Here is a 288,358-nt window from a genome sequence, read left to right on the forward strand (position 1 = left end):
GTGTGAGGAGCAATGCATTAATAATGCCCCCCTGTTGCACTATTCCTCTGTCAGAGGAAGGCTTCTAGTTGCATCACTGGGCAGCATGGATTATTCCGTGCACGGTGGAGTACTATCCCTTCGCCACGGGCTTCCTGATCAGTTTTGGTGTGGGGCAGACCGGCGAGCGTGAGTAAAAGAGGCCGACTCCCGCGCTCCCCGGCCTTTTAAACCCCCTTACTGGCCAGGCCGGTTCTAACCGGCCTGACCTCTGCTCCCCAGTGACTCGGAAGCGATTCAATCACTTCTGGGTCACTTTGGAGCCCTTGTGGCCAATCCGTGATGAGGCGCACCCACTGCGTCGTAATGAGGTGACGGGGCGCGCCCCACCACGGAGAGCAGACGGGGGAAGAGGGTGCTCGTGCCCCGCCATACTTGCGGCAAGGCAGATGCCGGCCCCGCCTTTCTCGAAGCACTATCTGAGAGTTAGGTCAGGGGATGGTCACTTTTCAAGCGGTGCCTGTGAGTTTTATTTCACAAGACTACTGCAAGGCACTCCGTGATGGTTGCATGTAGTTGACAACACTGCCTGAAGGCTGCGTTTATTGAAGCTTTTTAGTTTGGCAGGAAGCAGTAACATTGAGTTAGGTCTGGTAGACCTGGAAGGAGTTGCTGCTAAGCTGTAAAACTGGTGGTAGTCACGGTCTGCAGTCTGATCTGATGGGTCTGGGCTAAGGCACTTCCTGAAGGTGGCATGTGTCAGGCATTACAGGAGAGGTGGGTCCAGCAGGACACTTAATGGGACACTCATGTGGCTGAAGGCACTGGCTGATAGTTGTGTTTCGTGACCCAGTGGAATCTTTAAATGGTCATTGGTATTGGGGTGTGATGGCAAAGTTAATGTGATGCACTAGGCTGTAATGAGCATGGCTTGCATGCCACAAAACATTTGTTTGGCCAGAAAGAGGTGCAGGACCACAGGCCTTCCAGATTAGATTAGATTAACATACTTGTAAAGCGCATGGCTGCCTCAGCAATGAGGCGTCCTAGCGCTGAAGCAGGACGGAGTGGGAAGCAAGCAAGGAGTTAAAGTTGAGTGAAAAGCCAGATCTTCACAAGCCGTCTGAAGACCTGGTGGTCAGGGTTGCTGCGGATGTGTAGAGGAAGAGAATTCCATAAGGCGGGGGCCAGTCACCTGAAGGAGCGACTGCCAGATCTGGTCCTTCGTATGGTTGAAATTTGTGTGAGGAGCAAATTTGCCAAGCGCATCTCTCGCGGTGGGGAGTAGCGGGTGCACAGGTCGCTTAGAATATCTGGGCTGATACCTGTCAGAATCTTCTGCATGGTACAGGGCACCTTGAAACGAACACGGTGTTCGAGGGGTAGCCAATGCAGGTGGAGGAGGAGGTTGGAAACATGGCTGTACTTGGGCAGGGCAAAGACGGCGCGTACTGCAGCATTCTTGACCCACTGCAGTCGGTTCAACACAGACTTATTAGAGCCCAAGAGAAGCACGCTGCAGTAGTCCAATCGGGCCAGTATACAGGCTTTGGATGATCAGCTGGTGCGTTTGGGCATCAAATAGACCAAGTATCGGTTTAAGGCCACGTAGCAGCCAGAAACATTTCCCAGCCACTGATTTGGCATGCGTCTCAAAGTTGAGATCTTTGTCAAGCATGAAGCCCAGATTTTTCACTGCGGATTAAGGGGCAGGAGGGGCTCCCGGGGCCGGGGGCCACCATTCATTGTTCCAGAGATGGGAGTCTTTGTCAATCAGAAGAATCTCAGATTTGGCAGTAATCCACGCGGAAAAAAAGCTTTGGACGCCCAGCTGGAGGGTTGATGATATTGCTGTGTTCTAGTAAGGTGAAAGACGCAACAAAACTAAGCGTCAAATGTAAATGGCTTTTGGCATGTAGAGTACTTCTAAATGTTAAAGAAAAAAAACTTGAAAACGTTGTGCTTATAAATGAGTATATGCAATGGGGGTCTCAAGATGAATATGGGGTAGAGCTGAGGCTTTTCAAAGAAGATCTGGGCAATCTGACTGAAAAGTATGACTCTGATATTATTCTTATGATGGGTGATTTTAACCATAAATTGAACCCCTCTAAGTCTGACCCAAGGCTTATAGAAATTATGGAAGTCTATGATATAAGCACAGCAATCTTCCCAGACAGTGTTTCCTCACAGCAAGATTTAAGTTTAGTAAACCATCTAGCCACAAAGGGTCTATTTTCTTTAAATGGACGGTCAGAAACGGACTGCCCTGCTAAGAAATCATTTAGGTGCGCAGAATTGCCCGATTGACTATGTTTTTACGCATGCCTGGAACTTTGCCTTAATGAAGAGTATTAGTCTTTCTTAAATGGGAAATAGTGACCATAATCTAATTCAGTTTGAGATACAGGATATGGTGTTAATTAAGCATCAGACTGTAATTACCCAAAATGTAGAGTACCTGAGACGGGCTACCACCAGATTAACGGACGATAAAATTGAAAAGGGAATACAAAAGGTTCATTACTGATTCAAAAAGAGCTTATAAAGAGAAATCTTGGGCAAATCTCCTGGAAGCTATTGAATCAAAGAATAGTCACCAATTCTGGCAATTAATAAAAGGAGCAGCTGGGCATACCGGGGCAATGAATTGTGTAGTGGGAGAAGCTGTATGGGCTGAGTATTTAAGGGAATTATATAGTCCCAGTGGTGTCGTGATTATAGATGAGCCTATGAATTGGATAGATCTGGTAGGGGACTTAAAAGCAGACTTTTCAGTAACAAATGTTAGTAAAACAATAGGAAGTCTTGACTTGACCAGGGCGGCCAGCCCCGATAACCTCCCTGCAATAATATTGAAAACCCAGCCTCAGTGGTGGGCAACATTTTTATCTCATATGTTTTTACGGATTTTAGAGCTGGGAAAAATACCGAGTAATTGGAGGGGGGCAGTAATCTGCCCGGTTCATAAGAAGGGTGCTTTGGATGACCCTAAAAATTATAGATTGATTAATCTTCTAGATATCGGGGAAAAAGTGTTTACGAAAATGATATTATTATATATACTAGGAAGATTAAAAGAATTGGTTGAGGACAGTGCAATCGTGCCAATAGAGCAAGGGGGGTTCAAAGATGGCCATTCAACAAATGATCATTGCCTAGCATTGTGGGCCGTCGCACGGAAGTCAGTCGAGAAAAATGGGAAGCTGTATTGCTGCTTTGCTGACTTCCGTGCGGCATTCGATCTAGTGGATCGGAAATGCCTGTGGGAAACACTTAGAAAGAATACAATTCCCGAAGTGCTCCTTGCTTTAATAAAAGAGCTACATTCTGAGAACTGGGCTCAGATTATTACGGATAAGGAAGGGTCCCTAACTCCCAAATTGGAAATGGTTTTAGACAAGGCTGCCTGCTGGCGCCGCTCTTGTTTGCCAGTTTTCTTGCTGACCTTCCAAAGACCTTAGAGATTGATAGAAGCGCCAGCCCTAAAATGAATGGATTAAAATTATCATGTCTGCTTTATGCAGATGATTTGGTGATATTTGACCAGACAGGGATGGGCCTTCAAACGAAATTGAAGGTCTTCCAAGGATATTGTGTGTTACGGTCCCTAACTGTAAACGTGGATAAAACTAAAATCTTGTGTTTTGGAAAAAGAGACTTAGGTTTTAGTTGGTATCTAGGCCCCTTAAAATTGGAGGTAGTAAAAGAATATAGATACCTTGGGGTCTGGTTCGAAAGCTCCTTAAAGTGGCAAGCACACTTGACTGCCCAAAAAGCAAAAGCTCTCATTTCAGTGTGTGGGCTGAAAAAATGTAATAGTGAGTTTGGTGACATGTCACATAGACCTGTGCTTTAGGCGTATAATGCAATGATCCCTTCTCAAGCCCTGTATGGTTCAGAAGTACTTTGGCTTGGCGGCAAAGATAATTGGGACATTGCGGAGGCCCCATGGGGTGCCCCAGGGCTCGTCCATCAGCCCCATTCTTTTTAATGTTTACCTTATACCTTTGGTCACATTGATAAAATCCCATAGATTAAAAGCCATAAACTACGCGGACGACACCCAGCTCATTCTCTCCTGGGAGGGGGAAGAATCGATCCCTATAGAATCGTTTCATGAATGCCTGAGAGACACTGCTGGCTGGCTGCATAAAAACTCCCTGCAATTCAACTCCGCCAAAACCGAGGTTCTGTTTTGCGCTGGAAGTCGGATTCCTCGCCTGTTCCCAACCGATTTTTGGCCCCCGGAAGCCCCGGAAAAACCATTGCCAGTCACCACTGTCCGCAACCTTTGTGTCATGCTGGACAATAGGCTTAGCATGGAGACCCAGGTGGCGAAAACAGTGTCCACCTGCTCAGCCCTGCTGCGCTCTTTACGCAAGATCATGCCACTCCTCCCCGCACAGGCCCGAGCGTTAATAGTCAGGGGCACTATTCTTAGTCGCCTTGACTAATGTAACGCTCTGCTGCTCGAGTCCCCAGCTGTACTGTTAGATTGACTCCAAAGGATTCAGACGGCCGCCGCCAAATTAGCCCTCGGCTGGACTAGAAGATCCTCGGCCACAGCGGCCTTAGCTGAGCTGCACTGGCTCCCGCTGAAGCAACGAGTGGCTTTCAAAGCACTCTGCCTCGTTTTTAAAGCACTGCATGGAGTCGGGCCCAGACCCTTGCAAGCTATGTTCACGTGGTACACCCCCACTAGAGCCCTTCGCTCAGCCTCAGCCTACCTTGTCACAGTACCCAGATTCAACAAGGTCAGGACTGGGGGAAGGTCCTTCAGAGTCGCAGCTGCAAAATTATGGAATAGACTGCCCCTGGACATTCGCCAAACATCGCAACTCCTTCCCTTCAGGAAACGTATCAAAACTTGGCTCTTCCCCTAACTACCTACGATGGCTACCCGCTCTCGGTTCCCTCCTACTTTCCATCTTGAGGAGTAATTTTTTCTCTTGTCCAGCGCCAGGATACCTGCAAGGTGACAGCCGCGCTATATAAATTAAAAAAAAAAAAAAAAAAAAAAAAAGGAGGGTAAATGCCTGAAATCCCTACTTTCGCTACCCAGCCCAGCAATGGTTCAGGTGATTAGATTAGAGCTAGGTACGACTTCATGGAGTGTACAGGCCCAAATAAATCTATTAAGGTTGTGGAGTCGTCAGGACCCGGGGGGTGCAGAAGGTCTCCCTCTCGTGCAGGAAGGAGATCCAATCAAGTGATTTAAAGTGGGCCAAGGAGACAAGAAGGAAATTGATTAGGGTTCCAGAGAACTTAAAGGTGAGATTCTGCCAACAGTCACTTCAGGCTGAATTTTCCAAGAAGGAGCTCAGGTCTCAAGGCCTTGAGCTGTCCAGAACAATTGATCAAGGCTATTTGAGCGGGAAATCATCTGTTAAATTTATGTTGTCAGCTGGCAAAATGAATCTTGCTACCCTTATTTGGATACCCTCCCGAATAAGTGGCTCAGATCTGAAGTTTTAAGAGTTAGGAAAGGTATTAATCCTTGGCTGTCGAATCAGAGGGAGAAGGTCATTAGGCTTCCCTTGAATGGGAATTGTAAATGCTTGCTAGGCATTAAGGGTGATATGCTGCATATTTTGGTAGATTGTATGGCAGTTATATCCCTGCATAAATTGCACTTGAGGCCTTTTTTGTAAAATATGAAATAAGGTCTCGTGCGCAGGCGATTGACTTACTTACAAAAATGCCTAATCTAGAGATTGCTATCGCTATTGGAATATATATGAAGTCTGTAAAAAGCTCTTAGCAAAATACCGTAAATGTTTTAGATTCATTTTGGGTTTTAGTGTTTTTATGATGATTATTTATACATTTTTAATTAATATGAATTAAATCTTCCTTCTTGGTGCCATATGGGTAAAATGTTAATGTGTAAGTACGTTTTTGTAACTACTTAGCGAACCTTAGTTTGTATTGGACATCAAAAAGCATATCCTGGAAGAAGAATGTATTTATGAATATGTTGTTTCTTAGCGTGTGTTACTGATTGTGTATTTATCTTCTGTTTTAATATTTTTATTGTGGGTATTGCAGTTTAAAGACTAAGGTCTAAATAAACATTGCTTTTGACTGACTGAATGTCATCCACTCTGCAATGGGCAGAATGTCTTCTTGAAATTTTGCTCCATCCTGGCTAGGATTGTTAGGCAGGGTGATCACCAATTGGGTGTCATCAGCGTATGACACCAGGGAAATTCCCTGTGCTTTGGCTATCCATGCGAGGGCTCAGAAGGAGGAGAACCACAGTAAGGCTTTATTGCCGATCCCTATCACCTCCAGATGGTGAAGCAGGATTTAGTGGGGGACCGTGTCAAATGCCGCGCTCAGATCCAGCAGAACCAGAGCTGAGGTTCTGCCGGCATCCAAGGTGGATCTTAGTTGTTCTACAACCGTCAGCAGTGCAGACTCGGTACTATATCGTGGCCAGAAACCATTCTGGGAGCTATCAAGTGTTTGATTGACGTCCAGAAAGTGAGGTAGCGTCGAGTTTATATGTGCTTCCAGAGTTTTGGATAGAAATGGAAGCAGTGAAATTGGACAATAGTTTTCTGGCTTGGAGGTGTCCAATGTTGTTTTTTTAAGTAAGGGAACCACTTTTGCATGCTTCCAAGATTTTGGGACCACCGCAGAGGCAAGAAATAGATTGAGCAACTCAGGACACTCAGGTAGGAGGCCCTGTTGAACTTTCCTGTCTTAAGCGGTCGTCTGGAGATCCTGATTGAATTTTGGCCACTAATCTCTCCAAGTCTTTAAGGAGGATGGTGGGTAATGATGTAAGAGGGACGATCTCAGGACCAATGTGCGTGTTCTTCCCGATGGCGCTGGGAGTTATGCTGTGGTCGAAATTATGGAAGATGCCTTCAACCTTCTCCAAGAAGAAATTTACCAGCTCTTCGCATTGTTGGCTAGAGGAGATAATGCTGCCTGATTCCGAGGGAGAGGTGACCAAGTCCTTCAAAAGAGAGAATATGGATTTGCTTTGATTGGTACTTGTGGTGATCAGGCTGGAGTAGTGGGCTGCCCTAGTTTTGCACACTAGTTTATGGTAGGATTTGATAGCTGATCTGTACTGTAATTTAGCCTGGGAGTCGTATGAGCGCCTCCGTATTCTTTCAAGAACCATGCAGTTCTTCCTCGTTAGGGTCAGGTCCTCGTTTAACCAGGCTTTACCTACAACTTATATAAAAATCTGGATTTCATAGTAGATTTGCAATTTCCTCATTAAATACACTTTGGTACATGGTGATTCTGTTAACCTACTCTTTTGCATGCAAGCAACAGGCTGTACTGTATATTTTTAGTAATGCACACACAAATACAAAGTGCCCAACTTCCACGTGAAGCAAACAATATAATCATTTATATAAGATGCCTGGAAATAAATTAGAGAGCTTGATCAAACTGATTACTATTTACTTAAATAATACGACCAATGCTTATTTACCTGCCATGAAATAACGAGTTTTATAGTGGGAGTAAAATGTTTTATCATTAATATTAACCCTTATTTTAGAGAACACATTCTTTCTTCCAGGTAAAAAGCATCTGTGGCCCTCGGCACACGGGTACCAAGGTCCTATCACGTTGGCAGCGCTGAGCTGGAAAGAGCGTACTGCTTTGCAACTCCAGGAGGGCTCGGTACATGAAAGTGAACCATCGTGAGACGAGCTCTTCTTGCAAGCAAGAATTTCCGGTTCATCTGGAGTGCTGTCATGCTTGATGGCACATGATTGCACAGGAATCCCCAGGGTTCATTTTAAGGGTCTTGGCATGGAATGAAGTGTAAATGATCGCAGCTGGTCCCGTGAATCAGTAGTGGGGTGCGGGGGGTCGGTGAGGGCAGGGGGGAAAAGGGGGTAAGGGGTGGAGAAAAAATAATAATCACTTACCTGTCGGCTGACCGGCTGCCGGCCGCCACCTGTCTTCTGTCCTGTTCCTGGCTTCTGCTGGAACAGGTAGCAGGATTGGCTTCCAAGAGTCCATCAGAATGCTGAAATGTGATTGGTAAGCAACCAGGCTCCCCTGTGCCAATCACAATGCTACAATGCAATGTTGTGAGTGGTCTGAGCACCATGTGTCAGCGCTCAGATGAGAAATGGAAGCCTGTGTAAGTTCTCCACCCAGGCTGTAATGCAGCCTGGGTGGAGAACATGCTATGTTCGCTTTCCCTACTGTTTCACCCTCTGGAGTGGGAATAGTAATTTTTACCCCTACGCTATCCAACGCTTTTCCTACTGTCGCAATATGTGGAGTAAGTATATATATTAATTTATATGTAGAGTTTTAAATTTATTTTAAATGTATATGTATTAGTTATTATTTTTTAAATATGTTTTAATGTTTATATTTAATATTTGTTAAATTAATTGTATTTTTAAATTATTTTTACATTATTATTAATACATTTAAAAAGACGATATTTTTAATTTCGATATTTTTGTACTACAATATTTTTTTTCTCGATATTTTTGTACTTACCTTTATGAAGATATAACTCCGATATTTTTGATGTCGATATTTTTGTGTCGATAATTTTGTATGTAGATATTCTGTCTGTCGATATTATGTCATAGATTCGTTGGTAACTAGACAAATGAAAATACGTACAAGAACATTTGAATAATAACTTTCATTGACATTTTGGATTTACCACTATTATCCGTGAGTTAAATAATTGCTGAGAATGGTTCTACCATCAAAGCAGGGAAGTTATGGGTAATGGAAACTGAATTATACATGAAGCACAAAAACATGCATTGAAAATGTCTATTGGTTTGTGTGGTAAGTGCATACAGAACTACACCATTGACATTCTTAGTGATCGATTAACCTGTTTGAAACTTAACAAGAACATCTCAGTCTTTCATCCTTTCACAGATGAAAAATTGAGTAACATTCAGTCTGGTAATATCACCTTCCATTCGCAGTGTTTATAAATGAAAGAATTGCAGTTTCTACATGTCATTTTTAACACATTTGCAAACACCTCACATGCATGCACTTCTGCAGACTAACACAGACCACCACACATACCAACCGAGGTCCACAGTTGCACCTACACAAACAAGAACAAGAGACATGCATTCAGACACATACACATTTAAATATAGATTTGGCCCAACAAAACCTTTTGCAGAGCAAATGCACTAATAAACACATAGTAACACATGTATTACTACGTGGTAAAAGTCAAATTTAAGGTTATTTCGACATTACAGCAAAATCGATGTGAGAAAACACTTTCACCCCCTCAAATATTTTACATAGGAAAACCACTTTCCTATTAGCCAGGATGTCCCTTCAATGTGATTTCACCTTGTTGCCCAAATTTAACCCTTACATCCTGGTTTTGGTGAAATATTGTTTGCTAAAACAAACGCAGGTGAAAACATGCCATGGCATAATTCATATATTCAGTCACAGAGAATATCATATGCTTTTGTATTACAACTGTTGTGGTGAGAGTCTCTTGTGAAATGTGACCTCTGGCTACGCTTAACAGTGACAATAAATGGCATATTGTTCGAGGAAAGTGTGGCTGTAGATACACATACTGTGCATACTATTGCCTTCTAGGTTGGGTCCGTATGTGTGCCAGTTGCCTTCCTTCAAAAGCGTCTTTTGAGTCATGATGTAGAGTGGCTCCACCTCCTGGTGATATTTTGCATGGGCATCGACTCCATCGTTAGAGTGTTTTCCCTCAGGTGGGTGAAAATTGAGTGTGAAAGTAAGTTGAAAGTAAAGAGATGTCCATGCATGTAAAAAGAGAAAAGAAACTGCCACTGGAGTCTGGGAAGGAGGGTGGGCGCATTTGAATCTACAGCGCCACATGCCATATGCCATAAACAGATGTTTACAGGATAAGTTACAAAGTCCATTCGAGGCATGTGTGGCTGTAGACAAACATGCTTTGCATAGACTGTAAAGCAGTCCTCCTCAGAAGTATTGGCTAACCTGTGGTCGGTACAGTTGTTCAGAAAAGTGTACATCGCACTGCCTGTCGCACATTAGCTTATTGGAGTGCTAGAACATCCACACAATAATGCTTAGTGAAAGTGTGTGGTGTAGACCATGTAGCTGTTTTATGTATTTCAGCTATTGGAATGTTTTCTAGGAAAACCGTAGATGTTCCTATCTTTTGAGTGGAGTGTGGTCTAGGAGGTGCTGGTAGAGTTCTTTTGCCTTTGGCATAACATATTTGAATGCACTTAACTATTGATTTGGAAATGCCTGATTTGGATATAGGCTTTCCTTTATGAGGTTGTGAGAAAACAGCACAGAGTTGTTTAGGTTGTCTGTTCCCGTAGGTACTCTGCTAACAGATGAAGGATGTGAGGGAGAGCACAGCGCCAAATGGACTTAGATAAGTGAGATAGGTGTTGAGTCCCTCCTTGTTTCTGTAAGTAGTACATGGCAGTCATATTGTCCTTCTGGACTAGAACAAGCTTACTGTTTAGGTGAGGTAAGAAGGCGTTCAATGCTGGATGAACAGATGCTAGGTGAACACTAGGTAGTTGATGTGGAGCCCCAGGTATCTGGTCTCCCATTGTTCCTGTACTGTGAGATCCTGTACATGTGTACCCCATTCCATGAGTGATGCATCTGTTGTGACAGTGATGTGGGGAATAGGGTAAAGGAAAGGCCGCCCCTGTAATAGATTGCTGGTGTTCTACCACTGCAGAGAATGATGAGTTTGCCGGCCTATCAGCACTAGATCTTCCCAATTATCCTGTGACTGAGACCACTGTTGGGCTAAGCATTCTTGCAATGGATGCATGTGCAATCGTGCATGAGGTACTATGGCAATGTAGGAGGTCATCATGCCTAATAGGTGCATGACTGTCCTGACTGTGAATTGATGATTTAGTTGATTCAAGGGTAATAATGCCTGGAAAGACTGGATTATTGCAGAATTGGGATACAGTCGGCTTATTTGTGTGTTTAGAATAGCCCCTAGGTAGGGTTGATCCTGTAGGCTTTGAAGGTGGGACTTGGTGGAATTGATGGTGAATGCTAAGCAATGGAGTCAATCTATTGTGAACTGAGTGTGGTGTTGACACTGTTGGTGAGTGTTGACTTTGATAAGCCAGTTGTCCAAGTATGGAAATGCATGGACTTTATGCATGTGTAGGTTTGCACCTACAAATGAAGGCACTTGGTGAATTCCTGAAGTGCAATAGTTACCCCAAAAGGGATGACCTTGAATTAATAATGGTTGCCACTCACCACAAACCTGCGGTATCAGCGATGTTTAGTGTGTGAAAATAGGCAACTTTTAGGTCTAGTGTAGCCCTAAAGTCGCCATGTTGGAAAAGTGGGATAACATATTGTAGGGTTACCATTTGGACGTGCTCTGACAGGATGTATTTGTTTTGAGGCCTGAGGTCAAGAATTGGCATTTTGGGTATTCGGAAGTAAAATGAGTACACTCCTGCGTGCAGGTGACAGGCTCTATAGTTCCTTTGAGGAGGAGAGCTTTTCATTTCCTGTTTGAGTAGTGTTTGATGTCCCAGTGATTTCCTGTGGTAGAATGTTGGGAGTCGTGGTAATGAGCTTCAGACAGTAGCCATGTTGGATAATGACCAAAACCCTCTGGTCTGATGTATTGGTTTGCCTTGTGAGTAGGAAATGTTCTAAGTTACCTCTGACTGGTGTTATGTGTTCGGGAGGTAATAGAGGGAAGTCATTGTTTGGTGGTGGGTGTAGCTCCATGTGGGGAAGCACCCTCTCTTCTACTGCTGGACTTGTTACCTCCATAGGACCCTCTGAAATAAACCTGAGTGGAGGTATATTGACCCTGATTGCGTTGTTACGAGGTGGAGGTGTCAGAAGAGGTAGCTTTGGAACTTCCACTATAGTTGGGGCAGTGAAAGGAGCCATGGGGAGAAGGTGTTTGGAGAGCCCCCATTGTTTTCACTCTCTCCTGTCTTTTTTTATTTTCTCCCATGTTTGTTCCACCCTAGGCCCAAACAGATGTTCTTTATCGAATGGCATGTCCAGCACATTTGCTGAACCTCTCATTTGAAACCAGAAATACAGAGCCATGCATGCCTTCGCAATAAGATGCTACTGTTTATTATCCTGGCTGCAGTGTTAGCTGAGTCTAAAGCACAGAGGATGGAGGTGTTTGATACTAGCCTGCCTTCAGAGACACGTTCTTGGCCCTGCTTCTTGAGCTCATCTTTGAGAACTTAAGGTACTTCATCTCATCCCAGTGAGCACGGTTGTACCTTGCAAGAAAGCCCTTAGAGTTGGCGATACACCAATGCCTGGCTGATTCTGCTGCAACCCTTTTCCCCACCACATCTATATGTGTACTTTCTTAAGTGGGCGGTGTGGCATCTACACTGGCCTGTGAGTTTGATTGCTTCTGAGAGGTGGTGATAATCAGAGAGTCTGGTGGACGTTGGCCCCCAATGTAGATGGGTCTGATGGGGAGGCCTTATACATTTTATCCACCCTGACTATAACCCTAGCTCTAATACTGTCTTTAAAATGTATTCTGTATGCCTAAGCAAACCCTGAGCATTGGGAGGTATTGTGTGGTTCTGTGAGAGGAAGACAGTCTTTCGAACAGGAAATCTTCTTCTAAGGTATTTTTATGGAGTTCCACTTGATGGAAAGAGGCAGCTTTCCTTCTAAGCTCCTGATAGAATATAGAGTAATCAGGAGGGGCAGGTCCTGCAGGATAAAGATCTGAGTCTGTGTCCTCTAGTGGGTCTCTATCAGAGTTATTCCAGGAGTCGTTATGTGGTGGAGTACCAAAAGTGTCCTGTCTTCCATCATGCCCAGCTGCATCAGAATGTGTAGGACCCTGAGGTGAAATATCCAGTGGGTCCCCTGCAGAATGTGGTGGAGAGGATGAAACTGGTGGAGGGGTGGAGGTGGTGAGGGTGGTGCAAGAGGTAAAGGATTGGCAGCCTTGTCTGCCTCCATGTGGTGTTTCACAGTAATTGTATGTCCAGTGCCTTCTGGAAAGGCAACTGTCTTTTGGGTAGTGGAGGAATCGCTGTGAAAGTGCGGGCATCAATTAGCCCGTATGAGACTGGGTGACAATCTGTTTTTGTCTAGCATCCAGTTGCTCTTGGAGTCAATGGAGGATTGGCTCCAGAGGTCTGACAGAATCAGGCTCTGCTGTCGGCTTCAAAAGTTTGGGATCAACACAGATTTCGGTTTCAACACCAGAGCTCTGCTTCGGAGTGGTGGACATCGATGGTGGAATTCTGCTCGGCACCCAGGGTTGGGTACCGGCCAGCTACGGGACTGCTAGTGTTTGGAAACAGAAGTGGATGATGTTGAAGTTTTTGACTTTCTTTGCTTTTTTGGTTCTGAGCAGAATGGCGGGGGGTTGGAAACAGCTGATCGGTGACGACCATAGCCAGATTGTAGTGGTGGATCGAGGGCCTCTGTATGATGTTCCTGAAAAGCCAAATATGTTATGGGCTTATCAGAATGGTGTTGAGGGGAAGGGGGTACAATACTCATAGACTGCTGAGCAGGCATTACGTCCTCCATCTCCAGGTCAACTCCAGGGACTGCTTTCGATTGAGAATGCCTCTTCCTCCTCAAACGATGTTTGAGGTTGTTCTTCTTCCTCCTTGATGTCATCATGTCCGAAAAGGACTGGAGCGTCCTCTCTGCTCCTCCGTCACATCTTGAGTCAAAGTATGCGATGGTCTTGAAGGGTTTTCTTGAAGCATAAGGATTGGCAGGCATCGCAAACAGCTTCTCTGTGTTCCGGCGACAGGCAAAGATTGCAGACCTGGTGTAAGTCATTTCAAGGGTACTTTGCCTGGCAGCGAGGACAGTAATGGAAAGGCGTTCATTTCATCAGCAGGAAAGTATTCTTGGAAAACACAATGGAGGCCCAAAGGGTGAGGCCCTCTGGGGGCCGCAGTAGAAATGACTCGACAAAATATGTATACTTCGATATGCAAAAATTGGAGACACCATCAAAAACAATACCAATGAAGGGGAAGTTAATGAGCGAATCAAAAAGAGCACTGTGACAATGTCGAACTGGAGTGCAGGCACAAACATTCGAACCTAACGGCGGAAAGAAAACAACTACTACTTACCATTCTTATCAGCAGGTCTTCTCACGTGGGATGCTCCCAAGTGTGCACATGGGAATTGAAGAGGCAAAATTAAGAATAAGTAAAGTTGAAGGTCAACAAAAAATCCAATGGAAAAGAACAGTCCTAGCCGCAAAGGAAGTTGCAAAAAATAGAAAAAGAGATTATAGAACTTGAGGACAGGAACATAAGAGTCACCTTAGAATTGTTGGCCTAACTGAGAATGTAGAGAAAGAAGCTGGCTCCTATGCCTCCTTCCTAGAAACATAGTTACCACAACATTTGGGTGCCTCTTTCAAGAAGGACTTCAAAATTGAGAAAGCCCATAAAGTGACAAGCTGACAGCTGTATTATTTAAAATCCTCTAGACCAGTGATATCTAGGCCCTTGTCATATCCACAAACAGAAGTTATCGAGGAACACATGTGGAAAAGAAATCTATTGTCTGGAAAGGGTTCAAGATTGGAATATCAAAGGATCTTGCAGAAAAGGGTTATTAGCACTATGGAGCAAAACTATAGCTTTGAATATATCTTTCGCCTTTGTGGGCCCTCCAAAGATGAGGAATTGGCATTAGCAATGGAAAAACATAATTTGTTGATGCTGCTTGAATCTTTTCTTGACACAAACAGAAATGTAATGTATGCATTGTACATTTGTTCCATTTCCTCTGTAATAGATGCCTTTTACACTGAATTATGCCTTATATACGTGTTCTCCACCATTTGGGTGGACACACACTGATATTAACAATTTGCACACTAACCATTTGCACACTCCTGCTGATTGTCTCTGCATGTCTAACACACTCTAACTCAAGATGTTTCCTGTAGTCTTAATAGTGTCTTACTTACGGTTCATCCAATCTTCCACTCTTCATTTTCTAAACAGTCAGTCCACTCATATCTATGCTGTACTCTTCTCATCTAACAATACCAAAATTGTAACCTGTCTACCAATGGCCTGATATACTCTCACTCTTAAAATAAGTAACTACACCGCTACCGTCAAGCCGCTCCTAGATTTACTTCAAAGACCATCTTGTAAATGTTGTTTTCCTTGATCAGACAGTTTCCTTCATAGTGTTGTCAACATGCAATATTGACTTCATTACCAGCCAGAAGTTCATCGACAATTTCGAAATGACTCAAAAGTGTTTCATAACATACCACCTTGCCATATCTTCCACATTATTAGTAGCTCTAGCTTATAGGTGACTGTCTCACTTTTGCTTGTTTTGTTTTAAGAGTTTCTTTAGCTACAGTTTTTAATTAGCAAAATTGGATTTATACAGTCTACGTACATTTAATTGTAAGGACTACTGAATTAAGAGAGAAATTATGGCTTTACTTATGCCTGTACTAGTTTTCTATACCCACTATTTGCAAGATGTCCCAGTTGTGCCCACTTCTATACCTGCCTGCATTTTACGCTATGATGTTGACTGAAATGTAAGTAGCTCTCCTTGGTTTGCAGCATTGCTTAGAGCTTCCTGGGAGTCAGCCTTCGTCTCCACAGCTCCACCACTCCCTGGATGGGCCTATTTTGGGTGGTTTATTTTATCCTGTTGTTCTACTTCTTTCTTAATTCTACTCTTTCACTCTCTGCTTTGGCGACTATCTCTTGCCAAGTTCTTACCCCATCACTGAGATGCTCTCCCCGAGCCAGACATGTTAGTAATGCTTCCACAACCAGGATGCAGCTTAGTCTTAACCGCATGCGCGCTAGCGGAATTCTGCTCCTGTGCTGAGATTTTTAAAACCGCATGTTTCATGACGAGCTGGGCTCGTCATGAGCGTGCGAGGAGGCTACCTCATGACGAGCCCAGCTCGTCATGAGCGTCGAAGGGGTTAATAACATGACTACAACCTCTTGATACTAAACTGTTACAGCATGGGAACCTTATAAACAGGATATCTCTGTTCTTGAAACATTTTGTTATACTAATAGAAACCAACATTTGACACAAAATGCAAAAATATATCATTTTCTAAGGCTAATGGATTGTTAAAAATTCACTCCCTTAATACCAAAGGACTTAACCATCCGGTTAAAAGGAAGGCACTTCTGGGATACTGTCTAAAACTTAAAAGATACACGATTCTTATGCACAAAACCAAAGTAGGTTTTCCAAGAATGTAACACAATGCAGTAACACTGGATACAAACTTTGATGTGCTCTCCAGCCCATAAGAAATGAAATGGTGTCATCACTCTAATAGCGAAAAGAGGGTTTCAGTATCCCATGATGGTAACTGTAGGTGGTTAATCACAAACGTAGACAGCAAGAATTTGACATTCTACATAGTGAATATTTATGCCCCGACTGTTGATGACTCACAGATCTGCATTACACAAAGGTAGAGGTATCCTAGCAGCCCTGGACTTCAGTCTTCTATGGGCCATTTCCTTAGACGGAAGCTACTCTTGCAGTAATAGGCCAAATACATCCCATAAACAGATGAAAAACTTTGGTAAAATCACTGCGCGATTGACATATGGTGCCTTTATAATCCAACTAGGAGAAAATGTACTTTCTACTTCCACACAACACACTTTTAAGAACTAATTACATCGTGGATAAATACCATTCTTACACCCAAAGCTAAACAATTCAACTATTGAGCCAAATGTAATCTCTGACTACACCTGTATTACCCTAGAACTAAAAATAGCCAAAAAAACTCTTAAAGAAAAAGTATAAAGAATAGATGAAGGGCTCCACCTGGATCGAACACTAAAAAAACAAGTAAATACTGCTATTATTAACTTTTTAAATGAAAATAATACTGATAAAATTACCCTGAAACATGGTAATTAATATTATGCCCACAAAAAATAAAAACACAGACAAAAGACTGAACAATCGAGAATCCGAAATCGAACAGCAAGAAATTATTTATTTCACACGAAAGACCCTGATTATTTACACAAACTGATGTCAATGAAAAACAGATATAATAAAATATTTAGTATGTATGCTCACATCTGGGTGTAAAGTAGTAAGGAGAAAACATTAAAGGAATTAAACAAGCCTGGACAATACTAGCTAATTACCCTAAATAGAAGGCCTACAGTACTCTCACCATTGCTATTAAAAACAAATCTGGTAACACTATTTTAGAGATACTTGAGAGTGAAAACGTTTTTTTCAAGAAGACTACTCTGAATTATACAATCCACAATCACACAATCAACCACCCCCTCAAATAAATGCTAAGCTTACAAGTAAAAAAAGCATTTGCCAAGCCTCAATGATTGCAACAATAAATTTCTGAAACAAAACATAACCTATTCAGAAATCCAGAGGGTGATTATCTCCGTTATATCCAGGAAAGCTCCAGGCCCTGTTGGCCTCCCACTGAACTTCTTAAAAAACTTCCAAGTCACGCTACTACCTCAAATGGTGACCTTTTGAAAACACTTCATAGTCACAGAAATAATGCTAGGCTCAAAATGAAATGCCGCCATTGCTGTTATTCAAAAAGACTGGAAAGACCCTCTGGAGGGTGCTGGGATTTCATGGTGGTCAACAACTACAGACCAATTTCCTTTGTAAATGTAGACTGCAAGATTTGTTAAAAATATTCTTGCACTGAGACTTGGAAAAACCTATCCCTACTGATCCACCCCTCCCAGACTAAAGTTGTTAAAGGAAGACTTGCATATGGATATAATCACACTCTTCTGCCATGTAGTAGAAAATACCAATCTATTACCTTCACCCGTGATGGCCATGGCCCAAATGCAGAGAAGGCCTTGATGTGCTCAGTCATGCAAAAACTCAAAACAGGAAACAATTCTGAGCACATGCTATTTGCTCTATATAACAAACCTTCAGTCTGAATACGGGCTAAACATTATTTCTTAGGTAAAATATATCTCTCCCAAGAGACCAGACAAGGCTGTCCACTGTCACCATTATATTTTTTACTTGCAATCGAACCCTTTCTCACAGAAATTAGAATGAATACATCCATAAACAGCATTCCAATCCTTAAAGACCACTACAAAGGGTCATGCTATACTGACTTTTTTTATCACAAGTAGTGGGGGCTGCCGTTTCTGCAATCTAAGAAACAATCAACCAATAGGCGAGTGTGTCAGGTTACTCCATAAACATAGATAACACCATGGACTATGGAAACATCCTTTTTTGGGTGCAAACAGGGATGTGCTGCGTAAGCTTCAGGTGGTGCAGAATTCTGCAGCCAGATTGCTGTGCAGACTTCCTAGAATGTCCAGCATGTCTAATGCCCTGAGAGAATTGCATTGGCTCAGGGTGGAAAACCATACAAAATTCAAAGCCCTGTGCTATATGTTTAGAATCAAGAATGGCTCTGCAGCCAAATACTTGCAAGATCTGGTACGCCCATATCATCCCGCCCGCCTGTTACGTTCCTCCACAGAAGAGAAATTTGAAATTTACAGGTTCAAATTGGTGAGAATGGGAGGTCGCTCCTTCTCCTTTCTTGGCCCAACCCTGTGGAACTCTTTACCTGACGTGATGCGGAAAGAGAATTTGTACCCCAATTTTCGCAAGCAATTAAAAACTTGGCTATTTAATCAATAATTCTAATCTAGCTTTTCAGAGTTTTTCAGGGCCTGCGCTGGGAAACCCTTGTTGGGTAGCTGTGCGCATTAGAAAAATAAATTAACATAACATAACATAACATAACACCACACAATTTACCCGTAAACAATCAATGTTTGTCTTCAATACTAACTAACACAAAACTATGCTGATAATTAATGCAAATCAAACACATAGGCATACATTTCAGTAGAAACTTTGAAGACACAAGAAAGCAGCCTTCATCAGAAAGTAAAATATCTACTTTCTGCATGGTCCCCAAAATGTATGACTTGGTGGGAAAAAGTAGAATATAAAAAAATGAGGATAACCACTCAAGTCAATTTTATCACCATTATGCTCCCCCTCCTACTGTCAAACAACCTCTTTAAAATGTACATGATATATGACTTCATGTGGAAAAATAAGAAAAAGTAGAATTTATCTTACTATGCAAGTAACTGATAAATATGATGGTGGAATTAGCCTACAAAACTTCTTCAAATATTGGATCACGTTTATATTTATTGAGGCCAACTGGTGGATTTACACAAACATTGTGGATATATATTGAAGATCCTCTAACAAAACTATTCTCCTTATTATCTACCTTAAGAATGAAAAAAAAGTAAAGTTCAGCACTCCTACAATTTTATCAGAGATTCTATTTCAACAAAAATGTTACCACTAAGATTCAAGGTTCTGAGTATGCCTCTCGGCGGTGAACACAGAAATTAAGATGGGAGGCACATTTCTAATTTCGTCGAATTGGGCAGAGAAATACATTTTATATTTTAAAGACTTTCTGAAATGCCTAAAACCTTTGCTGCTGAGCTACAAGGCACACACAATGTAAATAACATTGATTTCTACAGCTTCTCAAAGTTCAAGGAGGCACTGACTAAAAGCAATAGAACACTCCCTATTTGTGCATTTGGTGAATTAAAAGCAGGTCCACCAGAGCTTGCCTGTTTTGTAGCGATGATAGGAGTTAACAAGGTTGGTTTTCGGACTGAGAAAATCAGGTGTGAATCAGTTTCATGGTCATGCTTATAGCAATAGTTGGTTGAAATGATGACATACTCGATGTGGTGCAAAATGTATTGGTAAGTCCAACAACTAAGGTGCACTTAACAGATCTGTGCCATGTTCCTGCTGAGTGGGGATATATATATATATGATCCAAAGGCTTGACTTCAAAATGAAATCTCTAAGTCTATCAGGTAAAGTAAGAGGGTTTGCTGAAATTTCATTGGTGAGTCTATGGCATTTTAGAAACTTGAGTTGTGTACTCCATAAATGTTTGCGACCAAGTAGGGCCTCAAAAGTTTAAATATTATTAACTTCCTCAAATGCTTGAAGATACAACTTTGTAAAACAAATACTGAAAGATTCAATTAGAGAAAATGAGTGAGGGTTAAATTATGTTTGACAGATCCTTTAACAAATAAACATCTTCTAGATAGCTAGCTGAACTTGTTTGCTAAAGGAATGGCATGCGTTCCTGGCACATCACATGTCTCTGTGGTTCTCTGGCACCTATTCAAGACATACACATAATTTAGACAGAACAGGAATAGGGAAGTTGTGCAGACCTTCAATTCTTCCAAATAAGTCTCCATCCTCCTCCTGCACATCACATGCGGTAGACCTCAAGTGCTATGTGGAGTTGTCCATTGTTTACACTTAGAACCATACTGCTTGGGACATGAGGCAACAGCAAGACAGGCAACTGCTGCGGTCCAGAAGCCATTCGAGTGGACGGAGGGCAACTGCCATCTAAGGTTGTGTTCATCCATAAATCCTAAGGTATGTAAGATACAGAATGTAGGTCCATATTTTTATCTTCCTATTTATTTCTGTTTTTTATATCATGCAACTATGCACACTACATAATTTCGACCTATTCCATGATCCATTGTTAATATTTTACCTAGGGGTCCACAAAGATGTAAAGTTGTCTTGATTTGAATTGATATTTTGCATGGCTCAATCTTGGGTTTGACATAATACGGGAGCTTTACCAGATCAGATTTTTTAAACTAACTCAGTAAAAAAAAAAAAAATTACTTGATTACCTGACTATAAATAGAGTTCAAAATCAAAGTTTATAGGACATTTGTAACCTCTAATAAAATAATTGATTCAATGGTGATCATTTGTTGAATCTAGGTTTTGAGTTCAACCAACAAAAGGCAGTGACACTGGCAGGGATGACTTTAGGGTGGTGCGACCGGTGCAGCCACACCTGCCACTGACCTTGGGTGGGGGGGGCACTGTGTTTAAAATTAGTTTAAAAGCACATGCTGCAGGGTTTCTTGTATGTCCAGCAGTATTCAGGAAACAAAAACAATGTCAAGATAACGCAAGAGATTAACGTCCTGCTGGATAGAGATTGACTTTTGTCTACTGTGAGTTTTGACTCATCATTCAATAGCGCAGAGGGTTAATATGTCAGCTGCAAAGAACGTGTACCATACAGATTAAAGAACCGTATTTTATGTGGATAGTTCAGTGGGCTACTGCTTTTGTCACCAAAATCCGTTTGTCACTTGTCAGGGCAGGTAAGGGAATGACGAAAAGAAGGAAGAGAAAGATGTCAAAACAGTGAGGATGAAAGAAAGCAGGGGAAAAACAATTTGTGACAGTTTGATAGTTTGTGACAGCAGTGTCTAGTGGTGGATGAAAGGCACGGGGTGAAATCAAGAAAACACAGCCAGGATATTCTGCAAGCCAGAAGTGTTGCAGCACTGTCTGTCTGCCACAGTGGAATACTCTGGGCACCGGGTCTTATTATTTTACAAATTTAGCACTGGCCATAGTCAATGGTGCTTTCATTTACTTTGTTTCTGTTGCGATCAGTGCACAATTTGTTTGCTGCTGCTGTAGCATTACATTTTTTTAAACATTATAGTTCGGCAGTGGTGTCACAATTGTGCAAATGACCCTAGTGCAGGCAAGTAAAATGGGCCTTCTAACTGCTGGATGAGTGGTAATGTACAGAAGTAATCAGTCTCATGAGGCTGCACAGGCATCTGGAACCTTGTGCCACTACACCTGCTGCACCATAGATAGCTATGCCCCTGTTTCAGACATTTTCATTCTCTTCTTCCCTCTCTCACTCTGAGAGAGTGGTGCCCATAACTCATAACATCACAGAGTTGTGGTGCTTCCTTAAAATGCAGACCACACTTACAAGACCTCTGTTAGTCATTCTTCTACTGGGCATCAGGCGAGCCTGCTTCTATAAATTGAAAGTCTATATTTCAAACTGACTTCTGTCAACCTGAAAAGGACTGTTTGGAAAGGAGTTTCTGACAGCTGTCAGCCTCCAAATGCAGAGACTCATAGTTAAGCAAGTTTAGGTACGAGAGTAGATTCATTCATTCAGGGCCAGTGACATGGCAGAATGCTAAGTAACACAAGATATTGTTCTATTTTTGGCAAAGATTATTGCCTCATGCATTAGTGGTAAGTGTCAATGTATAGTCTGGAGAGGGAAAAAACTGAGGCATTAAAAGGAAGGTTGGATTCTGGAAACAAATGGTGTATGAGCTTAACATAGCTGAGTTTAGTGTAAGGCACGCATAAGAACCCACCATTCTTCCTTGCCTGCCATCTCACTCTCAGTCAAGGACTGCAATACTCTCCACAACGGCATGTGTTAAAAGCACAAGTTTTTTTGTCTGTGCACAAATGACTACAAATTATTACAAAAGTCACCAATACACTTTTATTTGCATTGTTAATTGTTAAGAGCAGTGTGTTCCTTGTTCCTTCCTTCAACAGCACCCTACCCCTACGTTTACCCTTATACTAAGTAACTTAATAATGTAAAGTACAGGTAGCTGTCATGTGTGATACCTTCAGCCAGTTGAAGAGTTTCAGCCAACCCACCATACTTGCAATGATGAGAAAAACTAAAGCAACCTGAATAAAAAAAATATATTAGATAAAAAGCCAATACTGGCTAATAATGTCACATAATGAGGTCAAATGATTAGCAACTCCCTGGTAACAGGTATAGAAAGGGCGCTCAACAATAGTAAAGGGAACTCTAATTAAACCGACAAAATATGAGAAGGCGCTGCTAAGGAAGAAAAGGGGTGGTTACCAGACAGCCCCCAGAGACCACACCTGGGTATGGACTTTATATGAACAAAAAAAGAGAGGATCCTCCCTGAGCACTACAATATCAATTCTAGTTTAGAAGTAATGTCACTAGTGTAAACAATCCAGAGTCTGTAATAAACACAATAAGATCAGGTAGTATGCTTGATGAACAAAAATATCTGTAGTCCCTTGATCACATATATTGACCATATGTTGTTGTAATCCATTTCTCATGTCCAAAAAGTGTAAAGATCAGTAGTCCAATATCGTAATAAGTTCTCCCTTGGTCAATTATACACTCAAACGCAGTCAATGTTCCAAAATGGATCTTCTTTATTTTCTTGAATGGAAATTTCTACAACTAAATGCAGCCAACACAGCCAACACGTGTTTTGTCAAGCCGAGTTTGTGCAATTGACTTCCTCAGGGCTGCAACCCAAACATCAAAAATGTATATATCAATCATTAATATACATAAGTAACATTATTTACAAGTAAATCCCAAGTATATCCATTAGCAGTTTCTTGACCTTTCATTTTTGCCATCGGAGCGGTTAATAATATTGGCCCGGAATTGTGTATTAACTAAGACTCCTTATATAACTGTGTTTATAGTACACGCAGGATGACTGACATAGAAAGGGGACCAGATTGTGGGTGATCGGCGTCCGGACTAGTTTAGTACGCTTTTTAGGTCTCGCGACCTATCGATGCGCGCATGCGCATCGAGCGGAGCGAGAATTCAAGCGGCGAAAACATCATGAAACCACCAGCTTTTTGCTGGCGTTTTCCTGAAGTTCATGTGAACCACGTGTTCAAACATGAACGCGCATCAGCCTCCTTCCATTTGCCGCACAGCACATCAAAGGGCTTCGCCCAGCGTGCGCTCTGCGGCTTCTCCTCCCCTAATTACGCCGCACACAGCCTTCCTTTCATTTCTCCTCCCCCTCCCCAGCCAGCTTCCCCCAGGCCGTGTTCCCTCAGATATGCTATTGCATATCGATTGCTACCTCTTGTATTTTGTTGCTCTTGATACTTGCACAACTGTCACTATTGTCTCATGTAACGTTTGCTTTTGTAACATGCTCACTTGTAATTTTTGCTTCATGTATCACTACTGTTGTCCTCGCTTTATAAAAACTGCTCCCTCGCTCTTCTGCCGCCGCCATCGCCTTGGGCTCTCGCGCTCCTTTCTCCCTCTCTCCCGCTGCCTAGTCCTCCCACCCCCTCCCTCTCCAGGGCGCGCTCCACTCGCATCTGCCTGCTGCTCCGACCCAGCAATGCCGAGAAGCTTGTTTCCTCTAAGAACATATCGTTTGCTACCTCTTGTATTTTGTTTGCTCTTGATACTTGCACAACTGTCACTATTGTCTCATGTAACGTAACGTTTGCTTTTGTAACATGCTCACTTGTAATTTTTGCTTCATGTATCACTACTGTTGTCGGCACTATATAACAAGCATTGGCATAGCCAATAGGTCTCGCTTGTGGGACCTTAGAAGTATTTAGTTTTGCAGCACAATATCCTTGTTGCATATTCGGATATTGTGCTGCAAAACTAAATACTTTTAAGGTCCCACAAGCGAGACCTATTGGCTATGCCAATGCTTGTTTAGATATAGGCGCTACACTATTAATGTTTACTTTTAGGATATTTTACTATATATATTTGATATTAGAATATAAGTTCTATATGACATATACGGATGTATTATATATGATAAACCGCTGAAAGATGGCGCTGACAGCCATAGAGTATTTAAAGGACGGTCAATATGGCGGCCGTGCTGCACGCGAGTTTCGAAAGAATCGGAATGATTTCATTACTTAGATGAGTGCACTTACGGATATGGCTTAAGTAAAGCAAATGATATGTGTGTGCATATACTGATAGTTTCTCTCTTACCCCCCGTTTTAGAATACGTACTCATATGTAGTGGCAAATTATATTATTGAGGTGAGGCAAAAAACAAGTTTTTTCCATATTTTAAATGGTTTATTTGGGATAATGACTTAAGAGTGGTTACTGATGGTGTGCCTTTGACTGGATTTGCAGATATTGTATATTGGACTACTGAATGATTCTGGATAAGGAGGTTAAGTATAATGTACTGCACCTATTACTGCATACATAAATTGGGGTTGTCTATATTATTAACAGTGGTTCGATTTGTGTTTATATCTTTGTTTTGGTAGGAGTGACCTTGAGCAACACTGTGGCATTTGGTTAAAAATGGAAGATAGGACAAGTGATTTCTTGTCATTTGTTTGAATATATAACGGAGGTGAGATATCATATAGGGGTATCCTGTGAAGATAGGGATATCTAACAACTTGAACAAGATTATTAGTGAAAAATATGTTTTCTAATTATAGATATATTCAGAAGTTTCCTTACTCGCGTGTAGTCTGAAGAACTTTCGAACTGTGATTGCAGAACACTTGTTACACTGAACAAGTGGTAAGTGATTAAGAACTACACGTTGCCCCTTAATAACTTCATGTGAGACTTGTATTTTGTCCGGTTGTCTCACCTAACTTTGGGGGTTCCCGTTTATTTCCAATGATTATTGTTACATTGGGGACAGATCTCTTGGCTTTTATAATATAATGCGATACCCAGGTGTGAGATCCTATTGGTGGTTATTGGAGGTACATAGGTCATGTTCCTCTTTCTTATAATTTCGGAATATCCTCACTTTTACAGAAACAGAGACAGAGTCAGTTTCTGGAATAGATTATTGAATCTCGTAGACTGTTACCAGAGTTACAGGTTAATATAGTTTTATGTCAGAACCCTTCTTACTTTTGGTAGAGGATGTGCACAATGGTGACTTCAAGACCTTGGTGGTGTTTTTTAATTTCTGGTCCGTTTCTCTTCCTTTCTCTCGTACATCACAATGACTTTTGGTGCCCTTTGCTTAATATTTCCTTAATACTCTTAATAATTATACTTACCTTTAATGGATATACTTGGGATTTACTTGTAAATAATGTTACTTATGTATATTAATGATTGATATATAAATTTTTGATGTTTGGGTTGCAGCCCTGAGGAAGTCATTTGCACAAACTCGTGCTTGACGAAACACGTGTTGGCTGCGTTGGCTGCATTTGGTTGTAGAAATTTCGATTCAAGAAAATAAAGAAGATCCATTTTGGAACATTGACTGCGTTTGAGTGTATAATTGACCAAAGGAGAACTTATTACGATATTGGACTACTGATCTTTATACTTTTTGGACATGAGAAATGGATTACAATAACATATGATCAATATATGTGATCAAGGGACTACACATATTTTCGTTCATCAAGCATACTACCTGATCCTATTGTGTTGATTACAGACTCTGGATTGTTTATACTAGTGACATTACTTCTAAATTAGAATTGATATTGTGGTGCTCAGGGAGGATCCTCTCTTTTTTTGTACATAGTGAGGTCAGTTGACATTTATGAGAAATAACAGCTTGTTCATCTGGTCATAACTTAAAGATGCTGCACTTACCACGAAAATAGTTTTTCGTAGCAGGTAGTACCAGCTTTTGGCCAAAGATTTTGACTCAATTGATATATAATTTTTCTAGAAAATTGATTGTGCACTCAAGGTAATGTTTGAAATTGTTATAAACATATACATTTCATTATTTTGGACATGTTCTTAATTGTCTGATAATTTCTGGGTTGAGAATGTCCTCTAGTAAATGTCACAATAAAAGCATGTTACTCACTTCTTACATTCATGACACTAGCCATGTATCTGTTGGATGAGTGACAGATGTGAAAAATGATATTGATTATGAAGTCTTACAGGTCGAGTCATGAATTCGGGAGACAAAGTGTGCAGGGTTGTAGTGATTGCTCTATATTTGTTGCGTTTTTGCATTAGATTTCAGAAACCTTTACACTTTCACTTAGTAGAGTTGTAGTTAGTGATACATTTTGCACCATTTTTAAGTGTTGCCATGAGTAACTAGGTTAAAAAAGCAATGTGTTCTGTGTTTTGGTCATGGTGATTCTGTGACCTTCTACATATCTTTCAGTAACCTACAGCTTATGTGCACAGTACTTACATGCTGCCTGCCCTTTAAGCCAATAGCACATTGAATTCTGGGGTTTGTATTTTTATATTGGTATTGGACATAATATGCAACTTTAATAAATTAAGAGACAGTGCTGTATTTTTCAATGAGGTAATGCCTTCACACTGTGAGTAAGATATAATTTATTTCGATAAGATAACCTCTACCCTACAGAAGGGAGAATCTGAACAACTGCCTCATCTGGAATCTTGACATGTCTTCCTTTTCTTTCTATGATCTGGAGTCCATGTCAATATTCCATATGTAATCACAAGGATATCACATATTCCCTTCCATACAAAAAATACAGTACATTAGTTTGAATATCATATGTACTATGGTTTTCAAACAATATATACCTAAACATAAAATGTTAACATCTTCAAAACCAAGATAAAATGGTTTACCAATGTCCATTTCTTAAGAGATCACATAACCCTTATTCCAAATGGAAGAGTGTCTCTTGTGTGTCATTAATCTGCCATTCCTTTGATCCACACTCATCTCCATTTTTAATCCTGCCTTAGTGAATGCATTATTGTCTGTACCCCACTCCTTAGGCCATAAACATTTCTTCAATACAGACACTTTGTTAGTGCGCCACACATTCTCATCAGTCAATTCCACCACATCATTATCAACTCTGACACTTTCATAGGTTTGGTGAAGTTGGATTCCCCCTGCTCTTACATACCTCCCTTTTTCTCAGGAACCCACTTATCCAACTTAAGAGTCACCTCATGGCTTTGACATTTAGGATTAGTCATAGCCTCATCTCAAATCTGACAATCAGGATTGAAGACAGTTTCGCCACTCCATCAATTAATGACATGCCGCTTGTTGTCTTGTTTAATTTTCTCAAATACACCCAACGTCCATGATTGGTTCATATTGCACCCAGCCGAACTTCCACGCATCTATTCAAATGGAGATTTTCCTCCTACATCCCTAGGAGTATTGCGATATCTTAACACCAATTCTCTGGAGGTTTCATGACACTCTTTTCCCGAAGCCACAGCCAATTGCAATCCTTCCTTCAATATCTTTATCCACCTTTCCACAATGCCATTATGTAGTATCTTTGATTAGTGCTGGGATGTGCTGGGAGCAGAGCGTTCTGTTCTCCTATGTCATTCTCTCCCAGAGGTTCTATGGTTGCTTAGTAGTTTGGCTGTTGGGACTGGTTCTTTCAAAGGCACTGTGGGGGATTGGAGTTGGATGGGAGTCTGGCTGTGAAGCGCTGTCTACCGTGTAGCCTTATTATTATTATTATTGGGAAGATTTATAGAGCGCCTGGTTACGCTCCCCGGCGTGTCCCCGCGCTATGGTAAGTGGAGTAGTCAGTCCAAACAGCCATCACTGTCGCTTACCTCCCGTATAAACAAGTCTTCGATTTTTTCCTGAAAGTGGACTCCGAGAGCTCCAAACGTAGCTCCGCGGGTAGGGTATTCCACTGCTTGGCGGCCAGATATTTAAAGGACCTGCCCCCCATGCGGGCCTTCTTTATTTTTGGAACCTTCAGTAGCCCTGTACGGGAGGAACGCAGATTCCGTAAGGGCTCATAGCGAGTGACCAGTTTCCGCAGCGGGGCAGGAGCTATACCGCTCAGAATACTGTGACACGTGGAAAGGGCCTTAAACTCCACCCTTTTTCTGACGGGAAGCCAGTGTAGGACCTGGAGCGCTGCTTTAGAAGGAGATCTCCTTGGGAGCCTCAGAACTAAGCGAGCGGCTGCATTTTGCAGCACCTGAAGGCGATTGATGATCTTTCCCGTGGCCCCCAGATACAGCAGATTGCCATAATCTAGGCGCGAGGTGACGAGGGCATGCACAAGAGTCCGCCGTGCTGTAATTGGTAAGATGTCCAAAACCTTCTTCAGAGTTTTCAGGACTCCATAGCATACCCCCACCACCCGGCTGACCTGGGGGCCAAAGGCAAGATCGACATCAATCCACACTCCAAGATTCCTAGCTTCCCGACAGGGAACAGGAGTTTCTCCCAGACAGGATGGCCACCATGCCGAGGACCAGGCAGATGGTCCTCTCCCCACCACGAGTACCTCGGTCTTGCTACCGTTAAGTTTCAAACAGTTGGCGGACATCCAGGTTGCCAGTTCTTGCATGCAAACTCTGAAACTGTCCGCCGCAAGACCAGGCCTACGTGAGAGGGAGATGACCAACTGCGTGTCGTCGGCATAGGATACTAGGCACATGCCATGACTTTCAACTATCGTCGCCAATGGGGAGACATAAAGATTGAACAATGTTGGGCTCAGGGACGAGCCCTGTGGCACGCCCTGGCCCAAGCTAATCTCCCTAGAATAGCAGTCTCCCAATCGGACTTGATAGCATCTGCATGTCAAGAAGGACTGGATCCATCCAAGCGCGGCCCCTGATACTCCTCCATCATTCAGACACTGTAGCAAGATGGAATGTGCTACAGTGTCGAATGCTGCACTGAGATCCAGAAGTATCATGGCCATGGTCTGGCCCTCATCCACACCTTGTCGTAAAGCCTCTACTGCCGTGAGAAGTGCTGACTCCGTTGAGTGTCGGGGGCTGAAGCCAAACTGGGAATCGTGGAGCAGAGAAGCCTCTTCCGCAAAATTCATCAGTTGGAGGTTCACAGTTTTCTCCGCAACCTTCGCCAAATACGGCAGGAGAGAGATGGGACGGAGATTTTCTAATTTCTCAAAGCTAATATTTGGGTTTGTTTGCAGAGGAAGGACCACCGCCCGTTTCCAAGCACTTGGTACAGTATGGGTCTCAAAGGAGATGTCAAGAAGATAACGGATATACGGCTCTAATATGTGCAAACTACCCACCAAACGTTTGGACGTGGTGGGACTTGATAGATCCACAGAGTTGGATAAGTGCCTCAGTAGGCGGGGTGGTGAAAGTGGTCAGCATCCGTTGATCCCCCCTCATCCTAACTTCCTCTTTAAACTCAGAGCCTTTACTAGCTTGATCAGGGAAGGCAGAGTAGATCTTTGCTACCTTATTAGAAAAAAACTCTGCTATTTGATTACAGCTGTACACCGAGCAAAGTTCCTCTGGAACTGCCATAGGTTTCCCAGTTGAAAGTGATTTGTAAATTAAAAACAGTTCCTTCATGGAATTTTTAGCTTCCTTAATCCTGATGTCATAATATGTCGTCTTAGCCTTCCTAATAAGTCTGTGATAGATACGTCTGCTGGTTACATAGTCAGCTTTAGCTTGAGTGGCAAAGGCTACCCTCCACTGTCTTTCTGCGCGTTTACACACAACCTTGGCCGCCCGCACTTCTTCGCTATACCATGGAGCCGTTCTCTGAGCGCGGCCCCCGGGTCTAGCCGGGGCGAGCGGGGCAACATGATCCAGGGCCTCAGCAATGCGCTGATCTAGATTCGAGTTGGCTTCCTCCACATCATCTCCCCCAGGGTCGCCCCCCGAAACAAGTGCCTCGCTGAACCTGGCTTGGGAGAAGGCAGCCCATCTACGCCTAGGATGTTTTGGTACAGACTGCTCCAATCGCCTGGCTCCCTGAATATGAATCAAAAAGGGAACCAGGTGATGGTCTGACCAAGGGATAGGTACAGGGGTCAGGGCCTCCACCTGTCCCCAGTTGGCAAATATAGGGTCCAATAAGTGGCCCCGTTGGTGGGTAGGATCGGTAACTTTCTGCTCAAGCTGAAGAGCATTCATCTCTTCACAGAAGTCCCCGGTCGTCTTGTCTGCAGGGTCATCTAAGTGTAGATTGAGGTCTCCCAACACTAGAAACTTATCTGCGCGCAATGCGGCCTCTGTAATAACTTCTTTCAAGCTTTCGCTAAATCTCGCCGCCGGGCCAGGTGGCCGGTATATTAATAGGCCCTTCACTGTACAGCCTCCATTCACAAAAAAGGAGAAAGCACTCGCCTCACTGTCCTTGATCGTAATCTGCTCCATCTGGCAGCGGATACCCTGTTTAGCTACAATAGCTATCCCGCCACCCCTTCCTATCAATCTGTCTTGCCTCAGTAAAGAATAGCCTTCCGGAATGGCTTCAATGGCCTCGGGTGCGCAGTCGCGTCTAGCCAAGTTTCCGTTAGGAAAACTAAATCCCACTGCTTATCACTGATAAGATCATATACCTCTAGTTTGTGTTTGCGTAGAGGACGAACGTTCAATAAGCCACAAACCAGATCGCGAGACTCAGTGGATACAGCCATAACCCTATCAAAGGTATGGTGGCATTGCCTACAACCAGTGTTATCCTCAGCCCTCATGCTATGTAAGCAAGCATGACTGCGGCAGGGATTACGAAGGGATAGTAAGTCATCTCTGCTCCAGCATAGATGGCCCTCCGGAGGAGCAGGGGGTATGGCCCTGGCCCGTGCTCGGCCGCGGACGGGCGCAGACGGGCTTAACTTAGGCGCAACTTCGGCGCGCCTTCGTCGCGCCCGCTGCGCTCGTCCGCTGTGCTGCCGGTAGCACATCCGCCTTATATCCCCCCAGCGTCCAAACAACTAGAGCGCTGCACGACGCTACCGGAAGTAGCTGGCTCAGACCTTCCACGCCCTCTGCTCGAACGGTGCTAGTCACCGGCGTCAGAACGAGGCGGGAAGGAAGGACGAGTCCAGCGTTTTTCGTACCGTTGCTGCAACTGCCTGCCTTCAGGTGAGAGCATCAGCAGAGCAGAGTGCCCAGAACAGTGAACAACAGTAAAAATGCAAATCAAGCAGCATACGGGGGAGCGTACACGCTCACACTCACACAGTGCCCCAGATTAATTTAAATGAGCTCACACGCTCTTGCAGTTAAAATGGTAGTAAAATCACCAATGCGCCAGGTAAACGTGTTGTAAAAGCGGCAGGGACACTGCCACTGTCCACTTACCACAACGGGGCCCAGGATCCAGTGCCTTATATCCCCCCAGCGTCCAAACAACTAGAGTGCTGCACGACGCTACCGGAAGTAGCTGGCTCGTAGCCTTACAGGAATAAACATACAGAAACTACCTGTGTTCCTGCGTGATTCCTGCAAAAATATGGTGACGAGTCGGCTTTCATTGTTGCCTAGCGCCGCATTTTTCTATGACTCCTCCGTGCAACCAGAGTTCTCCATTACGCGGATTTCAGTCATCCGCACACCATTGTTATTTTGCTCTTTGCCTACATCATTTGTAACGTTCTTCTTTCATTATTGTTCTTACTTCGCAAATGGCACGGTGATTCGCACACCCTAAATTTATTCAAGCAGATCATTCAACCATCACGCAATTTGTTTCTTGTGTTTAGCAAATCAGTGATTTGCACACATGTGTTTTCAATACATCTTGACTTCTTGCGGATCAGTGATTTGCTCACTTGCCTCCTCATTGCAGGTCAGTGATTCACACACTATTGTCAACTCTATATTGTAACCTTTTGTGGGTCAGTGATTCACACACTAGTACTTATTCTACATATTAACCTCTGGGGATCAGTGTACCACATTTCTTTTGTTTGTTTCCATTCCTCTACATTTACTCCTTCACTTTTCCATCCACTGCTTGCCTTTTGTTTCATCTACAGTTTCTTCTCCTATTTTTTCTCCCTCTCTTTCTTTCACAAATGTGTACTATGCAAGCTGTTGCTCCTCCTCCTTCATTTTTAGATAGTCCTGGTGAACCTCCCGTCCGACATTCTATTTGGAATAACTTTGATGCCGGTTGACGAATCTTCACGAAATTCTCAAAGAAGATGAGGCGCTCCGCTACGCTCCTTCTCTGAAAGTTTGGGGGTGATTCGTCAAATGGGGGCCGAGAAAAAAGGGGAGTCCCAAAACATGTTTTCCCCATGCATTTCCATAGGGATCTTTACACACGGCTACAGCCCGAACTGCTGAACGGAATTACACCAAATTTGGCAAAAAGGTAGAGTTTGGTTCGCAGATTGCGCTTTTTGTTAAATGGTGTAAATCCGTTCAGTAGTTCCTAAGAAAATCAAAAGTAAAATCATAGATATATCTATATATCTATATTCAATATTGCACCAGGGAACCTTTTGTTCTCCTTTTAATGATCTTATTTGTAGTGCTCTCCTTTAAATGTGTTTATTTCTACTGTACCGCATCGCACTTGTACTCCTAAGATGGAGCTGCTCTAACTCCGTGCTCTGTTCCACTCCAGAGTCACGCGGGGCTCGCCAGACAGGGCGACACTCTTGCCACCTCTCTCGTTGCTTTCACTGCTTCAAATAGCGACCCGATACAAGCGCTCAGCGCGCGCGCGCAGCGGGAGCGCCGGAGGCCACGCCCTGACGTGCTCAGCGGCTTGCAATTATGCTCCAACTGTTACAAATACCACCAATTTATTTACTTATGCTGCTAAAGACCTTTTGCTACTCAGAGGAAATGTTTCCTCTTCTTGTACCGTGTGCAATCTCTTACAGTGTAGTTTTAAATGTCCTAATTGTGACTTTGTGCTGGGTCATAGGCACACTAAATTGGTAACTGCCGCATCAAGAGGAATGGACATTTCTACACACAAAATTTCCTTTCCAAAGGCAGGCAAGTACCTACATTTTGGAGTATCAACTGCCGCTCCCTTCCTAAGAACAAAGCACACATATTTGATCTTTTGAATACAGAGAAATCCGATGCTTTGTTTCTTACTGAAACCTGGCTCCATGCCAGATCAGACCCAGATGTTGCCAGCGCCCTTCCTCCTGGCTATGTCATTTCTAGAAGTGACAGAGAAAACAGGAAAGGAGGTGGGATTGCGGTAATTTTTAACGCTATATACTCCTGTAAACTTGAGCCTCAGCCCTTCCCAGATTGTGAAGTTGCCATGTTTAAACTTGCTGTTTCTCCTCAAATGACCCTATCTGACATGCTTATCTACCGTCCTCCCGGTAACCCCAAGAAATGGCTGTCCGCCTTCCCTGACTTAGTAGCCCCTTTTGTGATGAAGCCTGCCAATTTTACTATTTTGGGGGACTTGAACTTTCATTTAGAGGACCCCCTGAACAATGGGAGCACTACTCTTTTAACCGACCTCGAAGCCCTAATCTGCTGTTACAAAACCAGGGGCCCACTCATCAGGCGGGTCACCTGTTGGATCCAATCTTGTCCAACCTTTCGTTTGACTGCAGTTTACACGCTTTTCCTCTAGGGTGGTCGGATCATTATGCTATTCAATTTCAATTAGCCACCTCTGGGGATACTGCGCCAGCCCTCAGGGATGACTTAGTCAGTCTGAGGCCTTGGAACAAGCTAGATTTAGATTCCCTTAACCCATTCTCTGCGGGGGGGTAAGTCCCCCGCTGTGCTGGGGGGCGGGGGGCACGCACAGCGCCCCTGTGCTGATGACGAGCTCAGCTCGTCATCAGCCACAGTGCTCGTGTGCTGATGATGAGCTGAGGTCGTCACGGCCATGCCCGTTCCTTAGAACGCTCAGCACAGCAGGGGAATTATCCCCGCATGTGAGCGTTCTAACGGCCATGACGAGCTCAGCTCGTCATCAGCACACGAGCACCGTGGCTGATGACGAGCTGAGCTCGTCATCAGCATGGGAGGGGTTAATAGTCTTCTAATGGCGAATCCTCCGGACACCAATCTACCTCTTCGATCTTTAAATCTTGTGGTGTTTAACTGGTTAGCTAGGTCCATTAACTTCTGCCTGCCTTTGGTACCGAAACTCAGCTTCACTCACCACCCTCCCGCCCCATGGTTCAATAATGAGCTAAAGATCACGAAATCTAAGTGCAAGCACTTGGAAAGAAGATGGCGCCTGACCTATTCCCCCAGTTGTAAATCCGATTACAAGGCCGCCCTTAATACGTACCATCTGGCCTGTAAGGTGGCGAAAGCCTCCTTTGTTTCGAACGCCATCATTAACTCACTGAACCGTCCGTGGGCTTTATTTTCCACGGTTAAGAAGCTGGCAGGATCTAACACTTCACCTGTGCCACCAGCCCTCGACGAGACTCAATGCAATAATAATGCAAATTATTTCATCACAAAGGTTGAGACTATATACAGCTCATTAATGACCTCCACTCCTATTAACACTGAGAGACTCCTGTTTGATACAACCTGTGAGAGCCACTGTTCCTCAACAGCTAAGATCTCTATATGGTCTCCTCTTGACGACAGATCTTTTTGCGACTCTCTAGCTAGGGTAAAATCCCCTACCTGTTAACATCCTGCAACAGCTTTTGCCAGATGCCCTTGGGGTTCTTAAAGAACTTCTAAACTCTTCTTTACGAGAGTCTTGCGTTCCTCTGGATTGGAAGCATGCGATGGATGTTCCCTTGTTAAAAAAGCCCGGAGCTGATCCATTCTACTCGACTTGAGCGCCGCATTCGATACAGTGTCACATACCATCCTCTCAAAGTCTCTCCAGTCGGCAGGAGTTGAAGGCCCCGCTCTAACTTGGTTGGCCTCCTTTCTTAGCGATCGTACGTTTCAGGTCTTTCCTTCCAAATCCTCATCTACTTTACGGTCATCTGCGTACGGAGTTCACCAGGGGTCCACTTTGAGCCCTTTGCTCTTCAACATCTATGTGAGACCCCTGGCGACTATTGTGGAGGATGCTGGTCTATCCCTTTATTCGTACACCGATGACACTCACATTATCTTTTCTTTGTCCTCCACTAAGGAAGCTTCTATATCTTCCCTTCAGCTTGGTCTACGGCGGGTGTCGGAGTGGATGTGTTCTAATCTGTTGAAATTAAACAGAGACAAGACCGAGGTTGTTATTTTACCTGTGGGGGGGGGCTCAAGCCCCCCACACGCCCGGGGACCGCCACCTCCCTGGGGCACTAATATTCAAAATAGGGGGGTCCGTGACGGACCCCCCAGCCTCGGGGACCACCACCTCCCAGGCCTTTTAACTTTTAGGAGGGGGGCCATGTGGCCCTGGGGACTACCAAGCCCTAGGGCCAGCTCCTGCAGTGTCCCGGGGTGCCTACCCCCGGGACACTGCTGTTTGCTATGGTAGGGCGGGAGCCTCGCGGCTCCCACCCTACCATAGCAAACTGCTTTGGTTTTTGAAAGAGAGAGCAGGAAGCCTGCTCTCTCTTTCAAAAATCAAAGCCGATTGCTTTTCTGCATGGGGAGCAGCATGTTAGCTGCTCCCCAAGCAGAAAAGCAATGCCGCCTCTCGCAGGATGCGGGGAGCCGGCAGGGATCGTGGGGGGCTTGGGGACCCCCCACGGCCCCCAATGAGGAGGGCCAGGCCCCGGGGAATGGGGTCCCCGGGGCCAGAAGTGCCCCGGGAGGGGGGCCACGAGGCCCCTCTCCCCAAATAATACATTTTTAATAAAAAAAAAAAGGATGCAAGGCGGCCCTGGGGGATGGGATCCCCGGGGCCTTAAGTGGCCTGAGGAGGGGGCATATGCAGCCCCCCGTTAAAATGTTTTTTAAAAAGTGGCATGCCCAGGTGGATGGGGTCCCCGGGGCCTGGATTAGCCACAGGAGAGTGGCCTTGCGGTCCCCTTCTTGTTAAAAAAAAATATATTAATTTTTGGGGGTGAGGCCCTGGGGGATGGGGTCCCCAGGGCCCAAAAAAAGAAAAAGAAGGGGGGCTACACAGCCCCCCTTCTTAAAAACAAAACAAAAAAATGGGATTGGGAGGAGGCCACGCCCCCTCCCTGCACCACTCTGCAATCGTGCCCCCTGGCGAGTTTGCTGGGGGAAAGTAATTCCCCATGAATATGGGGGGTCCTTGGGGGCCAAGTAGCCCACAAGGAACCTCCAGTATGCGCCAGGGGGCTGCATTGCAGAGAGGTGTAAAAAGGGGCTTGGCATCATTACACCTCTCTGCAACGCAGCCCCCTGGCGCATACTGGAGGTTCCTGATGGGCTAGTTGGAGCCGCCCAGGGACCCCCAGTATTCAAGGGGATTTAGTTCCCACTCTGGAAACGCGCCAGGGTGCTGCGTTGCAGAGAGGTGTAATGAGGCCATGCCCCTTTTTACACCTCTCTGCAACGCAGCCCCCTGGCGCATACTAGAGGTTCCTGGTGGGCTATTAGGCCCCCAGGGACCCCCAGTATTCAAGGGGATTTAGTTCCCCCTCTGGAAACGCGCCAGGGAGCTGCGTTGCAGAGAGGTGTAAGGAGGCCACCTCCCTTTTTACACCTCCCTGCAACGCAGTCCCCTGGCGCATACTGGAGGTTCCTGGTGGGCTAGTTGGCCCCCAGGGACCCCCAGTATGCAAGGGGATTTAGTTCCCCCTCTGGAAACGTGCCAGGGGGCTGCATTGCACAGAGGTGTAATAAGGCCACCTCCCTTTTTACACCTCTCTGCCACGCAGCCATCTGGCGCATACTGGAGGTTCCTGGTGGACTAGTTGGCCCCCAGGGACCCCCAGTATTCAAGGGGATTTAGTTCCCACTCTGGAAACGCGCCAGGGGACTGGGTTGCAGAGAGGTGTAATGAAGCCACGCCCCTTTTTACACTTCTCTGCAAAGCAGCCCCCTTGCGCATACTGGAGGTTCCTGGTGGGCTTGTTGGCCCTCAGGGACCCCCAGTATGCAAGGGGACTTAATACCCCAACTTAGAACGCGCTACGGCGCGCGTTTGCACAGTGGTGAAGGTAGGGGGCGGGGCTTGAGGTGATATGTGTGCAAACATGCCCTGTGGCGCGTTTTAAGTTGGGGAATTAATTCCTCTTCAATCCAGAGGTCCCCTAGGGGCCAACTAGCCCAACAGGTACCTCAAAAAAGTGCCACGGAGCTGCGATGCAGAGTGTTGTAAAAAGGGGGCATGGCCTCTGAACACCTCTCTGCAACGCAGCTCCCTGGCGCATACTGGAGGTACCTGGTGGGCTAGTTGGCCCACAGGGGACCTCAGGATTGAAGAGGAATTAATTATCCAACTTAAAACGTGCCACAGGCTGTGTTTGCACATATGTCACCTGAGGCACACCCCCTTCCTTCACTATTGAGCAAAATATTCCTCTAAAATCAGCCGAACTACGAATTCTGTTTTACTCACCTGTTATCACGAGAGACGTCAGTGCTGCATCTTTGAGCCCAGTCCGGACCCTGAAAAGTAAATCTCAGCGTATTTACCAGTAACTTGAATTTCCTTCCATAGGCTAACATTGACTGGTTTCACTTGAAAATTCTTCTAAGTGTGGAGTTTTGGAACTTTAAAAAATTCCTCTAAAATCATCCGAAGTACGAATTCCGATTCACTTACCTGTTATCAGGAGAGACCTCAGTGCTGCATCTTTCAGCCCAGAACTGATCCTGAAAAGTAATTTTAACCGTACTTACCAGTAACTAGAATTTCCTTCCATAGGATATCATTGCCGGCTACATAAAATATATATAAATTAAAAAAAAGATAAAATAAAAAAGAATTAAAATTTCAATATTTTTAAAAACATTTTTTTTCAATTTATATTACAAATATGTAATATAGTTTAAAAAATAAAATATCTAAAAATAAATACTTTAAAACAATGTGTAAAAAAAATATAACAATTAATACTTTTAAAATTATCATTTACAAAACCTTTGAAATTCACTGAACAAACCATAGGTTTCACCCACGTTATAGTTAGGAATTAGCATTTAAAAAACCTTAGAAATTCACAGAAAAAACCATAGGTTTCACACATGTTATAGTTAGCTGGACATTTCACTCATACAAAACCATTGAAATTCCCCCGTTATTGTTAGTTCAGCTAACTATAACTTGCGCGCCCGCAATGCACTTCTGACGACGTCACATATTACATCACTCATGACATGGTCAGTGACATTACTAATGACATTACTGATGACATCTCAAATGACATCACTGATGACATCACTGACGACATCATCCTTGTGAAAGAGAGGCAGACCTCCTCTCATCCTCATATAACCTTTAATACACACATTCAAAAATAGAAACTAAAATGTCCAAAAAAGGGAGATACCAATACCAGTTACAACAACCTATTCAGTAATTCCAACATCTACATACACATTCACTCATTTACTATCAAACATCCATTTACTTGCATATACAGCTATACACACACCACTACACTTACTTCTACAGAAACATATGCATACTTACTCACTTAAACAATCACTTATAGAAACACATACCTATTTTTACAGGAACTCTTCCAATCTCTCACTCTCACATATACTCACTTATATACGTCAATACTAACATATACTAGTTTAAAACATATCTAGTTACTCAAAAAGATACTATTGAGACAGTCATTCACTCTCTAAGACACCCATACACACACTAATCCACCCATACAGTCCTTCAAAACACATACAGTGAGTCAGTAATTCATGCATCTGTGCGCTAAGTAATACCCCCCACCAAACCATACAGACACTCATTCTGATACTCAAAAAACCAACTAATATTGCCCACTCTGCCTCTACCTCTGTTTCGCCAGTGTAAACAGCCTTTAAATTATATAGAGCTAGATTGCTGCATGCGTACTGCACAGCGTCACTGCCACCTCTTTATATGATCACCAGCAGCAGTGGCAAAGAGTTACTGCTTCTACTACTGGGGAAGTTTCCTTTCAGGCCAACAATACACATGTTGCTGGCATTATTATCTTACAAATTAGAGCAGAATGTTTCTACATCCTTGGGTATGAAATTTGAGTTATGTATGCACTTTAACTTCTTATCCTAGCATTATTTGGTAACATATTGATATGATTTTGGTTAATTATAATTAACGGTGTTTATTTTGGGGTGTTTGCAGGTGCTCCAATAAAATTTTAATTTAGCATAGTATTTGATTTATGATGACACCTCCTCCTATATCCCATGTTTCAATTAGGCATAATGCCACTTCTTCACATCAGAGTCAAAGATCACCTTATGTCTCTTTCTGAGCTGCGATTAAGATAAAGTGATGTCACTTCATGTGATGTCACAGAGCATCACGTCCACTACTCCTGGCATTTTGGTGAATTGATGCCCATGAGAACATTATGTTTTTCACCCCAGTCTTCATTATGCTAACGTTGCTATAAAGAGTTTTAGTTAGAAATACATTCTTATTAGTAAATCCATCCACAACCACTGTGGTAAGTTTTAAATCCTGAGTTTGTGCTTTTTCGAGACCAAATATACTGCCTGCTGGTATGGATGGAATGTGACTCCTACAGTTTGTAATCTTAATTGTGGTATGTAATATTTCCTATAGATTGATTTACACATGTCTGATTCATTGTCTCTGTATAATGTGTGTATGATGTAGAGTGCTTTGACACCCTTTACTAATCTGAATAACGCTATAGAATAAAATAAACGCATGTTACACATGAACAAGACTAGGGAGGGAAGCTCTTGAACAGACAACTCTATGTATATGGTAGGTATTCGAAACTATGGTTCTTACCAACAGCCAACTGAAGCTCCCTGTATCCGAGCCCTAACAAATGATTGGGTAAGGCACAGGGCAGCTGTTCTAGGGTAAGCACAAAGGTGGAATTATAGCACAACTATAGCTGTGTACAGTGGCAGCCAGCACAGGTAAGTGCAGTGGGGAGGTAGGGTGGGGCGCGGCAGGGGGATGTCGACAAATGACGGAATAGGTATTATTTATTTATTTAATTATACCTATTATACCTATTCCATCATCTGTCGACTTCACCCTAAACACTGCGCTTACCTGTGATGGCCGCCTCTGGCTGTGTAGTGTTACAGCAGACAGTGAAACTGGTAGACTAATCCGACTTATGAGTCCTTACCTGCCTCCACTCTCTGAATGTGGCTGGTTGGGAGTCCAATGTTCAACCCTTAATTGCCTTGACAAACAACACAATTGCACTAAAGGCATACACTCCTTTAACAACACCAATCCTGCACGACGACCTTACAATAAACACTGTATCCTCAAATTTATCTGTACCTACAATGTTCCATCCCTGGTCTACCATCTCCTCTGCCTTATTTAATTACAATGAAGAAGAGTTTTTCTAAGGTTTCTCTAAAAAACAAAGAAGAATGTATTTGCTGCATTTAAAAACAACGCATTCCAACCTCCATATTCATTATGCTTTCTCAATTTCTTTAGTGAATCAACAGCAGCCAATGAAAAATAAACTACACTTAGTAAAAACATAATTTCCCCTGAGGCTTTGAATCACGTCTCCTCAAACAGCCAATGGCAACATATCAAAGTGAGCAAAATAGGGAGGCACTATCTTGGCTTGCTCTTTCTTTGCTGCTCTGCAGTCAAGATAAGTGCCTCTCTATTTTGTTCCACTTTGTCATTATTGCCTTGATATGTACTTGCTTTGATGTTCATTGGCATTCCTATGCACAGCTCGTGCTTACGGTAATGATGATTTCCTCGTTATCGGCATGCGTTGTGCAGCGCGTTTAATTGCTTTTACTGGATCAGGTGTTTCACGCTACGCTTTAAGCGCACGCCCCTTTCAGTTACTTTTCCCTTCATTGAGCGCGTGTTGCACTTTAGGCTTCTCCCCCCTTATTTCTCCCCAGCTGATCGCTGCCGGCAGCGCTGCTGTCATTTCCCGTTCGCCTTGCGCGCTTGGGCAGGGACTGGCCCCCCCCCCGCAGGGAGCAAGTCAAATGCCGGAGCCCAGCCGGGAAGCCAGCGTGCGCCTCGGGAGCCGGCACATGCATCTGTGTGCGTGCAACACCCTTGAATATCCAGAAAGACGCCTTGCCCCAGGATAGATCGGGGTTTTCACGCAGCTGGCAGATCGGAGTGGATACCAGGCTCGATTTACATAATTAAGGCAGCGTTTGTACTCCGGTGCTTGAGGACATTAACCCTTGCTATTCTAGCTTGCCTGGAAATTAATTATTGGCACCCCTGCTCTGCACAGGCAAGTGGGGGTTTATCTTCCTCCATTAGTCCTGTGCCTTTGCACTTTTGTGGTATCTCTCTTTTCTCCCACCTGACTCCATAGCTTGTTGGGAGTATGGGCTGATAATTGTGCTTCCCACTGGGGATTTTTGATTGAATATTTTGTAGTCAGCTGAGTCATATCAGACTGCGAGGTCTACGTGGAGGAGGTAGCTGCGTGTGATGACCCTGATGATGATGCATTCTACTATGATGAGTCCATGGAGGACATTATAGATAAAAGGTTAGATGCCAAGCTGGATAAGGTGATCTCCTCCACCTTATTACCTATCTCTCAGCGATTAGAGCATCTAGTGGCTAATAACCCTTCCCCCTCTGGTGCTCCTTCAGCCCCGACACCCCTCCCCCTCCCGAACATCCCGGTCTTCCATGGTCCCATGTGCAAGTTTACTTTTCGCTCTATAAATCCAAAGAGCAAGCCCAGGATGGTGCCCCGGCCCCCTTCCCTCTCCCGCCCATCCCTATCCAAATTCCCGACACCACCACTGACATTGGTGCTGACACTTACTCTTCCCAAGAGTCTAGGCCTCGTAAATGCGCTGAGAAGCACAAACACTCATCTTCCCCTGTCCACCCTTCCCCTTTCTCCTTTGATCACTCAGACATTTCCCACCCTCGCTCAGCTGACTGGGCACTTCCCCCAGCTGTAGCTCAGAGAAAGAGTTTTGACAAAGAGGTTAGACCCCGTCTTAAATCCGGATGTCCGAGACCCGACTTATCGCACAAGGTGGCTGTTACCCCGGACATTGACTCTTCAATGACCACCTTTTTAAAGAAATACAAAAAGGATACAAAAAAGGCATTGCCTGCGCAAAGTACTGGACATTGCCGGTCCCCTGGCCAAAATTCTTGAGCTAGCCGTACAGGCACAGGAGACAGGGGCCGCTTTCATCCCGAGGTACTGGCTGGGTGGACCCAGAGGGCGATCTGCCTCCTTGGAAAAGCTAATTGCGCTCTGTCCTCAGAACGCCACAAATCTGTGCTCCTCAGAATTGACCCACAGCTCGTGGAGCTAGCCACGGCTGAACCGGGCCCACTGGCTGAAGGACAACTTTTTGGTGAAAAGTTTGTTAAAGGCATTGCCAAATTTGTAAGTACCTCCCTAGATAAGTCCCAGTCTTCTTTGAAGAGAGTCTTCCACAAGGTCTCTGATAGGGTCGGTCGTGGCAGGGGACGCTCGACCGGCTGCTACACCAATCTCAGTCCTTAGAGAGGTTTTGCTCCACAGCGCAGGGGTTACACACAAGAGCCAGACCAAGCGGGCTTCTACCCATCCAGGTCTCGAGGCTTCAGAGGCTGCTTCAACAGAGGTGTTAACAGAGGCTACAAAAACTTCGATAACCAATCCTATGGTAAGTCCATTGTTGTTTCCAATGATCCCCCTCGAGGGCAGGTTGTTACATTTTGTGACCTGGACATGGCTGACCACGGATGCGTGGATTTTCCACATGGTCCAGGGGTTCCAGATAGAACTTCTAGACTCCCCCAGTCAGGTGACTCCTCCCTGTCCTCTCCTTTTTTCCCTTCAAGAACAGACTTTTACAGACTCCGAACTTTAAGATCTTTTGGCCAAGCAGGCTATAGCTGTAGGACCCTTAATTCCCGGAGGGTTTCGCAGCAACGTTTTCCTGGTGCAAAAGAAGGGGGGTGGTCAAAGGCTAGTTCTGAATCTCAGAGAATTCAACCCCTTTGTGATTTACAGGTATTTCAAGATGGAGGGAATCCATCTTTATAGAGATCTCCTGTTAGAACAGGCCTGTATGGTCCATCTGGATCTGAAGGATGCCCATCTCACAGTTCCGATTTGCCCCTCTCATCAGAAATTCCTTCAGGTCCAGTGGAAAGGGCAATGGTACCATTATCGCTCACTACCTTCCAGAATGTCATCAGCCCCATGGGTTTTCACCAAACTCTTGAAACCAGTTGTAACCCGCCTTTGGGAAATGGGGGTGCGCATGATTGTCTACTTCGACGACATAATGCTCGTGGCTCAAGATCGAAACCTTCTCCTTACTCATCTAGACTGGATGATGTCCCTGTTACAGGAGCTAGGGGTTGTCATGAACACCAAAAAATCCATGGTCATTCAAAGCCAACAGGTAGACTTCCTCGGCTTTCAGATAAACTCAGTATCCGCCCAATTGCTTCTTCCATTGACCAAACTTAGATCTATGAAACGAGAGATCAGGAACACTCTGTCCAAACAAATGATTTCATTGCGAGTATTGGCAATGATTGTGGGCCTCTTGGCGTCCTCCATCCAGGCCATTATTCCAGGCCCTCTACACTACCCGGCCTTACAATGTCTCAAGATTTATCACATACAAAAGAGGTTTTCTTACAATCACCTCATTCCCCTATCACCAGACGCTCGAGAGGAGCTTCTCTGGTGGCAGGAGCACATAGTGGCTTGGAACGGAAGAGCGTTTTTGGTGCCTCCCCAGACGTCATTGTCGAGTCTGACGCCAGCCGATGGGGCTGGGGCACTCGATGTGGAGACTTTGCCACCGCTAAACGTTGGTCAGCCGATGAGTTTAAGTTGCACATCAACTGGCTCGAGTTACTAGCAGGTTCTTTTGCCATAAAATCAATAACTCCCCTGAAGAGCAAATGTTGCATACTTCTTCGGATAGACAATGTGTCCGCAGTGAGATACATCAATCGCCTAGGAGGAACAAGGTCTTGTATGTTGGCCAACATTGTGAGGGAGTTCTGGCACTTCTGCCTGGATCACAAGATCAATGTCAAAGCTGAATACCTGCTGGGCAAACTCAATCAGGTAGCAGGTTGGAACTCCAGATTCCTGAGGTATTACAGCGACTGGAGGCTTTATCCTTCCCTGTTTGCGGAGATCATGGGTATGCGAGGTCCTTGCAAGATAGACCTCTTTGCCTCTTGTCTCAATGCCCATCTCCTGCAATTCTTCAGCTGGAGACCAGACCCGATGGCTATGGGAACGGATGCATTCCTCCAGCATTGATTCCAAGAGTGGCGGCCTTGGTCCATCGACAGGCGGCTTCAGTAGTGTTGGTGACACCTTTGTGGAAGACTCAATCCTGGTTTCCCACACTATTGGAGTAGTCAGTGGAATTACCCTTTTAGCTCCCGGTAATCCCGATGCTTATCCAGGACCCAGTGGGAGCGCACCATCCGCTGGTCCTGCAGAACCAATTGTCTCTCATGGTGTGGACGCTCTCAGGAGACATGAGAGCATTGACAGCCTTTCACAGGCGCCTGCCAGCTTTATACAACAGGCTTGGTCTCCAGCTACCTGCAAATGGTATTCAGCTTCCTGGAAGCGATGGGTGGGTTGGTGCCTTCAACGGCAGGTGGATCCCATGGCATCAGATGTAAAAGAAGTGTTGAATTTTCTCTCAGAATGTCCTGAATCTGGTCTTTCATACAGGTCAGTTAACAACTTCAGATCAGCACTTTCGGCAGGTCATAATCCAATTGATGGTAAGCCTGTGGGGATGCACCCCCTAGTGTGTAAGTTGCTCAGAGGTATTAGGGTGGCTAATCCACCTAGTCCCAGATAGCCGACATTATGGGACTCTTTACTCGAGCTTTGGCCGGATAATAAAGATTTATCATTAAAGCAGTTATCAGCCAAACTCACAATGTCGCAGAGTGTCTGATGTGCGTGCTTTGGATTTGGCAGGGAGAATGTTCTCCCCACAGGGTGTCTCTTTCATCATCTCGAGACATACCAAAACAATGTCACGTTCGGTTGAGTATCCCGCTTTTCCACACAATGTTAAATTATGTGGTTTGCAATGTTTAAAGGTTTATGAGTAACGAACTCTTGCGCATAGGTCTGAACCCTTGGCTCAATTATTGTTAGCGATTCAAAAGCCTTTTAGACCAGTTTAAGCTGCCACCTTGGCTAGGTGGGTCAGATGGGTAATGTCAGAAGCAGGCATTGATATTTCTGTGTATGGTGCGCATTCTGCTAGGGGAGCCATGGCCTCTAAAGCATATATGTTAGGATCTCGTTTAGAAGACATCTTAAAAGCAGCTGACTGGTCATCCGATTCAAAGTTGAAAGTGTTTTATTACAAGCCTATTTCGCATGTCTCCTCTGTTCTTACTGATGAGCTTTGAATCAGCATAATCAGAAGCCTCCGGTCCTGACATCGAATACAACATTTTTCAGCTATTGTGACAAGAATTTTAGATTCTATTAAGGACACGGAGGCGAGGATTATCCCACCCGTTGGGACAGTTAATATCAACTGCTATGTTGTATGTTTTTTCTCTATTCATAATTTATTAATACCCACCCTAAGAAGTCAAACCTTGTGGATTCCCTATTTGCAAACTTGTTTCTGTTTCAGGGAACGATTCTAAACAGAACTAACCCCCAGATTCATCAAACCCAAATTCTGCGATTTCTAAATTGCGAGAAATACCGAATCACAATTTAGAAATCACAGAATGGGATTCATGAAAAATTGCGAATAAAAAAAGCGAATCGCAATCGGCCGCAATTGCCGATTGCGATTTTCTCAAAATCTCATAAAATTCACAGAATCGGCCGTTTTCCTTGTTGAAATTGCGATCTTGCAATTACCGAAATCGCAAATTGCGATCTCGCTAATTGCGAGATCGCAAAAACGGGAAGTCGCATTTCGAGCACAGTGATGACATCACAACCAGGAAGCAAGCCGTTCCCACCCTCATTCTGCATACTTAGCCTGAAGTGGAAGCAGCACTGTCCAGAGCTCCACTTCAGACCACCTCCAGCTCAAAATCAGGAGACACCCCACTGCAGAAAATGTCCCAGGAAGCAGCAGGGGGCAGTTCCTCAGGAAGGAAACGCAAAATAAAATTTTCAGAGCAAGAATTGGAATACCTCATTGAGGGAGTGAGCAAAGACCACGACCGACTCTTTGGAAAGGACTCAAGGAGGGTGCCTGAGGCGGACAAAAGAAGGATTTGGATGCGCATCCGCGCCAAAGTAAATTCCGTGGGAGTGACCCAGCGCTCCATAGATGAATTAAAGAAGAGGTGGTACGACCTCAGAGGGCATGCCAAGGAGAGGATTGCAGAGAGGCTGGGGGAGCGTGTCGCAACAGGAGGAGGAGAGCCCACTGTCCCACCCAAACACCACACTGGAGGACCTTGTGGAGGACACCCTGAATCCCCAGTCATGCGTGGGGGTAACCCAGCTGGACTCCTCCCGACCCACCCAAGATTCCCAAGGTAAGTGCCATGCGACTGCGACCCTGTCCCCTAACAATGGCCATGACCCCAGAGCAACCCATTAGAAACCCCAGTCATGCAGCCCATGCACACCAGAAAAGCCCTATTGCATTGTGGGACATGTAGTCTGACCACACTTCCATCTAGCCCCATACAGCCAGACGTGTCCAGTGAGAGTCAATCCTACAGCCAGTCAGGGAATGGTAGCCTGCACGCATGTAGCAACCTTCCATGTGCAAGATACATGTCATTAATCAAAGTCCACTTTACATCACAGGTGGCGCTGAAGAACCCAGCACTGATAGCATGGCCCTGCAAATAGATGACAATCCTGAGGACACCGAGGGAGACGTCCATCCTTTCCCTCAACCAGGACCATCAGGGCAAGCTGCAGCACCAGCAGTAGTACCACCACCTGCCCCTGTGGACAGTGCCACCTCAGCAACAACAGGCGCGCCACAACCGCAGCGTGTGACACCCATGCCAGTGGCACTGACAACAACAGCTGTGGCACGGAAACAAACCCGGTCCACTGCCACTGTGAGAACACAATCCAGCGGACTGGTGAGGGAACCGCGCGACACAACACCACACGCTGGCAGGGGGGTGAATGTGTGGGTACCTGGCCTCTCAATTGAGCGCTGTATGCTCCCCATACACCAGAAGCAGGCCCGTCATCTTGCAGCCATTCACCTACAGCTGCACAAGACCGCTAGGAATGTGGGACAGCTCTCAGACAGAATAGAAAGGATGACCGCTGCAGTGGAGGAAAACACCCAGGCCATGTTGACCCAGCGGGACGTCAACCGGCGCCGCCACCGCCAGCTGCTGACCCGCCTGTCTGCGACATCATAGGGAATGCCACCTCCCAACTCTCACGATGCTCGTTGGCCATGCAAGTACAAATGGTCCAATGCTGCCAGGATGTTGCTAGGGCACTGGAGCAAGTTACCACTGCAGTGCAGGGTCTGCAGGCAACTGGCCATGGCCAGGCAGGTGGGGGGGATGACGCAAGTGAGGGAAATTCAAGCCACAGCAGCCAATCGGTGCCACTGGTGATAGTACCCCGCCGCATCACCAGGCCCACTGCTGCCCCACGGGCAAATGCTGAGGAAGAGGTGGAAAGGCGACTGGGAGCGTCCGCCCGGAGGCGCCATTGACTATTTATTTTGTACCATGAAGGGCCATGCTGCTGAGTCAAGCATGCCCTCCTCACATACATGGGGACGTATGACTCAATATAGCTCTCATGTAACTGTGAGAAAAAATGCCACTTTATTGTGAAAAAAACAATAATATATATTCAGTACCTGTTAATCTTATTCATGTCATTATTTCAATTGTCATGCATGAGTGTAGTGTTGGGTGAGTTAATAGTGATTTGGTTGCAGTGCCTGTGTCCTACTGCAGGATTCTCCCCGCGTGCATGACGCACATGTGCAGGTGGGCGGTTGTCCCCTTCCGACTCACTGCCAGAGATCTCTACAGGTATCCTGCGCTTGGTAGCAATGTTGTGGATTGTTGCACACATGGCCACGATGCGGCAGCAGACCTCCGGCTCGTATTTGAGGGCCCCACCAGTCTTGTGAAGTATGCGGAATTGGCTCTTCAATAGCCCAAATGTCCTCTCAATGCAATTTCTTGTGCGTATGTGTGCAGCATTGTAACACCGTTGCTGTGGTGTTGCAGGGTATTTATATGGGGTGAGGAGGTACTCACGGAGACCGTAGGTGCTGTCCCCTGAATGTAAGGAGCAGAGGGTGGGTGCCTGTTATGCACAGATACATGGTCACAGTGTACTATTTGGTGGCATGTGTACTTACTTAGTAGGTGTCCTTCGCCAAAGTCTCCCCTGGCCAGTCGTGTGTGCATGCCGCTGTGCCGGAATATGAAGGAGTCATGTGTGCTCCCCGGGTATTGTGCCACTATGTCCGTGATGATTGTCTTAGCGTTGCACACCATCTGGATATTCAGGGAGTGGTAGGACTTGCGGTTCCGGTACATGTATTTTGTTTGTGCAGGTGGGCAGATGTGGATGTGGGTACAGTCAATGCATCCTATTACATGTGGGAATTGCGCAATGTTGTAGAAATGAAGCTTGGTTTGCTTCAAGTCCTGTTGGGTGGTCGGGAATGTGATGTAATGGTGTAGCCGGGTCAGCATTGCCTCCAGGAAACTCTGTAGGCAGCGGGACATGGTGCTCTGGGAGATCCCCCCTGCAACAGCGACTATCCCCTGGAAGCTTCCGGAGGCCAGGAGGTGCAGGCTGCACAAGACCTGGACATGGGTGGGCACGGCATTGGTCCTCCTTGTTGGGTGCTGCATCAGGGGGTCTAGGTCCAGGATCAGCTTAGTGATCATTGCCCCATTCAGGCGGTACTTGGAGTAGATTTGCTCCGCAGTTTTGCCCAGAAGGGTGATCCGCTTGCGGAATATTCGCTCCTGGATCCTGCGTCTGTTCCTTGCTGGAGACTGGAGCCTTCGTCGCCTGACCACCATGTAGAGTCCTGGCATTGTGAGAGTCCTCATGCTCCTACTGTGTCTCCTTAAGTGTGTTTGATCAGGCCTGCACCTGTGGCTAGATATTTTTTTTTTCTTTTTCTTCATGGTTACCACCTGGTTTGGGTTCTCCTTATATTGCGGGTCGCAAATAGCGATTTTCTGATTTTTCGCAATTTGCGAGTTTTCATGAATTGCGTTAGCGATTATTTAGCGAGTTCGCAAAATATTTCGCAGAATCCATGGATTCTCGCTAAATCCTATTCACTATAGGGGTTCCTCCTAGATTCTGCGAATTATTTTGCAATTTCACAATTTTGTTTTAGCGATTTCGCAATTTTTAACTTTTTCTAATCATGAATTGCTTTTCTTTTAATTGCGATTGCAATAGCTAATTCGCAGCTATTGCGATCACAATTTTGGTTGATGAATCTGGCTGTAAGTTGATACGGATGGAGATGGACCACCTCGTTGTTGGAGGATGGAGTTTGATCCCAAGATTCATGGAATATATTCTCCATTGAGAATTTGGGCTCTGCCGTTTGTCTCTCCATTGAGAGTTGGAACTTTTTCTTCATTCAGACATTATAGACTGGTTTTGCAAAGAAAGAGGAAGCCAAGGTAGTGCCTCCCTATTTTGTTCACTATGATATGTTGCCATTGGCTGTTTGAGGAGGCATGGTTCAAAGCCTCATGGGAAATGATGTTTTTACTAAGTGTAGTTTATTTTTCATTGGCAGCTGTTGAGTCAGTAAAGAAATTGAGAAAGCATAATCCTCACCTCCCTGTGCTTAAGAGAATCTAAAATTCTTGTTGCGATACCTGGAAAATGTTCTATTCTGGTTTGCATGGGGCACCTATGCTTGTGAGGCCCCCGGGAAACTTCCCAGTGTGCTCATGTGCTTAGACAGCACTGCTGAAAAACCTGAGTCCTCATTATTCACACAGACAGAGCTGGTCTGGCACCCTGGCTGATTGAGCAGACGGATGTGTCCTTCATTGCATATGTGAATTCTCAGCGCACGCTCTTTAAAGTCTTGAGCTGGTGATCGGTGTCCGTGATATAGTTAGTAACTTAGTGATATAGTTTTGTTTGTTTCTTGTGAAACAGAAAACTTTGAATTCAAGCCTGCCTCCTCACCTGATCCAACTCTATTCTAGCAGGCAAATAATTGTATTTCTCTTTGTTTTTATCTGCAAATAATGGAATAGCTTATGAGCAGGCTAAGCACCAGTATTATGAACCATATTAAATGCTTGGCATGTTCAGTCCCGCAACAAATTACCATGCCATCAGTTTCTATGGCACTCTGCATTACCCTTAAAAGGTATTAGACCAACCACAAGGGCTTCATACAATATGTGTCGTAAGAGAAAAGAAGAACGCAGCAGGAACCCACCACCTGAGGCAACTCCCTGAAGCCATGATCTTCTCTGAAGACCCGTAGATGCGCCTTGCAAGCACACTTCATTTTTAACAGAACTCTTGCTGTTTCACAAAACAACTTTGGGGCTCCTGTTTAACAGTCAGTGATCCTTTCCAAAGAAAGGAGTTAATATAGTTTTTAACATTTTCCATCTCAACATCAAAAAATCAATTTTTAAATGAGCCTCTGCCTGGCTATGCAAAGAATGAAATACAGAGTGGGTTTTTCACAGCAACCTGCAGCAATCAGCTTTGATTCAAGTTTTGGGGCTGCCTGCAGTGGTGAGCAGTACCATAACCTCCTGTGCTTGCACCTACCCACAGCGACGACATGTAACTCACGTTTTGCAACTACTGGCAGTAGTGAGGTGCAACTCACGTGTTTTGCAAAAACAAAAAGAAATAGTCCCCTCAAGTGTAATTATACAATGCATCCAGTTGGAGCACTATGAGGCCAAAAATCTCCAGAGTAACACAAAATATAAGAATCTTGAAGACGGTCATGGACATTTGGGACAGATAATACTGCTGTCCAATAAGGAACAAGGGGCTAAGAATATGTAATGTACTGGAAACAAAAGATCTGGTTAAGACAGAGCTACACTTTCTGTACCTGAGACCTAAAAAGGCGAGAGCTATGAGCTGAAGTTTACAAAGCATATGTTTCAGAAGAATCATGCTAGAAAATGGAATGTTCCTAATATGCACACAACATCATTTTGAGTTCTGTGCAAAGTATAGAATTTGGCTTTAAGTTTTTTTAAATATGGCCTGAATTCCGTGGTATTTAAGTGTTAATTTGTAAATAAATTTTATTGTAAATGAAGAAAACTAGGCTGGCGTGAAGTTCGCTATGTTTTACTCTGCGGAACTCTGCGAAGTGGCTGAAACACTCTGCCGAGCTCCGCTGAGTTCTGCCAGCGGCAGAGCCTGTTAAATTGCACTGCTCGCATTGATTTTTTAGCCCTGGGAGTTTGCCCCACACAGTAAATTCTGCATGAACTGCACTACGTGTTGAGCCTGAGGGCGCTGCTGCTTTCTGTCATTCGAGTAAACATTCTACTTGAGTGGCAGGTTCCTCAACGTAAAAAGCACATTTCGCAACCTTCTGAAACTTCCCGCAATGAGAAATATTGCCAGGAGGAGGACTAGTAGGTTATTTTTGCTCACAAGGGCTCGCAAACTTACCGTTGGCAAACCACTCGAGAAAAAAACCTCTGTTCAGCGTCACTTCGCTGAGTTTTTTGCAACGCCACACTCCGCGCAGAGTGGGCAAAGCTCCTCAAACTCCGCCAGCGGAACAGAGTTCTTCCCCCACCCCTCGAGAAAACTTCAGGTTTAAAGTGTAATAAAAACTCACATGAACATTTTGACCCGAAAAGCTTCAAATGATATGCACAATTTCTGCACCACAGAAATAAAAAATTGTTCACACTCCTAAATGTATCTGTTATCCAAAATATATGCATCAATTTAAAATAAATGTGAAAAGTAACAGCAATCTTTATCCGGGATACTTGATGTGACTATATCCAATACATACCCATTTGGAGATATTGTCAGAGAGGTCAGTTTTCATGATCTAACTTGACAAGCTGAGTTGGAGGTGATTGCAATAATTTGCAGTGACTGTCAATATAAATAGATGGTATTGTGCATTAAAAACGTGTCTATAAATTCTTTATAAGTGGCGACTTCTGATGCGCTCAGTCGCCTGTAATGCAGAAATTATGTAGCCACTCGACTGTAACAACTTATTACAATTGAGTTCGGACATCAAAATGCCTGCTGGCTAAAGCTGAGGGGAAATAAAGGTCAGCTCAAAAATATTTCTTTATAATTGGCGACTTCAGTACAACCCAGTCACCTACTATTAAGAAATGATATAGCCACTGAACAAAAACAAAAAATTGCTTTCCTTCCTTCTGCTCTGTTTTTCTAGCTGTATAGTGAAAAGCAGGAAGAGGACATGTGTGGTAGCATGTTTATTTTTGCATTCCTTAGGTAATTACATACAAGTTTGAATATTTATGTATGTTTCCACAAATTCCGAGCTACTGAATCTTTTTTAATTAAAATAACTGACTAGTACTAAACAGCTTCTAATATCATTTTAGCTTTTGATGTGTTTTTTATTCTTCGTGTTTGCAAACATGCTTTCTCTTTCAAATGAATGTGGCACACCCCAATTATTTAAGTGGTTTGTGGGAAAGGTAATGGTGTCACCATGTATTATAAGAAATAAAGTAACCCCTGAAGTACATCATACAGATATTGCAAGTCACCTAGGAGTTCCATGGCCTTATGAAGGAGTTCCTCTTTGACTTCCAATGTCCTTATACTGTATGGCAGGGGGTACTTTAGCGAAAATATATTTAATATTCCATATAAGGGTGAATCAGAAGGGTTTTGCGGGCAGCATGGTTTGATTCCAACTCTTCTCATCAAGATTAGAAGGCATTTGCATATGGATTCAAGAATGTGCGGAGTAATCATAGTATATTTAGGGGTAATTTGGATATGGCACGCAGCTGGTGGTGGCCTTAACACAATCGGATGAGAAAGCGTCCTCCAACTTTAACTTCTGCATGCAAGAACTGGCGGTATGGATGGGTGAGAACTGCCTTAAACTGAACAGGAGTAAGACAGAGGCTTCGGTTGTTGGTAAGGCACCCTCTGTGTGGACATCGGCATGAAGACCTCAGACCCTGGGTCCCGCCCCGGCTCATAGTGAACTAGTTAAGAACTTAGGGGTGTGGTTGGACCCCAAACTCTCGTTTGATCTTCAGACGAGGAGAGTGGCAGGAACTTATTTCAGTATCTTGCATAGCTTGCGCAAGACCTTGGACATCTTGCCCACTGGAGCTAGGAAGACCATGGTCCATGCCTTAGTAACTTCAAGGTGGGACTACGGGAATGTGCTGTACCTGGGGGCCAATGTCAGCTGTGTACAGAGGCTTCAGCATATACAGAACACAGCAGCACGCCTGGTTCTGACGCTGCCCAGGAGAGCATCTTCAAGGAAGGCATTAGTCGCTCTCCATTGGCTCCCGATTAAGGAGCTAATCCAGTTCAAAGCTCTCTGTGTGTGCCATCGAATCCTACAAAGGAAGGGACCCGCATACCTATATAATCTTCTGAGTCCGTATGTCCCCTCCCGCCAACTAAGATCTAGTGGGATGGGACAGGTTACTGTCCCTAGAGTCAGGACGGTAAGGATGGGCGGGCGCTCCTTTTGGTCTATGGCAGCTCAGCAATGGAATAGACTCCCGTGGGGGCTTCGGATGGAGACATCGGAGGTGACCCTCCGTAATAAGCTGAAAACTTTCCTTTTTCCAAATAAGTAGCTTTCTGATGTTGTTCTCTGACTGGGAGGTGACCTGAGAATGATGTTTTTTTTCTTTGCTCATGTGCCGCACCGCGGGGACACACTAGTATAGTGTAACCAAGCGCTTTGTAAATGTCATTATCATCATCATATAATAAAATCTTTTATGTGGTGACTTAAGTGTCACCTTACAAACTTTAAGGAAGATTTGGATGTAAATGTAATAATGTATTGCACAAAAAAAAGGTGATTGCAATACAGTTCAATGAGATTTGAGGCTACATGCAATCATTGTCTGATTATTCAGTGCTTAATTTGAGCCAGTCGTAGCAGGTCGTGCCCACTGTCACATATGTCTTTCTCCTCATCAGGCTTAAACCCAGAGCAACAGTGTGAATAACACCAAACAGGGAAAGAAAGGGGATGAGAAAGACAGGAATACAGTGATAAAAAAAAGATAGGAGAATGAAAGTAACCCGAAAGAGTGAGATAAAGGGGCAGGAAGTGTATAGTGGTGGATGAAGTGGCATGAAGTGAAATAAAGAACGAGGAGCCCAGGGATTCAGCACATGGACATTCAATAGCACTGGCCGCAGGCTACTGAGCAAAGGTTGGGGTTTAAATTGAGCAGGGATTATGATTAGTGCTATTATGATATATTTATTGAATCTTTAGATATTTTTGGGATCATCTTCACGCTAGTTTTTGTGACCACAAACCATTAGTGGAAGATTCGGGCTGAAAATAGTATCAGGGAGGTCATGTTGTAACCAGAGAGACTGGCAAAAGCTCAGGGAAATTGTATCTTTTCTGATACAGGACCTCAAGCCTCTGGAAGGTTCTGATTTATTTATATATAAATATAAGACAATATACGCGAGATTAACACCCTTATAAAACTCCGGTGTCACAGGAAAGTTCACATGTCAGACTACTCCTGTAATAAGAAAATGTTTTTGGTGCTTGCTTGTAATAACTTGCTTCAACCAATGGTGATGTCGCAAGATCCCTGTCCTTAACAAGTAACACTTTCCGCGACAAACAGGGAGATAAGAGAGTGTGCAGCCATCCAAACAAGATTGTTGCTCTCCTACAATGGATAAAATACAAACTTGTTCCTCTTCTAGACCACTAGGACTGTTTTCAGTTATTTAGTCATGATCTCCTTCACAAACTTTAAGGGAAGACTTGAGACGTCAGATGCTTTCTCTTCATGAAACTTCAGCATACTTAGAAACAACTCACATTTCAACTGCAGCAGTGTTTAATTTGAGCAGGTGGTTGTCGGTGTAGCACCCAACGCTCATTTTTGGGAACCTGCACTTATTTTTCCTCATCAAACATTTTCTGAGGGCAAGAGAGGGAAAACACCAAAGGGGAAAGAAGGAGGACGAGAAAGACGGGAAAAGCGTATCAAAGAGAGAAAGCAGGAACCTACAGAAGAGGTAAAATGGCAGGGAGTGACTGATGGTGGAGTAAAGAGATGTGAATAATATCTGTGCAGATACGAATGAATCCTAGAGGAGTCTGACACATGTTGTAGATTGGGTTTTGGGACCGTGTACAGTGTGGGATTACTAATGACATTTGTAAGGCCTTCCTGAGGCCAGGCTATTTGAACAATAAAGTGTTGCCAGGCTGATAGCATTATGTGGGTAGGATGACTTAAGGTTGTGGCAGCTACAATGGTAATTTTGTAGTTGAACACAAAATAAATGTTGTGGCATATTAGCAAGGGCATCTTCGCCGCTTTAGCAGCACTTTTTGCCGCTAAAGCAGCGATTTTTTTATCACAGAATTACCAAGCTGTCGCTATCAGCAGTTAGCGACAGCTTCCAGGCGTAAGCGACCGGTTTGGGGCCCGTTTTGCATGTCAGCGATATTTATCGCTAATGACATGCAAAGTGGGCGTTCCCAAATTGGTAGCGACTGAAAGCAGTCGCTAACACAGCTATCGCCGATTAGCAATCCCTGCGACGCGATAAAAAACCATGCGCTAACCACGATTAGCGCCAGGATTTTACACTTGGTAAAAACTGACTTAGCCATATTAGTCAATGGGAGGTGGATTCTATGGCTAAGTCCCCACCTGCCTATTAGCGAGATTTTCCTTAGCAATAGGATTTTCATTGCTGTAAATCTCGCGTTAAAAATCGGATTTGCTGCTATCACTGGATTTTTTTATCGCAGTGGAAATAAACGTTGGTAATACTGCGTTATCTCTGCGATAAAATCCAGCGATAGGAGTCGATAAAAAAATCGTGGTAAGCGCGGTTTACGATAATTATCGCAAGTTGTTGCTAAATATGCCCCGGAACTTTAAATTATTTTACCCGTTTACCTAAACAAAGAGGATATTGGTTAAAGCCGCTATTCAAAAGTTTTAATATACATTTATGTAAAGAAATCTTATTGTCGTGTACAGTTACCAAACACAAAATAAAACAATTTGCCACTGCAACGTTTTTTGTAGTGCCTTATGAAACAAAAAAAGGATGAATTATAATGTTAAGAGGTTTGTTGTATGGATTATGTCGAATATTTTCCTGTTATGTCTCATAAAGATAAGGGGCTTGTGAATTTTTGAAGGGCTTATTAGAATTGTGTTAGATCAGTCCCTTGGTTACTACATCCAGATAGTATTTCCCTCTCACTTTTAAGCTTTAAATAAGTATCGATTATGTAAGGAAGACTCCAGTACATATTGTATGGAGAGCTGAAATGCTGAATCAATTTGACATGGGAGTTTTGTGTATGTAAATTCGTTTTTAAATGCACACCCCTACTTATATCTGTTCATATATGTTTACAGAACTTTGTATTCTGAAATAAATTGATGAATAAACAAGTTCAGATATATTTAGTGGTGAAACATCATTGTCTGTGGGGGAAAAATAAATCAAATATCAACACGTATTGGTCAGTTTTCAAACCAAAAAAAGAAGAAAACGATAAAACTCTGTGTAGCAGAAAGAATCTTCAAGCTATTGACTGTTTCATTTATCCAAATCTCATAACCCAATCTGTCTTTTTTTATTTCTAGTGGTGGTTAAGGGGACAATACTGTGCTTTTGAGTTCATATCTTGTCTTTAAGTGTCTCCGGTTACCCCACTCAGTTAATAGCAACATGGGATTATGTTTAATTATTTAAGGGCATGTCAGCAAGGGCATATCAGCAAGGGCTTTATCTCTGCTTTTTTGGCTTTAAAAAACAGAAAAGCATAGATAAAATCATTACAAAATCAGCAAGAGGGTGCTAACATGCATATTCGCATGTTAGCACCCTTTTTCACTATACCTACCTTTGCATCTCTAATAAGATGCAAATTAGGCGTTCCTGACATAGACTACATGTCAGGACATCAATAGCGCGTCTTTACGCTATCAGCAAGGATGCCCTAGCATTTTAGCAGACGTTAGTTTTTGGAGAAAACGTCTGCTAAATTCTTGACTTAGCCACGCCTAACAGAGGGGGTGGATTCTGCTGATACGACCACAGGGTTGTATCAGCAAGGTTATCGCCCCTTTACAGGGAATATCGCCGGAAAACCAGCGATGTTCCCTGCAAAACGGCGATTTTCCCCACTATCTCTGGAATTTTTATTGCCCTGGAGCAACGCGTTGTTGATAACGTGCTACCAGGGAGAAAAATTCCAGAGATAGACGGCGATGAATAACAAAGCGCTGAGCGCGCTTTGTTTTATTCATCGCCGTTCCTTGCTGATATGCCCGTAAGTTTTGATTGTGAGCCAATAGAGATTTTAAGTCAAATTCTGCAAATGCAGCATTTAGAAAGTTGCCATTTTTGTGTCCTAACCATTTGTTCCTTCTTGGCAGTACCTGGGTCAGGTGACTGTGAATGTCTCTGCTGTTGGGGTTTGGGTATTCCTTCAAGACAGTAACACAAAAGGGGATTAGGTGTGGACAAGGTGGGGGTGGGCCATCCTGCCAGGATGGTTGAGGGTGGAGCTATACCCAGCCCCACTTACAATTTAAAAAGTATTTTCCTTTTGCACACATGAAGGCACCTGACACTAGTGTTTTGTGATCCCAGACTTCTTGGTGCCTTGATGAAGAAAGGGAAGAACTTTCTACAACCAGATGGAGGAGTGTTATAGGGAAACGCCCCCACCTGGCATCAGCTATAAATATTGGACCTCCAACAGCCATTCTTAAGCACACCCCTGGACATGTGGACATTACATAACATAAGTATTTGTAAAGCACACATTCACTCGTGGGTATGTTGGCGCTGAATAATGATGTTTATTGTTACCCAACTCAATTGTACTCCTTTTATCAACCTCATTTGAACCTGTTACCATGAGGTCAAACACAGGCCTCTACAGTGGACACATTAGTCCACCAAGCCATCAGACCCAGCCATTACGGAAGAAGGATTACCTTACTCCCCAGGGGACTGCCCTGCTGCTACCAGAGGACTGCCCCACTGATTGATTGAGGACTGTTTTTCTCTCTGAGAAGGAAGGTTCAATCTTCTCTCTGAACTTTTTGGGCCCTTTGCACCTGTGTATGGACTCTGCCGTAAACACGAAGCTCCAGTGAACCCGACTACTGTGCTACAGCGACCAACGGTGACAACCGTCAACGTGAGATCTGCACGTTGCCCTACCACAACAACAGCCTACAGTGACGACCAACATGAAGCTCCAGCTACAACCCTCTGTAACGCCCAACCAGACCTTTGTGCTACATCGATGACACTTGCGATGCAAGGCCTTATCTTCCCTCTACAGCAACAACAATCTATAACATAAATAATATTTTCAACGAGCACTCAGTAACATGTCATATCAGTTTTATATTTTTGCGAATTTATTCTTAGGAGTTTCCAATTATCTTCATTATTGGAAATAATCACATTTTTCAGTATAATCTTCGGTTAACATAATTCCATGCAGCCGTAATTATTTTAAAACAATCTATAACACTTTCCCTGGTCCTTGCCACCTCCACTGCAGAACTCTTTGCCCCAGACTTTGAGAAGGTAACGTTTTCAGCTGGACTAACCTGGGCTCTGTCTTTGGTCTGCACTCCATTGCGGTTGGCTTGATTGGGTAACTTTCCCCAGGTCTAGAATGACCAGATGAGCATGAGTAGCACTTGTGCTTTCAGGTGCTATATATACCTAAAATTCGAAAAATAAATAGATCTGGTATCATTATATTAATTAAAATATACTCTAGTTTTCTAATTTGGTTTGTGCTTTTTCCAGTTTTTTGTTTTTACTTTATTACTGTTTGTATGCTGCATAAATACTTTTCACTTTGCCTCTAAATTAAGCCTGGCTCCTTCATGCCAAGCTACCAGAGGGTTAAGCTCATGGTCTTTAGTGATTTCTGTGGTTCACCCTAACAAGGATTTTGCATGTTGCTTGAGTAGAGCTCTCGCCTCCTCAACTAATACCCCGATTTCTTACAAATACCTTAGTCTACTGATCTACTGAGTTATCTTAATGCTTTTTGAACATGAGATGGAAGTCCAATGCCTTCACCTTATGGTGGTGTTGGAATCCGGAATAGAGTGTCAAAGATTACATTACCAGACATATTTCTTGGTCTGATTCCTTACTTTTGAGCTTGGAGGAACTGAAGGACTTATTTCAATTTCAATTCAAATGTATTCGGTTCAATCAACCATAAAAGTGCACAGTGCAAAGAGATAATAGATAAAAACATGATAAATCCTAGTCACAACTCATAGCAGTATTCCTATATAGAGGAATTGCAATCATAGTACATCGTTTGTTAAAATGCTACCGCAATATTGAGACAAAAACCTCAAAAGAGTCTTTAGAAATGGGCTCCATAAGGGTACACCATGCCACCTGGATTATCTATATTATTTTTTAGTATGGGCTGCTCAAGGATACTCACTTGGATAAAAATATTAATGCACCACAATCGTTGAAAGAATCTGATTTTAAAACAATAAACCCTAGAATGATGTTGATATACTATTGAATTTCTTCAAATATTTCTTACCCTTGTATTTTTGGCTTCACTTTGTTCACCAATATGGAATCAAAGTGCAGGATCAGTGTTTGAAGAACAATTATAATCATGGTAAAAATGGATAGATACTATTTTGCATAAATACATCGTTAAAATCCATATAAGAAGTCAATAAAACAACAATAAGCACTTTAATTAATTCATTATTTGTGCCACAGGATTACTAGGTAATGACTCTTTTCACATAATTTTGCTTAATTGTCCACATAGCCAACTAGAACCGTGAAACTCCGAATACTATATAGCGGGTGGAATAGCAGAGTTTGTCGACATGTCCTGTACCTAAAGTTACAACACAAAGGTCGGATATGCAAATTCGTAGTGGTTTGGTATGCAGGACAAAAGAATAGGACATACTCTACTGTTTCACATGCTGAAATGCAAAGGACACACTTGTGGGGAGAGGGCCTCAAATCTGCCCCCCATCTGGTTGTAAAAGAACGGAGGATTAGAGACCTGCACCTGAACTGTAAACAAAGTTTCCACACGGCTATGGACTCAATAATTTCCTGGAAGCACTCCAGCCCCTAGCTATCCTTCCATTGAAGGAAGACCTGAGTTAAGGTTCTTACTTGTGACTTAGTATGGAAATCATTTAGCTTATATTGCCAATAGGCATTCTTAATTCGGGCTTTTGATGTTTTGCTGCTCTTCTTGGGAGCAACCCCAAGCTGCTCTAGCCCAATTATAATGAATGTAACCCTGACATATTTAAACCATGGGATTTCTTTTGACCCATACTACATAAATTCTCCTGCAGGCCTGTCTGGTATGAAGCTAGCTCCGGGGGTAGACCAGAGCATCTTCCAATATATTAGGACCTTTAAGCCAACCACATCAATCAAGTTTTTTTTCCCCGTATCTAGCCTTAAGGGAAGCAAAAGAGTACTAATTGGAAGCCCCGTCAGCTCTCACAATGCCCAGTGTGCTGCCGGAACGTCACTTTTCCTTATGTTCCGGTAGTGCGCTGGCTTACCCATATCTATGAGGCCACAAAAAGCCACCAAGCATTGATTTTCATGGCCAGGTAGATATGGCATGAGACAAAGCAGCCAAGTCACTGTGTTGCCTCACACTGCGATAGAGGGGCATACCGTGGGCATTACGTGGGTGTTCCCACGTAACACCCATGGAATATGACACATTCTCAGATTTTCAACATACTATCAACCCGGGAATGTGCCAAAAGTCTACGCCTCTCCAGAGGTGGCAAAAGGGTTGTTTTTGTGATGCCCCTTCCCTTCCCTTCCCCCACATTAGCCATCTGATTTCAACGCAGACACCCTTGCGCCATGTGCATTGGCGCATGGAAGCCATTGAGCACCAGCACAGTAAAAGTGGACAGGAATGCACCGTACCTCATAGATACGGCTCATTCCTGCTCTTTACTTGTGGCGCATTGGCAGCGCAGCAAATTAACGTGCACAGCCCTTTCAAGTACCTCACATCAGGCGTTAGACTAAAACATTTCAGTGTGGTTGTCCGCATAACCTGAAATACATTGTCACACATTTATAGCATCTCCTCAGTAAGCCGAAGTGTTGCTAAACTAGCACCACACTGAGAATAAAGCTATTAGCTGGCAGCTCATCTGCGTGCTGTTTGTAGCAGGCTTGGGGGCTGACTTACTCAGCTTGCACAGCCTGGGCTAGCTTCAAATGTAAAATGTACCATGGCAACCAGCGTGGCACATTCAGATTCACTGACTGAGCATGTCACAAGAGCCAGTCATCTCATGCTCATTAATTTGGCCAAAAGAAAAGGACAGAGAAAACCTGTTAACCCAGTTGAGACCTGGGTGGAAATGTTTTACAAATAACAATTTCTCAGCCAGGAATCATTAAGTCAAGACAAGTAAAGAAACAATGAACATAATGAGGGGGGCCACAAAGGTTTGTAGAGGAAAATATGGTCTATTTTAGAATGAAAGTAGTTATATCAGCACTACATTGCATTATATGCAAACGAAACCCAATAATACAATGTGCATATACATGCTCTTGAGACAACTCAACAGCACAAGTGACACGTGACAAAAAAGTGAGATAACAGCGTGACGAAATGCAGAAATAATTTGATTAATGGTCATGAAAACAGTAAGCAATTGGCAAAAAGATTCAGCTGTTTAAGGACACCAAAATAGCACCCACAATTGCGCTGGATGGTCAAAGGCGTTTCAACCTGAATGATTCAGGACATCATCAGGACCGGATTACATGGATTACAAGAGTGCTGTTGAAGCAGCTAGGTACCCACATGAAGTAGAGCAAATTGATTAAATGGGAGAGCTTCTTAGGACGGAACCATATAATTAGAAATGTTCTCATGGAGCAAGAGGCTTTAATTTAAAAGTGAGTCCAGAGGTCCTAAATCGATGTTTTACAGGGGATGTGACATTCATGGGAAGAAGCCACGCTTAAATGTGGGTAAACTAGAATCCGAATACCAGCTGATTAGTGGGGGATCCAGGAGGGTGACTGTGAGATTGCAGGATCTGCGGTCGAAAAAAACATAATTGTCTGGTGCCTGAGAGAAACATAATTTAAGTTTTGCAACCTGAGCCAACCGAGCCGGAAATCCGCTGCAGCAGCTTGCGCCATGGCCCAGGTCCCAGCGGGTGAAATGATTTCGTACCTGTGGTGTTGCTGCACTCAACTTTGTAGCGGACATTTAAGGCACAGTGATGGCGCCCTCAGTTACGGGCGCTGCAAGGTTTACAGGACTGATTTAAAAATGACACAGAGGCAGGGGTGAATTTTAACTGAGCCCTCGCGTGTGCGCCAACTGACGTCACGTCCGCTCCGGCTCTATTTTAATAACAACCCCACGTGACCCCTAGACTGTACCCCCATGGAGCTAGAAAGTCTTGGGGATGTAAACAATTCACCCCGGACCACCAACAATAATGGGAGATCTCGCGGGTCGTACTTATTACCTCATAGTATCGACACCACATTCCTCCCCAAACAGTATCAAAAATACACATTCCTTTTAGCAGAAATCCAACATCAAAAATATAATAAGAATAGAACAGTCTCACATGATATGGTCCTTCAGTCAGCAGGATGGTGCTGGATTTCTTCGCAGACAACTTCGAGATTTTCTCCGGCCTCCCGATTCACTGAGAGGAGGGGTCTCCAGGTGGTCTGCTGGAGAACGCCCACTGGTCAGAGGTGCCTCCGGCAGAACACTCTCCTCTGCTGGACAGTCCACTTTGGGCCCTTCCCACTCATCATGATCAGGAAATGCCTCTCAAACAGGCCCAGGCAGGCTCACCTCAAGAGGAACCTCTCCTGCTGGATGAAAGATTTTGAAGAAAGACACATTCCTCGTAACCATCACCACACCCCATTGTGCAGTGACTCGGGTACCATTCAGATGTGTGACAGTCCATGGCACTTTCTCATATAGTAGACCGAACTTGCTGTTAGAAGCTCAATTTTGCAGAAGAACCAGATCACCCACTTTGATGACGGGTGGTCATGATCGCTTTCGCTGACTGGTATGATCATTGCTGTGCTGGCGACGGGCTTGAATCAGCAGTTCCTGGGGTGAGTCAGGACACCACCTCGGAAGATGAGAAATGGAGTCCGCAATCACCCGTCCCATGGAAAGATGACCGGGAGCTACTCCAGTCGTTGAGTGAGGCGTTTGTCTGTAGACCCAAAGAAACGAGAAAAGGGTTAGCTCGAAGGACAGTTGGCGGTCATGGGCTACGTGAATAACTTTTTTTAGGGTGCGCATAAACCTTTCTGCTTCGCCATTCGTTTGCGGCCACCATGGGGTTATTTTCTTGTGGGTGATTCCTAGAGATGACAGGTAATTGGCTATTTCATGTCCGTGAAATGGAGCACCATTGTCGGTCTGTATTTCCGGTATTAGCCCATGAGTGGCCATCACTTTCTCCAACTTTGGGATGACTTCACTGGCCATCAGGGATTGTATTTCCATCTCAGGATACTTGGAGTGGTCATCGATTAGCATGAAAGTGTGTCTCCCGTTCGAGAGGCTTCCAAAATCCAAACTGATGCACACCCAGGGGCGGTCAAATCGAGGTTCTGTGATTATTGGGGCTGGTGGACTACTTTCCCAAGTAGCCTGACACCATTGGCATGACCTCATCACCTCCTCTACTTTTTCATCTATCAGGGTAAACCACACTTTTGTCCTCAGGCAGGTCTTGGTTTTCACCGTTCCCTCGTGGCCACCATGCGCCAGTTGGATCACCTGGTTGGTCAGGGCGGAAGGTATGACAAGGCGATGAAGCCTCAGTAAGCATCTTGTAGAGTCTTCTTTGAGCTCCTGCCGGATACCGTAAAAAATCTCCATGATCGTTTTCGCTTCAGTGGTGAGAGTTTTCCATTCGCTCCTCGTGCTTTTCCACCATCCATGCTTCAGAGTCCCTATGGCTCGCTGGAGACACTCATCTTGTCTAGTTTCTACTCCCATTGTCTTCATGGACAACGGAATGGGGCACGATCTGGCAGTGATATACCAGACATATTCTTCAGTGTCTTAAGCGTCATCCTACTCAGCTGGAGTAGCTGCCCAAGGGTGACTGGAGAGATAGTCGGACGTGTTCTGCACCCCGGAATGGTACTCCATACAGCATTTGTACCCCTGCAGCTGCATCATCCATTTTTCAATGTGTGGGGGTGGATTTGAGACTGTTCCCACAAATAGTGAGAGAAGTGGCTTATGGTCAGTGGCCATGACGAAAGGGTGCCCATACACGTACAAGTGGAAGTGGCGACATCCCCAGTGGATGGCTATGGACTTTTTTTCTATTTGGGAATATCGCTGCTCTGTGTCTGTCAACAACTGACTCGCGAAGGCCACCGGGCCCAATCTTCCTCTGCCCGACTCTGTTGTAGTAAGACTGCTCTCAGTCCCTTCGGTCCAGCATCAACCGCGACCATGGCCAACTTCCGAGGGTCAAAGAATGCCAAGGTCGTGTTGGTGGACAGAGCTTGGAACTCTGTCTTGTGCTCGGGATCCCAGATCCAGGGGACAGAGCTTTTGGTAAGCTTTCGGAGAGGTTGGGTGAGAGTGTTCAGATACTGGATAAATCGACTACAATAGTTCACCATGCAGAGGAAGCTTGGTACTTCGGTGACGCTGGTAGGAGCAGGGACCTGCATTATGTCACGCACTTTGTCCGGGTCTGGAGTCACACCTACGGGCGAGAATACATAGCCAAAGAATTGGATTTGCCATTTGAGGAACTCGCACTTGTCTCAGTGGAGTGGGGGGCCAGATTCTTTGATTATCTGCAGGACTTGCGTCAGCCTGGCATTGTGTTCACCAACTGACTTGGCATAGATAAGAATGTCATCACTGCCTTTCACCACCCCAGGAAGGTCCATCAGTAATTCATGGATCACATTCTGAAAGAGTTCTGCCACATTCGACACTCCAAAGCTCAGACGGGTGTATCTCCTCAGGCCGATATGTGTGGAAAAAGTTGTGATGTAACGTGACTCTTTGTCCAACACCAACTGTTGATATTCCGATCCAAGATTAGGCTCAGAGACCAGCATGCTCCACTCAGTTCCCCAATCAGATTGTCAATCATGGAAGTGAGGTGGCTTTCTCTTTTGATTGCAGCATTAGGAAGCCTCATGTCAACACAGATTCGAACCTCCTCCGGTTGCTTAGGCATTCAAGTGAACACTATTTGCGAAACACAGGAGGTAGGACCTGTTACCTTCTTGAAGATCCCAGCATATTCCAGCTTGGGAAGTTCCTTTTCTACTAGTGGCCTCAGGCGAAATGCTACACGCCTGTGGCGTAGGGCTACTGGCTGAACAGTGGGATCGATGTGAAGGTGTACTTAATTTTGTCGCAATCTTTCAATATCATTGAATACATCCAGTAATAAGGCTAGGATATGTTGTACTGTTTCTTGGTGAATCCCAAACATGAATGTCATAACTCCAAAATACTCGGCGGCACGGCAACCCAATAGCATGCCCTGTCCATCTTCTGCCACGTATACCTGTGTACCTCTGACCTTATGGAGTTGGAGCGATGCGAAATCGTTGCCTTGAACTTTCCGCACATCAGTAGGGGTTTGTCCTGTCCATGTGCGAAGACTTTTATCACCGTGGTATCCAGCAGTGGAGCGGGCTTCACCACCTTGTAGAGCTCTGATGACATGATGTTGATGGTGTCCCCGTTTCTATGATGGCAGTGACTTCCTGCTCTTCAACCCGTATTTGACATTGGGGAAATTGGCAAGACAGAGCTGTCATTCCTATCATGTACATGGTGTGGACCACCTGCTCTTCTCTATCATCATCGTCCACGTCACTGGTCCCACTTTGCGTTTCTGGGATGAGATTGACTGCCAGCCTGGGACCTCTGTTCTTCCGTGACCGGCACGCTTGTTCGAAATGGTTCATTTTTCTGCATCCAGCGCATTTTTTACCTCGTGCAGGACAGTCCAGTGCACGATGTGGGCTGCCTCCACAGTGTCCATAGCTCGTGGGCTTCCCCAATTCTTTTCGGCTTGATGTGGCTACTGGTTGTGTTCTCACCGCAATCACAGGTTCTACCTTTACTGGCATGTGGAGGGACGCTTTCCATGTGTGCTGCACGGGCTTGGACAGTTCCTCAGTACTCCCTAGGGTTAGAATGTTGGCCATGAGCTTTCTTAACTCCTCTAGTATTCTCTCACTGAATTTTCCAGAGGCGCAGCCCTGGATGATTTGGCCTCTAATTTCTTCCACCTAATCATTGAACCTGCAAGTGTTTTCTGAGTCCTTAAACCGGGCGTGAAATGTTTCAATAGACTCATCTGCTTGGCGGAACACAAAACATTCGTAGTCTTGGTTCGCCATGGGCTCAAAATGCACCGATAGGGCTCCAATTAGTGTGAGGTGAGTTTTGGGAGCTGGCTCATGCAGCGACTTGGCAATCCTATTGATGTCTTTCCCCCTAGGTGCTGGAACATGGACCTCTTCTGGTCATTACACACCCCTGAAGCTTCAAAAAATAGGAGTAGCCTTTCCACCCTCTCCTTCCATTTGGGCGCCTGGACAGAAGGTGGGCCCTCCACCAGGAATGTTTCGATGGGCAGAATTGCGGACATGGTGCAGGCAGTCTCTGAAATGCAACCAAATGTCTCTCACACCCTTATTGTACTTGGGCTGATAAAAGCTGTAATGCCGTCCTGCTGGGGTTCTCCCCCCCAGAAGAATCCCTCCCGTGGTGCTACTGGCAGCCCAACTCTGTATCCAGGGGTAAACAGGAAAGTCCCTCCTCCTAGTCTCTCTGCTCCCTGAATCATGCATGGCAGCTCACCGTATTATAGGCACTCCATCGTTGAGTCCAGGCATTCACCTCCCTGTGTTGCACAGCAGCATAGCTCTTGTCACTGTGCCACGTGTTGAGCCCTTGCCAGAACTGAGTGAGATGCTGCAAACTCTGGCGTCATTGGGGGCACTCCGTCGAGGAGAACGCGACACGGGCACCTTCTAATGCGAGTTGCTTGCATTGGGCCCGAAGCGCAAATGCGCATGCGCGCTCTGTGGCACGAGAACCCTGGGGTGGTCAGATCGAGCATCTGTGATTATTGGGGCTGGTGGACTACTTTCCCCATTAGCCTGACACCATTGGCATGACCTCATCACCTCCTATACTTTTTCATCTGTCAGGGGAAACCACACTTTTGCACGAGCACCGCGTGCGGTAGCCCCCACAAAGCGAAGCGTGAGGTTCGGCCGCCCATCGTCATTGCCAATGTGGTGTTGCTGCACTCAACTTCTCAGCGGACACCTAAGGCAGAGTGATGGCACCCTCAGTTACGGGCGCTGCAAAGTTCACAGGCCTGATTTAAAAATGACACAGAGGCAGGGGTGAGTTATAACTGAGCCCTTGCATGTGTGCCAACTGACGTCACATCCGCTCCAGCTCTATTTTATTAACGCCCCCACGTGACCCCTAGACTGTACCATGGGCTAGAAAGTCTTGGGGGCATGTAAACAATTCACCCCGGACAACAAATTATAATGGGAGACCTCGTGGGTCGCACTTATTACCTCATAGAGTCAACACCACAGAACCCTCGATTGACCCCCAGAACCTATGTTCACTTTCTCTCCTGTCCATGGCCATCCTGCTGGGCTGTCACTCTGGTCACCTTCTCTGCCTATCCCTATGCCAGTGTGCTGGGCTGTCTCTCTGTTCACCAGTTCGGTTATCCCTGTGCCAGTCTGCTGAGATGCATCTATGTTAACCTTCTCTGCTTTCTCTGTGGCAACCTGCTTAGATGCATCTCTGTTAACCTCCTTTCCTATCCCTGTGACAGTCTACTAAGTGATGTATGTGCCAAACAGAGCTAAGCATTTACAATGTACTCTGCTGCCTATGTGCAAACTATGCTGTGACTCCAAAAAAGCAAACTTTAAACCAGCCCTGTGCCAACTAACTGCGTTGTACCTGTGGTCTACAAGAGACAGTGGTCCCTGAGACAGTGAATAATATATATATGCAATGAATATAGCCTCAATCAGTACTGTATTTTAGCCAATATCTAGCCGGACAACAGCGATTTTAATATGCAAAATACTTACAACAGAACACAAATGCGAGACATATGACAGTGGGATACAAGCATGTATCCGTGAACCCACATATCAAACAAACAAACAAAGTAAAAAGGCTCAGGCAGTTCATGGTTGTTTCTATAGGGTAATACATGAATAGAGAAACAACAATTATGGGAAGGTTACCTTTACACAAATTACATACAAGAATCACTGTGTATAAGGTTGACAACTATGTCAATAGCGTTTTAATCCTTATCTGTAGGATATTGGATCATCATCAGGACTATTAGATAAAGTACCTGAAAATAATTGCCTGTAATTTACTGTAACTGCAGTAAAGCCCAATGGGTGGGAGTTCATTAAGAGTCTCTCTGTGATTGAGCTTTACTGCAGTTACAGTAAATAACAGGCATTTGTCTCTTGTAAAAAGTTAGTTCGCAAGGTCCCTGACCGATTCTATTTGGGTTCCCTTGTTTTGTAAACATACCTGTGGTCCACGTGACTGTGCCTACCAGACAAATCCATCTATAGCCTATTGTGCCAAACCTGTGACTATGAAAATGTCACACATAAGCAACCTGAAACCTTAGCAGCTATGCATGCAGTGCTGCCCTGCATCAAATTGTTGTAAATAAGCCCCTCGGAATCATGAACCCTCTAGAGTTTTTAGATCGCTCTCTTCAGCTGATCTTGTCTTGAGGCTATATGTCAATAGCCCTCTCTTCCTTGGACTCTCACACTGACCTCTTGGGTTCTACAAACTCTTCTCACTCAGCTTGATCCCTTAAGACCCTAGTCCAGACCTCCTAGGTACTGATCATGTCCTCTGTTCTGCATTCCTGCACTATTATTGGCTTTAGAACTACCTCTCACAGGCGGCTCTCCTATTTAGGAATTTTCTCTGCTCCTCCAGTCTCAGACCTTTCCCTAGGTTCTAGGTCTACCAACCAGTATGGAGCCTGCTACATCAGGATTCTTGGTTATTTTCTTCCATCCAATCCCCTTGGCCCTCTCAGATATATGATCCCAAAAGTACCAAGAATGGTAAGTCTCATTTCCTCTAGCACTAGTCCTTGATGGCAGTCAGGCCACTTTCTCCACGAACTCTATACTGTGCTGCCCTCACATGCCCACCCTTGGCTCTCCTGCCCACCCCTGGCTCTCTCACCCTGCACCCCAGCACCTCACAGTATGTTATGCACCACTGCACCGCCTCCTTCCTTCGCCCTTATTGGTGTCTGTTACATCTACTATTGTGGTTCATTCTATGACTGTAGAAACTATTTTATGCAGCTCAACTCTCTCTCTCCCGTTGACGTCATTTAGGGGATTATAGGGGGTGTAGTTGAAACCCACAGCTAGGTCATTGTGACGTTTGACACCGACTTTGCTTCCCCCTGGCCTCAGAAGTGGCACAATTGTTGCCAGGAACAGAACACATACAGTGGCATCATTGGCACTGTTTACGTTTTGAAGCTTCTGCTGGGACCAGGACATTCTTCTTTCGTTTTAATGAAAAAGACATTTATTGAGTTTTCTGGGGGGATCTTGGTTGGTTCACGCCCCCCTTGGTAGCGCCCCCAGCTCTAACAGAAACAGTTGAAGGACTTCAGTGGTATGTGTAGAAGCAGTTCTAGCATCCATCCATAGATTTTACTGCTGCTGGCACAAGGGTCACTCTTGTGATGCAGCAGTAGAGTTGTTGCTGTTTTTGATTTCTTTCCTTTAAACCACCTCAGCGATCACCTAATGAGGGCCTCTGCTTGTGAGCTTCCAACAGTAGAAAATGTTTCCTTTTGTTTGAACATTCTGTTACTTACAAAACAAGGCTAAAGTCAGTCATAATAAAGGCAGAGAATCATTCCTTTCTGATTTGCATAACATATGCAAAAAGGGAATATTGAAAGATAGGATGCAAGAGCCAAACGACAGAGTGCAGTTTTTATGGATTTAGTTCAATAATGTGCAAAGCAGTGCTGTAAATAGAACAACAAACTGCAGCATGGACTTCAGCCTGACTAAAACAGGCATGTGTTTTGGGAGCTATAAAAGGTCTTGAATTCAGTGGCTACTGGTGAGCTCGGTGGCGAGTCTGGACAACAAATGAACAAAGTTTCAAGAAATCGTAAGTAATCAATGCTCCGTTCTTTCAAAATGTATAGATTTTATTAATGGAAAGTTTGGTCTGATGAAGTGTGCGTCGGATTTCACCTGGAATTTTTACATGATGCCCACGCTGAAAGAGAGACATACACACGCGCGCGCGCGCACACAATCACACACACACACACACACGCACACACGCGCGCACACCCACACACACACACATACTTTTGAAGGCCTTAAACAATGTTTTATTTGAAAAGTGGTGTGTTTTAAGTTCCCCTAACAATTCACCCTCCTCTCTCTCTTTCTTTCCACTGCCCCTTAAGCCCCTCTCATGTCCTGCTTTTCATATTATATGTTTTAAAAAGATATCCCAGCGTCACTGTTGGGAAATCTGAAGCTCACTGCCCCCCCCAATCTTATTGACCATAACTCCGCCCTTGGCTGTCACAAACCCGCCAAAGGGGTAAAGCTCGTCCTCCAGGTCACCTCTTCACACACTTTAAAAGTGTTTCTTTCATTAATTTCTGCAACATATATATATAAGGGCATTTTTATTGTTTCACATATTTTGGAACACAACCTGAAAATTCTTTATTCTTCTCATAACTCTCAAAGTGAAATGATCCCTTCTGAGTAAATTTGTTTGAAGAGCATAACATTTTTCAGATTTTGTATCTACAACAATGCTTATTTATTGTGCTTCCCTACGACCATAGCTCTTTACAGCAAACAAATGTGAATGCCAGAATGCAAACATATTTTTTAATATATTTTAATCATTCTTTTTAGAAAATACATATGGGTAGGTAGTTATGACTTGTAGAATTAATAGAGTTTTGGATATCTTATGTTTTAACAACTATGATATACAACTGAGTATAGAATGTTATTTCTGTATCTCCTGGTGAGGATTAATTGAATGTTTTTATTTGTTTTCTGGTCGTTTTGGTTTGGGGGATGTAGGATTAGTGTTTTGTTACCATAGCAAACATTTTAATAGCTGCGGGGGAGGAATTCCTTCCCATCACAGGTATTGATACTATGTATTCATAATGGGCCACATGTACAACTATTTCCTTTTGTGACTCGCAATATGCACATTTTAACAACTGGCAATTTGTGAGTTGCAAGAAGAAATGCTCTAACGTGTCTCAGACACACTTAGCGATTCCCAATGGAGTCACACATGTCCTGCCTCATCAATATTCATGAGGGAATGGACAATAACACAGGGATAGTGGCCTGCTGGGGCAGCAGACCCCCTCATCTGTGATTGTTTTTTAAATGAAGCAACCTATTTTTCTATAATTCAGCCCATTTTCCTTAAAGAAAAACAGGATGTGTTTCAAAAACAAAAATGAATCCTTTCCGTTTCATTTTTTAAGAGTAGGCAGGGGTCTGTGGGACCACTGCCTGCTCTTAAAAAACGGTTTCACTGAAATCACAAAAGGCCTTCCAGTTTGCGAATGGCTTACCACCTACAGGACCGGACTGGCTACCGGGCAGTTGTGTGTGCTGTCGAGCTAGGGGCTAATTTCCCTGTGGTGGGGGCTTATTTCGTTGATGGGGACCTGCGTGCGATTTGAAATAAAAAAAGCTAAACGAATTTCGTTTTGCACACGCAGGTCCCCATCAACAAAATTAGCTCCAGCAGAGCAGCACACACAACTGCCCGGTAGCCAGTCCGGCCCTGACCACCTACTTGAAGTAGGTGGTAAACTGCAAATGTTTTGGGACTGCATTGTGGTCGCAAATCAATCATACATCCCCCTGCGACTTGATATTAGGAAGGGAGGCCATTGGAATGCCCCTTCCTAATGGAAACTCTCAAACCCTAATTTGCAAGATGGTAATATGTTATCGACTAGCAAAATAGGGTTGATACATGCTACCGCCCTTTTTAGCCGTCATACATGGCCCAAATCTCTTTTTGCGACTGCTAAAAATGGTTATGCATGTGGCCCTTAACACCTTAGGAGCTCGTAAATATACCTCCCCAGTGCTGCGCTGTCCATTATCCAGTGCTGAACTGGACGTCCAACGGTCGCACGCAGCACTGGGGAGGTAGTGCCCGTGACGACCGTTGGCCGACGGCAGCACTTAAAGGGTTAATCTCTTCTGCCTCCCATGATAAATTTCTACGTGCCTTTTTTTGTGTGATATGAGACTTACTCTCCAGTCCTAAGTGTCAGCCTCAATTATTGTTACCAAGGCTTGTTTGCCAAGAAACCTCTCAATTTCCTGCGGCCACTGCTCCTCCTTCCTAGGAGTGGCTTTCATTCTCACAGGAAACCATTACTGCCCTGTGGAGCAGATGTCAGTGCTAACTATCTCCTGCATGGCTGCCAATTTGGCTTCAGATCTCACTGCAGCACAGAAACCGCTACTCTCCACGTCATAGACAATGCCCCATTGATCACAGATGAAGGTGGTGCTGCCTCCTGATCTTGCTTGAGTTCTCACCTGCCTTCAACACAGTCGACCATCCCACCCTTATGCACAAATTGGAGTCTTGATTGGGATTCAAATGCAGTGTCTTTTACTGGTTCTACTCCTGCCTTTCCCAAGAACACCACGTTTCTCAAATGGATACCTCTGAGTTCAAAAAGATTCCTATAACCTGAGGAGTCCCCCTGGGTTATATACTTACCCTTGTAATCTTCAATCTCTGCATGGAGCCGCTTGCTAATGTACTCACAGAGAGCAGCATTAACATTCATCAACATCTCAATGATACACAACTCTGGAAAGTCAGCTCTGCTACTGGCATCCAATGCCTCAAACACTTCCTGCTCATCGTCCAGATCTGGATGATTATCATCTACGTCAGTAGCTTCCCGTGGAGGGAGTTCCATGGGGTGGTGAGGCAGGGGGGGGGGGGGTAGTTAACACCGGAATAGGGATGAACGGAGGTAAATAAACAATTAAATAAATAAAATGAATGTCGTTGCGCGCGCTGCATTGCATTTTGCGATGCAGCAAGCACAACGAAATTCATTTTATTTATTTAATTGTTTACTTACCTCCGTTCATCCTTATTCCGGTGTTTACTACCCCCCACCCTGCCCCTCCCCGCCCCGCCTCACCGCCCCACGGAACTCCCTCCACGAGTTGCTACTGGTCTAGGTGAAGCTCAACACACCGACAACTGAAATCCTGATATTTGCCAAAAAGAGCAAATAAGAAACAGTACAATCTTAGCTAAAAAATATGAACCACGCCAGTTTCAAACCCCAAATTTCACTGAATGCCAAGACACTTGGATTCACTCTGGACACCAACTTCACCCTCAAGGAATAATATGCAAAACAACACAAATATGGCCTAGTACCAGCTCGCTCTTCTGAAGAATGGCCTACCATTTCTTCCAGAAAGTGACTTATGAACTGCTGTTTAAGCCTTCATACTCTTGTGTCTGTGTTACACCCTGGTCCATGACCTCCCAGACTCCACTGTAGCACCCATTAGAGACATCCGACATGCTGCAGCGTGTCTCATCCAGGGCATTAAGAAATATGCTCACATCACCCTCCTACCCTCATACTCATGGCATTCATTGGCTCTTCTTGGCGGACTGCACCATCTTCAAAACCAGCTGCATCATTTAAACTATTCGTGACCAGCACCCTGCTTACTTTTCAGACAAGCTCACCATCTCTAGTGGTTCTCTGCACAACTACAGTCACAGCACCATCAGACTGCAGACTAAGAAATGTAAAAAAAAGTACAACATAAAACAAGGCATGTGGCCTCTTCCATCTATCCACCCAAGGACTGGAATAACATTGAAGCATCCATCACTACTACTACAACAATGCTCCAATTTAGGAAAGAGTTGAAAACACATCTCCTTAAAGAACACTACATCATAATGCATTAACCATTCTTATCCCAGCAACATCTCTTATCGCTTGTTGACTTTATACTTGTCTTTGGCCCTGTGTGAAGTTCTTCTGCCTTTTGGCTAGGCAAGTACAATAGAAATACCACATAGATACTACATGCATTAATGTATACAAACCTTTTCAATGGCTTGGGTCACGCAGGTGTCCTTATCAAAATTTGCTCCTTCAATTCTTTGATCCAGCACTCTCATAAGTGTATCAAATTAGCTGTGGGTACCATTTGAACTCTGACCCTTCTAGTACGTTTTCTTGATTTCCTGCAAAATACTTATCTTCCAGAGAACATTAAGAACATTGTCTAATCAGTCAGTCAGTCAGTCAATTGGTCTTTATTTCGATTATCAAAATCATTAAAGAGATCGTACATCAGCAATTAAAAGTCTAGCAAGTTCATGTAAAACCATTTGATACATTCATATAAAAACTTGTAGCAAAAATAGATCACAAGGATAAAACAGTGTTAAAACTAGTCAAACAAGATAAATATCAGTTTACATGAGCCACTAGTGTGCCACATTGTCTATTCTGCAAAGGTCCAGCCCTATGTCTTGGTAAATCCCTCCCACTTTTCCTTCCTTCGGGCTTATTGCTACAGAAGGTGACAATACCACTATTCAACTGTGTTAATTCCCAGATCTTTAAATGAACCACAGTGTTCATCTTCACACCCTGTCCAGTTTAAAGTTGATGTTAGGCTAATGAACGCCCTTACCTATGAGTAAGGTTGGGTAAACATGAGTAGACTGCGGTGCCAATTAACATTTAGTAGATTCTTTTCGCCCTGACATAGATCAAACACATGGAGAATTTAGCCAACCAACTGCCTGTAAGCTATGAACGGCCTGCATCCAGGGCTGTTCAGGTAGTTCTGTGTTCTGTAGCTTGTGTTACAGAATGCACAAAAATCTGGAAATCCATGCATTTCCTTGGCTCACTTTCAAAGTAAACTTGAGAATTTTAGGGCTTATTTCACTGCAAGCTAGGACTGAACAAAAAATATAAAGTTCCCCTGCTCCATGATTCACAAAATGTTTCACTAACGACTCCGTAAAAGCTGAGTCATCATTATTACCTATACTAAATGATTCCCAGAAGTCGCTCTGGCTGGGCTGGGATCTTAGTCCATCGTACAATCGTTTTCAGGCAGAATGTGAGCTGGGCACGGTTTAAAGGGCAGCGACTGGCCACAGCTGGCCCTAGCTGAACCCCAATAGCTTACAGGGGGTGGTCAAATGTTCAAAGATAATTCTGTCTCGAGGATATGGTCATCTGGTGTGGGCAGCTGGGATAAAGGGACTCTAAGTAGGTTGTGTTAACACACCTCGTTACATGCAAGCTGAGTGAGGAAGGCTGCTCTGCACACAGGTAGCTTTGAGGCAGACAGATTCGAGTCTAAGGGACATATTAACAAGGAACAGGGAAAATTAACGCTAAGGGCGCTTAGCGTTAATTTTTTTAACGCCCGCTATTGCTGGATAATATCGCCTGGTTATCGCGTTATTAACAACGCCTAGGCGCTAAAAAATACAGCGATAGCGGCATTTTGGGAGGTTATCGCCTGTAATGTAGCGATAAAACTACAAGGATAGGGATATCCTTGTTGATAGCCCATGGTGGACTTAGTCATGTAATTCACCTCCCATTGGATTACAGGGCTAAATCCGAAAATTAGCAGACGTAAATAAGCAGCGTTAACCGTGGTTAGCGGCGCTTTTTTAACTCGAACAGGGTTAGCGTGAAGCTAGATAATGGGAGAAATGTTGTTTAGCGACATTTCTCCTAATATTTTGCTCTGGAATTCCCACTTTGCATCTTATTAGAGATGCAAAGTGAAGCGTAGTGAAAAATGGTGCTAACATGCGATTATGCATGTTAGCACCCTGTTGTTGATAGGGAGATATTTTTATATCCGCTTCTTTGGCTTTTAAAGCCAAAAAAGTGGAGATAAAGCCCTTGTTAATATGCCCCTAAATTGTTATAATTCTGTTGATACCTGATAGAAAAGGAGCCTTTTGTTTTGGGTAAAGTGCATGAGCTGAAGTGTTTTCCTAGGTGGATGGGGATAACAGGAATAGAGTGTGGACTTCTATGAAGGACTTCTGTGGCACTACTGAGCATCAGAGCCAGGTCAGGAGATTATCAGGGCTGGGCAGGAAGGCAAGCTCGGAGCATCTACATTGACGTTGCAGCTGGCAAGGGAAAAAGCTGTGATGCAGAGGCTCTAAGGGACTAAAACACACTTCTTAGCTCCTTGCATTGATGACTGGAGTGGTAACCTGGGAAAAGCACTGCACTCTCTCTGAAGTTGGTCCAACAGGTACCATGATAGTCTAATTTAAATTTGCGTCTTGAGTCGTATTTTTTCCCAATGTAGGTGGTATGAGGCTGGGGTTATTCAACAGCTACATACAATCCCACATGTGTCTGTTTGAAAGATTTAGCTCTTTGAAGCAGGTTTGTACCAAAAAAGTCCTTAGTGTGAACCAGGCTTCTTCAATTACCCCCTTGTTGTTGGTACATCCAGTGCTTGAGCTTGCTCTCAGCCAACTCACTGTTGCAGCCGAGGAAGAGACTGGAGATGGCCATGTGGCCATTGGTCAGACAGGGGAAGCTAACACACAGGGCGGCAGAAAAGGGAAGTAGTCTTATCTTGAAAGGAGTGGGCATGTGGGCGGGGAAACCAAGTGTTCCCTTTTCACAGGCTGTCCAGTGTTCCCTGCTGATGCTTATTTCCACATTATTAACTGAACACACAAAGCAGTTCCCTGGAATAGCAGAAACTGATAAACTCGTGTTGTGGTCAGGACATGCACAGGGCCGTACTGGGAACCACAACCGGCCCTGGCAAAGTGCTCGGCCGGCCCGGCCCTCCCCACTCGGGGGGTTGGAGGTGCCGCTGAGCTCTTTGCCGAGGCCAGTTTTCCTCCGATTTTGGTACAGGGCCGATTTTGCAGCTATGCTGCAAAAATGGCCCTGTAACAAAAACGGCCCCCAGGGGCCCAAAACCGGCCCCCACCCATGCGGCGCATCGGGGAATTGCCCGGTGCCCGCAATGGCCAATCCGGCCCTGGACGTGCATGCTCACTGGTCTTTCAAACTAAGGGCCTCATTTACAATCTTTGCCCTAGGGCAGCGCCACAAACCTTCCAGCTGCACTGCCCTACGGCAAAAGAAAAGGATAGGAATGCCCTATATTTATCAGATATGGCGCATTTCTGTCCTTTGCCCCTGCGCTGTCACACAAATGGCTGCTATGCCACAACGCAGGCTTCCTTGCACCATGATGCAATGTTGTCAGCGGTTTAGGGGTGCATTTGTGTAGGAGCAATAATCAATGGAGGTGATTTCCTCTTTCTGTGTCTGCTGCAGTTGCACCTACCTACACCACCCCTGCAGAGGCATAGGCTTTTGACGCATTCCCAGGTTTACAAAATCTCATAAATCTGGGGATGTGTCAGATGCCTTTGGTGTTACGTGGGAGCACCCATCGTAATGCCCATGGCACGCCTCCCTATCGCACGTGAGGCAAGGCAGCGACTTGCCCGGCATTGCCCCAGTCCATATCTAAAGGCCATGAAAAGCCACGCGGGCTGACTTTGCGTACCCTTGTAGATATGGACTGAGAGTGTGCACTGCTGGACCATCACTACATGTGACTTTTCAGTGGAGAAGGAGCCTTGTAATTGAGGCCCTAAGTCTGGTCAGTTGTACATCAGTATCTCTTTAAAGAGATACTGTGTTTAATATTTATGTCTGGCCATTTTGAAAGAGTGTACTTGATAAGAGCCTTCATGCAAACATTTTGGTCTGTGCGAACCCTGAATGATTGCAGATAGGAGATTTTATGTTAATGTTAAAGTCTGCAGACCTAATCGGTGTGAACATTTCCAGTTAAAGCACAGTAAAGGCAGTGGGCTTAATGTCTTGACTGTGAAGAGTGCATGGTAGAGACAGTAGTTGTTGAGGAAAAACTGAATGTAAGGTAGCAGTCCTTTGGTAATATATTGCAGTTTTAACATACTGAGACCTGCAGGTGCAGAAACAGACCAGGTTTGTGTGTTTTATTCACTCTCTCTGATACATCCATAGGTGCAGCTGATTTGCACCCTGGTGTTACCTGTGAGTCCTCTGAGAGCCAGTTCCACACTATTGTCCCCACTGTCAAGGTGCACATATTTGTGTTTTTTAATATATTATTGTGCAGTGTGTTGTTTTGTTTTCCTTCTTGTAGTAATAGCACAGGCTGGACATTGCTTTATTGTGTTATTGTTGGGGAGTAACCGAGTTTACGTCTTTCTAGCCCACAGCCATCATGAGTCCGCCTTGGACTGCTCGCCCCGTCATTCTGAGAGTCAAGTGCTACAAAGGGTACTTGGTCCCTGGTGTTAGGATCCTCGGTACAAAAGTCTCAGGACAGCAGAGGTAAAAAGCCCCCGATTGATACGGTGCGAGGCGAGTAACTTGTGATAGCCCTGGGACACTCACTGAATGTCACAGTGATGTCTTCAATAGCGCCGCGGATGAGAGCATAGTTGCTCATGTGTGTATGTATGTACATTTAGAAAATGTAAAGCCACCTAGCAGCCAAACCACTGTACAGAAGAGAAGGTGCCAACAGGAGGGCGAGAGACCACATGGATGTAGAAAAGGATGCTAGAGGGGGCATTCCTCCAGTATGAAATGACATACCAGTATTTGTAAAGCAAAAGCACACAGCTACCTCCAAAGTAGTGTCCTGACGCTGGGGGCCCTCTGGAAGATTAAGCAAGCTATTGCCCACAGTCACATGGTGCTGGACTAACCTGCCGCCAGATCCTGGGGATCGAACCATAAACCTTGTGTTACGGAGTTAGGCATCCTGGCCGCTGCGCCACACCTCTTCCACTTGGGAGTTGGTGTATTATACTAGTTCAGCGGCCATCTCAAAACACCTTTTCGACTGATCTATCGTGAAGGCATTAGTCTGGCATGCAATGGTAGGGATGTTTGTGCATAATTTCGTGTGGTGTTTTTAAGTGGTGATGTGCTGCAGTAGTGCAAATTGATGTTGTATTATATTGTGGCGTAGTCTTGTTGTTTTGTCAGTTTTGTTATGTTGTGTCCAGTCATGCCTTCATTGTGTTATACTACGAAAGAAAAAGACCTATGATCGAGCATTCACTGGAGCTGCCCCCAGAGTTTGGAACTCACTCCCTCCAAGCATTAGGAAGATCCAAAATATTGCAACATTCAAACGGGAATTGAAAAGCCATATGATGAGTAAATACTTGGCATAGGGAAGCCGACGGATCGCTGATAAGAACTACTACACCAGCTGAAGAGTGGTCCCCCTTCATGAATACTAACATTGTCAAGGGACTGACACCTCTCGCAAGCCTCGGCGGTACCCTGATCGATACCACAATGTGAACCAATTGATGTTTTCATAGCCAAACTATATAACCTCTACCTCACCTTATCTACTGATATGGATCGCGTTATAAGCTGGGCCTTTATCACCTTCTATTACTAATTACTCTTATGTTTTGGAATATACCTATGTGGGCCTCGTTTCACCTCATATCTGTTGGTTTTAGAATTGATATTGAGAAGTGATATTTGACTGCCAATATGTAACCTACAATGATGTTATGTGATGTAATGTGTTGAGATGGCTCAATTCGCTACTAAGCAATAGAACTAATTGATTCCGGGTTAATCAAGGAATCGCAATAGGTTGTTTTTCATAGCCAAACTATATAACTTCTACCTCACCTTATCAATTGATAGTGATTGTGTTATAAGCTAGGCCTTTCTCACATTTTGTTACTAATTGCACATGTGTTTGGAATATATTTATTCAGGCATCCCTTATAGCCACAACCTTTTCTACTTTATATCTGTGGTTGTTGGAATCGATATCTGACTGTCAATGTGTAACCTACCGCGATGTAACGTGATGTAGTGTGCTGAGATGGTTAATCCATTCCTAGCAACAATTCTCAATGAGTCCGGATTAACCAAGTAATCTCAACCCCTTGTCCTCATGCAATTGGGATCTTGCAAGGTCCACCTTATCTACTGATATGGATCGTATTTATGAACCAGGCCTTTCTCACCTCTTACTACTAACTGCACATGTGTTTGAATAGATTTATTTAGGCACCTCTTATAGCCATAGTGCCTCTTGCCTTAGATCTGTCTGTTTTTAGATTGAATATTGACTGTCAATATGTAACCTACCTTGATGTTAAGCGCTCTGATACCCACGGGTCTTGTTCGCGCTATACAAAACTCTAATAATAAATAAATAATAAATAAATACGTTGTTTTGTGCATGTCGTTGCATTGTGTTGTGTTTGAAATACATCAAGAAATGCTGCTACTTTCTGGCGCAAAGCAGCGCGTTGCTCAAAAAGTCTGTATGGCACTGCCTCCATGGTGTGGAGACTGGACCAGCGTTTGTGACGAACATCTGACGCCATCTTCATGCAGGAGTGGCTTCACTTGAAGCACATGGGTAGCTGATGGCTGATGCTCTTGGTCTGATGTGCGTGTTGAAGAGGATGGGGCAGATTTACAAGCCCCTTGCTCTGCCAGTATGTCACTTTTTGTGACGCACTGGCAATGCATTTCTCAGCCCCATATTTACAAGGACATGAAAAGCCACCCTGCGTGGCTTTTCCTGTCTTTGTAAAAATTGCCCCTTTACACACAGTACAACAACCCACAAAGAAATCAGACACATTTCCAGATTGACAAGGATTCGTAGTCCTGGAAATGCGTCAGCATGCCACGCAACCCTAGGCATGGCGTAGCGAGGCGCACCGAGGAGAAATGTTTCCATTTCTTATCCTTAATTTTCCTCTTTCAATTCTACAGCATGCATTGAAAGAGGAAAAAGCCTGTAGTGATTGTTTTTGTGCATGAAGATGCTCCTTCCAGCACAAAAAAATCTCCCCATGATGCAGGCATCTTGCACCATGGTGCAATGGTGCCTGCGCCGGCGCATGGCAGTTGTTTGTGCGCCAGCGCAGAGGACACCACAGGAATGCTACATATCATTGTAAATATGTCCCATTGCTGTGCTATGAAAGTGCTGCAGGGTGGCGAAGCCAAAGGGCTTGCAGTGCCACATTGTGGCACCTTCTTGTAAATATGCCCCCAAGTATTTTGGCGCAGTTGATATTTGTGGGAAGGCATCATGCAGGTTCACTTCATGCAGCCATCCTTGGGCCTGGTTATATTTCCTGGTGGTGGCATGCTCAAGTCTATGGTATCACAAATTAATACCTTAATTAGATCAACAAAATCTGTATTCACAAGGTTTCATGACCCAACAGTTCACCTTACCTTAAAACCATGGGAAAGAAGACAACTAACAGTGCTGCCAGTGACTCATTGCGTTAATTTCCCCGCAGGACCTTTACTCCCAGTTTTAGATGCTAGTCAGGCTGTTGTCGAGTCGGTCGGTCACTGGTATGAAGTACTATAAATTCTGGAAGAGCATCATGCTAGGCTTCATACTGAGTCTGCCTTGCATCACCTTTCCCAAAAAGGAACATTGGGCTCCGGCTTGGGCCACAACCACTGGCATGAAGATTTCATTTCTGAAACCATGGAAGGGCTGGGACACAGTCTCATGATAATGGCGTTTCTCTGAAAGACTGACTGATTGGGGACATTTGCACCCTGTTACGGATTAGTCCTGTGCCTCTGAATGGTGAGAAGTAGAGGGTAGGTCAGTGGCATTGTAGCCCGGTGCCTCTGAAAAGTCAGTTATTCTGGAGCAAAGTCACCCATCGCTAGGACAATAGCTTTAAAAAGGCCAGCAGGCATCAAGTGCAGGGAGTTGTGTGTCTAGGTTGGGCCCCCAAATTGGCTTGTGCCAGTGGAGGCTCATCCGCTAAGGCAGAGGAGCCTCGCCCCACTGCTTTTTTGCAGTGAAACACAGAAAACATAAAATGATAATAACTTGCATTATTATAATTTTATTTTCTCCTACTTGCACCTACAGCTTTGCGCTAGGGGACGGGGGCAGGGGAGGAGTGGTAGCATTCTCTTAAAATGCGCAATAAATAAATAATTCTGTATTTGTAAAGTGCACAGTGGTTTCCCAGCACTGGGGGCCGTCGGGAAGATTAAGCAAGCTATTGCCCAGAGTTACATGGTGCTGGGCAGACCCCTGCCACCGGTGCCGGGCATTGAACCGTCCGGCGTCAGTCGCCCTGGCCACTGCACCACACCGCTTCCGCAATGACTGCATGGCTGTCCCTCTCTGGCTGCCCAAAACAGTCTTGCAGTTGTTCTCAATGCAGACTGCATTACAGCCTGCATGGAGAACATGCCCAGGCCTCCAGGCAGGATTGTAATTGGTTGACTGGGAGTCTGGGTGAGCTTCCTGTGGCTGAGTGAGGGAGAACTACAGGGAGAGACACGGTGAGAAAGCGGCAATAAAGTTATGGCTATTATTTATAGCTGCTTCCCCAGCGTCCTCCCCCTTCTCGCGTCCTCCCCCCTCTCGCGTCCTCCCCCCTCCAAACCCCCCCTTCTGTCCTACCTCCGATCCGTGCTGGAAGCCGCTGATCGTGACGTTGTTATGGGTAGGGGGTGAAGGCAAATCGATTTCTCTGGTCTTTGACACTAAAGTGATTGAGGTAAGGTTGATGTCTCTGGAAATCTAGGCAGGCTGGGACAGAGTCAGTCGCGAACTGACTCTAAAAGGCTGGTCAGCTTTATTACAGAGCCCGCCACATAGTTATCTCATTCAAAAGCTAACAAAGCCGTGGCACTTTCCGTCACATTATGGACCGGCATCTTTGACAAGTCCGTGGGTTCCAGGGTAGAGTCAGTAGCCTGGAAGGCTGTTGTTTCTATACAACTGATCGGGGCTTTTGACTCTTTAAAGATAATAGCTGGTGACAGAACAGCCTTCTTTAGACTAGTGTTTCTAAGGGAGAAGAAACAGCAGGTGTGTGTGAGAGGGTGTGCCCTGACCCACTACACCCTTACATTGACTTCATGATCAATACTGACAATCAGCTGATGCGCTTCTCTATAAAACTGTTTAAAGGCACGCCCTGCAAGACTGATAACGTGGAAGGATCTCAAACTAGCGTGACGTAGGACATTGTTTGATCCCTAGTTGAATTATTTGCTTGTTTCATTTCTGAGAACTGGGCGGATCTCCCGGTCTTGTGCGAAGATGCAAGACATGGGTCATGTACACACCTCCATAACCTTGGGCATGCAGTGCACCTGATAGTGTAGGGACTGTAAAGTAGTAGGCTCTAATCCCACAAACTTTGTGAATAAGCATGATACAGACACTTATTATGGTACTGAGAATTGGCCATGAGCACATGCACTCGGGCTCTTTTATTTGTCAGGGTCACCTGGTCGGTGACGCCTGTGTTGGATGGGTGTAAGGACCAGCCCTTGTGAGAGAGGCTAGTAAAACACTAGACTGTGTCCAGTAGGACACAACATTCCTCCCACAGTTAATAAAAAACAAAAGTCCAACCTGTGGAAAGGAATGTAAAACAACTAAAACAAATTAAGTCTCACAGAATCAAGAGGCAGTCCACAGGACAATGGTGGAAATGTACAGCTGGGAGCCCCCCAGCATCTAGGCATTTATTCATAGTTTAACCAGGTACCTCCGGACGTGAACATGATACTGATAAAGTCCAGACCCTTCTGCAGCATGTCAGTTGAGTGACAGTCCACCTAGATGATATTGATCAGTCCAACATGCTCTTGCTTTGAAGCAGGAGGGAATGCTTGACAATGGTGTTGCTTGAACCACTGAAGGCAGTCTTGACATGCTGTTACTGGTAAAGTCTCCATTACAAAGCCTGGCTACATCCTGGAATCCATTGGTGGGGCAATGTCAAGTACAACTCTCACGCTTGGGAGGCCCCTTGGTTTAGTTGTTACAGGACCGTCAGTGGGCTGCACTGGGGCTGCATATGTGTCTTCATCTGGACAGCGACAAGACCACCCTGTAGCCACCACCTAGTCACTCGTGCAACATCAGCGGTAGATGTATCCTGGTCAGAACCTGCTCTCGCTACCGGGATCAGGATGCAGGTCAGTTGAGCAGGTCGTCAATGGTGCTTCTTGTCAATTTATATGGCAAAGGTGCAGGACTCCAGCCTTGTTACTTGATGCACGAGGGGTTGTGATAATGCACATGACAAATGATGGAGTGATTGCCATTAGACGACTTGTAGGACAGGTGGTGATGACTTGTATGGAGGAAGGGTGACTGGAGGGACTTTGCAGCTATGTAGCTCATTGTACACTTAGTGCAGTTCTTCTTTGGCATGTATGTTTGCAAGCAGGGATGCCGATTGCTCTAAGCAGTCGGTGACAGGTGGCTCGATGGTTGCACTGTGAAGCATGAAGCAGATACACGGTTCAAGCATGCAAGCGGCTTACATTCGGTACTTCCGTTGAGCTATCTTGTGTGACGTCACCGCACCCCATTGGCTGGCTTGTGTTAGTAGGTGCACTCAGATAGTGGTACGAGTCCTCGTTGTTGCCTCCTTGTTCATTTCTCCTGTGCACCTGCGGTTGTCCATTCTTCTGTGTACCAAGATTGTCACACTCCTTTCTCTCCGCTCCTTTTCTTCTTCTCAATGTGGCAACCACATGTCTTCTCAGCACATGCTGCAAAATGGCGAGAGGCCATGTGTTGTCCATTCTTCTCATGGGGACCTCTTGCCAGCTCCGTCATGTCTGCTGGACTGCACATCTTCTCCCATCACAGACCACTCGCCAGTCCGGTCCTGTCTGTACGACTGGGCCTCTGCTCAGGTGTGTCAGCCTTATCATGGTTGGCAGTAGAGGTAGGTTTGCTTTGATGGATCCTGTCTGCAGCCTCTTCCATTCCTTTTTTTACCCCAACAAGGTATTCCGGGTGCAAACTGTGGGAGGTGAGATTCTTCTTTATTTTGCAGTGGTGGTAGGGGACGTTCAACTCTCTTCTTACCTGTAATGGACCGATGTATGGCACAGTCTTAAGGCAGTTTTGGGGTCACTCCCTGAATAGCCCCAGGCACACTGAGGGGAGGTGTTGGTGCAGTTAAGTTGTGTACATGATCTATCTTTTTCCTTCCTGCACTGTGGCCACACGGGGCCCCTCATTTGGAATCTCCTTCTGTGATCTCCTTGTTGCTTCACTTCATTGATAATGGGTAAGCTCCCCTCCATCTCTTCTTCTCTCGAAGGTGCAGTGTTTGTGCATCGATGCTGCACGGGTGACGCTGTATCCAGCCTAGGGTTGTGTGCACCTGTAGGGTTACTCACTTAATGTGACATTTTCTTTGATGGGCCAACAGTGGCAATGCGGTGCTGGGGAGCCAGCTGGTGCTGCGCCTTTTATGCAGCGGTGCATTGTCTCCGTGACCCTTGAGATAGTGCCATTAGCTGGCTCCTTGTGTTCCTGCTTTTCTTTTGTTAGAGCCAAACAGCCACTGTGGTGGCACGCACAGCCAGTGATGCTTCTCATTTGCTGTGGCAGCAGACAGCAGTGGAGGTGTGCATAACGTTCACTTTTCCCCTTATAGTGTATTTTACGTCTTCTTCCTATTAGTATTTTGTCCTTTGCCTATATGCATGCAGTATTCTGTTGGCTGTGAATTTATTGTTCTGTATGGTGGTTGAGGCAGCTGTGGGCTTCTTGGGGGATCTTGGTTGCTGCTGGTCTCCTTCACTGGGAACTGCAGCCTTTCATTCTCTAATGCTGCACCAACTGTGATTCATTCCCCATTTATTGTATTCTGTGTGTGTATGTTTCAGTGAGGCCTCTCTCACGTTGCAAGTACTTGCTGTCTGTGGCTTTGGCTGATTTGGGGACTTAATGGCATTGCTGGGCTATCCATGGCTGGCCAGACTTGGTCTTCCTGGTGATCCTTGTGGGGGTGATCAGTCTTCTCTTAAGAGGGATGCTAACAGCTCCTTGTGGAGGTTATCAGTATTGTCTGAAAAGAGAGGCTAACAGTGTCTGTTCCCCCCCCCCAGGCAATGACATGCAGCCTTTTCTGTTGCACTGTAATTGCCCATTAGTAATCCTGTGTTCCTTTCCTTGGCATGTATTGGTGCAGCTGGGGTTAGAGGGCAGTAGAAGCCTATGATTCAATGACAGCTGCCTGTTTTTCCTCTGAGCCCCAGGTAGCAGAAGTATCTTAAGTGCCTGATTGCTGAGCTGCAGCTCCTGCAGGCTGTGCTTTTAAATGTGAGGGCATGCCGAGAGAGCCCTGTGCCCTGCTGCCCTCTGGTGGAGTTCCAACCACAAGGCAGTGCAGGAGCAGTCTCCTTTGCTCCTACATCACAGACGTCTCTCACCTCTTCAGGGGTCGCGGTTACCAGCAGGTGAATTCAGTCGAGGTGGTGGGGGCCCTCTGGGTGCTCAGTTAATGTTGGGTGTCAGGGCAATCTATTCTTGTGCAATTGTCGGTGCACCGGGGCTTGCCTTACGAGTCACTGCTCTGCCTGGTTGGATCTTACTCACTGGACTCCCCACATAGTTGTTCACATAGACCCCCTCAAATAAATCCAGTTCAAGGCAACAAATGCAAAGAAGAGACCACGGACGTGGCCCCCAGCTGCAGGGCCCCTTCAAGTGTCCCAGCTTTGCCTCAGATCATCAACATCTGGGAGTCCATGTGGAACACCTTGCAACTAACTTCCGGAAGCTCTCCAATATCAGTCTGACAAGATGGACATTCAACTGACCCTTGTTAACACCTTGGCCTTAAATATAGGAGGGATCAATGAAAAACTGAGGAGCCTAAATTCATAAACTCATAAACCGGGCCCAACAGGAGGCAAACCTGATCTGCAGCTGTGAGCTGACAATCGAGAAACTTTCCTCCCTACTCTCCATGATGTCCATCTTCCTCGATGATCTGAATAAAGAGTCTATAGACAAAAAGCATTCTTCCAATCTGCAAACCGTCCCATCTAAAAAGCTAAGTCTGATGCAGACTACTGCCAAAACCCCACACACAATAACCATAGGAAGTCCGCCTGGGGGAGCCACCATCATCGTACCAACAACACCACAACCCAAAGATCCCCCCTCACATAATTCCAAACAACGGTTTCAACTCAGGAGGAAAGGACACAACAAATGTCTAACACAAATCAAGCTGCAATACAACCCCTCTTCTGCCCCAAACAACAGATCTTGGATGTAACTCAACCAGATACAACTCATCCACCAACAGACTCCTTTGAGGCCGATCGAACAAAAATAGTTCCAAGCTTGCCACGTCAACCCTGCAAGGGAAAAATCTCACAGCAGATGCGAAAGGAGGACACTCCAATCAGACCCAGGGGGCCTCAGATATCTCTCTTAGCACATGAATTACAGCAATGCGAGAGTCATCAACCAAGCTAGCCCATCACCAAGAGGGAGCACTACACAGCCAATGGGCTGTCGCAGGGATTCCGTTCTCCTACAGAACTGTGCATAGAGATTTGGAACCTCAGTGAATTAGGGTGACCCAAAACTCACCTCAGCACCCAAAATCCCCTTACCTAGCTAGCTACAGTGTCTCATTGGTCATAACAAACTCCCAATGTTTAGACAAACCAGAACATGAACTTACAATACCTCAGGTTACGTGGAACACATGAGCACTCTTTCGTTATAATATCATTTCAAACCAGAACGTGGAGTAAATGAGGACACGTGCACATTTGAAATATTTATTTACTAATGCCGTCTCCTCAAACGCAGTATCTTAGATAATACAAGGAAACATATTATCAGAAGCAAAGTTATCAGCATAGTTATTAGTCCATAGAAAGTAAATGGTGACAGCGTGCTACTATGCTGAAATGAATAAGCGTTAACCACACCTATTTCTCACCCTCCCTAACTAGCATATTATATTAATATATAAGAAGGTCTCTTTGGGTTTTTGCAGGGCGGGCCCATACCTCAAGATCCTAGTATGAAGAGATCACATCTGCTTCCACCAGCTCTCTGCATGCGAACCGCATCAACTGTGTGTGTGTGCTCCTAGCAAAGCAATATAAAACGCGCCTAAAGCCAGAATTTGGCAGGAGCTGCACTTATGTTATGTCTATGAAGGTGTGGAGATCAGTTCTCACAACAATCTGTGTCGTGTTATCCTTGTAGCTTCAGCACTCACTGTACAGACATAGTTTATTAAGCAAAGCTGAATTGAGAGCAATAACATATTATTCTCATGTAAACCACTAGGTTGAAAGCTAAATCAACAATTATGTATCGTGTGCAGAAGCAGCAAAATGAAAAAATGGGGTTTAAACACGTAATGAGCCTATGCTAACTTAACACAGTATTTAGATTAACAGTAGCTATATGACACCCCCCCATGATCCGAGCACGGACAAGATAAGATAACATACGGGCCATCTCGTGAGAGCAGAGTTCAAGAACTATGAGCAAGGAGTATACTTTAAAAACCTTGGGGAAAATTAATGTGGCATAATGAAACAATTTGAAAAAAGTCAAGTTCATTTTTGCTCAAGTCAATAGGTCTGGGAAGGCAAGAAAGAGTAATAAAATTCGCAAAAATGATGTCAGTAGAAAGCCAGTTTGCGGGTTTTGAAACATGGAAAAGTTTTTAGGACATGACCGTATATGCAAAATATGCAGCAACAGCCTCCAACATGAAATCACCGTCTTCATCCGAAAACAGTTCAGCCATCCAATTCAAAAGTGGAAAAGAACATACGTGTTCCTCTAGTACCGGAGCCTCTATCACCATCAGAGGACAACTCGGTGGGCTCTCAAGAAAGCTCAGTGCCAAGAAATCTTGCGCTGCTGCGAGTATGTTCCAAGGACCCATTAGTCCATGCATCGCTGCTAAGGCCATAATCCTTTCGCCAGTACAAACCAACTCGTGAGTAACGACGGGACCCATCAGCTGATTAAAATCGACGTCAGGAGAAACCGGTCCGTAGAGACACAAATCAATGGCCCAGTCAAAATCACAGCTTAGGCAATGAAACACAGGCTGGACACAGGTGAAGTAGGAAAATCGAAATGATAATCCATATGCCGTGCTTAAAGTCGCAAGCGGCAGTGTGCCATAGTATTCAAGCATCCAGTTGCGAAACAGCGGCAGAAGGGGATGGGCGGCTTCTTGCACAGGAAGGGCATCCATATTTAATGAAACAAAAAATCTCCAGAACGCCTGCCGCTAGTGCCAGTAAAACCGGGAATCCACCAAACAGACTCGAAAAAATAGAATGGAAGAAAGCAGGAATGACTCCAAATATTTTCTCAAATGAAGTCACGAGTCCGCTACTAACTATTTTAAAAAAGTGCGCCAGCCCAGTTGTGGAGGACGCGTTAAAGATAGAATGAACCAGCTCGCTGAAATGCAACAGTAAATTAGTATTTAAAAGGGCCTGAACCTCTGTACGGGTGTTAGCTATGTGAAGCACGAATGTTTCTCGAGCCGAACTCAAGGCCACTTCTTTTTGGGACAATAGAGCTCTTATTCTGCTCATGCCATTGAACTCCGCTGTCAAGGTTGGGATGCGCGGCCAGATGGAAACATCCCCGTTCTCATGAGTGGGTGGGTACAGTACATTTCTGCAGCAAACTACGCGCTCAGTTACTGTTACCACATAAGGAACACCTTTAATTAACCCACAACAATCTTCATTATTCAAAATTAAATAACTACCATTCCCCAATAAGGTAAAAGTCGGGATGATAGCTGGAACTGGTGTCCCTTTAAAAACACAGGCTAAATTTGGTCGGTCCTGGTTGCAACAACCGTGTAATTGTATGTGCCTACACATTAATGAATGATCAGGTGTCTCTGTACACTCCTCCCCATTTAGATAAACCTCTTGTCCATCTTTCAAACATCTGTAAGTGAATGGAAGGGACCACACTTCATGAAGGAAACCACTACCTAATGGTTCATATCGACCAATGGCAACATATCGCATACAATTTGTAAATTTATACAAAGCAAAAGGCAACGTTAATAAACCGTGGACAAGCCACGCTGCCACAGAAAAAGGTAAGGACTCCAATCTCTCAATATGTAACATTGAAAAAGATGCATCACGCATGGAAAGCAAGCGCTGCTTGTCAGTCAAATTAAAAGGGGCAAAGAGAGATGAAAAGTTCATGGACATTTGGGACATTAACCACTTCAGTAGGGCCATGAATTTGAAATCTAACTGCATCCCACACAATACCATCAAGGACTGGCCAGGCTGTGATGTTAACAAATGTCAGGTCTCTTTTCAATCTATGTGCAGAATGTGATGAGGAAAGTGGGGCCAAAGTTCCATTGAGATGTCGAATGCATGTTCTTTCCTCGACATAGTGTCCATTGATGAGTCGAAAAAAATAAAACACAAAACCAATTGACATAAAAAGGTAAATTGATAAAAGTACCAGACAAATATATGTCCAAGGGGGAATCAAAAAATGTTTTTTAAATAAAGTGGCATAAACTGCAAACTGCGAGGGTTTCTTCGAGGCAATGGAAACAGTGTCAAATGAAAACCTTGATTCAGTGGCCAAACGGGTTTGTAGGTCAGGCATAGATAAGTCTGTGGGGTAAGTGTAATCGATATCATCATGGTCTGTACCAGGCAAAGTACTCAACAAAGGACTTGAAAGCGCAGGTAATTCGATGGCCACCTCAGGTTCATGACTAGAAGTAGTGGCCAATACTGAATTTCTCACAATGGAAGGACAGGATACCGCTGGTGTCATACTATGAAGAATCGGCCACTCTGTGTACCTTGACATTGTCAATGGAGATAAACCTGTTTTCCTTTCGACCTGGAAGAGGGGGTAAAATGACTGTTCTTGTGCCCTTCACGCCAAGGACTGGGACCGGAGCTCGATAGGAAGGTCCAAATTCTTTCTTGTTATCTATCTTCTCTCGAACCAGTTCTCCAACTTGGGGTAGCCAGCCAACCACCGGGATCTGCAACGCAACATCCGATGTGGAGGGCAAATGTTCCTTTGCAAGACTGTCTCTGGTCTTTTGTAGATCCTGTAAAACATTGCAATGTTCATCTGCGTCAAAGGTTGTGGCGCGAACCACACAGTCTAGACCATCAAGGTCAGGGACGTACATCTTGATGCCAAAAAGCATTTCGTATGGGGTCCGCCCACCCAGAGACCTTCTAGGGAGATTATTAAGGGCACGCTGCACGCCATTGAGGTGGGCCAGCCAGTTTCTGCCAGTGCCTATAACTCGAGCTGTCAAAGATTGCTTTAAATCACGGTTCATTCGCTCCACCACACTATTACCCTCAGGTCTGTAGGGAGACGAAAACTTGACTTGGACCCCCATCGAAGTCATGGCATCCTTGTACGCCTTAGAGGAGAAAGCCGGACCCTGATCTGAATGGAAGGTACCACAGGCAAAAATTCCCACAAAGACACGCAAATCTCTAATGACAGTCCGTGAATCAGCGCTGCGATGGGGCCATACCCACACAAAGCGTGTGCATGAATCAACTGCTACTAAGATGTACTTATACGCAGTATCAGAAGAAAAAGGACCTCAGTGATCTAAATAAACACAACCTAGTGGTTTATTCGATATGTACAACTGTGTCTGCGGCGGACGCGCAGCAGTCGAAGGCTTAATCTGCTGGCAAATGTCACATTGAAGGACATAGTCGCGCGTCTGTTTGTACAGTCCCCGCCACCAGAAACGCTGTTGTAATTGAGTTACAGTGGCCGAGACGCCCGCATGCGCAGACGCCACACCTTCATGTGCCGCTGTAATCAAACCAGACCTGCGATCCGAGTTGGGAATTAAACGTTCGCCAACATCAGGTATTTTCACAAAAGGAACCTTATCGGGACTTAAGTGGTATGTGTACTTCGAAGGGAACCCCGCAGGATGTTTACCTCCCTTCTCAGTGGCAGCAACAGCCGCCAAGATGTTATCATCAATCTTACTTTTGGACCGTGTAACTGCTGCAACTAAATACTTAGACACTGCTGACTTCGCCGCTTCATCAGAAAGCGAATTACCGACAGCGTGAACTCCCACACGCTGATGGCCGAGAGTATGAATCACAAAAACAAGTGGAAGTTGAGCCTTAAGCTCAGCCACTCGAACCCAGATCATCTTGTGTTTTATTGTGCTACCCTTGGAATCACGAAAAATCATTCTGAATCCAAAAGAACAAGTTTTCATTGTAAGACTGAACACAGTAGTAAGAATCACTCACAATAAGAGTCGTCACACTAAGATCTGCGTACTCCAACGCTAGTAAAAGAGCACGAAGCTCTGCTAATTGTGCAGTGCAGTCCCCTAGAGTCTGCGACTGTATGACTCTGGACTTGAATTCATCGTTCTCCTTCTACCGACCACAATGGCGCATGCGGAAACGCAGGCGTGTTTAGAGCCATGCGCAACCTGCGCCGAACCATCAGTGTAAATGATGCAATGGAATTCCTCCAAAGGTCGCATTGCTAGAGGAGCAGGATGAACGAATTCATACTGCAAGTACTCCTGCGACCGCAATGAGGCGTCAAAAATAAACGTGACATCCGTGGACGTCAAGGAAGCAGCCCATTGAATCCACCGAGGGTGCAAAGCTTTAGAATTTGGTACACTGGCTTTCGTAACTGCCTCTAAATGAGGGCAGGGTGTAACAACTAACATGCGTTTTCCCTGTGACAGCGCACGTTCCTTAAGAATCGCCATCTGCACAGCTGTTAAAACCTTTTCCACAGTGGAAAACCGCATTTCAGCTGCAGTGTACAAGTGTGACTTGTAAGCAATAGGTACTGTGTCTTCTTCATTAAAAGTTAGGTACGTGAAACCCACCGTCCCGGGAATAATTCTTATCACCAGGTTAGTGTGGTTATCACGAGTCAGTAAGAATTTAGAAGCTAGCAGATCAGCCTGCAAAGATTGCAAGATGGCTGAGTGCTCAGGCAGCCAGCATGATTTGGAAAAAGTTGGTTGTATCAAGGCATACAAAGGCTTGATACGCTGGGCATATTCCGGAATGTATGTTCTCCCGAAATTCAAAAAACCCAGTAAAGACTTTAATTTTTTCAGTGTTGTCGGAGCGCGCAACTGAGCGCATTTCTCCAGGAAGTGAGGAGCTAAACCTCTACCTTCATTGTTGAGCTCATAGCCCAGGAACAACACTGTGTACTCTGCAATTTGCGATTTCGCAAAGTTAAATTTGTAACCCAAGTCTGCAAAGTTACAAATTATGCTGTTGACGCAACACAGATGCTCCCAAATTTCGTCGTCTGGGAGATAAATGTCATCCACATACGAACAAGCATCCGGGTCGATTCTCTCCAAAAGAGAGACTATGCGGGCAGTGAAAATTCCAGGATTATTCTTATAGCCCATTGGAAGACGCCGAAAGTGTTTCTGGACTCCGGCTGAAGTAAAACTGGTCCATTGGGAACTAAGACTGTCCAACTTATGGGCATAAAAACCGTTGGAAATGTCAAGCGTAGTTTTAAAACGCTTACGCACAAGACTATCCACTAGCGCAGAGCCGTGTGTATTCTGTACTGCACAGTTACGGCAATGCGAGTTTAAATGCCTGTAATCCAAAACCAAACGATATGTTCCGTCCGGCTTGGTCACAGTAAAAAGGGGTTATTCATCGGAGACACGCACGTTTCAATTACACCCTGATATTCCAATTGTTCAAGGATAGCCGCGACGGAAGCCTTGGCTTCTCGCCAAATGGGATATTGAGGTTGAGGCTGTGGCTGAGACCGCAAAGGAATCTCGTGACTGGGGGACAATTTATCCCAACCACACTGGTTGCGGTACAGAGCCGGCGCTAGAGCCTTAGCCCACTCTTCTGCAAAATGCTGCGCATGCTCTCTCGAGACAGTGTTCGCGAAACTGGGGAGGATTACCTCCTCCCCTCACGGCGCTGCGAGGACAAAAGGTGGGGGCCAGTCTGCCTCCGAAAGCAGAATGTCATACGTAGACGAAAGATTTTCCCAAAATACCCCTTTAATAGTACGTTGTATGTCTCCTTTGATTAACAGGACAATTTCATATAGTCTATCAGGGGGAGCAACTCTCGTATCCGCTGTTTCTATTACAACATAAACATCAGTCGCTGTCACCTTCAGTAGTGGACGCAGGGCCTCTCTCACAATGGTAATCTCCGCCGCGCTGTCCAGCAAGGTCAGAGCCCACGTCAGATTCCGAAGCCGCGTTCTCACTATCTGTGGCATATCGATGCGCTGTTAAAGCCGCGACTTTCTTTTTGACAAACTGCGGTCTTTTCGTCGTTGAGCCGTCCTGCTTTTCTGCACCGTCTGTCTGTCAGGGCTGGTCACGTCCTTGTTGACCACCCCGGCCTCTTCCACCTCCTCCTCCTCTGGTCTTCGGGGCCGATGAGTCCTGAAAGGAACGAGGAGAGCGTTGATCAGAAAGCTGAAATCTATCAGGTGATTTAATCGTCGCGCGATCGCGCAAGTCATAAACTCTCTCTGTCGGCGCAGGTACCTGTGTCGCAGGATAAGATTCTTGAGACTGCTGTTGTTGCTTCCCCTGTTTTTGTTTTTTAGGCCAATTTTGTTTTTTGGACTTGGGCTGGACATCTGCCTCAGCAGACTGCCCTTGTGGCTGTTTTTTCTCTTTTACAGCAAAATACTTTAGACCCTTGCTTGTGCGACCCACTGTTTTATAAGCAGCCACTCTAATTTTCGCTAACTGGCGGGGTTTTTCGGCATCAGGAATAGCTGCCAATGCGTTAAACACCTGAAAGTTCACTGCGTCTCCCTTGACATTAGCAAGTACGAGATCGCATACTATCTCAAATGAGCCACACAGGCGCATACCCAATTCAACCGCTGCTTCCGGTCCGTGATCATCCTGAACACGTTTAATGATCGTAGGCAGTACAGCCATAGATGGGGTGCCGAAACACCTCACATAAACAGCCGCAAAAGTTCTCCCCCAGCTTTCACAGTCAACGAGTTCGGGAGCTAAATCCTTAGGTAAACTAATCGTCAAGATTCTATGTTTTTCACCAGGAGTCGTGTTAGGAAATACTGCTTCCAGTTGGTCAAATTTCTCGGCAAGCCAGAAAGGAAAGTCATCCTTATCCTCGGGTCGCTTACCAAACACTGCATTGACCATAACCGGATTGAGCTTCAATCCGCCATGTTCCGCTGGAAGAGCCGGACCCCCCGGGGGTCCACCCGGGAGATGACGACCTATGTATTGCACTAATGGACGAATCACGGCAATGGAAACAACATGTAGCCTACGTACCTCTGCTAGGGTACAATTGCCGTGTTGAGGATGAGGGGTAAATCCAGCCAAAGCAGGCCAATTTGCGCCTGGAATGGACAAAAGACCTAACCTTGGGAGCGGTCAACGAATGGGGTAGGGCGCCACCAAACCAAACGCGATGCTGCCAATGATCAATAGGTATCTCCAGTGCCCTGTACGGAGTATATTCATTCGGTACAGGATAGGCAGTGTAGTTGTGGAACACACCAGAATTAGCGTCCACTGCCGGAAACGTCACCCACGAATAAAACAGTTCGTAAGGGTAAGCTGCATCCGCACTCACCACCAAAATCACAGCCAAGCCTTCCAATGGGACTTGGAAAGTCTGTAAATGGTTGCGCACCGCAATGCGACTATGCTGCGGAATGTCCACAGGCTGGGCCATGACTACACAGGAACTTAGAAAAGTAAACTTTGTAGCACAACTGGGTAGTAATTCAAGGAAACCATTTTAGAAAGATTCAAGCTTGAAAAGACCTATTTCAAAAATAGGTAGGTTTTTTCCGACACCACCGTTTTCCAGAAACGACAGTGAAGGGGTTAAGGATTGAATGATATACTACTCAAGTGTCATGATATAAGACCACCAACGTATGGGCGCCATGTCGCAGGGATTCCGTTCTCCTACAGAACTGTGCATAGAGATTTGGAACCTCAGTGAATTAGGGTGACCCAAAACTCACCTCAGTACCCAAAATCCCCTTACCTAGCTAGCTACAGTGTCTCATTGGTCATAACAAACTCCCAATGTTTAGACAAACCAGAACATGAACTTACAATACCTCAGGTTACGTGGAACACATGAGCACTCTTTCCTTATAATATCATTTCAAACCAGAACGTGGAGTAAATGAGGACACGTGCACATTTGAAATATTTATTTACTAATGCCGTCTCCTCAAACGCAGTATCTTAGATAATACAAGGAAACATATTATCAGAAGCAAAGTTATCAGCATAGTTACTAGTCCATAGAAAGCAAATGGTGACAGCGTGCTACTATGCTGAAATGAATAAGCGTTAACCACATCTATTTCTCACCCTCCCTAACTAGCATATTATATTAATATATAAGAAGGTCTCTTTGGGTTTTTGCAGGGCGGGCCCATACCTCAAGATCCTAGTATGAAGAGATCACATCTGCTTCCACCAGCTCTCTGCATGCGAACCGCATCAAGTGTGTGTGTGTGCTCCTAGCAAAGCAATATAAAACGCGCCTAAAGCCAGAATTTGGCAGGAGCTGCACTTATGTTATGTCTATGAAGGTGCGGAGATCAGTTCTCACAACAATCTGTGTCGTGTTATCCTTGTAGCTTCAGCACTCACTGTACAGACATAGTTTATTAAGCAAAGCTGATTTGAGAGCAATAACATATTCTTCTCATGTAAACCACTAGTTTGAAAGCTAAATCAACAATTATGTATTGTGTGCAGAAGCAGCAAAAGGACAAAAATGGCGTTTAAACACGTAATGAACCTATGCTAACTTAACATAGTATTTAGATTAACAGTAGCTATATGACAGGGCTGTGGTCATAGAGGCCACAATTGACAACAACAGGGTCAACACAGACTCAATATCGAAGCAGGCAAGCAATCTGAGCCCAGCTACAATGACAGTGGTAAGCTCTGAACCTAGCCCAGTCCGCTTACCTAAGCCTGACAACGCAAGGACAAAGGAGCCTGGGATGGAAGGCACAAATGGCCCAAACTGCCACTGGTTGGTAGGCACTGGGCCACCACACATTAACAGAGACAGGCCACTGAATCGAAATCCACGAGGTCGGCATCTAAAGGGGGAAGGGAAACTAATACCAGGACGCAGCCGTATTCCTACATTCTGCTTCTCAAACCTGAGTTCAATTCAAAAGGGAACGGTGATACCCTGTACAGAGGGAACATTCTCCAGTTACTGACGACTATCCCAGCTTTAAGAGACATTAACACAACCAACCTCCATGGAGATCAACATTGCTTGCCAAAAAAGTGCTCAAAGAATGCAAAATATTTATATCCTGGGAAATAAGTATTACCACTGCACCACTTACCACTGCACTGTATACCCACATCCACTACTTACCAATAAGAAGAACAAAACCAGTGGCAGCAGAGAAATCACCCATTGAGTTCTTAGGGGAGCTTGGATGCAATCACCCGTAAGGGAACGAGTATACAGCAACCATCACAGGCAAAACCAATCACAGCATTTACCTTTGCACTCGGATAGCCAGCGGATCTCCAGAACCGTAAATGTGTCCACAGATGCCCAATGACAAACCGTGCAACAGAAAGGGACGCCTTGACAGAGCATGTCGCCCTTGCGCTTCTGCTCATGGGACATCAGTGTACTGAGAATAAAAGTAACTGCCCTGGAGTTCACATTATACATGAAATCATTCGACATAGTCTTGCTGCAGGAAGCATGGACGACTGACCCACACCAACTGCAAGGTGTTATTTGCTTCCACACGGCGGCAGTCAGGAAATCACAATACCGTCACTTATCAGGCCTGCTGGCAACCTACATTTCAATAACTTACATCACTACTGTAAAGGAAACCCCCGTCCATCAACACAAGATCTCTCTAAACCTTAAATGGAACAAGGAGGAGGAGATAATAATACATGCCCATGTAAATCCAAAACAAAAAATCCAGGAATCTAGGCATCTCATGGACCATCTCTTGACAACCATAAGCAAGCAGGACACCCCAAATCTCATCCTCTCAGGGGACCTAAATCTACACATCTTAGGCTCCTTGGCTGACGAGGAAGTGCTGCTTCAGTCTCTGTTCTGCAACATTCCAGGCCAAAAATGAAGCCTGAAACAGCAGAACAAGCAATATGGCCAGGCATCTGCTGGAAGACCTAAAGCACATTAACATCAATGCATTAAACGGCAGATTCCAAAAAGACTCCCCACCTGCAGCTCTATTCTACTCTGACACTGCATGTTCAACACTAGATTACACACTGGTCTCCCTCCCACTCACTCACTATGTGGTTAGGTTCTGCCTTGGGGACAATGACCATCTTCCCCAGGAGTTACTGCTGCAGGCAATCACACCAATATTGGTTCTCCCACCAGGGGGTTCACCTTCCTGTCATACAATCAACCTTAAACAAATTAAATCCTCACTAGTAAACCCTGGGCAGGTTCTTCAAGCTGCGAAGGCCTTGCTACAGAAACAAAACAGTCCCTATAAGCAAATGGGAAATTTTCACCAACAAACTATCAATCTCGTTTGCATCAATAGCCAAATACAAGCCACCCGACAATGAAGAGAAGAGGGATTGGTTCCTAGTGCGCAGCGGACCTAACTAAAAACAATTACAAAAATCAATAAACAAAACGCTTAGATCACTGAGGCACAATCCTGGAGACCAGAACCTCAGCTTATTTTTAAGCCAGCAGAGAAACGGACTCCAAAAACTAAATGGGACCTCAATAGGTCCAAAGAAGAAGTGGTCTGGGCAAAACTCCTTTACGATTCCAAAGCCAAAAATACCACACTTTTGGAAATGGTGTCAAAGTAATGCACCCATCGCACGGTGGGGTGACATTGTATATTACAGAAGAGACCTGGACTCTCGTTTTTGAAAACCATTAAGGTTTGCCACTTTTAAATAACCCACATTTTATGTCTCATTTTAACTCTGCGTTACAAGACACTGTGAAACAAATCAAATCGGGCATGTTTCCAGCAAGCTAAACAGAGTTGAAAAGGGTCTGTCAGAGCACCTAATATTTGTGAACTCAATAACCTCCGTTTTATCTTTCTTAGCGTTTTGATCCAATTTTTTTTAATTTGAGCTGTACTTTTATCTACAATGCATTTTATAACGATTTTAATTAACCATACACAATAACGATTACTTACTCACTAAGCAGGCAGCACAAATGCAGTTACCTTGCAGGCAACAGGGTCACGATTTGAAAGGTGCAGTTGCATTGCACCAAAAAGTTGTCAGAACTCCTCTAAACACCTAATATTGCTATATTTACATACAAATTGCAGTTACCTTGCAGTTGAAATGGTGCAGCAGTTGCAGTGGCACCGGTGCCAACAGCTCCAGACACCCCACTAAACACTGATTATTGCTATATTTTACAACTAATCACACAGTCAAAAGTGCAATTATCTAGCAAGTGCTAGGTCATGATTTCAATCCTGCAGCAGGTGCAGTGGCACTGGGACCAAAAGCTCTAGGCATATTGCTATATTATTACAAATAAACAGGCAATGACCAGTACAGTTATTTTTCAGGCACTAGGGTCATATGATTTGAATGGTTCAGTGGTGCAGCAGGTGCACTGGCACCAGGCCAAAAAGTTGTCCGAACTCCTCTAAACACCTAACATTGCTAAATTTTACTACTAAACAGGCAGTCACCATTGCAGTTACCCTGCAGTTGAAAGGGGCTTGATTTAAATGGTGCAGCAAGTGCAGTGGCACAGGGGCCAAAAGTTGTCATAACTCCACTAAACACCAAATATTGCTATATTTTAGTACTAAACCAGCAGTCACAAGTGTAGTTATCTTGGAGGCGTCATGGTCATTATTTGAATGGTGCTGCAGGTGCAGTGGCACAGGAGACAAAAGCTCTAGGGACCCCAATAAACCCAGTTTATTGCTAACGTTTACTACTAAACATGATAATCACAAGTGCATTTATCTAGCAAACAATAGGGTCATGATTTGAATGATGCAGCAGGTGCAGTAGCACCAGGACCAAAAGCTCTAGGAACCCCTCTAAACTTCAAATATTGCAATATTTTACTACTAAACAGGCAGTCACAAGGGCAATTACCTCACAGGCAATAGAGTTATGATTGGAATGGTGCAGCAGGTGCAGCAGCACTAGGACCAAAAGTTGTCATAACTCCTCCAAACACCACATATTGCTATATTTTACTACTAAACAGGCAGTCACAAATGCAGTTATCTTGCAAGCACTAGGCGTGATTTACTTGGTTCAGCCATAGCAGTGGCAATTGCTAAAGTCAAGTAAATCAATTATTTTCCTCTTTCATTTTATTTTTCAAAATGTTCCTATGACTTGCCCACACTATACCACTAGTAACAGCACAAGATATTGAGATATTGCCTTTTTGTACATTAGCAAGTCATAACAATTTAACAGACTTTCTGTAACTTATAATGTACACCTACTCAGCAAGCTACAACTTACAGCAAAAAACTGTTTATAATTAATCACATAGGTGACACCTAATGCATTTACCAATGCTTATTTAATATAACGCAAACTCGTCCATGGGCATGGGAGCACTTTACATGAGCACCAGTTACATCATGTTTTTTAAAGCATGGGACAGTAACTGATTCGCCCAGAATCACAGAATGCTGAGGCAGTGCCGAGACTCGAGTCTGGTTAAAAAATGTAAGGACTTATTTATTATATTTTGACCTGCAGCACAATAAAAGGGAAGGAATGCACCATATTCTATTCTATTCATAAACTTTTCTAAAGCATGTAGCTACCAAGAAGGGCCTCCCAGCTATGGGTTAGCAGCAGGTAACTCGTCTGAAAGAGTAGAATTAGTTGAACAGAATAGGTTTTAGCAATTTCCTAAATTTGGGTGCGCATTCGGTTTTCCAGAGAAGCTGGGGAAGTGCGTTCCAGAGTTTGGGGGCTTTGAACGCAAAAGAACTTCCTCCACTTCTGGTTCTCTTTGTTCTACTCACAGCAAACGATTGCTGGCTTATTGGGCGCAGAGCTCTGGAGGTATTGTAGGGGGAGAGGAGTCTCTGAATTACCATTGGGTCCTTATTATACCTAGCCCGATGAGCTAGGCACAGTGCTTTCAACTGTATTCTTATAACGACCGGCAACCAGTGCAAGGACTTTAAAAGGTATGCGAGCAGCAGCATTCTGGATGACCTGTAATCTTTTGATAACAGTTTCTGTGATCCAGGTGCAAGATGACCAATCCCTGCACCACAATTCTATGCCATGGTTCAGGTAGCCATCTCAAAAGCTTTCTTAGTGTTCCTAGCAAGCCAAAGCCATGTTCAGCTATTTTTTTTAGCATGGCTTGTCATGGAAAGCTTGTCATCAAGTCAAAAGCCAAGGGTCTTGACTTCTGGTTTTGGGATGGGTTGATCACCAAGATATTCTGGCCAATTAATTTCCAACCATCATCTGGGTTTGTTTCCCACCACCATCACCTCAGTTTTTTCACCATTTAATTTCAGGATGCTTGCTGCCATCCAGTCTACCACATGTTTGAGACAATGGTTAAGTTGAATGGAAGTCTTATCAGTTTGTGAGGAAAGAGAGATGATAATCTGTGTAGCTCTTTAAGTGAAGTAACATACAAATTGAACAGGGTCGGGCTTAAGGAAGAGCCCTGAGAGACCCTACAATTCAGAGGGTAAATTTCAGATTTTGTAGCTTCCTCCATTACCTGAAAAGCTCTATTTTGAAGGAATGAGGTAAGCCACTTGAAGTGCTTTTCGGGATATTTCTGCCGCCTTCAACCTTTTACTAGCCGTGGGTGGGAAACGGTGTCAACCGCTGTGCAGAGATCCAATAGGGTCAGAGCTGCAGTCCCTCCCTGATCCAGGATGGCTTTTAATTCCTCCATGGCGGTCAACACTGCAGTCTCTGTGTTACTCTTAGGTCTGAATCTTGTCTGAGATAAATGTAGGATGACATTTGCTTCTAAATATTCTGAGAGATTTTTATGCATACATTTTTGTAATATTTTACTTGTTCCAGGTAGAAGGGGGATGGGACAATAGTTTTCAAACTAGGAGGGGTCAGCAGATGGTTTCTTTTGCAGCAGTCTCACAATGGCATGCTTTCAGGCTGCTGACTCTAGTGACAAATTAAACATATCAGGAAACCTGCTAATAACTACCTCGGCCCCACTAAGCATAATATCAGAGGTGCTAGATCTAACGTTGGGCTTGACTTAAAAATTTCAGAATCTCATAAGTACTTCTTGATTCATTTTAGGGAAGGTGTTCAGCTTTTCATATTGCCAGACCTTTAATTTCCTGACTTTGTCATCTCCTCCCAACACCCATTGATTTTGGCACTTCCCCCTATTTACAAGGGCAGCGTAACGATAGCGTTGGCGAAACGAGGTGAAATTATTTATTTCTCCTCGTTTTTGCTTTTCCATGTGTGCTACCTTGTGCAGAACACATGGAAAATCAAAAAGCCTTAGACTGTTTATGTGTAGGAAGGTGTGCCTTCCTGCACATATACAATCTTAAACAAAAAAATGAAATGTTGTGATTTCTATGTGTGCTGCATTAAGCAGCACACATAGAAGTAACAAAATGACATTACAAGATTGTTTATGTGCAGGAAGGGACACCTTCTTAACGCCTTCAATGCTACAGCAATTCATCCCGGATGCTGACCTCCCTTGAATCCCATTGTTCATGACGAGCTCAGCTCGTCATGAGCACACAAGCAGTGTACTGCAGGACGAGCTGAGCTCGTCATGAGCATGGAAGGGGTTATACATAAACAATCTCCCCCTGCACACAGACACCCTTGCACCATGGTGCAAGGGTGCCTGTGTTGGCGCTACACTGCTAAGTGTAGTGCCTACAAGGGGGAAACACAAGGCTACACCATATTCTCGTAACGCCTCACTCCACCACTTCTGTTATACATATACCCCTTGGTTTTATCATACTGCTGACCAGATTGAACAATTCCTTGGAGGAATGGGCAGCATTGTCAATCTTGGGCACAAAGTAGCTGATTCTAGCCTTCCTGATAGCGTAATGATATTTTTTATAGTATTTTGGTATGTTTCTATGTCCACAGGATCATATTTGGGAATCAACGTCAAAAATATCCCAGGCGGAATATCGATGTTAAGAATATCGAAGTCCTATCTACATTATGGTGAGAACAAAAATATCGAAAAGAATATATTGTTCTCAAAAATGTTGTTGTTAAAAATATATATATTTTTTAAATGTTTAAAAATAATGTAAAATAAAATAAATAATACATATATTTAACATGAACATAGTTAAAAATATGTTTAAACTTATGAGTAATATATATAATGTAAAAACAATTAAACATATACATACAATTAATTAGTATAATAACTTATAAATTGTTAAACAAATGTACAAATTATAAATACATGCATACACATACAACAATAATATAAATAAAATATCAAAACTATATATAACAAATTATAAAAATGTTTTAAATACATTATACACTACATTAACTAAAACAGTAAATATTGGATAGCGTAGGGGTAAAAATCACTATTCCCATTTCAGAGAGTGCAAAAGATGGGGAAGTGTTGGATAGCGTAGGGGTAAAAATTACTATTCCAACTCCAAAGAGTGCAACAGTAGAGAAAGTGTTGGATAGCGTAGGGTTTAAATTAACTATTCCAACTCTAGAGTATGTAACAGTAGGGAATTTGTTGGGTAGCGTAGGGATAAAAAAGACTTTTCAAACTCCAGAGAGTGCAACAGTAGAGAAAGTGTTGGATAGCGTAGGGGTTAAATTTACTATTCCAACTCCAGAGAGCGCAACAGTAGGGAAAGTGTTGGATAGCGTAGGGGTAAAAATTACTATTCCAACTCCAGAGAGTGCAACAGTAGGGAAAGTGTTGGATAGAGTAGGGGTTAAAATTACTATTCGAACTCCAGAGGGTGCAACAGTAGGGAAAGTGTTGGATAGCCTAGGGGTAAAATAACTTACTAATAATTCAAATACTTTTTAAAAATTAATTATAATGTAATTATTAAATAACAATAAATTAATTAACAATACCAATAAATAAATACTTAATATAATTATCAATTAGTAATTAATTAACAATTAAATCAATGATAAATACAATTAAACAATAATTATTAATAACTAATTACCAAAAAATAATGAAATAAAAAATAACTAATTTTCTAAACCAAAAAATAATCATTATTAAAACATATTTATCAATTAATAAGTACCAATAAAGTATTGATAAATGCCAATAAATTATAATTAATCAAATTTAATTACCAAGTATTAATTAATTAATGAACGATAATTTAATTTCCCCCCAAAATATATTAGTTATAAAAAAGTTATTAACAATTAATATGTATTTAACAATAAATGAATTATCAGTACTCAACAATAAAATAAATAATTACTTAATTACAATTAAATTACTTCCCACCCTTTTGCCCTATAACCTCACACCACACTTCAATAATAAATTAATACATTTAATATAATTACCAATTAATCAATTAATAAAAATTAATGACCAATTAATAAAAAGTAACTACCAATTAATAATTATTTAACATAAAATTAATTATCAATACCAATAAATAACAATACATATTTATTCAATTACAATTAAACTACTTCCCACCCTATTCCCATATAAACCCACAACCCGCTACAGAACTAAAATGCAAAATTTGTTTACAAAATAATTACTAATTCCTAAACATTGTTAATTAATTTACTATAATTAAGTTACTTCCCACCACATTTCCCTATAAACCCACAACCTGCTTTGGTAGTAAAACACATAATTTACTTAAAAAAAATATTACTAACTTCTAAAAATGTAATACATATATTCTAAAACGTATACAATAATTAACAAAAAATATAAACACAAACATATAAAATAAATAATCAAATACATAACACTAATATTAATATCGATATTAGTAACATCAATATTTTTGCTATCGATATTACTAACTTCGATATTCTGGTTGTCGATATTCTTGATTTCGATATTGTGTCCCTACAATATTTCCAACTCGTTATTCTTGTAGGTTGAAATAAAAAACTCGATATTTAGACTGTTTACCCATATTTTATTCTCCATAACCCCTCCAGTCTTTTTGACTCTTTTTGTGCCATATCTACAAGATACGGTGCGTTCCTGTCCTTTCTCCTCTGCACCGGCACACAAACAAGAGCCGTGCACCAACCGAGACACGCTTGCATCATTGTGGAAGGGTGCCTGCTTTGAAGGGATGATTGTTGTTGTGCAGGAAGGGGCACCTTCCCCACAAAAACAATCATTAATGGCATTTTGCTCCTTCTATGTCTTCTGCTGAATGCAGCACACATAGAAAGAGCAATAGAAAGAACATAGAAAGAGCAAAAGACGAGGAGAAATAAAAGTACTTCTCCTCGTTGCGCCACTCCTATGCCACTACTGGGGAGGTGTAGGATTCTGATACATTCCCAGGTTTATGTCACTTTGTAAATCTGGGAGTGTGTGAGATTCCTTGGATGTTGCGTGGGAACTCCCACAGCAACACCCAAGAAACGCCCCTTTCAAGCAGAGTAATGCGTGAAATGGGGCCATATTAGCAATATGGGCAGGTACACTGCGCCTCTGGTGCATCCAAAATAGTGATGCACTGGCCACGCAATGGGCTTGTAAATCAGCCCCTCAAAATGTGGAAAATAGAATATTGTCGTTCTGTATGTCCCATTATACACCCTCTTTCTCGTCTCGAGCTCATCATGACGGTAACTAGAAAACTCAGGCACAGAAACGTAAGGTTGCACGCAAACACATCTCTTCCTCAAACTGCAACTGCACATTCTTATGGTCAAGCCGATTCCGAGAAACGAGCCCCCGTTGTAACCACCCCCGCTTATGGTCAGGCCGATTCAGAGAATTAAGCCCCCGTTTGCCAAGACACGACAACCAATTCCGAGAAACCAGCTCCTGTTTGTTAAACACATGACACCAGACATCCTGTCGCGACCATTTCTGTATTTCTTATCTAAGGAACCAGCCTAGGGTTATTTCTCAACTCTCTGCCTCTGCCATGACTTCCTCATAATTATGACACTGTTACGTCGCTACTGCCATGATCTCTGTATGATTGCCACAATGCGATAAAGTGATTCCATTGTGCTAGGACATCCTCTTGAAGTACAAGTCCCACATGCAGTAGAATTACTTTTGAATAGGACACAGACACAACACTTGACCATAGCTCGTCTCACAGGTTATGAAGTTACATTATTCCAACCCCACATTATCATCAAACGATGCAATATCCTCAACCCAAACTCACGACTGCCTAGAGATAGTCGAACTAGTCACAAAGCCCCGGTCTGATCTTGTAGATGTACCTCTAAATGCACCAGAACACACACTGTTTGTAGATGGTTCCTGTATGCGCTTCCAAACAGGCGAACGTTCTGCAGCTTATGCTGTCACTACAGAAAATACAGTCCTCCTGGCAGCTAGAATACCCGTACATTCAGCACAAGCAGCAGAACTCATAGTTCTTACACAAGCATGTGAATGGTCAAAAGGAAAACGAGTCAATATCTACACCGATTCGCAATACGCGTTCGGGGTAGTCCATAATTTTGGAACTTTATGGAAGGAAAGAGGTTTCCTAACCTCTCATGGAACTAAGATACAGCATGGAGATCTTATTCCTCAGCTACTGGAATCAATACACAGGCCCGCAGAAGTAGCTATACTGAAATGCAAAGCACACACAAAAGGCATAGACTCTGTCACCAGAGGTAATGCTCTGGCGGATACCACAGCTAAACACGCTGCTCAGACAGGAACATTGAACACTGAAATTTCCATCAAGACTGTTTGTCCAGTTATCGATCCTACCAAAGATGTAGTAGACATCCAAAACCAAGCTACAGAGACCGAAAAGAGGAAATGGGAGGAAGAAGGATGTTCTCACACAGATCAGGGTTGGGTAACAAAGGATAGGTCCAAATGGTTTCTCCCTGACATAATGGTTCCTGTAATCATGGAACCTGTTCACGGTCCCGCACATCTAGGAGAAAAAGGGATGTTAGACAGTCTAAATTTGATATGGCATAACAAACACCTACGTTCAGTGGCTAAAAAAAAAGTACGAACCTGCATGATTTGCTGTCAGTTCAATCCAGGGAAGAGTGTCTCAGTTGAACAAGGAGGGTTCCATCCTCCAAATTACCCCTTCAAAGTCCTCCAAATGGACTACATACAAATGGAGAGATGTTGGGGACATAAGTATGTCCTCGTAGTAGTCTGTACCTTAACCCGATGGACTGAAGCATACCCCGTCCCAGACTATGGTGCCCAGATGACAGCTAAACAATTGGTGAGGGAATTTTTCCCTCGATACGGGTTGCCAAGAGTCATATACTCTGACAACGGACAACCATTCTCCTCCAAACAGATGGAGGCTGTTTCTTTACTGTTAGGATACACCTGGAATTCCACTGTGTTCGACACCCCCAAGCCGCAGGTCTAGTCGAACGACATAATCAGACTCTAAAGACCAAGTTAGCTAAAATATGTGCTGACAAGCAATTAGACTGGGTCACAGCCCTTACGGTTGCTCTTTTTTGCATGCGAATGGTGGCACATTCCCGGATGGGTCTGTCACCTTATGAAGTAACATTTGGGAGACCTCTGAATATCTGGGGTGTCCCATCCCCTAAAAAGTTAACTGACATTGATTCTAATGTACTGACAGATTACGTAGCTTCCTTGATGTCTGTACTACGTTCATGTCGTTCACAGGTGGCTGCAGCCTTTCCAGACAAAACAACACCCGAGGAACACGCCATCCAACCTGGTACCTGGGTGTTAATAAGGAACTTTGATCGCACCAGTCCCCTGGAAAGAAGGTGGACGTCTCCCAATCTGGTGCTACTCACGACGAGGACTGCAGTCAAAGTGGAAGGACGAAAAGGGTGGCTCCACGTCAGCCACTGCAAGAAATTCTTCGGACCAACTCCTACTGACATTGTTGCTAACCTCAAGGACATTGAGACGACAGACTTTATTTCACCCCTTCCTGAACTTTCCCCTCAAGAAGAGTACAGATCGCGGCTACGATCCCATCAGAAACAAGCTAGAGACATTGCATCTGACCTCGACCTACCGGTGGCTATTTAAGTCCAAGATGTAGTTTTGGTGAAGCGGTTGCTGGGAAGTGTCCGGTCACGTATGCAAAATTGACTCAGACTAGCCACCAAAACATGGAAAATACATTTTGTATAAAATTACTGCATAACAAAGTTTCTATCTTCCTACTCTTTATGATTTCTATCTTTTGTATCACCGCTTGCCTAGGTTGGTTCCTTCATCTAGCTTTTCCACCGTCTTCCCCCACGCCTTTGAACAACACAGCTATGCACTCACATGTAGATCTTCCTCCACATCTCGAAAATAGAAGAAAATAATTTTCCCATAACACATTCATCTCCACGCTCCACCAACATCAAATGGTTTTTAACAAAACCAACTGTTGGGTCTTTGGTTTAATGCCACATTCCGTACACGGAGGAATGCCTTTTATCCCTCTCCCTTTCAGCTATGCTGGATCTACCTATACCCTCTCTATGATATTCTCCGCTTCTGTTAGAAACATTCCTGAGACCAAGGCCAAGAACGCTAGTACCTGAAACGAGATAAAAACAAAGACAGTACGAGCTGTTGAAAAGATGGTAAATTTCACAGCGACATGGGGACGAGCAGACAATAATGAAAATACCTGTTACTCCCTTTTTAACGACACTACCTCTTTTAGGGAAACGTTTTCAGTCCAGAAGAGACAGACAGAACAGGGAGGATGGGCCGTACCCCATAAGGGCCTATTCTGCGTAAGAGGAAAGGGCAAGGGTCAGAAAATGGGAGACAGTGAGTGTAACAAGTCATACACCCTACCTGACCTAAATTTCCCAACGATGGCCACTGCCCCCAACACCTATTTCATCTGTGGACCTCACGCACGTACTTGGCTACCCCAAGGCTGGTCCGGGAAGTGCTACCTTTCATTTCTCCTCCCCCTACCTACACCGCCCCAGCAGATTACCATCTAAGTGACCCTCGGACTGTAATTAATAGACGGTGAAGGGGGGCCATAGATGCTGAAGATACAGCGGACCAAGAGGCTGATGATTTCTTTAAAGGAATCATCCCTTTCTGGGGGCCCATGATCAACAGCCGCCACATAAGACAGCTGACTTGTGTAGTCCAAGGAGCCATAAACGAAACAGCTGGTGCATTAAGTAACATCACCGCTGAGATGGCTGCCGACAGACTCATGACGTTACAGAACCGCATGGTTCTAGATATCATATTGGCCGACCGTGGTGGCGTACGTGAACTGATCGGATCCAGCTGTTGTATATTTATTCCAGATAATGCACCCTCGGTGTATTCCGCTATTTCCCGCCTTCATATACTTTCCAGAAAACTAGATGCAGACACTGATGCCTGGTCCCTGACGGGTTGGCTCTGGGGTCTCCTGTCCTCATGGGGATGGAAGGCACTTACAGTTATATGTTTTGCTCTAGCCATTCTCTTCACCTGTTGCCTCTGTATTCAGTGTGGCCCAGCACTCTGTAGTTTCTGTACCACTACCTGCATTCCCAGACCCCAAACTAGAAGGAAAAACAAGGAAAAGATTATGCTACAGGAACAAGTGGACAACCTAATGAACATAGAGGTAGATTAAGAAAGACAATGTTAAAAAGGGTATATTATGGTACAAGGAGGGAATGTGGAAAATAGAATATTGTCGTTATGTATGTCCCATTATACACCCTCTTTCTCGTCCCGAGCTCATCATGGCGGTAACTAGAAAACTCGGGCACATAAACGTAAGGTTCCACGCAAACACATCTCTTCCTCAAACTGCAACTGCACATTCTTATGGTCAAGCCAATTCCGAGAAACAAGCCCTCGTTGTAACCACCCCCGCTTATGGTCAGGCCGATTCCGAGAATTAAGCCCCCGTTTGCCAAGACACGACAACCAATTCCGAGAAACCAGCTCCTGTTTGCTAAACACATGACACCAGACATCCTGTCACAACCATTTCTGAATGTCTTATCTAAGGAACCAGCCTAGGGTTATTTCCCAACTCTCTGCCTCTGTCATGACTTCCTCATAATTATGACACAGTTACGTCGCTACTGCCATGATCTCTGTATGATTGCTACATTCTCGTAACTGAACATTACTCAAGGGAAGCTCCTTCCTCTTTTTTGTGTATAAATGCTATGTTTTCTCTGATTAAAGTAGAGACCATTCCCGAGCCTCCTTAGGTGACGGGGCTATCCCTTAACTCGAGTTACTGAATAAAGACCTTGAATTCTAACCATCATGGACTCTGCTCTTCATGCTTGACCTTATTGATATTATAGAAATTCCGATCAAGGTAAATTACTAAAATATTTACCACAAAAGTCAGCAGCTCTGGCCTTAACACCACATCCTCTCCCCTCTGCTATAATGGAGGGTGTTAGACCTTTCATCCTTGGCCCGGTAGTCTAATAAACATTTTGCCTTCCCACCTCCTGTTTGCTGAATTTTATTTTATTGGATTTATGACTCTGTGTACTTTACAGCTACTAACCAGTGCTAAAGTTATTTTGTTCTCTCCCTCAAAGAAGGTAAAATTGTCATAGCCTAATTGCCACATTTAATGTTTTTGTAAGCCCCAAGTACATTTTACTACATGCACCCACGACCTGTAAATTAAATGCGACTAGTGGGTCTAAAGCACCCATTGTGCCACCCATTAAAGTAGCACTTTAAAACATGTTTCAGGATTTCCAATGCAGCCTGTAGTTCAGTTTTAAACAGATATTTCGACCTGGCAAAATAACCCTTTGTCAGGCTGAACCTTCGTTTTTGGCACTTGCAAATCACCTCTGAAGCTCATAGTGCAGAGTGCACTGTAGTTAAATAATAGAACATGTGTACATTTTACATGTCCTGGCAGCAAAAAACTCCTAAAATCGTTTTTCTCTCCCATTGACTAACACTGGATAGCCTTATTACCTTTAATAAGTGATGATTTTAGATTGGGAGCAGATGGAGAAGTGCTATTTAAACTGAGATTAATTCAAATTTGAAATCCTCAATGATAAAGTTGGATTTTAACTTGAAAATTCTGAAATTGTCACTTTTTGAAAGTTGGCAGTTTCTTGGCCCAATCATTCGTGCCTCCTCTCGATGTCGTGGGCCACACAGCTGTGAATGGACCGCTGTTGGCGTTTGTGTATTATCTCCCGAGAGGACTGAGGAGGGGCAGGCCCATTTACACTTCAAAGGGCTTTACCTCCTGAACATATCTGAAGCCAGACCTACACTGCCTTTTGTCATCCAAGACAGTTTGGATCCTTGACAGGAGAGGGGGAACAACTTTCCAGAATAAGATGTGAGGATGAGTCCTCCCAAACAAAGGCTGGCACCAGGTATAAATAATAGCCCTCCAGAGCCACTCTTGGACCTTTGGAAGTTACGGAAGAAAGACTATTTTGCTACCAGAGGACTGCCCTGCTTCTTGAAGGACTGCATTGCTGTCTAACAAGGAAGATTAGACCTGCTTGTCTTCATACCAGTCTACCCAAAATGCCAGTTGACTGACTTCCTGTGTGATCTGCAAGGAGACAGCAATTTTCAAAGGCCTCCATCCAATTACCTACCTGACCTGCTGCAATTGGACCTGTCTGGATGCGAAATTGGACCTGACTAAGCCCTGCTGCTGGCCTCTGCTAGACTGGATCCTGTTCCCCAAGACGTGCATCCCTGGTCCTAAAATCTTGGCTGGCATCAGTGAGAACTCTCCCTAAGTGAAAAGAGGAAAATTCTGAAGTGTGGGATTGTTGCATGGGCGAAGGGGTTCATTTGTGAGGAAACTCTGCCACTTGCAATGATCACCAATGCAAAACTCTGGAGAGCGCTGCTCTTTGCACCGACAATGACTATCCATAGAGACCAGCAACGAAAGACCTGCACTTTGCACTACAGCAACACCAGCCCACAATGACCACCAACGCGAAGCTACAGCAACGACTGTCTATGATGCTTGACCTGCTGTTTGCGCTGCAACGACAACCATCCGCAATGCTCGACATGCTTTTCGTGAAACAGCAACGAGTTTCTGCAATGCTTGCCCGCCTCTTAGGTGCCTCCCTAATTGTGAACGGAACTCTTCATGCCAGACTTAGAAGGTAACTTTTCGGCGGGACTAACCTGGCCCCTGTATCCCAACTGCGCACCAGACTTTTGTCCGGTCTAATGTGACAGATGACCGCAAGTGGTGATTTTTCCTTTCAGACGTTAACTTCACACAACAAATTGCATATCTATGGTTTTACTGGTAGTATTTTTGTTATTCTTGTATCATTTTTTTAAATAAACGTTACTATAGTCTTCTAAATTGGTGTAGATTTTTCTTGTGTTTTCATGTTAGTTCTGTTTGTATGCTGCATATTTAATTCATTAATTGCCTTTAAGTTAGGCCTGACTGCTTTGTGTCAAGCTACTAGAGGTTTAGGCACAAGTCAATTTAGTGACTTTTGTGGTTCACCCTGACAAGGATTGTGGTTGTTGCCTAAGTGGGGCTTCTCTCCCTCTCAACCGATTACCTAGTTTCTTACGCCACTCGAGGCACAGAAATACAGCTCTGGATTGGTAAAATACCTTGCAAGCCAACCGCGAACCAGAGCAAAACTCATGTGTCGGGGACTGCTTTTATTAATTCCAGCTCGACTTCAATGGTATTTTACCAAGTTATAGTTAAGTATGGTAATAACATCATAGCTTACATTAAAAAACCCTAACAAATGTAGTAAAAAACAAAGGATAGAGGGGTGGTAATATTAGTTGATAAAATAACACAAAAACTAACATTTAAAAAACACTACAACTTATCAGTTATTGTTAGGGCACCTGAGTTTATGGCATTTATTGTTTAACATTTCCATTTGTATTTATCCATATTTATTTTCTGTCAATCTTATTTGTAGTTACACATATTTATTTAGTGTTTTGAAAATTAATGGAGTTGTAAAATGGCATATTTCCTTATTTATTTAACTTAAAAACATGCACTCAAAATATGATGCTTGTTGCATTTTATAAAATTAAGCAGCATATATAACAAAACACTACACCCACAGATAAGTATTAGCATTATACACAAATATATGTTAACAAATGTCTATATTTAAGGAAATCTCATCCTGCTTTTTAACTCCCCATGCTATCTCTCTGATCAGCAGTCAGCCAGGATTTCTTAAAGGACACCATGGAGAGTCTCTCACTTTTTTGTATTGTATTGCTTTTAAAAATAAATACAGAAAGTAAGCACATTGATTTCTGTCTGTATTTATCTGTAAAAGTTATAGTTTACTGAGCTAACTGTAACAAGTGCTTCCGCCATGCACTGCTTATCACCTCACATATTACATCACACATGACATGTTAAATGACATTATTTTCCACATCTCTTGCAGAAAAGTTCACCATCTCTGGTGGATCTCTGCACAGCCACAGCCAGGAATCTATTAGACATAAGACTAAGGGCGTGATTTAATTCTGGGTGGTTTTCTTTTTGAAAATAAAAATAATACAGTTTGTTGCAGGGCTCTGTCATGTTGACTGAGCCCTGCACCAAACTTAAAAAATCACTAACAGGAACTGCTATCCCAGTGGTACGTGCCAATGCTTTAGAAATGACCACATAAATTTCAAAATTTCACAGACAGAGTAGAATCGGTCTGTCCGACGTGCCCTCAGAAGTGTAAAAAAAGAGAAAATAAGACAGCAGATGTTTTCCATCTTTGCACCCAGGACCTGGAACAACATCCTCATATCTATCAGGACTGCCCCAATTTAAGAAAGAGTTGAAGACTCACCTCTTTAAAGAACATTACATCACAAGGCATTAACGATGCACTACCCAGCTTGCCCTCCTCTTGCTCGTTGTCTTTATGCTTGTCTTTAAGAATATACAGTGCTAAGCTGCCTTTCGGCTATGTTCAAGCTACATACATGTTTGTTCTATGTTAAAATATCCTTTGTTGGGACTCTAGAGTCAACATTCTTCCTCTTTTTCAGGTTTCACTTACAGCATCCAATGCCGATTTTATGTATTAATATATTTTTACCGTTTTCGTTATCAGCATTACTCACACATGTGCCTGTTTGAAATCATAAAATTTGAATCAGTATTGTTTCACAATTCTCCCAAAATGATAGCACCCTCTGAAAATGAAAAGTTACACAATTGGAGCATCAAGCTCCACTGATCACAAAACACAGCATTTGAATTACTTAATGCTACTAGAAATGTTCTGAAATACTTTCAAGTGGAATGATTGCTTTTTATTGGAATGTATTAAAAGCAATTTTAATGCAGACCAATTTCATATTTTTTTTTTTTTTGAAAACCTTTATTGATATCAAAAGAAGACAAATCGAGGCCCAGAAACCAAGCCGGCCGGCCGCAGTGTACAAAACAGTCAGGAGTCATCAGGCAAATAGTACATAATCAATCAATACAAAGCAGAGGCCGTACAATCGCAATAGGGGAGAAGAAATACAGAAACGAAAGGGCTAAAACACAGGAGTAAAGAAGGCTTAATTTTACAATAAGGGGAGAGGACGTATGACAGGCACACTTGCAATACGGAGGCATCCGACATCCCGTAATCAACCTCAACATTAAGAAGGGGGCATGGGGCAAAATATCAGGGGGACAACACAATGCAGTCAAGAAATCAGGATATGTGAGATACAGTCAGCCCCTGAGCATTATCCTCGTAACACGCCCACCACCCGGGACACTACCAAGCCAGAACAGAGGGATCGGAAGACAATGCATGAAAACCCGTCCGTCACAGTACCCTCTGGGACGCAGGAAGGAAAAAGGAAAGGGGGACTAGGTAGGGGGGGGGAGAGGAAGGGAAAGGAAAATGGAGGGAAGAAAAACCAAACAATAAAAAGGGGATAAGGAAATATGAAAAAAGAAAGGTAAAAGACACGCCAACACGGCTCCCCGTGGTGGGAGGACAGGAGACAAAAGGATTAGCGGCCCAAGTGGGGCATGGCAATCGGATGGAAAGACAGCCGAAATGTAGCAGGAGGAGTAACGATGCCATACCCCCACCCGAAACACACCATAGGAGGTCGGGACAGACGCGGCCTCACGAAAAAGAGATACAAAAGGGCCATAGAACAAGAAGACAAACAAAAAATAGAACCCAACCCACCCGTCCCACCCTGCACCCCTGTAGAAGGCTACGGCCTACCCTTCAAACAGCGTGACTGTCGCCCTAAACCAGAACCCGAAATATAGCAAGAAGAAAGAAAAACGAGACAAAAAGGCCATAAAAGCGGAGAAAGAAAACAGGAGGGAGGAGCAGAATAACTATAATACAAACGGTAGGCCACAGCCCTCCGCCCAACCCAACAAGTACAATCAAAAACAGACCAGGACGACACCCCATCACACGCCACAAAATATTAGGAGAAGGGGACCTCCCACCCCTCTACGATCAGAGACAATTGTGCAACGAAATCGCATACCGGGAATCAAGCAGAAGTCGTACATTTCACCCCCAACCCTTCCGAGCGACAAACCCCACCCACCACATGGTAATGTACCACCACATACTAAATACGAAATCAGCATATAATCGAGTGGAATAATGACTAGCATAGCTACGTGGGGGGTAGATAGATCGAAAAGTGAGCAGTAGTCCAAACGGAAAGTATCGATGCATCAACAATCGAAGCACGAGCCATGAGAAACAGGAGTTCAGTTGCGCCACTGGAGCGGGCGAGGTGGTCCCAAGTTTAAACACAGGCAAAGTCATCGAAGCAGGCGCAGGAGGAAGTCCACCCATAATTCCAGGCAAGAATGTCGAACAGGGTCGCAGTACAGCATCCGAGTCCCCGGGGTCCGAACCTTGAAAAGCAGGGCGCCCCAAAGTCACCAGCACACTACACGATCTTCGATCAGTGGTAGAGACACTCAGGTCAATCGAGGGGGGTGAGGCAGTGGAGGCATCGAAACAAGAGGGCGACAAGAAGAAACGGCCGCCCAAAATGGCGGCGGATCGTGGCGGACCCACCGAGACGCCCAGGGCCAGGGAAGCGTGCAGGGATCTGAGGGCTTCCAGGATATCTCTGACTGTCGGCTCACGCCCACCAGATCCGATCCCCACACAATCAGGCAACTCGGGCCCGCCGCCACAGGGTGACTCTCGTTCCAGAGGGCCGGCTGCCATTTCGTGAATCAGCCCAAACGCCGCCCACGAGGACCCCCGGAAATAACAGTTCTCAAATGTAGGACTTTACAAGCGCCGGGGGTCCCAGCAAGGGCGGCTTCGATGCCAAAAGGATGTCCGCCCAAAACGGGTCTCCGCCCGCACCAGCACCGGTGCCCCAAACAAGCGGAGTCCGGGCCCCGAGGACCAGGGCCGCCGGACAAAGCAGCGGCGGGGGGAGCCCCCCTCTCAGAATCAGGTCCCGGGGCTTCTCACCCACGTCGGCCACGCGACCACCAGGGCAGGTCCGGTTCAGGATCGCCGGGATCTTCGCACATCGGCTCCCAACACTGGTTCTCGCTCTCGGCCGGGGCCGAGAGCCGTCGGATCCCACCGGCCAGGTCCCGGTCCAAGTCTCGCAGAGGCCCCGATCTCTCGGAGGCCAGAACTCCGGAGCCACTGCACGTCGAGACCCCGGGGTCAGATGGTAAGTACAAACAAGCCGTAATGTTTCCAATTCCCCAAAAGTGTGCCGTCTCGGGACAGGATAAAAGACAGGATAGGCAGTCAGGATGGAGGGCTGCGGGAGCCGAGCTAAAGGGCGACCATCACGGCCGCGAGCTAGGCTCCTCCCCCCACCAATTTCATTTTAAAAGTTTATCCTTCTACACAATTGTTCCTAAAATGCAGAATCTAACAACACTGCCGGTCCAGAAAGAGGATGCAATTTCACATTGGAAATTCTACACACTTTTCTTTTTATACACCTAGTGACCCAGTGCCCATGAAATATCTTAAATTAGTGGCAGACTCTTTGTCCTCCCCGCTGTCGGATCTCATTAATCTCTCACTTTCCCAGGGCACAGTACCTCAGAGATGGAAAGAGGCGGTGGTAAAGGCATTACTGAAGAAACCAGGTTTAGACTCTACTAACTTGGCCAACTATAGGCCGATTTCACTTCTGCCCGGCTTTTCTAAAATTGCCGAAAAGTTGGTCAATCGTCAGCTTTCCCACCATCTTGAGTCCCAGCATCTCCTGGGAGACTCCCAGACGGGCTTCCGCCCTGGTCAGGGAACAGATACAGCTTTACTGGCTGTAGTGGAGGAAGCTAGGAGCATTCTTGATTCAGGAGGATCAGTGGCAGTGATCCTCCTGGACTTGAGTGCTGCCTTTGACACCGTAAGTCATCAGGTGCTCCTCCAACGACTGTCAGAGGTTGGCGTGACAGGGCTGGCGTTGAAATGGCTCGAATCCTTCCTCTCTAATCGTTGTTACCAAGTATGGGAAGGGGGAGAGCAGTCAGCCAGGTTCCCTCTTCAATGTGGAGTTCCGCAGGGCTCATCTTTGAGCCCTACCTTATTTAATACCTATATGACTCCGCTTGAAAGAGTGGTCGCCCCTTCAGGAGTCAAGATCATCAGCTATGCTGATGATACACAGCTGGTGGTGGGGCTTACCCAGTTGGCGGAACAACCTGAAGTCCTTCATGACTGCCTTGCCAATGTTCATCGTTGGATGTCCCACTCCGCCCTCAAGCTGAATGGGGAGAAAACTGAGCTGATGCTCCTGGGAAAGTCCAGTCCCTCTATTATTGCTAGCTGCTGGCCCCGGTCTCTGGGTGATCCTCCATCTCCCAAGAAGGAGATCAAGACCTTGGGAATATGGCTGGAGGAAGACTTGTCCCTGAGGACTCACGCCAGGAAGACCGCAGGGGTGTGCTTCGGCCTGCTTCGGTCAGCTCGCAAGGTTTTGCCACTGCTCCCTGATTTAGCGAGGAAGCTCCTGATTCGTGGCTTAATCTTGTCGAGGCTTGATTATGGGAACGTGGTGTTTCTTGGCGCCCTCGAAGCAACTCTGAAGACCCTCCAACAGGTACAAAATGCAGCTGCTAGAGTGTTGATGGATGTCCCCAGAAGACATTCAGCTGCCCCGGCCTTGAAAATGCTTCATTGGCTTCCCGTTAGGGAACGGGTGAAATTTAAGGCGCTGTGTACGGCCCATAAAATTCTGCATGGTAAGGGCCCTCCGCTCCTTGCCCCCATGGTTCGTCCCGTTAAGCCCACACGTCTACTGCGGTCGGACCAAAGACATCTCTTGCAGTCAACCAGAGTAAAGAGAGCTCGCTCTGGGGGGAGGCGGTTCTCAGTGCAAGTGGCGGCACTGTGGAACTCCCTTCCTTTTAAGATCCGTTCAGAGCCTAAGATCCTACCTTTTAGGAAACTTCTGAAGACCTATCTGTTTCCAGTGTAGTGATAAAGTGCGCTTCTTCTTGTTCTGTACTGCGCCGGGATGCCCCTGGGTAACTGAGAGCATTATAAATTTTATATAATAATAATAATAATTAGTCACACAGCCATATGCAAATAATACATTATGAACACTGTTCTGCCAACACACTTCATCATCCTGTTTTCACACAACCTGCCATGCAATTTTAGAGAATGATGTCCCAGCTTGTAAATAAAGAAAGAATAGGTCACATGTTTTGTGTATCAACCCCATCAAATAATATGAAATTGTCGAGCAAGATGTTTTATCTACTCCAACTATTGTTAGGTGCTGTTGTTGCAGAGATTCTGCTGTTAAGCAGAACTGTGCCTTGTGGTGGCAGGACATCAAAATGTAGGGACTGTGTCTTTCTACCACATCAGTAGCAGGCAGCCCAAATCTAGGCTAGCTCACAGCGCCTTACTTGAACTCCTAAGCTTCCCTGAGTAGAAGGGTATCTTTGCAAACTTAGAATATGAACCTCTTATCCCCAAGGGAACCATGGAAACAGAGCATCACCTTTCATCTCTCACTCATGCATGCCCTTAGTAAAAAAAGGAAAGACATGATGAAAGTTTACAATACATTTATTGAAACTATTGATGCCTATTATAAAGCAGATGTGCTGCGATTAGTAGACAAATATAACTAAGCAAAGTAATCAACATTACTCGCAGACTGCATGCAATAAACAACCCAACCATGGTAAATTATCTATCCATCTAGGCCTATCTTACTGTGTAAGCAAAGAGATATACTAATGATCTCTGGGATTAGCAACGGACCCCATACCTGGCCTGCATTTGTTCCAAGACTGGTCTCTGCCAAAATTCTCCTCTCAACCCGCAAAAGGACTAAACACAGTTTATTTGATTAAACTATTATGTTGCAAAGCTGCCGCTGTGCCACTGTATTATGTCTAAAATGTCAGGAGTTGTTGCTGACAAAGCAGAAAACAGTACAACATGGTGTTATATTTTCTAACTGTCCTTGTAGGAAATGTGCAGACAAAATCCCAAGAAGAGTCACTGAATAACAAAACAACATGTACGGCATGTTTCTAAAATAATGTCAGAAACAAAAGTGTTATGTGTGTTTGTGCAAGTAGAATCAGCCTTAAACATTTACTATGCTAAAGTACAGGAGAACCAAGCAGGCCCGTAAAGGACATCCCTAAACTATTAATAAAAAGGGTTGCTATTACCCAATGTAATGGTACTAATTTTACTGATCTCGGAACCATAGGAAGCTGCTGATGGATGAAACTGCAGCAATTCCTACAAAATGTATAGGCTGCATCTTGTTTAATGTCTTTGATAAGCTGTCACCTTCAATGACAGCTCACAACTTTCCAACACTTAAAACACAAGTGATACAGATAGAAGCCATGATAAAGCCCTAGCCACATTTGGTGGACATTGCGACACGTGGTGAAGTTTCTATGATGTGTATATGAAAATACTGAACATTATTCATAAAAGATCAGGAAATCTGCTTAAGAAACACTATTCTGCAGTGAAGTGGACCCGGACGAAAAGCCTGTGTATCAACAAACAGATTTTGTGATGCAAAAGTCCCTTGCTTTGGGATGGGCGAGCACCCCTGACTTGAGTACCCCAACTGTAACGATGTCTGGATCCCTGATGCTGATTTTTGTTGCCATGGGAAAACACAGATAATGCATGTCCACAATGACATAGGCCTCACTCACAGAGTGCAGTCTTTTTGAATCAGGAGGGATGCGCAAAGTGCTACCCACATGGTGGTGAAAGGCTGCGGCCTTTTCCAGGAGTTAGGCAGCAGGAGCGCTGTGTTGGCAGCATGTAATGTAGTGATCAGTAGAAGTGAACCGGCCTTTGTTACCTGTGTCACTACAGGGAGGCCTACAGGCTCACTCCTTTACAGTTCAGCTTCTGTGTGCTTAACTCACCCTTGGCCTATGTCAGATTAGCATGTACTGCTGCTCAGTGTTTGTGTGTGTGTGTGTTATATATATGTGCTGGGTGTCTGTGTGCCTAGGAGTGCTACAATACAAGAAAGATATAGTGCTAGGCAATGTGTGTATGTTATGTGCATATACTGGGTGTATGTGTGCCTGTGAATGGTGCAATCCATGGAAGATTCTGGGTTTCATTTTTGGAGAAGGACCATGAGGAGAAGGAAGAATTCACCCAGAGATATTTGTGGATTGCTGGGTTACTGTGAGCTGGTTGGGACACACTGAATGAAGGGAGAAACAGATTCTTTGGTGTACTTCAGAGGGGGCTCCTTGATTCACAGAGAGGTAATTGAGAAGAGACCAGTGCACATCTCAGGAAGAAGATGGTGCTGATAAGAAAATCATGAAGAGTAGGACCGAGGCCCTAGGGTAACCTTTTGATACACATATCACTGTAGCTGACATCCAGATGTGAATCTCTAGTAACTCCCAAGGCCTGTGTTGTGAGGCTATCAGATGTGGAGTTGCTCCTGCTGTGACAGGCAGCTTTCTGGAGGAAAAGCATGGTAGAGGGCATACTAAAGAGAGAGCACTTCAAAAGAATGCAGACCCCTGACATAAACTTTAAAGATTCAGACTCGAAACCACATTTTTCGTCTATATTGGACTATAAGAAAGGGAGCTTGAGGCCTGCCAGTCTCCCAAGTACAGAGCTTCCCCAGACGCCATCTTTTATTATGCTGAATGGCTTTGGGTGCAATACCTATCCACCACTCAGGTTCCTTGCCTTTTACTCGTTGACTTTATGCTTGTCTTTGACCACGTACAGCACTCCACTGCCTTTCAGCTAGCTCCCTGATACAGAAGTATTATATACATACATATATACATACGTACATGGCATGGCCAATGCACAAACCCTATGCTCATGGGGCTGCACATTCAAGTGAAATACAGATCAGCTTTGAAGCAGCCACTCCGTGTTTCACTGTGCAGCTCGGCTGCAGTTCTAAGGGTGATTAGAGATCACTTTGCAGGCAAGTTCAGTGAGTGACTGCACCCGCCTGAAAGGGGATGTCTTGGGGGTTCATAGGACACCTCCCTCCTACCCCCTCAACAGGGATGCTATCAGGGAGTGCACTGCCATTGCACCACTGGCCACCTTTCAGTGGTGCAGTTAGTACGTCTCCTGACAGCTTCTTTTCCTTCTTGCTGCGTCTATAATACGACACAGGCAAAGAGCTAAAGGGATTCGCTCATTTACATGGGGCCACGCCAACAGGCTAAAGAGGGAACACCCTCTGCTGTTAGTGATGGCGCTAAATCTGCACAAACACTATCTGTATTACAAAAAGTGCTGCACTAGCGTCTGTAGCCCTTTTTGTAATGCCAAAGTGCCCTGGGGGCACGCAAAGCAGGCACACATGCCCGTTGCGCCCCCAGGGCACTTTCCATAGTACGTCCCCAGTTGTCCTAGCAAAAGATAGAGTCAAATCCTATTTGCACTGCCAATGTGCAAATGTGTTATGGACCTACCATGTGCGGCTGCATTGTGCAATGGCCTGACACTGAAAACTGAAGGGGGTGTCATCACTGTTAGGAAGTGCACACAGGTGTGTGAAAGTAATATTGCGAATACGTTTCGAAAGACACAAAATGGCCGCCCCTCAGATTAACGTTGATCACTCGCCTGGGCAGGCTATCGAAGTGTCACAAAATGCAGAACCTAGGGGGCATATTATCAAGGGGGTTTATCTCCGCCTTTTTGGGTTTAAATGCCAAGAAAGCGGAGATAAAATGATCTCCCTATTACCTAGCTGTCGCTAAACCCATTTAGCGACAGCTAGTAGCAGATAGCGACCATCTTGGGCCTCGCTTTGCATGTCAGTGAAATTTATCACTAATGACATGCAAAGTGGGCGTGCCAAGATGTTAGCGACTGGACACAGTCGCTAACATCGCTATCTCCTATTACCAACTTTTGGAGATATTCGCGCTAAGCGCGATTATCTCCAAAAGCTAACACCTGCCCCTGAGCAGTTCTTAGCCATGTTATCTATCCAATGGTAGGTGGATAACATGGCTAAGAGCATTAGCTCGCTAATGCATGAATATCGCTGACTTTTCAGCGATATTCATGCATTTTGGCCAATTTTTATCGCTTAGGAGATAACCCTTGGTAATAGCAAGGTTCCTAAGCGATGAAAATCGCCGCAGCTCGGCGATAAAAATATTGCCGCTAAGCCAACATAGCGATAATTATCGCTAGTTGTTGGTAATATGCCCCACAGTATACTTGCCGTCGTCATACATTGATCTATTTTACACGTTGCTCGATAGCCCATTGAAGCTGTGCTGTTTATAACTGTAGATGTATGCTGCCACCTGCTGCCCACTTTGAAGACCATCAGCATAAAACGCCAAAGATAGGCATTATTATTAGAGATATGTGGAATCTACTGTTATTATTATTTATCTTTATTAAACACCAAATCATGGTAAATGAAATTAGAATTCCTAGGTAAAGTTAATGACAGGAAACACATTTAGAAGCTTGCCGAATCTGTGAAGTGTGTCAGTTTGCAAAACACTGGCTGTGGGTGAAAATTGCAACAATTTTCTTTCAATTACAGACAAAATATACTTTGCTGTTTTTTTACCATTTGAAAAATTTACATTTTGTAGATTACTTCTACCTGGTACTCATGAAAACCTTGCCAGCTTCATTACATTGGGTAACATGTCAAAGTTTAAAAACACGTTTAACTTTCGAGCTAGTCACATTTACAAACGTTGCACAAACGTATATGTGCTTGAGTGACTTTACTATGTGCGTGAACTTTTAACTCTTTCAAAGTTTTATTGGGATAAGTGAAGTGAGCATTCCCATAATACTCATACCACGATATAGTCAGTATCCTGTAAAGGGCACAGTAAAGTACAGGTGAGCAGTAATAAAGGTGAAGCCGCCTGTAAAATGAGTTCTACAATTCCAGAAGCAGCGATAGAGGCCTTCAAAAGAGAGCAGACCTAAATTACTCCTTTAAAACAAAACAAATTAAAAAAACAGCCCCTGGCTACTAAGGAGTATGAGTTGTTTTGTTTCTAAAAAAATGCTTCTCGTGCGAGAGGACAGCGGTCCTCTGGAACATTGCCTGGTCCTCCTGAGGCCATCTGATATGAATCCCAAAGAAGACGCGGTAACAAAAGTCCAAGGGCCATATTATCAAGAAAGGGCGATACATTATCGCCGCTTTTATTGGCAGGAAACTGCCGCTAAAGCGGCGATAATGGGCTTGATAATATGCCCTTGTGAATTCCCATAGAAGTCCAGGTTCTGGTGTTAACCTGGGCTTCTATGGGAATTCACAAGGGCATATTATCAAGCCCATTATCGCCGCTTTAGTGGCAGTTTCCTGCCGATAAAAGCAGCGATAATGTATCACCCTTTCTTGATAATATGGCCCCAAGAGACATTGGAACACAAGTTGAGCTTTGTTAATCAGCACCTAATTCAAATCACTCGGCGGAATGGAAAGTATTGGGGGGAGTAAATAAAGATGCTTATGCTTTATGTTCTAATGCACAACCATGTTGGGGGGGATGAAAAGGATAGGTACAGGTAAAAATCCCAGGCAGTCCAGAAAATGTCAGAGGCAAAGCAGGTTGACAGACATATAATTACCCAAATAAAGTGGTCATGTTGTCAGCCTTGTTAGCTCTACAGCAAGTTCGCAACCCTCTCAATTTTTCAATTTCAATTTCAATCTTTATTATGTTTTGGAACTCCTTAGAGGTCCACTTAAGAAAAAAAAAAAAACACAGATACAAAATACCAATCATAATGAGAAAAGACAAATTATAGCAATTACTGTAACACAAAGTGGCTCATTAATACGCATGCCATTCTTCAAAAAATATCTAAGAAACATTTAAAAAAATAAAAAATTTTGAAACAAAATCTCTCATTAGGGGGGTTATATAAGGCGAACATAAAAGAATTAGCATTTACAATACCCATTTGCAAACATATTTGTCTTAACCATTTACAGCGATAAGGGCGCAGCACTGGGCATATAAAAAGTACATGCGTTCGGTTTGAATAGATTGATGACAAAAATTGCAAATTGCAGAAACTCCGTACCATTTAAATAGAAGATTATTTAAAGGTAACAAGTCCTGTCTCAATAGAAACCAGAATCTCCGGATACCATGAGGTAAATTCCAAGTAGCGTAAGGTTGCACAAATTTTCTTGCGAATGAATCAGTAAGGGGATTAACACCCTTCTTAGCAAGGATTGAAGTACTGTCTAGTCTATAGCTAAGATCCCAAGTAGCCTCTTTCAAGACAGATTTTAGCTGGGATGCGGGTAAAGAAAAGAGAGTACTCTCTTCCAACTGCAAGAGCGATACAGCCTTTCTGAAGTTATTAACAATTAAGGAATGTTCTCTTAAACTTCCTAATAGTTCCGTCTTTAAGAGGAATCTCATAGTCCCCTCTTCTCCTCTGGCTATGCTTGCGACCCAACGTATTACAGCTGCCAGGCCCTGCACCCAACTGCTGCGCAAACCAAACTCAAGTCTGCAAGCTGCCACTGAGCAGGCAGAACTAATAGAGGTTACGCTTCTTAGCAGTTTTCCCTCCACCTTATTTAGAAAATCCCAATGCTTAATATCAATTAATTCTAATCCATATAAAAGGGTGGAAGGGACTTTTGCCCTAAAGACCTCCAACAAATATGAAAAGTGCCTTCTTCCCATTGCCGAGTACAATGCACTTAGGCTTCTCCCTTGGGATAAAGCCTTCTGGGCATTGTTATCGGTATGGGGTTTAGCACTTAAATTATCACAGATTAATTTTCCTAGGAAAACATAACTCTTTACTACCTCAAGTTTGTCATCTCCCACAGACCAGGTAAAGTTCGTAAATTTATGTTTTTTCCTGCCTGAGATGCACATAATTTTGCTCTTGGATGCATTAATTTTAAAAAAATGAGAATCTGCATACTGATGTAGAGCAAAGAGGCGTTTGGCGAGACCTTTAGGCATAAGGTCCATTATTATGATATCATCCGCATATAACATACATGAAATGTGTTTCCCGCCCAAAATTGGAGCTATACCATCACAGGAAGAAAGTGAGGCAGGTAAATCTGCAATATATAATGAAAAAAGTAACGGGGCAAGGAGACAGCCTTGCTTAAGGCCATTACATGAAGGGATAATCTTGGAAAGGCCCCTGTCTCCTCCTTGCAGGACCTGACACCAAGTGTCTGTATGTAGCACCTGGATCATATCTAACAGTTGAGGCGGCATTCCCAAAGCGGAAAGCTTTCTCCACAGCAGCGGGCGGTCAACCTTATCGAATGCTGTGGAGAAATCTATAAAGGCCACGTACACTCTTCCGCCGCGTACCCTTATGTATTTATCTGTAATAGTCTGAAGAGCGGAGAGATTATCCAGGGTTCCATGGCCTTTACGAAAGCCTACTTGTTCTAGTGGTAACATTTGTTTTAGTAACACCCAATCGTTAATTAGGGATAATAGACATTTAGAAAAAACCTTCCCAATTGCGTCTAAGAGGGCTATTTGATGATAGTTAATAGGTAAGTTTCTATCGCCCTTTTTGAACATAGGGACCAGAATACTCCCCTTCCAAGATGATGGAATAGATTTTTTAATTAAACAAATCCTGAAAAGAGGGAATAAGATTTTACTCCAGGAGACTGGATCTCGTTTCAGGACTGATATCGGGAGTTCATCAGGTCCCATAGCACCTGATGGGCGCATATCCCTTATAGCCGATTCTATGGATAATTCTGAGGGGCATGCAATTGTGGAGTTACTATCTTCCCCAATTCCCCTAAGTTCCACTTGCAGGTCATTCTTAGCATACAGACTTAGGATATGGTTGACCCAAGTTTGTTCTGGAATAGGGATTGGAAGGGGGCGCACTCTTGAGCCGCATCCCTCCCCAATGAGAGTCCAGAATTGTCTAGAGTTCCCTTGAGCAGCGGCTTCCCGCAAACCAATCCATAACAGATCCTCTTTTTCTTTTTTCATTTTTTTCTTTATCCTACTTCTTCTTCTTTTAAGGAGAGATATTTTCTGTGATCTTTCCGCTGCTCCACATATGTATTGTTCCCTCACCAGTTTGTTTATTTCCTTATTAAGGGAAACAACTGCTTTAGGGAGGGTATTTTTTTTCCTAATTAAATTGGATTTTTTTACGGCGGAGATGATCTCCTTCATGAAAGCCTCAAAAGAGGACTGTTCCGCCCCCTGCCAATTGTTTAAATTGGATAAAGTTTTTTCAAGGATAGGTTCCAAACCCTTCATAGCTTTATAATCCCAGAAACATCTTCCTGTTTTTTGAAAGGTGACCATGTCCCTGTCAAGCACCCAAGTGTCAGAATTGGGGGGATCTACTAGAAGAGTTAGCATAATAATGTTATGGTCACTGAGGGTAGTTTCTATGACAACCAAGTCCCTCAAAAGAGAAAAAGTAGAGTGGTCAACAATTATATAATCCAAAATTGATTTACTATTGGGGGAACTATGTGTATAGTTTGCGGGAACATTGGATGGAAGCCTGCCATTAGCTATAAGTTGTTTTGTATAATTCCTCCAGCAGCATTTTACCCCGTTTATTTGTTTTTATATTGTCTGGGAAGAGGGCTTGGGGAATCAGCATAACTTCCTCTTTTACTTTATTCCTAAAAAGCTCCAAACTGTAGTTGGAAACTTTGCAATTTAAGTCACCAACTAACAGGAAACTAGAGAGAGGAGCTATTTCTTTAATTTGTCTAATAAAAATAAAAACTTGTTTCAACAAGGTATTAAAAGGATCACCTGGCGGTATATAGGTATTTATTATCACAAAGGGGTGTCTCTCTCCCGTTTTAACTAAATTGGAGAGAGTCACTGCCTGGAAAAGGTTACTGGAGTCTACATAGTGGGAGAAGCTCCACTTTATTCTATTGGACAATAGGCAAGCAATTCCCCCTATTGCATGACCTCCACTAGAGGGGGTTGCCGCCACCTCCAGTACAAAGAAATCTTTCCCTACATTCAATTTGTCAATACACCATGTTTCCTGGATGCAGATTACGCTGGCATTCAAAGAAAAAAGATACAATAATTTTTCAGGGTTGTTATTAATGCCAGCGGCATTCCAGGAAATAACAGAAAAGAAACTGCTAAAGGTGGGAAAACAATCTTGGGTTGTCTGTCACCTTGGACGACAAAGCACCAGGTAACCAATTCCATTGATGTTCATTCTCAGTTATACCCCTGTTTATTGTTATTGGGGGGGGGGATAACATGTGTAGCTATCCTTTTTGTTTTTGAGACACGAATCTTTAAGTCATCAAAAGGATGAGAAGAGCCAACTTGACCCGGGCCCCTATAATAGCCATTCTCATTGTGGTTATCAGCACATGTGGCTGTAAAGGGCACCACGTCAATCCCCTGACTCTGGAAAGTTTCTGCTTTATTTAATATAAGATTCACTATCAGGTTTGAATAGAACCTTACCCTGATAAATGACATAGACCCTGTTCCTAATATTGTTACTAGATCAATATCACTTGATTTGATTAATTTTAAGCCCTCGATGTCTTTACAACATTTCAGCAAAAAAGATCTATTCAGTACCAAATCAAGGTCAAATAGTGGGACAAAGTCCAAAATCAATGAATCAGTACGGATTTCCATCATCTTGTAGACAGAGTTTTGACCAGAGACTACCCTTTCTGCCAGTGTATGGAAAGAAGGGGCAGTGGGGTTAAGAGAGGTGGATACCACGGGAACAGAGCTTCTTACTTCCACTACTGGAGAGTGGACCATGGGCCTTTCTTTTTCTACGCCCTGTTCTCTCAAATTTAGGTTAGAACGACTAATAATAATTTCATCAGTAATAGCAGAAGGCCCCAAAGAATCAGATGACAACATAATTGAATCATGCCTCAAAGATCCATTATCAATCTCAACCTTAACTGGGGAGGAATTATAAGAAACTTGGGAATTCTCAAAGCGTATTTGTCTCTGCCTCCTCTTTTTAAATCTACGGAGAGCTTTCCTTGTTTTTCCACTTTTTCCTCTAATTCCGGCCCCTTAAAATCTGGATCAAAAATAGGATATAATACCCTTTCGGCATTGGCATCTGGCAATACAACACTATTTTCCTCTAAAACAATACCTGGATCTAAATCACTTATACAATTATAAGCAGACGTTTTGAGAATAGGACATAAATCCTTCAACACAGGTGCAACTCGTATATTCTCAGTTGACAAACAAGGTGCATTAGCTGGAATTGTTTGAGGAAGTGTTGTAGTGGGAGTGGGAGGGTCTAAACCGCAGCTCCTTTCCGAGGTTTTTGATAATAAGGCCTTTAAAATTTGGGTAACAGATTCCAATACACAATCTGAACTACCCACGAATTTATTCAGTAACGTTAGAATTGAGGATAACAGATGTTCCAAGGAAATCAGGTATTCAGATATAGGTTTCTCTGATAATTTTAAACTAGGATCATTAATAGCCTCAATCCCCGTTATATTGAGCATTGGACTTTTCGACATGTTTGTCTGGAAGGAAAGATCTTGGGAATTAGGGGAGGGGGTACTACTATAGAGATGGAGACCAGAGGGGGTAGCGCCAATTGGGGTCTTTACAACATCTAGCAGTGACCTAGGTTCATTAACCAGATAACGTTTACATAACACTGGGTCAATGTCCAGGGGCTGTGAATCTTCGTTAGTATCCTCCCTCAACTTGGAGAGGTATAGTGTGCCATTATGCAGGGCATTTGCAGATGTTAAAGGAGTCTTGGTTTTTTGGAAATTATCTGGATTAGAGGCTAAACAATTATCATTCTCAGAAAATATAAGAGGGGTAGATAAAGCACCCACAGTAGAATATGAACTTAAATTAAAATTTCCCAATTCCACCTCCTTCGGAAATTGATTGAGCGATGGGTTATGCGATGGAATTAAGGTGACACCCTTATTGGAGTCAATATTTTCCGGGGGCACCTTATCCACCGATTTCTCCCAAAGCGGAAATATCTGATTTTGACCCTTCAACTGAATAGTTGAAACATTCTTATTTCGAAGGGGGTTGGATCTGGTCTTAGCTGTCGATCTTCCCCCCAACAGTCTACCAGATCTAAGCTTTTTAGCGGTCATATTACAGGCGATATCAAGTTGTGAAAGGTAAAACTATATACAATGCCAGTGGTCAGGTTAAAAATATGTGCGACAAATACTATCGAATCGCAAAACCAATGGGGCGCGTATGTTGAGACACTAATAATGCGGCAGTTGCCAAAGTTTATACAGGATGAATGGATTACAAGTTAAAATAAGGTCTAATAATCTAATGTTAATAAGTGGGGCCAGCCCAGCCTACTTCAGCCACTGAGGGCCACAGAGGGCCCGCTCTTTGTCCGGTCCTCGTCCGCGCTTCTGTCTGCGCGCGTCCCACGTTCGCGTTAGATAGCGGAGCTAAGTAGGAGGAGGAGGGGGTGGGAAGAGGCACCAGGTGCGCGCGATGACCAAGCGCTAGCACCTCTGGGCCTCGCAGTCCCGCTCCCGCTGATTGAATGAAATGCCTCTCACCCTCAGCAGTCACACAAAATCCGATATGGAGCACACGGGCTCCCAGGTCCCAAGAGAGCGCCTCAGAGCGAAGCAGTCCTCGCCGTCGGTATACGGAGCACAGTTCCTCAATGGAGAGCAGAGAGTGAAGGCGAGCAATGCGAGCGGCACCCGCGGAGCGGGGGCCGCAAGATGTAAAGAAGCCTTCAGGGAGGGGGCGGGAAGAGGCACCAGGTGCGCGCGATGACCAAGCGCTAGCACCTCTGGGCCTCGCAGTCCCGCTCCCGCTGATTGAATGAAACGCCTCTCACCCTCAGCAGTCACACAAAATCCGATATGGAGCACACGGGCTCCCAGGTCCCAAGAGAGCGCCTCAGAGCGAAGCAGTCCTCGCCGTCGGTATACGGAGCACAGTTCCTCAATGGAGAGCAGAGAGTGAAGGCGAGCAATGCGAGCGGCTCCCGCGGAGCGGGGGCCGCAAGATGTAAAGAAGCCTTCAGGGAGGGGGTGGGAAGAGGCACCAGGTGAGCGCGATGACCAAGCGCTAGCACCTCTGGGCCTCGCAGTCCCGCTCCCGCTGATTGAATGAAACGCCTCTCACCCTCAGCAGTCACACAAAATCCGATATGGAGCACACGGGCTCCCAGGTCCCAAGAGAGCGCCTCAGAGCGAAGCAGTCCTCACCGTCGGTATACGGAGCACAGTTCCTCAATGGAGAGCAGAGAGTGAAGGCGAGCAATGCGAGCGGCACCCGCGGAGCGGGGGCCGCGAGATGTAAAGAAGCCTTCAGGGAGGGGGCGGGAAGAGGCACCAGGTGCGCGCGATGACCAAGCGCTAGCACCTCTGGGCCTCGCAGTCCCGCTCCCGCTGATTGAATGAAACGCCTCTCACCCTCAGCAGTCACACAAAATCCGATATGGAGCACACGGGCTCCCAGGTCCCAAGAGAGCGCCTCAGAGCGAAGCAGTCCTCGCCGTCGGTATACGGAGCACAGTTCCTCAATGGAGAGCAGAGAGTGAAGGCGAGCAATGCGAGCGGCTCCCGCGGGTACGGGGGCCGCGAGATGTAAAGAAGCCTTCAGGGAGGGGGCGGGAAGAGGCACCAGGTGCGCGCGATGACCAAGCGCTAGCACCTCTGGGCCTCGCAGTCCCGCTCCCGCTGATTGAATGAAACGCCTCTCACACTCAGCAGTCACACAAAATTCGATATGGAGCACACGGGCTTCCAGGTCCCAAGAGAGCGCCTCAGAGCGAAGCAGTCCTCGCCGTCGGTATACGGAGCACAGTTCCTCAATGGAGAGCAGAGAGTGAAGGCGAGCAATGCAACCCTTTACATTCCAAAAGAAACAAGTCGTCTCAGAACATCTACGGGACCCACCGATTTCCAAGACATAACAAGGCAATTTCTGGCAAAAAGCAGAGCATTCATGAGTCTTTTCTGAATATTCACATTATCTAAGGCCTTTATATCTTAATCAAACAGCATGATGAGTTGGTCCAATGCCGGGATAAAGTATAGCCAAGTGCAGGCTGACAGCACATTTACAAACATTCTCTGCATAATTTCATGGTGCTGATTTCTGATTTCGTTTGTAGCTACTGAAATGAAATGCAAACATCTCCAGAAGTCAGATGTGCTTTGATTTAGGGATGAATGAAATTAAAAGGAAATGTAGAGAGAGCGAAACATTAACATTAACTCTTGCTTATCAAACAGAATTAAACTAGGCGGTTCAAAGGCACCTTAGAGACTGAACAGCCATGTCTTCAAAGCCTTCCTAAAGGCCAACAGATGTGTTTCTTGTTTCAACCTCAGTGGAAGAGAGTTCCATAATTTGGTCGAGCCTACCAGAAAACTTCTTCCACCCCACGAACATTTTTTGACCCTTGGAACAATCAGATCATGGGCAAAGGATGAATGAAGATGACGGACTGGAAAATAGGGTAGTAAATTCCGTTTTAGGAAACCAGGCCCTATGTCATGCGTGGCCTTAAAAACAATGCACAGAGCCTTGAACTCAATTTGTCTCTTTACTGGCAACCAATGTATATCTTTGAGCGCCCTTGATACAGATCTGTGTCTTGGGATGTGCAAAAGAGCCGAGCTGCAGCATTCTGCACCACCTGTAAATTAGACAGGCACTTTTTCCGAAGATTGATAAAAAGACTATTACAATAATCTGCTCTTGATAGAACAAGTGCTGAAACCACTAGTATGCGTTGCTCAGCTGGAATGAATGGGAGAATCTGTCTCAGAAGCTTTAGCGTGTAAAAGGAAAAGGAGGTAACCTGATTGACATGACTTTCAAACGAGAGTTTAGAGTGAAATATGACTCCCAAATTCTTCACCTTGATTACTGGTGTTGGTAACGGACCCAGCTCCAAGCGCCAAAGATTGGGGGACCAGAAATTGGTGTGGGCACCAAAAAGTAAGGCCTCCGTCTTACTAGAATTAAGTTTTAAACAATTGTTAGCCATCCAGTCACCAATCTGACGAAGGCAGGTATGAAACTGTGCCATAGTGTCAGTGGGCGAGCCTGTCACTGAGACAATGATCAGCATGTCATTGGCATAGGAAATAGCCGAGAAACCCAGGGACCTGATCTGCCTCGCCAGCAGTGCAACATAAACATTAATAAGGGTGGGGCTCAAAGATGATCCTTGTGGCATCCCGCATGGTAATGTAAAGTTAGATGACTTAAACTCATCTAGGGCTACAAATTGTTCTCTGCCAGACAAGAATGATTCAAATAGAGTGAGTGCTTTCCCTTTGACACCGATCCCCCTTAGAACTTCCAACAGTTTCCGATGGTTCACCAAATCAAATGCGGCGGAGAAGTCCAGCAGCACAAGTGCTGCATTGCCACTCACGTCAACTGTCTGCCTAATCAATTCAGATGATGTAATCAGAGTCAATTCGGTAATACGGTGTTTTCAAAATCCAAACTAGGTGTCATCCAGAAAATTATGCCTCTCTAAATATTCTGATAGAGTGTCATACATGGCTTTCTCCACCATGTTCGCAGGTAGCGGAAGTCTAGAGAATGGGTGGTAGTTGTTGGGGCCTGCCCCATCTAAATTTGGCTTCTACAAAAGGGGGAGCACAGATGCCAGCTTCCAGCTAGCGGGGAATATACCAGAGGAAAACATTTGATTAAAAATAGGAGTCAAATGGAACGCAAAAAGCTCTGGTAAGAGATGGAATATTTTGGGGGCATAGGTCCAATGGGGAACCCGATTTAACAGGACCGCAGAATGCGACAAGACATGGACATGTGAGTATCCCAGGTGCTGCCTTCTGATCCCTGGACTCACAGGTAAAAAGGGTAATTTGTATACTAGCACACTCACATAATTCACTCCAATACGCGGCCTCATTTATCAGCGTCTCAGCATCCGGGTAGATCTACCTTCTATTCCTCTTTCGCAAGGGGGTTCCTGGTGGTTCACCAGTGTTTCCAAGGATCATTGGGTCCCCAGCTCACCGCAACAGTGTTACAATAATATCAGGGGTTAGGTCCACTGGATTCAGTAAGCAGGGTCATCTCTCGTGATCTTTTAACACAAAAATCTACTCTGGGTCGATCTCATAGAAATTCTTCTCAGGAGACGTATTGTGCAGCTTTCTCCAGTCATCAGATGAAGTCCAATCGCCTCCCAAAACAGATAATAGCTTCAACATTCTATGATGACCCTCTATGGAGCCCCTGACGTGTGCGATAATGTCCCCTCCAAGAGGATGTGTTGTCACACAGACACCCCATTCCAAATGCAGACACCCCAAACACAACAATGGTGACAAAGAATATAAACAGATGATGGAGAGAGCAAATGGGAAGACTTTGGGCAGGCTAAAACCAGCAGATAGAACACAAAATGTTCCTAAAAATCAGGACTCTGATCTGTCTGCACCCTGAGCCAAAATAAAATAAAGACATAGGGTCAGATTTACAAGAACTAACTCATCTCTGCATATCAGCAGAGATGTGCCAGTTAAAATGCGTCACACAAAAGCACCCTTGCGCCACCATGGATGGGTCGCATTTACAATGCAGCGCACCGTGGCTCAAAGATTGATAGATGCGTGACGCATCTATTGGCTTAAAGGCAACGCATTGCTGGTGTCGTGTTGAAAGTACGACACAACTCCAGCAATGCTTCGGAATGCCTATTTCTATGATACTGCATTACTCCTTACGCCTGCTTCAATTAGGCGTAAGGTTTTGAAGCAGTGGCATCGTAAAAGTGACTCAGTGAAATCTTGTAGATTTCACTGTGTCAATTTTATGAGGCTTTCTTGCGTCGGAACGCCCACCCTGCATACATTATACGTGACGCGGGTATAATATAGTGCAGGGCTTAACAATGTGACGCATCTCCCTAGATGCATCATGTTGTAAATGTGTCACAACGTGGCACATTGTTTACGACGCTACTGCGTCACAAAAGGGATGCAACAGCGGCGTAAAAGTGTTGCAAGGGGCTTGTAAATCTGCCCCAAAGTCCGGCTACAGCCTAATTTTATTCCTGATAGCTAGCTCTGCAATACAGAGTGCCTGACTGTACATTCGAGGAGCTATTGTAGATATGCCAACAGCTGAGTTATTTTGTTGAATGGCCAGATATTTGAGAGTCCCTTACTCCTGCTGCTGTCTACGTCAACGTTTCTCCTAGAGATCAGGGAAAAGGCATGTATGACAATGTGCAGCAGTGTGGGGGCTCTAGGGGATGGAGTCTGTGCTCTTCGAAATGGGACACCTAAATTACATGTTATTGTGTTTTCCACGGATCTACGCACTATGCATTTAAGAATAAGTATTATAACATCACAGTAAATCTGCTTAAAAGGATTCCATTTAAACACATAATATATATGAAAAAATTTGACCTACCAATAGGAAATATTAATATTCTCAGATTGGCAAAATAGTGCAAAAGCATCAGAGACAGATTTGATCTTTCCTTCATAAATATAGGCCTCAAATGTTAGCAACTTTGCCCCAAGAGCCCAGGGCAAACAAATAATACCAGAAAAATACAACGCACAGACATAGCACAACTGGCCCTGCTTGTTTGTCTTTTGTGACCCCTTGTTTGCAGTGGATAACCAATCAATCAATCAATCAGCAAATTTGTAGAGCGGCTACTCACCCGCTAGGGTTTCAAGGCGCTTGGAGGGGGGGAGTCGCTACTGCTTGAACAGCCAGGTCTTGAGTTGCTTTTCTGAAGGAGAGATGGTCCTGGGTCATCCGAAGGTGGGTGGGGAGGGAGTTCCATGTCTTGGCCGCCAGGTAGGAGAAGGATCTTCCTCCGGTGGTGGATTTGCGGATTCCTGGGACAGAGGCGAGGGCGAGGCTGGCGGATCGGAGCTGGCGGGTGGGTGTGTAGAATGTGAGGCGGCTGTTGAGGTATTTCGGGCTCGTGTCGTGGATAGCCTTGTGTGTGTGGGTGAGGAGTCTGAATGTGATCCTCTTGGTGACTGGGAGCCAGTGCAGGTCTTTCAGATGGGCAGAGATGTGGCTGTGGCGAGGGATGTCCAGGATGAGTCGTGCAGAAGCGTTCTGTATGCGCTGGAGTCTTTTCTGGAGTTTGGCTGTGGTTCCGGCGTAGAGGGTGTTCCCGCAGTCCAGACGGCTAGTGACGAGTGCCTGGGTGACCGTCTTCCTGGTTTCGGTGGGGATCCACCGGTTGATCTTTCGGAGCATGCGCAGGGTGATGAAGCAGGAAGACGAGACGGCGTTGACTTGCTTGGTCATCGTGAGGGAGGAGTCCAGGATGAAGCCCAGGGTGCGTGAATGGTCCGTTGGCTTGGGTGCGGTGACCAGTGCAGGGGGCCACCAGGAGTCTTCCCTGGAGGAAGGGGATGGTCCGAGGATGAGGACTTCCGTTTTGTTTGAGTTCAGTTTCAGACGGCTGATCTTCATCAATTTCGCGACGTCTTTCATTCCTTCCTGGAGGCTCGCTTTGGCAGTGGCGGGGTCGTTGGTGAGGGAGAGGATCAGCTGGGTGTCGTCGGCCATACGCCGACGACACCCAGCTGATCCTCTCCCTCACCAACGACACGCCACTGCCAAAGCGAGCCTTCGGACGCCAACACAACCTTAATATCATCTCATATGATGTTAAGGTTGTGTTGGCGTGCGATGGCAGCGAGAGGGCTCATGTAGACGTTGAAGAGGGTGGGGCTGAGTGAGGATCCTTGCGGGACGCCGCAGATGACTTCGGTGGCCGCGGATCGGAACGGGGGGAGGCGGCCTCTCTAGGTTCTTCCGGCGAGGAACGAGATGATCCACTCCAGGGCCGCTCCTTGGATTCCGGTGTTGCTGAGGCGCTGGATCAGGGTGCGGTGGCATATGGTGTCGAAGGCTGCTGAGAGGTCTTGGAGGATGAGGGCAGCAGTTTCCCCGTTGTCGAGCAGGGATCTGATGTTGTCGGTAGCTGCGATGAGAGCGGTCTCGGTGCTGTGGTTTGCTCAGAAACCGGACTGTGATGGGCCGAGGGATCCATTGGTCTCAAGGAAGGCAGAGAGTTGTCTGTTGACGGTCTTCTCGATGACTTTGGCTGGAAAGGGGAGGAGCGAGATGGGGTGGAAGTTTTTGAGGTCCGTGGGGTCCGCTGGTTTTACGATTTAAATAAACCTATGCATAGATTCATAGTGGTATTGTTCGAGTTATCTTATGCTGTTGATTATAGCCCATGTTCTATGTGCATTTGTTAATTCCGTATTAAATACCAAACTTGCCTTAGGGCCTGATTCAGATCTTGGCGGACGGGTTATTCCATCACAACGGTGACGTATATCCCAGCAACTGAAATATAAATCTCATGTTGTATATATCAGCAGTCAGGATATCTGTCACAGTTGTGATTGAGTAAACCACCCCCCCTAAATCTAATTCCGGCCTTTAGTCTGAATTATGACAGCTAGCAGATCAGAATCTACTATTTCCAGGTGGCTTTCATTAAGGAAGGCCAGGTTCTCAAAATCTGTATACCCTTAATTTATTCCAGCCATATGATCTTTCCAGTCAGTAGGCAAGGTAAGAGGTGTGGGGAGAATAACTACTTCTTGCATAGAGATTCCCCCTAATAAAACTGAATGCATAGTATGGTAGTATGCTTGCAGTTGAATAGGAGTCGTTGTTGACAGCGAGTGAGATATGGCCCCAATAGAAACATATTCATCAAACAGTAGCATATAAGTCTTTGAATGAATGACCCCTCCGAATAAGTCCACTCATCTTCAAATCAACACCCCACACCGCCCCAACACTCCCATGAGCTGTCTACAATTACATCTTCCTTGGATTGCACCAAGGGATGGACGGGCTCCTCCCCCTTCCCCTCACTCAATATAGAGCCGACATTAGACACGGCTCCCCCAGCCCCCCCCTGGGCCCCAATGGGAGAATTGTACAAAATGGGCACTAACGGTTCTGCCTCACTTTGGCACAGAGGAATTGCTGTTTAGTTACTATGAAAAGCTGTAGCAGTTCTTATGAGTAGGAGGCACAGTCAGCTCTGCCTGATTCCTTGCAGAGCAAAATGGCCCTGGATACTGATATGATCGAATGTGCATATTAGGGAACCAGAGACACTCGGACACCTATGGAGGTATCAAGACAGGAATGTATACTGTACAATTGCTCTTGTTCCCCAATTACCCACATTACACTACTGAGTGTATAAGTTTCTCTATTGCAAAATGCAACAAAGAGCCACTGGGGAAAAAACAATCTTCAGATCAATAGGCACATTCACAGAATTCTAAAAGTACTTAGGATAACATAGTAAATTAACCATTCTTTAGAATGGCCCTTTTTTTTTACAGTAATGCAGTCCAACAATAAGCAAGGTAGTCTCAAATAATAGGGACAGTTTCATACAATATTTTTTGCAGACAAATTGCTTTGATATTATAAAATCATGAGAAATCACCCATCCCATCAGGAACAAGCCTGTCCAGCTCAGCCCAGTGTCATTCTATGAGAGGAGTAATATTCCATTCTTCAGAACTAATTAAGCCAGAACTAACTCACGGTGTACCTTGCAATGATGAGATGGCCCATCCAAACTCATCCTGAGCTGGACACTAGCAATTTTAAGCCACACAACTTGTAATATAGTGAGAAGCTTCTTGAACAGAGACGTCCAGTGGCCAAGTCCTACAAGTATGATCATATAATTTGTAATCATTCATTGGACAGGTATTTTTTATAGATTTGACTGATCAGAATAATAATCTTCATTTATCAGATGAGAATTGAAATACACATCAGTGTATCCACATACTGGTATCTAAAGGGACATGCTGCAGCAGAGGTGAAGATAAACCATGAAATAAAGGTAAACATAGCAAAGGGAAGGTAAAGGTAAAACCAGAGGTAGATCTTAGGAAAACATTAGGTACACATGAGGTAAAGGTAGCCCTCAACCGGAAACTTCTTTCTAACTACAGACTTGTCACTAACCTACCTTAGTGCAGCAAAATACTAGTAAAATGTGCCTCCCTTCAACTTAATGATCACATAAATTAAACTAATGTTCCCACAGTTCACCAGTCAAGATTCCAAGCTGGCCATTTTATTGATACACCCTCCATCAAAATTCTTCAAGACATCCACCATATTCTTGATGGCAGTGACCCATATCTTTCTTTATTCTTTTATTTTTAATATAAATGCCACCATTGACACTGTTGATCATGTTTATCTGAGTGCCCAATTCAGCCAATGCTTTGACATTAGAGGTGCAGTCCTCACCTTGTTTGTATCCTACCTATCAAACCACTCACAAATAGTGAAAGATAACAGAGCATATCCATAGACTCTCCTTTTATCTGTGGGATCCCTCAAGGATCCAGGTAGGATTTCATTGTAAGTGGAGCCTCCATCTGAAACATGTCTTGACACCATGAAGTTCATCCACCAATATGCAGATGACACTCAAACCCTCCAATTAAAATGGGATTTCTGGTTTGGCTGAGGTACACACCCAGGCCAGGCAGGAACCACCACTCTAGTTGGGGTAAGATAGATATACACTCAAAGATAACCTGTGCTCACCCTCTGGTAGGTTGGCATTTAGCAGTCAGGCTTATTTAAAGAAGCAATGTGTAAAGTATTTGTGCAACAGACACACATAGACTGTAACACAATTAATACACCACAAAAAGACTCTGCAAAGATTAATAATAATATATAATATACATCTGAGCAAAATAAGATCAAAAGGACAAAATCCAATCAGTAGAAGTCGAGATATGAATTTTTAAATGTTAAATGAAAAAATACTGCTAAGTCACTGTCGGTCAAAAGGATACTTGAGGTGGCGAGAGACCCGTTCAAATCCAAAGTTCAGGCCTGCTGCGATCGACAGCAGGCCAGCTACAGTACCTGGACAGGTTCAGCTGAAGAAATACTTTGGATTGAGCTTTTTCTGGATTCCGAGATCCTACTGCGTCATCGTCGAGACGCATAAAGGGGGTCCCATGTTATCGTCTAGCTCTGTTGAAGTAAATGCAATGCGCCATCGTTGAGCCGCGCAGAGCGCCATCAGCTAGCCTCTCTGAGTCCTCCCTGCCCCTAAGCCCCATCTGAATGTAGATGAATGCAATTGAGTATGCAGATGAGTCTTACCTTCCTGTGTTTGTGGCGATCGATAGGGAATGCACAAAGTATAGCGTCACCCAGCCCAGACATATAATGGAGTCAGGGTGCACAGACCCAGTTATAAGCACAGAGAAATGTCCACTTTCTAAAAGTGACATTTCTAAAACAGTAATGTTAAATCTGACTTCTACAGTAAGGAGGAATTATCATTACCATTCCAAACATATGAAACATGAAAAAGCTACTCTTCTCTGATCAGGAATTACAGCTTAGAAGTGTATTAAGAAATCCCCAATGCTAACCTACGAGAGAAGTAGGCCTCACAGTATTGAACAACGAAATTGGCTGTTTGTCACTTAAAGGACAGGCAACACATACCAGTACATGTCCTAGCTTTCATTTACAAAGCATTATGCCTTTAGGGCTATCTAGAGCCTACATTTGGGTAGACGTATGTGTAATACAAGGCGAGTCTCAAGCTTGGCAAGTAGTTTTAAATGCCAAGTCAAAGTGGCAGTAAAAGGCACACTCAGGCCTTGCAGTGGCAGTCCTACAGGTTTGAATGGCTACTTCTGTGGGTGGCACAATCAGTGCTACAGCCAACCAGTGGAATTTGAATTACAGACCCTGGGTATATGGTATACCACTTTACAAGGGACTTACCAGTACAACAACTATGCCAATCAGGTATACACCAATGGCATCATGTTTAGGGGAGGAGCATATGCACTTTAGCACTGTTCAGCCATGGTAAAGTGCTTGGTGTCACAAACCACAACGAATTAGGTCAGAAAAATAGGAGGAGGAAGGCAAAAGGTTTAGGCTGACCATTCAGAGAGGGCCATTTTCTAACATGACCCCCCCCACCAGCCTAAAGCCTTAGTAGGTTAATGAATACTTTGATGGACTTCCCAACTTAGGGCAATAGATCATTTACAATGGCCCACTACTGCAGGGCTACTTGCTAGTTCTATGCCTCTCTGAACCCAGTTGGATCCCTCTGTGTATGCTCTCTTGTGTCACTAAGCTAACACATGGGGAATGCTTCTACTTACCTGTGGACCCCATCTGTGCACCACCTAACATTAACTTACTTATAGATTCATTCCAGTAGGGAGACAGTACCACCAAGGCTATCAAAGTGGTGTGGCCCATTCATCCCCTTGGGTCTGACATCTGTCCCAAATCCAAGGAAAACTCTGTCCACCAGGACACCAACCAACAGAGGTCACTGGCAGTTGTCAGTGTCAATAGCCAGGCCCCAGGCCATTCAGGGGTCTCTGTCCTCTGTGGTTTCGCAGAGTGGGGTGCAGTTGATATAGACAATGAAGGGACATAGTTCCATGACATGTAATTTTGTAAAGGTAAAAAGGTAGTACAATGTTACTTGTACAGCAAACCAATCAAACATTTTATTCCTAAACCACCTGGTCGCATATGACTTTAATTGCACATAAACATGAGAATGCAACTTAATACAATAGACTGTTCTGCATATTCATAGCAATGCATATTTAATTCATTAGCTTCAAACAGTTTCAAGTACATCTCTTTGGCTAAGGATGCTAAAAATTATACTTTTGTACATACAATGACAGAGACACAATGGCTGCAGCGGTATTTTGGTGTTTTTATTAAAAGACAATTAAAAGAACTTCTCACAACATTGAAACAACCACTTTCAGTCATGTGTATTTGGTAACTAAACTAAACCTTTGAGCATTATTTTGCCAGTGGAAAATGATTTTCCACAAAGGAATCGCAAAATATTTTTTTCTGCTAAATAAGAATGTTTTTTTTTGCTTTCGTTATATTTTAATTGATGGTATCTTCTCTCTCTTTCTAGGATCTGTGAGTCGAATTGACAACTGGCGACTCCTTGTCATACACTATTAGTAGTGTTGTGAGCAAAGTCCCATATTTAGTACAGAAAGTTTCCAGTTGGTATCTGTCCATTGGTGAACTCACTATGTATGAGTACTTTCCAGGAGCGGAGAATCTTTTCCTGACAGTCTACATCTTGACTTTTGTGACTGGGCTGCCAATGAATATTGTGGCTTTGTGCACATTCATTGCCAAGTTTCGCCAGAAAGTGGTGCCGGTGGACATCCTTCTCCTCAACCTCACAGTTTCTGATCTACTGCTCCTCTTCTTTCTTCCCTTCAGAATGATGGAGGCAGCTTCAGGGATGAGATGGAACATGCCTTACTTTTTGTGCCCTCTATCTGGCTTCCTCTATTTTAGCAGCATTTACCTCACTACAATGTTCCTTTCCGCGGTCAGTGTAGAGCGATACTTTGCTGTGGCCTATCCCCTTAAGTACAAACTCTTTCGGAAGCCTGTTTACTTTGTTGTGCCCAGCATTTTTATCTGGGTAATAGCCACAACACACTGCAGCATTGTTTACATTGTGCAGTACAACCTGAAAGTGAACAAGACCAACAACAGCTCAACTGAAAGGTGCTACAGCAAATTCTCTGAGAAACAGTTGTCAGTGTTGCTGCCGGTGCGGCTGGAGATGTGCCTCGTCTTGTTTTTTGTCCCTCTTGTCATCACTACATTTTGTTATTGTCGTTTTGTCCAGATCATCACGGCCCAGCCCTTTATCAACAAAGAGAGGAAGAAGAGGGCTATTGGCCTAGTGGTGACCACACTACTGAACTTCATCATCTGCTTCTTACCCTACAACATCTCACATATCATTGGATTCCTACAAGGGGACAGCCCCCCATGGAGAGTGTATGCCCTGCTGTTGAGTACTTTCAATGCCAGCGTGGACCCAGTGGTGTTTTACTTCTCTTCTTCATCTTTCCAGAAGAACTTTCGAATATGCCTGGCACAAGTTATGCAGAAACTACACTTGGGCTGCTGTAGCCTACACACCTATCACCCAAACTGGGAGAGTGAGTCGATGGGAGTAAAGACAAAGAATGCGTCCGTGCTGGTGAATTGAAAAATACATCTTTTGACTTTTTGAGGAAGTGGAATAACAGTCTTCTGCTTTGCACTGAGCCCTGTGGAGCCTAGAACTGTCCAAACTCTCTTGGGATCTTCTTGAGAACCAAGGCATCTTTGTGTTTCAAGCAGCCCTGTCAGAGAATAATGAGATTCCTAATAAAAATGAACTAAATCAATTGCCTAGGGTTTTGGAACATAAGCTTAGGCTTGGCAAAGAGAACCACAGCTGTTGTTTAATTTAGTCACGTTTCCAACATCATAGGGCTTGGGTGGACTCACCAATGACTGCAAAAGCAATGACATTTTCCTCTTGCAAATTCACTCATATCAGCACTAGGATATTGATGTTGGTTGCAATTTAGAAGCTACCTGATGTCAGTCCAAAATATGATACTCCAGTCACAGTCCATTTTATCAATGTTTTGGTCTTCCTGCATCGCCTCATGAGCCTTACGCCTGCCCCATGGCATGCATAACTCTAGAAGTGCACACACTAATACTGGCCACAAGACATAATAAACTTCCATTATTGTATTTCTAATTAGGGAACTATTGAGTATTGATCCAGATGTTTCCTGTACTCTTTTACATATATTGAGGTAAGTGCAAAATGCCTAAATACCACAACAATAATTCATTTACTCTTAAGCTGCATTGTTCTGGCAGCATGTAAAGGGGCAAAATGAAAGAGAAAGAGTCAAGTGTAGGTCACCAAACATGAATGGGGTCATCTGACAAAAGGTGGTAGGAAGCCCACCCTTTATAGAAAGAGATAATAGTACTGTGAAGATTAAGCTGTATTTGCCCATGTATACTGGGGCTAACCCTTGTGAATTTTTGTGCAATACTCCTCTGGATAAATGTATGTTGATGAACTTGTTTTTATCCTCTTTTTAAACTGTAATTCGGCATAGTCTATTCTAGTTTAATACTTTTGTAAATATTTATTGTATAGATTTTTTATGACTTTTTAATCAACATTTGTGTAAATATATGTACGTATACTTTTATGACCTAATTGTCGAATAAAGTTTGTGAAATCGATAATAGTACTAGCAGTAAAATACACTCTTCCAAGTTACAGCAGAGGCAAATTATATTGAGATATATGTCTCATAAATGGATATCTTCATTTCAAATTAAAATACTGCTCATAATTGATGGAAATTACCATTCAAAATAAGATCAATTGTTAGAAGGTCGAACAAAATAATAAAAGCCCTGGTCACCTTCTGCTGCGTATCGCATATTCGTTTATTGTGGCCATCTTGACAGAACATCCATCTAAGTGTAGTCCATACTTTACCACTGGTGGTCATTTTTACCTAAAGAAGTCCATCCAGGGTGTAGGGAATCTCTGTAGACATACTACCACATGTAAAAGAGAATACCGGATAAGGCAAATGCCTCTTAGGAAGACACTAAGTAACAGCTGTAATGATAACTCTTCCTTTGGTTGTAGCAGCCCATGCTATTGGTCCACGGGAGCATACTCTAGCATTTAGAAAAGGACTGATTATTTGGAAAAAATACTGTATGTTTGTTCAAGTATGTGGCCATAGGCAAATAAAAAGACAAATATTTTTTACATTTTAATGATTTTGCCAGGGAATAGTGACCAGACAGATTATGAATGTGAACAAAATAATCAACAATGAGAATCCAAAGGATAATTATTAAACCTCTTGTAGCTAGACCTGTTGAAGCCCTTCCAGAACTCTCAAGGGAAGACACTTGGAATATCTACACCCAAGGCGGGGCAGAAACTTCTTAAACGTGCTGGTAATATAGGAAAAATGTAGAAGGGGTAGGCAAAGAAACAACGTGAAAAACATAAAATAAAAATCCATTGTAATTGTGGTAATTGGGACCGGGTGCCGGCAGTGGGAGAAGAAATTCATTCTGTATGTTTTTATTTGTAATTTACTCAGTGTCCTATTAAAAAAGAACACTACATCATTTTTAATTTTCTTTCTTCAAATATAATGTTTTATTTGAATATTTAATACCAAATAGAAACGGAACAATATTAGTAATAAATTAGCAATAGATTCGAAATCCATTACAACAAGATCAAGTTTGTTTTATTTTCTTATTTAATTTGCACTGCATAAAAACATTCCACCCTAACACCCTATGTCATGACTTTATCCACCCTTGCATAAAGGTTTAATTGATTCGCACACCAATGAAAAACAACATTTATATTGACTAGACACTTCCCAAATTGATATCTTGTCAATTAAAACCCATTAACGTAGTTTCAAAACAATTCTAATTACATTTCAATGTTACTTTGCTGAATAAACTCATACATCAATATTCTGTTCCTAAGAGCCAATATTGGCTGCAACCTCTACCACAGAATTATAATGCTACCTACTGTGTTAGGTGTAGGAGTCGTGTATCTTTGGCTAGGAGCACCACAGTTTTGGGGAGAAGTAAACATCTTCAGAAAGAAATAAGGGGGCATATTATCAAGGGGGTTTATCTCCGCTTTTTTGGCTTTAAAAGCCAAGAAAGCGGAGATAAAATTATCTCCCTATTACCTAGCTGTCGCTAACACCAGTTAGCGACAGCTAGTAGGAGATAGCGACCATCTTGGGCCCCACTTTGCATGTCAGTGATATTTATCACTAATGACATGCAAAGTGGGCGTGCCAAGATGTTAGCGACTGGAAACAGTCGCTAACATCGCTATCTCCTATTACCAACTTTTGGAGATATTCGCGCTAAGCACGAATATCTCCAAAAACTAACACCTGCCCTGAGCATTTCTTAGCCATGTTATCCAATGGGAGGTGGATAACATGGCTAAGAGCATTAGCTCGGTAATGCATGAATATCGCTGACTTTTCAGCGATATTCATGCATTGCGGCCGTTTTTTATCGCATTTGCGATAAACCTTGATAATAGCAAGGTTTATCTGCGATAATTTCTGATGATGCTTAGCGTTAAAAAATTCGTTGCTAAGCATCGTTAGCGATAAATATCGCTTAATGTTGGTAATATGCCCCAAGGTTCAATGTGGAAAAAGAAACATAATAAAAAAAGACATAGGAAATACACATGAAGGCCAATGGGGAAATGCATCACGTGTGTCTGAAGAGGCAACAAATGTGTAGAGTGAGAGATAGAGGCAGGTAAAAAGAGAGTAATTAATATTTTTAAAGGTTGAACTAGCAGGACTGCTCATACATATCCCTAAAAACTAATATAGTCTCGCTTTACTATCCTCAAAGCTAAGTCAGATTCAGTCATATATTCTATTCTATATATTCTTATGCTGTTTTCTTCATGGTAGTCATATTGGCTATAGAGACTTGTAATACTATAACTCTTATTTTTTTTTTACATATGCTCGCCATCAATTTCTTCATAAGAACATAGGTTTCATCTACAGTTGTTTACAGTAATTGAAAAATGTTTATTTATTCGCACTTAACTTATTAAAAAAAATATAGCAGTAGCCAATAGCAAGAGGTTACCATCTAATAACTAATGTGTGGCTCTAATATTTGTTAAGGCACTGAAAGTTTTCTAAAATTGTACACATTAGTGCATATTCTTTTATTTGAATGGACTGGTACCACATCAATTTTGTTGTTACTTTTTTTATGTAATTGATTCCATGCCTGTGTTATTTCAGCAAATAAATGGTGATTAGCTTTTTTGGTGTATATTGTATAAATGTCAATTTAAGACCCTGTTTGTTTTTTGCATGTTGGAAGCTGCATTTTACAACAATGAAGACCAATAGAACTCCAACAAAGTGTTTCCATTGTTTGGGATAAAAGACTATTAAGGCATGATGACCTCAACGCCATCTCTCTCTGCAGCACACTGATCTGGGTTGACAGGCTGGGGAAAGCTGAAAGACTGAAGACAAACTCACAGGAGTCACATATGCCAGTGGAGGAGTGGTAAGAACTGGCAAGAGGACACCCGCCCCTTTGTACGAACACATATACTAGACTGGTGTATAATTGTAGAATAGGTCACTTGGGCCTTGGCAGAATAAGTGATAGGTCGTGTTAGACCTGGCATTTTTGGCATGGTTTCCCCTGACTTTTTGCCTCTACCTTCTGTATTTTTACACTGTGCTGGATTTCGTTTTTGCTGGTTTAGATGCTTTGGGCACTTTGCCAATACTGATCAGTGCTGATCAGTGCCCCCTAGGTAAATTGTTATTGTGATTGGTTATCCATGACTGGCATATTTATTTTACAAGTAGGTCCCTAGTACAGTGCACTGAGTGTGCCAGGAATGGTGATTCAAATGCTACTAGTGGGCCTGCAGCACTGATTGTGCCATCCACAGGAGTAGCCCATAAACGGTGTCTTAGGCCTGCCACCGCAGTGCCTGTGCACAGTTGCTAACTGCCATGCTGACCCGACCAGTTTCCACACTGGCCAGGCCTAACCCTTCCCCTTCCCTGCGCATTGGACACCCCTATGGAAGGCCCTAGGTACTCCCCTGGGCAGGGTGCAGTGTATGTGAAAGGTAGAGCATGTACTGTTGTGGGTGACATGCCCTGGTAGTGAATTACAGCCATTTTCGTTTTCACTATTGCAAGGCTATCCTGCCCATAGGTTATAATGGGGAATGCTGTGTATAATGTTTACCTGCATATCTTCCCATAGGAGCAAGATAGACAAATAAAGTCTGGTATCCCTGAACTCAGAATGTAATAACTCATCTTTTCGTAAGGATGGTTTTTAAATCCTGTGTTTGAAAACAGCACTTTTAGAAAGTGGCTACTTTATTGTCCGACCCTTCTGTGTGCCATGCCCTGTTTGTGAATTGACTGTCTGGTTTGTGAGTGACAGGGGTTGGGGTGGCTCCCAGAAGCTGAGTGAGTCAGCCCTAGGCTGAATAGCTTCATCTGCATCTTGAGTGGTGGGAGGGGTTAGCACCTGGGTCTGAATTGGGCTGTGCCTGTCTTGCAAAATGCTGGGTCCACCTCCTGCTGGCGTCTCACGACCTTGCCCCTCTCTCTCAAAGGAAAGAAGGAGTCAGGTAACCAAAGTGCTCCAGGACTGACCAGAACTGGTTTGTAATAGGCCAAGGCCTCTCTGCCCTCAGAGAACAAAGAGAATGTTGGTATATAAAGGATACCCAGACCTCAGAAAATTAGATCATCCTGGAATCAAGAAGGAACCTCTGCCAAGGAGAAAGCTGGAAGACTGAAGAGGAAGGACTGTCCTGCTGTGTGTTTGTGGGCTGACCTGCAGTTGCTTTTCTGCCAAGGAGAGAGGAAATAGTTTGCTGTTGCTGTGTCCCCTTGTTTGAAGAGATCTCCAAGGGCTTGAGAAGAGCTGGCCTCCTGTTCAGAAGCCCCAGGAACAAAAGGACTTCACCCCCAGCTTCCCCCCTGAACTCTGCTGTTCAAGTTCTGCCCTTCCTAGAGTGCTTGAGCCAGTTGTGGGGCCTCTGGAAGTTGTTGTCTGCTGTTTGGGGAGCTTCGAAAAATAGAAGAACAGAAGATCTACAATTTGCACGCATCGCTCGCTTGCAGGACGCATCGTCGACAGTGCGAGAAAATTCCCGTTACCGCAAAGATCGTCGCAGCGCCTGTTGCCTGTGCAAGAACTGAAGCATCGTTCGCTTCCGGAGTGCATCGCCCCGGTGCCGGAAGATTCCTGTCGCTGTGAGTATCGTCGGAGAGCCGGTCGTCGCTGTGAGAAACCGTCGCACCGCTTTCTTGAGGATCGCATCTAGTCGCTGCGAACAACGTAACAGAGCCAACGCATCGAGGGGCTGCGAGAGAAGAAGATCAACGCTGCGCCGGGCATCGTCGCTGCACCGAAGATCATCGCCATCCTGAAGGTCATCACATTGTGCCTGTGCGAGACGCTTCCTCCGGAACCTGCGCACCAGAATCTATACAAGGTATCGCATCCCTCCCCATAGAGACCGGATTAGTCGCAACATGCCCGCTGCGTGCAGCGGGGTTGTCCCATCGCCTCCCCAGGGTCTCAGGAGTGATGCATCGCTTGTTTTTTAACGCTGCAGCTTCCACTTGGAACTTTTGTTGCAACTACAGGTACTTTGAGCTAAAAGTGACGCAACTGTGGATTATTTTGACGCAAACCTTAGAACTCTTTTAAAATCATATTCTTGAACTGTGTATGTTGGATTTTTGTTGTTTTGGTCTTGTGTAGTTTAGATAAAGATACTTTATTTTTCTAAACTGGTGTGGAGTCCATTTGTGGTGTTTTCACTGTGTTACTGTGAGTGTTGGTACAAATACTTTACACATGGCCTTTGATGAGCCTGTCCCTCGTGCCAAGCTCCCAAGGGGGTGAGCAGGGGTTATCTAAAGAGTGTATCCCCTTACCCTGACTAGAAGCAAGGGTCCCTATTTGGACATTGGTACCTTCCTCTGCAAACTAGAGACCCCCAGATTTAATATTGGTGGTAGCGGTGGGATTTGAACTTGTATTTGTACTTGACCCACAGTAATTGGTGTACATCACTAGTTTAGTGCAACCACATTGCGTGTTTTGTTTTTGAGGAACTCTTCAAAGCATCATGTCTCAGCATTGGCAGGCAACAAGTGAGCCAGGAGAATTGGAGGTATGCATTGAGGATTTGTATTCATACAAAGTTGAACAGCTTAAACAATTCTGCAAGGTACTTGGTTGCCCTGTGAAAAGCTGCTCTAGGAAGGATGAGCTGCAGAGAGCCTTGAAGGCCTGGTGGGAGGCCCAAGATGGAAATGATGCAAGTGGAAGGAATGGTTTTCAACCCCACGAGTAGCCTGTGAGCAACCCAGGCTCAAGGCCTGACAGCAACAATTGCAGTAGGGGTTTCACTCCAGAAGAGTTAGAGGAGAATCAAAGAGTGAGAAACCATGAATTAGAAATCATGAGGATGAAAATGAAGCAATTGGAAGTAGAGAAAGCAAAGGCGACAGGGGAGAGCAAGAATGCTCGTGCCCTGAAAGAAAATATGAGTTGAGCATGAGAGACCTGGATATCAAGGCCAAGCAGGTGGAGTCTGGTTCAAATGGTGGCAGCGCACAACCAGTGCAGGGGGGTAAAGTATATATCCCAAAGGATTTGGAACAGAATTATAATAGGAGTGAGGATATCTATGCCTGGTTTACCTCATATGAAATTGCTTTGAGAATGAATGGTGTGCCTGAACAGAATTGGTGGACGGGCCAGTGAAAACATTTTGAGGCTTCTGGGAGGAGTGCTCTAGAGCCCTTAGAATTAGCAGGTGCCATGACCTATTCCAATATGAAGAAGGCCCTATGTCTCAGGTATGGACTTACTCCAGGACAGTATAGACTACAGTTTAGGAACTCCAGGAATAAAGAGTCTGAGACTTGGATGGAGTGTGTGAATCTATACATGCGTGCACTGGAAGGTTAGATGAAGGGCAGCAAAGTAACTGATTATAAGGGGTTGTTACATTTAATTAGATGGGAGCACTTGAGTAGTCTATGTGTTCCAGAGCTGTGGCTGCATCTTTTAGACAGCAAGCTGAAGGACTCCATTGAGCTTGCTAAGGAGCCGGATTGCTGGACCAGCACCAGGGTCCACCGAGGAATTGTGGGTTTCACAGCCAAAGGTAGGCAGGGTCCCCAGCAGAAGAGTGGGGGGTAACCAAAAGGAGTTCTCTCAAGGGCCCCAAAACAGTTCCCATGGAAAGGACTCCCAACCCCCTAAACCTAAACCAATCTGCCCCCCAGGGGCAGGCGGGACAACAGGGGTCCCCCTACCTGCTATCACTGCAATGCGGTGGGACACATTGCCCCTAGTTGCCCAAAGAAACCGCCAGCACCCACTGGTGCTTGATAACCGGGTTTAGTGAGTGTAGCTTTGGGGGAGGATTTAATTTCTAGTGAAGGGGAGGGACCAGCAGTAATGACCCTTGTCTCTTTAGGAGACAAAGAGGTTGTCCGGGAAACCTATCTGCCCGACTGTGGTAAATTAAATTTACTTATTACCTCATTTCTGAATTTCTATGCTTAATAAATCATAATTTCTTGTCAATGCAAAGTGAGGAGTCCGTGGTGCTCAAATGAAGGAGGAGGAGACCAATAACTCGAGTTAAGGGGAGCGCTTCCAGCACCAAGCGGGCACAGGAGCAATCTCTCAAGTCCCTCTCTTGAAGTGGGTGTCTTTATTTTCAACAGCAGGACATTTATACAGTCTTGGTCATGAGGCAAAATAAAGGAACAAACAGGTCATGGCAGATAGAGGAACAAAGATCAGCAAGAGGAGCAGATTGTGAAGAAATGGGGGCGTGTCTTAGGCTTCGTGACGGGACTTGCGATGTGAAATAGTCTGACAGTTGGAAGGGGAAGGCTTCCTCATTTGGGGTTTGTGCTCGTGCTTCATGTCAGAAACAGGAACCATCTTGTGGGTAAACAGGAGCTATCTTGCTGGTTCTGGGAATTGGCTGAACCACAAGAGTCAAAAAGAGGAACTATCTTGTGTAAAACAGAGACCATATGCTCTCTGGCTTGCAGTAACTAATTCTTAAAACAGGAACTATCTGCTGGTTCTGGGAATTGGCTGAAGAACAGGAAGGGGTGGTCAATGAACTAAGATGCCAGTTGCAGGGTGTCTTACAGTTAAGAACAGGAACTATCTGCTGCTGGTTCCCAGAATTGGCAGAACCACAGAAATGTGTGTGTTCACAGTATACAACCTTGTGCTTCCTCTATTAGTTGGTGTGGTTTCAGGGCCTAACCTTGTGCTTCCTCTTTCAGTTGGGGGTGGTCACAGGGCAGTTGGTGTGACAGGCTGAGTTACCAACAATGGACAGGATGTGGCTGAGTCTCTGGCACAACTGGGGGACGGCACACAGGCAGGCTTCTTGGAATTGGCTCTACCACAAGGAGCAGGTGGTTGTGCAAGATTCAATGGGGATGTGAAGGACAGTTTTCAGACAAGTTGCTGAGAGCATGTCACACACAAAATGGGTGTTTGTTTGAGAAAAATGGCTGTCAGGCAGAAACAGGGAAATGATGGGGCACAATTGTCAATTTTATTTCCACACGACAACACTAAGAAATACGGGCAGTGGGTGACCATCAATGGGAAGAGGGTAGAGGCTTTGAGAGACACGGGAGCCAGTGTGACATATGTAAGGTGTCAGTGGGTGTCTGAAGAGCAGGTCATTCCCAATGTACTTCACCTAGTAGTGTCGGCCGACAACTCAGTGTGCCTCTGCAAAGTGGTGTAAGTTCCCTTTGAGTGGAGGGGGAGTGGAGGGGGGAGTCCATCCATGTCTGTAGACTGTCTGCTAGGAAATGACCTGGAGAGTTCCCCATGGAAGGAGGTAGAACACCAGGCTCATATGGAGATGTTGGGTCTGCCTGAGTGGGTCTGTGTGACCACTTGGTCAAACATATAATAGGACCATTATGTCTTTTTCTAGAGTTCATTTTTTCTTTCTCCCACATAGTCAAGGTGTTAAAATCCATTCCCATGCTCCAACCGCTTCACCACTGGACCGACGCCCAATGGACTTAATTAGCCAGAGTCCGAATGGCAGACCTTAACTTTGATTTGTAGTCCTGTTGTGGCGTTAGTTCCAAAGGCAATAAAGATTGTTCAGTCACAATGTCAGTGGGATTGGCAGGGCCATCAGCAACAGTGTCTTTTTGTCCAAAATGTTTCCAGCAGTGGCTTGCGTGGAGCCAGCCCTTCCTGCCCTCGACCTTCACTGCTGTCCGTGTTGTTAGTAGTACAAGTCTTGGCTTCTTCCACCTGGGCTGGAGGGGGCTGGTCCGGTCGAAGTTCCTCACGAGGACCCAGTCCCCGGGTTGGATGGCGTGTTCTTCCGGGTTGGTTTTGTCAGGGAAGGTGGCAGCAACCTGAGAACGACAAGATTGGAGTGCAGACATCATGGAAGCCAGATAGTCAGTCAGCATAGTACTGTCAACATGAGTTATTCTTTTAGGCCTTGGCGCACCCCACATATTTGGTGGTCTGCCAAAGACCACTTCATATGGAGATAAGCCAGTTCTGGAATGGGCTACCATACGCATGTAGAAGAGGGCAACCGGTAAGGCTACCATCCAGTCCACGCCTTTGTCAGTGCATATCTTGGCCAATTTTGTCTTCAAAGTTTGGTTGTGTCTTTCTACTAGACCTGCTGCCTGTGGATGTCTTGCACAGTGAAACTTCCAAGTGTACCCTAACAGAAGAGACACTTGCTTCATGAGTTCAGAGGAAAAAGGTTGGCCGTTATCTGAGTAGATGACACGGGGCAACCCATACCTTGGGAAAAACTCTCTAACTAATTGTTTAGCAGTTGTCGTTGCAGTGTAATCTGGGATGGGATAGGCTTCTGTCCATCTGGCCAGAGCACACACTACAACTAGCACATACTTGTGACCTCTACATCTCTCCATCTGGATGTAGTCCATCTGGAGAACTTCAAATGGATGGTCAGGGGGTTGGAATCCTCCCTGTTCCACCTTTTTGCCTTTTCCTGGGTTGAACTGATTACAAATCATGCACGTTTTAACTTTTTGTTTGGCTGCAGTTCTCAAATGTTTGTTGTGCCATATATTCTGTATGCTGTCTAACATTGCTTTTTCTCCCAGATGCGCTGGTCCATGTATGGTGTTTACCATAACCTGTACCATGGCATCCGGTAGAAACCATACTGCTCTTTCAGGTGTCATCCAGCCTTGATCTGTAAGGACCCCTCCTTTTTCCTTCCATTCTAGCAGTTCCTGTGGTGTGGCGTGACTTTGGACATCCTGGATGTCAGAAAAGGGGTCTCGTATTGTATATTGGCGGTGTGGTATACTTAATTCTGTGTTTGCTGCTAACTTAGCTGCACTGTCTGCAGAATCATTTCCTTTTGATATTTCATCTGTTCCTTTTGTGTGCGCTTTACATTTTAGCACTGCGATTTTCTCTGGTAACTGACTGGCCTCTAAGAGGGCAGTGATGAGTGTAGCATGCTGTATTCTGGACCCATGTGATGTGAGAAACCCTCTCTCTCTCCACAATGTACCAAAGTTGTGTACAACTCCAACGGCATATTGTGAATCTGTGTAGATGTTAACTGACTTTCCTTTTGCTAAGTGACATGCTCGTGTTAGGGCTATGAGTTCTGCTGCCAGTGCCGACAGTATCTCTATCTTGTGTGCTTCTAAAGTGTCTGTACCATTTGTGACGGCATAGGCTGCTGCTAATTCTCCTGTGGGGAGTCTCATACATGAACCATCAACAAAGAGTGTCATTTCTGCCTTAGCAAGGGGAGTATCTTGTAAATCTGGTCTTGGTTTGGTCACTAAATCAATTATGTCAATACAATCGTGAAATTCTTCAGTAGGAGAGGTCAGTGGCAACAGTGTTGCTGGGTTTAAAATGTTGCAGCGTCTAATCTCAATGTGTGGCTGAAAAAGTGTCATCTCATATCCGGTGAGTCTGGCTATTGTCAGATGCTGTGTTTGTGTTCTGTTTAACAGAAGTTCTACAGCGTGTGGGACCTGAACTATCAGATGATGTCCCAATACAATAGAATCACTTTGTCTAATAGCTTGTGCAGTAGCTGCTACTGATTTTAGACATGCAGGCAATGCTTGTGCTACTGGATCTAATGTGCTTGAAAAATAACCACATGGTTTATGTTTGTCTGCTTGAAGTTGGGTGAGAACTGATAGTGCTGTACCTGAGTTTTCTGTTACAAATAATGTAAATTCTTTGGTGTAATTAGGTGTTGCTAACACTGGGGCTTGACACATAGCCTTTTTAAGAGACTGAAAGGCTTGCGTGTGTTCATCTGTCCAGGATAATTGTGGAGTAGCGCTAGCTTCGAGTGTTGTCAGCTGCACTAATGGTTTAGAAATGAGTGCAAATTGTGGGATCCACTGTCTACAATATGAGGTGAGACCAACAAAGGCTCGAACTTGTTTCTGTGTTGTTGGTTGTGGTATTTGTAGTATGAGCTGGATGCGTTCCTGTGTAAGCTGCCTACCCTCCTTTGACAGCAAGTGCCCTAAGTATGCCACTTGCTGTAAACAAAATTGGAGCTTACCAGGGGTAACTTTATGGCCATTTGCAGCTAGGAATTCTAGTACTAGTAGTGATGCTTCAGCACATGCTGCGTCAGATCTGGCCGTAATGAGGATATCATCAACATATTGTAGTATGGCTGTATCCGTGGGCGATTGAACAGTATCTAGTTGTCTTTTTAATGCTTGGCTATATACGCTTGGACTCTCTGTGAAACCTTGAGGAGCTCTTGTGAATTGGAAACTTCGTCCTTGTAAGGAGAAGCCAAAAAGGTATTGACTGTCTGGGTGAATAGGTATGTTAAAGAATGCGTTTTTCGAGTCAATGACTGAAAAATGCGTTGCTTCTGCATCTATGGCTGTGAGTAGGGTGAAGATGTCTGGAACCACAGGGTGTTGTGGAATGACACATTTATTTAGCTCTCTCAAATCCACCACTAGTCTGTAGACAGGTGGTGTTCCTGGTTCCACTTTTTTATGGACTGGTAAAACAGGGGAATTGCAAATGTTAGAAGTTGTTTCCTTAATCACACCTGACTGTATTAGGTCCTGAATAATTAACATTAATGCTTGTTCAGCCTGAGGTGGAATTTTGTACTGCCTTATGCGTGGTAGTTGGACTCCCTCTTTCAGTGTAACCTTGTGAGGTGTTATTTCCATACATCCTACTGTGGTGGAATCAGAGGCCCACAGGGTTTGTGGCAAATTTTCAAACGCTCATCTAATTCTCTACTTGTGTAGTGGCCCTTGAAATCTCGCAGAAATAGTCTGACATCTGTAGGTGAGCAAACAATGACAGCTCCTAATTCTTTCAATGTTTTTATACCAAGCAAGTTTTCTGGACATGATTTTGTCAATATAAGATCTGTAGTTGGCGTGAGGGGACCAACCTGCAAGGGCAGTGGTTTTGACGTGGCGTTTGTCACAGGTTGTCCCGAGAAACCCAGAGAAATACTTTTTGAACCCGAGAGAGGAGCCTCTGGGACCTCTTGATGGCTTATTGTTGTTTTACTGGCCCCAGTGTCTAGTAGAAATTTCCTATCCTCCCCAAGAAGTCGGACCTCTATAAATGGACCTGTCTGATCTACTGGAATGGGGATTAGGGGCAGTTTGTCATCTTCTCTCTCTGGGCAACATCATGAGAAATCTGGGTAATATTCAGTGTAGGCGCTGTCTATAATATTCATTTGGGCCATTTGTGTTGTCAGTGGAACTGAAGGTGTTGAACTGTCTTGGGAAACATTCTGTTATGGCTGATATGGGCTTGGCTGGGTCTTACCAGTAGCCAAATTGTGCTTTAAGACTGGGCAATCTTTAACGAAGTGTCCCATCTTCTTACAATAATTACAAGTGCTTTTTATATTTGTCTGGCTACTTGGTGTCTGTTAACGCTGGGGTGCAGTTTGGGCTACTAATGCTTTCATCTTTGTGTCTTTCATGTGTTTCTTATCATTTTCTTCTTCATCCCTAATGCGATTCTGGTGATATTGTAGCATTTGTAACACCTGTGGAGGTGTATGTGCTTGCCAGGTACTTTCTACTTTTAGTACTCTGTCCTTAATGGCTGGCAAAGTGTTATCTACTAATTTGGAAACAAACAGATGCGGGTAAGCTTCACTTGTCGGCGTAAGGCCGCTATTTACCGCAAAACATTTTTCAAGTCTGGTGTAATAATCTCCTATGTCTTCACCATGTTTCTGTTTGCATGAGGAAATGGCATCCCAGTCCTCCTTTTTCACTGTTAGTAACTGTGGTAGCACCTTTCTGACCTGCTAGTCTAGTATTTTCGTAATTCTGAAGTTCAGTCCATCTAATGTGTTCACCTGCTACTTCCCAATCTTTTTCTCTTAGTTTGTCATATATACCTGATGGCAACAATAATTTCAGAATTGCTGTGATATCAGAAAGAGTATATGTTCCCATCATTAATACATCTCCTAATTCCTTAAAGAATCCAGCAGGATCCTTTGAGTGGGAGGGAACCATCTCTTTCATCCTTAGTAACTCAAGTTTTGTCAAGGGTACATAAATGAAGACGCGTTGTAGCGCTCCATTTGTGTCAGCTCTGGGGTGGACCTCTCTCATGGGGAACTGGCGTGTTTGAGGAAGTCTATTAGTTGATCCACACGTATTATGGGGAGATCTATATCCAGTCACTTTCTGGTATATCTGTCTGAAATCTATAAATGTGTTGAGAAAAACTGAACTATTGTGGAGGAACATGTTATCAGCGCAGTCAGACAGAAAATCTTCGAGTCTTGGATCATGTTTAAAATGAGTGTCATTGATTGTGATGAGATGTTGTACCATGTAGAGACTTGCTAATCTTTGATGTGAGCGTGGTAATGCTAGAAAAAACTGGGCTATGAGATCATTGTCATATATCTTATATTGAGAGACCCATAGGGTCGCAGTTCTGGCTATTTCCTCCTCCTCCGGTGTAAGCGGAGGTTCCTGGTCTAACCAGTAGTCTAATGCATTGGATGTATTTTCAAATAACTCATCTGGAGATGACCGTTCAGGGTGACCTCGGAGGAATGTAGGCGTGGGTGTTCGTGAATTAGGGGCGGAAGAACGAACGGGTAGGACTTTTTCAGTAGGTTCAGTAATTTCCTCCTCAAGTTTCTTATTCTCTTCATTTGTTTGCAAGTTTTGCAGAATACGGGTCACATTACGGGTGAACCTGTCTAGTGCATCATTTATAAGTTCTAGACTGGTGTGGTCGGATGCGGAATCTAATAATTCAAAAAGTGAAACTGGTACATTTCTTTCCTCTGCTTGTATGTGTTTTATGAAACAGCAAAGGAGGAACCTATACATGTGCATTTTTACAGGGTGTGATCTTCTTGTAGTCATAGCGTTAATGGCTCGTGAGTTCTCTCCAGTACGAAGAAACTCAGAGGCCGCATGAAGAAACGTGTCAATTGCTGGTAGATGTCTTATTTCTTCCCAGGAGTCATTAAGTATTTTACTTATTCGGCCCGCCTCCCCTGTGTTGCTCGGAGTCGGGTCATAGGGGCAGTCAGGAATTGTTTTACCTGGGTCTGGACCTACGGCACCCTCTTCTGGAGTGAGAGGTGGTGCGTTATGTTGTAAAAGGGGTGGCGGAGGCAGAGGGTGTTGAATTACTGGAACCTCATATGGAGGTGGAGTATCTAAGAGGAAATTGGTGAAAGTATCCTCTGGTAGTGGGGCTGTAGGCTGTGCTGATGCTATGTTAATGTTTTCAGGTGCAGATGGCAATACAGGATAAAAACCAGTAGAAATGGCTGATTGTTCCCTTTTATTCCTTTCACTAACTACTTCTTTCCCTATTTCTTGTAACTGTTCTTTCTTGGCCTGCTCTGACATTCTCTTACCCTTTTCCACTTCATGCAATTCCTTCTGTTGCCTCCTATGGGCTTCTTTTCTCCATAACTCTACTGAGTCACTCTGTGACTGGCGGACTCTCTTTTTCTTCCATAACTGTTCCTCTAATTTCATAATACATTCCATGTCAAAAGTACCATTTTCAGGCCATCTATATCTGTGTTCTAGGTCTTTAGTATATTCTACCCATAGACCACAATAAATAAGTGCACCGACACCATGTTTTGCATACATGAAGTGTCCTGGAGTATCCCGAGGAAGAAGGGGAATTTCCTTCTCAAGAATACTCCTTTTTGTTGCCATCTTACGTATTTTCGAGAAAATAGGCATGATGGCAAGACTTTCAAAGATTTTAGAAGTGAGAAAAAACACAAACAGAACAAATATCTTTACCGTACCCACGAAAGAGGTGAGTCCGTCTTTTATACTAGTTTAGTAGTCCTCACAAAATAAGTGAGAAACCCACAAAAACATGTATCTTTACCGTGCCCACAAGGTAGTGAGTCCGTCTTTTATACTAGTTTTAGTAGTCCTCACCAAAGATAGGTGAGAAACCAACAAAACGCGTATCTTTACCGCCCCCACAAAAGCTGTGGGTTCGTCTTTATATTTTTCAGCAGTACTCACCAAAAAAATAACTGGAAGGCCTCTTGAAGATTTTGGAAAAACGCGGCGCGCAGTTTCAAGGTGGGATTTGTAGAACCTCGGACTCGTCTGCTTCGCAGGTTGGGCTTTGGCTCAGGACGTTCCGCTATTTCATCACCGCCTCGTGTGGATGCTGGGCCGCAGTCGGTCCCCCTCTTCGCCTCGAGGGAGTTAGCGGGAATTCCCCGCGTTGTGCACTTTTGAAGTCCGTCAACGGTCAGGAGGGGACAGTACCGGGTCCAATATCGCCGGCGTGTGGGGGAAAGGGAATGTCCCTGTTCCGGGCGCCAATTAATGTGGTACATTAAATTTACTTATTACCTCATTTCTGAATTTCTATGCTTAATAAATCATAATTTCTTGCCAATGCAAAGTGAGGAGTCCGTAGTGCTCAAATGAAGGAGGAGGAGACCAATAACTCGAGTTAAGGGGAGCGCTTCCAGCACCAAGCGGGCACAGGAGCAATCTCTCAAGTCCCTCTCTTGAAGTGGGTGTCTTTATTTTCAACAGCAGGACATTTATACAGTCTTGGTCATGAGGCAAAATAGAGGAACAAACAGGTCATGGCAGATAGAGGAACAAAGATCAGCAAGAGGAGCAGATTGTGAAGAAATGGGGGCGTGTCTTAGGCTTCGTGAGGGGACTTGCGATGTGAAATAGTCTGACAGTTGGAAGGGGGAGGCTTCCTCATTTGGGGTTTGTGCTCGTGCTTCATGTCAGAAACAGGAACCATCTTGTGGGTAAACAGGAGCTATCTTGCTGGTTCTGGGAATTGGCTGAACCACAAGAGTCAAAAAGAGGAACTATTTTGTGTAAAACAGAGACCATCTGCTCTCTGGCTTGCAGTAACTAATTCTTAAAACAGGACCTATCTGCTGGTTCTGGGAATTGGCTGAAGAACAGGAAGGGGTGGTCAATGAACTAAGATGCCAGGTGCAGGGTGTCTTACAGTTAAGAACAGGAACTATCTGCTGCTGGTTCCCAGAATTGGCAGAACCACAGAAATGTGTGTGTTCACAGTGTACAACCTTGTGCTTCCTCTATTAGTTGGTGTGGTTTCAGGGCCTAACCTCGTGCTTCCTCTTTCAGTTGGGGGTGGTCACAGGGCAGTTGGTGTGACAGGCTGAGTTACCAACAATGGACAGGATGTGGCTGAGTCTCTGGCACAACTGGGGGAAGGCACACAGGCAGGCTTCTTGGAATTGGCTCGACCACAAGGAGCAGGGGGTTGTGCAAGATTCAATGGGGATGTGAAGGACAGTTTTCAGACAAGTTGCTGAGAGCATGTCACACACAAAATGGGTGTTTGTTTGAGAAAAATGGCTGTCAGGCAGAAACAGGGAAATGATGGGGCACAATTGTCAATTTTATTTCCACACGACAACACTAAGAAATACGGGCAGTGGGTGACCATCAATGGGAAGAGGGTAGAGGCTTTGAGAGACACGGGAGCCAGTGTGACATATGTAAGGTGTCAGTGGGTGTCTGAAGAGCAGGTCATTCCCAATGTACTTCACCCAGTAGAGTCGGCGACAACTCAGTGTGCCTCTGCAAAGTGGTGTAAGTTCCCTTTGAGTGGAGGGGGGTCTCAGGTCTCTTGAAGGTTGTTGTGAGTCCATCCATGCCTGTAGACTGTCTGCTAGGAAATGACCTGGAGAGTTCCCCATGGAAGGAGGTAGAACACCAGGCTCATATGGAGATGTTGGGTCTGCCTGAGTGGGTCTGTGTGACCACTTGGTCCATGGCAGACAGTAGGGGTGATTCAGCAGGCAGACCTGAAGCCTGAACAGTGGCCCAGCTACCTGCCAGGATGAGAATAGGCAGGTGGCAAAGGAAACCCGCCCTCGCCATTCCCACGGCCCAGGAAGGAGCAAAACCTGAGAGGGATGCCCTGGAGTCTACCGGGGAACAGGTGGCCAAACTGGGGACTTACCTGAGATGACCCATTGGCAGCAAGAAGTTGGCCCATCCAGGGAGGAGTTCTGCAAGGCGCAGATGGAATGCCCTTCTCTCATGGGTGTGTGTCAGCAGACTTCAGACCAGGCAGCAGGTGGAGAGTCCAAGGATCATCTCATTTACTGGGAAGATGGGTTACTTTATAGTGAGCCTATGGTCACTGAGCCTGGTGCAGCCCGTGTGCTGGTGGTACCCGAGTGCTTCAGGGCCTTTCCTAATGGGTCTGGCTCATGACGTGTCTCTCGCAGGACATCTGGGGCAAGACAACACCTTCCAAAAGCGTGTCACCCACTTCCTCTGGCCCCAGATGAAGAGGCACTTCGGTACATTCTGTAGGACATTCTGTAGGACTAGCCAGACTTACCAGGCAAGTGGCAAGAGTGGAGCAATGTGCAAGGCACCCCTCCAACCCTTTCCTTTGGTGGGCATCGCTTTTGAGCAGGTTGGCATCGACATTGTGGGGCCACTGGACCCCAAGACAGCCTTAGGCAACAGGTTCAGCCTGGTCTTGGTGGACCATGCTCCCCACTACCCAGAAGCTGTCCCTCGCAGGACAATCACAGCACCCGTGGTGGGTCGTGCATTGATGGGGATCTTTACCCGTGTGGGGTTCCCCAGAGAGGTGGTCTCCGACCGGGGTACCAACTTCATCTCTAGGTACATGAAGTCTCTGTGGGAGAAGTGTTAGATAACTTATAAGTTCACTACTCCTTACCATCCTCAAGGAAACGGGTTTGTTGAAAGGTTCAACCGAACTCTGAAAGGTATGGTAATGAGCCTTGCGGAGCCCATGAGACGGAAGTGGGACGTCTTTTTACCATGACTGTTGTTTGCCTACAGGGAGTGCCTCAGAAGTCCTTAGGGTTCAGTCCCTTTGAACTTCTGTATGGCCACCCTGTTAGAGGACCTCTCAGTCTGGCGAAGGAGGGTTGGTGGGAGAAGTTCCCCGGTAAGACCCCACAAATGTGTTCAGCTACATGCTGACCTTCCGCAACCGGACACAACGCTTCAGGAAGCTCGCTCAGGAGAACCTAGAAGCTAGCCAGGAAGAAATGAAAAGATGGTACGACCAGAATGCTACTCTGGTCGAATTTCAACCTGGGCAGAATGTGTGGGTGATGGCGCCAGTGGAGCCTTGTGCGCTCCAAGACAAGTGGACTGGGCCATACGAGGTGGTGGAGTGGACAGCCCCTGAGGGTCCTACATGTGAACTGCCTCAAACCCCACTTTGAGAGGTCTGATGTGACAATGCTCCTGACTACCGATGCTGGAATGGAAGAAGAAAGTGACCCTCTACCTGACCTCCTGGTAGCCAAGGAGCAAGATGGGTCAGTGGATGGTGTGGTCTTCTCTCCCACCCTGACCCCAGAACAGCAGAGGGACTGTTGCCAGGTGTTGGGTCAGTTTACCTCCCTGTTCTCCTTGACCCCAGGTGTTACCAATTGGTGCGTCCATGATGAGGACACTGGAGATAGTCTACCTGTGAAACTGGAATTCTACAGGGTAGCTGATAAAGTCAGGGCCAGCATCAAGGAAGTTGTTTCCAAGACGGTGGTGCTAGGGGTGATTGAGCCCTCCAGCAGCCAATGGGCTAACCCCGTGGTCTTAGTGCCAAAAGCTGCTGCTCCCGGTGAGCTCAATGCGGTCACCAAGACTGACGCACACCCAATTCCCAGAGCTGATGAGCTCGTGGATCGGTTGGGCGCTGCTCAGTACCCCAGTACGTTTGACTTAACATCTGGGTACTGGCAGATTACCTTAACTGAGGGGCCCAAGGAGAGCGCTGTGTTTTCAACACCAGAGGGGCACTTCCAGTTCCGTGTCATGCCCTTTGGGTTGAAGAACGCCCCTGCCACGTTCCGAAAACTGGACAACCAGGTACTGTCTGGGCCGGAGGAATTCAGTGCTGCATACCTGGATGACATTGCTGTGTTCAGCTCCACTTGGGAAGAACACTTGCAATACCTCTGCGAAGTGTTGAAGGCTCTGCAAAGGGAAGGCCTCACTATCAAGGCCGGTAAGTGCCAGATAGGGCAGGGATCTGTGGTGTACTTGGGACACCAGGTAGGGAGCGGCCAGGTGGTGCCCCTCCAGGCGAAGATTGATACCATTCTGGCTTGGGAGCCCTTAAAGACCCAGACAGAGGTGAGAGTCTTATTATGACTCACCGTGTATTACCGCCGATTTGTCAAGGGATATGGCACCATTTTTGCCCCCTTGACAGAGCTGACTTCAAAGAAGCAACCCAGGAGAGTGAATTGGACCGATGCCTCTCAAAATGCTTTGATGCCCTGAAGACTGCCATGTGCCCAGCACCTGTGCTCAAGGCGCCTGATTTGTCCAGTGAGTTTGTAGTGCAGACAGACGCTTCAGAGCATGGTGTGGGAGCAGTACTCTCACAGATCAACGACAAAGGCTTGTACCAACCCGTAGCCTTCATTAGTAGGAGGCTACATCAAGGGAACAAAGGTGGAGTGCGATTGAAAGGGAAGCTTTTGTTGTGTTCTGCGCTATGTACAAGCTGAGACTCTACTTGTTTGGGACTCACTTCCGGGTTCAGACAGACCACGGGCCCCTCAGATGGTTCATGCACACGAGGGGTGAGAACCCAAAACTGTTGAGGTGGTCCATCTCCCCACAGGGAATGGACTTTACGGTGGAACACCGCCCTGGTACAGAACACGCCAACGTTGATGGTCTGTCCAGGTTTTTCCGCCTTAGTGATGGGAACTCCCAAGAGGGTGGGTAGTTCTCCCCACTTTCAGGTGGAGGGGACACGTGTTAGACCTGGCATCTTTGGTGTGGTTTCCCCTGACTTTTTGCCTGTACCTCCTGTATTTTGTGACGCTGTGCTGGATTTCGTTTTTGCTGGTTTAGATTCTTTGGGCACTTTGCACTGCTGATCAGTGTCAAAGTGCAAGTGCTCCCTAGGTAAATTGTTATTGTGATTGGTTATCCATGATTGGCATATTTGTTTTACCAGTAGGTCCCTAGTAAAGTGCACTGAGTGTGCCAGGGCTGGTGATTCAAATGCTACTGGTGGGCCTGCCGCACTGATTGTGCCACCCACAGGAGTAGCCCTAAAATGGTGTCTAAGGCCTGCCACCGCAGTGCCTGTGCGCAGTTGCTAACTGCCATGCTGACCTGATCAGTGTCCACACTGGCCAGGCCTAACCCTTCCCTTTCCCTACACAACTGATAACCCTATGGAAGGCCCTATGTACCCCCCTGGGCAGGGTGCAGTGTATGTGAAAGGTAGAGCATGTACTAGTGTGGGTGACATGCTCTGGTAGTGAATTACAGCCATTTTTGTTTTCACTATTGAAAGGCTATCTTGCCCATAGGCTATAATGGGGAATGCTGTGTATAATATTTACCTGCATATCTTCCCATAGGAGCAAGATAGAAAATTAAATTAAAGTCAGGTATCCCTGAATTTAACAAGACATCTTTTAGGAAGGGTGTTTTTTAAATCCTGTGTTTGAAAACAGCACTTTTTGAAAGTGACTGTTTTCTCGTCTGACCCTTCTGTGTGCCTTGGCCTGTTTGTGAATTGACTGTCTGGTTTGTGAGTGACAGGGTCTGGGGTGGCTCCCAGAAGCTGAGTGAGTCAGTCCTAGGCCGAATAGCTTTATCTGCATCTTGAGTGGTGGGAGGGGATAGCACCTGGGCCTGAATAGGGCTGTGCCTGCCTTCCCCAATGCTGGCTCCACCTCCTGCTGGGCGGCTGACAACTCTGCCCCTCTTTCTCTCAAAGGAAAGAAGGAGTCAGGTAAACAAAGTGCTCCAGGACTGACCAGAACTGGTTTGGACTAGGCCAAGACCTCTCTGCCCTCATAGAATAAAGATAATTTTGGTATAAAAAGGGAGACCCAGACCTCAGAAAATTAGATTATCCTGGAATCAAGAAGGAACCTCTGTCACGGAGAAAGCTGGAAGACTGAAGATGAAGGACTGTCCTGCTGTGTGTTTGTGGGCTGACCTGCAGTTGTTTTTCTGCCAAGGACAGGGGAAGGACTTTGCTGTGTCCCCTTGCTTGAAGAGATCTCCAAGGGCCTGAGAAGAGCTGGCCTCCTGTTAAGAAGTCCCAGGAACAAAAGGACTTCACCCCCAGCTTCTTCCCTGAACTCTACTGTGCGAATTCTGCCCTTTCTCGAGTGCTTGAGCCAGTTGATGGGGCCTCTGGAAGTTGTTGCCTGCTGTTTGGGGAGCTGGAAAAGAAGAAGAACAGAAGATCTACAATTTGCACGCATCGCTCGCTTGCGAAGTGCATCGTCGACAGTGCGAGAAAATTCCTGTCGCCGCAAAGATCGTCGCAGCACCTGTTGCTGCTGCAAGAACAGACTCATTGTTCCCTTTCGGAGCGCATCGCCCCGGTGTGGGAAGATTCCTGTCGCTGCGAGTATCGTCGCAGAGCCTGTTGTCGCTGTGAGAAACTGTTGCACTGCTTGCTTGCGGATCGCATCTCGTTGCTGTGAACATCGTCGCAGAGCCAACGCACCGAGGGGCCATGAGAGAAGAAGATCAACACTGCGCTGTGCATCGTCACCACACCGAAGATCGTCGGCGCCCCGAAAGTCATCGCATCGTGCCTGTGCGAGACGCTTCCTACCGAACCTGCGCACCGGAACATACAAGGTGCGTGCAGCGGGGTTGTTGCATCGCCTCCCCAGGGTCTCAGGAGTGACACATCGCTTGGTATTCAATGCTGCTGCTTCCACTTGGAACTTTTGTCGCATATACAGGTACTCTGGGCTAACAGTGACGCAACTGTTGATTATTTTGACGCAAACCTTAGAAATCTTTTAAAATCATATTTTTGAACTGTGTATGTTAACACACAGAGTTAGAGTGTAATAAAATAGAAGACTTAGTCTATTGTTGTAAAGTTTATAATTGCAATTTCAAAAGCTTTATTCGACAGTGGGTCATAAAAGCACACACAATACATCTATCACAAAACTCAATAAATAGTACATAACAATACATAGAATAAAAAAAGAAGTAAATTCCACTGATTACTGTCGAATAAAAAGCGAGTTAAGATTATTATAAGATCCAGTAAAAATTAGTTTAAAAGTAAGAACAGCATTAATAACATCTTACATTATGCTAGCTAGCAGCAGGAGGCAGAAAAGTGTGTGTGCGTATAATCCAGGGCCACCTTAAGAATTTGGCTACAGCAACGGCTAGAGAGGGTGAACAGTCTGACTGTAATATCCTTAGGGCTTCTATGTGCCTCTGGGTGCCCAAATTTAAGCAAATAGGTCTCATCCACTTGCGTCGTGGGGCAGCATAGAGGGGGCATACAAAAAATAAATGGGCAATAGTCTCAGCCATGTCAATTATGGCATTTGTCATCTAGAGATGGGGCCCATTTATAAGTAAAAGTTTTAACTGATAAGGTTCCTACCCTAAATTGAAAATACAATTTTCGATCTACAGGGCGCTCAATGATGTCCCAATAGCTTCACAAAAAGGCCGAGGTTTGTGATCTAAAAAACGGCCAGTTAAATTGATGTTCATACTGGCTCTATGGGATGATGTCAAGACCATTTCCCAGTATATTTCTTTTTGAGGGGAAGGTTGATGTGTCCGGTTCATCCCATAATAAGCTTAGATCTAACTTTATTAAGAGATCCCTAAGCTCTTTAAACCACTGGATTTTGTGGAAGTGATCTACCGAGATCACGTCCTTCAGAGCCTGAACATAGTGTGTAAGTTCGGCGGTGGTCCAAATTCGCCTCCAATACAATAGTGGTCATAACCTCGCTATGTCTACAACATTTTTCCTGCCTAGATCAAATAAAAGTGGAGCGGTAGGGGTGCTTTGGGGAACACCAACTAAGCTACGTAAAAATGTATTCTCCGCTTTTGCTAGGTGACTCAAGTTGGAAAATCCCCAGAGCTCTGATCGATACAGGGTAGCACTTATTACTTTCATGTTGTATATCTCCAAAGTGGGTGTAATTGGCTTTGTTAGAGAAGGTTTGTGCTTGGATGATAGGGCACCTGCAAGCTGGTGGAATTTTAAAATGGCCACATCCGTGAGGGATTTCCAACCCATATTGCTCTGGAGTAGAATACCAAGGTAGGTGAAAGCCTCCACCTGCTCTAGGGGTATGTCATTCAAGAGGATTCTACCTTTAAAGGGTTTGTGCTGATTCAGGGACATTAACTTGGTTTTTGTGGTGTTTATCTCAAGTCCACGCAGTTGGCAAAATTTCCCAAAGGCGTTGACAGCCTTCTGCAGCCCACTCGTTGTCCGTGAGACAATCAGAGTATTGTCCGCGAACATGAGGACAGGTACGCGAGCCCCAGCTATAACAGGGGCATCAGTGGGGGAACTACAAAGATGGTCAACAATTCCATTAATATATAAGGAAAACAGGATGGGGGCCAAGACACAACCCATATGGAACACCACACTCGACAGGGAAGGAATCCGTAACTTCACCCTGTGACCCCCATCAGATTCTAGCAAAATTGCTCTCATTTAAAGCGTACGAGGAAAGTCAGTAGCTCAGGGGCCATCCCCAATTCAGCAAGAACTTTCCAGAGTTTGCAGCGGGGAACTAAATCGAAAGCCGATTTCAAGTCAACAAAGACTGCATAAAGTGACCCTTTAGTCAAGACCACGTTCCTCCAATAGAGTGTAATAAAATTGAAGACTTGGTCTATTGAACTAGTGCAAGGACGGAACCCGGCTTGGAATGGAGATAAAATATTGTGTTCCTCTACCCATGTCTGGACTTTATTTTGTACTAGTCGACCAATAAGTTTTTGTGCTGAGTCTATAAGACTAATAGGCCTATAGTTGCATGGGAGGGATTTATCACCCTTTTTAAAAACAGGGATTATTTCAGCTCCCTTCCACGAAGATGGAATGGGAGCCCCCCTGGCCACTGAGTTCGCTAGCAGCGCAAAATACTGGCACCAGGACGGTCTGTCACTTAAAAAAACGTCGGCAGGGATGCCGTCCATGCCTGGGGCTCTACCACCGGTCACACAATCTAATGCTATGCTAACATCTTTGATGGTAAAAAGCTGACTTTGATAAAAGATAGTAGGAGGTAGAGGACACTCCTCCTCTTCAAGGCTGCGAGCGTATTGGGGCTTAAAAAATTCTAACCACTGGACTGAGCAACGTTATTTTGAGGAGGTTCTGCTAGGCCTCCCCTGTCCCATTTGATGATGTCACAAAATTGCTTGGAGTCTTTAGCTTCACAAGCATATTTCAAGTCCCGCCACCTATCCTCATCCCACTGTTTTTTAGCCACCCTCTGGGCGTGTCAATAAGAATCCCTTGCCTCTCTCACTCTAGCGGGATTCTTTGTCCTTAATTCCACACGAAATTTTTGACGGGCTGCTTTACATGCCTCATTATACCACCTAGCCGTGGGCTTAAGCCTAGAAAAAAGTTGGGCATGTGCCTCTAGCATGATTTGGGGAAAATCCGGGCTACTAATTTGGGGGTTAAGTTGGGCCAGTTCACTCACCACCTCAGCTTTGAGCGCGTCCAATTTTACAGGGTCCTCAATTAATTTAACCCATTTGACATGGCGCATATTATTTGAAGCAACAATGTCAAGTGTAGTTGTCCTTCCCCTTGCAGACTCGACTCTATCCTCCTTTTGGGCTTGGAATATCGAACAGAGGGGGTTGTGATCACTTTCCAGCCGGGATTTGATGACCATATCTACTAGACAATGCCATAGTCTTATGTCCACTAGCAGATAATCTATATGACTACTGTTCCGTCCATTATCCACCGGAAAGACCGCCCAGCTGGAAGAGGGGGGGGCTTGGCCATTCTATATAGAGAACGTTGGGTTCTCCATAGTGAATCTTCCACTATTTGGGGAGGCTGTGAGGCCATGGATTTCAATCTCCAATTATCACCTCACTTCACATAGGGGTCATTATTATATCGACCACCGGGCCCAGTGGGTGCTTTCTTGGAATCCTGCGGAGATGCTTTGGCGGATAGAGTTTTAAGGTTCTCCAACTACCTACTCCTGGGGGATTTCAATATACATCTCGACTCCATGGAGTCGGCTGACTCCGCAGCTTTTCTGGATAACCTCCAGCTGGCCCTGCTTTCCCAATGGGTGACAGATCCGACCCACAAAGGGGGTCACATTCTGGATTCTATCTGTACTAATTTCCCTGTGCTGGTCAGGAAGCCACTTCCGATCACCTGGTTGGATCATTTCCCTATATTTTTTTCATGGGCCGTACAGCGTCAGCTACAACTAGCCAGCTGTCACCGCGCCCCTATTGCCAGGAAGCTGGATGCAGGGCTACTTAGTGGTCATCTGGCGGCTTCGTGTCCTCCCCTCTTAGGTGATCTACAGGATAATGTTACTACATTTTCTAGTTGGATCAGTGGCTCAGTCAATGCCCTCTCGGCCCCAGGTTCTCGCAAACTGGGGAGAGAGGCTCCTTCTAAGCCTTGGTTTACCTCGGAGCTGAAGACGCTAAAGCATGCCTGTAAGGTCTTGGAGAGAGCATGGCGGATCAGCGGCTATTGCCCCATTGCCAAACAGGCTCTCAGAGACAAACAGAAAATCTAATATTCAGCCATTGTGATAGCCAAAGGCCATCATTTTGCCAGCCGCATTGACCGGGCTAATAATAATTCTAAGGAAATTTTCGCCATTGTGCAGAGTTTTGTAACTCCCCGAGTCCAGGAGGTGGCGGTCCCCCCCTCTGATAACTGGTGTAACACTTTAGCAAAACATTTTAGGGATAAGATCCTGGACATTCAAGATTCCTTTCTGAAAACCGCTAAGCTGACCTCCATTGTCCTGTCGGGGATTCTGGAGAGGGACTCGGTTCATCTTCTCTCGGACCCATTGTCCTTGCTCAGAATTCTTGGAGCACTGAAATCGGGCTCCCCTAAGGACCCTTGTGCGGCTAGGCTTCTGGCCGAGTTGTCCGACACGATCAACCCGGAATTTAATCTACTGGTTAATCAGTCGCTTCGTGAGGCCTGTGTTCCGCCTTCATGGAAGCAGGCTCTCATACTGCCTCTTCTTAAGAAGCCGACCCTGGATCCGTTGCTTCCTGCCAATTATCGACCTATCTCGCTCTTGCCTAGTTTGGCTAAAGTTTGCGAGAAGGCAGGTACATCTCAGCTTACCTACTATGTAGAGACGGCGGGTCTGTTACATCCTGCGCAATCGCGGTTTCGTGCTTCTTACAGCACGGAGTCAGCATTGCTGGAGGTGGCGGAAGCTATACGCGACTGTCTGATTGCCGACGGGAGAGCAGCCCTGGTGATGCTGGATCTCTCGGCGGCATTCGATACGGTGCCCCACTCTCTCCCTCTCGCTCGTTTAACAGCTATCGGCATTGAGGGTTCAGCTTGGAGCTGGCTTAGATCCTTCTTGGAGGATAGATCACAGCAAGTATGGCTGCCCCCCTGTGCCTCGGCACCGACGCCGTTGTCCACTGGCGTTCACAAGGGTTCCTCTCCTAGCCCCCTATTGTTTAATATCTATGTGACTCCCCTGGTTTATCTGGCGGAGTCCTTGGGGGCTAAGGTGATGGCCTACGCGGATGACACGTGTGGAAAATTAATACGGTTTGGTAAACATTATCTGCGCCATCCTGCCCTTTCTCCCTGATGCCACACTTTTTGTCGTACGCACCCGCCATTTTAGGTGCCCCGATCAGAACCACCCTCCACACGCCACCGGCCCCCAGCATAGCCCTTCGCCCTCGCAAAGCCCGCACGCAGACAACCCCCCACTCTCGTATGCTTTGGGTCATAAACCCCCCCTTCAGCGCAGCTCTACCTCAGAGCCCCATCCTGTCCCCAGCGCGACACCTCCCTCCATTCCTTTCATGGTCCCAGACCCTTTTGATTCCTCGTTCCCAGGCCGACACCTAGCTCTGCCGATACTGTTTATTGCCCCTCCCTGTACAGTAGAAAGCTTCCCTCATCAAAGGACCCCCGAGTTGATCAAAGCCCCCATCCCACGAGATCCGATCACACCCCCACATTCCATGAATCAGCGGAATGTCCAGCTGCGCGATAGTCATCACCTGTTGTAACCGGGGTGGGGACTTCTACTGTATATGTGTGTGGGAACGGGCTTGGAGTGGGGATTCCGAGAATGTCTTTCCGTACATCAAAGCGTTGCCAAGAATGTGTTGTATGTAATAAAGCAATAAACCTGTGTATAAGAGGCCAGGCCTCAGAGATGCGGGTAGAGCACCTCGTGACGATACCTGCTGTCTGAACTGATGTGTTCTCCTCCGGAGAGAATAAACCTTGTTTCCTGCCTTCCCGTCTCCAGCGCCTGCCTCTTCATTGATTAATATTTCGTGGGATATAGAGGCGATACCGCCGGGCAAATATCGATTGTCCATTGACCTTAGTTTTCACAATTGGCGTCCCAAGCGTGGGGCCCATCAGTGACTCGTGGATCCAGTGGGAGAGGTCCTGACGACAGAGTGAACGACTGCAACGATCGGGAGAGCTCTTGCCCAATAGACCCTTGTCTGGCAGCCGATCATCCGAACTTCACTGGTTCCGAACAGACCTCTCTCGAGTGATCTACGGTCCTGACTGGGAACCATCAGGAGTGCCACGAGGAATACGAGGAAAAGAGGACGATCGGGCGCTGGATTCGGAAGACAAGAAACTGTCCATACGGTCCGGGTAAGGTCGTGTAGACACGACGAATTACGAAATAGTTGTTTAATTGTTCAGAAAATACTAGTATTACTCTTTGTTGACCTATTTGGAGATTCACTGTCTGCAAACGGAGAAACAGTAGGCTCTTTCTCTTTGCAAACAGTGAAGGATAAGTAACGCAGCCAGCGTGCCTATCTTTCTCCCCCACTGATTAAATGTTTTTCGGCACTGATTAATTGTTTTTTACCCCGAACTACTGTTCGCGGATTGTTTTCTGGAGATTCTCTATCTGCAAACAGGAAAGAACAGGTTCCCCTTTGCAGATAGTGAAAGGGTAGAGGACGCAGACCTTTTGCGGGCCTACTTATTCTCCCCACTGGTCGTTTATTGTTTATTTATTATTGGTTCATGAGGTATTCACTGCCTGCAAACAACGTAGAATAGAAATATTCTGTCTAGTCTTTGCACGCAGTGATAAGATAGGCAGTGCTGACTTTTTGTCCTCTTCGCGAGCCGTCATGTCTGTCTTCTCCCCACTGGTCGATAGTTGGTTCAGCCCGGACCGTTTATTAGAGGTGGATCATCTAGCTCCACTGGAAGGCACCCCTAATAAAGACATGTTCATAAACTATGGATTAGTTACCATAGCCTATAGTAAACTGTGGCACAGGTATACCAAAGAAAATCAAGAGAAACAGTGGCCACTGATAGGATCCTTCGATCTTGATAAAATAGAAACGTTAGAAATAGCCCTTCGTGATAATAAGACAACGCCTATTATGCTCGACAGTCTCGGTATGTGGCGCAAAGAAGCAATGCAACAAAAGAAAAAAGACGAGGACAGAGTAGGTAAAGGAATATATCGACAGGACAACCCCAGGACACAACGACCCGAAAGTAATCCCCCGACACTGCGCACAGGGCGACCAGACTTAGGGCAAAACCAATGTGCTTTTTGTAAATATGCCGGGCACTGGAAAGCCCAATGTCCGACTCTACTAAACAAGAGTAGGAGCGGAGGGCCGACAGGAATAACAGGCCGGCAGAAAGGGAAAAGGCGCGAGACAAAGATGAATCAGACCGACATGGACAGGCCAGATAGAACCACCACGTTCGATTATGCCCGATGGCACAGATTTCGCCAGGCCGATTTCAGCGACATGTTCGAGTCCTCATAGATCAAACAGCGCTAAGACGGGAAACCCAGTCTAGCTCTAAATCAACCACGACAAACCCCGAATAAAGCAAAAAGAATAATGTACACACGTGATCAAGCATTCTAACGTTTAGCCAAATAGGGAAAAGTTTAGGGTATTTCGAGGTAAGGTTTAACTCAGAACAATAAGTATGCGCAGCATACAGAAAAAGATAATTATGGCCAATAACTGTTGTATGTTTGTCTTGGGTCTTTGTATATAATACTTGTACTGTCTCCCCGTCTGAGTTTGTGTGTACGTGATGCATGAATCTACGTCATCCCTCTGCCTGTGTTTCCGTGTTACTTAACTTGTGTTAACAGAAGCTTTAGCATGAAACAACCTGGAAAGAAAGGAATGGGAAAACGAAATCAGTAGGCCACTGATGAACATGAACTTTTATTTTTTAACATAACGAGCGAGAAACAATAACAATACGTAATAACAACACCTATTAATGCCCTAACAACAGGAAACGTTAGAAACAAGAACGGTAAACTGTAGAAAATAAAAGTCAGCAGAACACCCCCCCACTCTAGAAACTTCCAAGGTGGGGCAGGGTTGCGGCTACGCCCAGCCGGCAGCAACCCATATAAGGCGGGTCCTGCCGCCAACAGTCGGCCAGGAAATCATAACATAGGGCGGAGCCGGAGGAGAGACAGGGGCCAGCGGGACCCAGCCAGGGGATCGCCTTGACCACACTGGAGAGTTCTAGGGGAGGGATGTCTATGTCCTCGACTCCCTCTCCCAGTCTGGCCGCGGTGGCACGTGACAGTTTCAGGTAGTCCCGCCACATGCTCTCCCGGTCCGGCCACCAATGGCCGGGGACTGGGGCCAACTGGATCCGGCTGCAGCCGATAAGCCAAGGAACCCGTTCATGGGGCCAGAGCAAGGGGCGTCCGGCCGACGTCCACCGGAAGCCCGGCCCAGAGACGGACGGGACACTTCTTTCTTTTCTCCTCCGTAATGGCCGCAGCGACACGCCAGGCGCCACTTCTTTCTTGAATAATGGCTGCGACAACTCTGGGGGGGATGTCTTGTACATATCTCCGCGAAGATTAGTCCAGGTCGGGCTGGGAGGGAGAGGCGACGCGGACGAGCCTCTCCCACCTCCACGGATAGGAGGCTTCCCAGCCCTCGGCCCGGCACCGAAATCCTCCAGCCGGACGGTGCCGATACTTGCGCAGCACCGAACATGCAACGGTGCCGATACTTGCGCAGCACCGAACATGCAACGGTGCCGATACTTGCACAGCACCGAACATGCAACGGCGCCGATACTTGCGCAGCACCGAACATGCGCCGCAGGTAGCCATACTTCCGCAGCACTGGACATGAGACTTGAGGCCGAATGTCCTGCTCCTACGACACAGAGTTCCTTTTTCTTTCACTCCAAAAGGTCTCCTCCACTCTTGCAGACTCGACGAAGGACGGCTGCTGCAGGCCTCAAAATGGCGTCTGGGCCCCCTGGAAGGCGGGTCTAAGCCGCTAGAGTAACTTTGACCAGCAATGTAACTCGGACGCTTGCCCACCGGGGCACGAGCCCCCACCTCCGACAGCATCCCCACCGCCTTGAAGATTCTACAAAAGTCCCAGGAGCCCTCGGCCCCTGCCGGCTCCCGGTGAGGAACGACTGCCTTGGTCGCTAACGAAAATAACCACGACATAGCCACCCCTTCTATTAGCACGAGTGTTTGAACTGCCGAAGAGGACTCTGGTCCAACCGCCGGTTATGGGAAACATTTTGTCTCTGATGCTACTTCCGGACTAACCCGGCCCCGCCCAAAATGGCGCCGGAATCAATGAGAACTTGCGAACGTCTCGTGGTGTTTTTGCTAAAAAAAAGACTCGATGTTTCGAAATATGTATATGATCCTTTGTACACTTGACGAAAAAGAGGGAGGGTTCACTCGACGAACATGTAAAAGGGTCCCGTGAAAAATGTTCTTTTCAAATGTACAATTTATTATGATGTTTATTGTAGCCGATACATAACCTCGCTTACGACACACGCACACGGTATACATATAGGAAATTTGATCGCAACTAGTCCAACTGTACTGCCAACTATGAAATGAATGCCCCTTGACCCCTCAACTATCGATAGACATTTTAGTTCCCTGCAAATGAAGGAATAAGCCTTTTTAATATTCTTAATACTCCCAATACTGCAAAATAACCCCCCCTACTGTAAGCACTTTAGCCATTGCCGTGCCCAACCAAATACGATTGCACTGTCATATCTGCATGCTGAACGATTGTGCAAATAAAGGTTTTCCGAACTATGAAACGGGTATTGCATGTTTTTCTTTGAAAAATGTGGGGTCAGCGGGAGAGTTTTTGTGCACCCTGCTTTGTTCTCTCTTTAAGGTTATTAGAAGATGGTTGCCCAGCCCCAGAGGAAGGATCGAATCCAAGACACAATACTCTGCCTCCAAATATGCGACTGACCCAGGAACTAACGCATGGAGGAGGACCTCGACCTCCGAGGATGGGTAAAGTGGAGCGGTGTAAATAATAGAATGTTATAAAGGTACGGCACTCAAAAGGTACTAGGGAACAGAGTTGACCGGAGAACTGATAAACCCTAGAACATCGCAGCGTTGAAAGAGATTTAAGGACCCCGATAGCTAGATACACCTACCAACTAGAAACCTCGCACTAAGTACCTCCGATTTTTTTAACATTTCCCTACACACGGCTTATAAGGACACACTGCCCCCCCCCCCCTGGTTCCAGAAATCAAGACCCCAGGGATTCTATCCCGAGGAGATAAGACGAGTATGAGGTAAGTAAAGGACTTTCGTACCCATGCATTTGATATGCTCGAATGTTGTCCCCCCCTCCCTTCCCCTCTTTTCCTCCCCCTACAGGGTACACTGGAGATCAGGACCGAGGTAGGGTGAAGATCTGAAGCTCCGCCCTGTCTGATACACGAAGCGGACTAGCGTTGCCAGATGGCACCTAAGCACACCCGCAAACTGTTCTTGCAACGAAAGAACCAATAAGTTGAATGACATAATGAAAAACTATCACCCTTAATCCGTGCTGTGCGAATGGACACGTGTCACGTATGTCTGAAACTATGAGAACATGTTTTTGTACGACTGAGGCGCTGACTTAACTGGTCGGCGGACCGAGAGTGCGAGAAGTGCGATACAATGGTGTCTTTTACTCAATGCATGCCCCCTCTACCCTGCCTAAATGCTCGTCCGTCCCAAACTGCATGCTTTCGAAATTCTAACACAGACCCGTACTGTCTCATGTTGTGTAATGCGCTGAATAGCCTACCTTAATACACTGTTACCCCAATATCGCACGTGTACTATTCAGCCTATTGTTGCACATCTCTCTCTCTCTCTCTCTCTCTCCCTCTCTCTCTCTCTCTCTCTCTCTCTCTCTCTCTCTCTCTCTCTCTCTCTCTTCCGAACGACTAGCACCTAAATTGGCAAACCGCCACCCCTAGTGCACCCCCTAATTGGCTCCAAATACCGCAAGTATTCGCACAAAATTTGTCCTAAATAAAATCACCCTGATGCCGTGTCACTACCTCTCCTTCCTGCTAAAAATTGATGAAACCGAGAATTGGCCATAAGGGAAAGGACAGGTAAGACGACTGAGGTTCCCTGATCTGACCCGTAATAAGGGAACTACATGTCAGCGGCTTCTATGATAAAAAAAAAAAATGCCTCAGATAACGCGACCTTCCCCGTCCCGAATTGTCGCAATACCCAAACAGTAAAGGTGATCGAAACATCCCCATCTTCCCAGAGCGCCCCCAGTTTTGCATCAGCTGCCCCAGACGAGATTTTTTAAACTGTCCCTCACCCCCGATTGTAAGAGATGGGTCGACCTACGACTAAAACAGGCCAGCCATTGTTCCTAGAAATGATTTGTTGATAAGCAAGCTACAGAATTTAGAATTCGAGAAATGCCACTGAACGCTTACCAACTGAACTGTGGCCTTCTGCTAAATAATGCCTTTATGACACAAAGCAAGACGATAGTCCCTTACCACAGTTTTCTATGTCCCTAGTTGTTTTCCATAAGACCCCGGTTTTTAATGAAGTAGTCGGGTTGTAAGGAGCTATGTAGGAACTAGAATGATGTTTGCAAAGTTAAAGAATAGACCGAAACGAAGAAATTGTTGCAATAAACCCTGTTGAAAGTAAAATGTTTAGCTGAAAGGTAGGATGCATTGCTAGAATGGAAAAATGTTTAGCCTATGTTCATTCCTCAGAAAGATACCTATCAGACCATGGTGATGGCACGTTGCACTTCTTCGCAAAATATAAAGCCCTGGAGAACGGTATAACTTTGTTAGGCTCGTACTAGGAAGGTGGGTCTCTGTCAGAAGAACTGGCACAACTGTAATGCAATAAAAGGTACCAGATCTCGTACCACGACAATGAATGTATCTACCAACAAACACCCAAGAAATAGTTAGGACAGGAAATCCAACAGGCCCATCATCAATTATTTTATATGTCGGGTGTGAACCCCAATGTAAGGGACGTTTCTCATTTTTGCTTGGAGCTGGGAGAGAAATAGACTTATGTGATTACCTTCCTCTGCCAATTCTCTAAAGACTGTCTTTTCGAACTCATTTTAAGGGTACAACTATCGGAGGAAAGAAGGACCGGATGTGGGAGCACGAGGCCTGACTACAGATTATGGAACATCTGCGACATTGGCCAAGGCGAGACCGCGACAGTAAGGAGCTGCAGGACGAGGCACTGTTTCCGAGGAAAGGGCTGACCTGATGCCCCTGCTCGAAGTTCAACGTGTGCCGAAAAATCCCCGCTCTCTGAACTCGGTCGTGAGCCCGCCTACCCGAAATTTTCCGTCCCCTTGGTCTGTTCTCGATCTGGCCCTGCTCCATCCCCCTTTTTCTCCGACCTACCCTAAGGACTGCTCACACACACATTCCTTCCACCTGAACTTTTTGACAATCGACTCAAAAGGACACAGGGCGAAAAGGACCTCTTTGACCAAAAAAGCGAGGAAAGGGTCATGCCCTGCAACGCGAGACTTAGAATAGAGCTGGATCCATAGCTCCACCGCCGGTGCTCCACAGTGCCAACAAACGACGACAACGAATGCTGAGAACTCACTAACTTCGAACAACGACACCCTTGATTATTGTTTTTTACTCTGTCTCATTTCTCTCCCAGCCGCCATTGTATTTATTATGCTCCAACCAAATATGAACAGAACTTGCATATGTATCAGTTTACATTCCGAACGACTATAAGTATCTATGAAATGTACTCAATGCTCACACTACAGAATCGTTTTTTTCCGATATTGCATTACTATGACTTTCCTGCAAACGAGTTTATCAATAGACCCGCCTCCAAAGACGAAAGATTTTAAATGAAATGTTTATAGCTCCTTCACCTAGGTTCCTGCTTCTCTGCTTCTTTCACCACAGTAGACATGGGTAGGAACTAGGCCAGCAAGATGTCTTGGAAATGTTAAAGGGAGGACTGTGGAAAATTAATACGGTTTGGTAAACATTATCTGCGCCATCTTGCCCTTTCTCCCTGATGCCACACTTTTTGTCGTACGCACCCGCCATTTTAGGTGCCCCGATCAGAACCACCCTCCGCACGCCACCGGCCCCCAGCATAGCCCTTCGCCCTCGCAAAGCCCGCACGCAGACAACCCCCCACTCTCGCATGCTTTGGGTCATAAACCCCCCCTTCAGCGCAGCTCTACCTCAGAGCCCCATCCTGTCCCCAGCGCGACACCTCCCTCCATTCCTTTCATGGTCCCAGACCCTTTTGATTCCTCGTTCCCCGGCCGACACCTAGCTCTGCCGATACTGTTTATTGCCCCTCCCTGTACAGTAGAAAGCTTCCCTCATCAAAGGACCCCCGAGTTGATCAAAGCCCCCATCCCACGAGATCCGATCACACCCCCACATTCCATGAATCAGCGGAATGTCCAGCTGCGCGATAGTCATCACCTGTTGTAACCGGGGTGGGGACTTCTACTGTATATGTGTGTGGGAACGGGCTTGGAGTGGGGATTCCGAGAATGTCTTTCCGTACATCAAAGCTTTGCCAAGAATGTGTTGTATGTAATAAAGCAATAAACCTGTGTATAAGAGGCCAGGCCTCAGAGATGCGGGTAGAGCACCTCGTGACGATACCTGCTGTCTGAACTGATGTGTTCTCCTCCGGAGAGAATAAACCTTGTTTCCTGCCTTCCCGTCTCCAGCGCCTGCCTCTTCATTGATTAATATTTCGTGGGTTATAGAGGCGATACCGCCGGGCAAATATCGATTGTCCATTGACCTTAGTTTTCACACACGCAGCTTCTGTTCTCCTGGAAACGGGGTGAGGACTCGGTCAGCACGGTGCAGCGCTGTCTCTCAGCGGTGTTTCCCTGGTTGGCAAATGCACAGCTAAAGTGCAATGAAGAAAAATCGGAGGTACTCCTGTTCGGCTCGTTTCCTGGGGATTTCAGAGCCAGGCTGTGGCCGCCTGACTTCCAGCGCCCTTTGATAGAGAAGGGTCTTGCCAAAAATATGGGGGTTTGGTTTGAGGAAAATTTTAATTTTGCGACGCAGGTGTAGAAGCTAACAGGGACTTGCTTTGGCACCCTGAAGATTCTGAGGAAGTTTCTCCCCCTCTTGCCAGGTGGTGCCAAAGAGACGGTTGTCCGGGCTCTGATCCTCTCCCGCCTGGACTTTGCTAATGCTCTCCTGGTAGGATGTCCGGGTTATTTGACAAAGAAGCTGCAGGAAGTCCAGAATGTGGCAGCCAGGCTTCTGCTGGGGCTTTCTCCAAGACAGAGTGTGCGGATCCATCTACGTCACCTGCACTGGCTCCCAGTTGAGTCCCGTCTCAAATTCAAAATGTTGTCCATTGTCCAACTGGCCCTGTATGGGTTGGGTCCACTCTATCTTCAGAAGCGATTTGTCTTTTACAAACCTTCTAGGCAACTGCATTCCTCTGACCAGTTCTTAATACAGAACCCTTGTTTCAATCGCCACAGGCTGGGCGGGTGTTCTTTCACCCGCAAAGCAGGCCTAGCTTGGAATGCGCTTCCGTTGGCCCTTAGGAGGGTGTCGGATCCGGTAGCTTTTAAGAAGAAATTAAAAACTCTGCTTTTCAGAGGATTTCCTATTTAGATGGGAGTGTGGTAGGCTTTCAGGAACTAGCGCCGGGATACTTTAAGTAGCTGTGCGCTCTACAAATTTAATATAACAAAACATAACATAACATTATCAAATGTATTCGCTCCCTGTAGGTCTGAGGGGGTTCTCCCGTTTGCTGCTCTAAGGCCTCTTTCTAAGCACATAGCTTTTAGTTGAATGGCTGCAGCTGTCCATCTTTTAATGGGAGGCAGTTCAAGTTTAGGAATTCCCCATCTATGATCCTGGTCTCTCGAGAGATCCTGATCGTCTTGACCAAGCGGGTCATAGGTGGTATAAAAGTCTCCATCCACTATCGGGATACTCTGCTCTGGGAGAGCCTCAATCTGGGTGTCAAGAGCGGCTATTACCTTCGAAGTGTGCCCCCCTATAGACCCCCTGGCATAGACATTAAAGATAGCCACCCTATGACCATGGGTCTATTCAAGTCTGACCGCCATGAGGTCATTCACTGGGGACCCAATTTGTTGCACCTTGCATCGTAGACTCTGACGAACCCAGATCACCAGGCCACCAGCAGGCCTGCCTTTTCATTTTTTTTTGCGGGGACTTAAAAATTAAGAAATCCCACACGAAAGACTGGAGTTACTGACCAAGACTCCTGGAAAAGGTTAATGTCGTGCTGATCTATAAAACTAAACCATTCCAGAGACAATACCTTATTACCAATTCCCGCCAGATTCCATGAAAGGAGGGACAAGCCTTCGGTTTTTTGCAGGGTTTTACTCTTGTTTGAGGGACTCTCTGCAACTCCTAAAATGTCCCCCTCCCTCTCTGATGTTTGCTCGACAATGATAGGCATTAAAGATTGTGCGTTTGGCGGAATTCTATTTGTTGTACAAGGTCCACCCTCACTGGTGGAATTCAAACATACCACTAAGGGGGAGTTAGTGTCAGGGGTGGTCCCAGCTTTAGGAAGCAAACTTACTAAAGGACATACAGATGGAATGGGATCTTGACAGACCTCTACACTACCCTGCACCCAATGGTCATTTACTCGGACACTCAGAGATATATTTCTCAGGAAATTATTAGAGATACCCAGTAGTCAATCGCATTCCTCCATATCGGTCAGGGCCCCAAAACGATTCCTCAGACTAATACCGTCCAACAGGGATGGGGTCACCCTCCCGAATGGCAGGTGTGCGTGCGAGCATTTTGGCCAAGACCTGCTGGTACTCCTTGCATACCAAAATCTATCATAAAAAAATTCAAGGGTTAGTGGTATTATTTCAGAACACCTTTGTTGAGGGGGGAGTAAGTTTGCCAGCACATTAGTCAACACTTGGGGACTGGAAAAGTTCATGGCTATACAATCACCCTTAAGTCTTTTATTGTGATCGCCCAACCATGTCACCCTTCTTGCCATTATAATTTCCCTGGCTAGTTGCTGGCTACCCCTTTCGGATATCCTCATGTTATTGGTTAGCCAATGCAATGCTTTGTCAATTAAGGTGGCTGCAGTTTCCACTTGGCCAGGACCCAGAGGAGGAGCGTTAGCCAAAACAAGTACTAATGAACGAGCCTCGTGAATAAACTGGAATGCCTCTCTCGTAGTAAGGGTTTATGTAAATCAATGGGGACAGTCGGGCAGGTAGCAAGAGTAACAAGAGGGGCCTCTTTCTCAGAATTTACAGGCCCGCTAGGACGTTTTAGGGCAGCTGTTTCATGGACATGATCCATGGTGGTTAATCCCTCCGTGACATGTGAGAGAACAGATATGGCCTGGGTTAAGGGCATCTGCTCCTTTGGAGTAGCTAACTGGCCGACAAGCTCCTGGGGAGCTGGTACTGATCCTACGGAAGGGGCATTAGGCTGAGAGGTCGAACCACTATTCTGCTCCAAAACAATCACCCTATTTTCAATAGAGGTTAACCTAGCCATGATGGGAACCAGAGTAAGGTCTAATTTCTCTTTAAGAATTACCCAGAGTGTGTTAGATAACTCCTCCAATGATGGCTGGATGTTTGGGAGTGGCAGTTTGGTTGATTTAGACTTTGTTTTTGGAGGCCTTGCCCCCTTCTGATGTTTAATCTTACTAGGGGGTACCTGCCCGCCAGCCCTAGTACAACGTCTCGTGATTGGAGCGGGCGGAGGAGAGGAACTAGATAAGCCATCTTCAATACAACTTAAGGGGGAAACATTTTGGGACTGGATCATCCAACTATATCAAGTCCAGTGGTAGACCTGGGGATGGAGACAGTGGCTGGGAGGCAATACCCTCAGGGATGTCATGAACCATGGCATTAACGGTGCGAGCTGGGTCCAGGGAGAGCCTCCTTTCAGTTCTTTCAATTTCCTCATTAAGCATACTGGATACTTTCACTAAGTATGAGTCCAGAGTCGCCCCTCCCCCTCCATGGGGTTTGTGACCCTCGGTTCTCTTTTTACCCATGATTGTTCATCAAGATAGAAATGGCGGTGACGGCTTCCGCCGCAAAGGAGCCTGGGAGGTGTAGTCCCCCTCCGCACTGCGGCCGCGAGGATGAAGAGCTGTGGCAGCGGGAGGGAGACCAGGACGACCAGCGGCAAGGGCAGGGAACAAGGTAAGTTTGAAATGCCCCCACGAGTGTCCAGAGAGCGCCCGCTCCACCAGGGCTGTCCTCTGATTAAAGCGCCTCCAGGCACGGAAATGGCGGTGGCGGCTTCCGCCGCAAAGGAGCCTGGGAGGTGTAGTCCCCCTCCGCACTGCGGCCATGAGGATGAAGCGCTGCAGCGGCGGGAGGGAGACAAGGACGACCAGCGGCAAGGGCAGGGAACAAGGTAAGTTTGAAATGCCCCCACAAGTGTCCAGAGAGCACCCGCTCCACCGGGGCTGTCCTCTGATTAAAGCGCCTCCGGGCGCGGAAATGGCAGTGGCGGCTTCCGCCGCAAAGGAGCCTGGGAGGTGTAGTCCCCCTCCGCATTGCGGCCGCGAGGATGAAGAGCTGAGGCGGCGGGAGGGAGACCAGGACGACCAGCGGCAAGGGCAGGGAACAAGGTAAGTTTGAAATGCCCCCACGAGTGTCCAGAGAGTATAGTTTAGATAAAGATACTTTATTTTTCTAAACTGGTGTGGAGTCCATTTGTGGTGTTTTCACTGAGTTACTGTCAGTGTTGGTATAAATACTTTACATATTGTCTTTGATAAGCCTGTCTGCTCGTGTCAAGCTACCAAGGGGGTGAGCAGGGGTTATTTAATGAGTGTATCCCCCTTAATCTAACTAGAAGCAAAGGTCCCTATTTGGACATTGGTACCTACATCTGCCAACCAGAGACCCCCAGATCTAACAGGTCAGCAGTGCTTAGAAATATAATGAAATTCCCTTTGAGAGACACCGACTTTTAAGGATATCCCTGGTTTATCTGTACTTGAATTGCTCTCCTACAACAGTACTGGACATTTGGAGGTATGTCATATCCAGATTGGACAAGAGGTGATGATGGTTGGACAAAAGTGGTCATTTATTAAGACCAAGAGTTAGATTTATTGTGAACCCCAAACGTAATCCATAACTTGTCTGCACTTCTTCTGTAATGCTAAGCTTTCTCAGGATTCCCTCAAATGGTTGTACTCACATTATAATATTATTGAAGGAGATAAAATAGCTAATTGAAAATGTGCAGGATTCCAAGTACACAACGTGGAAAGCTGTTAAGAATAGCATGGTTCTTGACCAAAAGACAAAAGTCTCGTACAAATGGTATAATAAGTAGAAAATCAAGTGGTGGTGTGCACTCTAAAAAGACATTAAAGAATTTGATTGTATTTAACACTGATGTAGTTAATATGAGGATCTTAATAGGGTGACTACTTTATTCCAGGTAATTACAGACTCCGTTTACAGTCCAGGGCTTTTATGTGATAGCCTAATGCATTCTGGGTGTTGTAGTCTTGTTTTGCTTTCATTTACCTAATTAGAAGTCCATACCTAAAAAAACATTTCTAGGTGAAAAGTTCAGGACTTGAATGACCTTGAGTGAGGTGGCCACCCTTGTACTGCAAATCATCTCGACGGGTAGTGTTCCTGTCTTGAAGGCAAAAGGAATCAAATGAATTGTCATGTACTGAATATAAAGACTCCTGAACTGCGAATATTGGGGCTTATTTACAAGCCCATTGCGCCGCCGCTGCGCCACTTTTTCCCATGTTAAAAGTGGCGCACATGTGGCGCAAGGGGCTTGTAAATAAGCCCCATCATTGTTAGCGGATTTTGGGATTTTCGGCTGTTAAAGAGCCAATAAAAAAGGATACATTGATTTTTTGGCTCAACAATATTAGTGAAGCTTTCTCTTTTGTGCAATATTCATGTCTGCTACTAAAGGTGTCTCACAAGGTTCTAAAGAAAATCTCACTTCTTAGGAAACTATATAGTTATTTGACCCTATCTACTACACTTTTGTTGCAATGCCTGTCTCCGACTAGCATCTACATTTTGGCATCAACCTGGATAAAATCTTTCTTGTGAGTCATTTGGGAGCAAAAAGAGGGTACCCCAAATTTGAGGCACTGCAAAATGTACTTCCGCTGCGTCCCCATGATTTACTGGATCAGTGTTGAACTCAATTTCATGAAGCAATGTGCCCCTGCATTAAGGCATCTCCTAAAAAACCCAAATCAATCAAAATACAATTAATTAACAAACCAATTTAAGAATAATTTGGGCCTACTAAATAATATCGTTATATGTAATATGACAAGATAGAGGGTTTTATTACACAATTTAAAAATAAGCAGTACAGAGTCCATTCCATAAAGGTTCTCGGAGTTATACAGAGTATGTAAAATTTTTTAAAATACTCTTAAATTCCAGTGGGCAGCAACATCATAAAAAGAAACAAGCAGCAGCCCTAGAAGCACAGGAAAGTCTTCCATAAAATCTAGATTACCCCAAAATCTAGTGAGTTTTACGCACAATTCCAGCATAATAAATCAACATTTTTGAAGATTCATCATGATGTGAATAAATTGACCATTTCATCAACAAATCACAGCAAGTGAAAAATAAATGCCAATAGCTTAATACCGAAGCACTATCCCATTTTTCTGAATAATTATGCAGCAGTCTCTTTTCTAATTTAATCTGGAGATGTATATGAAACATCGAAAATAACGTTTTCCTCGAATGAATTGATACGGACAAGAAACGGAAAACCCAGCTACATGAAACAATATTACATCCGACTGCGGGAGGGTCATTGCGATACAAAAGGGGATGGTGGACGGAGCGTTTGAGCAAATCAAACACTCACCCCCAGTCAACTGATCTGGGTTTAATCCATCACCATTCTTTAGCCCACTCAGCCACGCCAGTTCAGACATGGCCGTATGCAAATCAGTCTGACCCTGTGCCTCATGGGAACAGTCCAGCCCGAACTGCCAGGCCATGTCTTCCCTGGACCGGAAACAAGCATCCTGGGACCGGTTTCGGATTCATAATCCTCATCAGCCAGGCTATCTTGAATCCAGTGGCCAAGTGAGCAAGGGACTCATGTCTGAGCATACCCTGCCACACTTAGGGCGAACAGGTTCATCGTAAGCAGAGCAATAGGAGCAATGAGAATAAACAATGACTTCAGCTTAACTGTGTGCAATGGAGTCTGTGGGGAGAGGATGGGCAGAGAGTGGGAAGCACGAGTGAGTGACAGAGATGATTTCCACTTTGTTCAAGATGGGATTTTACACAGAAATATACAATTCTACACCTCGCAAACTCGTTTCAGAAGCATTTGTGTTAAAAATGATGTGACGTTGCGTATAAATGCACATTGCTCATTTTTAATGATGCACAAATATATAAACCTTTAAAACTCTTCTACATGTATAAGATGTTAAATCATCCAGTTGATACCCAGCTCATGTTTAATTTCGAGTACAAAATTATAAGGATCTTGGCTAACATTATTTTCGGTATGAAGGCAAATATATGGTCCATGTCCTAAACCGCTTCACATTCAGAAAGGTGCTCCACCCTGTGGTCTTCAGTGATGGAGGTTTGCCCTAACCCTTTGTTGGTCTGTGGAACATGTGCATTTTTTTATTTTTATTTTTTTATTTATTTAATGCAATTTTATATAGCGCGAACATTACCCGAAGGTGTCCGATCGCTTTACAAAAGAACCAGTTGCGTTACATATGGACTTTTGATTACACGAGTTACATAAGAGATACAAACAGGAAAAATGTGCAAATGCGCAAGTTGTAAAGTCAGACAACGAAGAGATACAAACGGAAAAACTCTAAACTCATAGGAATGCAGGGCTCAAGTCGGGGTACCACGTGGGTGGACGCCGTCCCCCCACTTATTTTAGGGGGGGGAGGGGGGTGACGTCCTCCCTCCCAAACAGCTGGACTTCACTCTTTGGCCTCTGTGGGACGAGGAGCTCGGCACCCTTTGCGCCGTCACTACCTGTCGTGACGTCACTTCCGATGACAGCGTCCCCCCACTTCTTTTTTTAGGACTTGTGCCCTGTAGGAATGGTATTAAGTACAAAGGTCTACTACATATACCAGTGGCTAGATAGCTAGATATACAAATAGTAAATTTACTCATGATTACATTTTACCAGCGATTAGGCTTGGACAATTAATTATTACATATTTACAGAGTGAATGAAGACATAAAACATCAAAAGGGGTAGAGAGAGATGGGGGAGAAGAGTCGGAGGCTGAGATTGGCGAGAGGGGGAACTGAGGGAGAGAAAGAGATAAGGCAGTCCATCAAAAGAGAAATGTCTGAAGTTCAATACGTGAATCAGTGTGCTGTCTGTCGGAAGGGCGAGGTGGAAGGGGACGAGTGGGTAAGACGGCGGCTCTCACTGCCTTTCAAAGGTGCTGCAATTGTGCCTCCCTGTTAGTGCTTCTGCGGCCACACCACAACAGTGTCCCCGTACCAGGATGCCCCCACCCGCTCAAGGCGCTCGCTGGCATGCCCCATGTGAAATGGAGGGGGAGGAGGGGGCGAAGGAGCGTGGCCCATGATACCCTCCCCGAGGGGCAGCGCAGGGCACAGGAAAACGACCCCGCAAGGTCTTCGCAAGCCCCGTGCATCACTGCATTTCCTCCCCGCTTCATGTAACAGCTGTCCCCCGCACGGGAATCGAACTCACAGCCCTGGTGTCACTATCTTTCCGCTCACAAAAGAGACTACTGGCCACACGAGTGGCACGCTAGGTCGCGGCCTGCCCCCCATGTCTCCTCCCTGGGACACAGCGACCAGCTCCACCTCGTGCAGTGCAACCTGCAGAATCTGGCTGCATTTTCCTTTTAATGTCTTTATTTCGAAACTTCACCAGTTAGAGTTTTCCAAGAGTTAAAAGATTGAGCTTACCTCCTTCTAATTACAGTTGCTTCATTGGCTATAGGTACACAAACGTGTGCAGATTAAGGGGTTTATTTAGAGTTTGGTGGCCAAGGACTCTGCCACTATTGTGGTGGAAAGACCTGTCAACCAATGTGGCGGATCCTGTATTCTGTTTGGAGTCACGGGAATTGTCATTTTTCTGCTTGGACAATCCTCCACTGACAGATTGGCTGACTGGCATTATTATTTCTTGTTTGGGACTTCCATGGAATGCCTGGTGGTCACGAGCCGGAAAACAAATAATGTTTTGCTTCGAATATGTTTTTGGAAGATCTCTGGGGTTTTGCAAACAAATTCTAAAACCCTGGCTTTCTGCGGAAGGCAGCTGATCTGCTGGTCACCCTCAGATTCTTGACGCATAGATTCCTTAAATCTCCTATATCACCAAGAGATTATCTCTAGTATACATAGTGGGGTATATTCACAAGGAGCTATCGCCGAATTAATGGCACTTTATTGCAGCCAAAGTCGTGATAAATGTATCCCACCATTCACAAGCTGGTGCTAACAGCCCACATCCCCAGTTTTCCCGCGATAGCAGCCACAAAAAACATTGCCACAGAGGACCACCACAACTATCTTTTTTTGGGGAAATGGAGTCTTAATTTTAATTGACTGTATAATTAATTAAAATCATTACAGTAAAAACAATCAGTATATAAAGACTAAAAACAGTGATTTCAAACTTCACTTTGTTATGGGTAAAATTTAGCACCCCTCCCGGATCCCGTGTAGTTGGCCTTCCCCAGCATTTATGGACATGTTCATGATGCCCCCATTTGTGCCCTAAAGATGGTCTGCATAACGGAGCTCTGAACTGCCCACTGTGGCACACTAGGTGCCTATCAAGGGGAAACACTCTCTTGGGTGGCGTGCAGGAGGGGCACAGTCGTTGATGCATCGTTAAAAGACCCCGTCAGCTTTCATCCGCAGGGTTTACAGTGCTCTTTCCCCAGTGTTTTACTGCATTCGTTGGCGACTTTTAAAGCAATCCTGATTTGATGGATAAATTTCGCCAGTCTCGCTAGATGTTATGTTATGTTATAGTGTCCTATATAGCGCAACAGCTGCCACAGCAAAGAGGCGTCCCGGCGCTGATGGGAAAAAAACTAACAAACAGCAGAGTTGACACAGGCTAAGTTGAGGGGAAAAGAAAAGTCTTGATGGCCTTCCTAAATTCCAAACAGTTATTAAGGCCACAAATCTGCTCAGGGAGTGAGTTCCATAAAGTGGCAGCTGTGTATTGGAAGGAGCGGCCACCGGCCCGAACTCTTCATATCCGTGGAAAAACTACCAAATGCTGGCCCTGTGAGCGAAGGGGCGGTGATGGAGCATACGGTGAAAGAAGGTTGCCCAGAACAGGAGGAGTGGCCGATTTCAAAACCTTAAAAGAGGTGCATAAGGCCTTAAATTCAATACGCCTGACCACAGGTAGCCAATGAAGACGACAGATGGCGCTGGAGCCATTGTGTTAGTGGTTGACAAACACAAGTCTAATGCTTCACTACATGACTTAATACCCTTATTGAGACAGATCGGGTGCAGAAGTCGCCGGCTTTCGTTGTTGAGGTTGGGAGAGCAGCATAAAAGATGCAACCAGGATTCCTTCTTGTAGGGGCAAAGTCTACAGTTCATGGATTCCCCCTTCAGGCCCATGCAGGGTTGAATTCCGCAATCCCTAATGTGATCAGCCTCATGAAAAACATTTTGCATCGGGCCTGTGTAGTGAGGGCCTCTCAAAGGTAGGGTTGTGCTTTGCCTACCGTGTAGGTATTGTTCAACGGATCTAGACGAGAGATTCAACTGAGAGATTTAAGGTCGAGATCAAAGGAGATTTTTTGCACTTGTTTGTTAACAGCTCTCTTCCAGGCATTGAAGGGGATGTCCACCCTCGAAATGCTTTCTTCTTCCATCTTCAATGCTTTGATTACGTTTCCTAGCCTAGTGTGCCAGGCCGAGTCTGGCCCCTCAGAGATAGATCTCAAATGATTTTTTAGAGAGTTAGCCGGTGCCCTTAGTATCCTCAAATATAACTTTATGATCTCCCCCTGGCAGATCAGGTCTGGCCTTGCCAGGCCTAGCTGCTGTCTTAGCCTTGTTTTTCTTGCTGGCCTCAGTATATATAGCACTAACTTGTATCACTTGACTTAGGCTGAATTGAGGAGAGCGTCCAATTTCCAGAGGAAGGCAAGGTGTCCATAGCTAATTGCTGGAAGGAGTTTCACTCTTAAAACTGTTAGAATTGGGCTGGCGGACAGACTGATCAAATGCAGGCTTAGTTGTTTTAGTAAGTGTGTTACCTTGCTGGCCTTGGAGCTCTGCTGTTTTAGGTGTACATTCGCTTTGGCCCGTTCCGTCAGCCAGACCCCTAGATAATTGTCTGAACCCAAAAATTAATTAATTAATTTGCACATTTCCCAGTTGCCACTGTGCATTCTTCTTCAGATAGTAGGACCCAAAAATGATGACCTTGGTCTTTCCTTGGTAGACTATCAGGTTATTAACGATGTTAAAGCGGTTGAATGCATTTAGGGCTCTTTGTAGGCCCACCTTTGTGTAATCTATTATGACTGTATCGTTGGCATACTGTAACACTGGCAGCCTCACACTTCCTCAATTTGGGACAACTAAACCAGCTCCTTTTAGGGACTCCCCCAAATCCGCCGTGTATAAGTTGAAGAGGATGGGGGCCAGCACACATCCTTGCTTCAACCCATTCGCCGTGATTATTTTGGGAGATACTGTGCAGGCACTGGTTTGACCCGCACCCAGGTGTCTTCATATAATGATCTTATTGCCTTCAAACGGTTTGTTGGAATGTCCCAGTTTTCTAACTTCCACCATAATCTTTTCCTAACTACTTTGTCAAAGGCTGTACTGTAATCCACGAAACAGCAGAAGAGTGGAGGATGGTTCTTCAGGGTTGCCTGGACAGAAAGGTGCGCTAGCGCCAGAACATTGTCTATGGTTGATGACTGTGACCTAAAGCCAGTCTGGTGCAAGGGTATTATGCTTTTCTCTTCGACCAACTTCTCCAGATCTTTCAATAGCCAGGTGTATGCCTTGGCTTCCAGATCAAGCAGGGCAATGAGCCTATAATTTGACGGCTTTAGACAATCTCCTTTTTTAAAGATGGGGACCAATATGGAACCCTCCATGATGACCCAGGGATTGTGGCAGTCGAGAAGGTGTAATTGAAAAGCGAGGTTAGGAGCGATGCCCAGAACACTGGGGCCAGTTTAAAGACCGGTGCTGGGATCCCATTAGGCCCAGGGGCCTCATCGTTCTTCATGCTCTTGAGAGCTTTTATTACCTGATGGGTGTTTATCCAGGCTGGTGGAGTGCCATGAACATCGGCCGGAGATCTGTTGCCCGTGGAGACCTTGCTTGAGCTCGGGATCATAACTCCCGGCTTTCTGCTTGCTTGCTTGGCTTGCTCGGCAGGGTCCGCCCTACCACTTGTAAGGTCTCTGTTAGTAGGCGCAGTTACATATGGCTGCTTCACATGTAGCATCCAATCATTTTCTGCGAATCCATTTTCTCTTGAGGCTCCACGATGGCTCAGCTGGTTTATATGTCTCCTGAGTCATGCTGAATTCTTTTGTTTAAGCAAGGAAAAATCTTTAAGTCATTCGCTTTCCGTATTGACTGTTTTGTGTTCCCATAGTTTCTTCCCTAAAGATGCCCTCAGTGATGCAACCGATGGACCCTCTATTTGTCTACCCCCTCTTTTCTTTACTGTGAGGGCTTTACGCAGAAGCCTTGTGTGTTCTCATATATCTTTGCTTAGACAGGTGCTTCCTGGTCTCCACTGCCCTTTCGGTCTCGGGCACTGGGACTTGGAGTTCCCGAACTTTGTTTGTAAGTCCTCAGCAATGTTCTCCCATCCTTTTATAGGTTAGAGCTCTGTGGGCAGGCTCCCTTCCTGTTTCTGTTCTAACCACGTTTGAAGTGTATTCCCGGTCTTGACTGACCACTTTATCCTCCTCAGGACACTGTGCTTTTCTTCCCCGCTTGTCTCCTCAATGGGTAGGTAGATGATAGCTGGCGGAACATCCATCTAAAACGCTGCTCTTAATGGCCTGTGATCGCTTTCTCTCTGATCTTCGACTTCAAAGTCTTCCATTCTGGCCGCCATCTCATCGCTGGCCATGATGTCATCAAATCTTGAGGCATCCCGAAAGGTGAGCTGAGGGTGCCAGGAAGCAGAGCAAACTTTTTTCAGTATGTAGGTTGATGTCAGCTTGTTATTGTTGAGAAAGTCATGCAAGGGTGCTGCCGTGCCTGATCCCCAAAGGGGGCGAGTCGGTTTTATCAAGATCCTTCAGGGTAAAATCCCCAGCTAGAATAACCTGATATGATTTTTAGCAGGTCTTCTAAGTTCTGTGCCAATGCCTCCAGCTGATCTTTCATGAGGGTCTGCGCATGATTGTGATATCACAGTTTATTACCAACAGGTGCATTGGATGTCTATTGAGACTCAAACCCCTGATCTGGAAGGCTTGCAGTCCGGTAGAGTTCGAGTTGATAGCTGTGGCAGCAAGAGCGCATTCATGTTTTATAAAAACAGATAGACCGCCAGATGGACGGTCAAAGATTTTCCTTTTTATGACTGGGAGATGGTGTTCGTAGTACCCTGCCAAGGGAGTACTGGACAAGGCCCGTGTTTCTTGGAAACAGAGTATGTTCCCGCTTTCCAGGAACTGCTTGAGATTTTCATTTTCGTAGATTTTACTGATCCCTGCTATATTCCAGGAAATAATGGTTAATTACTGCTTATGGGTTGATCCTGGCCCAAGTTCTCCCCTGCCAGGTTGACTTTTACCGCAGTTAGGAATACTGTGGCCTCCTTCTTGCGAGTTCCTTTTGATCAGAGACAGAGGAGGAAGTGCATATAACCCCTTGGTTGTTTTGACATGAGATTCTGTTACCCATTAGGTCCCTTTGTCCCGTCTGACTTCTGGCCAAGGATCCTGAGCTGTTTCTCCCGTGTAGGACCGACCAGGTGGCCTTGCCCCCCCGAGTCTGGGGCCAAAACGTGTGGATATTTTGAATGCGGCAACGTCTGAACATCAATGCCCTACTGGGCAAGTAGGGTCGAGTTGTTCACAACGACATGCATATCTTTGCTCTTCAGGCCCACCACTGTTGAGTCACCATGTGTGTCCCCTTGATGCTCAAGAATTTCACCCATTCTAGGTCCCCTGTTTGTATCTTGTTTAGGGTAACCAGATGTATGAAAAGACGTAAAATATTGCTCTGTTTTAGAATGTCATGATGTCCCATACTAGGGAATCTCGGTGTGAGGAACACCTCATATAGGACTGATGGTGCGCCCACAATTTGGTCCATTTCTCCCCTTTCTGTTGCTGACTCTACTGGGGTTAATCCTGTTGGATTGAGGCAGCTCCTGCTTGGGGCCGATTGCTGTGGCCATTGTTGCTCCCGGTAGCAGGCTGAAACCCCAGGCTTAATTGCGATGGATTTGGTGTATCCGGCTGTAGAGTTGATATTGCCGTGGCTATCTGGTTGAGCGATTCTGCAGGAGACGGACTTGTTTTGGCCACTGTATCATTCATTGTCTATGGGGTTATTTGGCCTTGCTAATGACTTTTGGCCCTTCGCACTGGAGCTTAGTGGTGTGGTTGACTTATGTTGAATTTCCAAAGGCGGGTAGACCGGGGGGACCTTTTTGCCCCAGTTTTTTCAGTAAAAATTGGGTAGAACTGAGTGACTTTTGTGTCCACTTGCAGGGGTAGTTGATTGATCTTCAATGACTGCAATTGTCTTCCTTTTAGCTTTGTCTTTTTCTGTTGCTTCTTCAGCTTCTTTTTTGCTCTCCTTGATAAGATGGGTTTGTGTGTAGCCGTTGTGCATGTAGTGTGTGTCATAACAGAGAAAGGTTCACTAACCTTACAACCACCGGATACAGCAGAAGCGAGGATGATGCTAGTTTCTCCCTTCCACCCGTCACGGTACCACCTGAGAGCGGATAATCACACGCTCAACAGAGGGGACCCTAACCAGGGAAGGGAAAAAAGGTAGAAATAAACCAAAACACTGTGGCAGTGAGAAATCATCTACTGCTAGGGTAGTATGATTGATACACTTCCTTCTAGGATTAATATCGGGAACTGTAAAAGGAAAACACAAGGAACAAAAGGTGAGTACTTATCCTCTCCCCCTTTACATCTATCAATATCTATAACTCGATATTCAATGAGTGTACTCACTATATGTACTGCCCCTTTTATCCAAGAATAAACAGATACAAGAAGATGAAAAAATAAAGAAAAGAAAAGAAAAAAGAAGTCCTTCCTTGTTTCGTAAGGCCTGCAACAGTTCTGGGACAGCAAAGTCACCAATATCGCAAAGTAACAACACCTTTACTTATCTGACCCTCTTTTCTTGGTTCTCCAATGTATTTTTTTATAACTTCCTGGTGTTCGTATCCAAGGCTGAATAGAAACGCAATCCGAGCCTCCCTTCAGCTCCACACAAGAAAGAAAAAATCCAAAGTCTCAGTCACAATTGCCGACAATGTTGGGGCCCCAACAATCACAGGAAGCCAAAAGAATGTTCCTTTAAGAATCCATGTCCATAAAAATACCACGGACTCCAGCAACTCGGATCCCCGGCTGCTGGAATAAAGATCAGAGGTCATGCACGCGCTGAGGCGCGTTTTCTTTCAGTGAAGAGATATCTTCGTGTCTCCAAACACCACACACGAGTCAAAAAAGTTCCAGGCAAACAACAGTCATCATAGCGGTTTCCACCATTGATTCAGGTGACAAGCACCAGTTAGGAGTATGGGAGGAGACTATAAAGAAAACAAGTGATAGGTAGGAGGAAGGAAAGAAAGAACAGACTACAGCTAGGTATTCTGGGAGATGTAGTGCCTCCACTAACCCGTCTGCCTAACCCTTATAAGCGAGGGAATCATGACAGTGTGTTCCTGAAAAGTCTGTTCCAATGGTGTCACTGGCCCTGAAGTTTGGACTTTGTATGCCTTTGGCTGTTTCTGGGCTGCTGACAGGATTATCTATTGTGTGCTCTGCACTTTTGCCATGTTCAACTGTATTCTTCTGTCCTGATGGAACCCCTGCTGGCTGTGTCGCCTTCAGAATGTTACTTAGGGCTTCGCCCGATCGTCTATGCTGTTTGAAGTCAGTGCCTCCCTGCGCCCTTTAGCAATCTCTACTATGTCTGCTAGAACCTCAGGAAGGGAGGTCCATTTCTCTATGAGATTTGAGCAGCAGCGGGAGCAGTCGCCCAGGTTGGAAACTACATATTGGGAGATCTTATTCTCTAGGTCCTCCACCTCGGAGCTTATGTCAACAAGATGCCCTGCAATTGCTTGTAGGAGATCTATTCGCACTACCATCTTGGTTGATTGCCACAGGAGGGCTTTATTAGTGGTGCTGTTTGTCTCATACAAGGGGGATTTCTCTAAGTCTGCATCGGCGCTGATGTTGCAAACAAGATGGTCAACTTTTGAGTTAGGGGCCCATGGGGACACTGAAGGTTGTGACAGATTTGGAGTTATTTCAAGGGCTCTTTTGAACTTTTGGCCAAAATTGTGAAGGAACAAGGCTGTAAACTCGCTGGCCATGGGGACACTGGTACCAAAAGAGCTGAGTGGACCGGGGGTTCGTTGTTTTTTGCTCTTTAGATTCATATGGGGGCTCACTGATCTTCGTGGTCCGAGGGTCTAGACGAGGGCTTTGCGCTGGTGAATTTGCACCGTCATCATTATTGTGGAGACACTTTTGGGTAGAGCTGTGTCGAGAGTATTGCTAATTGTGCTGTCCTATCCCTTGTCTATGAGTAGAGGGGGGGTTCCACCCCTGGATAGGCCTTCTGATTACATTGGGTAGAGTAGCTCATGGGCTGCACTGGCCATTACCTGCTTGGTCCTAGGTTCCCATGCAGGTGTGATTGGGGAGTCGTCTGCTCTGTTCATTAATGCTGCTCTCTTGAGCCGAGCATGGGCCATAGCGGAGAGAGTCCTGTGTAGTGCAGTGGTCACTACTAGGGGGGTCGCTTTACTTAATAAGGACATTTCTAATTGAGCCCCTTTGGTCGACCTCTTGCGGCATTTTATTTAAGCGGTCTGTTAATGATTTGCTCCTCGTAATCCTTTTATTGGGTGGGTGGCTCATGAGGATTTCTTCCGGGGTCGTATGCAATCAGCCCTTCCTTTTGGGCCCCATGTGCCTGTTATCGCACTGGTGTTAGCTTTCGGCTATTTAGCAACTGCTCCGAGGCCAAGTCCCTTGTTGCCCTTTTGTTGCTTTTCGTCTCTTTCCATTCTCTCCACTCTATCCGCTCTTACTCTCCTGAAGGTGCAAGGACTGCAAAGCTCCTTTAGTTGGTGCTTAAGATGGTAGCAAAAGCGGTATCATTGAAGCCTTTAAGGCTGCTTTAATGATGCTGGGTACCCTTGTCCCCCACCTAAACCAGGAAGGTGGAGGCTGGGCTGGCAGAGAGCAGGTGAACCAATAAAACTATCAGAGGAGGGGCGTTTGGGGCAAGCGGGGTTCTTGGAGCAGGTCACAGGCTACCCCTGACCTAGTCAAGCCACCTCCATAGACTCACTGCAGCTGCCGCCTAAAGGCAGCCGTGCTTGCCGCTACTATGTGTCCCCTTCTGCGATGTTGCCTGTCAAGGAGTTGCTGAGGCTCACCTGCTCCGAGCTGAGGTATGGAGTATGCTCCCCTGTAGGCTCCACTCCATCCCTGCCGATGGTATGGTTGTGGATATGGGTGCCACAAGCGCCGCTGCAGGAGGGCTACGGTGGGAGGCCTGGCTTACAGCTGCTATGCAGGACCCTCCCACCGTGTTGGGTCAGCGGAGGCAGCGTGTGGGCTAAAGGAGGAGGCTGCGGCTGCCGGGTGCCGGAGATTAGGCGTTTTCCGTGTGGTTCAGTTCAGTGTGGTTTTCAGCGTGATTTTGGTTGGTGGTGAAACGATGGTGAAGCGGTAAATAGAAAATAGAGTCACAACAGCACAGGGAAGCCCATTCGAGGCAGCTAGTAGTTCCTTAGAAGAAACTCTACACTTACAATCCCCGCAACTATCGCTAATGAGATGCAGAGTAGGCGTTCCCGTAACAAAACCCGTGACAACACCACACCTCAACATTCACAACAACCACCCAGACCGGCGATAAGAACAAAAAACACGCGATAAGGCGCGTTAGCAGCAGGAAATTTACACCTGCCCTGGCCTGGTGTAAAGTCGGACCACAGCCTGCATTACAATAGGGAGCACAGCCCACATCCACACCTGAAGACAAACAGATGCCATAGAGCAACTGAGCATGCAGCACGGACACCAAAGACGGCCACAACACTCGCCGACACCACACCCAGGACCACCCCTCCCCGGCACCCCCGACCAAAGACATGCCACATCAGCTACACCGAAATTTGTACAAAGTAATCTGCCTGATGTCACACAATCACAACTGGTGACATGCATGTGTCGTCACAGAAATGAGCATCACACATTCACTTTTTGAAGCAAAAATTAAAGATTATTTAAATTAACACAGAAACTAAAGGAAGACACATGGCAGCTCCCCTCGACACAATCCGTAGGTCACAGCCTGCAAGACAAAAAACATGAGGAGAAGGTGTGTCCTGCCCACATCAAAGGACAGAGAGAGAGCGAATGAGAGAGAGAGGAGAAGAGTGGGGGCAAGAGGGAGAGAAAGAGAAGAGAGGGGGAGAGAGAGAGAGAAGAGGGGGAGAGAAAGAGAGAGCCGACCCTGCGCAACGAGGCCACACTGCTCACTTGCTGCCACCGGTGTGTCTCCAACCACTTGCCGGTATGTATAGCAGTACAGCAGGTCATACATCTGAGGCAGAGCTGTCATCTAAAACAGAGTCCAGAGACATGACTGGCACAGTACACACACTTGCACAATGTGTACCTGTTGTGTTGTCCACGGGACCCATGCACACATCGCTACGTAGCACCATCAGACTGGCATCCAACAGGATGAGCATCATTGATGCAAGGGGAATCACTCTCCCTACATTCAACACACATACATACATGAATGATGAAAGTCATGACACAGCAGTGCGTCACTGGATGTTTATTGCACATTGTTAGAAATGGGATTTCCAGTTGGCTAAGGCTTGCGCCAAAGCCAGGCAGAAACCACCACTCTAATCAGGGCAAGGGAGTTACACGCCAAAGATAACCCCTGCTCACCCTCTAGGTAACGTGACGCGAGCAGTAAGGCTTATCCCGGAGGCAATGTAAGTTAAGTATTAGCGCATGCACCCCCTGCAACAACATCCCAGGCCCCCCACAAAAGGAACTCCACACAAGGTTATATGTAAAAATAGCCTTTGTATTATACCAAACACATTAGATAAAAACACACACTTTACAATGTGCCATAGGCACGGGCAGAATTTACAGGGGATGTATGTACAGGACAGAGCTACATGGACCACTGCCAGGAATAAGCACTTTTAGAACTAGAATATTTGTTAGAAGTAGCACTTTGTAGGACATAGAACAATAATAACTGTAGCACCAAATAGAAAATGTAGCACACAACCAGTAACCACTGGTAAGAGGTAAATACCACCTACGCAACCCTAACCACCTTAGGAAAATATCACGCAGGGCACCATGAACTTACTAGTATAACTATGATAGGAAAAACAACCACCTAAGCATAAGAACACATTCAGAGGTATAGGCACTTTCAGCCACATGCATCAAGCTTTTTTGCATTCGCAAACGGCGCGAATCGCAACATTCGGCCGTTTGTGAATGCAAAAACCTTTTTTGGGATGCATCATTTTTTAAAATTTTTTCGCAATTTAAGAAATCGCTGTTTTTTGCGATTTCTCAAATTGCGATAGCATTTTAGAAATCGCAAATTTTGCGATTTCTTAAATGCTATGCATGATTTTTTTAAATTTGCGAATTCGCAATTAGGAAGGGGAAAATTACCATGAAGTAAACCTACGTGGTAATTTGCGAAAAGTTTCAAGAATGCACAAAAGTGCATTTTTGAAACTTATGTTTTACACACACACAGGCCCTTGGGACATGTGTGTGAGTAAAATGTACTTACGTGACATTTCAGGGGTGCAGGGGGGGTCCTTTGGATCCCCCCCTGCACCCTTGAAATTGCATTCTCATTTTGCGATACCTTAATTGCGAATTCGCAAAATGAGAATGCCTTCCCATTGATTCCTATGGGCCTCTAGACCCATAGGAATCAATGTAAAGCGATTCCTTAATTGTGGTTCGCAATTAAGGAATCGCAAATAAGGAAAATTAAGAAATCGCAAAAACTTTTGCGATTTCTTGATGCATAGGAATTTGCGATTCCTAAATTGCGATTCCTTAATTTTCGCAATTTAGGAATCGCAGATTCCTACAATTATGCATGTGGCAGAAAGACATTACACATGTTGCAGAAATTACATTAGGCAGGTATAGGCCCGAAACTTTCTACATGATGCATAAAAACACATTCAGAGGTAATCACAATTGTGCCAAAAAGTACCCAGAACTGACCCCAGGCCAACCTGGCCTCTCAGGGACTCACAGGCCCAATGTCCTGAATGTCTGGGCTGGCTGCGCAGGCAGCCAAGGAGAAATGCGCAAGGACCTACACGTAGCAGTTGCCCACTAAGTGCTGGGCAACTGGAGAACTGAGCCTGGCTTCAGCGGGCCTCCTGGCTCTCTTCTAGGGCTTTGAGGAGACAATAGGTGACCGCTCAGCCCTCCACAGGGCTTGGTCGCCCCACTCACTGCTGCCGCTCCTGCCTGCCTTTGCCGCCTCCTGCCTGCAGATTCCTTCGCTCGCTGCCCGCTGCTCCTGGGAATTTCCCGCTGCTCCTGGGAATTTCCCGCTGCTCCTGGGAATTTCCCGCTTCCCGCTGCTTCTTGGAATTTCCAGCCGCTGCCTCCCTGTGGCCCCGCCCCCCTGTGATTCCATTCAAAGCCCCGCTCCCGCCACCCAGCTGCTCCTCCCTCCCGGCTCCTTACTTATGACGCTCCCAGAGCGACCGCGCAGCGGACGCGCGCAGTGGGAGCACCGATTGAGCACCGAAGGTGCACCAAAGGTAAGCCCGTCTGCGCCCGTCCGCGCCTGGCCCGCGCCCAGCGCCAGGACCCCTGGCCCTCCCCGCCGAGGCAAGACGACCCGATTGACCTACGACGCCGCCACTCTCAACGCACTCAATGCCGGCCGGACCCATGCCTGCTGCCGAAGCACCCCGAGACGCACCCACGGACCCTTCACCTGCTGCACCTGCAAGTTCACCTGCCTCCGAACCTGCCCCGCACCCGCCAAGACAAACACCAGCAGTAACCACCTCAAGTGCATCCTGATCAACACCCGCTCCGTCCACAGACACGCCGTGAAACTCTGGAACCTCCTCGACGCTACATCACCGGACGTCGCCTTCCTCACGGAAACCTGGATGAACGCCTCCTCTGCACCCGACATCGCCATCGCCATCCCGGACGGGTACAAGATCATCAGGAGGGACCGCATCCACCAGACCGGAGGTGGCATCGCCATCGTCCACAGGAACACCATCCGCATCACGACCGACGCCAACGACTCCTTCGCCGCAGCCGAACATCTCCACTTCCAGATTCACACCGACCCTAAGACGACCCTCAGAGGCACCCTCGTCTACAGACCCCCGGGACCACGCACACAATTTAGCGAAGACATCACAGACTTCATCAGCCCGCACGCCCCCCCCTCCACTGACTACATCCTCCTCGGGGACCTCAACTTCCACCTGGAGAACAACAAGGACCGCAACACCACCGCCCTGCTGGAAAACCTCGCCAACCTCGGACTCAAGCAACTGGTCAACACCCCCACCCACTACGCCGGCCACACGCTTGATCCCGTCTTCTCTTCCAGCAAGTACATCACCTTCAGCAACGCCACCGGACTCCACTGGACCGACCACAGCTGCGTCCACTTCAGCTTCAAAAGATCCACGACCCACCACCACCCGCAACAGGTACCTCACAGGAATTGGAGCAAGATCACCGCAGACCAGCTCACCACCTCCCTCAGCCTGAGCCCACCCGCCAACACAACGGACCCCAACGAAGCAGCCCGCAACTTCACACAGTGGCTGACCGCCTGCGCCGACGACCTCGCGCCACTAAAGAACCCTCCCAGCAGACCCAGAAGCAAGAAGGCATCCTGGTTCACCGACGACCTCAAGGACTCCAAGAAGACCTGCCGCACCCTCGAGAAAGCCTGGCTCCTCGACCGGACCACCGACAACATGAACGCCCTCAAACACGCTACCCGCAAGCACCACCAGCTCATCCGCACCACCAAGAAGAAATCCCTGAAGGAACGACTGGACAACAACGCCCACAACAGCAAAGAGCTCTTCACTATCGTCAAGGAGTTCTCCAACCCCAGCACCAGCACCAACGACATCACTCCGTCACAAGACCTCTGCGACTCCCTCGCCTCGTTCTTCCACCGCAAGATCGCCGACATCCACAACAGCTTCGGCACCCCACCCACGCACCCAACAGTCGAACCAACGCCCCCCACCACCACCCTTCGCACCTGGACCACGGTGACCACCGAAGACACAGCCCGCACGATGAACACCATCCACTCCGGATCACCGACCGACCCCTGCCCACACCACGTCTTCAACAAGGCCGACTCCACCATCGCACCCCAACTCCGGAACATCATCAACGCCTCCTTCAACACCGCTCCTCTGTGCACAGTTCTGTGTGAGAACAGAAACCCTGCGACACCACCTTCCCGGAGAGCTGGAAGCACGCCGAGATCAGCGCCCTCCTGAAGAAACCTACAGCGGACCCCACCGATCTCAAAAACTTCCGTCCCATCGCGCTCCTCCCTTTTCCTGCTAAAGTCATCGAGAAGATCGTGAACAGACAGCTGACCGCCTTCCTCGAGACGAACGGATCCCTCGACCCCTCGCAGTCCGGCTTCAGAGCCAACCACAGCACCGAGACCGCCCTCATCGCAGCCACCGACGACATCCGGACGCTGCTCGACAAGGGGGAAACAGTGGCCCACATCCTCCTGGACCTCTCCACTGCGTTCGACACGGTCTACCACCGCACCCTAGTCCAGCGCCTCAGCAACATCGGTATCCAAGAGAAGGCACTGGAGTGGATCATCTCGTTCCTCGCCGGTAGAACACAAAGGGTCCGCCTCCCCCCGTTTCGCTCTGAGGCCACCGAAGTCATCTGCGGCGTCCCGCAAGGATCTTCACTCAGCCCCACCCTCTTCAACATCTACATGAAACCTCTCGCAGCCATCGCACGCCAGCACAACCTCAACATCATCTCTTACGTCGACGACACCCAGCTGATCCTCTCCCTCACCAGAGACCCCGACACTGCCAGAACCTGCCTACACGAAGGGATGAAAGACGTCGCCGAGTGGATGAAGGACAGCCGCCTGAAACTGAACTCGAACAAGACGGAGTCCTCATCCTGGGATCTTCGCCCTCCGCCTGGGACGACTCCTGGTGGCCCCCAGCCCTGGGCACCGCACCCAAGCCAACCGACCACGCACGCAACCTGGGCTTCATCCTGGACACCTCCCTCTCGATGACCAGACAAGTCAACGCCGTCTCCTCATCGTGCTTCAATACCCTGCGCATGCTTCGCAAGATCTTCCGCTGGATCCCGACCGAGACCAGGAAGACTGTCACCCAGTCACTCGTCACCAGCCGACTGGACTACGGAAACGCCCTCTACGCCGGAACCACAGCCAAGCTACAGAAAAGACTCCAGCGCATCCAGAACGCCTCCGCCCGACTCATCCTGGATGTCCCCCGACGCAGCCACATCTCCAGCCACCTGAGGAACCTGCACTGGCTCCCCGTCGACAAGAGGATCACATTCCGGCTCCTCACCCACGCACACAAGTCTCTCCACGACCTGGGCCCCAAGTACCTCAACGACCGCCTGACCTTCTACACGCCCACCCGCCAGCTACGGTCCACCAGCCTCGCCCTCGCAGCCGTACCACGCATCCGAAGAGCCACCGCCGGAGGAAGATCCTTCTCTTACCTGGCTGCCAAGACTTGGAACTCCCTCCCCATCCACCTTCGGCTGACCCAGGACCATCTCGCCTTCAGGAAACAACTCAAGACCTGGCTGTTCGAGCAGTAGCATACCCCTCCCCCCAAGCGCCTTGAGACCCTCCCGGGTGAGTAGTGCACTATACAAATGGCATGATTGATTGATTGATTGACTAGGGCCAAAGGACAGGTGAGAGCCTCGGGGCTCAAGCAAACTGTGTGCCCTGGAGCCTCGTGGCTCTAAATAATAATGCCCCCGACGTTGGAGTCCCCCCTCAGGGGACTCGAAGTCAACAAATGCCCCCTGAGCCTCTTGTGGGCTCTCCACAACAGTGTGCCTTCGTTGGAGTCCTGCTCAGGGGACTCGAAATATGCAAATACCCAGGAGCCTCTCAGGGCTCTCAACAATTGGGCCCATTGCTGGAGTCCCTCTCTGGGGGACTCGAAATAAAAAAAATTGCCCAGACACAAGATAACACAGGCAGGAGGGGGGCGGGCACCGGCAATGTGCCCTGATGCCCTCCTCTTTGAAAATAAGCCCTGGGCCCCACTCACCGCTCTCTTGGGCGGACCCAGTGCTCTCCTCCTGCTCCGGTCTCCCTCTCACCCGGTCCCTCTCCTGTGGGTCGGGTTTCCTCACGGGCAGTGGGCGGGGCTCTCTCACTCGTGGGAGCCTCGCTGAGGACAGGACGGCTGCTGCAGGCTGTGGGCCTCACCGGCGATTCTCTGCTTGGGCGCAGGAGCGCGGGGAAAGTTCCCGCTGCTTCCTGCTCAGCGGCTGGCACTTTCTGGTCCTGTGGAGGCGGGGTGGGCCCCCGTCCTCCTTCTTACACCGAAGCGCGGGGTGGGCTCCCGTCCGCTTCTGGTTCAGGGGAGTAGCACTTCTGGGTGGCCACGGGCAGCGCGGCGGCCCCTCCAGGCACTGCAGGCGGGGAGATGAACCAACCAAAGGGTAGGCTCCCTTGGGAACAAGAGCCACGGCAGCAGACCCCATGAAATAAATAATAAGACGGAGTGGGAACCCGTATTAAAGGATATAAAAATACCCAAAGACGCAGGGTGGGCACCTGCGCGGAAGTAACCAAAAGGGGGATCCCCACGGCGGGGAATCTCTCTAGGATAGGATCGCCTGCACCAGCAGCGCAGCGCGCTATCTTTAGGGAGAGGCCAGCACTCCCCAGGGGCTGGCAGGCCACCCAAGTTCCTCCAGGTCCAGGGACAAAGTCCAAACAGAAGGGAAGGCAGGGGGGGCAAAGGCTGGGCCCAGGGGCCAGCTCACAGGGCCCTCCAAGCAGGGAAGCAGTCCCCAGTGGCGGTCCTCCTGGCACCCAGCAGCAGCAGCAGGCCCCCTCCTAGTTAGGATCAGCAAAGACATTTTACAAGAGGTCACAGCCTCTATTTATACACCTAAATCCTTTGTCTAGGCTACAGGGTTAAGGGAAAAACCAGTCGCAGCTGGTTTTGAAGCACTCTGCTGTGCTCAACCACTCTTCCTATCCACTAGTCAGGCTAGGGTCATCAGTCGCACCACAGGGGGGAGAGCCAGCATTGTGTGGGGAAAGCCCAGCCCTATTCAGGTCCCAGGTGCACTCCTCCCGGCCATCAACATGCAGATCTCCCATTCACCACTGGGGCAGACCCATCCTGACACCTGGAGCCTGGCACACCAGTCAGCTCCAGCCAATCACAAGCCAGACAGCCAATTCACATAATTTACCCAGACATGCCAACTTCTAGAAGTGGCACTTCCACACTAGACACATTCACGCCGCACACATCATCGCACAGCATTTAATCACACGAGTCCGCACATACCAAACTCGAGCCTGCACTCCCAACACATCAGGAACTAACATGGACACATATATTCCTCATCAATTCCTATGGGAGGGCAGGCCAATCTCACAACATGCACTCAGGGAGCGCACGCACTTTACCCTGGGACACAGTGAAAGTGCGCAGAAGCCAAAAATAACTAACAGAAGGTCACATACCAAAAGCAAAAAGTTTAGGGTTGAACCTGCCAGAAGGGCCAAGTCCAACACACATCCAGTGCAATTCTGCAGCTGGAGTGGTACAGGGCACTGCCGAATATACCACACCATTAGGCCCGTGGAGTGCCAGCCGGAGTCCATTCGTGGAAGGCAAGTACTGAGGAGGAGGAGGAGGTGGGGGTGCAGTCCGAAGTTTGGTCGCCATGTCATTGGTCATCAAACAGGATGTGGCGGTCCATGTCGCTGTCCAAGGTGAGTGCATCTGAGTGAATCGGGGCTCAGTGGAAGGTCATGAGGCCTTATGCGGGACCTACCAGGAACAGGCCAGGTGATGGAAATGAATGCTACTGAGCCCTTCTGATCACAATCCCATCCAAGTCCTCGTCCCGGATGGGTGCCCTGCCCCACCTGGGGGTGTTGCTGTACTGGCTGTGGCACTGTGTGCCAATGACACCTCAGGTGCCGGAGGTGGATTGTCGGCCGCACTATGTGCCAATGAGAACTCAGATGCCTTAGGTGGATTGTTGGCTGCACTGTGTTCCAATGACACCTCAGGTGCCGTAGGTAGAATGTCGGCTGCATTGTGTGGCACTATAACATCAGGTGCCGGAGTGGTTAGGCCTGCCACACAAGGAGGCATGGACACACCAGGGGGCAGAGATGTGGATGGTGTGGGGGCAGCAGCATTCAGCATCGCCACGCCTTGTGGCAGTAATGCCATGATGAGGAACTGCAAGGGCATGGTAAATCCCAGGTACATTCCGCTGATGTGCAGCAGTGGCTGCCAACCTTTCTGCCTTCATCAGCACCTTCTCCTCCATCAGCCTACGAATGTGTGCCAGCTCACGGCTGGTATCGCTGGAGCCACTCTGCGCGGACAGGTGTTCTTCTCTCTGTGTCATGACTCTAGCGATGTCAGTCAGGTCTCGTTGGAGACCATGGAGTGGGGCTACACACCCAAGTATGGCGTCAAGTTTGGTTGCCATGTTGCTGAAGCCCAACCGCACCTGCTCTGCGGTCTCCCTCTGGCACTCCAGCACATGGTGTTGGGAGGCCATGTGTTGTTCCTAGGGGTCTTGGCTGTAGGTGCCTCCTGCTGGGGCTTTGGGTAGGGGGTGGGGTCTCCTCGATGTAGCTGGTCAGCCCTGATCCTGGAGGCAAGTGACGGATGAGTTCAATGATGTCTTGGATGGATTGGGTGTCGATGCTGGTGTTGTCCTCCTCGTCATCTGTGAAGAGTGGCTGGGACTGCTCTGCAGGAGGTGTTGGTGGTGCCCCTGCGATGTAAAGGGGATATGGTGTATTACAATGTGTCCACATGTATGTAGCCGAATGGTACATGGTGACATTCAGACAGCATGGCATCGTACATTGTGACAGTCTGTAGATCTGGGCGAGGACCCAGAGTCATTATGAGTGTGCACTGTGATTGTGAATGTGTGCCATTGTGCCTATCTCCACCCATCCCCCCAGTACCTGTTGGTCACTCACCCTGCTGCGGTTGTGTTATGTCCTGTCGGGCAGTGTCCGATCCCCCAACTCCGGCCACAGTCTCCACACTGATGACTGTCGACACCAGCTCCTCCATGTCGTCCAGGACGAGCTGTGGCGCTGGGACCCCACCTCCAGTCTGCATTGCTGTCTTCTGGTTGGCGGTGAGTTTCTCCTTCGTCTGCCACTTGATTTCATTCCATCGCCTCTTGACCTCGTCCATTGTCCTCTTGTGCTCCTCGACGGTATTCACCAGGTACAAAATGTCCTGCCATATTCCATTTTTGGTGCCCAATGACACGTTGGAGGTGACGAACAGTTGTTGATGGTGTTCCACCACCTCCGTGACTATGATCCTGTTCACCTACGGACTGAACTTCGTCTTCCTCTTCCTGGTGTCCTTGCCCTTAACCTGGACGGTTTGCTAACTTAATTGCAGCTAGCACGAAGGCCAGAAAGTTTTATATTTTCCTGCTTTTAACTTTACCTTCAAATAGTAGCCTCCATTTAAGGCAAAGGAATTTTCTCCATAGATATGTTTTAAAGAAATTATATTTACCACATGCTGGTAAAATAGCCACATGGATTAATAGAACACCTACAGAGATCAATTTTTAATCTGCAAATCAGAGCCTGGTACTTTTGTAAGGTTAACCCAGCTTTCAAGCATCCTGAGTTGGTACAACATAAGTAATTCAGATGAAATTTAGTACCAGTAATTATCACAGCGACTTGATATAGCCCCCAGGATAGTAGAATAGCCAGTGTGAGTCGGGGGGGGGGGGTATGAATGTAACATTTCTGAATAAAGCAGTGGGCTACAGATGTTTCCATGAGAACAGGGTAAGCACTGATTTGCATTATGTGCGCCTCTGTCCAAAGTGGCACAGTTAGTGAAAAAAACAATGGGTTGCCGTGCTACCCCAAGTGATTTTCACTGGTAAGAATATGTGCAAGGTTCATTCCGTCATCTTTTGGGTGTTTGCTTGCCTGTAGTATGCCCAGAAAATTGAGACTTGTGCAGCTTTCCAAGTCTAGTTCTGCCACGGTTTGTGAATTCTAAAAAGTAGTACTATTGCAGGCATTCAAGGAGGTGCAGATGTACAACTTTTTTGGGAAACCAGTCACTTAATATATTGAAGATCTGATCTAAAAAATTTACATTTTAAGATCTCTTTCTGAAATGAGAACAACAAGAAAAACTGATGCAGATATAGCAGACCCAACTCAGTGCTCCCAGACTCAACAAAATCAATCAATCAATCAAGATTTATAAAGTGCTGCTAATCATCCGATAGGGTATCCAGGCTTATTCAAATTGCCAGTTCTTGAGGGCCATTCGGAATTCCAGAAGTAAAGTGATGGTTCAGAGGTGAATGGGGCGGCTGTTCCAGGTCTTTGCTGTGATGTGGGAGAAAGAGCATCTTCCACTTCTGCTTCAGTAGAATAAGGGAGCATGGACAAGTGAAAGGGAGGCGGAGCATAGTCTTCTCCATGATTGGTGGAAGTTCGGGCAGTGGTTAATGTAGAAAGGTCCTTGGTTTGTAGAGCCTTGTGTGCGTGGGTCTGCAGCTTGAATTGGCATCTCTTCTGTAAAGGGAGCCAGTGGAGTTTCCTGAGGTGGGGTGTGATGTGGTTTGTTGGGGAAGACTGAAGATGAGTCTGACTGCAGCGTTCTGTATGGCCTAAAGTACATAGAGGGCATTATCATAGTCCAGTCGGCTGGTGATGAGGGCCTTGGGCCCCTTCCCCTTTGTGAATGGTAGCAAAATACCATTCATAATGGTATGGCGGTGCCTGCTAGGCACCGCCACCATATTTCTGGCCCAGCACCACCTGGCTGGCAATCGGAATTATTCTGCATTCTACAGCACGCATTGAAAGAGGAAAATGCATGTAGTAATTGTTTTCGAGCAGGAAAGTGCCACTTCCTGCACAAAAACACTCTCCCCATGACGCAGGCATCCTTGCAACATCGTGCAAGAGTGACTGTGCCGGCGCATGGCAGCTGTTTGAGTGCGAGCGCAGGGTAGAGCACAGGAATGCAACAAATCATTAAGGGTGGGCGTTGTGCTTCACTCCGTCCACGGAGCGTGCATAGTGTTGCCTACTTCGCGATTCGCAAAGTAGACGAAGTAGGCAATACCACGCGCACGCCATGGCGGAGGGAAGTAGCCTGCCACCCGCCCCCCTCCCGACCTCTTGTAAATGCCCTGGGGATGAATTAAAACATTGTTAAATGAATTAAAATGACTTACCTGACATCCGGCGTCCCGGGGCCCCCTCTTCCTAGTTCTCGCCACATCTTCCTGGCAAATGCGCATGCGCATGCTCCCGGGAGGGAGGCGGGTAGCACGTAGTGGGGCTACGCGAAGTGTGTGGGTGGGCATAGATTCCCCCCCACTTCGTGCTGCTTTGCATAGCCCCACTACGCCCAGGCCTACATATCATGTAAATATGATGCATTTCTGTGCTCTGAAAGTGCTGCAGTGTGGCCCAGCCAAATGGCTTGCGGTGCTCACTGCAACGCTTTCTTGTAAATCTGCCCCTTACTACCTATCTGAGTGGCTACAGGTAAAGATCCTGCCAACATCTACAACAACCTTTTATTGTTGTTTTTGGACAACATTTCCACATGATGTCTTTCAGATATCCAAAGCTGGCTTTGACAAGAACTAAAAAGGCATGTGTGAATGCTTGGTGGGAAATATTGTATAGTGGAAGAAAAAAGAATAATAGAAGGACAACAAAGAAGGGATAACACAGCAAAGTATTGGATATGTTAGCATGATATGGGGTTTACACCTGTAACTATCTCAGATGAGATACTATTGAGATACTATTGTATTGCAGTGTATATGACGAGGTGGAATGTATCACAAATATAAATAGTAAAGTGGTTATTGAATAAACATGGAAAGGTAAACAGAAACAACAACCACACAAGGTTTCCAGCTAACTGATTATGAGCTCAGACCACTTCCTCTCTGTGTTTTCCAGTAGCTAGAAGAGTGCTGTTTCAGACAACACTGATAGCACACCACATAGTCATATGAATTATCAACAAGGGGTGTGCAAACTGCCCATTCGGAAGAGGGAGACTTTGTGCAGGGCAAACAACAACCTTTGTTTTGAGGCATAAAGGAGTACTGAAATAAATTAGGTTAAAGCAGTACGCTTGGATGGAACTGTGACTAAGGAGAGTGGGAGAGGGTCATGAAAGTAACCCATCATAGACAAAGCACAGGGGGAAATAGACAGGGTACTGAGGCAGTTCTCGGAGGGTTCAGTAATGCAAAGGTTAGATAATAGGGGGATAAAAGACAATTGTGCTATGTCAGGAAGATAATGTGCTCATCATTTCTGGGGACATAGGTCCAGGTTTGTGAAAGGGATTTTCTTGGGTGTAGTTTTGTCATTAGGAATGTCTATGAAATGTTCATTGCTTGGTTCATTATGAAGTGGAGGTCACTGGAGATCTGGCCATTTATTCAGGGTCAGCTGCCCTGGCAGAGGATATGAGGCCTAGAAGTACATCCATAATGGCGACAGAGGTCTGTAAATACCAATAAGTAAAGGGGTGAATGGCAGGTACATTATATGGAATGTCTGACTGCCTTTTTAGCGCGTGGCCTCCTCTACCCTGAGCTTGGTCCAGGTGAGGTGAGGTCCGATCCCCTGTTACTATGGGTGAGTTGAATACATTTTAAATTCTTTTTCATGTTAATATGTCCAACGCATTGACGTCACTGTTTGCTTTTGTAGGTGAACATCACACCAAGTGACATGGAGGAATAGTCATGTATATCCTTTATGGTTTTTCACTTATTGCTTTTGGTTTATTGATTTATATGTAATATACATTTGCAGTTGCAACAACTATTTAGAACAGAGGCCCTGAAGAAAGCCTTAGGAGTTTTTCCCCGTTTGGCAGAAACATGTCGGCCCCTCAGCAGCTATTTGTTTGAACTGCTATGATTGCGCTGTTCTTGGTTTTAATCTGTAAGAGACTGATAGCCATTAAAGTTTACCTCGCTGTCTTTCTCTATTCATTTTTATTCTCACATATTTCTTTTTGCACTGCACTAGTTCCCACTTAATGATCAAACATATGGTCTTTGAGCAACTCAGGGGCTACAACCCTGTCTCTTATGGAGGGTATGGATCCTGTCTCAATGATCTAGAGACTTACCATCCCTACCTTTGGATGACCAAATGATAGTATTGATCATTAATAAGACTTTGATGGGAATCCATCTCTGGACACTGGGATACACCTACGGTTGCTAGTGGCTATGTGCGTTGGTACATGAACATCTTGCTAATGTTTGTAAGGATTTTTCCTCTGCACCTAAGCGCCGGGCATTGGTTTTATCACTTGCTAGGATTAATTTTTATTCCTATTAGACTCCCAGGTTTTCTCAGTTATTCATGTTAGTTGGCAGGGGACGTAGCCTGGCTGGGTCTTTAAACTTCCCTGAGACCCTCTTACCCTGGATGTTATATGATGTCCGACTGCAGACCAGGATGTAATGGAAGAGGACTGTAGATCCTGGACGACTATGGTCCAGGAAGTGCAGGAGGCATAGGTTCATGTCACTGAATCCTTGACCTGGTAGTTCAAGGATATCAGAGGAAGATTGATGGAGCCAGACAGCATGGGTACAGAAAGTTAAAGCAGAGTCTTGTGACTAGGATTTGGAATGGTAACTCAGTAGTTCCAGGATTTCATCGAAGTACTAGTAGCTCTAAGAAGTGAAGGAAGAGCTACAGGTCAAGAGTGTGCACAGGGAATAATAATTCCAGGATGCCAGAGACTTGCTAGGTCCAAAAGGAGAAGACAGAGTGGCAGGTTTAGGGTGTGGAATATTAGACCAAGAGTCCCAAGATGTCTTTAAAGGATGGACCAGAAGTTGCAGGATGTTGGAGGGTTGGTAAGTCCTTGAGGTGAAGGAATGTAGGTCTAACGTGTGGAATAGATGACCAGTAACTTCAAAATGTGATAGGGGGACTGGTAGATCCATGAAGTAAATGAAAAGCTGGATGTCTCGCTGTAGAATAGTCAACCAGTATTCCCAGGATATCAGGGTCTTACGAGGTCGAGGAGAAGAACATGTAAGTGGTAGATCTCGGGTATGGGGTGGCTGAGCAGTGGTTACCAAATGTCATAGAAAGACTTGTAGCTCCTGGAAGTAAAGGAAGAGCTATATGTCTAAGTGTGGAATGGTAGACCAGTAGTTCCAGCAAGTCAGAGAAGGTACACAGCTATCAATAGGGCAGCAGATGCACTGGCATTAGAGCCCAGTGATTGGAGGGGGCCCAGCTACTCTGCACTTGCCTAAGGCCTAGCGCTGTGTTTACTCTTGGAGGAGGGTTGGTGGATACAGTGATAATTGATTAAAAGAGAGAAATGACAAAGGGAGAGGAGAGTGATGGAACTGAGAGGGTGCATGATAGAAAGGAAGAGAAGAAAAAGTGAAAGAGTAGGAGAAGGGAAATAGATGAGAGAACGCAGGAAATGAGTTATGAACAAGCAAACAGGAGAAGGAAAGGGAATACATCCAGCAATTGGGATGTGAGAGAGATATGAGTGTGAGGAGATAACAAAGAGTGACAGATAGAAGAGTGGAAGTGAAACAGAAAAAGGATAGAGAGAAGCGAATTAAAGGGAGGTAGTGAATGAAGGGAAAAAAGCCTACCAATAGAAAGGTGAGAAGGAAAGAAAAGTATAGCCTGGAGATCTATGAAGAGGGGTGCAGCTATTATTTGTTCAAAAGGTGTAGTGATGCCAGGAGCAATAAGTGTGATGTTCCCATTGCACTTCCATTAGCTCTATAGTTTATCACCGACCCAGGGTGACCTTGGGGCCAATTTTCCTTGTTTGAATCAGGTTCCAAGGCTCGCAGGCTACACCACTGAGCCAGCGGCTTGCTAGGATGAGAAGAGGAAGTGGTAAGTCTAGGGAGTGAAATGCCTGAGTGATAGTTCCAGGTTATCAGTGGAGGACTGGCAGCTCCTTGTAGTAAAGCTGAAGATGTATGTCTAGCGGACCAGAAATTCCAGTGTGTCATGGACTTGCTAGCTTGCAGAGGTGAAGGGCAAGTGGTAAGTCTTGGGTGTGAGATGAGTGTGTGGTAGTTTCAGAATGTCGTAAAAAAAAACTGGAAGGTCCAGGAAGTAAAGAAAGATCTTTATGTTTAGAGTGTGGAATGGAGAACAATAATTCCAGGATGCCGGAGGCTTGCTAGGTGCAAAAGGGGAAGGAGGAGTGGTTTGTTTAGTATGTTAAATAGGAGACCAGTAGTTCCAGGAGGCCATCTAAAGACTATTAACTCCAAGAAGTAATTGAAGATCTATATGTCTAAGGTATTGAAAAATGGACCAGTAATTCCAGGATGTCGGGGGATTGGTAAGCCCAAGAGGTGAAGGAGAAATGGTAAGTCTAGTGTGAGGAATTGCTAGTTCTAGGATAACATAAGCTTGCTTGGTCTAAGAGAGGAAAGATGAGTGGTTCATTCTAGGATGAGCAGCAGCTGACCACTGTTCCAGGATATCATTGATAGCCTGGTAGCTCCAGGAAGTAAATGAAGAGCTGAATGTCTAAAGGTAGAATGGTGGACCAGTAAATCCAGGTTGTTGGAGGAATAGTAGATCGAGAAGATCTAGAATGTATGGTAGGGCTAAGCAGTGGCATGGCTGACTGGCAGTTCCAGGATGTCATCAAATGGCTGGTAGTTCCCCGAGGTGAAGGATGAGCAGTCTGTCTAGAGTGTGGAATGGTGGACCAGTAGTTCCAGGATGACAGAGGTTTGCTAGGTGCAAAATGAGAAGGAGGAATGGTAGATCTAGAGTGGGCAGTAGTGGACACACACTTTCAAGATGTAAGACGTTTGCTAGCTCCATGAGGTGATGGAGGTGTGGTAGATTTATGGTGCGGAATGGCTGACCCATAGGTTCAGGATGTTCAGAGGAGGGCTACAGCAAGTGAGGACAAGCTGAACTTATCTGGTGGTGAATGGTGGACTAGTAAATAAATGTAAATCCAGTATTTGTAAAGCGCGAACAGCTACCGGAAGGCATCCCAGCGCTGGAGGCCGTTGGGAAGATCAAGAAAGCTATTTCCCAGAGTCACATGGTGCTGGGCTGACCTGCCGCCGGGGATCGAATCGTGAGCCCCAGATTCCAGTGCCATCACACCTCTTCCTAAGTAGTAGTTGCAAGATGTGAGAAGATTGGCAAGTCACGTAGAAGAAGGAGGATTGGTACATCTAGGTTGTGGAATGGCTGACCGGTAGGCTGTTAGAGGCCGACTGGGAGCTCCAGGAAGTTACATAAGTTCTGTATGCCTAGGGCATGAACTTGGAAACAGTAATTCTAGGATGCCTGAAGCATTAAAGGTGCAAAACTGGAATTATGTGCTCAGACTCCACACATCAAAGCTTCTTTTTAGAAAGGAGCTCTATCCTACCCTCTAGCACTAGCCTTTTTGGACAGCAGTGTAGTGGGCCTTTTTTACTATCCCTACGGTCGAGTTGTTCAGTTCCTTTTTTTTCAGCATAGTCTTGAGGTTCTTCAGTTTTTTCCTGTACTTTTATTGTGTTTTGCAGTGTGATACCCTCCACAGGATGGAGCTGCCCTTAATTCATTTTACCACAGTGCCGTGGTGCTAGCGTGACTTATCTCCTCTGCAGTCTTCAGAAATACATCACTGCTTTCATAGTCTTGGTGATGCAGTACTGGGATGTAATGTAACAAACCAGTGCATTCTGGGACTTGTAGTGTCATTTATCAAATTACACTGGTACACCTGAAAGCAGTACCATGTAGTTGTAAATCTAGGGCATCAAATGTTGCTTTTGTAGCGCTGAAAGAGGCTGTTCCGCACTGAAATGCCCACTCACCCCTCCCCCTCATCCGCCCCACCACCCCCACCTCCCCCCCGGCAGTCTGCAGTGCCTAACTCTCCCACCTCTTAAATGAGCTGTCAGATTAATTGCAAGCCCTTTTCTCCACATGGGTAAACATAACAGAAGAAACTTTGAGGCACGCCAAGCCGCTTTGTTTACGTCCACAACGGTGCATTTATAAAGAAGTTCTTTGTTTAGAGCCAATGTTATATTTAGGAAATAGTTATTTTACGATGCATTATCTGAAAGTCTGCTTATTTAGCAAGGTAAACATTATTGCCAGGCAAATGAGTGATTACACTAACTGGGCATGTACTTCACACTTCCTGCCTGTTGTTTAGAGTGAAAAGGGCATCTGGGAAGACGCCATGCACGGGCCACGAGCGTTTGCATTTTAAATGTATGACAAACTTATGTCAAAAAAATGTACTCCCATTGAAATTCAATGTGCTGCAACCTTACAATCTTTCTTTGGAAAGCAAAAGGGTATCTTCTGAGGGTGCATTTGAGGGCACCAACGTTTGGATGTTGAGATATTTGCATGCATTTATTTGTATGAACTGGGAAGCTAGACCTCTCCCTACCTCGACCCTACTAAATAAAGACTGCAGGGGGTTATATGTGCAAGCCCCTAGCACCACCACAACCTCACTGTTAGTGATGTTGTGGTGGCCACAGGGGAGTCATCTTATTTACAAGGCATCATTGAGCCTGTAATTAGCTTGAAAGGGGAGGGCAATGGGTGTTGCGGTGGGCGTTCCACAGCAATACCCTTTGATTTTGATGCTGCCCCCTATTTACAAGGGTGGCATAAATCAGGGACAGCGGCAACATTAAGACCAGGAAAAAACTGAGCTTAAACAGGCGAAATGAGGAGAAATGCTTTATTTCTCCTTGTTTTTGCTGTTTCTATGTGTGTGGCGTTGTGCAGCACACATAGAAACAGTAAATGCCACTGATTGTTAATGTGCAGGGAGGTGCCCCTACCTGCACATAAACAATCTGAAAAAAATGTTGTTTTGCAACTTCTATGTGTGCTACATTAAGCAGCACACATTAAAGTTACAAACCGCCATTTAAAGATTGTTTATGTGCAGGAAGGGAGACCTTCCTCTCAACGTAAACACCCTTGCACTATGGTACCTGCATTGGCGCTAGGCGGCTACATTTAGAGCCAGCGCAGTGGGAAATGCAGGGCTGCACCATATTGTTGTAAACATGGGTGTGTTTCTGAAGTGGCACAGCGTGGCTTTAAGCCAAGGAGGCTAAAGACGCACTCCGTCACCTTGCTGTAAATATGCCCCTGCATGTCTTGTGTACTGGCAGACTAGTTTGATGAAAGGGCCTGCAATGCTTGACTGGTTGACTGAAGTGGGTGGGGCCCCAGGAAGAGCGACGCAGAAGTTCAGACTAGTTCCAAACAAGCAGACATTTTCTTGCACCTTAAAAACCGTTGGCCAGTGAGCAGAACATCTACCAGGTCGCTATTTTCTACGGTCACTAAGCCAAGCAAACGGGTCAACTGCATTATTTTGTATATGCAAATTATATTTTCAATAAAAATACTTTGAATAAAAAAAATTAAAAAAAACGTTGGCCAGGCTGGATTGTCGCAGTAGTGTAAGATAAAAAGAAAATAGAGATGAAACCAACAGTCTGCAGTGCCCTCATGGGGAAGGGTAGAGCAGGGCTTTTTGCGGCAGGACCACTTTTTGTGCTTGTTTTTAAATATTGACAAATAAATCCTGGCCTGCTCCTCTTTGATGCAGCTAATGTACAATAGCATTAGGGATTGCCAAATTCTGTCTTTTTCTTTTTGACCAACCCAATTATGAACTTTATCTTGAGCTACTCTCTGACTCAGAGAGGCACTGCATGGCTCCCAGTCCTACATAAGTTTCTGACAAGGTTCTGACACAGCTGGATCTCTCTGTAAACAATAACTGGAAAGCAGTTGTATTCAGTGGTGTCCGGTGGTATCACTTTAGAAAGATTTGAATTTTTCTTATTGCCACTTCAAACACCTGCCCCAAATATGCAATGATTTTTGTTGTAATATATGAGGGGAGTAAATTTAGGTGGAATTAAGGAATAAACATAGGCTTAAATTTTTGGAGGGAGATATTTATGTGAGGTCAAGTTTTTGGCAATCTGAGGGGAATATTCACAAAGAAATGGCGCAGTGCGGCACTGCAGGCCATTTAGCAGTGCCGTGCACACCAATACTGGAGCTAATAGGGAAATATAGGCCTAGGTCGCCCTCCACTCAAGAAGTCAAAACTACAAAAAAAGACCTAGGTCTAGGGCAGTCAATTTTAATCGAGCTGGGGTATCTCATGTCGCAATCAATTACAACGACCTCCCATTTTTTGTATATACAGGGTAGGGGATACACCTGTCAATAGCCCACCTTAAAAAGCCCATCTCCTTATCTAGACAGTGGAACAACCCACACCAGTGTGTGATAGAAAAAATGTGAGCAAGCACAATAGCACCTCACGGGCGCACCACCAATGGGACCCCTGGTAGGTACTCACCAGGACGGCCCTGTTATCATCATTGGTGCTATCGAGCCTAAAGAAAAGTGTCCAAATGAAAACAACTGTGTTAACAGTGATAGGTGCAGTGGAAACAATACAAGTAACATATATAGTGGTGTCAAACAACATATAACATATTACATAAAAAACGCATACAGCACGAACAGATAACTTTATTCTTGTTCCTTTATGCTGTTTGCGTACATTAAAAAAGTGAATATGGCTACTACCTATCGAGCCAAGTTCTACTTGCCTATTTTATTTACAACAAGGGGTGGTGATGGACAGAGTCTCTGAATTAAGCAGAGTACTCTCACCCAGTCAAGAGATCAGGGCTAGATCCAACACCGTTTTTTAGCTCATTGCACCATCCCAGTTTCAGAACCTGGCTGTATGCAAATTAGTCTGTTCCTGGCCCAGTGCATCATGGGAACAGGGCAGACCAGACTACAAAAGCCAATTCTTACACTGGGAAGGAAACAAGCTTCCGGGGACCGGTTTCTGGCATTCCAGCCGTCTTCGGCCCGGCTTGCTTGAATCCTGATGGTGCAATGAGCAAGGGACTCACATCTGAGTATACCCTTCCACGCTTAGGGTGGACAAAATTATTTACAACAAGGGGTGGTGATGGACAGAGTCTCTGAATTAAGCAGAGTACTCTCACCCAGTCAAGAGATCAGGGCTAGATCCAACACCGTTTTTTAGCTCATTGCACCATCCCAGTTTCAGAACCTGGCTGTATGCAAATTAGTCTGTTCCTGGCCCAGTGCATCATGGGAACAGGGCAGACCAGACTACAAAAGCCAATTCTTACACTGGGAAGGAAACAAGCTTCCGGGGACCGGTTTCTGGCATTCCAGCCGTCTTCGGCCCGGCTTGCTTGAATCCTGATGGTGCAATGAGCAAGGGACTCACATCTGAGTATACCCTTCCACGCTTAGGGTGGACAAAATTATTTACAACAAGGGGTGGTGATGGACAGAGTCTCTGAATTAAGCAGAGTACTCTCACCCAGTCAAGAGATCAGGGCTAGATCCAACACCGTTTTTTAGCTCATTGCACCATCCCAGTTTCAGAACCTGGCTGTATGCAAATTAGTCTGTTCCTGGCCCAGTGCATCATGGGAACAGGGCAGACCAGACTACAAAAGCCAATTCTTACACTGGGAAGGAAACAAGCTTCCGGGGACCGGTTTCTGGCATTCCAGCCGTCTTCGGCCCGGCTTGCTTGAATCCTGATGGTGCAATGAGCAAGGGACTCATGTCTGAGTATACCCTTCCACGCTTAGGGTGGACACAAATATTTACAACAAGGGGTGGTGAGGGACACTCAAGCAAGCCGGGCCGAAGACGGCTGGAATGCCAGAAACCGGTCCCCGGAAGCTTGTTTCCTTCCCAGTGTAAGAATTGGCTTTTGTAGTCTGGTCTGCCCTGTTCCCATGATGCACTGGGCCAGGAACAGACTAATTTGCATACAGCCAGGTTCTGAAACTGGGATGGTGCAATGAGCTAAAAAACGGTGTTGGATCTAGCCCTGATCTCTTGACTGGGTGAGAGTATTCTGCTTAATTCAGAGACTCTGTCCCTCACCACCCCTTGTTGTAAATATTTGTGTCCACCCTAAGCGTGGAAGGGTATACTCAGACATGAGTCCCTTGCTCATTGCACCATCAGGATTCAAGCAAGCCGGGCCGAAGACGGCTGTAATGCCAGAAACCGGTCCCCGGAAGCTTGTTTCCTTCCCAGTGTAAGAATTGGCTTTTGTAGTCTGGTCTGCCCTGTTCCCATGATGCACTGGGCCAGGGACAGACTAATTTGCATACAGCCAGGTTCTGAAACTGGGATGGTGCAATGAGCTAAAAAACGGTGTTGGATCTAGCCCTGATCTCTTGACTGGGTGAGAGTATTCTGCTTAATTCAGAGACTCTGTCCCTCACCACCCCTTGTTGTAAATATTTGTGTCCACCCTAAGCGTGGAAGGGTATACTCAGACATGAGTCCCTTGCTCATTGCACCATCAGGATTCAAGCAAGCCGGGCCGAAGACGGCTGTAATGCCAGAAACCGGTCCCCGGAAGCTTGTTTCCTTCCCAGTGTAAGAATTGGCTTTTGTAGTCTGGTCTGCCCTGTTCCCATGATGCACTGGGCCAGGGACAGACTAATTTGCATACAGCCAGGTTCTGAAACTGGGATGGTGCAATGAGCCAAAAAAACGGTGTTGGATCTAGCCCTGATCTCTTGACTGGGTGAGAGTATTCTGCTTAATTCAGAGACTCTGTCCCTCACCACCCCTTGTTGTAAATATAAGTTCTACTTGCCAACATGTTTCATTGCCTTGGTACTTTTCAGGCAATTTCTACAGGGCATATACTTTTTACGCCACTGCATAGGACACCAGGGCTGCAAACACCTCTATCGGCAGTTTTCTCTCCTACCGGCCGAGAGGTGGTAAAAACAGGTTTCAGTAAACTCCTCTCGTGAGTTACGTCACACCTCCTTCCGTTATTTGTAACGATATGTGGAGTGTTGCCGGCTTTCTCTCGTCCCCCCAGGGGTCCCATTGGTGGTGCGCCCGTGAGGTGCTATCATGCTTGCTCACATTTTTTCTATCACACACTGGTGTGGGTTGTTCCACTGTGTAGATAAGGAGACTGGCTTTTTAAGGTGGGCTTTTGACTGGTGTATCCCCTACCCTGTATATATAAAAAATGGGAGGTCGTTGTAATTGATTGCGACATGAGATACCCCAGCTCGATTAGAATTGACTGTTTTACAAAAGCAGGGATGCGCCGTATTCACAAGAAAACGGTGCACCCTTGTGTTTTCCCTTTTGCTGGTGCTAAAACAAGCTCCCTAGCACCAGCACAGGCACCCTTGAACCATCGTGCAAGGGTGCCTGCATTGCAGGGAGGATTGTTTATGTGCAGGAAAAGACACCACCATAGAGTCCCTTCCTGCCCATAAATAATGATTAAAGGCAATGTTCTCCTTCTATGTGTGCTACAGAATGCAGCACACATAGCTAGAACAAAAACGAGGAGAAATAAAAGTATTCTCCACGTTGTGCCATTCTAACGCCTGCTTATGCATGCGTTACTTTTTGTCCCTGCCTCAGATTTACACATCCTTGTAAATCTAGGGTTGCATCAAAAAGCAAAGGGTGTAGTGGTGGAACGCCCACAGCAACAACCATTGAACGCCCCTTTCATGCATATACCTGCATGAAAGGGTCAATATTTACAAAGAAGCGATAAAGCATGTAATGTGGCTTAAAACCTGCTTTGTAAACATGGAGCAGGGCATTGCGCCACCGTAGCATCCTAAAAGTGACGCTCCGGTGAAGCAGTGCCCTTTTAAATATGCCTAGATATTACGCAATGTGTCTCTTTGAAAAACATTGGGGCATATGTACAAGGAAATGGCACAGCCCGGTGCTGTGGCAAATTTTGCTGAGCCATACTTTGTCATTTAAAAACTGTAGGGATGAACCGTATTTACAAGAATATGGTGCATCCTTGTGTTTTTCCTTGCGCTGGCACTAAAAATAGCTGCCTAACACCAACACAGACACTCTTGCGCCATAGTGCAAGGGTTCCTGAGTTGCAGGGATGATTGTTTATATGCAGGAAGCTTCCGGAACATAAACAATCAATAATGGTGATTTGCTACTTCTAATTATGCTGCATTCTGCACAGAAAAAACGAGGAGAAATAAAAGTGCTTCTCTTCGTTGCGCCAATCTAACGCCTGCTTTAGCATGGCGTTCGTTTTTGGCGCTGCCTCAGCTTTAAACATCTATATAAATCTGGGCAGCGTCAAAAAGCAATGGGTGTAGCAGTGGAACGCCCACAGCAACACCCTTTGCTCGCCCCTTTCACGCAGATACCTGCCTGAAGGGGAACATCCTTTACCACGCGGATTTTAATCTGCAGTACCCTTTCAACGCATCTTTTACAACGCAAGTCGTAACCACGACTTGCGCTGGAGGGCGCTACAGGACAAGGAATAATTTAATTTACTATCCAACACCTTCCCTACTGTACGTAGGCTGGTGTTGGAATATTAAATTAAAAAATTCCTAAGTCCGCACCCCTACAACGCAAGTCGTGGTAACGACTTGCGTTGTAAAAAACGCGTGGTAAAACCATGCGTCATACCATCGTACATCCCTGCCTGAAAAGGGTCCATATTTACAAAGCAGCGTTAAGCCAAAAAAGTAGCTTAACAGCACTTTGTAATTATGGAGCAGGGCATTGCGCCACCGGAACGCCGGTAAAAGTGATATTCTGGAGGTGCAATCCCCTTGTACACATTCTCCTAGGTTGGTTATCTTTAGAAACATTTGTCAAACCACTCTATCTGCCCTAGCATGCCCTTCAGCTAAAAATCTGAAATGCACCCGCAAAATCAGATTGAATATAGCCTGTCCGTTCCAACAGTCTACATCTATTCAAATGGTATTTACCGCTTCTGAGACCTTCACAGTCACATAAAATGAGGGACGCTCCCTACTTTGTTTTCCTTTATTGTTTCCTAACTAGAAAAGTACTGCATGCTTCTAAGCAGCGCCTACATCTCTCCCACCTTTCCCACCTCTTTGAGGTTGTGAATACAATAATGATGATAACTTTCCTCCTGGCAGATGCAATATGCTCAGGTTGCCAGAATACGTTTTCCAGATGAAAAGATTTTGACATGGCTGTTTTCGACTGGATATCTAGCACCCTTTCCCCTTTTATAAGTTCTTTTCTTATTTTGTTTTTTAAATAAATCTTTCTTGTGTTTTACTCTCCATCCCACTTCCACTGCCCATTGTTCAGGTATTCCATCATTGGGACTTTCTCTCATACCGAAATTTGCTGTTCTGTGAAAGTGGTGAATTCTCCCTCCTTTTCAATCTGGATTTTGAGAAAAATGTGGTATTTTAACTTGTATGGCTTGGACTCATGAACAAAACGTGATCCAGGTAGAACCACATTATGTACATCCAGTAAACAGTAACACAAATAGCACACCAAGGGCCATATGTATCAAGCAAAATTGCATTCTGTGAATTTCGGCGTTTGCGAATGCAATTTTACCAAATGATATGCATTACGGCAAAATAAGGAATCGTTAAATTTGGGATTCCTCATTTTGCGATTGCATTTAAGGAATCGCAAATTTTGCGATTCCTTAAATGCATTGTAAGAAGCACCAAAAAAGTGCAATTTGGCCCTAAGGAATCGCAAATTACCACCAACTTCAAGTTGGTGGTAATTTGCGATTTCTTTCACAAGTGCACTTTTTGGCATTTGTAAAGGTGCCATGTCGCGCACATACATGCCCTTAGGGCATGTATGTGCGCCATATGCGCACACATGTAAATTTCAGGGGTGCATCAGGGTGTCCTTATGACACCCTTTCAAATTATTCTCAATTTGCGATTCTCAAATTGCGAATCGCAAATTGAGAATAACTTCCCATTCATTCCTATGGGCCTCCTGGCCCATAGAAATGAATGGGAAACTATTCCTTAACCCCTTCCGTGCAGGGGTAATTCCCCTGCTGTGCTGGGAGGTGTGGGGCGCACACAGCGCCCTGGTGCTCATGACGAGCTGAGCTCGGCATGAGGCACACTGCTCGTGTGTTCATGACGAGCTGAGCTCGTCATGACCGCACCCGTTTAAGTGGAACGCTCAGCACAGCAGGGAATTATCCCCGCGTGTGAGCGTTCCACGGCTCATGACGAGCTCAGCTCATCATGAGCCCCGGAGCACCATGCCTCATGACGAGCTGAGCTCGTCATGACCACGGAAAAGGTTAATTGCGATTCGCAATTTGCAAATCGCAATTAAGGAATATTAAGAAATCGCTAACATTTTTAGATTTTTTACATACATCCCTATTTGCAATTCTCAAATAGCGATTTCTAAAAAATCACTATTTGAGAATCGCAAATCAGGATGTTGATACATATGGCCCCATGTCTTTTGCTGCCTTGCATCATGTTTTTTTAACTGTGGCAGCCAAAATTATGTTAATTTGTACCGAAATCTGCACAAGTTTACTTTAGAAAGAAAAAAAATCACCAAGCCCCATTATTAATATGAATCACTCCCTCTTCATGCGCATCGTTTCTTCTCCCACCACTCTCTCATATTTTTTCCTTTCCTCTTTTAAGGTCTTAGGCAGCGCTCATGCGTTGTTTCCATGACCTGCTGTAATCACTATATGCAGAGTAATCCCACCTGCAACTTGCCATTGGTTCACTCCTGTTGAACTCTTCTTTGCTGGCTCCTCATTGTTTGGCGCTCCCGATACATCTCTTCCGTTTTTTTGCTCAGGAGCACCAGGCAACTAGAGTTTCCTTACGCTGTAGGTGTTGATATGTTCCTTTGGGGAGTACTTATTTCATTCCCTGCGCCTGTTAAACTGTGGTGCCTGTTCGTAGTACCACCTGCCGTTTATTTTATCATCACAGCGCTAGTTTCACTGGCCACAGAATGCATAACTTTAATCTACACAGGCTCCACACTTCATGTTTCAGCACGGCGCCCGCTTTTATATTTGCTTGTTTATAGTTACTGTAATCCATGCCAACAGAATGGCACCTTGCTTTCGCTTTATGCCTTTACCACTCTGTTTTGCACAGCGGGTCCCTGGTGTGGTTCTCACATTCTGTGAATCTCACAGCACTGTGTAAGCCAGTAGAAACCGGGAATGTCTGCCATATCACCACAGTCTGCCAGTGACGTGAAATCTTACTTATGACTCTCAGGGGCATATTCTCAAGGACCTATTGCTCAGTTATCAGCACTTTATCACAGCCAAAGTGGTGATAAATATATCGCCCTATTCACAAGCTGGTGCTAACAGCTGATATCACCAGTTTCCCTGTGATAGCAGCTGCAAAAAACATCGCCACAAATGACACCGGCAACTAACGCTAATGATATGCAGAGTAGGCGTTCCCGTGCAAAAAGCCGCAACAATACCACTTTGCAACATTCTCAACAACCAACCAGATTGGCGATAAGATCCCCAAAACAGACGATAAGGCACATTAGCAGCAGGGATTAAGCATCTGCTCTTACCTGTTGTTAAGTCGGACCATAACCTGCACCATAAAAGGGAGCCCAGCTCATAGCCACACCTGAAGAACGACTGATGCCATGGAGCTACTGATCATGCAGCTCGGAGTCCCAAGAGGGCCACAACACCCACCACCACCAGCACCAGGCCCGCCCCCTCCCCGGCCCCCCACCCTTTCCCCGGACTATCACAGAGGCGGCGCAGACAAAGACAGCGGACCTTCAGAAAAAGCACCAGCCTCACAGATTTAACAACAGAGGATGTCATTGCCCACTACAGGCTCAAAAGGACAACCATCCTCCGCATCCTGACCATCATTGCCCACAGGCTGACGGTACCAGCACAGCAGACAACCAACATCCCTCCGCAAACAAAGCTGCTGGCTGTGCTGCACCTGTTGGCCTCTGGTACCTTCTAACCAACAACTGCCAGAGTCAGAGGAGTCTCACTACCAGCCCTGTCAAAGTTCATCACAACTGTCTTGAATGCCATCATGGGCTTGGTACCCCAGCACCTTCACTTCCCCCACACTGCGCAGGAACAGCTGGAGACCAAGCAAGGCTTTCATTCCATAGTTGGCTTCCCAAACGTGTTGGGGGCAATCGACTGCCCACTTGTCCTACTTGTGTCCTCTGCCGACACTGCCCACAATAACTGCAACAGAAAGCACACTCATTCCATCAATGTGCAGGCAATAGTGGACCACCGGGAACTCTTCACCAATGTCGTCACCAACTACCTAGGCAATGTGCATGATTCCTGCATCTTCTGGCAGTCCATCATCAACCAGCGCTTCCAGGATGGCACATACAGAAATGCACTGCTCGTTGGTAAGTACCAAATGAACACACCACACACCTCAGCTCACAACTCTGGGAATGCACACATTACAAACTCACATCCAACATGCCAAACAACATGCCCACCTACCAGATTTGACAGCACAACTGTCTGTGGTAACCTGTGCTAGCCATGTAGATAAGCCATCAATGGCACGGCACCTCAGACCCACAATAGCAGATTGTGGGGAGAGGTGGGAACCAGGCATGTGCGAAGGAGGCAAGTGACCCATGAATGAGAATGTACACAATGCCAGGTGTGGCGTGGATGTGCTGGACAGACTGCAGTATGCAGACTAGAGACATATTCATGTCAACCTACACTGCTGGTGTTTAGAGTGTAGTGGACAGTGGGCGCAACTACGTTACCTCAGCCAGAGGAGAAGATCATAGAAATGTAGCTTGTTACACCCCCCCCCCCCACTGTAATCATGAGCGGAGTGGCTTGCCTGGCATATGCCAGGCTAGCGTAGGGGTGTGAATAAAAAGCATGCAGCTCTAGGTGTGGTTCTTTTCCGGAATGGCAAACCTGTCTGCCAGGGTGGCGCCTCTCACCCCCTAACGAGGCTGATGCCGTGAGCGGTGTTGCCTGCGATCCTATGTGTCTGCTGCACCCCAGGCCACTGGTCCGCAGATCCGTCTTGCCCAACCCTGTGCACCGAGACCTCACTGCTCACCTGCCCCAGACCTCACTGCTCACCTACCGACACCAGCGTGTGTCAAAGAGGGCCCACCATGTGCCGGTGCAAGCTCCAAACCCGAGGTCCACGACGTTGGCAGCCTCCTTAGACCATCGCTGGCTGCGCGACACAGGCCCGCAGTACACCTTTCTCATTGACGTACTCCACCGCTGCCTCCGGCCTACACTGTGGTCCAGTAGGTCACACATTTGGAACTGAGTCTTGATATCATGGTGGCCGAGTTCATATGCTAATGGGACGTTTGATATCACTGTACTCCCTTCAATGCCACCAACTCTGTGCATAGCATTCCAATGACACGTGGCTGTGTGCCCCTGCTGACCGCTACCTCCGGCCTACACTGCGGTCGAGTAGGTCACACACTTGGAACTGAGCCTTGATATATTTATGGCAGAGTTTATATCATTGTACAGGCCTCATCTCAAACTGCATCCACTTTCAGCCCTGGTGCCACTAACTCTGTGCCCCGCAATTTATGGACACTCTGGTTGAACTTTGGTGGCGTCTGAGTATATGGCCTGGGGGTTGTCTTCATCATCATATAGCTGATACTGACTTTGTGTTAAGAATGAGTCTGTAGCATTCATCTCCTCTATATTGCCTGTTTCTGCTTGGTTTTACCCTCTGCATCATGCCCTGGAAGAAAACCTTACACTGTCCCCCGAAACACTCCACGACTTTCCCCTTGGACATCGACAAGGACCCTCTCATCTCTCGTGGCCTTACCTCAGTGCACCTCAAGTCACTGTCCCATGGTCCCGGGACACTAACTGTGCAGCTCAAGTCATGGACCCATGCTGTTTGAACTTTGAGCTTTAGATTCTCTGATCACTGTTGTAGTTGTTGCCAGCACCAACCACTCCCTGAGGGCTGGCAATAAAATGGGCCGGGTGCACGTGCCCATGGCCAGTTCCACAAACTATCTAAGTTGTGTGGTCATTATGTATGCACGAGGGCCCCTGGCCCTACCACATCACATTGTGCTGTGGACAACGGATGCAACCATGTCAACTCAGGCAGTGGGGAAGACCTGGGATATGTAGCTGTGTCATACCCATCTGTAAGCATAAGCGGAGTGGCCTGGTGTATGACAGTCCAGCGTAGGGGTGTGGTTCATCAACCCGGGGCTCTGGGCGTGGTTAAATGTTGGTCTTGCCAAGGAAGTAACTAATACGTGTGTCTCTGTTGTAGTGTCAGCGCCACCTGTCCCGCAATGGACAATGTTGCAATGTAGCATGCCCCTGGAGTGCAGGCTCGGCCAAAGCGTAAATGAAGGAGCGCAGGCCCGCTCGGGGTCTGGGATTATACACGCCAATTGTTGTATGTGTCGCTATTACCACAGCATAAGTCTACCGTCAACCGCATCACGAGTTCAGCCAGCCACGAACTCTACATCTGTGTCCGCCCTATCCTTACCATAGGCCTAGTCACACCTGGCTGCCCACCTTCAACGCACAACATCACAGTGTCGTTGTCAGGCTTGTGGGCATGCGCAGAAAGGCATGACAATGGAGTGCCGTAGGAGTGCAAGTGATGCAAATACACTGCGCACACTAGTAAATAGGCTCATGGGAGGAAGGAGCAGCAGTGAGGCTACGTAATACACATTGATGCTGCTCATTTGCAACAAGCAGTACATGTCAAATAGGAATCACTAAGTCACACATATCACACACCAATGAACCAGTGAGCCTGCCAACACATTATGCAGAACGAACTATTGACTCATGTCTCTCTGCACTGTCACAGGTGATCAAGGATATGCGCTCTACCCTTGGATGATGACACCCCTACGAGCCCCGAACACACAGGCCCAGAGGCATTACAATGCAGCCCACAAACGCACCAGGCGCATAGTGGAAGGCACATTTGGAGTGTTGAAGTCACGTTTCCGATGCCTGCCTGGACATCACAGGTGGAAGGCTCCTGTACAGCCCAGACATCGTGTGCAAGATGATCGTTGCATGTTGTGTGTTGCAAAACATATGTGTATGCACCAATGCTCCATGGATACAAGTGCCAGATGCACCGGACGATGATGAGAAAGAGGAGGCAGGTGGACCACACCCCACTGCAGCTGCAACAGGAATAGCCCGTAGGAACACCATCATTGACAATTACTTCACATGAGCATGTCACATTGTCACTGTCCTTAGCAATCATCGGACAGTACAAAATGCCCACAGGCACAGCATGTGCAAATAAATTCATTACAACACACATTCCCTCAATGCATGTCACTCCTCTGTACAAGCACATCCCTTCGACACGTGTAAGTGCAACATTTAGTGCTAACAATCTCATAATTTGAAAATAGATGGTGGGTGTGTCACCTCTGTACAGAGAGGCTGTTTAGGGTGTCACGTATTCAAAATGCCATTTCTGTGGGTCAAGGATAGTACGGAATTCCACTCATCAGCGTTTCACATGTGTCCCAAACCATTACATATAGGCTGTCATTTGTGACCTAGAATTGACAAAATGCCTTCTTTTGGGGTCAAATATGTACCACCATGATGCATGGATGCACCCTGTGACTCAAGCCCCACAAAATGAGCAACATGGGCTTAAGGGGGAATCACTGCCCCTACATTTGTCCATGCTTTCATTCTTGTTTAATTATAGACATGACACGCCTGTGTGTATTATTATGTATTATTTAAGTTCAGTGGAGTGTTGAAGCTGTCTTAGTACTGGGCCATGCAGACAACACTTTACAAAGTTGCCCCGTGAAGGGCCAGCCAGAGTCCTTTAGGGATTGACAAGTTACTCGGAAGGGGAAGAGTCCAGTCCGCAGGCTGATTGCTGTGTCATTGTTTTGCAAACAATATAGGGCAGTCTATGTCGAGGTGCAAGGTTAGTGTCGCAGAGTGTACCGGGGGACAGTGGAAGGTGTTATCCAGGGCATGATGCAGAGAACAGAACCAAGCAAAAAGAAGCCATATGGCCGAAATGAGTGCTACTGCTTCATTCTTACCACTAAGGCAGATTCATCCTCATCTTCGTCCTCTGGGTGGTGATGGTTGGTCTGTAGCACTCTGTGCCACCGACACGTCAGGGGTCAGAGATGTGAATGTAGAAGTAGCAGTTGCATTCATCTGCACAATGTCTTGTGACATCACGCCCATGATGAGGATCTGCAGGGCACGGTAGATCCCATCTACAGCTTTCTCGAGCGGGACAGTGGTAGCCATTCTTTGTGCCTGCATCCTCTCCATGTTCTCCATGACCTTCCTTATGTTTCCCAAATCACGGATGACATTGCTGTAGCCACTCTGACTAGACAGTTGCTGTTGTCTCCAAGTCATGACTCCAGCGACACCAGCCATGGATTGTTGCAGGGCATGGGGCTGACTGTGGGTGTCCGCGAAGGAGTGTGAGTGGTCCCTTATGGGATTTAGACAAACACGTATGGCACTAGTTTGGCTGCCATGAGGTGGAACTCCACCTGCACCTGTTCAGCCAGCTCCTTCTGGCGGTCTAACACAGCGTTGGAACGCCATGTGTTCTTTGGTGAGTTACTGGAAGCCAGACGTGGTGGTGAGTGCTTCCTGCTGTGTGATCTGTGCAGGGGGTGGGCTCACCTCGATAGTGATGGACTGCCCTGCTACTGGAGGTGGGGTGTGGAGGTTGTCCATGAACCATTGGAGTACGTCGTAGTCGTTGTCCTGGGGGTCGTCTCCATCATCACTGACATGATGTAGGGTCTGCTCTGCAGGAGGTGTTGATTCTCACTCTGCAATGTAAAGGGGAGATGCAGTTTCAGTGTCTTTCCATGTATCTTGACGCATTGGAGAAGTTTAGATACAGACTTCATAGCAATGTACATTGTGACTGTTTGTGAGGAGATGCCTATTTGATGTGGGACAGTGGACATTTGTAGTACATCACGGATGTGAGGTTGTACTCGTACATTATCATCTCACAGTTTTTTTTCTCTGCTTTTATGGTGCATTTTCCCCCATGACGCGTGGGAATTGCAGGCCTGGGGCTGATTATCGCTGATTTTTGTATCAGGGTTTGGGACATCAAAGCTTTTTTCCGTTTCGCATTTTTTAGGCGTTGTGTTAATATTAACGCAGTCATTTGATGCGTTATCATGAGACTATCGTATGATACCTCCGTGTTGAGAATACAACGTTAACACAGCATTATTTTCCCGCAATGGACTGCACTGTGAAAAGTTGTGTTAATCTAATTTTGCGATAATTATCACACGTTCTTGAGAATATCCCTCTCAAAAGGCTAACGAAGGAAAACATGACCAGACTCCGTAACCAGCAGAAATAGTGGCAAAATGTAGCCAGAGAGCTAGGCGGTGCGTGCTAACACGCCCCTTACCAACTGAGTACCTCACCCCACCCAATCATTTTTCAGTAGTAGATATTCTGAAAGCTTTAATTTAATCAGCAACTCACGTCCCTAAAATCTCACTTGTGTGTTGCTGGTTGCTCTCAATACACTTAAAATAAATCCAGCCATCCTCGTGTGGTATGTGCTTTGGCTGATGCAATGAGATTCACGGAAGACAACAGAACCCTTTGGCAGAGTGCCTTCCCCTTTTCAGAAATCAGTGTTTTCTTTGAAAGTACTTCACTACGCTACAATGCAGGTTTTCAGCACCACCTAAAGCATTTTCTGCTCCACGTCTCGTGCGTGGAATGTGAGACAAGTGCTTCTCGGGTTCATAGCTTGGCATCACGTTTACATTATACAATTTTATATCGCACCGTTTACTTTGGTTTGGGTATCATGAAGAAGATTGTTTACACTGAATGTAACAAGTCTGGTTTCCCTTTTATGGGGAAAATCCGGATTAAGCAAGAGACAATTAAGTTGTTTGTTGTGTTTGTTTGTCATGATGCTTTTATTACTTAACACCATTATCAAGTTTAGAGACTAATTAATTAGCAAGAAACAAATCAGACTAAAGAAACTAGGGGCATATTATCAAGGGGGTTTATCTCCGCTTTTTTGGCTTTAAAAGCCAAGAAAGCGGAGATAAAATTATCTCCCTATTACCTAGCTGTCGCTAACACCAGTTAGCGACAGCTAGTAGGAGATAGCAACCATCTTGGGCCCCACTTTGCATGTCAGTGGTATTTATCACTAATGACATGCAAAGTGGGCGTGCCAAGATGTTAGCGACTGGAAACAGTCATATTCATGCATTGCGGCCGTTTTTTATCGCATTTGCGATAAACCTTGGTAATACCAAGGTTTATCAGCGATAAAAATCGCCGCAGCTCTGGTAAATTTTTGTCTCTAACCAAGCAATAGCGATAATTATCGCTATTGCTTGGTAATATGCCCCCTAGTTTATAGTCATCTTCAATTCACCCTGTCTATTTTAGGAGATAGTTTAGAGATATGCCACTCTTCCCTTGAACTGTTTGGATTTTTTTAAACCTTATACGTGTGTCAGCCTACATTGAAATGTACACAAGCTACCTATCTTCCTTTCTATCTATTCTGTCTGTGCCGCTCTCACCCCTATCTATTCACCATGTCACGTAATTCCACTATACAAATACACTACTCACTACACAATTCCATCTCATACAGTTCCACAGCAATTCTAATTCAACTCACATAATTCCTCTCCAAACCACATACATCCACTCCACTCCAAGCCAAAGCATACGGATAAAAGTCATTTTCATTTACAATGCCAATAACTCTAACTCTCGCAAATGCAAGACCTATTGCATTGCAAATGCTTGTTTATGCTTGCCTCCTTTGCACTCCATCTCTTTCAACCCGCCCACCTCCCCAAAGCTAATGTGTCTTTGTTTTATGTTGTTTTGTATTTAAGGATTCTCGCCCCTACTGGCTGCCAAATTTTCTGTTCTTTGAATTCGCTTTCATAGCTCTGGCTACATTAGCTCTCTATACTCTCTCATATTAACCTGACTCATTCTAGGCAAACCTAAGTAGTGCTTACAGTTATTAGTAAATATGTTTATTTCAATCTCTTTGGATATAGCAAGGTGTCTACACCAATCCTGTTTGGAGTGTTGGGTCAGGACTATCTCAAACACAAATGGTTGAATTGCAAATGAGGGACAAAATGAAGTCTACAATGTACAAAGGAATTTAAGGGTTGCAGAAGTCAAATTGGAGCTTTTGCAACCACAAAGTGTCATTTTTAAATGTACAAAACCCAAATTGCTATTCCTTGCCATTACCGAATCGCAATTTGAGTTTGCTTGAAAATTCTGAATCTGTATTTGGAAGGGGTGTGTAAAGTGCGTAATTTCCAAATACCGATTCCTTCAGTTATGTATTGATGTTTTGAGACCAAAATAATGCAGATTAATATTTTACCACCAAGTCAAAGGAGGTGGCACCCATTTGCAAACAGGAACATTTCCCCGAGGGTACCCCTTCCCATTTGTGAATTTGGATACAAATCTTTCAAGAGCAGGCGGTGGTTCCTGGGACCACAGCCAGCTCCCAAAAAATGTTTCTAAAATATTTATATTTCTTTTAAACCCATCATCTTTTCCTTTTAGGAAACGTGGCTGATTTAAAATAAAAAAGATTGCTTTATTTAAAATAAATCACTGACATGGTGGTCTGCTGTATTGGTGGAATAGCAAAATAACTATGCATCTGGTAGATTGTTAAATTGTTGTCACTCCAACGGAATTCATTATTATGATTCATCATCCAAATAAGAAATCACAAATTCCATTTCATTATTTGTCCCAATGCATGATTTCTTATTTGGAATATTAGTACATGAAGCCCGTAGCATTTTACCAAGAAATAGCATTGGTTCGCATTTACTAACAATTTATTCAGCATCATGAAATAAAAATATTATGATCTCCTAGCTTCCAGTGTGCTTAAAACCGCTAGCGAGGATGAGCTTCCCTGAAGATAAGTGTAGTGCTTGTCACGATGGCTGCACCAGGTTTTGAACATGATGCAGGCCGGCAAAGGGAGCCAATGGAGATTCATCATGAAAGGAGTGATGTCATCACATATCTTCAGGCCATGGATAAGATGTGATGTGGTGCGCAGGGTATCATTAAGGGTGGCAGTATATAGTCTGGAAGGCCAAGGAAGAGGGCGTACCACCATCCAAATGCAAGAGTTTGAGAAGTTTCAACAGCAGAAAAAAAGGGGAAGTTCAGCTTGAAAGTGCATGAAAATAATGTATACAAAGATTTCAAATAAGACAATGTAATACGTACAGACACATCGTCAGATCCCACGGTCTCAACAAAATTTCCGACGCAGACTACTATTATTTATTATTATTTATTATTTAAGGTTTTGTAAAGCGCGTAGTAACCCGTGAGCATCCCAGCGCTAAGATCAGGACACTGATGAGGATAAAGTAAGGGAGGAAATCAGGGGAAAAGGTGAGTTTTCAGAGATTTTCTGAACCGGAGGTAATCTGGCTCCATCCTAAATTTGGGGGGGAGGGCATTCCACAAGGCTGCCGCGTTTACCGAAAAACGCCTACCGCCAGTGCGTGCCCTCTTCACTCTGAAAGTGGTAATAAGGTGTTTATGGTCAGAGCGAAGGGATCTTGCGGCATTGTAGGGCCTGATGAATTTCTTGAGGATGGGGGGACCTTTGTCCTGCAGGAGTTTATGGGACAGGCAGAGAGCCTTGAATTTGACTCGCTCTCTCACTGGGAGCCAGTGGAGAACCTTCAGAGCCGGTCTGGCCGATGATCTGGCCGGAGTGTTGGTGAGGATCCGTGCCGCGGCGTTCTGGATCCTTTGCAATTTATTGAAGGTTGCTTCGGGGGCCCCCAGATATATGGCATTGCTGTAGTCCAGCCTTGAGAGGATGAGGCCATGGATGAGCAGTTTCTGGGAGACGGGAGGGAGCAGGGGCAGGATTTTCCTGATAGATTTAAGCAACCCGAAACAAATCCCAGTGTTTTTTTGGGCCTGGGTCTTAAAGGACAGATCTTTTTCTAACCAGATTCCCAAGCTTTTGATCTCATCTTTGGGGGCTGGAGGTTCACCCAGACAGGGTGGCCAGATGTTAGGGGGAAGGGAGGTCCCCTTTTGGCCCAGGATTAGGATATCTGTTTTAGATCCATTGAGTTTTAATGACGAACCATTCATCCATCCCTGAATTTCTGAGAGACAGCTATGGAGGTTAGATGGTTCCTGGTTGGGATGTGACAGAGACACCACTAATTGCGTGTCATGCGCATAGCTGATGATTTTGACTCCGAACGGGATGACCACCTCCTCAAGTGTGGACATGTAGACATTAAACAATGTCGGGCTTAGCGACGAGCCCTGGGGCACTCCACACTGGAGGGGGGTTGCGGGGGAGCGGAAGTCGTTCTCCCAAACCTGGAAGGAGCGGTGGTCAAGAAATGATGCGAACCATGCCAGGGCAGTGCCATCCACATCGCTGTTTTTTAGTCGCTGGATTAGGACCCGGTGGTTAACCGTGTCGGAGGCCGCACTGAGGTCCAGGAGGATCACTGCCACTGATCCTCCTGCGTCCAGGATGATTCTGGCCTCCTCCACTGCCGCGAGCAGGGCGCTGTCTGTGCCCTGACCTGGGCGGAATCCAGTTTGCGAGTTCCTGAGCAAGTTGTTGGACTCGAGGAACTCCGATAGCTTTTTATTGACTAGCTTTTCAGTAATTTTACTGATTCCAGGGAGGAGGGAGATTGGCCTATAGTTGGCCAGGTCAAGGGGGTCAAGTGAAAGTTTTTTGATGAGCGCCTTGACAACAGCCGCTTTCCAGCTGGGGGGGACTATTCCCTGGAGCAGTGATGAATTGATAAGGTCCGTGAGGGGAGGGGCAATCGTAGGGGCCACTTTTTTTAGAATACGTAAGGGCACCGGGTCACTAGGGGAGCCGCTTTTGATCGTAGCTAGCGTCGTTGTAACCTCTTCAATAGTTACTGGGCCAAGGGAATTAAGGTGGGGGGTGACTGGGTCCCGATTGGCGTCATTCTCATTGTTGAGGCTGAGGTCGACAGGAGGAAGGGAGGTGAGAATTTTTTGAATTTTCTCATCAAAGAATTTGGCTAAGTTAAGGCATTTCTCTTCCGAGGTTTGTGGGTCTGGAAGTTATTTGAGTCGCGGCTCTGGGGCTTTGAGTAGTTCCTTTAAAATGATGAAGGTTTCCCTGGCGGAGCAGGAGGAGTTTTTTATCCTTTCATCATAGAAAGTGCTTTTGGCATTACGAAGGGCGCGTTTGTAATTTTGTAGGGAGGTGCGAAAAGCGGCTTTTTACTTGTTGATTTATCCCTTCTCCATAGGCGTTCTGTTCTTTTGCACTCCTTACGTAGCAGGTTGAGATCAGGAGTGTACCAGGGGGCCGGGTTCACTCTTTTAACTCTTTTTAAGCTGGTGGTTTTCGGGAGGAGATCGTCCAGTGAGTGAGTGAGCCAGCTATTGAACTGACTACACCTAACTCATCCTCTCACTCACGACAACACCACCAGAATGAATTTCTATAGATGCATGCACAGATGCATGACAAACATGGCTGACTGGTTGAAGAACAACTGCCTGATACTGAACACAGACAATACTAATCTTTGTCAACCCTAGCAACACATGGAACGACTCCTGGTGTCCATCACACCTAGGACCTGCACCCACTCCCTCCAACCATTCCAGAAACATCAGAATCATAATTGACAACAAGCACACCATAAAATCACAGATGAATGCCATCTCCTACTCTGCCTGCTACCGCCCTCTGAGCATTCTACATAAGATCTTCAAGTGGCCACCCCTACACATTAGACATGCCGACACATACCCTTATCACCTGCCAACTGAACTATGGCAATGCCCTCTACATAGGAATTGCTGTGAGTGCTAGCAGCCCCAAACTCTGTAACAAGCTAGCTACCTCTTTCCAACATAAGGTTGAGTGTACTTACTCTATTTTTTCGCCAGCCCAGATGGGGGACAGAACTTTTTGTTTGGAAGTGCAACAAACTGGACAGAGTGTGGCACCGGTATTTGACCACTTCATCCCTTTAGAAAGATCTGAGACCATTAAACTTCTGAACTCCATACACTCAGGCTCCCCCACTGATCCTTGCCCAGCCTCGATTCTAAAAACTATTCCTGAAACAATAGGATCCATTTTACATCCCTTGATTAATAACATCTTTGCCTCTGGGTGTTTCCCCAAAGAGTGGAAGAAGGCGTCTATTCTTCCCTTATTGAAAAAACCAACAATGGATCCCGCAGACCCCAGTAGTTATAGGCCAATTTCGCAGTTGCCAATGCCAGCCAAAATCATTGAAAAGGCTATGAACATCCAGCTCAGTTCACATCTTCAGACCACCCAATTACTTGATCCAACACAATATGGCTTTAGAGCCGAACATAATACAGAACTGGCTCTTATTAAAGCCACTGAAGAAGTAAGGGAGGCATTGGACAGTGGAGGGAAGGCTGTCCTGATTTTGTTAGATCTATCAGCCGCCTTCGACACGGTCCATCATACGGTGTTGATGGACCGTCTGTCGGAGGTAGGAGTACAGGATGTGGCATGGAAATTGCTGTACTCTTTTCTCTCAGATAGATCACATACGGTCAACTTGGACAACAATAAGCCTCACCCATTCTGCCTTCCCTGTGGGGTCCTCCAGGGGTCCTCATTAAGCCATACGCTTTTCAATGTTTATATGATATCATTGGCGGGCCTTATAAAATCTTTTGGCTTTCAGCCTACCTCTTACGCCGATGATACTCAAATAGTATTATCATTTAATGACGGCGCGGAAAAAGCAACGGAATTGTGCTTTCATGATTGTATGAAAGAGATCGCCGGGTGGATGACCTCTAACTGTTTGAAATTGAATTCCACCAAAACTGATATCATTGTCTTCGGAAACAATTCTCACATATGGACATTTAGAGATCATACCAGTGCAGTAGTTTCCGCCTGTTTCCTGATACTAAGAATCCTAAGGAAAATTAAACCTTATCTTTCGGATGGTAACTTGAGGACAGTAGTCACGTTACTTGTCATGTCAAGACTGGACTACTGTAACGGCCTCTATCTGAATGCCCAAAAACAAGTCAACAATAGGCTTCTGACAGCGCAAAACGCTGCAGCCAGACTGTTATCAGGTACCCCCAAATTTGTCTCAGTATGAAATGAGCTAATCAGGCTACACTGGCTTCCAGTGAAACAAAGGGTTCACTTCAAGGCCTTATGCACGTCTTTTAAGGCTCTTAATGGTTTAGGCCCCGACCACTTGAAGAAAAAATTCAAGTGGTATGTTCCAGCAAAGGCCCTTCATTCGACGGGAGCTAATAAGGGCCAAATACCCATTGTTAAAAAGACCTCCTGGGGAGGCAGGAGTTTTGTTGTAGGTACATCCAAGGATTGGAACGATCTGCCATTCCATTTGAGAAATGCTTCTGACCTCCTCCTTTTCAGGAGGGGGTTGAAGACGTGGTTGTTTACTCAATGATCCTCTCCCCACTACGGCTAGGCAGTACATAGCGCCAGGACAGCCTCAGGTAACCGCTGCGCTCAACAAATTCAATTAACATAACATAACATAACACCTACAGAGACTTCAGACCATACAGAACGCCACAGTCAGACTCCTCCTCGGCCTGCCATCACAAACCCACATGACACCCCACCTCAGGAAGCTCCACTGGCTCCCTGTACAGAAGAGATGCCAATTCAAGCTGCTGACCTCACTCACACAAGGCTCTACACAACCAATGACCTGCCTACATTAATCACCACCTGAACTTCCACCAACCATTGAGATGAATAAGCTCCAACTCTCTTTCACTTGCCCATACTCCCTGTATCTAGCAGAAGTGGAGGACGCTCCTTCTCCCACATCGCAGCAAATACCTGGAACAGCCACATCGAGACCTCACCTCACTTCTCGGAATTCCGAATAGCCCTCAATGCCTGGCTGATCGAATAAACCTCCGGGGTCTGCATATCCCTGGATACCCTAACGGGTGATTAGTTACGCTTTATAAATTCTGATTGATTGATTGTTTGATTGACAGACACAACTAATAAAACAGTACATTCAATGATCCTGAATGGCCTTAAGTGCATCATCACAAGAGTACCACTGCCAACTCAGCCAGCCTTGTCATATCCTCTCTTATCTTAATGTTACCAATTCTGGCAGTAGAGGTAATACTGGGGGCATACAATTCATCCAGTAATTCCTCATTACCCCATAGTTTCACCAGGAGATTTTTGCTGCTTTAAGCAGATGGAAACCCCAAGTGAAATGCACATGTCCTCGGTCCTTCTAATTCACAATGTGGCAGGTAAAACTGTTACCGACTGGTAAATGATTGACCTGCCCTCAGGCGTATTATAACCTTATAATTGTCCAGTAATTGTGCCAAAATATGGTAAAATACCATGCACATACTACAATCTGTAATTGTTAAGCATAGCAGAATTGGGGAAATTCAGCAAAATATTTATTGAATTATTTATTTTTGCAAAACAGAATTGTATTGGCAAAAATATTTCATATTAGAGTGAATATGTTTATCTGAGGCCCAGAACACATTTCTTTGTGGTGCCATTTCGTAAGCATAAACAATATCTCATTTGATCAAAATGCCTTATTCAGCTTTTTGATCTGTTTTTATTCATGATTTATTTTATTTGACATTGTAGTTTTAATTTTAAATTATATAGAATGTTTAATGTAATCTAGTCTTCCACAGATAGCTAACGTAGCTGGTTATGTTTCCCAAGCACATTATCGTATTTCTTCATCCTTAATAACGTAAAAGGCCGGATCTTTAACGGCCTGTAGATTTTTTGGGTTAGGTTTATTAGGATATTAGGATGCCGTGCCCTGTTATGATTTGGACAGTCCATTAGTCTCAGTCAACAGTTCTCAATGATCATTGATGAGAATATGACAATATTTTATTGATGCATTCATTCTAGGTAAACTCTATTGAGCTTCAGATAAACACTTTCCTTTTCCCCCTTCTGCCATCTCAGACTACATCTCTATTTGACTCATCTATTGTCAGACCTTGAAATGTAGATATTGTGGTGCTTGTAGCAGAATTGTGTTGCCTTATATGTTAGCAAAATCATTGTTTAGATGAATTGACACTTTCAGGAAAAGGCAATGTGTGGTGTTAGTTAACGACAAAAATGTCCCTCTAGTGATGCACTCATTCTATGTAAACTGTACTCTGCTTCAGAAACACTCTGACTGAGCAAAATAGAAACGATGATGGACGGAATGCTGAACAAATCAAACATTCACCCCCAGTCACAGATCTGAGTTTAATCCATTTTGTTTTGCTCACCACACAACCCCAGTTTGGACCGAGCCATGTGCAAATCAGTCTTGCCCCTGCTACCCATGGGAACAGTCCAGCCCGAACTGCCAGGTCAAGTAGAGGCTAATGAAGGTCCAAAGAACCCTGCAGATATCCCCCTGCAGACAGACAAAATTACTCACTGCACTACCCTGTAGGGAGATCTCTGCCCACCTTGAAGATGCAGACCAGGTGATGCATGCACTGCAAAAGGCAGACAAGTTGCTTTAATCAGGCAGTCCATCTCTTACTAATGTGCTGCCCTCCCCTCCCACCCCCCCGCTTCGCAGTGTGAGTTTGCGGCGTATGGCATCTCATTATCAGTCATACGGTGCAATGTCCCCAAGGTGCCTGTGGCACTTCGTTAAAGGTGCACCTTGGTGCAAGCAGGGGCAGTGTGTCCTTACTGTAATATGGCCCCTGGTCTCCTCAATTGAGCTCTTCCAACCCAGTCTATAACACCAGCATGAGTATACCAGAAGCTTGGTGGTGGGCTCAATTAAGGAGGCAAGAGGCCATATTACAGAAGAGTATGTTTGAAACAGACTAGGCAAGTGCATCTATATTAATTATTTTTATGATTTCCACATCTGCTATATAACATATTTTTATTTATGAAGTGACGGTATCACATCGCTTTGCAACCATGCCATGTACCATCACACATCGCTCTTCTGGCAAATACGCTCCTTTGCGGGTCACTACTTCCTCGCTGTGGGCCCATACACCTCAAGGCTCTGCGGCCACTCCAGAGCAGTACATGGTGCTCTTCAAACATTACAAATTGAGTCAAATAAAATACAATAAAGGTCCCTTCTCTCCTTTCTTTCAGTCTGCAAATGTGAGTAACATTCTTAGGCATAAAATAAACCATCTTAAATGCTCTCAGGATGACAATAAAACTAAAATAAACATGGTTCTTTCATTCCAATTGAAGTTCAATAAAACATGGAAGCAGACACATTGAAATAAACATATCCTTCCTCTGAGAGTGAAACAGTGTAACAAACATGCAGGTCCTGCCAAGTGACCTGCAAAAACCAGGGCAACCAAACCAAACAATGGAAGCAACGCAAGGGGAAGCAATGAAGCTAGTATGGGCACACTCCGACCTAAGAGCAGAAAGGGGAAGATGACCCTTCTGGCTTTGTCTCTGTAGCAGATGGATTCCCTACTCCCTGTTGGTTGGGTACTAGCCATTCAGAATATATTTATTCATACTGTGCAGGGACTCCTAGGAGTGCCTTGGTTTATATTTTGTGGTTAAGGACTGAAATAGAACGAGGGAGTCAATACAAGCAGCGCTGGTTCCAGTGGGTCTATGGTCAGCAGATCCGCGTTGTCCCAAACAGAAAGGCATCCATGCCAGCACCTGGTACAATGCTCCGCTGCCATTTGGCTAGACTCACAGTATAAAAATAACACAAATACATATTTCCAACTCCACCATTTATGGGGAACTGACGTTAGTAGGAACTGAGTCCATGAGACATGTGGTAGATGCTTGTCTCCAGCCCCCAGGCCAGTCAGATTGAGAGGCTGAGCTTGAGTTTGGTGGATGGAGGGTACTCCTGTAGGATGACAGAGGATGTTGCCTCTACCATGCTAAGGGGCCTCTGACCACCAAATCTAAACATTGACAGGAAGTGCCATGGCAGCAATTCCTATCATCTTTGTAAACGTTTGGCAGACGGCTCTGTGAAACATGATGGCTGCCTGTTAAACTTTTACAAACTTTTCCATTTTTCAGAAACAAGGGTCCAGAACTGGAGTGATACCACTTACGAGGGCAGGACTCACAGAAGGCAGAGTCCTGGTGCTGGGTACAAGGTGGTTGGTGCCTTCTGTCCCTGGGACCCTGGTCCAGAGGCCAGCCAACTAGCCCTTGGAGTCACGCTCGGTGTCCTTGGTCCAAGAAGCAGGTCCAGTCCTTCACTCAGGAAGCAGGGCAACAGGAGGCAGGCAGCAGAGCAGCAGTGCAGGAGAGTGGCAGGTCTTCTTATGAGTTTTCCTACAGGTCTAGATGTGTCCTGAAGAGCTGCGTTTACTTTGAAGTAGGTCAGGTGTAGTGACTCCATTGAGCTACCCATAAGTCCCGCAAAACCTATGTTTGGGGGTGGTACTTGGAGGGTAAGCCTTGGGGCCTAGTGGCCCTGTGCTGGACCAAGGGCTGTCAGGTGTTGGCACAGATCTGCAAAACAAAGACTCAATATGTCTTTCCAGAAATCAGATTATACAGCCCATGGTAATTGTTTACTTCACTGCCCTTCTTCTAACCATCCAGTGTCTTACAAAACCTGATCCCCGCAATTCATCTAGGTCTGTAGGAGAAGCTTTTGGCAGACACTAAATATCTACCTATACTTCTCCAGGTTCAGCCATACCTCCTGCTTAGGACTTAATTCATGAGGGAATATTTCATCCTGTCCCCTTTTCCTACGGCTAACAAGGCATTTCTCCCTACAATGGGAAAATGCCTACAGAGACTGTCTCTCCAATCCACCTCAGTGACTGGTTCATCTCTAAAGAAACCTCATAGGCCTCAAACCAGTTATCTATGTCATCTCCCACAGTAAAGTTAGGCACCAGATCTTTTGGGATGGGGACCATCTGTTTTCCCGTGTACAGTGGGGTAATGCTGCCACCATTGCTGCTAGACTCTGTTTGCTTTGCTTTGAGGTCCAGCTCTCTCAGGCTCCTCTCATGAATCAGTCTTCCATAACCAGCCTCTACTCCATTTTACGTTTGGCTATTTGTAGCCTGAATTCTTTTTTGCTTCTTTGTATGCCAGTTCCACTGGGGACAAGTCCCTGGAAGACACACTGCTCCCTGCCCTCACACTAGTCTCTCTTTCAGCGAGTAGACGGTTTCCCTCCACTGGAGGCTCCTGCTCAGAGCCCACAGTCATGGCCTCCTCTGCTCCTAAATCAAGTTCCTCCTCATTAGGATCATCCTCATTAAGATCCTCCTCCTTGGACACCTCAGTGTTGGATTGCATTCTTCTGACCGCCTCATGGGCAAGAAGGGCTATTTGAAGGTCCAGCTTTGTGGCCCTCTTTCCAACACTCAGGCCTCTATCACAGCAGAGTTTCTGCAGCTCAGCCCTGCTGAGGCTGTCCACATTGAGCATCTGCATGATATAAGGCAAAGAGTTAGGGAACTTAAATGTAGAAAAAGGTAAACAGCCAATCAGAAAACTGGGGAGAATTGAAAAAGGCTCAAATTGGTCTCAAACTGCTTATACTGGATTTTCATTGGAACACAAAATCACTGTCTGACACTGCACAAACCCAAGTCCTAAATCCACCAAGTTACTCATCTCAGGAGGGTAAAACCCTACTCAAGCAGCAACCACAATCATGTTCTGGGTAAAGTCACAAACAAATCCCAAATTAACCTGTGCTTAGCACACATAGCTTTGTATAAAAAACGGTCAGGCTTATTTTAGAGGCAATGTGTAAACTATTTATGCAGCACACAAATAGTAGTAAAGTGAAAACACAACACAAGAAAAACCTCATACCAATTTAGAAAAATAGAGTAAATTTTAATAAATTATTTGACACAAATCAAGTCTAGAGTTAAGAATGTTTAGATTTTAAGTTTAACCTAATATATTAAAGCGCCAACGTGGATATCTAGTTACTTGGGACCGGGCCAAAGTTAAAATATTTTGCTGACCGTGATAGAGTGCAAGTCAAATACATAAAGTGGACTGGGCTCATTCATCTCTTACCATCAGACCTAGAAGATATTTTAACAAAATGTTGTTTGAGAAGCTAAGTTCAGCAGGGCGAGCCTGCAGACAGTGTCCGAGAAGGAGGAGTCATCATCGGGGAGCCACTGGATGATGTCGCAGTGAAAATCTATTCATTTGGACTTAGGACCTTAATTTAGATCTTGGTGGGACCCCAATCATCCATCCGTGGTGGCGTTTACAAGCACTCTGTCAAGCTGAAGGATTCCCACCCACCCTATTTTGATGGGGGCTGGCTGATCCTCCATTCGCATGACAGAAAACTTTCCGTCGCATAAGCAGCTCACCTCTGTCGAGGCAGCAGACTCCTCTGCTGGCTAACATTACTCCATCACAGTCATGGTGGCAGGATTGAGCCAAGCCTATTTAGATTTCTTAGGTGTGCTGCCATTGTCCTAGTGGCGGATTCCTGACGGAGAGATGCAGTTGCGGGACAGATTCAACATTGTTCTACACAGGTGTGTTTATTATAACTTAATTCGTGAAAAAATAAGCACATATGCATTATACCTTAAAAATAAAATACAGAAAAGACACTCAACAAGGAGAAATGTTACATATATAAATTTTAACAATAAGTTACGTTTAGAATAGGCATTGCTTTTCTACTTATTTTTATAAAAATGTTTACCTTGTCTAGTGCAATTACTACGTTATATTACATTTAAATTATTTTAAAAAGTATGTAATGCATATGTTTATAATTTGATAGTTTACGAAAAAAAATGAAACATACCTATATGAACACATTCTGAATTTTGTGTAAGTGTCCATTATCATGATGCAAGCTTGCACCAAATTTGAAAGAAAAAAAAAGTTAATACAGGTGCGTTTCTAAAAATTTCTTAAATAACAGCATTTAAATGCTTGTAAGAGAAATTTTTTAATGCGTGAGTCTAGGGCAAATGTGAACAGACAATTCAGAAGAAAATAGGTAAAAAAGTAGTTTACCTTCATTTATAGGACGACGGAGCTGATTTGCTTCGTGGTCAAGAAGCAGGAGCAAAGGAAGGATTTGGACAATCAGGTTCATGATGGACAGGGAAGTTGAAAAAAGAAAAAAGATAAGTTTCTACCTTATATCCCTTCGAAACCTCCAACTCAGGTGTGTAGGTTTACCCACTACAGTTAGGTCAATGAAAATGCACATCATAATTGGCCCAGCAGAATTATTGGCTGAACTCCCTCCGACAGCCACTTTTGCCTAGGACGCCATCGATGCTGGAGGAATTTCTGGCAGAGACTATTGCATACATTCATCAAGCCAAATAGCGATCGCAATAGCTGCGAAACAGCGATTTCGATTGCAATTGCCGCTCCCGCAATTCATCAACTTCAAATGCAGCAAATTGCGAATTCGCAAAACAAAGAATCGCAAAAACAATTGTCAACCCACATTGCGATTCCGTAACAGCGATTTCCCACATTTTCTACGAAATACCTTGCGAATTCGCATATATTTTGCAAATTCGCAAATACATTGCGAATTCTCAAATAAAATCGCAATTCAAATTCCTCATACATCACAAATAGCGAAAATTCCCAAAATCGCTAATAACGAGTCGCAATTTAAGGAGAAGCTAAACCAGGTGGTAACCATGAACTCTAATTGGAAAAAAAAAATGCTAACAAGAAACAGATGTAGGCTAAAACAAACACACTTAAGGAGACTCAGTAGGAGCATGAGGAAAATCACAATGCCAGGTCTCTACATCGTGGCAAAGTGGCTGAGGCTCCAGGCTGCAGCCCAGAACCGACGCAGGATCCAGGAGCGCATTTTACGACTGCGCATTACACTCCTGGGCCAGATTGAGGAGCAGATCTACTCAAAATACAGGCTAAATGGGGCAATGATAAGGAAGCTCATCAGAGACCTTGACCCCATGATGCAGCAACCAACACGGCGGACCAACGCCGTGCCCACCCATGTCCAGGTCCTGTGCTGCCTGCACCTCCTGGCCTCCGGAAGCTTCCAGGGGATAGTCGCATATGCAGGGGGCATTACACAGAGTACCCTGTCACGCTGCCTACAGAGTTTCCTGGACACCATGCTGAGCCGATCCACCTCTACATCACCTTCCCAACAACCCAACAGGACTTAACACAAACAAAACTGGACTTCTATCACACCGCCCAGTTCCCCCATGTAATTGACTGCATCGACTGCACCCACATCTGTCCACCCACTGAGACCAAATACATGTACCGGAACCGCAAGTCATACCACTCACTCAACATTCAGATGGTCTGCAATGCGAAGACCATCATCACCGACATTGTGGCCCAATATCCGGGGAGCACGCATGATTCGTTCATCTTCCGGCACCGTGGCATACACACCCGCTTGGCCTGGGGTGATTTTAACAAAGGACATCTCCTAGGTAAGTACACATGCCCACATACAGTATGTCAAGAACATGTTGCTCCGCATAACAGGCACTGACCCTCTGCTCCTACCTTCAGGTGACAGCGCCTACGGCCTCCGTGAATACCTCCTCACCCCAAACCTCAACCCTGCTACACCACAGGAACGACGGTACAATACTGCGCACATACACACAAGAAATGTTATTGAGCGGACATTTGGCATGTTAAAGAGTCGATTCCGCATCCTCCACAAGACTGGCGGGGCCCTCGAATACCAGCCTGAGGTCTGCTGCCGCATTGTCGCAGTGTGTGCCATACTCCACAATATTGCCACACAGCGGAGGAGGTGGAGGTGTCTGGTAGTGAGTCTGAGGGGGACAACCTGCCACCTGCACATGTGCATCATGCACGCGGGGAGAATCCTGCTGAAGGACACAGGCGCCGTAACAACATCACAATGAACTACTTCTAGTGCACCCATACCCTTCACACAACACTGCACTCATGCATGCCACATGAATTAATGACGTGAGGAAGATTTGTGTTCAAAATAAAATCTTATTTTTATGTTCTACAAGCTGTAGAAGTGCTTTGAATCATCAAAAAAATTACAACTGTATTGCATCATACAGGCACTTGTGTCCAGGGCTGGCGTGCGTGGTTTCATCACTATGGCCCTGCCGGTAATGTTTATTCAGTCACTGGCGCCTCCTGCCGGACAAACCCTGTCGCATCTCCAACTCCACGTTGGGAGTGTCCGGCCGTGATGCAGCACTGGGCCTGGAACTGCGGCGCCTTTCTGGTAGCACCTGAACAGACAGGCTGCTCAGGCTCGATGTGCCCTCATCACCCCCCCTTGCATGGCCATGGCCGCACACCTGTTGAATCTCAACTGCGGTGGTAACCTGCTCCAGGGCCCTTGCTACATCTTGGCAGCATGGTATCATTTGAAGCTGCATGGCCAGGGACCTGCGCGACAGTTGTGATGTGGCGTTCCCTATGAGGTGGTTCGACCCGGTATAGGCAGACAGCCTGGTCAGCAGCTTGGGATGGCGTCGGCGGGTGTTGTCCTGCTGCGACACCATCAGTTGGTTATTTTCTTTCACTGCAGCCGTTAGCTCCTGCACACTTTCTGTCAGCTGGGTTATATTGCGTGCAGTTTTGTACAACTGCAGCTGCATGGCTGCCAAGTGGTGTGCCTGCTTGCGGTGCACAGCTAGCATCGGGCTTCAATTCCTAGCCCTAGATTTTGGGCCTGTTGCTCCCTGTCTGGTCGTGTGGCCACGGTGCGCTGCTGCCTCAACCGGCCGCTTGCCTGGGACCGCACAGTGTCTGTGCGGCGTGTCTACCTCCTGGGTGGTGGCGGGGTCTGATCCACTGCCATGCGTGACGCCTGGGGTGGTTGTACTCCTCCTGTGGCTGCAGGGGTGGCCCTGTGCGTTTGGAAGGTGCTGGTACTGTTGTTGGTGCAGGTGCATGTGACGGTCCAGGTGCTGGGGCTGTCTGGCTCTCTCCCTCCGTCTCATCTGGAGTCTCCGCGATATGGAGTGCCTCGCTATCTGTGGTCTCAGCATCTGCGGCACCTGTGATGTGAATGAGTGCATGATTAATGATATGATTCGGGCACCTGGGATGTAGCAACATGCATTCAGACTTGCATTCCCTGACTGGCTTTAGGGGTATGTTTCACTTGACTGTTCTGGATGTGTGTGGCTGTCAGAGCACATTGTCGCACTACAGGTCCCACAATGCAATTGGGCATTTCTGATGGGCAGGGACTGCATTACTGGGTTTACCAAATGGCTGGCTATGGAGGCACGGGCATTTTTAGGGTACGGGGTGGCAGTTGCATGGCTCTTACCTTGTGATTGGTGTGTGGCTCTGGAGTTGTCCAGCTGAGTGACACCCACGCAGGCTGCAGGGTTGATGGTGTCCTCAACCAAGTCCTCCAGTGGTGTGTTAGCGGGAACTGTGGACTCTCCTCCTCCCGTGGCCACTCTCTCCCCCAGCCTCTCTGCAATGCGATCTTTGGAACTGAGGTCATACCACCTCTTCATGAGGTCATCGATTGACCGCTGTGTCACTCCTACGGCGTTGACCTTAACGCTGATGCGCAGCCAGATGCGCCTTTTGTCAGCCTCGGGCACCTTCCTGAAAAGCTTTCTAAAAAGCTTGTCATGGTCCCTGCTGACTCCCTCAATCAAGTACTCCAGCTCTTGTTCTGAGAACTTGATTTTCCTCTTCCTGTCAGTTTCACTGCCTCCTGCTGCATCCTGGGACATTGTGGTTGCAATGTGTGTCCTGTCTTGGGTCTGCAGGGTGTGTCTCCTGGAGCTCAGTGCTGTGCCTCCTCCTCAATCCAGCTCTGTGTTCCAAATGAGTCATGGAGCTGCCTACTTCCTGGTTGTGATGTCATCATTGTGCTCAAAATGCGAACTCCCGTTTTTGCGATATCGCAATCTGCGAGATCGCTAATTGTGATTTCGGTATTTGCGAAAATCGCAATTTGGGGTTAGGAAACAGGCGATTCTGCGACTCAATAGCGATTTAGGGGAAATCGCATACGGCGATTGTGGGCGATTGTGAATCGCACTTGATTTGCGATTTTGATGATGCATCCCATTCTGCGAATTCTAGATAGCGATTCGGTATTTTTGGCTATTTAGAATTCCCGGAATGGGTGCTTGATGAATCTGGGGGTATGTCCTTTTGGCAGGTGTCCGTATAAACAGTGTGCAGCGGTTCTTTTTAGGTCTCGGCTAGGCAGCGCATGTGCTGTCTCGTCGAGAGATGCTATATACAGTATTGTGGGGGAAGCTCCGCCTACTTGCTGTCCATGATTTTGATTGGCTTAAATCTAAAATGCTGCATTCTAATTGGTTGCCGGCGTATTAGTCCCGCCACCTTCCTGCCATGACGTCATGTTTATCCTTCCATGGCTATCAGCCCCTTTACTTCAGCAACTCTTTTGTTCCCCTGCCTCCCCCTGTTCCCTGCCGCAGTCTGTGACTTCTCTGGCCACCACCACCCCCCACCCACTCCCATTCCTGCCTTCTTCGGCGCCCGCATTTTTTTTACAATGCAATAGGACTCGCGTAAATACAATTCCTATTGCATTTCTAAATGCTTTTTTTAATATGATTGGATGCCTGCATTAGCACTTTTGCCTGACATTGTGCGCATGTGCACCAAAAGTCTTACTCTGTAGGCTTACTCTGTTGACTGGTCAGTTCTGAGGGTTGTTAGCCGAAGGAAGAAAAGTGAATTTTTAGATAGTGTTAAACAACCTGGTTCACACCAGCAATGTGATGCATAGCAGAAGGAGCCTGGAGTAGGGACAAGAACTTCTGAAATGCGCTGTAAACTGCTACCTAACAGATACTATTCTGCAGAGCTTGAAATGACTAGTATTACACCAACTAAACAACACTAGTTTATTTATCCACCACAAAGAGATTATAGTCCGAGCGAGAGCTCCGTGACTTTCGTATATTTAACCTGCAGGGTCTAAACCCACAGAAGCAGCAGGGACACCAACCACCCTGGCTGCCGTACTAGCTTGAGTGTGCTGCCCTTCTTTCTACGTGCTGTTGGGGGGCTTTGCATAAAGGAGGGACTCATGTCTCGTGTGGGCTTTTGAAGGGGGTAGCAGGTACAGCAAATCAACTGGTCAGTTGTTTTTGCTAATATAATTGTGCCTCTGTAGACCCTACAATCCCGAGTCCACTGCTCGTGACGTATGAATGGCCCGTCTGCATTTCGAGGCAGGAGATTAAAGGGCCATGATTCGCACTATTTCGTGTTCGTAGTGCAACACAGCCCACTACTACAGTCCTGCCAAGTGTCATACATGTCGCGGTAAACTAACGCATTTTAAGTTAGGTTACCGCATTGCCGCATGTAAAACTATTGTCACGCATGTCAGCTTACATAAAACTGAATGTATCACTGGTTTTCATGGTTCGCAGAGTCCGATATTTTGTATGGTTAAACTTTAAGGAAACACAAAGCAGGCAGCGCACAGCAGCCAATGCGAGTTCTGCTGTGCGTTGATGGTACCAGGCTGGTTTACCCTGAATGGACGGTGTTTTTGCTGTGGTACGTAACTTACGTAGGAGGCTGACTTGACTACATCGCCCGGTACATGTGTGCAGCGGTATGGCCTGCCCACACAGGAAAGTTACCTTTACTATTCAGCAGTCCGTCTCCATGCAGCATTAGTGCTGCTAAAAGAATAAAGTTATTTAATCAAGAAGCACGAAGTTTTGAGGAATGCGCGCCTCTGCGCTGGCTGGTTTGCGGAAGGTTCCGAAGTAACATTAGGCAAGAAAGAAACCTGTTGGCAAGAGATTCTCTCGCATTAATCAGGGAAACGTCATAAGCTAGCCTCTGACAGCAGTGGCGTAACAAAACTTGAGGGGGCCCCCCTGCAAACTACATGGAGGGGGGCCCCCCTCCCATCATCCGTGCAGTCTAGAGCTCTCAGGCCAGCGACCCACCATACTGCAGGGGATGTCGGCGATTGTACGCCACTGTCACCAATACAGCCGTTATAAGTAACACTGGATGGTGGAGTTAAAGGTTGGGCTTAGTCTGCCAGCAGGCTATCATAGGTGGTGGTCCAATCATTACAGGGTCCCTGCCATCAGTAGGCCGGGGAAGTTTGCCCAATTTTAGGTGGGTTTCCTGATGTAGACTCCTGTCATGATATACAACATCGGGCCCACTCATCATTCAGTTTAGACAAAAGTGCATCCACTGCTCCTTCTCGTTTTAAAACATTAGACAATGCGACAAAGCTGTATTTCAAAACCAGATACAACTACAAAGAGCACATTTTGATAATACATTTTTATTAGTAGACAATAGCAATCTTAAGAGGCATTGCATAGCTTCATACACTCTTTGACCCCAATTCCATCACAGTCTCTCTTTCGCTCTCTCTCTCACAGTCAGTCAGTCTCTCTCTTTCAGTCAGTCAGTCTATCTCTCTCTGTCATTCAGTCTCTCTCAGTCAATCAGTCTCTCTCAGTCAGTCTGTCAGTCAGTCAGTCTCTTTCTCTCTCTGTCAGTCTGTCAGTCAGTATGTCTCTCTTTGTCAGTCTCTCTATCTCTCTCTTTCTGTCAGTCTGTCAGTCATAGTCTCTCTCTCTCAGTCAGTCAGTGTATCTCTCTCTGCCATTCGGTCTCTTTCAGTCAGTCAGTCTCTCTCAGTCAGTCAGTCTCTCTCAGTCAATCTGTCAGTCAGTCTCTCTCTCTCTGTCAGTCAGTCGGTCTCTCTCTCTGTCAGTCTCTCTCAGTCAGTCCCTCTCTCTGTCAGTCTCTCTCTCTCAGTCAGTCTCTCTCCCTGTCAGTCTCCCTATGTCTCTCTTTCTGTCAGTCTCTCTCAGTCAGTCAGTCTCTCTCAGTCAGTCTCTCCCTTTCTGTCAGTCAGTCTCTCTCAGTCAGTCAGTCTCTCTCAGTTAGTCAGTCTCTCTCAGTCAGTTTGTCAGTCAGTCTCTCTCTCTCTGTCAGTCTGTCAGTCAGTTGGTCTCTCTCTCTCTGTCACTCTCTCTCTCAGTCAGTCCCTCTCTCTGTCAGTCTCTCTCTCACAGTCAGTCTCTCTCCCTGTCAGTCCCTCTGTGTGTCAGTCTCTCTCTTAGTCAGTGTCTCTATGTCTCTCTCTCTCTGTGAGTCTCTCTTAGTCAGTCCCTCTCTCTGTCAGTCTCTATCTCTCAGTCAGTCTCTCTCCCTGTCAGTCCCTCTGTCTGTCAGTCTCTCTCTCAGTCAGTCTCTCTATGTCTCTCTTTCTGTCAGTCTCTCTCAGTCAGTCAGTCTCTGTCAGTCAGTCTCTCCCTTTCTGTCAGTCAGTCTCTCTCAGTCAGTCAGTCTCTCTTTCTCTCTGTAAGTCTGTCAGTCAGTTGGTCTCTCTCTCTCTCTGTCACTCTCTCTCTAAGTCAGTCCCTCTCTCTGTCAGTCTCTCTCTTACAGTCAGTCTCTCTCCCTGTCAGTCCCTCTGTCTGTCAGTCTCTCTCTTAGTCTGTGTCTCTATGTCTCTCTTTCTGTCAGTCTAACTCAGTCAGCCAGTCTCTCTCAGTCAGTCTCTCTCTCTCTGTCAGTCAGTCAGTCACTCTCTCAGTCAGTCTCTCTCTCTCTCTCTCTTTGTCAGTCAGTCTCTCTCTCTCTCTCTTATTCTCTCTCTCTCAGTCAGTCTCTCTCTCTGTCAGCCAGTCTCTCTCTCTCTGTCAGTCAGTCTCTCTCTCAGTCAGTCTCTCTCTCAGTCAGTCTCTCTCTCAATCAGTCTCTCTCAGTCAGTCAGTCTCTCTCTCTTAGTCAGTCAGTCTCTCTCTCAGTCAGTCTCTCTCTCTGTCAGTCCATCTCTCTGTCAGTCTCTCTCTCAGTCTCTCTCTCAGTCAATCTCTCTCCCTGTCAGTCCCTCTCTCTGTCAGTCTCTCTGTCAGTCTCTCTCTCTCAGCCTCTCTCTCTCAGTCTCTCTCTCTCTCAGTCAGTCTTCCAGACAGTCTCTCTCTCCCTCTGCCAGTCTCTCTCAGTTAGTCATTCTCTCTCTCGCAGTCAGCCAGTCTCTCTCAGTCAGTCCCTCTCTCTCAGTCAGTGACTCGCTCTGTCAGTCTCTCTCTCTGTCAGTTAGTCTCTCTCTGTGAGTCTCTCTCTCTCAGTCAGTCTCTCTCTGTCAATCAGTCTTTCTCTCTGTCGGTCAGTCGCTCAGTCTCTCTCTCTCTGTCAGTCTCTCTGTCAGTTAGTCTCTCCCTCAGTCAGTCAGTCTCTCTCGCAGTCAATCAGTCTATCTCTCTCAGTCAGTCAGTCTCTGTCTGTCTCTCTCTCTCTGTCAGTCAGTCTCTCTCTCTTTCAGTCAGTATCTCTCTACCTCAGTCAGTCAGTCTCTATCAGTCAGTCAGTCTCCCTCTTTGTCAGCTAGTCTCACCCTCAATCAGTCTCTCTCTCTCTGTCAGTCTGTCACACTCTCAGTCAGCCAGTCTCTCTCTCTCGCTCAATAAGTTTCTCAGCCAGTCAGTCTCTCGGCCAGTCAGTATTCAGTCTCTGAGTCAGTCAGTCTCTATTCTCTCTCCACTCTCTCTCTCTCTCTCTCTCCATTCTCTCTCTCAACTCTGTCCACTCTATCTCCACTGTCTCTCTCTCCACTATCTCTCCACTGTCTCTCTCTCCACTGTCTCTCTCTACACTTTCTCTCTCTCTCCACTCTCTCCACTGTCTCACTCTCCCCTCTCCACTGTCTCCCTCCACTGTCTCCCTCCACTGTCTCCCTTCACTCTCTCTCCACTGTCTCTCTCCCTTCTCTTTCTCTACTCTCTCTCCACTCTCTCTCTCCACTCTCTCTTCACTCTCTCTCCACTCTCTCTCCACTTTCTCCTCTCTCTCTCCACCCTCTCTCCACTCTCTCTCCACTCTCCCTCCATTCTCCACTCTCTCTCCATTCTCTCCTCTCTCCTCTCTCTCTCCACTCTCTCTCTCTCCACTCTCTCGCTCTCCACTCTCTCTCTCTCTCCACTCTCTCCCTCTCCACTCTATCTCTCTACTGTCTCTCCACTCTCTCTCCACTTTCTCACTCTCTGCTCTCTCACTCCCCTCTCTCTCTCTCTCTCTTCTCTCTCTCTCTCTACTCTCTCTCCACTCTTTCGCTCTCCAATCTATCCACTCTCTCTCCACTCTATCTTCACTCGCTCTCCACTCTCTCTCTCCACTCTCTCTCCACTGTCTCTCTCCACTCTCTCTCGCTCACTCTCTCCACTGTCTCTCCACTCTCTCTATCTCCGCTGTCTATCTCCACTCTCTCTCTCAACTCTCTCTCCACTCTCTCTCTCTCTCTCCACTGTCTCTCTCCACTGTCTCTCCCCACTGTCTCTCCACTCTCTCTACTCTCTCTCCACTCTCTCTCCACTGTCTCTCTCCACTCTCTCTCGCTCACTCTCTCCACTGTCTCTCCACTGTCTCTCCACTCTCTCTATCTCCGCTGTCTATCTCCACTCTCTCTCTCTCAACTCTCTCTCCACTCTCTCTCACTCTCTCCACACTCGCTCTCCACTCTCTCTCTCTACTCTCTCTCTACTCTCTCTCTTCTCTCTCTCCACTCTCTCTCCACTCTCTCCCTCCACTCTCTCTACTCTCTCTCCACTGTCTCTCTATCCACTCGCTCTCTACTCTCTCTTTCTCCACTCTCTCCACTCTCTCTCCACTGTCTCCCTCCACTGTCTCTCTCCACTCTCTCTTCACTGTCTCTCTCTTTCCACTCTCTCTCTCCACCCTCTCTCTCTACTCTCTCTCTACTCTGTCTCTCTCTCCACTGTTTCTCTCCACTGTCTCTCTCCACTCTCTCTCTCCACTCTCTCTCTCTCCACTCTCCACTCTCTCTCCACTCTCCACTCCCTCTCCACTCTCTCCAACTCTCTCTCACAAAGTAGTGTGCGTTGCCATGGGCGTCCGCAGAAATGTTTACGGGAGGACACATTTTTAGCTTCATCACCATCCCCCGTGCACCCTTCTCCCCTCTGCCTTACACCCTTCTCCCCCTCCCCCTTGTATCCTACTCCACCTCCGCCTTGCACCCTTTTCTACCTTGCACCATTCTCCCCTCTGCCTTGCACCCTTCTCCCCTCTGCCTTGCACCCTTCTCCCCTCTGCCTTGTACCCTTCTCCCCTCTGCCTTGCACCCTTCTCCTCTCTGCCTTGCACCCTTCTCGTCTCTGCCTTGCACACTTCTCGCCTCTGCCTTGCATCCTTCTCCCCTCTACCTTGCACCCTTCTCCTCTCTACTTTGCACCCTCTTCCCTCTGCCTTGAACCCTTCTCCCCTTCTCCCCTCTGCCTTGCACCCTTCTCCCCTCTACCTTGCACCCTTCTCCTCTCTACCTTGCGCCCTTCTTCCCTCTGCCTTGCACCCTTCTCCCCTCCCCGTTGAAACCTTCTCCCCTCCCCATTGCACCCTTCTCCCCTCCCCATTGCCCCCTTCTCCCCTCCGTCTTGCACCCTTCTCCCCTCTTTCTTGCACCCTTCTCTACCTTGCACCCTTCTCCCCTCTACCTTGCACCCTTCTCCTCTCTACCTTGCGCCCTTCTTCCCTCCGCCTTGCACCCTTCTCCCCTCCCCGTTGAAACCTTCTCCCCTCCCCATTGCACCCTTCTCCCCTCCCCATTGCCCCCTTCTCCCCTCCGCCTTGCACCCTTCTCCCCTCTGCCTTGCACCCTTCTCTACCGTGCACCCTTCTCCTCTCTGCCTTGCGCCCTTCTCCTCTCTGCCTTGCGCCCTTCTCCTCTCTGCCTTGCGCCCTTCTCCCCTCTGCCTTACACCCTTCTCCCCTCTGCCTTACACCCTTCTACCCCTCCGCCTTGCACCCTTCTCTACCTTGCACCCATCTCCCCTCTGCCCTGCGCCCTTCTCCCCTTCGCCTTGCACCCTTCTCCTCTATGCCTTACACCCTTCTCCTCTCTACCTTTCACCCTTCTCCCCTCTGCCTTGCACCTTTCTCAGCCACCCCCTTGCACCCTTCTCACCCAGTTGGAAGGGGCTGCCACCTGGAACAATGTCACCATTTCAAAAGCATGATGGACTAGGGCCAGCCCTGACTGGGGACACACCAAACGCACTGCCCCCCTGCCCCCCCTGCGGACGCCCACATGGTGTGTTCTAACAAGAGTGCTTACCTGAGGGCACTATTGTGCTGCCTCATCCCTTCTCATATGAGCATTGCCCTGGAGAATGCTGTCTCTGGGGCCCCACCCCCATCCTTTATCCGGGCCGGGCTCTGGCTCTGACTGAAGAGAAACAATGTAAGTTGAAACGTTGTTTCTCTGCAGTCAGCAGGAGGGGCTCAGAGCAGGCTGCAGACACTGCAGCTGCTTTAGAGGGAGAGAGGCTTGCTTCAGCGCAAGCCTGGGGAGTCATGAAAAATGTGGAGTGCAGGAGAAAAAACTTACAGTAATCTTTAGTCAAGCCCTGGCAAAAACAAACCTGTTGCTCTGCTTTTACCAGCGGTGTCACTAGGGGGTGTGGGGGGTGCGGACCGCACCGGGTGTCACCACATCTGGGGGTGACACCAATCTACTACACTCACTGACTACGACTACCTGCTTTAGTGCAAGTCAAGCGCACCACCGTCACCACTCCGGCCCGTAGCTGATCGCACGTGCACCATGAGACCATCGTCCGCCATCTGCATTCTGCACGGATGGGTCACAGTCACTATCACACAACGAAGGGTTTGCAATTGTTCTGTGAGTGAGTGTGACGAAACCGAACCCAGTTATGCATGCATATACCAGGCAATGGCATTAGCTGCGGCGTTGTTGTTCAGAGTTCAAACTTTCAGTTTCACAGTCACTTCACTTGCCCCAGCAGTTTGGGTCCCAGGGTCGTCAATCTTAGCCCTACTACCAATGAGGTGAGGGTCCTGGGACAGCCCCCGCACGCTGTGCGCAGTGCGCAACTGCACCTGCTGCTCTTAGCCTCTGACGCGTCACGACGGTCACGCGCCCACCAGGGAGAATGCGTGTGCGGTGGTGCGACTGTGCGTCGTGAAATAAAGAACTATTACCGACGCCACGAGACGACATCAGAGACCATCGGTCCGACTCCGGAGTCCGGACCGGCACTATCTTTTGCTGTGCCTGTGTCTCTCCCCTTCAAATTTGGAACGGTGAGAGACTGCTGCTGTCACTAGTAGAGAGAGAATAGTATAATTAATTTTAAATTATAATATACTGTATATATCATATGCGGATCACTGACATAATATCGACGTCACAAATATCGAGATACACAAATATCGAGTGAAAAATATCGAGTGACAAAATATTGACTCCCTATCTACAAACAGGTAAGTACCAAAATATCAACTCCAAAATATCGACTTACAAAAATATAGACTGTCAAAATATCGATTTTTTTTAAATGTCTTAAAATTAAGTTAAAACTAATATAGTAATAAATATATGTAATATAAACTTAGAAATAATTATTTTAAAAATGTAATTTTAATAAATAATTTCAATAATTAAAAAAATTATATCACCAAAAATAATACATATATATATATATATATCGTCATGTGATCAAGCCTCCCTGGAGGCGAAACGCGTCATGGCGGCAGCGCTGGCTTCACATAATTAAACCACCTTTGCACCAGCACTTCTGGGTCGACTCTTTGTTGCTGGATACTGTTGGCGAACTGTTCCTTTTTTTTGCCTAAGCGACAATACTCGGAATATATATATATATATATATATATATAAAAACATATTATTAAATAAACATATATAACATTTTTAGCGTAGCATAGACAATGGTTAAAATTTATTGTAACAACTATAGTGAGTTCAACATTAGCAAAACTGTTGCATAGCGTAGAGGTAAAATTTACTATTCCCACTCCAGTGGGTGCAACAGTAGGGAAAGCGCTGGATTGCGTAGGGGTTAAAATTACTATTCCCACTCCAGGGATGTATGACGTTACAACGCATACTTTTACAACACCTACCATTACATCAAAACTTTTACAACACAAAAACTTTTACAACTCATACATTTACAACGCAAGATTTTACAACGCATATACCTTTACAACGCATACCATTACAACGTAAGTATTGGTAAGTATATAATATTTTTTTTAATATAAATTAATTTAAAATATTATAATATAATTTAATTTTATTTAATTTTATTTAATTAATGTAATTTAAATGTAATTTTACTTTATTTTTACAAAGTACCCCTGTACCCCAAAAACCCTAAACTGACCCTGAACCCTAAAAATACCCCTTTACCCAAAAACTGAAAACTGACCCTAAAAATACCCCTTTACCCAAAAACTGAAAACTGACCCTGAACCCTAAAAATACCCCTTTACCCCAAAAACTGAAAACTGACCCTGAACCCTAAAAATACCCCTTTACCCAAAAACTGAAAACTGACCCTGAACCCTACAAATACCCCTTTACCCAAAAACTAAAAACTGACCCTGAACCCTAAAAATACCCCTTTACCCCAGAAACTGAAAACTGACCCTGAACCCTAAAAATACCCCTTAACCCAAAAACTGAAAACTGACCCTGAACCCTAAAAATACCCCTTTACCCCAGAAACTGAAAACTGACTCTGAACCCTAAAAATACCCCTTTACCCAAAAACTGAAAACTCACCATGAACTCTAAAAATACCCCTTTACCCAAAAACTGAAAACTGACCCTGAACCCTAAAAATACCCCTTTACCCAAAAACTGAAAACTGACCATGAACTCTAAAAATACCCCTTTACCCAAAAACTGAAAACTGACCCTGAACCCTAAAAATACCTCTTTACCCAAAAACTGAAAACTGACCCTGATCCCTACAAATACCCCTTTACCCAAAAACTGAAAACTGACCCTGAACCCTAAAAATACCCCTTTACCCCAGAAACTGAAAACTGACCCTGAACCCTAAAAATACCTCTTAACCCAAAAACTGAAAACTGACCCTGAACCCTAAAAATACCCCTTTACCCCAGAAACTGAAAATTGACTCTGAACCCTAAAAATACCCCTTTACCCAAAAACTGAAAACTCACCATGAACTCTAAAAATACCCCTTTACCCAAAAACTGAAAACTGACCCTGAACCCTAAAAATACCCCTTTACCCAAAAACTGAAAACTGACCATGAACTCTAAAAATACCCCTTTACCCCAGAAACTGAAAACTGACCCTGAACCCTAAAAATACCCCTTAACCCAAAAACTGAAAACTGACCCTGAACCCTAAAAATACCCCTTTACCCCAGAAACTGAAAACTGACCCTGAACCCTAAAAATACCTCTTTACCCAAAAACTGAAAACTGACCCTGATCCCTACAAATACCCCTTTACCCAAAAACTGAAAACTGACCCTGAACCCTAAAAATACCCCTTTACCCCAGAAACTGAAAACTGACCCTGAACCCTAAAAATACCTCTTAACCCAAAAACTGAAAACTGACCCTGAACCCTAAAACTACCCCTTTACCCCAGAAACTGAAAATTGACTCTGAACCCTAAAAATACCCCTTTACCCAAAAACTGAAAACTCACCATGAACTCTAAAAATACCCCTTTACCCAAAAACTGAAAACTGACCCTGAACCCTAAAAATACCCCTTTACCCAAAAACTGAAAACTGACCATGAACTCTAAAAATACCCCTTTACCCCAGAAACTGAAAACTGACCCTGAACCCTAAAAATACCCCTTAACCCAAAAACTGAAAACTGACCCTGAACCCTAAAAATACCCCTTTACCCCAGAAACTGAAAACTGACCCTGAACCCTAAAAATACCCCTTTACCCAAAAACTGAAAACTCACCATGAACTCTAAAAATACCCCTTTACCCAAAAACTGGAAACTGACCCTGAACCCTAAAAATACCCCTTTACCCAAAAACTGAAAACTGACCATGAACTCTAAAAATACCCCTTTACCCAAAAACTGAAAACTGACCCTGAACCCTAAAAATACCCCTTTACCCAAAAACTGAAAACTGACCCTGAACCCTAAAAATACCCCTTTACCCAAAAACCCAAACATATAACATTTTAAAAATAATTATATACTTAGCAATACTTACGTTGTAATGGTATGCGTTGTAAAGGTATCTGCGTTGTAAAAACATGCTTTGTAAATGTATGCGTTGTAAAAGTTTTTGCGTTGTAAAAGTTTCGTTGTAATGGTAGTGCATAGTAAAAGTTGCGTTGTAAACGTTGCATACCCACTCCAGTGGGTGCAACAGTAGGGAAAGTGTTGTATAGCGTAGGGGTTAAAATTACTATTCCAACTTCAGAGAGTGCAATAATAGGGAAAGTAAATACTTCACAAATAGATATAAATAACATAAATAGTAATACCAATTACAAATAAATAAAATATTTTACTTGTGTATAAAAAATATTAAATATTTAGTTATAAATACAAAATAAAATTATTTAATTATAAAAATTGCCTACTCATACTAATTAATTACCTATTAACAATAAATTAATTTACAATTTAAAAATTAATAAATTAATTTTAATTACCAATTATATTTTAAATAATTACCTAATAAAAATTAATTAACAATTAATTCAAAATACATACCAATAATTTAAATGACATATTTAATTAATGAGAATTAAATTATTTCCCACCCTATTCCCCTATAAACCCACAACCCGCTACAGAAAATAAATGAATGAAATTAACATATTTATCAATTAATCAATTATAATTAATTACCAATTATATTTTAATTAATTACCAATTAATAATTAATTAACAATTAATTCTAAATAATTATCAATAAATAAATTAACATATTTAATTAATTATAATTAAATTACTTCCCACCCTATTCCCCTATAAACCCACAACCCGCTACAGAAAATAAATTACTAAAATTAAAATATTTATCAATTATTCAATTATAATTAATTACCAATTATATTTTAATTATTTACCAATTAATGATTAACTAACAATTAATTCTAAATAAATATCAATAAATAAATTAACATATTTAATTAATTATAATTAAATTACTTCCCACCCTATTCCCCTATAAACCCACAACCCGCTACAGAAAATAAATTACAAAAATTAAAATATTTATCAATTAATCAATTATAATTAATTACCAATTATATTTTAATTAATTACCAATTAATAATTAATTAACAATTAATTCTACATAAATATCAATAAATAAATTAACATATTTAATTAATTATAATTAAATTACTTCCCACCCTATTCCCCTATAAACCCACAACCCGCTACAGAAAATAAATTACTAAAATTAAAATATTTATCAATTAATCAATTATAATTAATTACCAATTATATTTTAATTAATTACCAATTAATAATTAATTAACAATTAATTCTAAATAAATATCAATAAATAAATTAACATATTTAATTAATTATAATTAAATTACTTCCCACCCTATTCCCCTATAAACCTACAACCCGCTACAGAAAATAAATTACAAAAATTAAAATATTTATCAATTAATCAATTATAATTAATTACCAATTATATTTTAATTAATTACCAATTAATAATTAATTAACAATTAATTCTACATAAATATCAATAAATAAATTAACATATTTAATTAATTATAATTAAATTACTTCCCACCCTATTCCCCTATAAACCCACAACCCCCTACAGAAAATAAATTACTAAAATTAAAATATTTATCAATTATTCAATTATAATTAATTACCAATTATATTTTAATTAATTACCAATTAATAATTAATTAACAATTAATTCTAAATAAATATCAATAAATAAATTAACATATTTAATTAATTAGAATTAAAATACTTCCCATCCTATTCCCCTATAAACCCACATCCCGCTACAGACTTATATTACACAAAAAATAAAAATTATTATTAACTTACCTTTAATTCGATATTTTTGTTGGCTATATTATGTCAAGTCGATATTATGTCCATTCTATATTTTTGATTCGATATTATGTCCATTCTATTCGATATTATTTTTCTCTAGTCGATATTTTTGTTGTCTATATTATGTCTAGTCGATATTATGTCCATTCTATATTTTTTACTCGATATTCGGTCCAATCGAAATAAATGACTCGATATTATGGGTGTACACCATCATATGCATGTCCATGAAGTAAGTAGTAGTAAGTTAAAAATGTGGCAGTGCAGTGGCACACAAATGAAAACATGGCCCTGAGGGCAGGGCCCTCTTCGGGCGGGTGCACCACCAGCCAGGCTCAAGCTGGCTTTCTTCCTATGCCCCACACATGCCCTTTTCGAGTCAGCCCAGCCCACCCCCCCCCCCCGCCGCCATAACTACAAACTTGCATATTTTTATTGCCCAGGCAGGCTTGATAATATGCCCCTAATTCTCTGCAGACACCTGCATATATTCTTTGATTATTTTGAGTCTAGAACTGTCCCTGAACCTGTTGAGTATTTTTATGTCCGGCCGGTCGGGCCGGAGGATATTCTGCTTCTCCACACATTGGGTGTGGTATGTATGCAGATAACACACAGAGGGCCTCCCTATCTGATTGTACCTAACACACTACGGCAGTCTGCACCACGGGCTTCGTTTCACTAATGAGTTCTGTAGATCACAATGCTCCATAGAATGTGGCACTGGCACTTTGTAAAACCTCTAAATAAAATTTTAAAGGGATTTAAATGGAGTTTTTATAATTTAAATGATTCAAACCTATGAGAATGGAAAAGGGCAAGACTCACACATTTGCAAGGAATTTTTTTTCATAATAAATCAGTAAGTTCTATCAACACAGCTTGTGAAACATTATCATTTCATTTTTGTTTATCAATTTAAAATGTCATACCCTTTCAAGTTCACGCACTGCAATCACCTAAGGCAGGAAAATGGTTTCTAATGAGTTGGGATCCTTTAGAAAAAGACATCGTCCTGCATTTGAAATGTTTGCTTTAAGCCGCTGCTCTCTGAGTGCAAGTCATTACAGCCTAGATGTCATCCAGTGGCAAAAGGCAGGATGCTAACACAGTGTTAGTACTGTTTGCTTTTTTAATTTATCTAGCTTTCAAAAGAATCACACGCCAGCTCGTATATCACACACAATCATGGGCCGACCCTCCAGCGCTTCCAGTGCCTTTATTGCCAAATTTGCCAAACATTGCAAAATTGCATTATATCAGAAAGCGTGCGGCCGGTTTCGAGGTTTTCTAACCCTTCAAAGGCAGGGATGGGTTTTTAATGAGCTGCTGCGTGCCTATTAAGCTCTCTCGGGAAAGGTTGCTTTGTTCATTGAAGCGGACTGTATTGCAGGAGTGTACATTTTGTTTGCTTTCGATACTTGCACAAGTGCCACCATTGCCTACGTAACATTTGTTCTTGTGCGTCAACCATATATTGCAGTATTATACCTCTAATTATACTTTGTTTTCTCTTGTAACCTGCACACAGATGTCACTTTTCCCTCCTGTAATGCACCGTTTGCAACCTCATGTATTTTGTTTGCTCACAATTGCAACTTTTGCCTCTTGTAACTTAACGTTTGCTTTTGTGATTTGTTCACTTGTAATTTTCTACTCATGTTTCATTACTGTTCCTATGTGAAGCGCTCTGACGCTTTTGGGTAAAGTCTGCGCTATATAAAAACGCATAAATAAATAGAAGACCCTGTCCGGCCCCGCCCTTCCAGCCTCCTAGGCTAGTCCTGACCCGGGCGGTGCATTCTGCTTGCAGTTGCACACGGCCAGCCTGCATGATTCATTGCTGAAGGCAGGGAGCAGGCCTTTCTTTGAACTCGTCACTTCACTTGCAGGTGGTTCACTTCACAGTTCACTTCATACGTATCCTATGAAGTGAATTGCTTTGGCTGAAATATGCCTGCTTTGCTGGTCGGTCTTCATCTTGCTGCCTTATTCAAGCAGCCGGGCTGAAGACGGCTGGACTGCCAGAAACCGATCCTCGGAAGCTTGTTTCCGGTCCAGGGAAGACATGGCTTGGCAGTTCGGGCTGGACTGTTCCCATGAGGCACAGGGTCAGACTGATTTGCATATAGCCATGTCTGAACTGGGGTGGCAGAGTGGGCTAAAGAACGGTGATGGATTAAACCCAGATCTTTTGACTGGGTGTGAGTGTTTGATTGATTCAGATGCTCCGTCCATCACCACCCCCTTTTATACCGTTATTGTCCATCCTGGCAGTGACAGCTTTTATGTCCCTGTGCTTTTGGCTGTGGATTTGTGTTTCTGCTGACTTGTGATTATATATTTTGGTAATTCCCTCGGTTGGAGCCCTGCTTCTCTGGGTACACTGGCTGTGCCATTTCTCTTTTGGGTGTCTGGTCTGTTGGAGGTAAAATCAGCGTTATGGGGTTACCAGTTAGAAAATAGAGCATTCATGCTGCGCCTTTCAAGTGCCCACAAAGAGAAGAGAGGAACCAGATTTTAAAGTGAAAGAGACAGTCAATCACGAGATGAAAATATGGTTCTGTGATTTCATCACATGACGCAGTAAAGAGAAACTGTATGAACATATATATATTTGCCATCTGTGTCCACTGGCGGACTCGGAGCGGAGGAGGTCCATGCGGTAAGTCGTGAGGGGGTGACACCATGAGTTACCCGCACCGGGTGACACCAACCCTAGTGACGCCACTGGCTTTTACAAATGAGCTGGGAGGGGTGGGGAGCTAAACAGAGAGTGTGTAACGGGTGACTGTGAGGGGGAAGCAGCACATGGGAGAGAGAACAAGAATACACATGCATCAACATGGAGTGTTGAAAGAAAAAGTAGTTTCCTGATGTGAGTTGTGGAAGTCATCTAATCAAAAGGATGGTAAGGAAGATATACTCCAGGGAAGAGGCAACTTGAAGAACAAGAGGGAAAGTCTTATAGCGGAGAGAATGTTAACCATACACCAGGTAAGATGGATAGCAGGATTTTATTGTCTGGGATCCCTGTGACATACAAGTAGCTGCCCCTCTGCCAGCCGGTCTGCAACTGAGAACTTAGAACATAGCTAACACAGATGGAACCTGGAACACGCGTGCAGATCGTGTTCCACATTCCTTAAACTAGATAAAGAAAGGCAATGCACAAGTATAAGAGGAAGCCATTGAATAAGAAGCAAGCAAATGAGACTGAAAAGAAAGCCAACATTGGGTTGACCCAAAGCCCACTCAAAGTGACCCCCCCCCCCTTTATTTCCAACCTGCACTTGCCCAAGCAAAGATATTGGAAGTTGGGTATGTCATGGACTCCTGTCAAATAGTCTCTACACCCCCTCTTACCTTACCAAGTCACTCCTATTTTCTCATTTTACAGGAAGGGTTCTGTAAAATAGGCATGGCCGAAGACGGGGCTTGTGAGGTATTTATTATTTACAGTGCAAATCTAACTCCAAGAAGCCGTTTAGAGAGCACAAGTATATGTAAGAAGTGTCATATCAGACCTGAGTTGTTGCGCATACTACAGCATTAGGAAGCAGGTCACATCGGAGCTTTTTCCTTCTTATTACAGGGGTGCTTTTACTGAAAATTATGGACTAGCTCCCTTTGAAGCAAGGATACTGGACTCACTGGCAGTCTAAAGTGTGTGGGATGGAATTATACCCACATGGAAAGTAGGTTGTGATTTGATACATAAGGCTATTTTGGGAATATATTTCATCAAGAGGATCAATTTTGACCGGCTCTTAATTGTACTTTTTTTGTCTACTTCCGCATAGGTTGCTACCAATGACATTGAAGGTACTCCCTTTAGAAGAAACATCACAATGGTGATGCATGTATTTGCTAGATGGGTGAGATATTAGTCACCCCTTTTGGTCTTTGAGGGCTCTATTTATGTACTGACGGCAATGAGAGAAGGATTTGACATACACGGCCCAAGTGTTTCTTTATGATTTCGGTCTTGTGTATTTGTGGCTTGGTCTTGATACCCTTATACAATTCAATTCAATTCATAAGTCTTTATTTCGATTTAGAAATCATAAAAGACATTACAACCACTAGACATTAGCAAATTCAAAAGTACTCTTTAGCATATAACGAAGCAGATTATCACAGTACCACATGTTACTAGAAACCACATCAATTGTTGACCATCCATCGAGTGATTAAAACAATAAATTAAGTACATATAATGAAATATTAAATATATCTGTTCTAAATCATAATAAAGAAATTCATTTCATAGTACAAATTCCTTTAAAAAACATTTCTACAACTAACAGTTAAAAAACTATAAATTAATCGTTTACAAGGTGTATAGTGTCAGGTGACATAATCACGTAAAAACTTTAAAAGAAACTCAATTTGTCACTGATACCCTTATACAGTTTCAGGCTTTGGGAGCTTGTTAATCATTAGGTTTTAGTCCATCACATTGATTTAGAGTTTTTTAATATGAAATCCTATAATCTGTCCTGCCTGGGGTTTGAGCAACGAAGATGAGAAATATATAATGTTCTTTTGCACAGAGTATTGTATTTTACGTTGTAAATGGCTAGTTCCAATCTGCTGCGACATGGGCACTTGGGGCCCGATTCACAGAACTAACTTAAGACAAAATACTAAACTTACTACCATTTCGGTATTCACAGAAGGCACTTACTCACTTCGGTATTCACAGAAGTTAGGAGTCCTAAGTTTAGGACTACTAAATGCCTTCTGTGAATACCGAAAGTCTTAAAGTTAGGATTTTTCTCAGTTTAGGAGTCCTAAAGTTAGGAGTACTAACTTTACTACTCCTAAACTAAGAAAAGTCCTAACTTTAAGACTTTCAGTATTCACAGAAGGTATTTAGGAGTCCTAAAGTTAGGACTCCTAACTTTACTACTCCTAAACTTAGAAAAATCCTAACTTTAAGACTTTCAGTATTCACAGAAGGCATTTAGGAGTCCTAAAGGTAGGACTCCTAACTTCTGTGAATACCAAAATGAGTAAATGCCTTCTGTGAATAACAAAATGGTAGTAAGTTTAGGATTTTGTCTTAAGTTAGTTCTGTGAATCGGGCCCTTGGAAGCTTTTAGGATTCTAAAAAATGACGCATCCTCTAAAATAGTATTTGCGGTTAGCAAATTTTTACAAGCAGTGTGGTTTAAGCGATCCCAAATTTTAAAAGCTATTGTCTGTTGACATTGCTAACTGAATATGCTTCTTATTGAATTGCTGTTTGCACATTTGTATATATCCACTATACACGGTCACTTTATAAAAGGATATTGTCCTGTAAAATAGTATTGGCAGTCTGCTGACATTAAGTCTTTTTAACGCTGCTCAGGTAAAGAGAACATTAATCTACAGTTAACTGCGTTTATGTTCGTGTTTTTAATGACATATATATTTTAAACATTTTTACATGTAGGCATTTGTTGCACTTTGCACAGCCACTTTAGGAATTTATTATATAATTTGTTCCTCCTGTAGGAATGTTGCTTAAATACTTGAGGTGATTAAGGCATCCTTTCAGAGATGTCGATGAATTGTAATTTATCTTGAAAACTGTGATGATTATTGATATCTCGTTTAAGATAGTTTTTTTTTTTTTTAATGAGTTTGGTTTTTATTATGTTTTATGTATTAGGTCCAGTGTTTCTGCTATTGTATTTGATCATGTACACTTTGATGGTTAATAATTACTGAATAACCATAAAGTACTTTACTACTACTAGTACTAAAAGGCATTGAGAGGCTTTACATCAGCACCAGTTGCATTAAACAAGTTCATGTTCAATTTTTTTAGGTACGTGGAGATTGAGTGATTTGCCCAGGATCACAGTATGTTGATGCGACGCCGAGATGGAGTGATCTGCACTGATTTGCTTACAATTATATAAGGCCCTGAAACCTGAATTAAAACACGGTCATAATAGGAACATGTGGATATGGCATTAATAAGCAGCTGTTTCTCGAAATAGGTTCTGGATGCTGACGCCTGTGTGAAATTAACATGCTAGACGGTCCTTAGCTCTACTCTCTGGTAATAGCAGATCGGTGCCTTCAAACATTTGCAGACTATGGAGCATATTATCAAGGACGGGCGATACATTATCGCCGATTTTATCGGCAGGAAACTGCCGATAAAATGGCGATAATGAGCTTGATAATATGCTCTATAGAATTCCTATCGAAGCCCATGTTATATGTCTTCACATCTAACATGGGCTTTGATGGGAATTCTATAGAGCATATTATCAAGCCCATTATCGCCGTTTTATCGGCAGTTTCCTGCCGATAAAACCGGTGATGATGTATCACCCATCCTTGATAATATGCCCCTATATTTTTAGGAAGAAAATTGGAGCATATATACATATTTTCTAAATATAGGATAGGGTTGTCCTCAAAAGAATGAGTGCTGGCGAGTATGAAAGGAAAGATTTTACACATTCCTTAAGACAATCCGCCCCTCCATTTTGGAAAAAATGAAAATAGACAGAGGCCTGTCATGGAGTTGAATCCTGCTGTCCCCTCCCCTTTATTGCCCCAGATAAGGGGGCTGCGAGATTTTCCCTTCTCTCCCCCATTCCGTTCATTGCCAGGACATGTTAAGATTGTGTCTGTGCAGCGTCACGCGACCAGTGACAAACAAGGTTAAACATTCTCTGCAGCTGGAAACGAGAAGCACATTTGTGAATGTGAAAGGCATTTCTGCAACAGGCCATTACAGAGCCATCATTCTGAATGTGTGCTAAGGGCTGGCGTATTTGCGCCTGCCCCAATGCTTAGTTTGAGCCGATGGTTTCCGGTGCTCGGCGCCGGCACTTAGTTGCCATCACCGGCACTTATTACAGTGGTGGCACTTTCTGCCGAATATAGAATGAGCACAACAACAGCTGCTATTAATTCAATTTATATTTAGAATGACCAATATCTGCTTCCCAAGCCATTCTTATAGCGTTGATGGCCTGGAATATTATGAACTGTCACACTTGTAAGAGTGTGATAGTTACTTGTTATATTGGCACGGTCATCGGCAGCGCTGGCAGGGACAATGGATGGTGCAAGCTGTAGTGTCCTCCTGATGAAAGCCCTGGCACTCATTTTTTCACAAATTAAGCACTGACTGTTGCCCTGGTGTGGGAGCCGGCTGTGGGACCGGTCCAAATGAACAGTCAATGGTGCATAATGCGCCCTTGCACGCCCAGGGATGCTTTATAGGGGAAATCTGGCCCCGACACTGGCACACCTAATTCAGATCTCTGGCATTTTGTGGGAACTGAGGGTTGATGGCTCCTTCCTACCATAAGTTACGTCCCATTGCAACAGTTGGTGAATCCTTCTAATGGATGGGGTATGTCACACATGCGATGTATCTAAAACCAGGGGCAAATTCATCAAACTTTCATGCAGCGCAGCAAACTACCTAGCTGCGCTGCGCTAAAAGGGAAGAGGAAGGATTTAACATTATACAGTGCATTCCTGTCCTTTCCTTACGCTGGCGCACAATGTGCTACCTAGCGCCAACGCAGGCACTCCTGTGCCGTGGTGCAAGGGGGCCTGCGTTGCAGACAAGCTTGTTTTTGTGCAGGAAGGGTACATCCTCTGAGGCATTTTCTCCTCTTTACGCCTCCCTTTGTGAGGTGTACCATTTTGACGCATTCCCCGGTGTACCAGTAATGGTAAATCTGGGAACGCCTCTCTGGGGCAGACTAATGCAATGCAGCGATCTCTACTCTAGATGTATCAAGTGACTGAGGGCTTGGCAAGGTGGCCTTACGTAGCTTGCAAAACCTAACTTTAGTGTTGCGTCGCCTTTGCGTTGTGTTGCGTGGCGCAATGGCTACACAACATTATGATAAATTTGCCACCCAGGGCTTAACTTAAGCAGGTGGGTGCCTGTGGAGGCCACTGCCACTGGTTTTTGGAGACCAGCACTTATTTATACTGATCAGATATTTCCTGAGAGCACAAGAGTGAAAAACACACAAAGGGAAACATGAAATGCGGAAAGGAAACATCTACATGAAAAGAGAGACAGGGCGGAGAGATTTGATTGGTGCGCTCTGACCCCTTTAGATTTCTTTCAGTTTAGAGGGTGAAGACCACGGAATGTGTTCATGCTTCGTCTGTTTTGTTGATAAATACTTCAGAAATGTAAAGTGGCCATCTAGGAAAGATAGCAGAAAATCCACTAAAACACAATGAAAACCTCATTATACAGAGTGGCCTGGTAGAATGCTTGTGGCTGGGGTTTGTCTTGTAATGTTGTAATCAAAAAGAGAGAGGAGAACTAGAGAGGCTAGTCCGTTTCCCCAGTTTATATGTTAGCAATCAATGAGAACTAGCTCTGGTTTAAATTGTTTGTATGTCTGCGGGTAGAAGAAACCCATTAGGTTTAATGAAGGCCCTCACCCACCAACCTAGTTGGTGGCATGCTTCATCATCGGGCCCCACCCGAGGTACCGAGTGTACCTCAGATGTGCTTCGATGCCAGATTACTGCGGAGCGGGTTTTTTGGTTCGTGAGGGTGCTGTCAGTGTTCTCTGAGTGAGGTTTAAAATACTGTCCTGGGTGTCCCAAAGACTGTTTTAATGGTGGGCCCCAGGCAGTCAATAAAAACAAAGGCTTTCGACGTGCACGTAGGCTTATGGCCTCCGACGTCCTGTACTGTCAACTAGTTTCAGCCAGGCCTTTTCTTCTACTGGCTTTCGTCAGGACCTTATATGTGTAGGGTGTTACAGGGGTTTGTATGAGTTTGTCAGGGCCCTGTGTGTAAAGCACACACTACGGTGCTTATATGTGCAAGAGATGTTTCCTCTCGAGTTGTACCTGTGGGGGGTAAAAAAGGACAGACATAACATTTAAGTCAAGACTCCTTGTAGCGGGCTAAAAGCATTCAGTGAGGCCACGCTGGGTGCCTAGAGGTGACCACGGACAAGGCGATAGTGTTGGCGTCAGTGGCGGGCAGTGAAAGTTTTTGTCTTTTAATGACAGAGCGTGAACCCAGCTCCAGGACCATGTTGCCTGCACTGGGATGGGGTATGGAAAGGGTTAATTCACACGTGACAGACAGGGCTCCTCGCCTGTGTCTGGCACTTCTCTGCCCCTTACATATGGGCGAGATGGTCCTTGAAAGGAGTCAGACTCCTGGGAGTGAAGGGGGGCTCCATATATTTGAACGAGAGAGACAGGATGGAAGACGTCAGGCTCTATACATGTCCGCTGTGCTTCCGCTCACACACGTTGTCACTGTGTCAGCTGCTGTGCGTGATCGGGAATGTATGAGGAGGGGTTAAATATCCCTACTGGCAGCCTCCGATAAGTGGAAAGTATACAATGGAAGCAAATGTTGTACGTAGTGAAGCTTTCATTTATTTGTGTTTATAAAGTGCCCCATGATAAATTGTTGGCACTTTGTGTAACGATAAGGAAGGGGCACATTGTTACTTTACAAAGCTATGAACTCTGGATTGATTTACCAGCTGATCCCAGGAGGCTGACAGGGACACTGACAGGCACATAATCTGTCCGTGAGTGATGAAAGCGCATCGGTTTGATTTCCGCATCTCTATGGCTGGACTAAAGCGCTTGGTTACCATGAGTGAGGTTCAGGGCTATGAAAATATTTCAGAAATATAGCGAAAGTTTAAATTCTGGCAGTCAAAATATTTTAAAACACAAATACAGTTACGTTTCCTTTGGTGCAGGGCATGACACTGTTCCTGGTTTAGCCCAGCCGCCCTGCCAAGTCTTTGGGGCCACAAAAGCAACATAAACCTGTCCCACAGCTCTCACTGAATTGCTAAAGGCCCCCTTCATTTACTGAAGAGAGTGCCCCCCCCCTGCACCGCGGGGGCTGCGGGGGAGTTTGTTACGCCCCTGTCTGACAGTATCAAGCGGAAAAGTTGATATCTGTTCAGAAAGCGCCGACTTTCGCTTTCAGGAGAGATCAGAGAGCACGTACCCGGTAGACTCTTGTGACAGCCTTGATGAGAAGATGTTCTCTGCAGCAGGAAGAGAGGTTCCGCTGAAGGGTGATCCGTGAGAAGCTTGTCTGTTCTAAAACCAACGGCAAAGCATAAATGCAGTAAGTCTGTTTAAAATGACATAAACTGCTACTATCTGCTAAAGAGTACATGCAGTTCTCTTAAGTTATTAACTCGCCCAAGTAAGTTAACTGTGTAGGTGGCGGTGCGCCGGGCCCTGGGCCTCTCACTATACTGTTGTGGCATTTGGAAATGCTACAGCCAGCTGTGTGTGTTTCACAGCCTCTCCTGAAGTCTGCCCAGCAATCATTGCTGTTAGCCTGTAACACATGTATGGACTGAGGCGGCTGGAGTCCGTGAGTCAGCTTACTCTGAATAATTCATGGTATAGGCCCGAGGCAGCTCATCTCTGTGTTAGGGCCATCACATCCGGTTTAGGGTCATATGGTTCTGCAGTCTAAACGCTAGTCCTTTCTCTTTTTGCTACTAATTCTTAGAAGAACCATGTGACTCTATTTTTTAAATGTCCGCTTTTTATTGTATTGTAGTGGTGGCATCTGAGGCTGATATTAATAGTTACTTGAAAAGTCTTACATTCCAGATTACAGCATTTTCTTATGAATAAGGTGGCCCCTGCAGTGGCAGCTTCACCGGCTCGTTCACTCCAGTCCAAGAGATAAACCTTTTCCCATTACATTATTTTTTTGCATGATGCATCTTGGACAACAGCCAACACATGGTAATAGGCCCCGGATCCCCCAGCATGCTCCACACCCGCCTCCCCACCAAACAATCACTTGAGAACTGGTGGGTGTAAAAAGGCCATGTTTATTCACACTCCATAAACATGACATGTAGATTATTATACATCTCTCAAATTATGAGCAACATTTCTCCTTTATTATCAACTCTTCCTCATCAACTTTATTATACGTTTCAACTTGTATTTATTTTGCTCATAACTTCTTGCTTCCCCCAGCACCAAGGGGCCTTCAGGTTCGCATCCCCCAAGTGAAGATGCCCGCGCGAGGTGCAACCCACCTGCGCCCCCCGAGCGATGGGCCCCAGCCCTCGGGTCCTTGTCCGCCATTTCCAGGGCCCCACCTCTCATCCACCATGCTGCTAGGAGGCTCGTACCTGACGCCCTTGCCTCCCCAGCCGGTGGTCTCCATCCCCCTGCGGAGAGCTTACCCTCTCTCCCCTCAGTGCTGGCCTAGGGAGTGCGCAAGGCGGACTCCACTCCATTTTTCCAGTCTATCAGTGTTCAAATGTCTCTTTTCCGCAACACACATCTCCAAATCACTGCCTTAAGGGACGGGTGGGTGGGAGATTGAAGTAGTTTCACAAAGGGACAGGGAGTGGATGAGCAGGTCCGGTGCTGGCGGGGTAAGAGGCCGAGTAGCCCGTGACCCAGACCTAAGTAGGTCATGGCCTCTGTCCCCACGCCCCCACCGGACGTGCGTCATCCCCTCCCCCTGACCCGGAAGTACTCCCCAGGCTGGCTGCCCATAGGGCAGCCTCCTGGGACCACTGGCCAATGGCGGCGCGGTGTGGGCCGGGGGGCCGGGCCCTAAAGGCGGGCTCATCTAGCCTCGCCCTTGGTATAGGCCCCGGATCCCCCAGCATGCTCCACACCCGCCTCCCCACCAAACAATCACTTGAGAACTGGTGGGTGTAAAAAGGCCATGTTTATTCACACTCCATAAACATGACATGTAGATTATTATACATCTCTCAAATTATGAGCAACATTTCTCCTTTATTATCAACTCTTCCTCATCAACTTTATTATACGTTTCAACTTGTATTTATTTTGCTCATAACTTCTTGCTTCCCCCAGCACCAAGGGGCCTTCAGGTTCGCATCCCCCAAGTGAAGATGCCCGCGCGAGGTGCAACCCACCTGCGCCCCCCGAGCGATGGGCCCCAGCCCTCGGGTCCTTGTCCGCCATTTCCAGGGCCCCACCTCTCATCCACCATGCTGCTAGGAGGCTCGTACCTGACGCCCTTGCCTCCCCAGCCGGTGGTCTCCATCCCCCTGCGGAGAGCTTACCCTCTCTCCCCTCAGTGCTGGCCTAGGGAGTGCGCAAGGCGGACTCCACTCCATTTTTCCAGTCTATCAGTGTTCAAATGTCTCTTTTCCGCCACAAGGGAGACTAGGGCCCTCAGGTCCGTCGCCCTTCCCCCCTGCCGCCAAGTTCAACACAAACGACCAAATGCCTCGAATCCAAGCGTCCATACCAATGTCCGATAAATGCACCCCATCCTGGTGGAACATTTCAGATCCCGAGATCATCCTGTGCGGGAGAAGCAGCAAGCGGCCCTTTCCTGAGCACATCTTTGCCAATTCCCCGTTGAGACGCCTCACGGACACATTTAACGGGTACGGCCGGATTCCATTGCCCCACCATCGTCGTGGGATCATGCATGACCATGCAATCCTGGCCTGGGGGAAGGTTCGCCCCAGCCAAGCAAATTCCGTAAGCAGCGCCTCCTTGACTGCGAGGCGGCCCCTGTCGACCATGTCGTTGCCGCCCAGGTGGATGATGACCAATGCGGGAGACTGCCTCTCACGCCCTTTGATGTCTTCCACAAGTCGCCGCAGGTGCCGGATCCGCATTCCTCCCACACCATGCCACAAAAATTCCGTCCCTTCCAGCCCGGGTGGCTTCCGCACTCGCCGCTGCCGCAGTCGCACCGCTGCCCTTCGAACGAACGAGTGTCCCAATACCCACACCACCTTCCCAGGCATACTAGTAATCGGAGAGGAAATAGAAAAGTCAGGCAAGAGCATGGCATTATGTGACGTCATAGCAATTCGGGCCTTACATATCGTTTAAAGCAGTCAGACGACCAACGGCCCACCTTTTTCACGGCATTGGAAGAAAACCCCGCCCCCGCTGCCAATGTGGCAGCGCCAATCCTGAATGAATGGGATGAATAACCAGAATCCCCGAGGCCCAGGTCAACTAGGGCCACCCGTAGTACAGCCTTGAATTGGTATTGTGACACACAGTCCCCTCCCTCGTGAATGAACAAGGCCTGACTCTTCTCCCCCGGGCGGATAGCCAGGTATGCCTGCATACAGGCTACCGGGCAAACAGGCGCGGCAGGCGCCGGGCACAGCTGGATCCAAGCCCCTTTCCCTAGCTGGTCGGTTTTAGACTTTCTAAGGAATACTTCCAAGGTTCCTGCTCTAAAAATGAGGTCCCTGAATTGCAGCCCCCCACTATGATCAATGCGGGAAGATCCCACCAACTCCCCCAGACGAAACGCCCCATAAAAGGCTAAAGAGAAGACTGCCGCAAATAAAGTGCCCTCAAAGGCAGAGGTGCACAGTCTAGGTAGGGCGACCAGCATATTCTTCAGGGTCCCTACGTCTAGTGGCCGTCTACTATCTCGCCTAGGGCCTTCCTTCCTGGCCCACCCCGTTAATGCTCTCTTGACCACGTAAGACATCCCTGGATCATACAAGCCCGCCAACCTGGCAAAGAACCCCACAGAGGTGACATGAGTTCTGGCGTAAGAGAGTGACCTGCCCTGATCACTGATTTGCTGAAGGAAGTAAAACATAGCTTGATCAGAATGCCAACATGAGAAACCCGCCTCCTGTACCAATGTCCTGTAACACAAAAAACTCTGCTGATAAGTTTTCCGAGTGCGGTCACTCAATGAGGCACCTACCAGCCCCGCTAAAGCGGGGCTCCAATCCTCCACAGTGATGGTGGGAACACCGTCCTCTGATCCTCTGCTCCAGGATGGAACATCCGAAATTCCTGCAGCTTGGAACGAGACAAAGCATCAGCGGCATGATTGTCAACACCCGGTATGTGTGCAGCCCTAAACATCAAATTCAACTTCAAACATGCCAGCACCAGCTGTTTCAACAATCTCAAGACATTTTTACACGTGGCCCCCTGTCGGTTAATGGCTTCAACCACAGACATGTTGTCTGACCAAAATATCACTGATCTGTTCCTGAAGTGCTCCGCCCAGATGGTCACTGCTACCAGTATGGGAAACAGCTCCAAAAAAGCTACATTTTTTGTCAAACCTGTTTGGTGCCACTCTTTCGGCCACTCTGCCCCGCACCACTTAGGCCCGAGGATAGCCCCAAACCCGATGCTGCCTGCAGCATCGGTGAATAGTCCCAACTCGGAATTGGACACCGGGGCGGAAGGCCAGACAACTGTGCCATTGAAATTCGCTAAGAAATCCCGCCACACCCTTAAGTCTCCTTTCACTTCCGCCCGAAGGCGTACCCTGTGGTGTTTCTGAGTTAGGCCCACCATCGCCCTGGCAATAGATCTGGAAAAGGGGCGGCCCATGGGGATGATCCTGAGGGCGAAGTTCAGCTGACCCACTAAGACCTGGAGCTGGTGTAGAGTCACTTTAGCACCCGCCAATACCTCGTCAATGGCCTGGGAAAAAGCCTGCACTTTGTCGGGCGGTAACCTGCATTCCCCCACTACAGTGTCAATCTCAATTCCCAGGAAAGTCATGCATGTCTCCGGGCCCACTGTCTTGCCCGGAGCCAACGGGATATTAAATTCTCTGAACAAAGCCACCAGTTGGTCTAGCGCCTGCTTACAAGCGGCTGACGCGGCTGGACCCATGACCATGAAGTCATCCAAATAGTGCACCACGTCCCTGCACCCTGTCCTATGTGAAAACAACCATTGGAGCATGCAACTCAAGGTCTCAAAATACTTGCAGGACACAGCGCACCCCATGGGCATACACTTATCATAATAAAACTGTTGGTTCAGTTGAAATCCCAACAAGTGATAATCCTCAGGGTGAACAGGCAACAGTCGAAACGCAGATTCTATGTCCGTCTTGGCCATGAAGGCGCCAGGTCCTAGTGACCTCACTTTATTTAAAGCTACATCGAAGGATGAGTAAGACACTGAACACAAAGCCGGGTCGATAGCATCGTTCACAGACTCTCCCTTAGGAGCTGATAAGTTATGAATCATCCTGAATTGCCCCGGTTCCTTCTTCGGCACCACCCCCAGTGGCGAGCAGACAAAGCCCGGGAGTGGGGGGGCCTCGAACGGGCCCGCCACGCGCCCCAGACTAAGCTCCTTCCTTACCTTCAACTCGACCACTGCAGGCATCGCCCTTGCAGATAATAAGTTATTACAAAACCTGACTGGGGGCACTCCCAGGGCCGGAATGCGAAACCCCTCTGAAAACCCTGAATACAAAAGTTTGGCTGCTGGTCGGTCTGGGTACTGGTTCAGCCAGAAAACCAGTTTCCCAATGTCTACAGGGGTGGGCAGCTTATGGCTGAGAGGGCTTAACCTCTTTGCCCCCCCCCCCCTCCCCGTTCTTTGGATTTTTTAATGCACTTGAATTCGGGATGCGAGGGGTGCCCGCAAAAGGAGCATGCGTGCTTGAACTTACACTTGTCTGCTGGCCAGGTGCACACCTTCCTATTAAATTGCCAACAAGTCCCCCGCTTCTCCCCAGATCCCCCCTGGGACATCCGAAAGGGCTGCCTATTGTTCTGAGACCCGTATGCCTTGGCATTCACACTTTCCAACCATACATTGACCTCCACCTGGTCCCAACCCATGTCCGGGTCCTGCACTTTCTCCCACCTGAAATCCCTATCATAATCCAGCCAGGCCGTCCCACCATGCGTCGTGTGCACTTTCAAAATCCTATGCATATAGTACACCAGCGGCCCAGCCAACTCAGGCTTCTTCTCAATGACTACTGTTATAAACACCTGGAAACCAAAGAGCCAGTTTGTGATCGTTTCTTCCACCCTAGGTCTCCTATCCTTAGAGGAGTTGTCCTTACCCTCCTTGTCCTTACTCTCCACCTCCATTCTTTTGGGCCTGATCAATGCAAATATGTCCACAAATTCACCTTTCCAAATTTTTTCCCGCGTTTCGGGAGATACGTGCGTGGCCAGGCGGCCTGGTTTAGATAAGACATACCCCTGGCCACCACCCGCCATCGCCGCCCCACCGGGCTCTGGGCCCTTACTCTCAGGCTTACCTCCTGAAGAACTTGGGGCGCTAGCAGAGGCCGTCACCACCGGAACAGTAGCAGGGACATTCACCGACTGCGCCTTAACTAACTGCGCCAACTGTTCCCTGATCTCACCCAAGGGGCCCTCGTCCCTGTTCCCTGTGGCCCAAGGCGCGACTGCCGGTGTTATGGTCGGTGCCGCGGCTACGGGCAGAGAAGGGGGCACTGAACTTGGTGCTCGAGATAGTGCTTTCAAAGCAGCTAGGATTTCCCCTAAAGCGCTACTAGGCCCCGAACCCCCGGGTAGGGGCGGGGCGGGAGGGCTTACCACTACAGGCGGGGGCACTGCCGCTTTTACAGGTAGCACCGGGGCAGATCCCAGCGCCGCTATTGCCCCCAAAATTTCCCTCAAGATCCCATCCGCAGGCTCGGTGGCCGGCGGTACCGCCGGGGTACATGGTGCCGCTGGAGGGACCACTGGTGCTTGTGGCATAGGGAGAGGGGTTACTGGCGCCTGAGGTGTAGCGAGAGGGGCTACCGGCGCTTGAGGTGCAGGGAGAGGAGCTACAGGCGCCTGCGGTGCAGATGGAGGAGCTATCATAATTACCGGCTCCAAAGGAACCCTAGGCGGGGGGGTCGGACCCGAGCCCCCACCGCTCCCTTCCTTTGACTGCGCACGTTTGCCCCTATTTTTCTGCGCTCTCGGTTTCTTAGGCAAAGGAGGGAAAGCTGCTTTAGGCGGGACCCCTAGCCTTCGTGGGCGCTCTACAACGCTCGGGGGCTCCCCCTCCGGGCCGGACGGGGGCCCATCTGCCTCCCCTTCGCTGCTCTCGCCATCCCTGTTGAACTTTTGCAACAACATAGACAGTAACTGCGCAATCTCAGGATCCTTGTCCTTGCGCTTGTGGCTCTGCCCCCTGGCCGACATGATCTATATTGTTAAACCGCTAACAACCACTCGCGGTACCCGTGATCACCACTCCCGTACCCCCCCGCCTACCCCGCCGCCAGGCAATGGCACCGGAGCTCTACTATCGTACTCTCAGGCAGCTGTGGACGAGCGCGGGCCCGCACTACACCCTCCGCTCCTAGCCCCTTTCAAAGGAAGGTGGCGGGAGGAGGCGACAAACCGTTCCGGACCCCGCGCCCGCCCCCCAGCCCCAGCACACCCCGGCACCTCACCTGGCGACCTGGTCGGCGCTCTCTCCACCGCTCGTCCTGGATCGTCCACACTCCGTTTCTTCTCCTTCGAAGGGACAGACTATGGGGCGGGGAAGCTACTGGGTCAACTACACCAACGAAGATTGAAGTAGTTTCACAAAGGGACAGGGAGTGGATGAGCAGGTCCGGTGCTGGCGGGGTAAGAGGCCGAGTAGCCCGTGACCCAGACCTAAGTAGGTCATGGCCTCTGTCCCCACGCCCCCACCGGACGTGCGTCATCCCCTCCCCCTGACCCGGAAGTACTCCCCAGGCTGGCTGCCCATAGGGCAGCCTCCTGGGACCACTGGCCAATGGCGGCGCGGTGTGGGCCGGGGGGCCGGGCCCTAAAGGCGGGCTCATCTAGCCTCGCCCTTGGTAAAGTGATTTGTTTTATTCTCCTTGTTTTAACATGCTCCTTATCTTTTATTTTTCCTAATTAGCTAAATTTTCACCTTTTTCCTTATTAGTCAATACATTATTCTATCCCAAATTCACAAGTTTATTATACACCCACTATTGTAAAAGGGCAACAATTAAATAGCACTATAAGAAAGAACATACTTCCTATCTATACTTTTATGAAATATGTAAGTATGGACATGGTCTCCAAAGCTTTGTCATGTGAAGTGATGCCCACCCTCTTTCATAGCTGCCAAGGTTTCAGATTGCTATGTGTGACATTTTGATAATTTAGTTGTAATTCTGAGTCAGCCATCTCAGGTATTTGCAGCAGTTTTAAGGTCTGCTTAAAGTTTCTCGATGCTCAAGTGAATCTAATTTCAAATATTTATACGTTTCCCTCGTCTTCATTGCTTGATTTTCTGCTTGCAAGACAGCGTCACTCATAGTAGTTGAAATGTCACTCATAATTACACTGAAATCATGAGAATGTCACACATAGCAATTTGAAACCTTGGCAGCTATGCTACTATATGATCATACTCACTGCTGTTGCTTCATGATCGTTCCAAGCATCTCCACGTGTGTGCCCACGGTCAGGGTTGTGCAGTCCGCGTGCGCAAGAGACCGGCGATCCACCTGGCAGCATATTCTGCGCTGTCCGTGAACGGCGGGCAGCGCAGCCCGCCGGACGCAGCACCAGGGCCCTGTTATCCATGCCCGCAAGGATCGAGGACGCACGACGCCCCCTATGTATGGGAGAGGAGTGTGTGTGAGTGTGTTCAGGGGGAGGGGGTGGTTGTGGACCACGCACAGGGCTACCGAGTTCTTGGCTGCAACTCGCAAGGTTAATGTGCGCATTGGAAATGAAAGCGCAGCAACCTACACGAGACTAAAACCAACACTATCCTCTCAAAAACCAAATCACTCATAATGGCTGTTCGCTCGTACTCTTCAGAATTAACTCGGTAAGTATGAACAACCCTCCAGGAAACCCTATTTATTGTCAGGTTACTGGTCTGGTTGCGTTGTTTCAATAATCGTTTACACAAGGACAAAATGAAATAATGTATTGCGTAACTTTGTTATTCCCCTTCGTTTTTCTTCTGTAACTTGGGCAGAATGTGTCCTAGGGATTGGGTGTAGCTGCCAGGCATCGGTTTCGATTGTATCTAAAATGCGTGTAAAGTGCGAGGGCCGCTGCGCCATCAGAGCAATGCTAGACACGTGCAATGGCGCCACATTAGAGGAAGGGCCGAGGCAGAGACGCCCTCTGAGGGGGCAGCTCGCATGTGGTCCAGCAGGAGGCTCAGACCTCTATGGATCTGCCCCTCCACCCGGCGAGGCTCCCAGGGAAGCAGCTGCCAGCCGCCTTCACCCTGGAGTACCACCTGATTTGATAAAAACGCTTTATTCGGTATGCAGTGCACAACCATATAAGCAGTTACAGGTACACATAATAAAATCATCAAAAGTACATAAATCTTAATAAAAAATTTCAAAAATATTAAAATTCAAAGAGACCGGTTGGCTCGTGCAACCCAGGCTGGATTTTACATTCTGAGACCAATACGATTTTAAAATCAGACAAGTTAAAAAGTAACAGACGTGCTCCTCGGAGAGCCTCAGGTGCAAAATGGGTCAGGTAAGTGCTTAGTTCAGTTTTTTTTTTTTTCCGCATCAAAGTACACTGAGGTGATTTAATATACATTTAAATCAGAAGTACACATGTGCAAATCAGACGAATAAAGAAATATGATTGATCTAAAGACTAGTTCGGTGTCTGACACAAAATTTTAAAAATCTTGCGACATTTGTAGCTATAAGGTCTGTTTCCTGCTTTTGAAGAGCCAAGAGAGCTGGGCAACAGAGTCGAAAGCCCATAATTTTCAGCATTGGGGTCAACCAGTATTGTCTAGGCTCAGCGTAAAATGTACAAAATAATGTTACGTGGAGAAGGGACTGCGTGGAAATACCGTCACAGGGACATTTATTTAACTGCTTTGACCAGTCATTAGTATTAGGCGATAAAATATGTTTAGTCTGAATCTGGTCAATAAAAACAGATCAAAGGTCGTCAACTTCATGGTTAAATAGGGCTGAATCGAATCTACAGTTTGAATTAACAGTGAGTCTTGTACAGAGGGTTTGTTAACTTCATTGGACAGTCGGAGACCCGCTAGGTGATTTAAACATTCATTTCTTAACGATTTTCTGGAGATCTCAGCCATTCCTGGGGGATTATGATAGTAGTTCTGGAGACACAGATCATAAAGAAAAGTCTTAACCTACTGTAACCAAGAAATCTTGTGGGCGTGTTCTAACTCAAGGCAGTCCGACAGAATTGCCTGAGTGAGCGTTAATTTGTTAGATAACCAGATGCAATGCCATAACAGAACTGGTTGCATCCGGATACTATCCGATATATAAGGGATGCTCAGCTCTTTGTGGCAGCTATATGTAGTGGTGCTTTGTGGTACAGCCAGAAAAAAACGTAAGAAACTATTTTCAACCGTTTGAATGTTTTCAGACTGTACATGCCCCCAGATACCCGCCCCATAGATGGCAGTGCTAACACATTTTGCACGATAAATTTGGAGCATCTCTTTGGGGGGTCTTTTTCCAAGCCTCTGTGTGAACCCCACAAGGGCCATGGTTGATTTTAAAAACTGGAGTTTTCTGACCTCAATTGCCCTTTTCCACGAGCCTTTTTCATCTATGACCACACCCAAGTAGGGGTAAGTTGGAGTATGGTCAATCTTGCAGTTAGATAAATAAATGTTGTTTCCCTTTCGTAGCTTTTTGCCAGATGTCATTATAAAGGTCTTTTTTATGTTAATTTTTAGATCTAGTTGTAACATAAATAAGTTGTAACGGTTAAGGGGACTTTGCAGTTCACGGGGAGTACGAGCAATAATAACCGCGTCGTCCGCGTATAAAAGAGCGGGAATACGACGGTTCTGTGCTATTGGGAGGTCCTGGCTCCCTTCCAACAATGCTGCTTCCCACCCATTGGTGTATAGGGTAAAGAGGAAGGGACCCATGGCACAACCTTGCCTCACTCCCCACTCCACTTTAAAAGATGATGATAGTTGTCCCCCCTCACCGAATCTAACCTTTGCAGTTGCGTTAGAGTACATTTCACACAGGTAATTGACCAAAAGCTTATTAACCCCCATTTTGATGAGAATGTTCCCAAGTTTCACAAGGCACACGCAGTCGAATGCTGCGGTCAGGTCGACATAAGCCATGTGCAATCTGCCGCCCTTCGCGTCTACATACTTAGCTCTTATCAGTGTGAGTTTAAGAATCTGTTCGATGGTTCCGAGTCCCTCCCTAAAGCCGTACTGGAGGTCGGACACGATGTTATTGTCTTCCGTCCAGCACTGCAGACGTTCTAGTAAGATTGGGCCCACCACCTTTCCCGGAGAATCAAGTAGGGAGATGGGGCGGTAACACGCCGGACTGTTACGATTACCCTTCTTGAAAACAGGGACCAAAATAGACTCTGACCAAGGGTCCAAGGGTCCAAGAGTCCAACCTTTCCTATGGCTTCCAATACCTTCAATAGTAAGGGGGCCCATAGATCCGTGTTTGATTTGTAGAGATCCACTGGGACCCCATCCGGGCCCGGGGCCTTCCCTCCTCTACTTAACTTCAAGGCTTGTAAAACTTCAGCTAGGGAAAAATCTAGAGACAGTGTGCTCGAGAGGAGATTTGAGTTTTCGGGGCCTTGACCTGGAGTTTCTAGTGTCTCTGTGTTAGGGTCCGTGAGGGAGAACATCTGAGAAAAGTAGGCTATCCATTCTATTTCAGTGATTGTGGACACTATTTTGTTTTTCTCTCTAGATCCTGAGAGGAATGGCGAGTTAATAATCTCCCAGAAAGCGGTGGGATCATTGGTATTACAGCTGGTATGTAAAGCAATCCAGTGTTCCTCTTTGAGTTCAGTTCTTCTCTGCCGGAGGGTATTATTGTAAAGTTTCATGAGTTGGATAATCTGAGCCCTGTCTCTGGGGGATTTTTTCAGGGCTACTTTAAGGGCAGAGTATGTTTTGGAGCAGGTTGAGTTGAACCAGGTGAACTTAAACTTCCTTTGTCCTTTGGGGACAATGGTTAAGGCCTCAGTTACAGATTCAATTATCAATTTGAAGTTATCAATTATCTCCTGGGGGAAGTACTATCTGCCAGACAGAGACTAACCGCTGTCTTAGCCGCTCTAATGATCTTTACGGTGGTGGTTTCAGGATCGATACGGGACCACTTTATAGCGTAGCCATTTGGTCTGTTCATGGTGAGATTTTTATCCCCGAGTAGGTTCTTTGGTTTGTTGCAAACTTCCGTCAATTGGAGGGAGATAGAGATAGGAAAATGATCGCTGAATACACAGTCATGAGTGAAATAGTTAGTAATAAGGTTAGAGGCACCACTAGTCATTAAGATGAAGTCAATGCAGCTGGACGCTCCTCTGCCATTAAAAGTGGGGCTTAAGTCAATGGGAGGGGTAGGAAGTTTGTTAGCGAAAGCCAGTTGGAGTAACGACATGGTCTCATTCATGCAGTCCCCTTTCGGGGAATGGGGAAAATGAGTGATGTTATTGTCTTGGGGGTCCAAGTAGCCGCATTTTAAGTTGTTATTTCTCTCGCAGAGGGGTAAGTTTAAGTCACCGCCCCAGATAATTATGTTTTTTTTTGCGTGGCTAGTATTAATTCTAAGAGAAAGTGGCGCATTTCCTTCAAAGTCTCCACCAAGTTTGAATCCTGCAAGTTACTATAGAAGTTTACTATTACTATGTGTGTTGATTTTTTTAGTTATTAAAATCATCTGAGAGTTTGTCTCCATTTTTAGTGAACTAGTTTCGACGAGCTGGATAAGATTAGAGACGCAAATTGCTAATCCACCTTTAGCTCGCCCTGAAGCTGAGGCAAGTGCCGGAGAGAAAAAGGTTTTGTATCCATTGAGGTGAATGGGAGATTGTGCCCAGGTCTCCTGAATACAAAGGATGTCATAGCACCGCACAAATGCTAGCTATCTTTCCTGATCGATCTTGGATCGGAGACCGGCAATATTCTGGAAAATTACTTTAGTGGGGACCCCTCCCAGAGTTTCCACTACTGGCTGGAGTGACAGATTATTTAGGCTTTTCTCTTTCGGGAGGGAACTACTGTTTGGGGGATCTGCCACTGATTCTGGGTGGATTATTTTGTGGGAATTTAATTGATATAATTTGGATTCATGACTTATTATTCCCAACTCCAGAACCTGGATATTTATGGGTTGGGCAGTATGGAGGGACAGAGTCGGGGTGATTACCGAGAATGAGTTACCTTGGGAGAGATCAGGGACTGTTAGCCATTGCTCATCACTTCTTGCTCTCTCTAAGTTGGACAAAACGGGGCTCATGGGAAAGGTTGGTTGTCAGTCCACCTCCTCTATCGGAGACAGGAGTTCTGTGACAAGATGGAGCCATTGGCTTTTGTGTCGGTCTATAGAAGAAGCCAAGTGGAACAGAGAGGATTGCTATGGGGGGACAATGTTTCCTCCTTGACTGCTAAGAGTGAGTGAACAGATCGTGGAGTGGTAAAATTAATGACGATACAATCGCCCTGTACTCGGGTACCCAACGGGGAAGAACCAGCCCCAACTGTTGCCTTTCCCTCCTTTGCCCGCTTGCCTCCCTTTTGTTTAGCGTTCGTTTCACGACATTTCCTTATTTTCGATTGTCCCCGAGTTTGAGGGCCCTTGCCTTTTGGAGTTAGTATTACGGGAGTAATTTTTTGGATACCAATAGATTTTTCTAACTGGGAATCCACAGGTGGGGGGAGAAAATTAAGGGGGGAGAGATTGACAGTGAAGGAGAGGCAGTGCAGGCCACCTCCCTGGTAGATGGAAACTGGGAGAGGTCAAGTGAAAGCCTGCGCTCGGTTAAGAGGATTTCATGGTTAATTAAGGATTCGGCTCTTGTTAAATAAGCATCTAGGGTGCCTGCCTTACTCTTACGATTCTCCATGCTTTGTGTAGCACTATACAATCAAAAATGTCTGAATAATCAGAAATGGCAGTACAATCTTGGTTCCCAGGAAGGGAAGGAAAACTTTACACGCAACAGATACAAAGATGAACAGGCACTGTTATGTCCCAGGAAGAGTGGATTCTTACCAAAGTTTGTAATCAATACTCATGCCAGGGATTGATCAGGGGTCCGGGCCCTGCCCTGCCTCGGTCTGCCCCGGACGGCCACAGATGGCCCGCCCTTTGCCCAGGCTTCGCCCGTGCGCGTCCCGCGCTGCGTGAGGCGCATCGCGCTAATGAGGGCTGGGGCTGGCTGCGGCGCCGGGCTGCGACGCTGTCTCTGGGCCCCGGGAGTGCCTCTGGGAGTTGTAGTCTATGGAGCCGTTCCCCTCACGGCGGAGACCTGGAGTGTGCCCCCTGCCACTGAGAACACTGCCAAGGTATGGAGGTAGGTGGACCGGTCTTAGGTTTGCTTTGCTCTGGCTGTTAGTGCGAGTACCACCTAGAAGGCAGTGCCCATCCTCCGCCATGGGAGCGATGGCGGCAACTAATTGATTAGAATTTTCAGTAATTGATGGCTGCGAGAGGGAGACGTTACGTCAAGGATGCGCGGTAAAGCACATGTCTTCAGCGCACCCTCGCTGTCATCACCTCCGCTTCATTTACTTTATAACCCCCCCAAGTTTGGAGGCAACATCCTTCAAGTATCAGCAAAAAGTCTAAAGAATGCTACAATAGAGTCCCCCCAATAAAAATAAAAGGGCAATGGTCAGATGATATGAACCAGAAAGACGCAATCACTCGCCCTCCTCAAAACACTTGCCGAAGTTTGCAGGCCTGGTGGCAAGCTTGTGGAACCCCTCTCACTGGGCAGGCACATGGTGGACAGGCCTGCTGCTCCAACGCTGATTGCCTGCATAGACTCCAGGAGATGACCAGGTGCATTACAGAGGAGCACTGCCACTGCCTGAACCATTGTGAGGGTGCGTGGGCCTGTAACAGTAAGTACCCATTTGGCCCTGCATGCCTCTTCTGCCCTGCGTATGTGTGCACTGGCCTGTAGCCCTCCCCTCCCGCATCCCTCCCTCCCAACGGCAGGCATGTCTGTGCACTTCTATCACTGCTGTTTTACTAACACTACTATTAATACTCTCTTGCTAACTTTTATCACTGCTCTCCTGATAACTTAACTGCTAGCACTACTCTATTGCTCATGCTGTGACTGCATTACTACTAAAACTTCTGCATTACTATTCTGATACTTCTAAAGTCATTGCTAAACTGCTCACTTATTCATCTGATACTAAACACAGTATACTAATATATTTATAATAGCAACTACACCACTAAACACATTAATATGCTGAGACCAATTGGCATTGCCAATGGTTGTTTTAACCAGACATGAGCAAAGTGGAACTCCAGACAATGGCAGGGTGGTGGCATATCTGGTAATGTGGGTGCAGAAACGTGTGTACAACATTTGAAATTAGGCATGAATCAAACTAAGTTGTTTAAAGATAAACATAGTAAAATCAATTTGGAATAAATAAGTTTATGTTAGCGTAAGATTAAAATATGAATTTAGAAATTAAATGGACACTTCAGTAACTTAGGATCATGGCATGCAGATAGAGCTGCTGCTGTCTGAGAGTATTCGGCTGCCTCCATATCACTGTTTAAAGTTTGTCTGAAAAGAAAATGGAGTATGCTTTTAATGTCTGATTCTAAAATATTGTTGTCACTCATGAAAATAGATTGTTTAAAAAAAAAATTTATAATCTTGAGGAATGGGCTGACTTTGGACTCTGTATGACTATCCTGTCTCAGCGCATGTGCACACCTGCAGGTGCATACACAGTCATTTTGGAATACATTTTGTATTAAAGTAGTTTGAAGCTTAAATTTAGGCAGAGGTAATTGGATTAAAATGTTGCCTTATTAGAAACATTTGGCATTTGCTACTGTAAATAGTCTTTGGTGACCCATATGTTGTTGTCCATACAGAGGGATCATTTAAGGCTCTACGGCTGAGCACCACTACTATAATATGACAGTAGTCACAACATGGCTTTATGTCAACAGAGACATCCAGTGTTTCTCTGAGTCTTTCATGCACAACCTCTGGAATGTAGAGTCAGTGGAAGTGAGCCAGTTTTAAAACTCCAGGAAGGCATTTACTTTGAATGCAATCCCGTGTCTGGATAGTTTCCATTGATGACAGAGGGCCAGCTGGGAAGCAATGTATTAGCACGCACTGCCACAAATAGCATAACTTTAAAGTAGTGAAATGGAAGCAAAGTTCATGACGGAGTTTGAGGGTTTAGTAACTCCTGGGAAGGTGGGTATGAGCAGCTCTTTTAGAGTAAAGAAGAAAGGTGCTGCACAGTGGTGGTTGGCAAAAATTGGGGGTTGCGTGCTGGAGGGCGTAAAGAAAATAATATAAAACTTACCGCCTCGCCCCTTATCTCCTCCATCATCTCTGCATCGTCCAGGAAGCACCCAGGCTCCCCTGACCAATCACAATGCTGCAATATGAGAAAGTGGCCATATTTCTTGCATGGTGTGCCCCCATTTTTTGATGAATTGCTGATGGGCTTTGACTGAGTGTGCCCTGGGATCCTGCCAATCAGGTGCCCAGGGCCCGTGTTCCTTCCCTAAAACTGTGTTGAGACTAAAACCCAATTGGCCTCTCTGGCCACATGTCAGTCTCTGGTAAATGATACCCTAGTTACCCAGGACATTGTGACCAGAGAAGACCCTTAAGGGGTGCAGCACTTATTGTGCCACCCTTAGGGGCCCTGTACCCTGACACACACACACTGCCTTTGCAGGCTGTGTCCTGGTACAAAACTAAACAAAGAGTCGACATGGCACACATCCCTGTGCCCACAACTACACTGCCCTGGCATACCTCAGTCACCCCTCTAGCTGGGTGCACTATACCAGTGGTGAGCACACAGGTACATGAGCCCTGTGCCCTTTTAGTATCCAGGGCCATTCCTGGGAACTGTAAGTGCAGTGATGCCATTAAAGAGGTTGTCATTACGAACTCCACAGCACCATGATGGCTACACTGAAGACTCATCACATTAAACCTCCACTGATGCCAGTGTGGGATTTAATGCCTAATGCACGACAGAGGGCAACTTAGAGTTGCCCCTGAACCTAACCTACAATCCACGTCTGGTCTGAGAGTCTGCCTAGGCTGCCACACAGCAGACATGTTGCTGGACCCCTAGGTAGAGAGCCATCCGCTCTCCTGGGCCTGCAACAATGCACATACTGGGCGAGGTGCTGGGTCTCCTCCCCCAGGATGGGCAGGGGAAGTTTCAAAGGCATGCCGCCTTTGTGAGCTTCTCCAGGCCACTTGCTGTGCTCAGCATCTGACTCCCACCAGTTCTGACCACCACTCTGGTGGGAAAACTGGTGGGAAGTGAGGAAAGGGAGTGTGCCAGCCTGTGCCGACTCCACCCCTCAGGTGGGAGAGTCGAGGTGAAGCATGACTCAGGGCTACCGCCATCTTGAAGATGGGGAGCCCTACCCAATCAGAGCTAGGCAGCTGCCCCCCTCCCACAGGAGAGGAGCAGGAAAGGGGGTGTACTCACTCCAGGTCAGGGACCTATTAGTCCTTGCCGTTGGCCTATCTGTAACACCCCTAAATTTAGTATTTAGGGGCACCATGAACCTTCCTTCCTCAGATCCCAATTTGAAAACAAGACCAAGTAGAAGAAGACCGGCTGTGCAGCTGCTAACAAGAGGACAACATCAACTGACTTGGTCCCAGCCCTACAGACCTGTTGATCCTTGAACCTGCTCCTGCTAAATCCCAGCATCCCCTGCGGTCCGCAGCCTTGAAAACCCCGGAGGACCTGCCTGCCTTGAACCTCTTAAAGACTGGGACTCCCATGAGCAGTGCTCAAATAGCAATAACCCTGGTGCCAGCCAGGAACCGCAAATCCAGCACACTCTGCACCTGCTGAGCCAGGCCTGCGCCTGAATGGACAAAGACCCTGAGGACGTCCCGGGTGATTGTGACCTGGAATCCAGTGCCCAAGGACCCTCCTCAACAACCCAGACAACGCCTGCAGCCTCACAACAAGGGACCCCTCCAACCGCGACCAGCAGAGGGTAAGATTTCCCGACGTCAAAATACACCCGGTGCCCCACGGCCCCCTCTGCCCAACTCCTGGGTACCTACCTATCCTCCAAGATCCCAACTTAACTCTCAAAATGTTGGTCGCTCCTGAAGAATCTCTATCCCCGAGCCTGCAGCCTTGGTTCATCTCCCAAGATCTCAATTGAATAACATTGAGCGCCCGACGGCTCAAAAGCACCCTGCACCCAGCCTCCTGAGTGCCTCTGGCAATGCAACCTTTGTCCTTACCTACTACCCTATTTTCCCTGAACAAGTGACCAGGAGCCCAGCTCCGACAGCCGCGTGGCCTGCTTGCCAGCAGCCACCAACCAAAGGCCCCCTGCCTCTCATTGGATAACATTGGGCCTAACTACCTCTGTACCCGGCTGCCCCTGTGCCGCTGCTG

General features: G+C 45.6%; 1 protein-coding gene across 2 annotated transcripts; it reads left to right on the forward strand.

The window, feature by feature from the left end:
• Nucleotides 1-20,232: 20,232 nt before the first annotated feature.
• On the forward strand, nucleotides 20,233-147,076 carry LOC144770708 (free fatty acid receptor 3-like). Of its 2 annotated transcripts, none has more exons than XR_013598991.1 (2): nucleotides 20,233-20,454; nucleotides 108,537-111,318. XR_013598991.1 is itself a non-coding variant. In XM_078655436.1 (2 exons), exon 2 carries the CDS (start codon nucleotides 142,418-142,420, stop codon nucleotides 143,399-143,401), a length of 984 nt encoding a protein of 327 aa, XP_078511562.1. In that variant the 5' UTR covers nucleotides 20,233-20,454; nucleotides 142,295-142,417; the 3' UTR covers nucleotides 143,402-147,076. The 2 variants fall into 2 exon arrangements, 1 of the variants encoding a protein (XP_078511562.1); XM_078655436.1 differs by lacking the exon at nucleotides 108,537-111,318 and adding an exon at nucleotides 142,295-147,076.
• The last annotated feature ends 141,282 nt before the right edge of the window (nucleotides 147,077-288,358 follow it).

This window comes from Lissotriton helveticus, chromosome 7 (assembly GCF_964261635.1).
Source record: "Lissotriton helveticus chromosome 7, aLisHel1.1, whole genome shotgun sequence".
NCBI classification, from domain to species: domain Eukaryota; kingdom Metazoa; phylum Chordata; class Amphibia; order Caudata; family Salamandridae; genus Lissotriton; species Lissotriton helveticus.

What these genes read in the sequence shown, in the direction of transcription:
- LOC144770708 (XM_078655436.1), top strand. Translation starts at nt 142,418, where the DNA reads ATGTATGAGTACTTTCCAGGAGCGGAGAATCTTTTCCTGACAGTCTAC.